We start from the raw sequence: 288358 nt of genomic DNA, 5'->3' as shown, positions 1-288358 counted from the left end.
CTTGTAGGTCAAGGGTGAGGCCTAAGATTCTGCATTTCTTAAAACCTGCATTTCTTGCATTTCTTGCACATCATACACTTTGAGTCCTAACACTACAAAGAACAGACTTTAGGAACAGGAAAAAAAAAAAAAAAAAAAAAGCCTGAAATGTACCTTACACCCACTTACCCACATACACCCATGTTTTTCTATGAACTAGCATTCTTTTATCAGACACTATGTGAGACATGTTATCAGATGAGTACCAAACATAAGCTTCAAAAATTAGATCTCTGAAAAGATAATAGCTTTGTTTCAGAAAAATGCCTTATGTTGTCTTTCTATGTGGGCTAATATATAATCTGAACATCCTGGTTTACTTTGTTACTGAATGGCAGATTAACACTGCTGGTAACCTAGGCTAGGTCCTCAGCAGGACTAAATTTAAATGGAAGCTCATTTGCATGGAGCACCTTCTTTAGTATTAGCATTTCTATTCCTTTGAGAAGGAATTACTGCCTAGCTAGGTTAACTTTTAGACCAAGATTGAACTCTTGCTAATTCCCTAGTCATGTAAATTATCTTTTAAAAATATCAAAGATTAAAACACATAAATCATTTTTTAAAAGAATAATGGGAATTACATCACTTAAATTTCATTTTCTCTAAAGCGATGGTCTCAACCAGGGGCAATTTGAAAACCCAGGAGACACCTGGCAATGTCCGGTGCCATTTTTGGTTATCACACTAGTGAGGAGGGTGCTACTGGAATCTAGTGGATAGAGGTCAGGGGTGCTGCTAAAAACATCCTACAATGCACAACACAGTCCATCACAAGAAAGCAATAATATCAATTATTATTGATATTGAGATACCCTGTTCTAAGAACCTGTGCTATTTCTTTTTTTTTTTTTTTAAGGTTTTATTTATTTTTGAGACATAGAGAGACAGAGCATGAACGGGGGAGGGGCAGAGAGAGAGGAAGACACAGAATCGGAAGCAGGCTCCAGGCTCTGAGCCATCAGCCCAGAGCCCGACGCGGGGCTCGAACTCACGGACCGCGAGATCGTGACCCCAGCTGAAGTCGGACGCTTAACCGACTGAGCCACCCAGGCACCCCGAACCTGTGCTATTTCTTAATATTGCCTTTGGTTTGATGATGCAGGATACAGATTGGAAAACTAAAGAGAGTATGACAAGTCCTAGCCCATTTTTTACCTATGGCATATGTAATACTGATTTGCAAATATTAGTGAAGAGGGAAACTATACAGGTTGCCAGCTCTCTGGAGAAGATGAAGGCATTTAAGCTGACTACTGAAAACTCCAATCAGTCATAGGGAAGGAGTTGGAGCACTAATGGGCCATTCTCTGGTTATAATTGGTCAGTGTACCACTTTTCCTGTGGACATGTTCATTTGTTACAAACCACTGAAGAGGCTAAGATTTCCCAGGGCTCCTTTAGAAAAACCACACTTTCTGAGTGATACATACTTGGTTGTGAAAAGTGGCAGTCCTCACAGTTTGAAGTTCTGTGACAGTGGGATCCTTAACCTCCTTATTCATAAAGAATTGATTTGAAGCTTAAAAAGTGAGATAATACATGGTGGCGACAATGAATTGCTTCCTTCCCAAATATCCTTGTTATTCAACATGCTAATGTCCACCACTTTCAAGTCTCCAGCCCCAACATTAAGACTGCTTTAAGAATGTCAGCTACCCACTCATTGTAAAGAGAGTGAGAAAGGGAGATGGGCTGGGGGAGTTAGGAATACATGGAAAGAGGAAGAGTGGTCAGAGAAAGCTCCAGGCTGGCACAGATTGGGCACCACTAGGCAAAGCCCAGGGGAACTGAGAATAGCTTATGTGGATTTCACCATGAATACAGTTGATAGCCACGTGGAATGTTACAAGGATCAGGCAATTCCATATGAACTTTCCATTACTATGTTTTCAGAAACTAAGGGTTAGTAATATGTAATTGGAGAATGTACAGATGGCATGTAATTTTTATAAATACACTGAGCAACCAAAATTACAATGTGGTATCTCAATTTTATCAACATGCAACCACTAGAGTGACAAGAGGAGGCATGTTATTTTGAAAAATATTTTTTTAATTAGTGGATTTCAAAAAATAAACTAGGAAAAAGTATTGTAACAATGGGTTGTCTGAAATGTAGATTAAATAGATCTGAAAGTGAAGAATAATTAGACATGTTAGCATCTGCAGTACTATCCCAGTAGATTCCTTAAGATTTAGAATATACAGGTTTGAAGTGAAGAGCAATTGAATACAGTGGTACCTGGAGGGCTAAATGATAGGACTCAGAAGGTTAATGGGGTTTCTGAAGCTTTAACCCAGCTGAAATAGCAAAGGTGGTAATGCTATGTGCCGGGGCAGCTGGGAATTGCTGGAGAGGCTGCTAAAATCAGGGAAAAGCAGGTGCAATGGGCACAATAGAGAGGAACTGAAGAAATTCCAAGAAAGAATGGAGGCAGAAAAACGAGGCCATACTGAAAAAGGGTAGAAGTTGGTATGTGCACTGCCATCAGATAGGGTCCAGTACAATGGGAGTCGTGATTATACCAGGGATTGGAACATGAAATTGGACACTTAAAAGGAAAAATCTTGGGGCTTCTGGGTGGCTCAGTCATTATCTCACGGTTCATGAGTTTGAGTCCCGCATGGGGCTCTCTGCTGTCAGCACAGATCCTTCTTTCGATCCTCTGTCTCCTTCTCTCTGCCCCTCCTCTACTCATGGTTGCATGAGCGCGCTCTCTCTCTCTCTCTCTCTCTCTCTCAAAAATAAATGAACATTAAAAAAATAAAAATAAAAGGAAAAACCTTGGGGCACCTGGATAGCTCAACTGGTAGAGCATCCAACTCTTGATTTCAGCTCAGGTCACGATCCCAGGGTGGTGGGATAGAGCCCCGTGAAGGGCTCTGTGCTGAGTGTGGAGCCTGCTTAAGATTCTCTCTCCCTCTGCCTCTCACCCTCACTCACACTCTCTCAAAAAGAAATCTCAAAAAGAAAAGAAAAGAGAAAAGAAAAGAAAAAGAAAAGAAAAGGAAAAATCTTATAATGTCTACAAGGCTCAGTAAAAAGTGGTTTAGGGCTGGTAACTGAATTTGTTACTATAGAAGAGCAATATGGTTCACGGATCACCTGCATCAGAAGAATTTAAGATACAGATATATAAGATCCACAACAGATCTCAGTCAGAAACTCCTTGCCATGTACAGGAAAAGGTTTTTACAAGTTTCTGATGTGATTGAGATGCACACCCAAGAAGATACACTGGACCTGAGATGAAGAAGACTGTAAGACTGTCTATGCATCGTAGCCCTACACTCAAGCTGGTCAAGGACAGAGCTAGAAAGGGATCTGTAGCCTCTATCTACAGGGCACTACCCAGAGCATTGATTGTTACCACCAAGATCCTCCCAGGAGTCTTGTGGGACCATACATTAATGGTCCTGCATTTATTTTTTTTTCTGTTACCATTACAGTAAAATGTAATGTAAAATAGGAACTACCACATAAAAATTAGTACACCATTTTAGAGGCTGTATTAATTTAGTGAGATAAGAACATGACTTGATTTCATAAGGTTTATTTTCCTCACAAAGTAAAAGGCTGGAATACAGGCTATTGTCTAGGTTTAAAAAAATAAAAATCTATGTTTTTTTTCATTTCCCAGATAGACTATAAGATTCTTGATCTTGAGATCAAGAATATACTAATGTTTCTCTGTACTCGAGTAAAGTGCTCACTAAAAACTTATTTGAAAGAATTAACACAGTATTAGAGAAAACAATGGGAGAAAAAGAAGATACCTGGTTAAAAATAATATAATTGAAGACTTTTTTTATGTGATTACCTTTTTTTTATTGAAATATAATTAACATATAGTGTTATATTAATTTCAGTTGTACAACATAATGATTCAACAATTCTCTACATCCCTCACTGTTCACCACAGAAGTATAATCACCATCTGTCACTATACAATATTATTACAATATTATTGACTATATTCCCTGTACTGTACCTTTCATCTTTGTGACACTTATTTGTAACCCCCCACCCACCTGAACATTATATTCAAACAAGAACCAGTTAAACACTGGAAAAGAGTTCCAATTCAAAAGTATAACAAGAAGGGGTGCCTGGGTGACTCAGTAAGCTAAGCGTCCAGCTTTTAATTTCTGCTCAGATCATGATCTCACGGTTTGTGAGTTGGAGTCCTGTTATGGACTCTGCACTAACACCAAGGAGCCTGCTTGGGATTCTCTCTCTCCCTCTCTCTCTGCCCCTCTCCCCCTCACTCACATGTGCATAAATGTGCTCTGTCTAAATAAATAAATAAACAAACAAACAAAGAAACAAACCAAAAGCATAACACAACAAGCTGGGGCACCTGGGTGGCTCAGTCAGTTAAGCATCCGAATCTTGATCTCACTACAGGTTGAAGAAAAAAGTACAACAAGAAAAGCAAGCAAACAAACAGAAAACTATGACAAGAAGTGTTCAGAACCTATATGAAGAAAAATTCAACATGTTACTGAGAAGCATAAAAAAATAAATAATAGAAAGATACATCTTATTCTTAGCAAGACATAGTATTAAAAAGTTGTACATTTTTAATACAATAAAAACTACAAATAGGTTCCCCCTTCTTTATTATCTTTCTAAGAAATGTTTTTATTGTGATCAAGTATCTAGAACATAAAATTCACTATATTAAGCATTTTTATATGTACAGTTCAACAGCATTAAGTACATTAGCATTCCTGTGCAATCATCACCCCCATCCATCTCCAGAACTTTTAATTTTCTCAAACTGAAACTCGGTACCGATTAAATACTAATTCTCCATTCTTTCTACCCTCCAACGCTGACAACCACCATTCTACTTTCTGTACGAATTTGACTATTCTAGGTACCTCATTTAAGTAGAATCATTCGGTATTTGTCTATTTGTCACTGGTGTATTTCACATTGTGTGATATCCTCAACGTTCATCTATATTGTAGCATATGTCAGAATATCCTTCCTTCTTAAGGCTGAGTAATATTCCATTGTATGTGAATACAAAATTTTGTTTATCCATCTGTCAGTGGACATTTGGGCTGTTTCCACCTCATGGCTATTATGAATAATGTTGCTAATAAACAATGGTGTACAAATATATTAGAGCTTCTGCTTTCAATTCTTTTGGGTATATTCCCAAAAATGGAATTGCTAGATCATATGCTATTTCCATTAATTTCAAATTACTGTTTAATTTTCTGAGGAATCATCAGACCATTTCCCAATAGCTGCACCACTTTATATTCCCAAAAGAAGTGCACAAGGCTTCCAATTTCTCCACAACCTTGCCAACACTTGCCATTTTCTCATTTTTAATAATAGCCATCCTAATGGATATGAAGTGATATCTTACTGTGATTTTCATTTGCCTTTCCCTTCAATTGGTGATGTTGAGCATCTTTTCATGTGCATATTGACTGTTTGTATATTTTCTTTAGAGAAAAGTCTGTTCAAGTCTTTTGCCCATTTTTAAATCAAATAATTTGTTTTTATTGTTATTACTGAGTTGTAGGGTTTCTTTATATTCTAGATATAAATATTATCAAATATATTATTTGCAAATAGTTTCTCCTACTTCACGGGTTGCATTTTCACTCTATTGATAGTGTCCTTTGACATACAAAAGTTTTAATTTTGTGAAAGCCCAACTTCCCTATTTTTTTCTTTCATTGCCTGTGCTTTTGATATCCTACCTTTTTTTGGTCCTAATTGACCAACCAATTCTAAAGTTCATCTGGAAAAGTACACATGAAAGAAAACCTAGGACATTTCTGAAAAAGAAGGTTAATAGGAGAATGGTCTTCCCTCATAATAAAATATATTCTAAAATACGATTATTTTGGTCCTTAAATAGACAAGCACATCAGTGACACATGGTACAGAATCTCAAAATATATCCCTGTACAATTAGGAATTTAATATATTACAAGTATAGCATTTCAAATCAATAATCAGTGTTGAGAAAACTGGCTAGTCATTTGAGAAAAGACTGAAATCCTATTTCATATCTTTTGTAAAAATGAATTTCAAAATGAATTTTAGATTAATCAATGACTTAAATGTAAAAATTGATTTAAATGTAAAACTTGAAATCAAATATTAATCAAAAAAGCATGGGAGGATATATTTATAATATAATAATGAGAATGATCTTCCCAGGCTTATCATGAAACCTAAAAGCTATATTGAAAATTTTTGCTACATAGCAATTTAAAAAGCCTATACAGACTTCTGCTCAACAAGATGATCCCTCTTGTTGAAAACAAGAATAAAAAAGCTCACCACATTATATACAGCAACTTTTTAAAGACAATGGGGATTATTAAATTGCAGGCAGTATTTGAGGAATTACAATCTTTGAATAAGGAACAAAATAATGTTCATATTCAAACTTACTTGATAAACTTCATATTCAAACTGGCATTTTCTCTAGAGGATATTTTCTAATTTTCTGTGTATGAGAGAGTGGGGAATAGTATCTAATCAGAAAGAAGCAGTCAATCTGAGCTAAAGAGGTCATGTTCGAGCATGGAGCTTAAACATATAAGACCTGAAAAATAAAATCCAAAAGAAGAGAGAATCTCAGAGAAATGAGCCCAAAATCTGACTACACATATCCCTCCAAACACTGGCTGAATATTAAGTGCCATATGTGCAGGATAAAATCCCAAGAATTCCATCAGGAAACAGCAGATAGGAAGCTGAAAACTGAGCAAAGATTACTGGAGCCATGGAGACAGAAGATGGAATTCAAGCCCTGGAGATGGAGACCTTAATGAACCCCCAGGTTTCCAGTTATGAACCAAAAAGTGTCACACTTAGGAGTAAAGGGCATTTGCTACTACAGGGTAACAGCAAACTACAACCTGCAGGTCAACATGACCTGCCACCTATTTTTGTATGTTCTTAGACCTAAGAATGGTTTTTCAAATTTTTACATGATTGAAAATAAGCAAAGAAAAAGTACTATTACATAACATCAAAAGTTATATGAAATTCACTTTTTAATGTCAATGAATTTTATTGAAACATAGCCAGGTTCAATCACCTACATATTATCTACAATTATTTTTCTGCTACAATAGTAATGTGGAATAGTTGTAGCAAATATTGTATGATCTGCAGCCACTCTGGGAAACAGTATGGAGGTTCCTCAAAAAATTGAAAATAGAACTACCCTACAACCCAGCAATTGCACTACTAGGTATTTATCCAAGGGATACAGGTATGCTGTTTCAAAGGGACACATACACACCAATGTTTATAGCAGTACTGTCAATAATAACCAAAGTATGGAAAGAACCCAAATGTCCATCGATGGATGAACAGATAAAGACGATGTAGTATATATATACAATGGAGTATTACTCAGCAATCAAGAAGAATGAAATCTTGCCATTTGGATGGAACTAGAGAGTATTATGCTAAGCAAAATTAGTCAGAGAAAGACAAATATCATATGACATCACTCATATGAGGACTTTAAGATACAAAACAGATGAACATAAGGGAAGGGAAGCAAAAAGAATAGAAAAACAGGGAAGGGACAAAACAGAAGAGAGTCATGGAGAACAAACAGAGGGTTACTGGAGGGGTTGTGCAAGAGGGGATGGGCTAAATGGGTAAGAGGCATTAAGGAATCTACTCCTGAAATCTTTGTTGCACTATATGATAACTAACTTGAATGTAAATTTAAAAAAATAAATTAAATTTAAAAAAAGAACTAAAAACACATTTACTTTGTAACATATTATGGTTTTTATGTAATACCTAAAAATTTAGAAGGATAATGAATTTTATCATAAATATATATATATATATATATATATATATAGTATGATCCACAAATTCTAAAATATTTACTATCTTGTCCTTTACAGGAATCTGTTGATCCTTGTACTAAAAGAGCGAAATCAGAATAAGCTTGAGATCAACCTTTACCAGGACCAATGTGATCTTCCAAAATACAATGCAACCCTCATTGAAAGGAGATAACATTATCCAGAACCTCTATAAAGATATATATATATATATTTCTCATATACATATATATTTCTCATATATATTTCTCATATATATATATATATATATGTATATATATATATATATATATGTATATATATATATGAGAAATGGCCAAAAGCCAAGAAAAATAAATAAAAGCACAAATACATGAGGTCATTTAAATATTGAAATTAGGAACACCTAGGTGGCTCAGTCAGTTAAGTATCTGACTCCAGCTCAGGTCATGATCTCACAGTTCATGGTTTCAAGTCCCACATTGGGCTCTGTGCTGACAGCTCAGAACCTGGAGCCTGCTTTGGATTCTGTGTGTGTCTCTCTCTCCTTGACCCTCCCTCACTCATGCTTGCATGCTCTCTCTCTCTCTGTCTCTCTCTCGCAAAAATAAAAAAAAAAATTAAGAAAAAATTTTTAAATAATAATAAATATTGGAGTTATTAGACAACTTTATAAAAAACTATGACTAATAGAGTTAAGAAAATAGAAGCGAAGATAAAGAATAAAGAATTTTAGCACTGATACAGATTCTAAAAGATAAAAAAATCAAATGAAAATCCTAGAACTCAAAAGCACTACAACTAAAATTGAGAACTGAAAATATAGGATTAATAGCAGCAGAACAGACATAGAAGAATAGAGGAGTACAAACTAAAAAGCATAATTAGTGAAAAAGTACAAAAGGGAAAAGTTAAAAAAATAAAACACAGAAAGTGTAGCCCCAGCAGTAAAGGAGAGAAATAATGAGAAAGAAGAAATATTAAAAAGAATTCTTTACCAGTGACAAAGGAATCTAACTACATTTTTCAAGCGTCTCTACAAACCCCAAATACATTACAGTCAGCCTGCTGAAAACCTAATGGAAAGGGAAAAGCTTCAGTGAAAGAAAACACTCTGCTTTCAAAGGAGAAAAATAAGATGACTGATGAATTTTCAATAAAAACTGAGTGACATCTTTAAAGTGCTGAAAGGATACACCATCTAAGAATTTTATACCCAGCTATATATCTTTCAAGAATTAAGACAAAACAAAGATGTTTTCCAGACAAAATCTAAGAAAACTCATTGGAAAAAGACTGGCACTGGGGCACCTGGGTGGCTACATTGGTTAAGCATCCAACGTTGGCTCAAGTCATGATCTTGTAGTTCATGAGTTTGAGCCCTGTGTCCTGTCCAGCCCTGGACCTGCTTTGGATTCTGTATCTCTGTCTCTCTCTGCCCCTCTCCAAGTCCTGCTCTGTCTCTCTCTCTCTCAAAAATAAATACACACTAATAAAAAAATGTTTTAAAGAAAAGACTGGCAGTAAAAGAAATATTAAAAGAAGTTCTTCAGGCAGAAAGATCATGATCTCAGATGGAAATACAAAATAGCAAGGAAGAATGAAAACCACAGGAAAGTGTAAATATGTAAACTGATGTAGAATTTTGATGCTTTAAAATAGTACTAATGATTATATCTTGTATAAATCAAAGTGGAATATATTATACAAAAACCTTAGCACAAAGGACAAAGGAGGTAAGAAACAGATTTAAACTATTGTTAAGATTTTTGCTTTCTTCAGAAAATATTAAAAGCATAACCTAAGGCAGACTACAGTAAATCAAAGATACAAACTTTAATTTCTAGGGTAACAACTAAAAGAATAATAGAAGAATGCATAATTAAATGACAAATACAGGAGAAAGCTGGAAAAATAAAAAATATGCTGGTAATAAAAACATACAGTCAAGAAAAGACAAAGAAAGTAAGAAAAGTACATAAGACAAATAATCAAATAACAAAATGACAGATTTTAAAACCAAGTATGCCTTATAATTACATTAAATGTCAGTGGAATAAATTCAATATAAAGAAAAAGATTGTCAAACTGAATTTTAAAACAATACTATAAAAGACACATATTAAGTACAAATTTACAGAAAGGCTGACTTTAAAGGAAGACCACCAATGTTTGGAAGTTAAGCAGCAAATTTACAAATCCCCATTACTCAAAGAGGAGGCACCATACTTCCCAATTTCAAAATATATTACAAAACTGCAGTAATCAAAAGAGCATAGTACTGTCATAAACACAAATATACAGACTAATGGAACAGAATAGAGATTCCAAAAATAAATTGATATACTTGCAGTCTACTGATCTTTGACAGTAGAACACACAATGGGGAAATGATAGTCTCCTCAATAAATGGTGCTGGAAAGCTGGGTATCCACATGACATTGGACCTTTATCTTGTTCCATACACAAATCCCAACCCAAAATGGATTAAGACTTAAAAATATCAAAAAAAAAAAAAAAAAAAAAAGTAAAACTCCTAGAAGAAAACAAGAGAAAACCTCTTTACAAAGGTCTGAGAAATGATTTCTTGGGTATGACACCAAAGCACAGACAACAAAAGCAAAAAAAAGATAAGTGAGGGTTCATTAAACTAAAAATATTCTATACAACAAAGGAAATAGTCAACAGAGTGAGGAAACAACCTGCAGAGTAGGCAAAAATAATTGCAAGTCATCTATCTGATAAGGGGTTAATATCTAAAATGTGTAAGAAACTCAGACAACTCAAGAGCAAAAACACAACCCAACTAAAAACTGGGTAAAGGACCTGAACAGACATTTCTCCAAAGACATACAAAAGTTACACAACATTACAGATCATCAGGGAAATGCAATTAAAACCACAAAGTGGTATCATTTCACACCTGTTTTAATGGTTATTATCAAAAAGGCAAAAGATAACAAGTATTGGACAGTAGAGAAAAGGGAAAGAAAGTCACCTTGCACAATGTTGGCGGCACCCATTATAAAAAACATTATAGAGATTCCTCAAAAAATTAAAAATAGGACTACATTATGATCCAGCAATCCCATATCTGAGTATGTTTCCAAAGGAAATGAAATCATTATCTCAAAGAAATATCTATCTGCATTCTCATGTTCATTGCAGTATTATTCACATTAGCCAAGATATGGAAACAACCCTAAAGGTCTACCAACAGATGAATGGATATATAAAATGGGCATCAATATATACAGTGAAATGTTATCCAACCTTAAAAAAGAAGGAAATCCTTCCATATACAATAACATGAATGAACCTTATACTAAGTGACATTATGCTAAGTGAAATAAACCAGACACAGAGGGACAAATACTGAATGATCATATTATATATGAAATCTAAAATCATCAAGCTCATAGAAGCAGAGAGTGAAATGGTGATTTACAGAGGCTAGAGGGAAGGAAAAATGGAGAAATGTTGGTCAAGGGGTATGAATCTTCAGTTATGCAAGATGAATACCTTCTGGAGATCAAATGTACAGTAATGTGAACATAGTCAACAATATTGTTTGATACATTTGCAATTTTCTAACAAGGTAGATCACAAGCATTCTTACCATGAAAAGAAAAAAGAAAAGGGTAATTATGTGAGTTAATAGATATGTTAATTAGCTTAATTGTGGCACTTATTTCACAAGATTTGTGTATATCAAAACATCAAGTTGTACACCTTAAATAAATGCAACTTTCAGGGCTCCTGGGTGGCTCATTCGGTTGAATGTCTGATTTCGACTCAGGTCATGATCTCGCGGTTTGGGAGTTCAAGCCCCACATCAGACTCACTGCTGTCAGTAAGAGCCCATTTCAGATCCTCTGTCCCCCTCTTTCTCTGCCTCTTCCCCACTCACTCTCTCTCACAATGAATATACATTTTTTTTTAATATTACAACTTTTATTTGTCAGTTATATCTCAATAAAGATGGAGAGAAAGACATACAGATTAAAACAAAAATGCAAGTAAGTTTCACTTGTCAGTAAATACTCATTAAAGATTTGGTGAGCACTGGAGATAAGTATATAGGGAAACTAAATCTCTCATATTCTGTGAATATAAAGATAAGCTACTATAACCGTTTTGGATGGACATCATGGCAATATTTTTCAAAATTTTAAATATGGATATTTTTTGACCAACACTCTACTTCTAGGGAAAAAATGCACAAATCTTAATATATCATAATATATGCACAATTATGAAAAGCTATATACAAGGATGTTTGTTAAGAGGAAAACAAACGATTTAAACTTCTCCAATACTATATACTTAGAAACAAGTCACTAAATCCTGCTCATATTCAAGATGAGGGGAATGAGATTTCACCTTTTGATGTGAGCAATGTCCAAGACTTTGTAGACATGTCTAAAACCACCATAGAATGGAATGTGATATGACCACTGTATAAAGGAAAATAATGCACTAGATCTTGTATGTACTGGTAAGAAGTGATGTCCAAGTTTTGGGACACTTGGGTGGGTCTGTCAGTTAAGCATCTGACTCTTGATCTCAGCTCAGGTCATGATCTCACAGTTCATGGGACCAGGCCCCACGTGGGGCTCTGTGCTGACAGTGTGGAGCCTGCTTGGGATTTTCTCTCCCTCTCTCTCTACCCTTCCCCTACTCGCTCTCATTCTCTCTCAATAAATAAATAAATAAATAAATAAATAAATAAATAAATAAAGGCATGATGTCCAAGTTTTAAAGTTTAAAAAGCAAGTTGTTAAGTATTATTATAATAGGATTCCATTTGTGGAAAAAATGCAGATATGTCTGTGTATATATACACATATATACATATCTATATTGACATTTTTTTTTGAGAGAGAGAGTGTGCACTAGTAGGGCAGGGGCAGAGGGAGACGGAATCTTTTTTTTTTTTTTTTTTCCCAAATGTTTATTTATTTATTTTGAGAGAGAGAGAGAGAGAGAACACATGGGAGCTACATATGGGCAGAAAGAGAGAGAATCCCACCACAGAGTGCAGAGCCTTATGTGGGGCTCAGTCCCACCAATCATGAGATCAAGACCTGAGCTGAAATCAAGAGTTAGATGCCTAACCAACTGAGCCACTGAGGCACCCCAAGATAGGGAGAGAGAATTGTAAGCAGTCTCCATGTCCAGCCCTGAGCCCGATGCAGGGCTCCATCTCATGACTGTGAGATCATGGCCTGAGCCGCAGTCAAGAGTCAGACACTTAATCAACTGAGCCACCCAGGCACTCCTGTATCCATATATATTTGTACATACATATAAAATCTGGAAGGTAAACTGCAGGAAGGACTTTTATTTTTACTTTACACTCTTCTGAATGGAATTAATTATTTACCATAAGAATATATTATTTTTAAATTCAAAATATAAACTATGCTAGATATAATAGAGTTTCCATCCTTGAACTAGATCTCAGTAAATGAGATTATTATTGAACAGTGACGAATGGAAAAAAAAAAAATAATTTTCAGGTACATGGTCAGCTCTAGGTTTGAAAGTACAAAAAATTTTACATGGTGTATATTTGGGCAAATCACTTTTCTTCAATTAATCCTCCTTATGAATCAAAATGGGCAGTTGGGCTAATGTCCCTTACAGGGTGACTTAAGTTACCTTTAAATCTTGAGTTAGAGCAACTAGAAAGATCAAAATGCATGACAAAGAATAAAGAAGCTATACTGGGGGCGCCTGGGTGGCTCAGTCGGTTAAGCGTCCGACTTCAGCGCAGGTCACGATCTCGCGGTCTGCGAGTTCGAGCCCCGAGTCAGGCTCTGGGCTGATGGCTCAGAGCCTGGAGCCTGCTTCCGATTCTGTGTTTCCCTCTCTCTCTGCCCCTCCCCCGTTCATGCTGTGTCTCTCTCTGTCTCAAAAATAAATAAACATTAAAAAAAAAAATTAAAAAAAAAAAAAAAAGAAGCTATACTGGAGATATATCTTAAATATATCAGCATGATGTGTTTCTCAGTGAAATGTCAGCCCCTAGAGTTTGTAATCATGCCTTGGATACTGTAGCAATAATATGAAAAGCATACCTCTCAAGACAGCTGCCCTCGATTCCACTTAATAGCAAGTAATGATTTTCTTTGCTTCAATGCAATATGTAAAGAATTTGAATTTCTTTAATTCTCAAGTTCTTCAAATAAATGTCCTTACCATTTTCCCATTTCAAACATCTTTTCTCATTCCCCACTCTTTGAAACACAACCCATTTTTTTAAAATTTGAATTCATCAGCATAAAATAGTCCAAAAAAGCAAATCACAAGAATGCATATTCACCTCATATTTCAGCTTTCCCCAAACTGCTGATGCTGCTAATATTGTTGACTCGATAAATAAACATTTTGCATGTGGTATAGAATATATTTCACAGCCTTAAAAATTTAGAGGCAAGACTATTATCACAGTTCAAGCAATTTTTTTCTCTTATGTCACAGTAGGCAGTTTTCAAGTTTCAAATGGTCTGTGTCCCAGAATTTAGTTTTTAAATCAGCTATTTAGAAGTAGGAATATACTTCTCTCCCCACAGAAACAGGATTATAAATGCTTCATGTATTCTCAGCCTATACCACAATAACCTACTCAATCCGTAGTTCCCCAAATCAGAGTATTTTGAGGGATGGTGTAACATAACAAGAAAATGATCTCTTTAGAGCCAGCAACAAACAGATTAGAATCCTGGCTCCATCACTTCCCAACTGAGCAGGTCATTTAAAGTCAATGAATGAGTTTCTGTTTCCTCCTCTGTAAAATAGGTCATAATATTTACTTCCCAGAGCTGTCTCAAGGATTATCTGAGGTTATGTAGGTGGTCCTTTCTTCCTACCTCCCCTTCCAGCCTACCCTTTATGCTAGGTTTTGCTACTCCTTTGAAACCACAGGGGTTTTTTTGTGTGTTTGTTTGTTCCACATCATAGTCACAGTATTAACTAAGCTGTGAAAATGGTTTTCCCTAATTTTAATCATAGCCCCAAGCAGCATTTGAAGGATGGGTACTGCTTCAACTCTGAGAGGCAGGGAGACAAAGCCTCAGAGCTCTTGCCATGCTCTTGGGGGATTATAGCTCCTAGCACAGTGGCATCCATATTCAGTTTTGATTAAGACCACAGGTCCTGCTCGCAGAGGGATCAAGTTCAAAATCTTAGATCTACCATTTACCAGATATGCAAACCGAAGCAATGTGTTTAACCTCTCTGTGCCTCAATTTCCTCATCTTTAAAGTGAGAATAATAACGGCACCTCTCACCTAAAGTTTGTTTGAAGATTAAGTGAAGCGATGTAGGTAAAATCCTTACAAGAGTAACTTTCTGACAATATTTTTTTATAGTTTGAACTTACTAATTATGGTTTTGATGCTTTTTAACTAAAGAAGTTTAAACAAAAAAGAAAACATGTATGTACTGCTAAATTCAGTTGGGGAAAATATTGCAAGTGAATTTCAAAAAGCACATTTTCCTTTTTTTTTTTTTTTAATGTTTACTTATTTTTGAGAGAGAGAGACAGAGCATGAGCGGTAAGGAAATACAGAATCCGAAGCAGGCTCCAGGCTCCGGAGCTGTCAACACAGAGCCGAATTGGGGCTCGAACCCACAAACCATGAGATCATGACCCTAGCAGAAGTTAGACGCCCAACCAACTGAGCCACCCAGGCACCCTTCTGGTTGTTTTTTTTTTTTTTTTTAAGACACTTTTCTTATTTATGAGTTCAAGATTTGAAGCTTTGTGTGTTCTTAGTGTGCACTGATAAATTGTGTAAAAGGATGAATCTTGGCTCGCAAATCAGGAATGAAAATTGTAATTGTATTGAGTTTTCTATGATTCAAGTTTTTGTATAATTCCCTTCAGCCAGGATGATGCAACTTGATCTTTGTATTTTGAGTTTCCTAGGAATAGCACCCAAATTGTGTAGGCTTCCCACATTCCTAAGATATCAGGCTGAGTCTTCCAGGGCTTGATGCCATCTGTTTACATAGATGTCCGCTGAAGTATCCTACCAGGTTCTCCGCATCACCTCACAGGAGTTGCCCGTGAGATTCTTTACCTCTGTTGGCTGGCCTCTTTCAACAGGAGGCTTTGCCATTTCTGTGCCTCACCTGAATCTCTGCTCCTACTATGCTGGGGTGGGGCTCTCTTAGAAACCATGCAGCCTCTCTTTCAGAGTTCCTGAGAGTCCGGCCAGTGAGCAGAGAGCACAGTTTATCTCAGAGACCTACTATTATCTATAGTAAGTTCACTTCTCTCCCCTATCTGCCCTCCTATGATGTTATAAATAGTGTCGGTATGAATAGTCTCACTAAGAAAGCTCTGGAATAAATTGATACGTAAGTAAATAAAACTGAAGCCAGGCAGGCTCAGAAAGGCCTCCAAAGATGCTAACAAAAAAGTATAAAAAATCCCTAAGGACTCTCGAGAGCGAGGACAATGGGCTTATTTCCGTTAGGAAGAAAGGAAGAGGGTGCCTGTATGTAGTGTGCGGTGAGGGGTAGGAAAGACAGCGGTAGAGAAAGGCAGCAGACGTTTACATGTTCAGGTCATTTATAAGCTGTGTCCCAAAATAAGCTGCTTTTCCTATCTTTTTCCATCTCTTCCTTTTCCCTTTCCTAATTCTATTTTTCATTTAGTGTTGTGCTAAATAATTTTTTGTTAGCATCATTTGGAGGCCTTTCTGAGCCTGCTTGGCTGAGATTTTATTTATGTATATCTGTCCTTGTTCCAGAGCTTTCTTTGTGAGACTACTCATACTAACACCCCTTATAACATCATCAATCTCTGTCGTCTTCCTCTTAATCATCCTAGGTGCTTTTTCCCTTTATTTTCTCTTATCTTCCCTGATTAGGATCCTCTCAAATCCATTTATATTATGCCTCTATTTTTACTGGCATTTTAAAGCTAGTTTTTAGTTCATGCAGCTCTGTTATTTTCCAGGTCAATTTGATTTATATTTACAACATTTTGAGAAACTGTATCAAATGCTTTCTCCCATTTTGTCATTCAGAGGAATCTCATTGCATTTCCCCTAAAAGACCAAGGACAACTTGAAGATATTTCTCAATTTTTGCATTCTTTTTCTGAGGCAGTGTTACACTGTGCACTACTGAATTTCAATGTAAATGCTTGGAGCCTCATCTTTTGAAACTCTTTGGAAATACAGACATTCAGTTGTCTAGCCACAGGAGACATTTTAGAAAGTAAAGCTCCAAATTCTAAATAACAGAGCTATTTCCATTTCTAACGAAATGACAATATTTTCGCTTATTTCAATAATATACCAGGGGCGCCTAGGTGGCTCAGTTGGTTAAGCCTCCTACTCTTACCTCAGCTCAGGTCTTGATCTCAGGGTCATGAGTTTAAGCCCCACATTGGGCTCCACTCTGAGCATAAAGCCTATTTAAAAAAACAAAAATTAAAAAAATTGTATACTGCTATTTGTATATGTATAGAGATGCAGAACTTAGCGCTTGTGTTTTGTTTTTATTTTATTTTATTATATTTTTGTTTTGTTTTGTTTTTATTTTAAAGCAACTATGCAAGCTATAATACATTCCTAGGACAGGGCCTGAAAGAAATAAGTCCCAATTTTTTTTAAAGGCTCTGACCGAGATTATTTATAACAAACAAGACACAAATATATTTCCTCAAGCCATCAATACCCAGCACCTCGAGACTGCAATGGTCCTCCATTTTGATTCTCTATTAGATTATGTATTCTGTCCCTTGAAGGACAGATTGTGGTGTTTTGTTTTGTTTTGTTTGTTTGTTTGTTTGTTTTCCTACAGACAATGTCAAAGATAAACCAAGCTCCAGTTAGGGTTTGGGTTTACAAACTATCAGAAGCATTTTTAAAGACACTGCTTAAGAGAGACAAAAAGAGCATGTTGTTTCAAATATCAGAATTTATACCGACTTTTCCTAGACTTTGATACAAACGACTCACCAGATAGAGTGGGAGACATAAAAAGAAAGAAAAGGCATCACTGAGTTTAATACATTGTCATTTACAACAAAGTTTAACAGATAAAACTTATCAACTGATAGCCATCTTCCCAATTTTTCCTGGTTTGTAACTTGGTGTAATTTTCTAAAACTCTTTCATGAAATGTAACCTCCACAGAAACATAAAGGTTGGACTTTTATAAAAAGAAAAAGACAGACTAGAAATACATTTGAGAAAGCTCCTCTCTCCTTAGACCTTTGGTGTGAAAACAAAAGGGCAGAGTGTGAAGCTTCATGAGAAAGACAGAGAATATCATCTGCACTTTGGCTTAGGACTTTTGCTGTTAACTCAATTAATCCTATTTAGGCTACGGTAAACATTCAAAAGCAATTCCCTGCACTGACCTGGATAAACAGTAAGTCTAACTGATTACTCCATAATTTTCCCATAATTAATGCTATATCTGTTCTTAAAGGTAGATTCAGAGTTGTGATTTCATATTCAATTCTCGAAGAGGGAGTTCACAGTATGCTGTTGCCACACTGGAAACACCCAGACCCTCTGTGAATCAGTCCCTTGGGAACCCTAGCACAGCTTGTCCCACGACACAGCAGGAACTTCTGTCTGCTGGATGGCCAGAGAGGAAAGCAGCTGTGGATCACTGTGAGGCTACCAGGCCCTGACACAGCTAGAACTCCCATTCAGCCTACATGCACCCAGGAACATGACTCTGTAACCAATTGGCCTAGATGGCCTCAGGCAACAGATACCACTAAGCTAGGCCTGGTTAAACATAACTGAGAACTAGAAATGTCTTTGTTTTTTAGTAACAGCAAGGCTGTGCTTTTTCAAGCCCTCTTCCTTCATGCAACCATAGAAAAATGTTCTTGATAAAATCTTAAATTTTTAAAAATAAGGAAATCACACCTATGCTACAATTACTTATATATTAATTTTATAGATATGTGAACAAAAATGAAGACAATGTGGAAAAAATAAAAGATTAAAAGATTATTGAATTCTAAGTAATTCCACTCTTTACATGTTTTGAATCTCCATTATTCATAATATTGTTTATATAAAACACACACATAGGCCATGTGAAAACCTGTGACTTCACAAATTGTGACTTCACATTTTTTCTTACTTGAGACTCTCCATATTTTAGTTAATCAGGTTTTTTTTTTAAATATTCCTAATCCCTTGACTGTAACCCACATAAAAAGGACCTTCAGTTGATAACTCACCAACACCTAACTGAAGGTGAGCTTTAGATTTCTAAGGAGCTTTAGAAAACAAAAGTAAAAGAAGTATGTTGAAAATACCTTCTTGAGCTCATCTTTTGTTTTTTAAAAAAAAAAATTTTTTTTAACATTTATTTATTTTTGACACAGTGAGAGATAGAGCATGAACGGGGGAGGGGCAGAGAGAGAGGGAGACACAGAGCCGGAAGCAGGCTCCAGGCTCTGAGCCATCAGCCCAGAGCCCGACGCGGGGTTCTAACTCACAGAACGTGAGATCCTGACCTGAGCTGAAGTCGGACGCTTAACTGACTGAGCCACCCAGGCGCCCCCTTGAGCTCATCTTTTGAAAGAGGTTAAAATAATTTGTATTATCTTATGTATTTAAAAATTAAAATAAGAGGGGCGCCTGGGTGGCTTGGTCGGTTAAGCTTCCGACTTCAGCTCAGGTCATGATCTCACAGTCTGTGAGTTCGAGCCCCGCGTCGGGCTCTGTGCTGACAGCTCAGAGCCTGGAGCCTGTCTCAGATTCTGTGTTTCCCTCTCTCTCTGCTCCTCCCCCGTTCATGCTCTGTCTCTCTCTGTCTCAAAAATAAAATAAAACGTTACAAAAAAATTAAAAAAAAAAAAAAAATTAAAGTAAGATAAAATTTTATAAAGCTGTAGCAACTGAGACACAGGGAAGTTAAGTAGCTTGCTTAAGGCTGTATCAGAAGCAGGAGTTGGAGACCACTGTCTATGCCAGTAATCTGGCTAGAGTCCATTAACACTACCACTGCAAAGTAGTCATCATCACCACATAAATATTGTCCAACGCAGAATCAAGGTAAGCTGTTGAAATAGACCCTAAATCCAAGGGTCTTCTTGGATTATTTTTTTTTAACTTATATTCTTCGAATTAACAATTGTGCCTCTTTTAATCTGCTTAATTTTTCTAATATCCTTATTCTTTCTAAAGGCTCAATCATTACCATTTATTAAGTTTAATTCCTTTCTCCTGAAGAGCTTCACTAGTTTACTCTAAAGTAGAAACAAACAGGGGCACCTGGATGGCTCAGTTGGTTGAGCATCCAATTTCAGTTCAGGTCATGAGCTCACAGTTTGTGGGTTCAAACCCTGCATCGGGCTCTGTGCTGACAGCTCAGAGTCTGGAGCCTGCTTCAGATTCTGTGCCACCCTCTCTCTCTGTGCCACCCCCTTGTTCATTCTCTGCCTCTCTCAAAGATGAATAAACATTAAAAAAATTTTTAATTAAAAAATAAAAATAAAAAAATATAGTAAGAGCAAACAATGATAAATTAAGGGAGATGATGCAGAGGTAACTGAGACAAGTGATGAGACCTATATCTCACAAGATATCTCACTATATCTTAAGCTTGTATACCATGAGATCCTTATTTGGGAGTAAAGGAATATTTATATCCAAGCTAATCAGTAACTAGAGATTCCAATGAAGTCAATGAATAGAAATGCAGTGAGAGTTGCAGCAGAAACAGCTAATGGTACCCCCCCAAAACCATTCCATCTTTCTTCCCTTCAGAAACAGAATATCCCAATTTTTGGCTGCATACAAGATTGCTCAGCTAGGGACTACATTTCCCTTTTAGCTAAGTGCTATAGACTATGATTATGTCCCCTCAAAAATTGTATGTTGAAACCTCATCCTAATGTGATGGGATTTAGAGTTAGAGCCTTTGGAATGTGCTTAGGTTATGAGAGTGGGAGAGTGGAGCCTTTGTCAATGGCGTTATTGCCCTTATAAAAGAGATTCCAGAGAGCTCCCTGGCCCCTTCCACCATCTGAGAACACAGAAAGAAAACAGTTGTCTGTGAAGCAGGAGGTGGGCTCTCACCAAACACCAAATCTACCAGCAACTTGATTTTGAAACTTCAAGTCTCCATAACTTTAAGAAATAAATTTCTGTTGTTTATAAGTCCCTCAATCGATGGTATTTTGTTAAAGCAGCCAAAATGGGCTAAGACATGAGGTATGACTGTGTGACCAAGCTGTAGGCCAATGGAATATGGGCAGAAGGAATGTGTGCAACTTTTGGGTCACGTGCTTTAATAAGATAGCTGCTAGTCCTTCATTTTCTCCCTTCTTTCTGAGTGCTGGAAAGCATATATAAGTAAATCAGCTTCAAATATGTGAACAAAGACAGCCCCCGTAAAGGATGGAAGAACTACAAGCTGGAAGGAACTTGGATCCCTTGAAGACCTATAGAATACAACCATCTGCCACCCTGGACCACCCACTTCTGAACTGTTGCATGAAGAAGACCCTTGGATTTAGGGTCTATTTCAACAGCTTATCTTGTAACTAACATAGATGGATTAATCATGTGCAATCTGGGTGAATAGGAATTATAACCAGAGATTAGGATATTAGATTTTGTGGCTTCAAATATGATGTAGTTCTGGGGAACAAATGGTTCAGGATAGGATAGGAGAGTTGGTTGCTGAAGGAAAGTGAATATAAGTAGAATAAAAAATGGAAAGAAAATCTGAATTTAGCAAATTGGATTAACCAGCTATATGGTTATTGAAATCACTTGGATGAGAAGGGATGAGGATGGCAAAACAAAATGACAAGCCATAGGACAAGGGTCTCAGTGGATATAGGAACACTTTAAATGTAATAAATAATGGGGGCTTGGAGGGAAGGAGATTACCACAGTTGATTGGCATGAGCCTCCATGCCCCAGGGATATTTTTCCCAAGAGTAGAGACATAACATTATAGAGGTAGTAAAACAGGATACTTACTGGTGATTCTAGTCCAGAGGCTAGCATCAACTAACTTGGCAAATTGTGTAGCATCTCTAGGTCAAAGGACTCTCACCTATAAAGGAGAAAATTGGATTAGATTATATCTAATTTCCTTGTAGCACTAACATTTCATGATTTTAACTTAGAATTGAATCCAAATTCCCTAATTCTAATAAAAGGCCAATCTTCTACTTGCTTTAAAACCATGTCACTACACCTTTAATGGAACATAAACCCAGGGCTAGTGCCTCTTGGGGAGGGTGATGAAATGGTACATAAACAAGTCACTTCCCTTCCCTCTCCAGCAGAGATGGTCAACTTCAAATTTGTTCCCTCTGTATCTGTGAGCTGTGGTTCACAGCTGTGTGAACTGATTCCCAATTACCATGATTTGCAGGAAAACCTAAGTCCAGAATGAGATGAGACCTATGGGAGGATCAAGGCTCAGGCCTGTCAGGCAGTGTCTTGGGTGACCTCCTCCTGACCTGTGTAGTTTTATTACCCAGCTGCTGTTGGAGTGCTGCTTGTACAATACCATTTCCCTTTCCGCCAGCTATTTGGATGTTTCCTCGGATTTGTTTTTTCTTCCAATTTCCAGAATTTCCACTTTTGAATAGATTATTCCAAATCATATATGTGTGCGTGTTACACATGCACATACATGCACATATCTGCCACATAGCATCCTGATTTTCCAGGCTTTCAACTAATCTAATCACAATATTGATAATTGAGTGCTATGAGCAAGATGATGTTCTAGTACTCTGCTAATGAGTCCCAAGCTTTTTATTTTGGCCTCTTTTACCTTTGGCAATGATACTATGCATCTTTCTAACCTCCAGAGTCTCTTACACTTCCCTTCTTGGGCTTGACCCAGCTGACTTGAATGTAAGGTTCTTTTCACACACCCAGCCCACCATCTGTCTATTTTTCTTCCTTTTCCAACAAGAAAACAGCAGCACAGGACAGAGATGGAATCAATCATTAAGGCAAAGACATAGATTCTATTCAATTGAGTTTTTCTTTAATAGGACCACTTCAGACCCATTTTCCTTTCCACCTTTGACTCTTGATAAAGAGACTATGTGGGGGGTGAAGGGGTCACTATTTCTTAGGGGTTCCCCTCACACCAGAAACTTTCCCAATTTTTCCTTGGTTCCTGTCACCACACAAAGGTCTTTTGAGGCAAACTTTAATTCTTTAATTTGAAAAAAAAAAGAAGGTTAATGGGGAAAGAAATGTTGATTAGTGGCTATTAACATGTTCTATACGTAGTGCTATCTTCCTTAAGTGTTGATTTTCTATTAAACAGAGAGATGTTAGTTGTGAACCTAATGCTGATAGAGCTTAACATTCTTTAATCCACCAGATTAGGCCACATGTGTCATGGCTGTGTTTTCTTGACATCTGTACAGATCATTATAGAACTTGTTACAATGATAATCATTTATGCTTACTCTTTAAAAGTGAGAACTGTTAGCTTGCAATCTCCATCAGTGCTGAGAACACTTTTGTATTTTTCAACACTTTACCATGACTTGCAGTTTCCGTGTACTCAAAAATTTGAATGCATGAATAGCAGCACCATTATATCGAGTAATATTTTTCAGAGTTGTTTTTTTGTTGTTTTTTTTTTAAGTGTTCATGCCTCTGAGGCACTTGGTTTCTGAAAGGCTCTACTGAAGTGTTCAGTTCTTACGGCCCTGAAAATAATAATAGCCAATCGTGTTTACTAGGTAAGATTTGAACAAGAATGGCACTTTACTCCTTACTCTGTTATAGTACTCTCAACTGCCATGGTAATTTTCAGAGTACCAGAAAAGAACCCAGAACACAGAATACGCACATTCAGAATGCAACATCCTGTTTATTTATTTATTTACTTTTTTAAGCTCAGCAGACACTCCAGGGTCATCTCTGTTAACATCAATTATCTCTACCTTCTAAATGTGTGGAAGTGCAGTTAGGAAATTTATGCTTAACATCTTGCCATGTAAACCAGGCTTTACTATAAATGTAATATTAAAGTGTCAGTGAGCATAATCAGTCATATATCTCCCATGTCCCACTCTGTGTTAGCAATCACTATGTATTTATGGCTACTTTTACCCCTATGAAATACTGTATCGATAGCAGGTCAGACATGCTAAATGAACGGGTTTGATTCAAGCAGGATTCATTTTAAGCTCTATCATATTTTTTTTTCTATACTATGGCATAAGTGCCAATGTTTCTTATTACATATGTTTATCTTCTTGAAATCTCCCATGTAGACACTAAAGACCACAATCTCTATGTGTTGCAAATCATATCAGGATGAAGTAGTGCATCAGTCTCATAGGACTTTCCTGCTAAGTATTTAAACCATCAATGGATGTTTGAACAGTGTACCCACGCTGACCCTCTAGCTGACATCATTCAAAGAACAGATCTCCAGAAGAAGGTGGAGGACTCTCTTGGCATGATTGTTTCTGTGATAACATTGTTTTCATTCCTAGGCTCGTATGTCACTATAATTGCTCTAGATAAAAAATGCTTCTCACTGTAGGCTTGCATGTTAGCAGTTTTGGGAAACTGTAGAAAGTATGAGTCTGTAAACATGGATACCTCATTCCAATAAATTCAAATTTTACTCATCTGACCAGAGGATAGTATTTATTTTACCTGAAAGGTTATTCGAAATTAAATTTTTATTGACATTACTGAATTTATTTCTGATATCTAAACAGCCATAAATTGTCCCCTCCTCTCTCACTCCTATTCTCTGGTCACACCTCTGTTCAAGAACTGCCAAGCACTGCCTCTCAGAGGAAGTCTACACCACCTCTGCCTCCCTCAGGACCCTCTATAACATGGTCTCTCCATGCTCTTATCCACCCTAGTTCAGCCTCTCCGCATTACATAACTTCTGTTTGGGCAGATTTTTAGTCATTTTTCTACTCCCACATACATTTGCCTGTTCTTATCTTTTGCACTTAACATACCATCTAGATCTCAATAGCTCTGCTTACTACTCATCCTTCAAGTTAAATTCTCATCTACTGAAGACATCCTGTGCCCTTCCAGACCCGCTCTCCACCTTGACCTCTGCCCAGATGGCTGATGGGCTACATTAATAGGCTCCCTAGACCGCTGTTAGTTAGATAGCTGTTAGTTAAGTTTGGCACAAGAGGAGCACAGGCAGAGACGGGAGGGGAAGAAAGAGGAAAGTGAGGCTGTGGTATTTATTCCACCGATGTACAAGGTAATCTCAATCTGGCTGCATTCCTCAACCTTAGGCAGCCCTCTCCCCAGAACTCCCTCTTTCCAGGAATTAATTCTAGGAATTAACTCCATTCCTGAGCCCCTTCAGATATTGATGGCCTGGTTATTAGCCCCATGGGAATGTACTATCCCTTGTGGCTTGCACATACCCTGAATGAATTTTGTACATGGTCCCTTTATTAAACCTGAAATTTAATTCTGAAATTATCTACTTCCTGCGAGGATCGTAATTGATACACATATCTTCCTAGAAGCTTTAGTCAATAATTCCCATTCACTTTCAGAGGATAGAATATATCTTTACTACTTTGTGGTGACTTTGAAAAATGTCCACCAATTCTTTGACACTCTTCTCTTCAGAGGGAACCTAATTCCCATTTCCTGTGGGCTGTAGAAAGTGCCAGAAGTGTTGTCAAGTAACTTCTCTCCATACATGCCACAAAAGGCATGTGACTTCTTCTTGCCCTCTCAATTGGGTCACTTTCTCTAAGGAAGCCAGTTGCCAGTTGCCACTCAAGCAGCCCTTAGTAGAGGCCCATGTGAAAAGGAACAGAGATATCCTGCCAACAGCCCAACCGAAGCAGATCTTCCAGCCATAGTCAAGCCTCCAGAAGACTGCAGCTATGGTGGGCATCTTGCCTCAGCCTGATGAGAGGCTCCTGTACCAGAACTACCTGTCTAAGCTGCTTTCCAATTTCTGATCCACAGAAACTATGAGGTGATAAATATTTGTTCTTTTAAGCTGCTAAGTTTTGAGAGGTGATTTGTCATGCAGCAACAGATAACAAATACGAACAGATAACTATTATAGCAAGACACACACAGACAGAAACATACCCTATTTAAAGAGTTTTAGGACACAGCGGTGTAATGCAAATATAGTATCGGATCACCCTGGAACTCTTTCTCTTCAGTTACCCCATTTTTTTTTCTTTAGTGATTAATCTGAGGATCATCTCAACAACAATGCCTCCGAATTCTTCCACAACTCTGTCTTGGCATACCTTCATGAATTTCCTGCTTGTGACACAGGCTGAGCCCCACCATTTGCCTTTCTGGCCATGAACTTAATTTAAGCCCCACTTACTACTTCTGCAGCCCTGATCATGACAGATTTTTACCATCAATCTTATGTCACATACAGATAGCACTTTCCCAATATTCTCTTCATCTTCCTATGACATTTACATTATTACATTATGTAAGACCTAAAACACAGTATGTGTTTTGTTTTCTTCAAGTGTTATTGCAAAGGGAGAAACCATGATCTCATTCTTCTATAGTCTGTATTCTGTTCTTTTCAATTCTGTCGAATATATAATTCAATATATTCTGTTGAATATATAATTCAATAATTCACACTGTAAGTGTGAATACTTCCTGCCATTTATTTGTGTTTAATAAATACTCTTCTTTTGTCCTTGCTTCATTCTTCCTTCTGCTGCTACCACCCAGAATCCCCATATATCTCATTGAGACTTTTATTTTTCCCTGGGCTTCTCTGCCATCCACATCATACAAATTATTATATATTCTGTAGAGATGTTAAAACTTTGTGTTTTTTTTCACTTGTTTGTTTTAGTTTATAGCAATTTGCTGATCAAATGCATCACCTTCATCCATAAGCCCTAAAGTAATTATATAGAAAACATTGCTGCTGTTTGCTAGTTTCAGCTTGGACATAAATGAAGATGACTCTATCCGAGTGTTACTGGGTTGGCTCTTAGATAAATAGGAACATATGTGGCATGTCCAAAGTAAATGGATGACTTACTCTCCCAGATAACTTGATTTGGCAAAAAGAAAACGAGGTTTCCTGGCTCTTTTTCCTTTTGTCCAATAAAAACAAGCCTTTGAGACAGCTTTTCTCCCATCGACACTCCATTAACTGCCAATATTGCTGGAGCTACACAGTTATAAATATGTAAAGCATGATATATGCAGGCCTACTTTGCATAGTGTGCCTGTGTTCCCAGCTGCCTGCTATTTTTGTTCAAGTCAAACATGTTTTGATGTGCTTATTTTGTTGTTTTTGTTTGAATTCTGTGATACTGAATGATTAAAAACAGTTTATAAAAATCATCAGATATCCAAATGTTGCTGAAATACATCCAAAATCTAACCTTCTGTGTTTGGATATAAATATAGATGTTAATATGGCAGCAACATAGAAATTTGTGCTTCATGAAATCCTTCACATGCAGGACTTAAACCACACCTAAATCATAGAGACAATGTGCAGATGAACTCAACATTAGAGTATGTAGGATTGAGTTATATAATGCCACAGCATTATATGGAAATTCAGAGACACTTTAGTTCAACTCTTCTGCTTCACTTATGAAGAGGTTGAAGCCAAGGTATATTAGAGTATTTATTCATAGCCACACAGCTAATTTAATAAGGGAACTACATGTAACCAGATTTCTATTGATTCTTGGTTCAGTGTTCTTTTTCTGTACAAAAATCAGAAACAGTGGTAGTTGTGTCATCTATAAGAAGTCAGGGTGGTCTTCACCCAAGAGTGCCTTATTTTCTATGTTCTGGGATTTCATGTTCTACCTAGACAGGTCCACCTTGCTCTTTGTATGCCCAGAGGGATAAGTAAGTCCTTAGAGGCAGAGTCTCACTAAATCAAAGGTATCTAACATTGAAGCAGCCACGAGGATGATAATTAACATAATTTAACAATGACAAAAAATACCGTGGACCATAAAAATTCGGGTTAGCATTATTATCACAGCCAAGCTACATAGAAAGCTAGATATACATCACTTTATTCATTAGCCATGAGGCATTATCACAGATATCAAGAATTTATTCTTATATAATCAGAGAATTGCCCTCTAGGCTCAGAAGATAAAAACTCAAAATCTAGAGGGGATGGCAGTTAAGTTGGTGAAACAGCAGGGTATAGCAACACAAGGAATGGTGAGAATTCTGGCAAAATAGAACATAAATGCCTTCTTTAAAGGGAGCGGCTGCGGGGCGCCTGGGTGGCTTGGTCGGTTAAGAGGCCCACTTCAGCTTAGGTCATGATCTCGCGGTCCGTGAGTTCGAGCCCCGCGTCGGGCTCTGTGCTGACAGCTCAGAGCCTGAAGCCTGTTTCAGATTCTGTGTCTGCCTCTCTCTGACCCTCCCCCGTTCATGCTCTGTCTCTCTCTGTCTCAAAAATAAATAAACGTTAAAAAAAAAAATTAAAAAAAGGGAGCAGCTGCTATTCATCTCTAGTTGCTCCCGTCTAGAAATTTGAAATATAATCTTACAAAAACTTTCTATTTTTGGAGACAAAGCAAGATCAATTACAAACTACTTTCTAATTGTTATATGTTTGCAACTATTTAAGAATATTTCTTTTGGGGCACCTGGGTGGCTCAGTTGGTTGAGCGTCTGACTTCGGCTCAGGTCATGATCTCATAGCTTGTGGGTTCGAGCTCTGCGTTGGGCTCTGTGCTGACAGCTCAGAGCCTGGAGCCTGCTTTGGATTCTGTGTCTCATTCTCTAGCTGTTCCTCCCCCACTTGCACTCTGTCTCTCTCTCTCTCAAATATAAAGATTTTTAAAAATATTTTTTAAAGGTTATTTATTTAAATTACATAAGAAAATGATTTCTTAGCCTGAATTTGGCCTGTGGGTCCTCTATAACCTTTCTTATGCAGACTTACATCAAAAATCAAATCATAACCAGATGCCCATTTACCTAGAGTCAGAACAAGGGAAGTTATGATTACTTAATGTTTCCAGCCTAATAAAGTCCCATGTAGACCTTCCATTAAGGATAATGTTGCCAATGAAGATCAGAAACACTATGAATTTACTCATTCCCTTCCTTGCATCTATGTCAAAACCGAGGATGGGCCTGTCATCGGCCCATGTTGGAAATTTCTATTCCAATAGTTGAAAATCCTTTTCTCTTGAATTGTCCATATGACTATGTCTGACTTTACCTCAACAGCTCTCCATTTTTTTCTGTGCCTCCAAAATGACCAATTCCCTTTTGATTAAAAAAAGAAGAAGAAGAAGAACCTCTTCTATAGACATTTAAATACATTTTTCCTTGTTAATTCATGGTTGGTTGATGTATAAACAGTCCTGTTTCCTCCGGGTGAATTTGGGTTTGCGTATTCAGATCCTTCCTGTGCTGATCTTGTTCTTTCACTTTGAATGTGTAATGTTATCTTCCTTGTGTCCAAATTCTTGGAAGACTACCTCAATTCAACCTCTAATCTGCCTATATTAAGACTGGCTAATGGCATAGTGTCCTCAAGGTCATGGAGGGATGTGCATTTCCAAATACTCAAAAAAGTTAATAGGTTAAAAGTTAATTTCTGCCTAAAGTATCAAAGCATTTGCTGAACTAGGTGGCATTCTGTATCCTGTGTCCTCCCTTTTAGGTCCTGATGCAAACTAACAAACCACTGTTGTTTGCACAGTAGTGCAAGTAGTGAAGAAGATCTTTGTACCGTTCTTCACAATCAAGGTACACTGAGACTTGTTACCAAGCACTTAAATTACTGCCTCACTTTTTCCTCATCTTTGACACATGAAGTGCATACAACACAGGAAACCAAGCATTGGATTTTCACAAAGAACAAATCATGTTCCCCATGGGATCTTGAGCCAATGGAGGAGTCATGAGTGTGGCCTTACTATTAGCCAATTCTTGAGGAGCAGTGGCAATGCTAACTCAACATTCTCCTTGTTTAGCATCCCTACGTAACCAGGGAGACTATTATTGCGGCTGCTTGTTGAACAGCAGCTCTAAGTTTGCTATAGGTGCCTCCAGAGGAGACAGTAGTCAGGTAGTCGGTAACTTCATGGCTCTTTAATAAAGCTCCAAAAATATTTTACATATGTTTGGCTTGTACCAGCAGTAATCACTCCTTCCCATTAAAAACTATAGTCTTCCCCATTTTGTACCTCCCCTCATACACTATACTTAAAGGCAGTATAAAACCATGGTAGAGTATGGATTCTAGAATAAGACTGACTTTATAGCAGGCTCTGCCATCTAGAAGGTTGGTGCCTCAGTTTCCTTATTTGTAAAAATAGGGTTAACATGGCATCATGTCAGCTCAGAGCCCAATGCAGGGCTTGAACCTAGGAACTATGAGATCATGACCTGAGCGAAAACCAAGAGTCAGCCACTTAACTGACTGAGCCACCCAGGTGCCCTAATTATTTTTTATTATCACTTATACTATCATCTCGTTGGCTGTGCCTTATGATTTTGTGCCCTGTTGATTCTGTCCTGTCTCCATATTTTCATGTTTGTCAACCCAATGTGCTAATTTCTGGTTTGGAAAATATATTCATAATTTTAATTAAAACATTATTTCTGAAATAGTACTATTGTTCAAATTCCCTAACCTTAAATGCTATCTGCAGAGACTCCCAGACAAAATCGCCTGACCTCTCTTCGTCCCTAGTACTCTGCTCCTCTTTTGTGTCCTGGCCCATAAAGAGCTAATTTCTTTACACAATTTAGCTCAAAATCAAGTCTCAAATGTCAAACAGTGAGTATGTTTTCTAAAAAGTCACAAAAGGATATTCAGCAAACTAATCCAAATTCCTTCGCTTCTAGTTCATGCATGTGTCTCAAATTAATGAGGCTTTTTAAACTCCACTGTCATTTTCATTTTGGCTCTGCTCAGGATAACTAGACTTCTGGTCATTAAAAGTAATTTTCAGAAATACTCTATTGCAGCGGAGATCATTGTTACTTTAATATAATAAGCTAGTCTTTCCAATAAGTCACATGGGATTCATTACTTTTCACATGTTGCTTTCTTTGTTCAAAATATTGAAAGAAGATATAAGCCTTACCACAGAGGTAACATTTTCAGCTATCCATTGCTGTGTAATAAACTACTTCAAAATTTAATGGCTTATAATAGCAGCCATGTTAGTATCTCTCATGTTTCTGTAGGTTGACTGGAATTAGCTGCATGGTTCTTCTGTTCTATAGGATATTGGTTGAGTCGCAGTTATCTGGGGAGTCAACTGCACTGGAACATCCAAGGTGGCTCACTCTCAGGTTGGCACTTAGTACTGGCTGTCCACTGGGGAGCTTATCTTGGGCTGTAGACCAAAGGTCCTTAGGTCTCATGCTGCTTATAGCATTACTATTGTATTTACAGAAGGCAAAAGAGTGAGTTTCCAAGAGGAAAGGAATGAAAGCTGTTAGTCCTTTTAAGTCCGCACTCAGAACCCCAAAACATTTTATTGGTCAAAACAGTTACGAGAGCAGCCCAGATTCAAAGAGAGAGGATATAATTGTATCTCTTCCTGTGAAGAGTGGGACATAGTGCAGGAAATGCAGAAATTTCAAGGGCTATCTTTGGAGACTGGCTACCACAGTAACCAAAACCCTGTTCTTCTTCACAGATTTCTTCTGTTAATGGACAATAAATGTCATAAGTAGGAGAGTAGTTAAAAAGACAAAACAAGTTATGAATAATGTCTAAATTTTATTGAAACGGTAGAAAGAAATATGATCTTGGAATCAGAACACTAGGATTCTAATCCAGGCTCTATAATTTATAATCTAATGTGACCTAGAACAATTCTCAGATTATTCTCTTACAAGATCAGAATGAGAAAAATCAGGCAAGGAACCAACCTTGAGAAGGAAGTAAAATAACTTAGAGATGCCAGCATGTAACTTTCAAAGAGAAAAATCAATAATCAGACTTAAACTCATGAAACACTGAGTTTATCTCAATGTAGTCCCAGAATACCAGTGGGCTCATCTGATAGCTGACATAAATACAAAACATAAAAGCCACATGGTTGGGTCATTCCCCATGTAAGGCCAAAGATAAAAGGCAAAGTTACCAGGATGGACTGAGAAACTGGGATGCAGGCAAGGGTCAGACAACAGGAGAGCTAAAGAGATACGCATACTTCCTCTGGTCTCTCTGCTTCCTTATTCAGATCTTCTGAATTAACAAGCAATTCTAATCAGAATTTTTCAACTGTAGCTCTACACTAGAACTGCCTATGGAATGTTTAAAAAACAATAAATTCACATTGGGCATGCTATTCCTCCTATCTGGAACACCCTTTCTCCTGATTAATTTCTGTTCATCCTTTAAGTCTTAGACTCCTCCAGGCCAGGTTAGATTCCATATCTCCTCTGAGTTACCATAGATTATCACTTTTAATATTTTCTATTTTCTTATTTCTCTCCTTCAGTATACTGTGAACCTAATTAATTCTTAAGGCCTACCACCATGCCACCAAGATAGATAGATACATACATACATACATACATACATACATAATGGAAAGCAGGAAGGAAAGAGGGCGGAAGGACGATCATTTGCTTAATTTCTTTCTAGCATCTCCAATACACACATGCACACACATTTACACCCTGGCCCCCTACCAAGAGATTCTAAGTCGGTAGATGTATAATTTTATAGATTACTATCCTGAAATATAGTCAGGGTTGGTATTTATTGCTTTATGTTTGATAAGCAAAAATTTAGCTGGTACTAGTACAATAATGTTGTGCTGATCCAAATTGCTGGGCATGAAATCGAAGAGTAAGAATACTCTTTCCCCTGATCTAGATATAGAACCAAGGGAAAGAATGATATTTTTTGAGCATTTATTATGTATCAAGCACTATTCCAAATGTCCTAAATATATTTTATTCTCACTGTAACAATAAAAACCCTATCTTACTATCTCTTGTCAATTTTACTGACAAGGAAATTGAGGAATGGTACAGAGAGAATAAGTAATTCAGGTCAGACAGCAGATAGAGCCTGGCACATACAAGTAACCATAGCCCCATAGGGGAGTGTTGCCTCTATAGCTTTCTTTGTATACTGCTAAGCACAAAACTATGCACAAGTTGATGTTCAATAAATATTTATCAGCATCAGGTCAAGGTTTACCTTGTCTCTTTCTGTAATTAGCAAACATAAGTATGTATAAAATGGTTACACTACAGAAATCATTATGGCTCATGGGTATCTTAACTACCACTGAAGTTGGGAAGGTGACAGAAGATTGACACAAAATAATACAGCAGAAAAAGTAATGATTGAGTTGAGTAAAGTGTTTTCTAAGCAACAGGTGAGAGACTTCCAAGTCTCTCGTGTGGGTATTCTTTCCTTCCCACCAAAATCCAGCAGCAGGTTTGACTTCATGGTATATAACTAGTGCAGCTGCACAGGGCCATGTTTTAATAACTTTCAAACAAAGAACTTTTATTCACTTTGTATTTAGCCCCTCAAATTACATAGCTGGTTCTGCCTAGGAGGTTCTGTAAAGCCCCTCACAGCACAGCAATATGAAAGGAGACATTTCATAGTAGGTGGCTACAAGCAATATGTTTGCAAAAATGGGGGGAAATTGCCTAACTATATGTAATAACGAGTGAAAGAGAATTGTTAGACTCCTAGACATACAGACAGGGTCTTAGAAGTCCTTGTAATCAGTATATCAGTCTTAAATCAAGGGAGTGACAAGACTGATGTGAAGCAGATTAGATCAGCAGGTATTGGCTCAGCATGGAATACAGAAGTGGATCAATGCACAACAGCGAACAAGGACAGTGAGAGAACAAAGATGGATGAAAATTAGAACCACAATATCTTTAGCAGTGGTGGCAGAACATTTTTTCAAAACCTCTGAAAAAATAAATCAGTAATAAATGTTGGGGAGGGGGTACATACATTTTTCTGGTTATTATTTTTAATTGTGTTTATGTTTAAGTGAACTGCTTAGTAATCTGTATATAATTAACTTTTGGATGTGAGTTCAGTCATTCTCAATTAATCATTTCTGATGTCTTTGTAAACTGTTGAGTTAAAAGAACCCTTTCCAGAACTGTTAATCATAGGAAAGTAACTAGATATTTGTACTATCATTCTTTTTGCTCAGGCAGAACAGATGAGCCAAGAACACAACAGTGAATGATCCCATGAAGACTCATTCCTGTTTAAGTGAGTTAGCTGCTTAGGATGGTCACTGGGAAGGAAAAGGTGCTCATAATAACATCTAATACTTGAGTGCTTTTGTGCACTACATGTTTAGTAACTCTACCAGGCATAGGGCACCTGGGTGGCTCAGTTGGTTAAGTGTCTGACACTTGATTTTGGCTCAGATCATAATCTTGTAGTTCACGAGATCAAGCTCCACGTCAGGCTGAGCACGGAGCCTCCTTAAGGCTCTCTCCATCTTCCCCTCTCCCCTGCATGCTCTTGTTCTGTGTCAAAATAAATAAATAAACTTAAAAAAAAAGAACTCTAGGAGGCAGATATTATTTTGATCCCCATTACTGATGGGGAAATTAATGTATAGGCAGTTAAGTTATATCCTCAAATCATATTCTAATCAAGGAGCAAACAGATGGACACGTTAAAGAAAATATAACATATCATCAGAGAGATATACGTCCAGACTTACATCCATGAGTATGACTCCAGATCAGTGCTCTGATACATTGCTTCATGCTTCATTTGTTCTTCCATGGGTGGATGTGCCTTGCTGCTAGAATTCACCATTCTGATCCTCTCGAACACCTATGAACTATTTATTCACTTAAAACATTATCCTTTCCCCCACTAAATTGGGATATTCAGATGCCAAAAATAAAATGTGGACCTCATACTACACGCAAAAATTATCTCAAAATGAATCATGACCTAAATGTAAAATCTAAGAATATAAAAATTCTAGGAAAGGGGTGCCTGGCTGGCTCAGTTGAAAGAGCATGTGACTCTTGATCTTGGGGTCATGAGTTTGAGCCCCACATTGGGTATAGAGATGACTTAAATAACTGTAAAAAAAATTGTAGGCAAAAAACATAGTAGTGATCTTGGGTTAGACAAAGCTTTCTTAAATAGGACACAAATAGCACAAACTCTATAAGAAAACACTTGACAAATTAAGCTTTATCAAGATTTAAATATTATATTATTAAGAAAATACTGATAAGAAAATGAAAAGACAAGCCACAAACCAGGAGATAACATAAACATGCATCTGATAAAATACTTGTATCTAGAACATATAAAGAGTTCTGAGACCCAACAATAAGATTTAAAAATTGTCAAAAATAATAGGCAAGACATTTGAACTGACACTACACTAAAGAAAAGATTTAGATGGCTAGTAGGAAGAAGGAAGCCCCCACATTACTAGTAACTGGAAGATTAACATTAAAACTGAAATGAAATACCACCAGACCCTCACTGGAATAGTTACATTAAAAAACTAACAAATCTCAAGTTTTGGTGAGGATGAGAAGCAACTGCAATTATTCTATAGTGCCAGTGGGAAAGCAAAATAGACACTATCGCTTTTAGCCATTTTGGAAAATAGTTTGTTTTAGGGTTTTTTTGTTATATCAAATATTCACTTACTATATGACCCAGCAATTCCGCTTCTAGAAATTTACTCAAGAGAAATGAAAACATATGTTCACCCAAAGACTACTTAATAACAGGTTGATTCATAAGCACCAAAAACTGGCAACAACTCAACTATCAACTTGGGAATGGATAAATGAATAGTGGTATATCCACACAAAGGAGTATTACTCAGCAATAAAAAGAAACTCCTGATAACATGCAAGAACATAAATGAATCTTGAAAGCAATATGCTACATGAAAGAAGCCAGAAACAAAAGACTTCATACAATGTAGTCCTATTCTTTTTTTTTAACAATTTTTTTAATGTTTATTTTTGAGAGAGAGAGAGAGACAGAGCGTGAGAGGGGGAGGGGCAGAGAGAGAGGGAGACACAGAATCCGAAGCAGGGTCCAGGCTCTGAGCTGTCAGCACAGAGCTTGACACAGGGTTCAAACCCACAAACCGCATGATCATAACCTGAGCCAAAGTCAGACACTCAACTGACTGAGCCACCCAGGTGCCCCTGTAGTCCCATTCTTATGAAATTCTTAAAAAGGCAGACTGTAGATATACAAAGCATCCAGGTGACGGTCAGAGGTTAAAGGAGAAGATTGAAAAGAGTCGTGAAGGAACTCCTTGGGACTATGGAAATATTCTACATAATGATTGTGGTGGCTACACAACTGTAGACATATGTTAAAAATCACTGAACTGTACACTTCAATGAAATATAATTTATGCAAATTTTACCTCAATAAACTAATCCCCCCCAAAAAAACCTCTTTAGTCAATCACAACACAGCAAATTTGTTGAAAAGTTATATCATACGGAGTTGTAAGTTTACACAAAATTATTTTTACATCTTCTTCATTCATCTGTAACTTCTGCCAGCGTATTTTCTTGTCCATTTATTGTTTCCAGTACCCTTTTATCATCACATGAATTATAAACAAGTATTTTTTGATGAAGCACTTGTGCTTTGAAACACATGTTTCATGGAATCACAGATACTAGATTCCATGAAGGTGAAATATTGTTTGTGCACTGCCAACATTTAATCAGCATATGGGCTGGGGGTGCTTTTTTGATTTATAGGATGTTGAAATCATTTCATCCCTTCAGGACACCCACTGGTAGTGATTGTTTATCCAAGTGGTTGCTGCCCAGATGAATTTCACAAAATCTTAAATGCTTACAATTCATCTTGATTCATTGTTTTATGCTTGTGTATAAAAATTTGCCTGCTAAACTTATTTCATCCAAAAATTCACATTTCAGATAAGGGGGAGGTCTGAAAGCCCAGATGCTTGTTTCCTGCTGCTTCTAACTTATCCATGTCCACATTTATGTAGATGCCAACAGGAGTCTGGGCCACCACAGTATCTTGAAAATGGACTATTAGAGAACTGATTGAACTTTAAAACTAAATAACATAGTTTCTCATTCCGTTTTCAAATAAAGTTTTTCGAAGTGATGTGGATAAGAGAGAACATGTTTCAAACTTTAGCACAGAAAATAACAAATGTAAGAAAATAATAAGGATTATGTGGTGCTTTCTGCTTTAAAATGTCTTTTTTATACATTATCTCAGATCAAACCAAACTACCAGAGGATCAGCATGACTTAAGATTAACTCCCCAGAAATATTTTTCCCTTGAATATAGAACATTTCTAAGTTTTCTAATACCTGATCAACTCTGAGATGGTTCAGCACAATATACACCTCACGGCATAGATGATATGTGTCATTCATTCAAAACCTTCACATATCACTTCCATACACGGAATGCAAAGAGAATGACCAGACCTCTCTGGTTGTTAGTGAAAGAAAACACACTTTAAAGGGGCTTTTTAAAAATCAATTAGACTCTTGTCATTTTCTAATCTAACCAAGTTCCTACTGTTTCAGAGCAGCTAATATCTCAAAGTGAAACATTTTTGGCACAGCCAAATCTAAAGTACACTTTGAGGCTCTACTCCCTGGATTTCTTCCAGGAGGAAAGTCAATTTGTCTGACTAAAAATGATGAGAAGCCACTAGCACATAGACACATACTTTAAGAGAGTCAGCTCTAGAATGAATAATGAAGTAGGAAAAGTTGCCACTGAAGATGCATGAAAAGAGATATTGGGGTGCACTTCAAGAACTTGGAAGTAAGATGAGTTTCAAAGAATTAAATTAGTAACACTTCACATTTTCATAACATAGCAGTAAACCAAAGATTGTTTGTTATATAATGAAGAGTTTAGATGCATGAAGAACTCTAATCAAGGTAGTCAACTGTTTTATTCTTTTTTCCTACTTTTAAAAAATTCAGGAATCATACAGAAATATGCACAACAAGAAAACAACAGATAAATAAATACTGATACTCCTAGGTATTAGGATGGAGAACTAGCACACAAATCTACCTTTGCTTTCTCCCGACACTCCACTTAAATAATAGAATAGAGACTTTAAGGCATAAGAACAGAAGATGGAAGTAATAGCAGCAGAATTTTGGAAGAAATGGGCTAGTGATAATGACACAAACTACCTAAGAAACAGAATCCTAAAGCAGTAGGAGAGAATGCCAACAACAACAACAACAATAAAACAAAACAAAACAAAACAAAAACCCCACAAATAATTGGATTAAAAATGGGCAGAGGACCTACATAGACATTTTTCCAAAGAAGACATACAGAGAGCCAACAGACACATAGGAAGATGTTCAACATCACTAATCACCAGGGAAATGCAAATCCAAACCACAATGAGATATCACTTTATATCTGTCAGAATGGCTAGAATCAAAAGACAAAGGGCACCTGGGTGGCTCAGTTGGTTGAGTGTCTGATTTCAGCTCAGGCCATGATCTTGCGGTTCATGAGTTCAAACTGCACATCGAGCTCACTGCTGTCAGCCTGTCAGTGCAGAGCCTACTGCAGATCCTCTGTCCCCCTTCTCTGCCCCTTCCCCACTTGCTTGCTCCCAAAAATAAATATTTTTTTAATTAAAAAAAAAAGACAGGGGCGCCTGGGTGGCGCAGTCGGTTAAGCGTCCGACTTCAACCAGGTCACGATCTCGCAGTCTGTGAGTTCGAGCCCCGCGTCAGGCTCTGGGCTGATGGCTCGGAGCCTGGAGCCTGTTTCCGATTCTGTGTCTCCCTCTCTCTCTGCCCCTCCCCCGTTCAAGCTCTGTCTCTCTCTGTCCCAAAAATAAATAAAAAACGTTGAAAAAAAAAATTAAAAAAAAAAAAAGACAAATAACAAGTGTTGGTAAGGATGTGAAGAAGAAAAAATCCTCGCACACTGTTGGTAGGAATGCAAACTGGAGCAGTCACTTGAAAACTGTATGGAGGTTCCTCTAAAAATTAATAATTGAATTACCATATGATCTAGTAATTCTGCTACTGGGTATTTACCTATCCACCAAAACATGAAAGCACTAATTTGAAAACATATATATACTGCTATATTTATTGTGGCATTATTTACAATAGGCAAGATATGGAAACAAGCCAAGTATTTATCCATAAATGAGTGAATAAAGAAGATGTAGTATTCATATACAACAGAATATTACTCAGTCATAAAAAGAATGAGACACTGCCAGCTGCAACAACATGGATGGACCTAGAGGGTATAATGCTAAGTAAAATAAGTCAGAGAAAGACAAATACTATACAATTCCACTTATATGTGGAATTTAAGAAACAAAACAAATGAACAAATGGAGGAAAAAAAAGACAAAAAAAAACGGACATTTATGTATGAAGAATAAACTACTGGTTGACAGAGGTGGGTGGGGAGGAGGGGTGCAATAGATAAAAGAGGATTATTAGGAGTACACTTACCAGGGTGAGTATTGAGTAATGTATAAAAATGTTGAATCATTATATTGCACACTTGAAACTAATATTACACTGTATGTTAATTAACTTCAATTAAAAAATAAAACAATATCTGAGTAAACCCTCTAATGCAAAATATAACTTGGGGGAAACAAGGACAACACAAAGAGAAGAAAATGTAAAAATCATTAATATACTCAGAGATATAAATAATCTATTGCATCCATAAAGACAGAAACAGTGCTATCAGGAGCATTCCAAAAAACGATAAAGGAAAAAAAAAGGAAAGGAAAGGAAAGGAAAGGAAAGGAAAGGAAAGGAGAGGAGAGGAGAGGAGAGGAGAGGAGAGGAGAGGAGAGGAGAGGAGAGGAGAGGAGAAGGAAGGGGAGAGGAGGGGAGGAGAGGGGAGGGGAGGGAAGGAAGGAAGGAAGGAAGGAAGGAAGGAAGGAAGGAAAGAAAGAAAGAAAGAAAGAAAGAAAGAAAGAAAGAAGAAAAGAAAGAATTAGGAGGGAGGGAAGAAGGAAGGAAGGGAGGGAGAAGACAGAAAGACATGAAGTAAGGAAAAGAAAAGAAAAAAAGAGCTCTTTGAAACTAAACACAGGATTATAAACACAGGATTAGCAGAGTGTAGACTCTGTAGAAGTGTTGAAAGATAAAATTGAGTAAATCTCTCAAAAAAAGATAAAAAAAGAACACACAGATGAAGAGAAGAAAAGTTTGGAAAAAAAGTGGTAAGAATCACTAGTTCAGGAGGTTTAAAATTTGAATAATAGAAATTACAGAGAAAATGACATAGAAAATGAACACAGAAAATCATTAAGAGATTTTTCCAGAAAATGTACCCAGAATTGAAGGACATGCTTTTTCACGTTGAAAATCTCAGAACAATGGATTAAACTATACTGCACTAAGTCGTATTATGAAACTTCAGGAACTTGGCGATTAACAGTAAAAAGTAGGTCATATTCAAAAAATATTATCATAAGGAACCTTAAAATACCAAAGGAAGGAAGTATATATACATATATGGTCCCTGATTTATGGTGGTTTGACTTAATGATTCTTCAACTACAAGGTACTATGAAAGCAATACACATTAAGTAGAAACTGTACTTCAAAGTTTGAACTTTTATCTTCCCCTAGGCTAGCAATAAGTGGTACAATACTCTCTCATGATGTTGAGCAGCAGCAGTGAGCCAAAGCTCAGAGTCAGCCACGCCATCAGGAAGCTAAACAATCATAGGCTTACAAGCATTCTGCACCCATGCAACCATTCTGCTTTTCACTTCCAGTACAGTATTCAATAAATTACATGAGACATTCAACATTTTATTGTAAAATAGGCACTGTGTTAGGTGATTTTGTACAACCGGGGACTGATATGCTATGAGCATGTTTAAGGTAGGCTAGGCTAAGCTATGATGTTCAATAGGTTAGATGTATTAACTGCTTTTTCAACTTACAATATTTTCAACTTCCAATGGACTTATCAAATCATCATCATCATTAAATTGAGGAAGATCTGTACAGTATATCCAGCCAGACTTAAAATTAAGTGTGAAGGTAAAGACCGTTTTGGACATCCAGGATGTTTAAAGTTTACCTTCCCCTCCTCCTCTTTCTCAGGAATCTGTAAGACGATGACCTTCACTAAAATGAAGATGTAAACCAAGAAAGAGGAAGATGAATTCAGGGAAAAATGCACACTCATTAGAGAGACCAAAAGAATTCCCAGGTGATGGTGAAGGAAGTTTCTATAACAGTTATGCCTCAGCAAAGAAGAAAAACAATCCAGAATGCAGTAGGGCAGAAAGTTGTTCAGGAAGAGAATTCTTCACAAGATAAAACTGATAGAACACCTAATGTGTTTCAACATCTTGAAAGGATAATTGTATGACCTTTAGGGAAAATAGAAAACTGTACAAGGAAAGCAAAATTGTCAAGATTCACTACATGACTCACTGTCAGTTGTTTTGAGTTCTATCAAGAGGATGTGGTCTGGGAAGTGGCACTCATGCTGTAGACAGCGGGAAAGGTGAAATTTGGCTAAATCTAAAAGTTCTGGGGGCACCTGGTAGCTCAGTTGGTTAAGCATTAGACTCCTGATTTCAGCTCAGGTCATGATCTCATGGTTCATGAGATTGAGCCCCGCATCAGGCTCTGTGCTAGTAGTGCAGAGTCTGTTTGGGATTCTCTTCCTCCCTCTCTCTCTCTGCCACTCCCCGTTCATGTGCACGCACTTTCTCTCTGTCTTTCTCTCTCAAAATAAATAAATAAACTCAAAAAAAAATAAAAATTCTGTAGTTGAAAATCAATAGGTCATGCCTAAAATCAACAAACCAAGAAGTAGCAAGAAAGCATGTTATTTAGAAACACAGAGACACATCCCAAAATAATCCACTAAAAGTGAGAGTAAAGGATAGCAGACTGATGGTTTTTACAACAAATTTTATAAGAACTATCTTCTCTTTGAAATCAGTATATGTTTAACTTTGTTAAAAGTATTTTAAAAGAACAATTGGTTACTTATGGAGATTACAAATATATAGTAGAACATATAAGAGCACCGACTTCCTAATGTGATGTGAATATTGATAGCACAGGACAAATTTTTCAAAGACATCATACATGGAATTAGTGAATCCATATTTCAAAAAATGTAGACAGAAGTGAAGATGACATTGTCAAATCTCCAGCAGCCTAAGACCTAAAGTAAACACCGTTACACTCCACTATTGACATAATAGTGTGGAAACTAATGAGAGGTAGCTTTCTTCAAATCACTTATATTTATTATAGAATTATCTAAGAAAACAAAAAAGATTCAATTAAAATTACCCAATCCATTTAAGCTTTCCTAATAATATACTCACCACACCCACATGTGTGGTAAAAGGACATATAGTAGAGTGTCTGCAATGATCCATTCAATTGTGGGAATAGGTGATTTTGTTTTTCCAAGTGGTTGCTAGACCTTGACTGTGGATTGAATCTGGTACAAGTGTTTTCCAAAGAGTATATCATAGTCTGTAACCTTCAAGCATTAGGAAAGTGGAGGGACAGCATATACACCTGCCGTGAGAGCAACTAATGAGCTATATAAGTTCAGGGTGTTATACTTAGCTAACATTCATATGCTCATCTTACATATAATTACTGCATAATTCATCTCTGCTACCCCCACCAATTGGTCCATATGTTTCATGTGGATAAAAATTCATGTTATGTTGATCCTGAGAATATGTGGCATCCTTCACTGAATGTTGACAGATCTATGGGTTGAGAAAGATTGGGTGCTATGGTAAGAACTGGATTTAGAGTCATAATTCATACTCACACTCTGAATGTTCTTTGGAACACTGCCTGTTGATCATATAGATACCGATGGCAAAGATGCATGTGAATGATTTCAACTAATCTTCTTAAAACATGAGTCAAATACATACTTCTAAATTAATAAACTATATATTATTTTAAATATGTATAGACAAATAAATGACTTATAAGTTTAAGAGGAGAGAATGCTTGGGTAAAGAAGGGAAGCCAGAGTAAAGACTAAGGACCCCAAAGTGCAATCCATGAGATTGTTCAAGATCACTTGATGGTCCTACTCAAGGAGACATTATGGGATACTGAGAATGACTATCTTACAACATATAAAACAGTGAGTTTCAATGAATTGTTTGATGTAGTCCAATGGCAAATATCAAAGAACAGGTTAGTACAAGTACTATCATGAAAACCCAAACAATCTAGTTTATAGTCATAGTTCTCTGATGATTTGTCATAAAAGGAAGAGTGTGGGGTAAAAACTGCTAAGTACTAAGATTCAAAAAATTCAGGGCACCTGGGTGACTCAGTTGGTGAAGCGTCCAACTTTAGCTCAGGTCATGATCTCATTTGTGAGTTCAAGCCCTACATCGGGCTCTGTGCGGACAGCTCAGAGCCTAGAGCCTGCTTCGGATTCTGTGTCTCCCTCTCTCTCTGCCCTTCCCAATATTAATGGACAATGTGGCCATGATAAAACCATGATCTAATTATCTTACTATGAATTAACATAAAGAGATAACTCTTTATATACAGCAGAAATAAGTCTGGTGACTAGGTGGGAGAATCATGGTGGCTGACATGAGGTAGTCAGAGGGGGACCTTGAGATTTACAAGAACATTGGTATATTACTTTGGTTGGGCTGCCATAACAAAATAGTACACACTGGGTTGCTTAAACAAGAGAAATTTATTTTCTCACAGTTCGGGAGTCTGGAAGTATGAAACCAAGGTGTCAACCAGACTGGTTTCCTTAGAGGCCTCTCTTCTCGGCTTGCAGATGGTCACCTGTTTCTGCCTCTTCACAACTGTCCTCCTGTGTACATAAGCCCCTGGTGTTTCTTTTCATGTGTCCAAATTTTCTCTTCTTATATATGGACACCAGTCAAATTCTATTAAGCCCCCCTGTAATGGCCTCATTTTAACTTAATCACATCTTAAAAGGTCCTATCTCTAAATACAGTCACATTTTAGGACTTCAACATATGAATCTGGGGGGTTCACAATTAAATATGTAAAATTTGGAAAGAAGACAAACCAGGGGATGACAGAAAGGCAATGAATGGGGTGCCTGGGTGGCTCAGTTGGTTAAGTGTCTGACTTTGGCTCAGGTCATGATCTCGTGGTTTGTGAGTTCCAACCCCATGTCAGGCTCTGTGCTGACAGCTCAGAGCCTGGAGCCTGCTTCAGATTCTGTGTCTCCCTCTCTCTCTGCCCCTCCCCTGCTCACAGTCTGTCTGTCTCACTCTCAATAATAAACATTAACCAAAAAGAAAAGAAAAGAAAAGAGAAAAAAGAAAAGAGTAAGAAAAGAAAACAGAAGAAAAGAAAAGAAAAGAAAAGAAAAGAAAAGAAAAGAAAAGAAAAGAAAAGAAAAGAAAAGAAAAGGCAATGAAGAGATGAGAAGACCCCAAAGCTAGGTTAGGTGTCCTTCCCAACCCAGATTTAAGATGGCTTGATTCCCTCCTCTCCACTCTCTGACCACAGAGCTGAGAGAGCGCCTGAAAGTTTAAAAAAAAAAAAAAAATCCTTGGCCTCATCCTCCAACCTTGAAGAGTGTGGGGATGATGAAACAAGGAGGTAAATGGAGAAGAGGGTGTGAGCCAGCTATATTATAACTCTCAACAGAGTTGGAACAGAGAGGGAAGTTCATGTTGAGACACAAACACTAGCCGTTAATCTCTTCACCTTTCAGCTCTTCTGTAGGATATATGGGGAAGGTTCTCCTTTCTCTTTTTATTCCTCACCAGCCCCCTGAGTCAGCTATGATGACCCTCCAGAGCTATGAAGGGAAACCGCGCATGGCAATTATATAATGACAAGCACATTCACAGGTCCATAGACAGTGCACATCACTACCCTCTTTCCTATTAGTTTATCCCATAGGACAAATGTCATCCCTTAATTTTCAGCATAAACTACCCAGAAATTAAATTGCTTTGGGTTCTAATGTAGTCAAAGAGATGAAATATGTGCTGCTTCTGACAGCAGTTAAGGCATTAATTAAATATTATAGTAGAAAACATGTAGCACACACTTTGACACCTATGCATTTATAGCATTTGCTGAATATCAGGCTAGCAAGATATTTCCCTTGGAAAAGTTTGCCACCTTCTGCTATCCTATGATATTCGTATCATATAAAATGGAATGGTTATTAACACGCCCCAAATTTTTTCCAGTGAAATTTATGGGAGTATAGTATTCTAATTACAGTAATTTGCCACTAATCGTTAAAACGATTTCATGTATAAAATCCATAAAGTTGAAGAGAAATATATCTCTGACACATGAAAAATGCTTTGGTCGGTTTTTCAAAGTGAGTTCATCTCTAGCAGCATAATTAGACATGCATATCGTAGATGATCCATGCAGGTGAATTGTCTGACTTCCAATTAAGTTCTTTGTGCCAAATTCTCTTACTATTAAATTGCTCATATTTATTTTTTGAGAGTACCAAGTCTCCTCTGTCTCACTTTTACATATTTTATGTCGAACATCCAAGTTTCCTGTTGTAAGGTATTTGTTCAGTAATTTAGAGCTGCAACAAGCTGAACAATCTGCGGCCAGCAGCCACTGCATTTTACTCCCATATCACAAAGTTGTTTTTGCGCTTCAGAAAATATTCAGCAAACATTCACCATGAGCATTCTAACCTGCAGCCGAATGTAAGTGACTGAATTCAGCCACAAAATGTTCTCCTGATCCTCTCTCCCCCCTCATTTTTATTCCCATTGTCATGACTCTAATTTGGATGCTCATTAACCCATTCCTGAATTATTGCAATACCTCCTGAGGAAACAGATTTTCTTAGTTCAAGGTCTACTCAGTCCCTGTACTAATTTGTCTTGTATCCAACAGCATATTAATCCTGCTATAGCACTGCTGCCATCAGACCGCTTCCATCTCCTACTTTGTTTTCTCAACAACATGCACAATGAGTTTCAAAGTACAACATACACTCTGTTCCCTGTATTCAAGGCTCTCCGTTATGGACTTATGTTTGTGTCCCCCCAAAATTTATGTTGAAACCTAAGTCTCCAGTGTAACAGTACTTGAAGATGGGACCTTTGGGGAAGTAATGGGTCACAAGGGTAGAGCTCTAATGGGACTAGTGCCCTTATAAGAAAAGATACAAGATGCCTTGCTTCTCTCTCTGCTGCCTGCCATGCGAGAAGATGGCCATCTGTAAGCCAGGAAGCAGGCTCTCTCCAGATACCATATGCACCAGCACATTATTGGACTTTCCATCTTCCACAACTATGAGAAATAAATGTTTGTTGTTTAAGCCACCCAGTCTTTGATATTTGGTTAACAGCAGCCTGAGCTAAGATACCCTCCAAAACCTGTATCATCATTCCAATCCAACTTTTCAATTATCCAACCCAAATCCTAATTTCACATCTATCTCTATACGGGTACTTGCATATACAGTATCCATGTCTTTCCTCGTTTTTTTTTTATCAACCTAGAAAATTGTCTTATCCTTATTACCCATCCTACACCTTTTGATTTTAGTCCATATTCTAAACAAAGACTTTAATAATCATTCCAGGCTACAGTGATCTCAACAAGTAATCTCTGATCTCTTACTGCCCTTAATTGCTCTATTAAACAAACCACTTAAACAAATGTAGAATCAAGTAGTATTATGTGCAAGTGCATCTTTCAAATAAAACTGTATGTGTTTCAAAGGGCGAACTATGTTTTATTTTTCTTGGATTTATACTGTATGTTTCACATTATGAGGCACATGGTAGAGATACAGATGTAGATATAGATATCTAGATATAAAGATAAGTAATTAATTCATCACATTAATCAATTATCTATTCATTATATTAACAGTAATCAATAAGATTTACTCACGATTATAATCACTTATTAGTTCTGTGATCTTGGGCAAGTTGCTTAACCACTCTGTGATTCAGTTTCTTCATTTGTAAAATGGAAATGATAATAGTGTCTCCTTTATTGGTTCAATGGGAGGATTAAATAAATAAAAGCACGTGGAAAAATACCTCGCACATAGAGAGCATTCAAGAAGTGTTTTATCACAATCATCATCATCATCATCTTTGCTGCTGCTGCTTCTTCTTCTTCTTCTTCTTCTTCTTCTTCTTCTTCTTCAACATCTCATCAGATAGATGAGTCTACTCATGGACTTATAACTTCAATCTGTCAGTCAGCAAATATTTGTGTTCCTTGTAGCCCACTTATTGTTAATGCAGTCCTTTTCAAACATTGCCTTTCAGAGTCCCTCCGTGCCTGTCACAGAGGAAGCTAGGGGGCTAAGAAAGCCTATCTCCAAGCCACCTTAGACCTAAGTCAACCAGAACAGCAAAGCTTTCATCTGTATTACAGATGAACAATGGCTAAACAAGCCCAGAAACCTGATGCATAAATTCAGCCACAAATGTTATTGCTTTCATGAGCTCTGTAGCTCCCAAGCTTATAGTTTTTCTGTTGCCCACTCTTTTATAAATGGTCTTACCCAAACTTCCATGCATAGTCTTAAATAGGATTATGTAGTACAGCTTTGCTTCCCCAAAGTCCCATTACTTTTCCCATATCTCCTTTTTCCAGGTTTCATAGTCTGCTCTGCAATAAGTAAAATAAATATGGTAGTAGAACACTAAAGCTAAGCACTGGAAAGCAGGATTCAGCAAGATTAAGTCATTTCACAGCCAATTATTGAAAAAATATTGATTGATTGCTCTTTATATGCCAGGTATTGTTTTCAAAACCAGTTTGATGCATAAATACCAGAAAAGATAATATTCCAGAAATGTCTCTCATCCTATGTATCCCATATGTTCTCTGGACAAATATGAAAATATATCTCTTTACTATTATCTGGAAATTAAAAGTACTTTGATTTAGAAAAAAAATCACAAAATGGTAATTTTAACATGTATTACCACATATTATCAATCTATACAGTTGGTTTATCTAACCACAAATTCTCTTCTAGCTCTTGTGGAAGTTAGACTGCAGGTCAGTGTTTATACCAAGTCTGTTGCTTTGCTTTGCTATCACCGACAGTAGTGCAGAAAAACCCACTTCAAATATGCACACAATTGCAAGAGTAAATATGCATTTTCAAACTGCACATTCCGAATCTGGGCATCTACCTGCTATGTGCACAATTAAAGACAATGACTAATAAATAAAGTAGGTATTTGTCAATATGTTATGCAGTGCTCTAGTAATGATATAAATTTTGCTTTAATTTCCCCATTGTCTCACTTTTTGAAGGGTCTCCTTTCTATAATAAATCATATCATATATGTTTAGAAGAAGCCATTTAATTAATTTCCTACCATAAGACAATAAGTCTGATGCAAAAAACCACCTAGGAATGCACTTGTCTCATCTTTTAATTAAATTTTGCACAATTTTCAGCTCATACCTATTTGATTAATGACAACTACATCCACTTTGATTTATATTGGATCTAAAAACAAAAATAAAGATGGCTTTTCCATCAATTTAAGTAATAAGATTATATAAGCAATCAGCCAATCATCTTCCATCTTTTAAGTGAGGCCTCAGCATGAAAAGCACCTTCCTTGCTACTGAAACAAGAAACTATTTTCATTAGAACAGTGAAGTTTTCAGCAAAGACTCCCTGGTGAGATTACCCTCAGATTTCCCAAATTTTGTTGATTGATTTTTCTCTCTACTCTCTCACCTGTGTGCCTTAATTGGAGTTTGTGATTTTAGAGTACTAAATGACAGAGTTGGAGATGTAACAGGCAGTAACCAAGAGACCATCATCTCAACGTTATACAAATAACAAGGTAGTTAGTTTTGTTTTTTGTTTTTTGTTTTCCCCAAGTCTGCCTGTTTGGTTTTTCATTGGCTCTGGTTCCCAGGATGTAAGAGATAGGAACATGGAAAAAAAGAATTATGAAAGGGTTCTTGGCAAGAGAGTCAACAGGTGATGTTAATGAAGACTTTGATGAGAGTATTCCTGTTTTGTTGTTATACAGCAATGATTTAAATAATTTTTCCCTGTTAAAAAGGAAAATCAGAATCTGTCAGAAACAGAATAGTCATGATCTAGGAGTTAAGTTTGTAGGTAAAAGAAATATAGCTTTATTTCAAAACTCAGCAGCCAGATTAGTAACCTATATAAATGACAGTGCTGGATGCCGGGGCACCTGAATTATATACAGGGTTCTTTGCTGAAAGTTTCCTCTTTAATATTCAAGCTCTATTATCTCTAAGTTTCTATAACTCTAAATATACTGATTCTCCTTCTTCAGTTCAAGCTCTCCGTCTCTGTCATTTCTGCTACTTTCCTTCCTTCCCCCAACCCTTAAATGTTTGCACCTCAAAACTCAGTTCAAAGTCTGATAGATTCTTGGCCCCTCCCTTTTTGCCCCTTAGAATCAGGCTTCAAGTCTTTGAATTTAAAACTGTTGCCTTCTTGGTGCGCCTGGGTGGCTCAGCCAGTTAAGTGTCCAACTTCAGCTCAGGTCATGATCTCATGGTCTGTGAGTTTGAGCCCTGCATGGGGCTCTGTGCTGACAGCTCAGAGCCTAGAGTCTACTTGGATTCTGTCTCTCTCTCTCTCTCTCTCTCTCTCTCTCTGCCCCTCCCCTGTTCATGTTGTGTCTCTGTCTCTCAAAAATAAACATTAAATTTTTTTTTAAATTGTTCCTTTCTTTCTATTCTCATTAGGGCTACCCTTTTCCATGAGTTTACAACCTCCTTGTACTCTGACAGTAGTTTCTGAAGTCAAATGAAGAACCAAATGCTAAGCACATACCACAATAGCCACAACATCGATGCTTAATAACTGTAGTTGTCTTCCTGTCTCACTGCAATTGGTTTCCTTGATATTAATTTGCCGCCAGTAACAAATCTCATACATGTAACATTTTTTATATATGCATTGCTCTACTTTCAAACCCTCAGTCTGCGCTCTATGTTTCCCAATTTAACATAAACATCTAAAGAAACACTACACTTGGGGCACCTGGGTGGCTCAGTCTGTTAAGCATCTGACTCTTGATTTCAGCTCAGGTCATGATCTCACAGTTCATGAGTTGGAGCCCTGATTTGGGCTCTGCACCGAGGGTGTGGAGCCTGCTTAGGATTCTCCCTCTCTCCCTCTCTCTCCCTCTCTCTCTCCCTCTCTCTCTCTCTCCCTCTCCCTCCCTCTCCCCCCTCCCTCCCTCTCCCCCACCCCCCCCCCAGCGCGCTCTCTCTCTCTCTCTCTCTCTCTCTCTCTCTCAAAATAAATAAACTTAAAAAAAAAGAAACATTACCCTTAATCCTGCCAAGTCTACTTAATATTCCGGAAATGGTCATTCACATTTCTTTCTGTTTCCTTTCTTGCTTAATTTCCTTTTCCTTCTGTCTACTGAAATGTCTACCTCTTCCATTAAAGTGTATCTTGAATCCCGTATTTTCCAACTACTTCAGTCATTAGTGTTCTTTGCTGAATTATTTTGGCATTTACAGATACTTACAATATTAGGATTTAAAAGGATGTTTGAAACCCCATCTATTTGTGAGGCCAAACCTACTTGTGTAAGAGGCAATCAGCACCATTAGTTGTTGGCATGCTGGGTTGCCATGGTTTGCTCTGGTCAATAGCTTAGTTCATATCAATGATTTACTGACTTTGAATGTTTATAAGTGAAGGTGCTTCTGCAATGTGTGCTCCATTCAATATACTTAGCATCTGTTTTACATTGTTCTTTATCTTTTAGTGAGTAAGTCTCCTCCATCTAGCATACAAGTGGCTTTGAGGCTTATACACTCTGTTTCTTTTAATGTTTATTTTGAGAGGAGAGAAAGAGACAAAGAGACAGAGACAGAGAGACAGAGACAGAGAGACAGAGATAGTGAGCAGGGGAGGGGCAGGAAGTGAGGGTGGGGGGGAACAGAGGATCCCAAGCGGGCTCAACTCTGACAGCAGACAGCCCGATGTAGGGCTCAAACTCATGAACCATGAGATCATGGCCTGAGTTGAAGTCTGATGGCTAATGACTGAGCGACCCAGGCACCCCAAAGCTTATACAATCTTAGACATCTCTGTTTCCTACTTCCCCAGTATAATAAAATCACAGTCAATATTTGTTGATGATAATAAAAAGATATTAAATTATTTTCCCCACTTGTATCACAGGAATATTGTGAAAATACAAGATCTTTGAAGCACCATAAGCTCCTCTGAAACATGCAGTTTATACTAGGGGGAAAAAAGTTCGGGTTTTGTGATTTTCACTCTTTTAGCAGTATTCATTTCTGGGAAAAGGATACAAACCTGCCTGTCTCAGAGGCAAATTTTTTGTGTCTCTACAACCTGTTAAATCTGTATCATTTACATAATTATTTGGGAAATACAAAATCATATTCATTAGCTGAAAAAACTGAGAGATACCAAGACCAGGTCAGTTTTACAAATGGAGCTTGAAATACACACTAATGACCCTCCATTGGGCAAAAAGGATAGTATGTGCTTCTCGTTTAAATAAAATAGTAAATTGTCAAGTAAGCCGGCATGGGACACTCTAGGCACAATATTAGGGGATAGATTTACAATATTTTTACAGATATGCTGAAAATGAGATACTCAAACTCTAAGATAGAGCTGTTACACTAAATTCCATAGTATATGAATCCACATTCTTATAAAGCCCAAAATGCCTTCATGCTGAAAAAATACTAAGTTCCAGATTCACATGAATAAGAAGTTTAGAAAGGAAAAGCAGTTTTCAAAGGATTAAATAATGAGAAACACAAGATGGAAAGTGCATATATAAAGTGCCATCAAAATGGAAATGTACAGGTGCATCTGGGTGGCTCAGTCTGACTCGATTTCAGTTGAGGTCTGTATCTCAGGGTCGTGGGTTCAAGCCCCATGTTGGGCTTTGCACTGAGTGTGAAGCCTACTTTAAAAAAAAAAGGTGCAAACCTATAAAGGATAGGAATGTATAGAACCAGAGATCCCCATTTTAAATCATTATCATAGAGACTACACAGAGTTCTAGACCAGAGACTGACAGTCTAGAAGTACCCTAGTCACCTTTTACTTTGTCACCCTCTCTCAGCAACTCAGCATTTCCTCTACTATGAAATGCTGGTGTGTTTCTTTCCCATAATACGTTGTTATGAAGAAAAATTAAGAAGTGTTTTAAGTGTAATACAAATACAAGGTGTTCAAATACATGGTTGTGAAAATGCTACTCCATTTCCTCCCAACCTGCCATAATTGCTCAAAAATAGCTAAGCAAAGCTACTCACAGCAGACTTTTCTGCTTTATTGATCTGTTTCTGATCTGAACTGAGCCAGGCTGTTACATTCCTGTTGTTAATGGCACATTTTAATAGATTTTATATAACTAACTAAATCAAGAGCCCATTACTTCCCAATTTGGATTTGAAAATAATTGCCGGAACAGGCATCTTAGGTAATTTGGACACCTAAGCTTCCACATTACCTAGAAATAAAAGACAACTAAGTAATTATATGAATCAAACACACCCAATTTGCACAGCTAATCACTGTAAATTTTATTTTCCATTATTTATCAGTGTGGGAGTATCAGAGTGTCTAAACTGAATCTAAGTTGGATTGCTTTTTGTACAGCGTCACCTGTAGATGAATTTATGTGTCTGTGGATGTGAGGAAGGGTTTTTTGTTTTTTGTTTTTGTTTTGTTTTTGTTTTACTGAAGGAGAAAAGGGACATTTTATTGTTGTTTATGGTGATAGCACTAGTAAGACAAAGACCTGTGGTGGAAGAGTGTTGGTAAAAACCATGAAAGTTAGGGATGCCTGGGTGGCTCAGTTGGTTAAGCAGCTGACTCTTGTTTTCAGCTCAGGTCATAATCTCACAGTTCATGGGTCCAAGCCCTGCATCAGGCCCTACATGCAGAGCCTGCTTGGGATTCTACCTCCCTCTCTCTCTGCTCTTCCCTGGCTCTCGCTCTTTCTCTCTCTCTCTCTTAAAATAAAAAATAAACACAAATTTTTTTTTTAAACCATGAAAGTTATAGACACATATTCTTCTCTTACTTGAACTGATTAATTAGCTTTATACTTCTGTAAAAGAAAGGTCAGGGGTAGAAGCTTATAGTTATGTTTATAAAAGATATTATGAGATTATGAGTTTATTCAGTGCTGCTTTGAGGTCCAGTTAAGAATCAAAGGAGGGAAACAGAAGAAAGTATTTGTACCTACAAGACTCCAATATCAGAGGCAGTGGTGGGACAACCGGACATGTCAGCAGTGGGCAAGAGCACATGTGATGCCACCATGCTGGAGACATCTGGCATTACTGAGGCTGACTTCATATTTAGGAGCAGACTGTGGCCCTACACAATAGTTTGGGCACTGGAGCAATTGAGGTTTAGATGTTAATGTTAATGGTATTGTTTATGTTCCCACAGGGTAGTGAGACCAGTTGTGTGTACCCAACCTATTTACATATGCAAACTGCATCTCTTCCAATGTACCTTCTCAGACTTGTCCAGCAACAATGCAATAATCCATTTCCAGGGTAAATTATACATATCCATGGTTATATATAATCTAGGATTTCAGCTGAAGTGAAATCCTGTTTCTGTCTCATTAAGACTCTGCTTAGATTGGGGTGCCTGGGTGGCTCAGTCGGTTAAGCGACCAACTTCGGCTCCGGTCATGATCTCGCGGTTTGTGAGTTCGAGCCCCGCGTCGGGCTCTGTGCTGACAGCTCAGAGTCTGAAGCCTGTTTCAGACTTCTGTGTCTCCCTCTCTCTGACCCTCCCCTGTTCATGCTCTGTCTCTCCCTGTCTCAAAAATAAATGAAACGTTAAAAAAAATTAAAAAAAAAAAGACTCTGCTTAAATCACACAAGTAGCAAAATTTACGCAAATATAATGGCTGCTGTGAATGCTTAATATCCTAAACAAGGCACAATATGAGAAAACATGATTACTGTTAAAGAATGTTTGAATTGTATGAGACGCCTGCTATAGTAGAATTTGTAATTCCTTAAGACCACCCAGCAATAAAGCCCCTCCTGGCACAGAAGGTGAAAATGCCAACCATTCACCATCCTGTGTTATTTGCAATGAGGGCCTGAGGATACAACCTAGGCTTCACTGATTAGACTCAGTGGTACTGGATTTCCACTAGTGAGAAAATGGTACAAGTGGAAACCAGAAATGTTCTCTGGTGGCTAAAAGAGTTGCTGCAAAGCTGAAGTCCCCTGCTCAACACCGACAGGGGGCCAGCTGCTGGGGTTCTCATTGGGGTTCTCATTCTTGGTGACAGCGGCTGTGTGTTTTTCATCTGACTGCTTTTTCTTAGCTGTGTAAGTCTGCACCAAGTGTTCCAACCCTCTTTGAACTATCTAATATACTTTTACTAACTCCCTTTTCTGTCACTTGCAATAAAAAACTCTATAAACGTGGGAGTCTGGAAGCTTCTTCTTAATAGTTTAAAAATGTGAAATAGTATTTATTATCTATTAAACTGGACATAGTCTTGGACCAGACAGCACCATAGCTGTCTTGGTCCCTTTATTAATATCTCTGCCAAATGTTACCTTATCAGAGAGTTCTTTTCTGAACAACCTATCTGAAAAGCAACCCCTATCCACCTATCCATTCCACCCCTTTAAGCCCTGATGGATTTTGTTTGTTATCATTTATCTCTGACCTTAAATGATTTTCTTTATTTTCATATTCCCACACTGGTACATAAGATCCAAAAGGGCATGGTGTTGATAATAGACCCAGTTTTCTATCAGTCCCTTCCTTGAAGCCTTTTTTATTAAAATACTTGATAATTAGGGCTTGTAGGAAAGGCAATTACATTCTAATGTCCTGTATGACCATCTACTTGTATCAGCCACTGAAGTAGCTGTGGTAATTTGTAATTTCTTTAAAAACCAACATCAGATGTTATATGGGAAATTAAGCATTATGGAAGCAATTTGACATAAGCATAAAATCACAAAATGTAACAATGATGCGCTGCTGAAATACTGAATGTATATAAACTTAATTCATGTTTTTAAAACAGGACAACATAAATGCTTGCTTTTCCCCTCAATTATTCTGGTGTCATTTTTAATATATGTACATAATTCAAAGAACCATTAGGCTGAATTACTAAAGCAAAAACACCACCGCTGGCATCTTGTGTTTAAGGTTTTTTAGGTTATTTTACATATTAAAGGATATTAGTAGTGGCCCAATAACTGTAGTGAAAAGAAGTTTCTGTCCAATGTATCTCCTGAGCAAGGATAGCTTCCACACGTTGGTCATTAGATCCACTTCTTGCGTAACTGTACCATCCCCCATATTTTTCTGAAGAGAGCAGATATGTTACAGAGAATCTTTTCACTGTAAAACTTTAATGTAAACAAGGGAAACCCCAAAAAGCACAGGAACAGTGATATGGCCTCATCCCAAACCCTGAGCAAGGCTCCTCATGGGTCATCATTCCTAAGCCACCGTTAGTTAAGTAGTAGAAAGAGCACTTGGTAGGGGTAGGGAGATCTGTTTGAATTCTGGCTCTTTGACCAACTCTCTGAATGATTATGGGCTTCAGTTTTCTCATCCCAATAGTAGGGAAGTTAAATTCCTTCTTATTTTGAAAGTTTATGAGTTTTTCAGTCTAAAGAGAAGATATTGCTTAAGAATAATAATACCAGGGCACCTGGGTGGCTCAGTCAGTTGAGCATCTGACTCTTGATTTGGGCTCAGGTCATGATCTCACAATTCGTCAGTTCAAGCCCCACTGTCAGAACAGAGCCTGCTTGGGATTCTCTCTCCCTCTCTCTCTCTACTCCTCCCCTGCTCGTGCTTTTTCTCTCTCTCAAAAATAAATAAACTTAAAAAAAAAAGAGTAATAATACCAAAATTGATTCCTGGCCAGTGAATTAAAGTTAGTTGTACAGAATATCCCTCACTAGGTGTGGCAATTCAGTGGCCCTTGCACTTCTGTCATTGGGCGTAGTCATGGTGATCAAACACAGCTCCTCTAGGAGGTAGGCACTCTTAAAAGAGTGCCATTATGTCTGGCTGATCCTTGCCAATGGCCTGTCTGACTGTCTCCTGAATAAAAGATAACAGCATTGTGGAAAAAAATGGAGAGAGAAGACACCGTTGACCTGATGAAACTTTCTGGGCGCTCTAGAGCACATGTGATACTAAACAATCTCCATGGGTTTAGCTAGCTTCCTTTTGAAGCACTCCCATATCTATGATTGCTTGTAGCTTCACACTTCTTTGTCACCCACCAATCAGAAGGGGGAGGGGACTAAGACTTGTCTTGCCCAGTGACCTGAATTTAAGATGGCAGGTGAAAAATCAAGCATTTGTATTTCTTATATAAGGTTAATAAGCACAGAAGCTTGCCTGTCCCCAGGCAAAGATTTAAATTGTGCATCAACAGGGTGATAAATAGATATGAGCACAGAACCTCAGAAACCTCTTATAAGCCTCAAATGTCCATGTCTTCAGGCAGGTTATACCATCAAATATCCAAGTGGTGGCTGAGGCTGGGATTACAAATCATTTTTTAAAGCAACAAAATAGTCCCCAGAGCTATCAACTAGGTAACCAAATAAACTAAAGCCTATTAGCCTATTTTTTTCTTTTAACCTACAGGTCTTACATTATATGGGCATTATTGAAACAAACACTTCATCATAGGTGGTGGTTCATTACAAAGCTATCGTAAAGAAACATGGGTGGGGAGACATGAACATTGCTTTTTGTCTTTTCCTTCCTATGGAGCAATGCTGTTTAAATGTAGCTGCACAATGGAATCGCTTGGAGAACGATTAAAAAACAAAAAAACAAAACAACAACAACAAAAAACCCTAGTGCCTGGGTTCTATTCCTAGAGATGTTGATTTAATTGGCCCAGGTGCCTCCTGGGCATCTGCATTTCCAGAGCTTTTCAGGTGAGCTTAATGTGAAGCCAGCACTGAGAACCTCTGTTTATCGAGATTGCCAGCCATCAAAGGGGCCAGTTGGTCCTTTTTGTGATTGTTAGCTCAGATGTGGGACACCTGTTTACTCAGACATTGGGCTGAGGCAGCAATTCATTCTGTTCAGTGCATAAAATCACATTCAGCTGTTAATGGCTTTTTCTCTGCACTGACCTACGCTGGATTTAAACAGCAATGACCTTCGCTTTCCATTGCCTATAATTAAGGATGTCTGCCACCACCATCATCCAGTTTGGGGCTTGATTAATTCTTATAATTACCAAATGCATTTTTGCAGCTGTAGAAAAAGAAGGTCCAGGCTACTGAAATGAGATAAAGCCATAATAGCAAAAAATAAATAACAATAATTTTTAGTATTTATTTTATGTTTAATCATTATTTTTATACTCTTGACATTCTTGACATTCATTAATTACTTATTCCATACAATGTCCCGGAGAAGTAATACAGAATTATTATTTGCATTTTATGTCAGTCAGTGGGGCAGAAAAGTATTTTGTCAAGTCTTAGGAGTTGTAATTTTTAAATCCTTTGTTGCATGATTAAGCTTGCGGCTTCCCCCTTAAAGAAGAGAGAAATATCAGGGCTGTGGTGACTCAGAGACAGTGAAACTCACACTGATCTCAATAAATAACCTCTATCAAAGTGGACAAATTAATGATGCATTTTACGACTAGCACATCATTATGGTCTAATACTTTCCCTTGCAGGGTCCACTGGCAATCTCCAAGGGATTTTAAAAATCTCAATGTCCAGGGTGAAAAACTAGAACCTTTTCAGCTAAACAATAATTCAAATGTTATACTCAAAAAGTAGATAATATTATTTTTGAAGTTCCAGACCTTATAGAAGAGGACAGGAAATGTTCCTGGCTCTCGACTCCCAATTTCAACATTCCCCAATACTCACTTTTTTTGTTTTGTTTTGTTTTCTTTTGTTTTGTTTTGTTTTGTGTTGTGTTGTTTTTTTAGAGAGAGACTGTGAGCAGGGGAGGGGGCAGGGAGAAAGAATCTCAAGCAGGCTCCTCGCTCAGTGCAGAGCCCAATGTGGGGCTTGATCCTGAAATCAAGAGTTGGACGCTCAACCAAATGAGCCACCCTGGCACCTCCCAGTACTCACTTCCAACTTCAAGGGACTGAACATGTAACATTTTTATCAGGTTCTATTTGGTGGCTTACCATGCCTAATTCCTGTACCACATACCTCTACATACTGTAACACATTTACTTACAAACTGTCTCCTAGATTGTGACTACTATCCCCTCCTCAGTTTATGGATAAGAAAAATAAAGCTCAAGGAAATATAGGAACTAGTATAAATTTTAACAGGAATGGAACTAAAGCCCAGTTCTGCCCAACTCCAGAAACCTAAAAACAAAACAACACAACCTTTTAGAAATTGTTGAAGTTTATCTTTGGGTTTCCTTATCTCTTTTCTAAATATTCCCTTAGTGATTTCCCTCCCATGCAGTGACCCACCCTATGTCTGAAACTCAGTCTCCTCTCCTCCCAAAGAAGCTCACAGGCTGGCTAAATCCAACCTGTTACAGCCTAGAAAGGAACCATGTTGTGGTCCCTCCATCATCCTGGGATTCGAGTCGATCATAATGCCATTTCCTTTTCACATTTATTCTATTTCTGCCATTGCTACTTTCAGTCCAGACTCTAGAACAACAGGCTCCCATCACTCTTACCATCTCATGCTAACCAATTATTGATGTTGGATCAATAATCCCAAATGCTACCTTCACGGTGCAATTTTATGACTTAAAAACCTTCCATAGATCGTGATATCCTGTCACAAGACCCTAAGCCTTTGTACCTGGCTTTCAGTGTATCTTGCATTGTTTCCCCACATTATTCACATGCTCTCTATCTCCTATTCAACTTAATTGATTTATTAAGATCTCATAAATTGTCATTAGATCTAATAGTCATTGTTAGATCTGATAATTAATGACCTACTAATGATTAGGTCTAATAATTCATTTTACATATCATAATTAAGTACTTGTGGGTGGCACACAGGATTGTCCAGTGAATGGCTGTGGGTGATTCTGTCTGAGTTACCTGGCGATGAGCAAGCAGGGACCCACGGCTTCTGCCCACCCCCCAGCCTCAACCGTGAAGGAGGTGCTCATAATCTCCTCCCTCAAGGTTTCCAGGAGTTGAGCAGCAGACATTCCCAGGATCTCTCAAATAAATCTTTCTCAAGCTCAGATGATGTGGCACCCAAACTCAGACTGGTCTCCTTGCAGGATATTCTCACAATGGCCCTAAAAAAAGAGAGCAGTCTTGGGGCACCTGGGTGGCTCAGTTGGTTAAGTGTCTGACTTTGGCTCAGGCCACGATCTTGCAATTCGTGAGTTCAAGACCCGCCCCGGGCTCTGTGCTGGGCTCTGTGCTGACAACTTGGAGCCTGGAGCCTGCTTCGGATTCTGTGTCTCCCTCTCTCTCTCTCTGCCCCTCCCCTGTTTGCACTCTGTCTCTCTCTCTCTCTCTCTCAAAAATAAATAAACATTAAAAAAAATTTTAAAAAAAGAACAGTCTTGATGGATACAGATGTCTCTGACTCAACTTGACTCTGAGCAAGATGCTGTGTGAACAGGACAGTGTTAGCATCAGAAGATTTTTTTAATGGAGAAATGGGCCTGGTCTCTTTCAACAATTCAGAACATCAGAAGGCTAATAGTTGAAGACCTCAGAAACTGTCCCATCCAAGAACTATCTAAAATAAACTTAAATTAGAACAGAAAAGTGAATTCTATTGATTTATAAAGTTGTATAGTTTCTGCATTTACTGCTAGAGCTTCACACAAATGGCAGCTTCTAGATTATAGCAGATTTACTTTTCACCAAGTTCAAGGGTACAGTCTCCAATACAGAAAGTCACAAGGAAAGTACACTATGAGTAGTGAACACAAAGCAAAGCAATAAGGAAATGGTGACCCGGGTTACCTTAAACCTAAAATTTGTAGAACCTACAAACGCTAGAGTAACAAGAAATAAGGTGGGGGGGGGGGGAGCGGGGCAGAGAGAAAGAGAGGGAGGGAGAGGGAGAAAGAGAAAGGGAAGGAGATTTATTTCAGATCTTATGGCAGTGAATGAGACAGCAAAGCTGATATTGAGCTATAAAATGGTCTATATACTGATGTCATATAAAGACTGTACAATGGATTATAATGCAAAGTTGATACAGAAAGAAGAGGAACAGCAATAACAGGAAACACCTATTCAATGAGAGCACTTTGTGCACCAAACAGGGTATAAACACTTTACACGGATTATTTCATTTAAAACAAATCTATATGACAGACGCTGCTCTTTTCAATTTGTGGTTATAAGAACACAGCTAGACTAAGAGCTTCAGCATTTTGTGTAAGATTTTTAATCAAGAAAAAAGATTAGAGGGAGGATGGGCAGAAAATAATTTAGCAAAAATAGCAAATAGCAGAGGAGAATTCGAACCCAGCTCTTCCGACCCCAGCACACATTCTTCCAACAATCCACAAACACATGCTAATGTCATGGGCCCACGCAGTTACTACAACCTCCCAGACACATTTTTCCCTTATGCTCCAGGCACCCGCTGGGAGTTGCCCAGGATCCTCTAGTTTGCAAGTTGTGCGGGTAAGAATAGATAAATGGATTCGACACGAGAGGCAGTGTTGCCACAGTCCTTCCCCATTGGTTAATTAGGAGCAGGCACACAAGACAGAAGGACAGTTAGGGTATTGGAAAGATATCAGATTCAACTGCTGCAAGTCACAGAACACCCTGCTGTGAGGATGGGCTAAGACGGGCTGTGTGGAGAGGACAGAGCTAAGATGCTCCCAGGATTCTTACCAACGCAGCAGCACAAGCAGCTTTTAAATCAAGATGCTTCCTTCCTGAGACATGTATAAGGAAAGCTAGAAAACAAAAAATAAGAGCCGTAAGATGTCTGAAAATTACGTTTTGTTTAATGTCTTCAGTCAGGCGGGAAGACGGTTGGTTAGCAAGTATTTATGGAGAGTTGGTTCTTGGTGAGGATCTCTGAAAGCTGTGAAGAATGAAACAATATAATAAATACACTGTCCTCAAAGAGGTTACAGCTAGAGACACGTAATTTGATACAAGGTACCAAACTTCGCAGTACAACACAGCAAGTTTCATGAATGCATCTGACCCATTTGATTCCCTAGTGCCTAATACCACCGTCAGTGCATACACCCCGCCGCCTGCCTCCCCTCATTTAGTCATGTTTGTTGCACACAGTGAGCTGAGAAGGCAACTTTGCTTCCCAGGAATAAACAACTGTGGTACCAGAACCTAGGGTATAATTTTCCTTCCTTTCATTGTTTTCTTTAAAGTGCCTTTAAAATCATTTAGGGCACTAATGTACCCTCTTAATTCATCTTTATCAGCTCCATACTTTACAATTTCTGTGACAGCTCACCTTCTTTTTCTACTCTTTAAATTATAAATGCAACATTTGATTAAGAAAAAGGATATTCCGGGACATTTGGATGGCTCAGTCGGTTAAGCGGCCGGCTTCGGCTCAGATCACAATCTCATGGTTCGTGAGTTCGAGTTCTGTGTTGGGCTCTGAGTGGACAGCTCCGAACCTGCTTTGGATTCTGTGTGTGTGTGTGTGTGTGTGTGTGTGTGTGTGTGTGTGTGTGTGTGTGTGTCTGCCCCTCCCCTGTTCACTCACTCTCAAAACTAAATAAGTAAACATTTTTTTAAAAAGGATATTCATACACTGGAAACACTCCTACAGCCTCTCTTATAAACAAAAATATGAACTACCAAAATTTAAGTTACCCTGAAGGGCAAGAGCTAGTTTTGGCTGTTCAGCTTTCATTAGAGGCACTGTGATTTATCTTAGGCTTATGGGTATTTATTTGAATGAGGATATGATTTCATGACTCTCTCTAGAATATAGTAAAGTTAGCCAAGAACTGAAACTACCATGTAAATATTCACAAGGCTACAAGGTCAAACCCTTAAAGAAACAAGATTACCAGGCCTTTACAGGACCCCCAGTGCACTGCTGAAAACAAACAAACCAAAAGTCATAAACAATTTAATCATAAGGGAAACATTTATTAAGTTATTGATAAAGGTTCCCATTCAGTATGTGGCTATTCTATGCCAGACACTGTGTTCATTGCCTTGCACTGTGTTTAGCATTATTACAAGCTCTTAATAAGTATTGGTTAATTTAACATCTTATTTTTAATCTTCACAAAAAAGCTTAATGTAGATTTTATTAGATCCATTCTCCATGTGAGAAAATCAGGTCAAATAGCTAATAAATGGTGTCTAAGCACTTTTCTCTACACTGAACTGCCCCTCACCTGGCAAAAGGAATCTGATGATTCTGCATTGAATATAATTTATAAAACATTGACTTTGTATTTTGCAATTTGAATGTCCTTAAACTGAGCATCGACTCTTCTAAATTGCAAGCATATAGAAAATACAAATACATCATTCTGCATGCATAACCGAGCGGTTAAAAATGCAACTACTTGACCTTCCATTGTTGTGGATTTGCATACACACAATTTTGAGCTCCTTTGAATGAGACAGAGCAAGACATCAAAAATATTATTTCAAGTTGCTAATATCATAGCAAACGCAACAGTAAATAATGTATCCTTGGACTTCTATTTGAATTATTCTTTAACTACAGAAGATACATACATAGAGATACAGAGAAAGAGAAAGAAGAAACACTTGCTAAAAGGAGACTCTAAGAGAAAGGGAAAAAGTGGATTTGAACACTTGGCATTTGACCTCTGTAGTCTTTTCTTTAAAAAAAAAAAAAGTTTTTTTAATGTTTATTTATTTTTGACAGAGAGAGACAGAGCATGAGCAGGGGAAGGGCAGAGAGAGAGAGGGAGACACAGAATCTGAAGCAGGCTCCAGGCTCTGAGCTGTCAGCCCAGAGCCTGATGTGGGGCTCAAACCCACGGACAATGAGATCATGACCTGAGCCAAAGTTGGAAACTTAACTGACTAAGCCACCCAGGAGACCCCTCCCCTTTTTTTTTTTTAATGTTTATTTATGTTTGAGAGGGCCTCTGTAGTCTTTTCTATCTCTAATATTTTATAATATAAATTGCCAATAAAACAATTACACTCAGTGTTTTAAACAAACTTGACATACTTTCTCCTTTCTTTTTGCTACTGCTGTTATATATATAGTACCAAAAATCAAATCCTCATCAATTCTAAGAATCATTCTAATAGGTAGAAAATTATTATCACTATTTTCATATTGAAGACAGAGAAATTACAATAAGGAAAATTTGTGATTGACCAAGCTCCTAAATCAAATGAGGAAAACATAAACATAAGAAAACAGAAACAGGGGTGTCTTGGGTGGCTCAGTCAGTTAGGTGTCTGGCTCTTGATTTCGGCTTAGGTCAGATTCTCATGGTTTGTGGGACCGAGCCCCAAGTTGGGCTCTGCACTGATGGTGTGGAGCCTGCTTTGGATTCTCTCCCTCCCTCTCTCTCTCTGCCCCACCCCTGCTCGCAGATGCGTGCGTGCACTCTCTCTCTCTCAAAACAAATAAATAAACACTAAATAAAAAAATTAAAAACAAAACAAAACAACTTGCTTTAATACCCAGGTGTAATTCTAAAAACTAGAAAAAGAAATGTTAATAATTTTTTTTTTATTTTTAATGCACTATCATAACTGTGAACAGACAATTACATATAATGACACATAAGAATAGATAGTTCAAATGTAAAGCAAATCATGTACATTTTATTTCTATAGGAGTTTTAGTTTTCAATATCCATATTAAATCTAAACAGAAACAAATCAAATCACAAATCATAATATCACATTAGAATATCTGTATTTGAATTTTATTTACTAATAATTGAGGTAGAAAGAATATGAGTCAATGGAATCTATTTATATTCTCTCTACATTATTTGTGGAGTTTGGATTGACCTTAATAAATTAAATATTATGAATACATTAGCCCTCAGAAATGAGAATGAAGAAGATATAGACATTCTCTTAGAAATCTATGACCTTACTTGCTTGCAAGATTCAGTAACTGTCATGGCCACGTTTATCTGAATGATGGATATTTTAAAACGTTCCAGGGAACACACAGCCGAGTTCTTCATGGAAAGCAACAATGGCTTTACATAGCATCTGCCCTGTGCAGAGTTTCTGAAATTTAGCAGACAGCCAGGTATAAAGGGAGCAAGACAGGGTGTTCAGGGATGTCAATCAGGGGTCTGAAGTTCTCTCCACACCTTAGTGAACAGGCAGGCTATTTCACTGACCTACACCTTGATTTCCTTATTGGCAAAATGAGACTAACACCACCAAACTTGAAGAATTATGGTGGGAAAAAGTCACCTTAACACACCGGCTGATCGCATTTATTGCACAGCTAAGCCTTCGGGATGGGAATCTGTACAGTGCAGCTCAATTCTTCACATGACACAGGCTTAATGTAGGTCCTTTGTCAAGTCATTGCTCGGTTTCTCCATCTGACACGTCACCTCTGTAAATCTGAGGGGAGAACCTTTTTGAGATAATTGATTGATAGGAGGAGATTTCTACTGCACAGCATGATATTTACCTTTATTATTATTTATACTTTTCAAAGAGAATTTCAGTTTGTTCCTGAGGAGTCTGGTTAGAGTTCCACGGGATTTGCAGTTTTGAAGTGAAACTGGGGGACAGGAAGGAGGAACTGTCCCTGTGAAGTCACTTTCAGTACATACCCACAGCTATATAAGCCCCGGCTGCCAGTAGGATGTGGCAGCCATCTGCCAATGTTACCCAACACTTATAAAACAGTCCCTTGAAAGGTTTAATTCCCTGTGGTAAATAAAACAGATTTTATTCCAAAATTTGAGAAGCATAAGCATGTCTAATTCTGATCCACAAACACATCGATCAACTAGCATCTCTAATTGAAGTGTGCAGCAGTTTACTGTTTTACTTCTGTTTACTATTTATCTCTTCGTTTACATATTTATGGCATTCTTTTCTTCTTCCCTAAGAGTGAAAACTGGCAGCTCCTAGAAGCTGGGAAATCAGAGGCACTAAGTGATATAAAAACAAAAAAGGAACAATTACCCACAGTAAACAAAAAAGAGTTTTCTCTGAGAGCTACATGAAGCAGCATATTTTTGATAGCTTTTATGCTCTGTCAACTTCCAGGCAAGCCATTAAAGGAAGACGGAGGAGAAAGAAGGCAAAAGAGGCCTCAAAGCACTTGGCGGTTTTCCATAATGAGCTTCCTGTCTAAGTCTCCAATAAAGGCCAGCTCCAGTAATGGGCCCCCGGTGAACTCAACATTCCTAACCCACATGTGTTGCTCCACACAACTGCATAAGGTAGAGAGAGACGAGGAGGCACCCCAGCTTTTACACGGCTCCTTAAAGGCAAGGTCCAAGACATATTATTCATCGCTGTATCCCCAGCGCCCAGCTGGGATTAGGTGTTTGCAGAATCAATTTGAATATGATTATGTGTTTCTGAGGCTGTTAAATAAAAAGATCCTTTAAATGCCTTATTCAGAAAACATATTTTTCCCTGACCAAACTATATCAGTTCCAGTGACTGTATTAATCCATGCTGATCCATGTATCTCCTTCACCAGATACATATGCATTTGCTGTAATCTATTCTTGTTTCTCACCTCCTTATCCCCATATGTAAGTAACTGATCATCCACTCTCAGATTTCCTTGCTGATTCAGATGCTCTGACTACTTTCTAACTTATTCTAAAACATTCCAGGGATGCCTGGGTGGCTCAGGTGGTTCAGTGCTCAACTCTTGGTTTCGGCTCAGGTCACGGTCTCACGGTTTCATGAGTTCGAGGCCCACACTGACAGTGCAGAGCTTGCTTGGTATTCTGTCTCCCTCTCTCTCTGCCCCTCCCCCGCTGGTACGCGCGCGCGCGCGCTGCGCGCGCGCGCGCGCTCTCTCTCTCTCCCTCTCTCTCTCTCTCTCTCTCAAAATAAACAAACTTTAAAAAATAAAACATTCCAGCAGCCAGCTTTAAGAGTATCCTTGATCCCCTCTTCCTAAATGGTATGGGAAAATGACTCTAAGAATATTCTGCCAGTTGAAGGCTGAGTCTGCTCCCCCTTGCTAGCCCCTGCCACCTCCAGCTGGCTTTTTAAAGGACTGAACCACCAGTAGGAACTCTAACATTCTTGCCAGCAGCCTTCTTTCAGACTTACCTGCTGGACTTCCACCCATCGATTACCAAAGCTCTGGAAAAACTTTGTGTCCTCCACACTCTGCCTAGGAATCCACTTGGGGTTTAGTTTCTCTATTTGAAGCAGTTGGCTTTGGGACAGTGGCAGTGGTAATTAAGGGAAAACGGTCCCAACAGGGGACGGTCTGAGCAGCAGCACTGCAAGTCCAGCTGTTGAAGACTTAGTGGAATATTCTTTGTCAAAAGTGCTGAAGATGGCAGCAATCAGTGCCTGTGAACCCCCCACTACACTTCCATGAGACAGGACGTGGTTCAGAAGCCTGAGGTTTCAGACATTATGCGAGGAGGATCTGAGTCAATGACTACGGAATACACTGTATGTGGCAACAAATTCTCTCAACAAGCCTTCTGTAGGCTGGTGGCCAGAGAGGCACCTGCTACCATTGCAAATGCCACTGTGATGAAGCAATTCTGCTCAAGGATGCCATGGCCAAGATTCAAATAAAGCTCCTCTGCAAAAGTGATTTTTTTTTTTACTTTATTTTTGGGGGAAGTTTTAGGTTCACAGCAGAAGTGAGGGGAAGGTACAGAGATTTCCCATATACCCTGTGTTCCCACACATGCATAGCCTCTCCCATTAACAACATACCCCACCAGAATGTAACATTTGTTTTAAATGCAAATCTACTTTGACATATCACAATTACCCAAAGTCCATAGTTGACCTCACAATTCACTCCATGTGTTGCACATTCTATGGTTTTGGACAAATGTATAATGGCATAGATCTGTTACTATAGTATCATACGGAGTATTTTTACTACCCTAAAAAAAATCCTCTGTGCTCTGCCTATTCATCCTTCTTCCCCATTCCCTAACCTCTGCCAACCACTAGTGTTTTTACTGTCTCCATACTTTTTGCCTTTTCCAGAATGTTATATAGTTGGGAGTCATACAGTACCGTAGCCTTTTCAGATTGGCTTCTTTCATTTAGTAATATACACTTAAGGTGCTTTCATATCTTTCCATGGCTTGACAGCTGTTTTTCTTTTAGCACTGAATAATATTCCACTGTTTGGATGTACCACAGTTTATTTATCCATTCACCTACTAAAAGACAACCTGGTTGATTGCAAGTTTGGACAATCATGAACAAAGCCACTATTAACATCCATGTGCAAGTTTTTGTGTGAACGTTAGTTTATAACTTCTTTGTATAAATAACCAAGGAACACAACTGCTGCATCTTGTGACAAGATTATATTTAGGTTGCATAATATTTTATTAGAGCTGATGTTATATATGCTAAGCCATACCAAGTTAATCATAAATATAGATATATTTATCATATATATTTATAGGGGCGCCTGGGTGGCTCAGTCGCTAAGCATATATATTTATAAATGTAAAAAAAGAAGGTTTAGTTTTATAAAAACAAAAACCACCGAACTGCCTTCCAAAGTGGCTGTACTATTGTTCACTCCTGACAGCAACAAATGTGCACCCCTGTTGCTCCACATCGCAGTGTTCTGGCTTTGGGCCATTCTAACTGCTATGTAGTAGTATCTCATTTTCGTTTGCATTTCCCTAATGACATTTGATATAGAGCATCTTTTAGTATGCTTATCTGCCATCCATATACCTTTTCTGGTTAGGTGTCTGTTATAAAAGTGACATTTTAATTAAAATAATTCTCTTCAAGAAACAATGAAGAAGAAAAATTCTTCCCTTGCACCTATCCTTACAGTCACCTCAGGCAATGGTGGCTCAGTTAAGCTTTCGACTTCAGCTCAGGTCATGATCTCACAGCTTGTGTGTTCAAGGGCCACATCACACTCTATGCCCACAGCTCAGAGCCTGGAGACTGCTTCTGATTCTGTGTCTCCCTCTCTCTCTGCCCCTCCCCTGCTCATTCTCTCTCTCTCCCTCTCTCTCTCTCTCTCTCAAAAATAAACAAACATAAAAATTAAAAATAAAAAAAGTCATCTCAGGCAAGACAACTTTGTAAAGGAAAAAACAAAATTAGAAAGTGAACACATTCTGATTTCAAGACTGAGTACAAGCAACAGTAATCAAGAGGTAATACTGGCGTAAAGATAAACACAAGGACAAAGGCAACTTAGTAGAGAAAAAGTATCTATTCAACAAGTAGTGGTGGACTGATAGATAGCCATAGGCAAAAATAAGAACTTTGGTCCATACACTGTATCATACATAGGCAAAATAGAGTACATACTTTATGATTCAATTTGTATAAAATCTAGGAAATGCAAATAAACTATAATGACTGAAAGCAGATCAGTCATTGCCTGGAAGGGGGGGATGGGGAAGAGTGGGAGCAAAGGATTACCAAGGGGCATGAGGAAACCTTGGAAAGATTAAACAAAGCAAGGCTGGGCATGGAGAGCCTCAGACTAGCTAACAGATGGGCCTCTGACTTAGCCAACCCAGTGGAGAGCTCTGAGCAAAACCTGTTCGTTAGAAGAGTCTCATCTCCTACTGTGTAGAAATGGCCAGACTGTGGTAGTCCTGCCATGCTCAGTCAGTGGCTGTGGACCTCTTGGAAAAGGGATGCCCTCCCTGAGAACAGAAGCCCAGGACGATCCCAAAGGCACTGAAGAGGAAAGCCGTCAATTCCCAGCACTCTGTACCAAACAACTTCCCTCTAAGCAACCTGACCAGCTCTCCTCCTTGGCTGCCACACCACCAAAGGAAAAAATACATTTTCTTAAAAACTCTAGAGTGTACAGTAAGTTTTCCAAAACTGGTCCTGAGACAGCTGGAAGATCCTCAATGATGGTAAAGCATTGGAAATCTTAGTGAGTTAGAAACGAGAAACTTATCTGTCAGACAAATTAGCCTAACTATTATTGATCAGGAGGTTGGGAGAAACATTCTTTTTTAGTATGTTCCTTCTCCACAGTGGAGAAGAAAAAACAAAAGCAAATGTCCAAGTGGTATTAAGCCTTCTGCAAAAGAAATTGCTTCTTTATATCTGTCCAGTGTGGAGGAAAATTCAACCACTCCCTAAATAAATTCTCTTCTCAAGAAGACCTTACACTTCATTTGATAATACTATGTCAGGTAAGACCCCAATATTACTACTACTACGACAGAATAATAGCAGTTCCCATGCAAGGTGGAACAAGCCCAAATGGAATCTAAAGTCATCAATGCAAAAGATTCCACTTTTATTTTCAAATTCAAGTGAATCAGATGCATAAGTAAACATGCTCAAAAAGGAAATAAATTTGCTATTCTCAATACTTTCCCAATGAAGGGAAAGAGATTACATTTCCAGAATACGGAGTGAAAGGGACATGGTGAAATATCCCTCTTATTTGAAACAGTGGTTGCATTACTGAACCACCTGAATAATTAAGCAAGCACTTGCCACCTGCAGGAAACAGAAAATGAAGGATAACATCAAGTACCTCTCAGCTCTAACTCTGAAAAAAGAAAATGATTTTTCCTGGGAATCAGTGGTTCCAACTTTATAAACTGGCACAAAATTATTAATGTCCTATAGTTTACAAATTGAGACATAGCACTTTTTAAAAGATTACCTGTTCATCTTTGATGGTTATACATTCTTCCCTGTGTTCTCATTTTTCTTTTTTTTTCTTTTTTTCTTTTTTTTTTAAATTTGTGTATCTATTAACAAATTTCTTTTTTTTCTAACTTTTTTTTTTATTTATTTTTGAGACAGAGAGAGACAGAGCATGAATGGGAGAGGGTCAGAGAGAGGGAGACACAGAACCTGAAACAGGCTCCAGGCTCTGAGCTGTCAGCACAGAGCCCGATGTGGGGCTCGAACTCACGGACCGTGAGATCATGACCTGAGCCGAAGTCGGATGCTTAACCGACTGAGCCACCCAGGCGCCCCTCATTTTTCTTTTTCTTTTTTTTTTTTTTTTTTTTTTTTTTCAACGTTTTTTATTTATTTTTGGGACAGAGAGAGACAGAGCATGAACGGGGGAGGGTCAGAGAGAGAGGGAGACACAGAATCGGAAACAGGCTCCAGGCTCCGAGCCATCAACCCAGAGCCTGACGCGGGGCTCGAACTCACGGACCGCGAGATCGTGACCTGGCTGAAGTCGGACGCTTAACCGACTGCGCCACCCAGGCGCCCCTCATTTTTCTTTTTCAATCAACGTGCACGCGCGCGCAAACACACACACACACACACACACACACACACACACACACACACACACACGTTACACATGTTCACATATACACACTACAGTTAAGCTTATAACATGATTATGGAAATAGATTGTGAATTAGGAGACCAAGGCTTGATATTCATACCTGCTACTGGATATTCTGCCTTAGGTTAATGTTAATTTTTCATTTAAATTAATTTTTAATTCCGTTTTTACACATGTCCAAGAAATGACTGTTAAAATATAAATATACAAAGACACTCTTTCTGCAAAATGGAAACATATTCTGCTTCCAAAGTACCAGATACAGTCTCTCTCTTCAAGTAATGTTTTGTTTAAGAAACAGCAAGAAAAAAACATATAGAGTACATGGAAAAACACCAAGGAAAATGAAAATGCCCAAATAGGAATTTGGAGTCCCTTGCCTAAATAAATGCAATGGCAGTAGCTACACAGCACTTTGAAAAGCTTGCTTAAGATGAATTTTATTGTGCATACATCAAAAAACAAAGGAAAAATTCAAGAATATGAATCAGGTAATAATTAAATCTAAGTAACCATCACTGAGCTTTTGCTATGTATCAGACTCTATGCTAACCACTTTACTGATATTTTCTAGTTAAACGTTACAAGAGTGTTAGGAAGTAGATATTAAAATCCCCATTTTAGAGGTGAGAAAAATCAGAACTTAAAAGATTAAATGCCTCACACACTGAAAGATCTGTAGTTCAAAAATACCTTTGTTTTACTAGAGCCACACTATAGCGATTCCAAATAAAGCAAAGACATCGTGATACTGGTTCTCAAACATTAGTGTGTCAGAATCACCTGGCAGACTTACTCAGATTGCTAACCACCACCCCCAAAGTTTGTGATCCACAGGTGCAGCTGGAGAATTTGCATTGCTATCCAATTCCCAGGGGATGCTGATGCTAGTCTAGAAACTACATTTTGAGGGGCACCTGGGTGGCTCAGTCAGTTGAGCATCCAACTCTCCATTCTGGCTCAGGTCATGATCTCACAGTCATGAAACTGAGCCCCGCTGGGCTCTGTGCTGAGCATGGAGACTGCTTGGGTGTCTCTCTCTCTCTCTCTCTCTCTCTCTCTCTCTCTCTCTCTCTCTCTCTCTCTCTCTCTCTGCTTCTCCCCTGCTCATGGGCACACTCATGCTCATGTTCTCTCTCAAAATAAATAAACACACAAAAAAGAAAGAAACTACATTTTCAGATGCACTGTGCTAAACCACTGGCTTCCAGACTTAGGTTTCAAAAATAAATAAATAAATAAATAAATAAATAAATAAATAAATAAATAACAATTAAAACTTTAATGAAGTTTGACAGATCATCAAATCTTACTATGCTAAGTTGGTACAAAAATTACACACACACACACACACACACACACACACACACGCATGCACACACACACACACAAAACCTGTGTTAGTATTTCTATAATTTTTGTTTTCTTTCTTTTTTTTAAATTAAGGCATGATTTACATATGGGAAAATCGATTCTGCAAGTTTGACAGACATATACTGTTAAAGAGCATTTGGATTGTTTCCAGTTTGGAGCAATTATGAAAATAACAGTTATAAACATTCACAAATATGATTTGTATGTGTGCTCAGGAATGGGATTACTGAATCATATAGTAAGAGTAGCTTAAACTATATAAGATACTCCTCAACTGGTTTTTCAAATTTAGCTGTATCATTTTATATTCTTACCAGCAATGTTTGAGAGTTGTTTCACATCTTCACCAAGACTCACTATTGTCAGTTGCTTTGTTTTTAATCTTCGCTATTCTAACAAATGTATAGTGAGATCTCGTTGTAGCTATAATTTGTATTTCCCCAATTAATAACGATGCTGAGCATTTTTTGTGTCTTCAAACTTTGCTCTTCTTTCTCAAAATTTTTGTCTATGCTAGTGGCTCTGTATTTCCATATAAATTCTAGAATCAGCTTGTTAATTTTATATAAAACGTACTGCAGAGATTTTGAATATCATTGTATTGACTCTGTACATCAAATTAGGAAGAATTAAGATCTGAACCAAATTGGGTCTTCCAGTTCACGAATATGGCATATGTCTCTTTGATTTCTTACATCAATATTTTCTTGTTCTCAAAATGCAGATCTTAAACATATGTTGTAAGACTTATACCTAAATATCTCATTTCAAGGTGCTATAATAAGGATACTTTTTAAATTTTAATGTTCAAATCTTTATTACTAATATATCACTTTAGTTTTCAAAGATGCTTTACTGCTAAAAATGAGAAGGGTGCACAGTGAAATTTCAATAAATATTTTTGGTTTAGTGAATAAATTAATGAATAAGTAAAATGATGAAAATACAGAATACAAAAGCAGCTTCAACTTACAGAGAAGGTGATAAACCTAAGGATGTAGAGGGCCAGGATGTCTAATTTCCATCCTGATGTTACTCAGTTGTCCTTTGGGGTTTAACTCATGTTTCTTAGATATTCAGGTATGTGTCTCCTTGACATTCAGTCTCAAAGTATATATAACTTACTGCAACAGCCCATTCTTAGCCCCACCCAGAGTCATTTTATATCAATGACTTTCTATCCACCCTACTATAATTTTTTCATAACCTTCTATACTGCTTGACCTTTCCTTTTTATTGACTTATTTGATTATTTTTGGTCTTCCCTCACTAGTTTTATTTACTGCTATATAAAGAACTTACAACAAAGTCTGACACACAGAAGTCATCAGTATGCATTTATTGGAAAAACGAAGGAAAAAATGTATAGATACAGGAATGAGCTGTAAAAATAACCATTTTTAAATAAAAAAAAAAATAGGGGCACCTGGGTGGCTCAGTTGGTTAAGTGTTCAACTCTAGATTTTGGCTTAGGTCATGATCTCATGGTTCATGAGATCAAGCTCCAGGTAGGGCTCTATACTGACAGCACAGAGCCTGCTTGAGATTCTCTCTCTCCCTCTCTATTTGCTCCTCCTCCACTTGCTATCTCTCTTTCTCTCAAAATAAATATTTAAATAAGAATAATAAAATAAATATAACAAAAAGTAAAACCACTTGAAAGAGTAAGTAATATCATAAAGTACTAGGAATAATTTTTTAAATTATGCAAGACCTTCATGGAAGAACTACAAAATACTTCATGTGGGACATACAAGAAGCCCTGAATAAACACCATATTCATGACTAAGAAACTCAAAACCACAGAAGTTATTAATTTTCCTTAAAAAATATATATATAAATGTATTGTACCTCCCAGGGACAGAACTACAGTGAGGGCAGTGGGACTAGAGAGAACCCTGATGAGGGTACAAACTTTAAAAGGATTAAAAAAAAAAAAAAAACTTCAGTAATCAAGATAAATAATATCTTAATGCAATATTTTTGCAAATTAATGCAAAAAAGTCAATGATCATTATAACAAAGTATACAAATTTTCAATAAAGAATAAAAGATAAGATCAGTCCTGATTTTCCATTTCACCTCCACTTCCAATATGACTTGACATGGGCACTATTACTGATTTGATGTTCATTAAAAATGTTGGTATTTTGTTATTCAGGTACTTTTTGTATTAACTTTTTATTTCTGAAATATTATTCATCTTGATTACTGAGTTTGGGGGGACACCCCCTTAGACTTTGCTCTTGAGATAAATGTTTCATTTTCATCATTTGACTCCTCCTAGTTTTAGCCAAGCAATTTCTACAGAAACTACATAAGATTTTTAAGTCATTTATCAAACTGATTCTTTTTTAAAATTTTATTTTAGAAAGAGAGGGAGAGCATGAGTGGGAAAGGGACAGAGGGGGAAAAAGAATCTCCATTCTCAGCATGGAGTCTGACACAGGGCTTGATTCCACCACCCTGGGATCATGACCTGAACAAGAACACGAGTCGGACACTCAACCAACTAAGCCACCCAGGCACCCCAAACTGATACTTACATGTGAACTTTAGAAGGTAGGTCTAAGAATAGTTAAAAGGTACTGAAATATAAGAGCCAAACAATCCTTGAAAAACCTACTAATTAGTCATCTTCACAGATCAAGGTATATGTCTCCTCAACCACAGCAAGAACAGAGACGAGCTCAGTAGCTGCAGACTGTAGTTAAGGGAACTGGACAGAAGCAGCAGGTATTGAGAGAATGAATACGAAGCAGCTTTTGCTAAAAGAAACCACCAAGTGGCCATTCGGATCACATCTGCGATGTAGAAAAACACAAAAGGTACCTGACCACTCCCCCATCCCCCCAACAAGGAACAGAGTGGATGGAGGACTTGCAGGGTGGGGCTAGAGTCCCAGTTACTTAGCTAGCTGATGTCAAGAAGATATGGGATATCTTTAAGGATCTCCAGATCTATCCATGGAGAAGCTAAGAACTACCAAGTACATTTATAGTACACATCACTCCTCAATCTCCTTGTACATATCCTTGCTATGTGGTGGCTCTGAATGGGCCCCTGGATTTGATACTTTGATTTCTTGACTCCTATTCTGGATTCACCCCTATTTCCATGATAGCCTGAATCATGGGTTTATCCCTTTTCAGATTCTCTCTGCCCCTCCCCACCTTACCTGCGTAATTAACTACACCCCCCATCCTTAACCTCCAACACCATCTCCCAGCTGGTTTCTCTGTCCAGTTGTAATCTTCATCTACTCCTGTTTCTAGTTCCTCATGAATAGTTATAAGCAGGACTGTGACCTAGAGAGGAAGAACCCTTTGTATTGCCATATGCAGAAAGTAAAATATAAAAATCAATTAGAAAAATAGAGACTCTCACTTTTGTTTTATATTGTGGGACTTAAGCTACTAGTACTTAGAAAAATTAAATTAAGCTGAACTAAAAATTTGAAGAAAAGGATAGACCAACTGTATCTGCTATTAAATCGAATATGAAGTTTTAAAAGATGCTAGGATACAGAACTTCTACTGATTATCAGCACCTAATGCTAACACGTTTCTGAGAAGCAACCATGTGTAACAGGTGTACCATTCATCACAAACTGAACAAAGAAAAGGTGTCTGCAGTCAAAGGATTTTTTCCCTCTCATTTGGCCCTGCCAAACCCTTTTCTAAAGGCTCTTACAAACATGAGAAAGACAAGCAAGATTGTGCCTTTTCTACTAGCAGATAAAACCCCTGCTTTTCCTAGGTGCTGCAGCATCTCTCTCTTAGCGAGGTAAAGCTCTCACATTATGATATTTAAGCCAGGTCAGTGAAAACTGCAATGGTTAGCACACTCATTACAATGCACATCTGCCAACAACACTGTAAAAAAGAACATTCCCTGAGGCTGGTGAACCCTCTCAGCAGTAATTTTACTCATTTCCTACCTTCCCCCAAACATGAATAATCTCATTTTTCAGTTACTATGCATTTCTTTCTGGTGGATTTCTCTCTTATTAAATTAGCCTTATCAAACGAGTAACAGTTTAAGAAATACAAGTTACACGATGAGTGTAGTTACAAAGATAGTGTCAGAGGAAGTTATTTTCCAGTGTTAATTTTTTGCTTGATACGAATTGCTAGCATTAAGTCCTGTAATAGTGCCACACCTAAGCATGCTAGATGCTTCATGATGTCTTATTTGTGATATCCTGAACACATTTGTCCAGCTTATTCTATCTATTTTCCCTATTTCTGAACCCAAAATACGGGTTTTTATATATTTTCTACTTGGGGCTGTTTTATATGCTTGATTCTATCAACAGGAAAATGATAATGCATTCTGTAGTTCATTGTTTCCTTTATTTTTTGTAACCCATTCAAGACAGAGGGCCCACACATTTTCAATTAAATAATTCTAGAATCACAAGACAAGAAGTAATATTGTTTATGTAGAGATGGGGCTGGGAATGCTAACAAGCTTGGTACATCAATTCAGGGTAACATCCTGTAATTCTAAAGTTCACCTTGAAGTTTGCACTGCATTTTGTCATTCTATTTAAATGTGCCTTTGTAAAAGAAGAGCAATGAAACTTTTTACTTCATTCTGTTAGTAATCCTTAAAGACCAAAAATTAAAGTCAATGCCAAACCACAGCTTTGTCAATATGTTCAATTTCCTAGCGGTATATATGTTTTTGGCCCCAAATATTTTTCTTTCTTAATTTCTTTTCTTTACTAATGCATTACAAAGTTGCATGTAGGTACACTTTTTTTAAGATACAAAAACTAGTCTCGTAGAAAGCATTTCAATAGGGCAATACTTTAGCTTTCTTTATTTTTATTTTTTTTAATTTATATCCAAGTTAGTGGCATATAGTGCAATAATGATTGCAAGAGTAGATTTCAGTATTCATCCTCTATGTATAACACCCAGTGCTCATCTCCACATGTGTCTTCCTTAATGCCCATTACCCATTTAGCTCATCTCCCCACCCACAACCCCTCCAGTAACCCTCTATTTGTTCTCTGTATTTAAGAGTCTCTTACAGTTGTCCCCTTCCTTGTTTTTATATTATTTTTGTTTCCCTTTCCTTATGTCCATCTATTTTATAACCTAAATTCCTCATATGAGTGAAGTCCTATGGTATTTGTCTTTCTCTAATTTCACTTAGCATAATACTCTCTAGTTCCATACATGTACCTGCAAAGGCAAGACTTCATTCTTTTTGGTTGCTGAGTAATACACACACACACACACACACACACACACACACACACACACACACACTATATCTTCTTTATCCATTCATCCATCGATGGACATTTGGACTCTTTCCATATTTTGGCTATTGTCAATAGTGCTGCTACAAACAATGAGGTGCATTTGAATGTGCCCCTTTGAAACAGCACAACTGTACCCTTGCATAGATACCTAGGTAGTAGTGCAATTGCTGGGTTATAGGGTAGTTCCATTTTTAATTTTTTGAAGAACCTCCATACTGTTTTCCAGAGTGGCTGCACCCCCAGTTTGCATTCCCACCAGCATTGCAAAAGAGATCCTCTTTCTCCTCAGTCTCACCAACATGTGTTTTTTGCCTGAGTTGTCAATGTTAGGCATTCTGACAGATGTGAGGTGGTATCTCATTGTGGTTTTCATTTGTATTTCCCTGATGATGAGTGATGTTGAGCATTCTTTCATGTGTCTGTTAGCCATTTGGATGTGTTCTTTGGAAAAGTGTCCAATCAGGTCTTTTGACCATTTCTTCAATGGATTATTTGTTTTTTGGGTGTTGAGTTTGATAAGTTCTTTACAGATTTTGGATACTAACCCTTTATCTGATATGTCATTTGCAAATATCTTCCCCCACTCTGTCAGATGCCTTTTAGTTTTGCTGATTGTTTCCTTCACTGTACAGAAGCCTTTTATTTTGATGAGGTTCCAATAGTTCAATGTGCTTTAGCTTCCTTACTGAAATAGTTTTAATAGATTCACATTGACTAAATAACCACGATAGCTCTAAGTTGTGATGGATAGTAGATATAGCAATCTTCCATAAGAGTTTCAAATATTACTCAAATTTTGCATTATGATACAGATTTACTATCACACACATATATCATTTTCAATTCAGTTTAACCCCCGTCTTGTAAATTCTGTGCCCCACCACATTGAATCAACTTAGTGCAGATTCTCATTCTTTTTTCAAAATTTAAAGTGATAAATTCTTTTTCATTGATATTAAGGAGGTCAAATCTTCACAGATTATGGTGGTCATATGAGATTACTATATCATATGTCAAATATTCAAATATGTATCAAGTATCTACTATGTGTAATGCTCAGCCATAGGTCCTGGAGCATACCAATTAGAAACTAATCAAAAATCCTTTGAAACATTACAGTTGGTGAGGGGATCAGAGAATAAATAAAGTAAGTAACATCTAATATATAGTATATTGTATAGGGTTAAGTGCTATAAGAAAAATAAAGCAGGTAAAAGAGATAGGGCCTACAAGAATAAGCTGCACTTTTAAATAGGCCAGAGTAAGAATTACTGAGGTGATACTTTTAAGTAAAAACCTGTCGAATACACGGGGGGAAGCCTGTCTCTGAGGGGGGAACACAGAGAACAACAGGGCAATGGCCCTGAGATATATTTGGCATGTTTGAATAATAGCAAATAGGCCAAGGGGGTTAGAATAGGATAAATGAAAAGAAAAATAGTAGGAAGAAAAGTCAAAGAGATAAAAGTAGGAGGTGGTGAGCTTATGATGTGACACCTTGTATTCTATATGGGTGACACCCTCTGGAGTTGTTCAGGACACCTCCAAATGGGCTTCATGAGATAGGGCTTGGTGGGGTCCCTTACTGACTTTGGCTTTTACTCTGAGTAAAATGTAAAAACACTGGAATATTTTGAGCAGTACAGTAAAATTTTCTGACTTAAAATGCAGTGGGATTATACTGGCTGCCTAATTTTTTACTTCCTTAGGAACAGACAGAAGAGGGACTAGAGAGGAAACTAGGGATCCTAATAATAAGTAATTGAAATAATCCCTCCAAGAGGAGGTGATCACCTAGATGAGAGAAATAGAAGTAGAGGTAGTGAGAAGACATTGGAACCTAATTATACTTTTCAAGATTTGTTAATTAACTTGAAGATGAGAGAGAAATACAAGAGTCAAGAACTGCTCCAAGGTCTTTGCCTTAGAATAAGAATAAGGTTGCCATTAACTAAAGTGGGAAAGATTGTAAGAAGAATGAGTTTCAAGGGGGAAACTTCTGAGTTCTTTTTGGATATGTTAAGATGAGATGCCTATTAGCATCTAAATGAAGATGTGACATAGACAAATGGATAATGGTCTGGAATTAGGGAAAGATTTATGAAAGTATTGAAATAGGGAAACTGAGGACGCTGGACTGGCTCAGTTGGTGGAGCACACGACTATTTGATCTCAAGGTTGTGGGCTCGGGCCCCATATCAGGTATAGAGACTATTTAATAATAAAATCTTAAAAAAGAAAGAAAGAAATAAGAAAACCGAAGGAGTCCATAAAAACCTAGCTTTTGCTCCTTTTCCTGTTTCTACTCTTGCTAGGAGCTGCACCCCCACTTTACACATGACTGAGAATACAAATAGTGTGTGTCCTCCTTATAAGGGACAAGGAGTTAATGATTTCTCTAGTATAGATAACATCTAGGGAAGGACCAGGTGAGAAAGACCAGATGAAGCTATCATATGCATATTCCAGATGGCCAGCACTAGACATCTCGACACCAAGACCCCCTGGCTCCAAGGAATAATACCTGGGCCCTTGCCTTTGTTCTAACTTGTTCCTGGATTCCTGAGAGGACACGTATTCCAGACCACAATCCTCAGTAAAAACCCCAGACCCTGAACAAAGATGAGACTTTCTCCTTTCCTTTATGAATCTCCCAAACCTCCATTCTATATCTACTCTCCATGTATCTTCAAATAACTCTGCTCTTACTTACTTCTAGTCACGTTTTATTTCCATCCTATTTGACTGGTCCTGTGAGACCCCTCTGGGTCCTCAGACCCAACCTGCTAACACCACTATTTAGGCCATAAGATTAGATAAATTCACCCAAAAAAGTACTGAATATATTGGGGTAGGATCCAGAGGACAAGATTTTTGCCTCAGCTATGTGGGATTGAATAAGTCATTTAATTTCAATAGGCTCCAGTTTCACATTGGTAAAATAAGAAAAATGCTGCATCTTCTGTATCATAAATGAATTGTGAAAAGCAAATTAGATAGCATCATATGGTAAAGCAAACTTGAAAATGCAAGTAAATATCTGAATAATTGAGGAATGCAAATATTTTAAGATCAAACTAAAAACAATTATATCACTTTTAAGTTATTGTCTCTTGGGTTCAAATCCAACTTCTATATCTGCTTCCTTAATGTGGGGTCAGATCTTTGCAAATCACACTTCTAGCGAGTTCTACAAGTAAGTGATGTTAGAGGAGGACCCCAATGACGATGGTGAAAGAAGGGCCCTCCCCTTTCACATTTACTAATTTTTGGCTTCCTGTGTGCATCTTGTTTCTGTCGGCATCACCCCAGCCTTGCTTATTCAGCCAAGCAATAGTGGTTTGTTCTTCTAACCTTAACTGAATCCATTTTTCAGGGTTTCCAACACTTGCAGAATCTACCTTATTATGTGCCCTCAGAGATGCCAAGAAGAGCCAGCTATCACTTCCCTCCTCAGTGGGCTAAGTACCAACCTCACAGACCTCTCCTCTGAGGTTAGAGACATCAGTACCATTTGACAAGCACCTCCAATCTAAGGCCAGGATTTCAGCTTTATAGAGTTCTTTCTGAATTCATTTAAGTTCTAATTCCATCTTCTTTCTTCTCCTAAACCTAGAAATGATATAGTTGCAATTGCTATTTCCGTGATACCATGCTGAAAATATCCTTTTTTGCAGTTTTAAACATCTGGTCAAGAAATCTTTATAATGAATTCCCTCCATTAAAGTAACTTCCTAATGATCCTTGACTGATACAATGTCATGGAGCCACTGGCATAGAGAGAGTGGATCTAAAATATTTTAAATAAAAACCTCAAACAAAGGAAATACTTTTGAAGAATTACACTTTAAAACAGATCCTTAAAACTAAAATGCATATCCTTCAAAAAACTGATAAAATAAAATAATTTCTAGAAATAAATCTGTAAGAATGAAGGAATTAGGAGAAGAGGTGGTAACCAGAAAATCCTAAAAAATTGAAAAGCAAATGGAAAAATGGCAAGTGACCTAGAAAACCTGAGAATGCTAAAACCTAAGCCCCTAGGGAAGGAAAAGCACAAAAGCAAGCCAATCTGCACATTAGAACCAAAGAAACATTTCAGCAACGGAAAGCAGGGTACTTTTGAGCAATGATTTCCCTGGGTTTTCTTTATATATAGATACATTTTTTAATTGGTTTATTTATTTTGAGAAAGAGAGAAACAGGGAGAACATGAGTGGGGAAGGGCAGGGAGAGAAGGAGAGAGAGAGAATCCCAAGGCTTCATGCTATCAGCACAGAGCCCAATGTGGCTCGAACTCACAAACTATGAGATCATGACCTAAGCCGAAACCAAGAGTTGGACATTTAACTGACTGAGCCACCCAGGCACCCCTCTCTGGTTTTTCTTTTTTGCCTGATATATTCTAAATTGAGTGCTGAAGCAGCAGCAACCCGGAAATACCAAAAAGCACAGACAAATATCTTCCCAAGAAAAGCTTTCCCAATCCAGCCAAAGATGCAGAAAAGGAGCAACCTACTAAAAAAATTTTTTTTTCTGAAATCAGACAGTAACAATTCTTCTCCACCCAAACACTACAGAAAAACTGTGACCCCATCCACACCTCTGCCATCAAAAGTAAAATGAGAAAACTAGAATTTTACTCTCACCTGGCTGTAACAAGTCACCCCAATTTCTCTGCCAGGGAGGGGTCAGTGAAGACTAAGAAAGAATATGAGACTTTTATCCCTACTGAATGATAACAAGATTTCCTCCCGTGGGATTGGTGGAGACCACATGGGAACCCTGGACTTCTACCGAGACCCAAACGTACTGAGATGCCCCTAACCTTTCCTGCTGAGTTGTATCAGATAAGGCCTAGTGAAGAGTCAAGCCATTTGCCAACACTTAGTAGTAACAAGGCACCAATCCCCTGACAGTATATGGGGAGTCATAATAAGGCACCTCTCCCACTTTCAACCAGAGTGGTATTAGTGGATACACACTAAAGAACCAGGTCTCCCAAGGCACCTTGGTGGCTCACTCAGTAAATCATCTGACTCTTGATCTCAGCTCAGATCTTGATCTCAGGGTAGTGAGTTCAAGCCCCATGTTGGGCTCCATGCTGAGTGTGAACCTATGAAAGAAAGGAAGAAAGAAAGAAAGAAAGAAAGAAAGAAAGAAAGAAAGAAAGAAAGAAAGAAAGAAAGAAAGAAAGAAAAAAGCCTGCTCTCCCATCCTCACCTGTCACTAACAAAGACCACATTCCCTCCCTCCATTGTCAATGGACATCAAGTAGGTAACCTGGACATTTACTTCCATGAGTAAAGACATGACACCCCTCTTTCCCCACTGGAATGGTATGAGAGTGTGCCTGCTATGCCACAAATTTACATACGAACAGAAGGCTTATAACATAATAAACAAAATGTTCAGAATTCAATAAAAAAATCATTCACTGTACAATGCTATGAAATTCTTACCTAAAATGAGATAAAACAATGGACAAATGCTGACAATGAGACATAGATGTTAGAATTATCTGGTAAGAATTTTTAAGGATCAATAACAAAAATACCTCAACAATTATGAACATGCTTGAAACAAATAAAAAACTACAAATTCTCAGTTAAGAAAAAGGAGATATAAAGAAGGTTCAAATGCATTTTTAAAAAATAACTAAAATTCTAAACCTTGGGGCACCTGGGTGGCTTAGTCAGCTGAGCATCCAACTCTTGATTTCAGCTCACGTTATGATCTCACAGTCATGGGATTGAGTCCCACACTGGGCTCCAGGCTAAGCATGAGATTCTCTCTTGGGATTCTGCTTGGGATACTCTCTCTCTCCTTCTACTGCTTGGACACACACACTCTCTCTCTCTAAAATAAAATAAAATAAAATAAAATAAAATAAAATAAAATAAAATAAAATAAATAAAAAAAAATAATAAAATAAAATAAAATAAAATAAATAAAATACATAAAATAAAATAAAATAAAATAAAATAAAATAAAATATAAAACAAAACAAAACAAAATAAAATTCTAAAACTCAATGAATAGGCTTAACAGCAAAATGGAGAGGACAAAGTAAAGAATCAGTGAACTGGAAGACAGCATAGCAGAAATTACCAATCTGAACAACAGAGAGAAAATAGACCAGAAGAAATTAAGGACTTGAATTTTAACAGAAGATCTAATACTCTTGTCATAGGAATCTTCGAAAGAAAGGAGAAAGATGGTATGCCTAAAAAAATATTCAAAGATATAACGTCTGAAAAATTCTCAAATTTGTCAAGAAAATAGATTACAAATTCAAGAAGTTGAGCAGACACTCAACTTAAACTCAAATATATCCATACCTAAGCATATTATACTCAAACTCTGAAAACTGAAAACAAAGAAGTAATCTTAGAAGCAATGGAAAAGAAATGACACCTCAACTCTAGGGGGAAAATAATTCACATAACACCAGATTTCTCATCAGAAGCTATGAAGGCCAGAAGGAAGTGGTACAACATTTACCAAGTGCTGAAATTCAAGGACTTCAAATCAGAGTTCTTTATCCAGCAAAAATATCCTTCAGAAATGAACAGGGAAAACATTCTCAGATAATGAAAAACTGAGAGAATTTGCCACCAGCAGAACTACCCTAAAAGACTGGCTAAATAAAGTTCTCTGAACAGAAAGGAATTGATAAATAAGAAATCTGGAAATTTAGAAAGAAAAACAGAAAAGAACAAACAAATGAACAATAGAAAAAGAAAGATTCTGGGTAAATATGATAGACTTTTCCATTCCTCTTGAATTTTCTAAATTATGTTTGAAGTTGGAAGAAAAATTATGACACTGTCTAATGTATTACAAAGTTGCCTAATTGTTTTAGGAAATATGTAAGGCAATTATACCATGCAAGGATGAGGGTAAAGGGACAAAAAGAGAGGTAAGATTTCTATAGTTCACTTAACACCAATAGACACAAGCAGATCATAGGAAGTTACGTGTATACAATGCAGTATCTAGAGCAACCACTGAAAAAGCTATACAAAAAGCTACATTAGTGAAAAATACTATAGATACACCAAAGTGGATTTTTAAAATATGTCCAAGTAATTTAAAGAAAAGGGGAAAAATGGAGAAAGGAGAAACAGAGAACAAACATAAAACAAAAACAAAATGGCAGACATAAGCCTTAACTTAAAAATCATTACATTATATAAATGGTCTAAATCCACAAATCAAAAAATAGGGATTGGCAGACCCAACTATACACTGACTACAAAAACACTTCAAGCATAACAATGTAAGCAGGTGGAAATTAAAACAATACAAAGATATGCCATGCAAAGATGAATTAAAAGAAATCAGGAATGACTATATAAACATCAGATAAACTGGACCTCAGAAAAAAGAAAATTACCAAGGATAGAGAAAAATATTACATAATCATAAAAGAGCAAATCCATCAAGAAGACTCAATTCTAATTGTGTATGCATCAGACAACAAAGCTCAAAATACATAAAGTACAAACTGATGGATCTGAGAGGAGAAATAGACAAATCGACACTTACACTTGGGGATTGTCAACACTCACGTCTCAGCAAATGATAGAATTACTAGACAGAAACTTGGCAAAGGATATAGAAGAACATCAACAAACAGGATCTCATCAACATGAATAGAACAGTCCACCCAAAACAGCAGAATGCATATTTGTTTCAACTGTCTACAGAACATATACAAAAATAAACCATATGTAGGGTCACAAACAGATCTCAACAAGTTTTAAAGAATTAAAATCATTCAGGATGTGTTCACTTACAACAGTGGAATAAAAATAGAAACTGACAGAAAACACTAAAAAAAAGCATGTTTTTAAGTAACACAATGAGGAAATCTCAAACGAAAATTTTAAAATACATTGAATTAAATGAAAATGAAAATACAACATATTAAAATTTGTAAGACACAACTAAAATAATGCTGAGAGAGAAATCTGTCACACTAAATGTTTACATTAGAAAAGAGGAAAGTTCTCAGGGATGCCTGACTGGCTCAGTCAGGTGAGTATCTGACTTGATTTTGGCTCAGGTCATGATCCCAGGGTCATGGGATTGAGCCCCACATCAGGCTACATGCTGAATATGGAGCCTGCTTAGGATTCTCTCTCTCCCTCTGCCCTTCTCCTGTACTTGTGCGTTCTCTGTCTCTCTAAAATAATATTTAAAAAGAAAGAAAAGAGAGTTCCCAAGCCAATAATATAACTTGCTACCTCAAGAAACTAAAAAAGAAGAGCAAAAAAAAAAACTCAAAGGAAGCAGAAGGAAGGAAATAATAAAAATAACAACAGAAATAAATGAAACAGAAAAATGACTGAGAAAATCAGTAAAACTAAAAGCTGGTTCTTGAAAAAATTTTTAAATGATAATAACCAGTAAGAATATCCAAAAAAATAAAGAAAGAAGGCAAATTAGTAATAACAGGAAGGAACCAAAAGATACTACTACAGACAAGGCAGAGATCAAAAGAATAATTGGAAATACTATGAACAACTATCCAATGTAAATTGGACAATTTAGATGAAATGGACCAAATCCTTGAAAAACACAATCTAACAAAATTTAAAGAAAGTTAAATCAATAATTTGAATGACCCCCTAAGAGTTAAAGAAACTGATTTGGTAATTTTATGGGAATGCCAGCTGGTGCAGCCACTCTGGAAAACAGCATGAAGGTTCCTCAAAAACTAAAAATAGAACTGTCCTATGACCCAGCAATTGCACTACTAGGCATTTATCCATGGGATACAGGTGTGCTGTTTCAAAGGGACACATGCACCCCAATGTTTATATGGAGAACAAACTGAGGGTTACTATAGGGGTTGTGGGAGGGAGGATGGGCTAAATGGGTAAGGGGCACTAAGGAATCTACTCCTGAAATCATTGTTGCACTATATGCTAACTAATTTGGATGTAAATTTTTAAAAATAAAATTTTAAAAATTAATTAATTAATTAATTAAAAAAATAAAAACAAGGCCAGTCTGAGAAACTGTCAGTCAAGAGGAACCTAAGATGATATGACAAAATATAATGCGGTATCTTGGAAAAGAAAAATGACATTAGGTAAAAACAAAAGAAATCAGAAAAAAAAATATGCCCTTTAATAATAATGTATCAAGTTAGTTTGCTACTTTTAACAAACATTATAAACTGATGTAATATTCTTACTTACAGGGATGTTGGGTGTGGGGAATATGGAACTCTGTATTGTCTTATCAATTTTATTATACATCTAAAACTTATAAAATAAAGAGTTTATGTAAAAATTAAAAACAAACAAACAAAAAGAAACTGAATTACTAATTTTAAAACTCCAAAAAAAAATACATCCAGGCCCTCATAGTTTCATTGGAGAACTCTACTAAATGCTGAAGGAAGAGTTAACACCAACTGTATACAATTTCTTCTAGAAAATAAGTGGCTGCAATCATTTAGGAAACCAGTATTATCCTGATTGCAAAGACAGTACAGAAAGTGAAAACTACAAACCAGTATTCATTACATAGTATCACTGCAAAAACACTTTAACAAAATATTAGCAAATAAACTTTCAGTAATACATAAAAAGAAACATATACCATGACAATATGTTTATTCTAAAAGGCTGGCTTAATATTAGAAAATCAATCAGTGTAATCTACCATATTAACAGGCTAAAAAGGAAAATTTCATGATCACATTAATTGATACAGAAAAAACAGTTGACAATATTTCTTAGTCATCAAACTAAAAACTCAGAAAACTAGGTAGAGAGAACTTTACCCATTTGATACAGAACATCTACGAAAGGCCTCCCACCAATATCATTACTTGATGGTGAAAGACTGAAAGCTTTCCCCTAAGATCACAAAAGGCAAGGATATCTGTTCCCATCCCTTCTATTCAGTATAGTTCTGAAGTTTTAGCTAGTACATTAAGGCAAGTAAAGGGAATAAAAGGCATACAAATCAGAAATAAAGAAGTAAAATTGGCCCTATATTTGGAACGATCATCTATTCAGAAAAAAATCAAAGAAATTTATTAAACTACTAAGTAAGTTCAATACGGTCACAGGCTATAAGGTCAACATACAAAAATCAGTTGTATTTTTACGTACTAGCAATGGACAACACATGGACACCAAGACTAAAAATATAACACTTATACAATTTATTTTTAAAAAATAAAAGAAATGCTTAGATGTGCATTTAACAAAACACACGCATAATCAGTACGCTGCAAATCATATAATGGTGATAAAAGATCAAAATAAATGACCTACTATGTCATGGATGGAAGACAACATACTGAAGATGCACAAACTGACAAAGTTTACCAGAATTACTATCAAAATCCCGGGAAGATTTTTTTAATATATAGATAAGCCTATTCTAAAATATGTGGAATGACAATGGAACCTGGATATCTGATTCTAAAAACAATAAAATGGGAAGAATTATTCTGTTCTCAAAGCTGATTGTATCACAAGAGTAAGCAAGACTATGTAGTAATGACAGACGAATAGACACATAGATCAATGTAACGCCATAGAGAACCCAGAAATAGACCCCAAAAGTACAGCCAATTGGTTTGCTAGAAAGGTGCAAAAGCAATTCAATGCAGACTGTACAGTATTGTTAATAAATGGTGCTGGATCAATCGGAGATCCATCGTCAAAAGAATGAACCTTGATCTCAACCTCATACCTTATACAAAAACCTAAACAGTCAGAAATTATAGTATAAAGTATAAAGCTATAAAAATGTAGAAGGTAACATAGGAGAAAATTTTCAGGATGTAAGGCTTGGTAAAGAGGCCTCAGGACACAAAAAATTTGACCCACAAAAGGTAAACTTTGATGAATTGGATTTCATCAAAGTTTAAAAAAAAAAAAAAAAAAAAAACTTTTTCTCTCTGAAAGTCCCTGATAAGAGGATGAAAAGACAAGCTACAGAATAGGAGAAGATATTTGCAAACCATATATCTGACAATGGATTTAAATCTAGAATATAAAGAACTCTGAAAATTAATCAGTTAAAAAAATCCAATTAAAAAATGGGCAAAAGACACAAAGAGACATTACACCAAAGAGATTCTATAAATGGAAAATATAATAACACTTTAATTAAACTCCTCTTAATGGGACATAAGGAGAAAAGTGAAATACAGGTTGCTTACCACCACTATCCAACTCAAAAACAATGGCAATACAATTAAAATAGAAGCGATATAATTTATGTTTACCTATATCCCTCAGTACCATCCAACCCCAGCACCTTGCCTAAAAAATTGCAATCAGTTTTTAATTCGTCAATATATCAAACCTGGGAAAGTGAATTAAACATCTTTATGCATACTATAAGAAATACACAATGCTAGGTGCTATCTCACTTATTATTCATTTAAACTTCCCAACAAGCCTATGAGAAAGATATTTTATTATCCTCTTTCTACAAATGAAGAAATTGAGACTCTGGAAGTCTATAATAACTTTATAATTCCATAAAATTAAAGTACGAATTCTGAACACTGATTCTGTACAAATATTTTATTTCATTTCTATTTATGGTACAACTTAAGTTAAAACATAATATTAGAGATTTCCATTTTATGACAACATGAAATAACAAAGACTGGATTTATACTCTCACCTGAAATAACTTCACTAATTGTATACAAAATAGGACCCAAAAAGCATCTAAGACACTGAATGTCATCAGTCAATGAAGGAGTCATGACACAAGGAGAGCAAATCCAGAGCTGAGTACTCTCTCTGAGTTGAAGAGATGAGGCTGACATAAAGGAGAACCATGTAACTAGAGCTTACAAGAGGGTCCTGGAGAAAAGAGAATTACAAAAAACGCTACAAATCTGCATAGTCTCAGTTAAGTACTGAACAGCGTATGGATGTGAAGAAACTACCCAAGGCTAGGGAAAGCAACACCCAAGAATTAGAGAAGGAATCCACAAACCATAGCCAGTGGGCTGTTTTAGAAAATAAAATTGTATTGGAACACACTCAGACATCATTCACATGTTATTTATGACTACGTTCATGCTGTACTAGCAGCATTGATTAAATTTAATGGGAACTTGGTGTCACAAGCTTAAAATTTTTACTATCTAGCCCGTAAAGTAAAAGTTTACTAACCCCTGAATTAGAAATCACCAATCCTACAAACCAGGACTAGGACTATTATAACGCAAGCATGATGCCTAAGACACAAAATTTTAGGAGGGATGCATTCTCAGATGCAGACCCTGAGCTTGCATGAACCTTAGTAACACATTAAATTTTGCACCCTTGACATCTTCCTCACCACACCCTAGAGCTCCAGCACTGCTGGGAGCTGGTATAGAAACAGGAATAGCTGGGGGCCCTGGGTGGCTCAGTCGGTTAGGCATCCAACTTTGGCTCAGGTCATGATCTCACGGCTCTTGAGTTTGAGCCCCACGTCGGGCTCTGTGCTGACAGCTCAGAGCATGGAGCCTGCTTCAGATTCTGTGTCTCCCTCTCTCTCTGCTTCTCCCCTGCTTGTGCTCTCTCTCTCTCTCTCTCTCTCTAAAATAAATAAAAATTAAAGAAAATTTGAAAGAAAGAAAGAAAGAAAGAAAGAAAGAAAGAAAGAAAGAAAGAATGAATGAATAGCCAGTTCACACCAGCTACAGGGCAAAAGCTCATAATTCCACAGAGCACTGGCTAACAGAGCAATTTGGCCTTAGTCCCATTAGTCATACACTTGAAAACTTCTCTGGTTCCACCTAACAGAACTTAATGGCAAGACCCAAAAAGATCAAATTATTTCTAAGTGACTTAACCAAATTTCAAAACAAAGTTCAAGAGGGTCACTGGGTGGCTCAGTTGGTTAAGCTTCTGACTTCAGCTCAGGTCATGATCTCTCAGTTCGTGAGTTTTAGCCCTGCATCGGGCTCTGTGCTGACAGCTTGGAACCTGCTTCAGATTCTGTGTCTCCCTCTTTCTCTGTCCCTCCCCCACTCACACTCTGTCTCTCTCCGTCTCTCAAAAATAGATTAACATTGCCAAAAAAAAAAAAAAAAAAAAAAAAAAGCTCAAGAGTATTCAAAAGAATATAAACCTATCAAGCACACAGCAAGGTAAATATATGAATGTCCAGAATTCCAATAAAAAATTGCCAGGCAAATAAAGAAGTAAAACAGGACCCATGGTGAAGACAAGAATCAATCAATTGAAAATGCCCCAGAAATGACACAGATGAGAGAATGAGTGGACAAAGAATTTACAGTCATTTTAGTTGTACTTCATATATTCAAGCACCTAAAGGAAAGACTGAATATGCTAAGTAGATGAATACAAAGACAAAAAAAAAAGGCAAAACTCAAACTTCTAGAGATGAAAAAAACAATGTCAAAGAGGAAAACTGCACTGGATGTGATTATGGCATATGAAACATTGCAGAAGAAAATAAACTAAAATACATGGCAAATAAAAATATCTCATAAAACTGTAAGACAAAACTTATTGAAGAAAATAATAAAGTGGAACTGATGACCTGTGGGACATTTTCAAGCAACCTAAAATATATGTAATTAGAGTCTCAAAAGAAGAGGAGGATGGAGAAAGGAGAGGAGAAACTATAAACCCACAGATCCAAACAACTCAACCAACCCAAAACACAAGAAAAATGAAAATGCATCATAATCAATTTTTGCCAAAATACTGATAAAAGTATTTAGAACAGCCAGAGCAAAAAGACATGTTATGTACATGAGCACATAACCTCTGTTGACAACATTTTTAAGTGACAGATATATCACAATGGGAACAGTATTAACAAGAGGGTGGATCAACATCTTAACAGCACTAAAAGAAAAAACAAAACCTGGCAATCTATGATTCTTTATCCAGTGAAAATATTTTTAGAAAACAAAAGCGAAATAAAATCATTCACAAAACCAAAAAAATTCAGACATGCATTACCAGAAATATTAAAAGAAGTTCTTTAAGCAGACACATAAAACCAAAAAGAATTCAGACATACATTACAAGAAATGTTAAAGAAAGTTGTTTAAGCAGAAAGAACAAGAAAGATATCTGATAGAAATCTGTGTCTACACAAATGAATAAAGCACACAGGAAATAACTACATGGGTAAACATAAGGTTCTTTTATTATTCAAATCTCTTTAATAGATAATTAACTATTTCAAGCAAAACAAAAGCAATATATTATAAGGCTTATAACCTATTAAAAGTACAATGTATGACAATATCTCAAAAGTCAAAAAAGGAGATATGGAAATAGACTGTTTCCAGTTCCTTATATTATATGTGAAGTGGTGTAACTATGAAAAGTTGCAAATAACACAGTAAACCCAAAGTCAATCTTTAAAGTAAAACAGTGAAGTCTTATAGCTAATAAGCCATAAAAGGAGACAAAATGGTATCACAAAAGAATTTAATCCAGGGTGCCTGAGTGGCTCAGTCAGTTAAGCATCTGACTTGATTTCGGCTCAGGTCATGATCTCAGGATTTATGGGATGGAGCCTATGCTAACAATGCAGAGCTTGCTTGGGATTCTCTCTCCCCCTCTCTGTCACTTCCTCTCTCTCTCTCTCCCTCTCTCTCTCTCTCTCTCTCTCTCTCTCAAAATAAATAAATAAATGAACATTTTTTTTAAATCTAATATAAATGAAAGAAGAAAAAAATGAGAACAAAGAACAGATGGGACAAATAGAAAAACAGAAAGGTGGATTATCTAAACCCAATTATTTCAATATTCTCACTGAATGTAAACTGCCTAAAAACCTTGAAAGAGATTATATTACTGGAATTAAGTGTAAGACAAAGTAAAAACCAAGAAACCAAGTTGAAATAAAAACACTAAGTAAGTTAAAAGTAAAAGGATAGGAAAGAATATACTGTGCGAACAATGATAAAAAGAAAGCTGAAGTAGCTATATTTTTATAAAACTCAACTTCAGAAAAAAAATTAATAGGGACAAAAAAGGGGTATTTCATAGTGATATTGGGGACTATTCATCAAGCAGACATAAAAATAGTAAACCTTTATATAGCTAATAAGAGAGCTTCAAAATATACAAAATAAACATGACAGGTAAGCAAAAAGTAAAAAAGACAAATCCAGGATTGTAACTAGTAATTTCAAAATCCTTCACTCCATAAAGAAAGACATAAAAATAGAGAAGACTCCAACAACATTATCAATCTACTAGACTAAATTGACATCTATAGAATATTTCACTCAACAATTGCAGAATACACATTCTTTTCATGTTTACTCAGAAGAGTAAACAACAGAGACCATATTCTGGGCCATGAAATAACTCTCAATCCATGTAAATGCAAACATTAATACCACAATGGGATTAAATTTGAAGCCAACTACATTAAGATATCCAAAAAATCCCCAAATATACAGAAACTAAGTAGCAAATTTATAAATAGCGCATGAATCAAAAAAGAAATCAAAAGGGAAAATGAGAAGCATTTTGAACTGAATAAAAAGGAAAACACAACATATAAAAGTTTGGGGGATACAGTTGAATTAGTACTCACAAGAAAGCTAATAGCACTACTTTACGTCAACAGAAAAGAAGAAATGTCTCAAATCAACAACCACAAATTCCACCTTAGAAAACTAGAAAAAGAAGAGCAAATGAAACACAAATAGGCAAAAGAAAGTACAAGTAAATATCAGTAAAATATAAATCATAAAAACTATGTAGTAAATCAATGAAACCAAACACTGGTTTTTTAATGAGATGAATAACACTGATAAAGTTCTAACCAGAATGATCTGGGGGGAAAAAAGTAAACACAAATTAACAATATCTGCAAGAAACAAGGTGACATCATTGCAGATTCTACAGATATTAAAATAATAACAAAGAAATATTATGCAAAGTGTATGCTAATAAATTGACAACATAGATGAAATGGTCAAATTATTTTTAAAATACAATAATTAACAAAATGCACTCAAGCAGAATGATAGTTTTCATATCATCTATCATTTTAAATATTGAATTTGTAGTTAAAAATCTCCCTGCAAAAAAACCTCCACTCCCAGATAGTTTTATTAGCGAATTCTACCAAATATTTAAGCAAGGAATACTTTTAACTTTACTCACTAAGGTCAGCATTACCCTGATACCAAGACCAGAGACATTTCAAAAACAAAACAAAACAAAAAATAAATTATAGACCTATAGATGTATATTCCTTGTGAACATGGAGATAAATATTGAAAACAAGAATTTATGGGACTACACCAAAATAATATGCTTTCACATAGCAAAAAAACCATCAACAAACTGACGAAGCAACCCAATCAATGGGAGAAGATATTTGCAAATGACAGATCTGATAAGGGGCTAATATCCAAATAGATAAATAAGTTATACAACTCAACACCAAAAACCCAAATAATTCAATTTAAAAATGGGTAGCACCAGACTCCAAGCTGTATTACAAAGCTATAATCATCAAGACAGTATGGTACTGGCACAAAAAACAGACACTCAGATCATTGGAACACAACAGAGAACCCAGAAATGGACCCACACAAACATATGGCCAACTAATCTTTGACAAAGCAGGAAAGAATATCCGATGGAATGAAGACAGTCTCTTCAGCAAATGGTCCTGGGAAAACTGGACAGCGACATGCAGAAAAATGACCCCGGACCACTTTCTTACACCATACACAAAAGTAAACTCGAAATGCATAAAAGACCTAAATGTAAGACAGAAAGCCATCAAAATCCTTGAGAAGAAAGCAGGCAAAAACGTCTTTGACCTTGGCCACAACAACTTATTACTCAACACGTCTCCAGAGGCAAGGGAAACAAAAGCAAAAATGAACTACTGGGACCTCGTCAAAATAAAAAGCTTCTGCATGGCAAAGGAAACAATCAGCAAAACTAAAAGGCAACCAATGGAATCGGAGAAGATATCTGCAAATGACATATTAGATAAAGGGTTAGTATCCAAAATCTAAAAAGAACTTACCAAACTCAACACCCAAAAAGCAAATAATCCAGTGAAGAAATAGCCCAGGGGCACCTGGGTAGCTCAGTCAGTTAAGCGGCCAAACTTGGCTCAGGTCATGATCTCACAGTCCATGAGTTCAAGCCCTGCGTTGGGCTCTGTGCTGACAGCTCAGACCCTGGAGCTTGCTTTGGATTCTGTGTACCCCACACCCTCTGCCCCTCCCCCACTCTATCTCTTTCTGTCTCTCAAAAATAAATGTTAAAAAAAAAAAAAACAAGAAATGGGAAAAAGACATGAATAGACACTTCTCCAAAGAAAACATCCAGATAGCCAACAGACACATGAAAAAATGCTCAACATCACTCATCATCAGGGAAATACAAATAAAAACCACAATGTGATACCATCTCACACCTGTCAGAATGCCTAACATTAACAACTCAGGCAACAACAGATGTTGGTGAGGAAGCAGAGAAAGAGGATCTTTTTGCACTGCTGGTGGGAAGCCTGGTACAGCCACTCTGGAAAACAGTATGGAGGTTCCTCAAAAACATAAAAATAGAACTACCCTACAACCCAGCAATTGCACTACTAGGTATTTACCCATGGGATGCAGGTATGCTGTTTCGAAAGGGCACATGCACCCCAGTGTTTATAGCAGCTCTATCAATAATAGCCAAAGTGTGGAAAGAGCCCAAATGTCCATCGATGGATGAATGGATAAAGAAGATGTGGTATACATATACAATGGAGTATTACTCAGCAATCAAAAAGAATGAAATCTTATCATTTGCAACTACGTGGATGGAACTAGAGGGTATTATGCTAAGTGCAAAAAGTCAGTCAGAGAAAGACAAATATCATATGACTTCACTCATATGAGGACTTTAAGATACAAAAGAGATGAACATAGGGAAGGGAAGCAAGTAATATAAAAACAGGGAAGGGGACAAAACAGAAGAGACTCAAATATGGAGAACAAACAGAGGGTTACTGGAGGGGTTGTGGAAGGGGAAGGGGGATGGGTTAAATGGGTAAGGGGCATTATGGAATCTACTCCTGAAATCATTGTTGCACTACATGCTCATTAACTTGGATGTAAATTTTTTAAATTGAATAAATAAATAAATAAGAAAATACATAAATAAATAAATAAATAAATAAATAAATAAAAATAGGTAGCAGACGTGAATAGACATTTTTCCAAAGACTTTTTTCCATTGACATACAAATGAACAACACACACGAAAAGATGCTCAACATCATTAATCATCAATAAAATGCAAGTCAAAACCACAATGAGATATCCCCTCACACCTGTCAGAACAGCTTATCAAAAACACAAGAAACAAGTGTTTGGAAGATATGGAGCACTGTTGGTGGGAATGCAAGTTGGTGCAGCCATTGTGGAGAACAGTATGGAGGTTCCTCAAAAATTTTAAAACAGAATTACTACATGACCCAGTAATTTCACTACTGAGAAAAAAAGAAAGTGAAGACATTAATTAGAAAACATATATGCAGCCCTATGTTTACTGCAGCATTATTTACAATAATCAAGATATGGAAGCAACTCAAGTGTCCATTCATAGATAAATGGATAAAGGTGTAATAGATATACACAATGGAATATTACTCAGCCATAAAAATATAATGAGATCTTGCCATATGCAAAAACATGGATTGACTTAGAGACTAAAATAAGTCAAAGACAAATATCATATGATTTCACTTATATATGGAATTTAAGAAACAAAACAAATAAACAGAGAAAAAAGAGACAAAAAAATAGATTCTTAAGTACAGAGAACAAATTGGTGGTTGCCAGAGGGGAAGTCAGTGGGGTATTAGGTGAAAGACAAAGGGGATTAAGAGTACACATATCGTGATGAGCACTGGTAATGTACAGAATTGTTGTATCACTATACTGTATATCTGAAATTGATAAAATAATGTATTTAAATTATACTTAAAAATTAAGAATTAGCAAATTGATTCCAACAATATAAAAAAGATAATATATCATGACAAATAAGAGTTTATTTTAGGAATGCAAAATTCTTTTAAAATTCAAAAATCAATTAGTGTAACTTAACATATTTAACAGACTAAAACAAACAAAAAACCATATGGTCATCTCAAAACAGAAACCCCTGATGAAATCTAACATCCATGCCTCATGAAAATTTTCAACAAATTAGAAATAGAAAAGAGCACTGTCAACCTGACAAAGGGAATCTACCAAAAGCCTACTGATAAGTGGAAGAGTTAATACTATTCTTAGAAGTTCAAGAAAAATATAAAGATACCTGTTGTCACCACTTCTACTCAACACTGTAATGGAGAGTGATGTAAGCAAAGTGGCAGAATAGAAGGCCCCGAGACCTCACTCCTCCCACAGAAACACTAACTTTGGCAACCATTCATGGCAAAAAGTGCCTTCAACAGGGGCTTGGGATTCATACATGAGATTGAAACACCCTTGTGGAGCTCAAGACCGAGAGAAATCGCTTTGAGAAATGGGCCCATACCCCAATAATAGGCCCATCAACCACAAACCTGGGTACAGAAACAAAAGCTTCTACCCTTATAGACTCAGGTCTACCCTGCCTCATCCCAAAGTATTTTTTTACAGAAAAATTTCTATTTTATAAATATATTTTATAAATATATAATATATAATATATTTTATAAATATAAAAAAATTCTATTTTTTACAGAAATAGAAACAAATATATATTAAAATTTATTAAGAATCACAAAAGACCCCAAATAGCTGAAACATTTCTGAAATGATAAACAAAGTTGGAGGTATCACACCCTGATTTCAAAATATATTACAAAGCCACAGTAATAAAAGTGGTATGGTACTGGCATAAAAACAAACATAAAGACCAATGCAACAGACTAGAGATCCCAGAAATAAACACACACAGATAGTGTCAACTGATCCTTCAAAATAATGCCAAGGATATACAATGATAGTCTCCTCAATACATGTTATATGGAAAAATGGATACCTATACTCAGAAGAATGAAATGGGATGGTTATTTCACACCATTTGCCACAATCAACTAAAAATGGATTAAAGAACATAAATTCTGAAATAATAAAACTCAGAATAAAACATAGAGAAAAAGCTTCAAGGCATTGGACAAGGAAGGGGCCAAGATGACAGAGCAACATGGAAGTTTTCAGCTTCTCTCATCCCTAGAATGCAGTTAGATCAGCACCAAACCATTTTGCACACCTAGGAAACTGATCTGAGGATTAGCACAGAAATCTGCATGACTTGAGGTACAGAACTCAGCAGATATGAGGTGTGGAGAGGTGAATTGGGGGAGAGACAAGCTGTAGAGAGTAGGGAGCTGTTTTTGCAGAGAGAGGACATAGAAAGCGGGTAGAGTGCAGTATTTTGGTAAAGCACAGGAAAAGCACTCCTCCCAAAAGTAGCTAGACAGAAAGAGAAAGAGTGGAAACATTTGCAAGGAACTGGACAAGAAATCTGTTCCCAACATCACTGATAGGAAGAAAGGAAAGGATTCAATACCATTAGGACTATAATGGACTACAAACAGGGGAGAGCAGAGTTGGAAATTATGTAGCTCAATACCTTGCACTGCTCTGGTGAGGAAAAAGGGTGAATCCCCAAGAGCAGGCAGTGAGGTCCAAGTGGTCTGTGGGCCACACAGGGAGAAGTGGTTCCCCTCCTTGGAGGGCATTTGGTAGAGGCCATACAGCCTCTCCACAGAGAAAGGTCCCAGCAGACTCCAGAGAACAGCCATGGTTGCTGGTATTGGAACAAAGATACCAGAGTGCGATGAAACCTGGCACCAGCTGTGTGTTGTGATTTGCCATAATCTCTGAACCTCTCTGCAGCAGTGTGAACACATGAGTGTTCTCTGGAGCAAGCCAGCACCCAGCCATTGCTCAGGAAGACCCTCCCCAAGAGGGTCAGAGCGGGTCCAAGCCACAGGGTTCTTAAAAGTGAGGGGATTGGAAAAACAGACCCATCTGATATAAAATTCGGGAGGGAGGTGTCACCTGGCAGGCTGATGGCTTGGACATGGAAAGTATAGAAGGGGGAGTGGAGGGAAGCCTGAGACAATGGAGGGGTGCATGACCATGGGTCAGTGAAAGTGCAGAGTTCCTGTGCCAGAAATAGGGAGCTGGATGACGTCATTTTCACCTCTCAGCACATACACGTGCACATGCTCCTGCACCATACCAGTCCACCCCAGTAAGCTAAGGTGCACCACATAGTGGAGAATGGAGCCATTACAGCAAGTGCCTCCCAACTGCACCCTCCAAACACATGCCCTAGAGGACCACAAGTCTCTCTGCCTGTTTAGTGTATGGACTATAGAGTACTTCATATTTTGAGTTCCAGGGAAACTGGATGTAACTACATTTGGGTTTCATTCTGCTTGATGGTTCCTCTATTCATTTCTTTTCTTCTCCTTTCTCTTCTTTTTCTTGGATAGAAAAGAGAAAATTTTATTACTACCCAAAGCACTCTACACATTCAATGCAATCCCAATCAAAATTGCACCAGCATTCTTCTCAAAGCTAGAACAAGCAATCCTAAAATTTGTATGGAACCACAAAAGACCCCGAATAGCCAAAGTAATATTGAAGAAGACCAAAGCAGGAGGAATCATCAAGACAGCATGGTACTGTCACAAAACCAGACACACAGACCATTGCAATACGATAGAGAATCCAGAATTGGACCCACAAAAGTATGGTCAACTAATCTTTGGCAGAGCAGCAAAGAATATCCAATGGAAAAGACAGTCTCTTTAACAAATGGTGCTGGGAGACCTGGACAGCAACATGCAGAAGAATGAAACTAGAAAATAAACCATTCACAAAAATGAACTCAAAATGGAGGAAGGACCTGAATGTGAGACAGGAAACCATCAAAACCCTAGAAGGGAAAGCAGGAAAAAAACCTCTCTGACATCAGCCACAGTGATTTCTTACTTGACACATCCCCAAAGGCAAGAGAATTAAAACCAAAAATGAACTATTGGGATCTCATGAAGATAAAAAGCTTCTGCACTGCAAAGGAAACAACCAACAAAACTAAAAGGCAACCAACGGAATGGGAAAAGATATTTGCAAATGACATTATCAGACAAAGGGCTAGTATCCAAAATCTATAAAGAACTCACCAAACTCCACACCCGGAAAACAATCCAGTGAAGAAATGAGCAGAAGATGTGAATAGACACTTCTCTAAAGAAGACATCCAGATGGCCAACAGGCACATGAAAAGATGCTCAACATCACTCCTCATCAGGGAAATACAAATTAAAACCACACTCAGATATCACCTCACACCAGTCAGAGTGGCTAACATGAACAAATCAGGAGACCATAGATGCTGGCGAGGATGTGGAGAAACGGGAACCCTCTTGCACTGTTGGTGGGAATGCAAACTGGTGCAGCCACTCTGGAAAACAGTGTGGAGGTTCCTCAAAAAATTAAAAACAGATCTACCCTATGACCTAGCAGTAGCACTGCTAAGAATTTACCCAAGGGATACAGGAGTACTGATGCATAGGGGCACTTGTACCCCAATGTTTATAGCAGCACTTTCAACAATAGCCAAACTATGGAAAGAGCCTAAATGTCCATCAACTGATGAATGGATAAAGAAATTGTGGTTTATATACACAATGGAATACTACGTGGCAATGAGAAAGAATGAAATATGGCCTTTTGTAGCAACGTGGATGGAACCGGAGAGTGTTATGCTAAGTGAAATAAGTCATACAGAGAAAGACAGATTCCATATGTTTTCACTCTTATGTGGATCCTGAGAAACTTAACAGAAGACCGTGGAGGAGGGGAAGGGTGAAAAAAAAGTTAGAGAGGGAGGGAGCCAAACCATAAGAGACTCTTAAAAACTCATAATAAACTGAGGGTTGATGGGGGGTGGGAGGGAGGGGAAAGTGAGTGATGGGCATTGAAGAGGGCACCTGTTGGGATGAGCACTGGGTGTTGTATGGAAACCAATTTGACAATAAATTTCATATTAAAAAAAATAAATAAAATAAATAAAAAGTAAAAAAAATTAAAAAATAAAATTTATTCTTGTTACTTTTTTTTACTTTTCTGTAATTTTTTAAATTCTATTTCACGTTCTTCATTTCATTTTATTCTATTTTATTGTATATGTATTTTCAAGTTAAATTTTTTCTTACTTTTTCTTTTTTTCTTTTCTTTCCCTTTTTTCTCTATTCCACCAAGCTTCTTTCAATAACCAGACCAAAACACACCTAGGATCTAGCTTCCTTTATTTGATTTTTTGTGTTGTTTTTAATTTTAATTTTTAATTTAATTTCATTAATTCTTTTTCTTCCTCCAAATGACAAAACAAAGGAATTCACCCCAAAAGAAAGAACAGGAAGAAATGACAGCCAGGGGCTTAATCAACACAGATATAAGCAAGATGTCTGAACAAGAATTTAGAGTCACAATAATTAGAATACTACCTGGGGTTGAAAAAAGCATAGACTCCCTTTCTGCAAAGATAAAAGAAGGAACATCTAGTCAGGATGAATTTAAAATGCAATAACTAAGATGCAATCAAATGGATGCCTTGGCAGCAAAGATGGACAAAGCAGAGCAGAAAATAAGTGACACAGAAGATGAAATTATGGAGAATAATGAAGCAGAAAAAAGGAGGGAAACTAAGGCAAAAGAGGATGATACAAGAATTAGAAAAGTCAGCGACGTATTAAAAAGGAATAACATCTGAATCATAGGAGTCCCAAAAGATGAAGAGAGAGAAAAAGGGGTAGAAGGGTTATGTAAGAAAATTATAGCAGAAAACGTTCCTAATCTAGGGAAACACACAGACATCAAATTCCAAGAAGCACTGAGAACTCCCATTAGATACAACAACCGACCATCAACAAAGCATATCATAGACCAATTCACAAAATACACAGACAAGAAAAGAATTATCAAAGCAGCAAGCGGAAAAAAAGTCCTTAAACTATAAGGGAAGACAGATCAGGTTCGCAGCAGACCTTTCCATAGAAAACTGGCAGGCCAGAAAGCAGTGCCAGGATTTTTAAATGTGCTGTATTGGAAATAATATGCAGCCAGGAATTCCATATCCAGCAAGGCTATCATTCAAAATAGGAGAGATAAAGAGTTTCCCAGACAAACAAAAACTATCGGAGTTCATGACCACTAAACCAGCCCTGCAAGAAATTTTAAGGGGGACTCTCTGGGGGGAGAAAAGATGAAACAAAACAAAAAGACCAAAAGCAGCATAGACTAGTAAGGACCACAGAACACCACCAGAAATTGTAACTCTACAGGCAACACAATGGCAATAAATTCATATTTTCACTACTCACTGTAAATGTAAATAGACTAAATGCTCAATCAAAAGACATAGGGTATCAGAATGGATAAGAAAACAAGATCCATCTATATGCTGTTAACAAGAGACCCATTTTAGACCTAAAGACACCTTCAGATTGACCATAAGGAGGTGGAGAACATTCTAACATGCTAATGGTCACCAAAAGAAAGCTGGAGTAGCTTGATTTGTCTGATACAGGTATCAGACAAATTAGATTTTACAATAAAGACCATAACAAGAGTTGAAGAAGGGCATTATACCATAATTAAGGGGTCTTTCCACCGAGAATATCTAACAACTGTAGATATTTATGCCCCCAATGTGGAATAGATGAATATATAAATCAATTAATCAAAAACATAAAGAAACGCATTGATAATAATACCATAATAGTAGGGGACTTCAACACCCCACTTACAACAATGGACAGATCATCTAAGCAGAAAATCAACAAGGAAAAAATGGCTTTGAATGATACACTGGACTGGATAGACTTACCTGATATATTTAGAACATTTCACCCTAAAGCAGCAGAATACACATTCTTCTCGAGTGCACATGGAACATTCTCCAGAATAGATCACATATAGGGACACAAATCAGCCCTCAACAAGTACAAAAAACTGAGATCATACTGTGTATATTTTCAGACCACACACTATGAAACTCAAAATCAACCACAAGAAAAAATTTGGAAAGACCACTTGGTCTTTGGAAAGATACTTGGAGATTACAGAACATCCTACCAAATAATGTATGCATTAAACAAGAAATTAAAAAGGAAATTAAAAAATACATGGAAGCCAATAAAAATAACACAACTGCCCAAAATCTCTGGGATGCAGCAAAGGCAGTCAAAAGAGGGAAGTATATAGCAATCCAGGCCTTCCTAAAGAAGGAAGAACAGTCTCAGATATACAAACTAACCTTACACCTTAAAGAGTTGAAAAAAGAACAGCAAATAAAGTTCAACACTAGCAGAAGATGGGAAATAATAAAGATTAAAGCAGAAATCAATGATATTGAAATTAAAAAAAAAAAACACAAAAAACAGTGGAATAGATCAATGAAACTAGGAGCTGGATCTTTGAAAGAATTAACAAAGTTGATAAATCCCTAGCCAGATTGATTAAAAAGAAAAAGGAAAGGACCCAAATAAATAAAATCAAGACTGAAACCAGAGAGGGGCACCTGGGTGGCTTAGTTAGTCAAGCGTCTGACTTTGCCCCAGGTCATAATCTGGCAATCTGCGGGTTCAAGCCCCATGTTGGGCTCTGTGCTGACAGCTCAGAGCCTGGAGCCTCCTTCGAATTCTGTGTCTCCTCCCCCTCCCCCACTCACACTCAGTCTCTCTCTATCTCTCTCACTTTCGCTCTCCCTCCCTCAAAAATAAATACATATTTTTTAAAAATGAACGAAAGAGGAGAGATCACAACCAACAATGCAGAAATAGAACCAATAATAAGAGAATATTATGAGCAATGATATGTCAATAAATTTGGCAATCTGGAAGAAACGGATAAATTCCTAGAAACACAGAAACTGAAAGAGGAAGAAATAGAAAATGTGAAAAGACTCATAACCAGTAAAGAAAATTGAATTAGTAGTCAAAAATCTCCCCCCCAAAAAACAGTCCAGGGCCAGATGGCTTTCCAGGGGAATTCTACCAAACATTTAAAGAAGAATTAATACCTATTCTTTTGAAACTGTTTCAAAAGATAGAAACAGAAGGACAATTTCCAAAATTCATTCTATGAAGCCAGCATTACCTTGGTTCCAAACCAGGCAAAGACCCCACTAAAAAGGATAACTACAGACCAATTTCCCTGATGAACATGGATGCAAAAATTCTCAACAAGATACTAGCCAACCAGATCCAATGATACATTAAAACAATTATTCACCGGGGCACCTGGGTGGCTCAGTCGGTTAAGCGTCCGACTTCAGCTCAGGTCACGATCTCGTGGTCTGTGAGTTCGAGCCCTGCGTCGGGCTCTGGGCTGATGGCCCAGAGCCTGGAGCCTGCTTCCGATTCTGTGTCTCCCTCTCTCTCTGCCCTTCCCCCGTTCATGCTCTGTCTCTCTCTGTCTCAAAAATAAATAAATAAATAAATAAATAAATAAATAAATAAATAAATAAATTTTTTTAAAAATAAAAAAAAAAAACAATTATTCACCATGACCAAGTGGGATTTATACCTGGGATACAGGGCTGGTCCAATATCCACAAATCAATGTGATACATCATGTTAATAAAAGAAAGAATAAGAACCACATGATCCTTTCAATAGATGCACAGAAAGCCTTGACAAAATACAGCATCCTTCTTGATAAAAACCCTCCAGAAAGTAGGTATAGAAGGATCATACCGCAAGATCATAAAAGCCATATACAAAAGACCCATTGCTAATATCATCCTCAATGGGGAAAAACTGAGAGCTTTCCCGTAAAGGTCAGGAACACAACAAGGATGTCCACTCTCACCACTGTTACTAAATATATTGTTGGAAGTCATAGCCTTAGCAATCAGACAACACAAAGAAATAAATGGCATCCAAATCGGCAAGGAGGAAGTAAAACTTTCACTCTTCACAGATGACATTATACTTTATGTGAAAAACCCAAAAGATTCCACCAAAAACTGCTAGAACTGATCCATGAATTCAGCAAAATCGCAGGATATGAAATCAATGCACAGAAATTGGTTCATTTCTATACACCAATAATGAAACAGCAGAAAGAGAAATCAAAAAAACCTATCCCATTTACAATTGCACCACAAACAATAAGATATGACCTAACCAAAGAGGTTAAAATGCATACACTGAAAACTAGAGAAATCTTATGAAAGAAATTGAAGAAGACACAAAAAAAATGGAAAAATATTCCTTGCTCAATAGGAAGAACAAATATTGTTAACTATCAATGCTACCCAAAGCAATCTACATATTCAATACAATCCCTATCAAAATAACACCACGATTCTTCACAGAGCTAGAACAAACAATCCTAAAATTTGCATGGAACCAGAAAAGACCCCAAATAGCCAAAGCAACCTTGAAAAAGAAAACCATAGCTGGAGGCATCATAATTCCAGACTTCAAGCTGTATTACAAAGCTGTAATCCTCAAGACACTATGGTACTGGAACAAAAACAACACACAGATCAATGGAACATAACAGAGAACCCAGAAATGGACCCACAAACATATGGCCAACTAATCTTTGACAAAGCAGGAAAGAATATCCAATGGAATAAAGACAGTCTCTTCAGCAAATGATGTTAGGAAAACTGGACAGCAATATGCAGAAGAACGAACATACATCACTTTCTTACACCATACACAAAAATAAACTCAAAATGGTTGAAAGACCTAAATGTAAGACAGGAAGCCTTCAAAATCCTAGAGGAGAAAGCAGGCAAAAACTTCTTTGACCTTGGCCACAGCAACTTCTTACTCAACACATCTCCAGAGGCAAGGAAAGCAAAAACAACAATGAACCATTGGGACCTCATCAAGATAAATAGCTTCTGCATGGCAAAGGAAACAATCAGCAAAACTGAAAGGCAATCAATGGAATGGAAGAAGATATTTGCAAATGGCATATCAGATAAAGGGTTAGTATCCAAAATCTAAAAAGAACTTACCAACTCCACACCCAAAAACCAAATAATCCAGTGAAGAAATGGGCAAAAGACATGAATAAACATTTTTCCAAAGAACACATCCAGATGGCCAACCGACACATGAAAAAAAATGCTCAACATCACTCATCATCAGGGAAATACAAATCAAAACCACAACGTGATACCATCTCACACCGGTCAGAATGGCTAACATTAACAACTCAGGCAACAACAGATGTTGGCCAGGATGCGGAGGGAGAGGATCTCTTTTGCACTGCTGGTGGGAATGCGAACTGGTACAGCCACTCTGGAAAACAGTATGGAGGTTCCTCAAATAATTAAAAATAGAACTACCCTATGATCCAGCAATTGCACCACTAGGTATTTATCCAAAGGATACAGAAGTGCTGTTTCAAAGGGGCACATGCACCCCCATGTTTATAGCAGCACTATCAACAATAGCCAAAGTGTGGAAAGAGCCCAAATGTCCATCGATGGATGAATGGATAAAGAAGATGTGGTATATATATACCATGGAGTATTACTTGGCAATCAAAAAGAATGAAATCTTGCCATTTGCAACAATGTGGATAGAACTAGAGGGTATTATGCAAAGCGAAATTAGCCAGAGAAAGACAAGTATCATATATGACTCCACTCATATGTGGGATTTAAGACACAAAACAGATGAACATAAGAGAAGGGAAGCAAAATAATACAAAAACAGTGAGGGGGACCAAACATTAGAGACTCTTAAATACAGAGAACCAATTAAGGATTGCTGGAGGGGTTTGAATGGGGGATGGGCTAAATGGGCAAGGGACATTAAGAAGGACACTTGTTGGCATGAGCAGTGGGTGTTATATGTAGGGGATGAATCACTGGATTCTACTGCTGAAATCATTATTGCACTATATGCTAACTAACCTGGATGTAAATTAAAAAATAATAATAAGGAAGGAAGGAAATAAATAAATAAATAGATAAATAAAAGACATCGGACTGGGCAATGATTTGTTGGATATGACACCAAAAGCACAGGCAACAAAAGCATAAATAGACAAAAGGGACTACATCAAACTAAAAAGCTTCTGCACAGCAAAAACACAAACAAAAACAAAAAACAAGAAAAAAAAACAGAATTGACAAAATGAAAAGGTAATCTACAGGATGGGAGAAAATGTTTGTGAATCATATATCTGATAAGGAGTTAATAACCCAATACATAATGATCTCATATAACTCCACAGGGGAAAAAAAATGATAACCCAATTAAAAAATGCCAAAGGACTTGAATATATATTTCTTCAAAGAATATATACAATACCCGATAGGTATATGATGCTCAACATCACTAATTATCAGGGTGATGCAAATCAAAACCACAATGAGATTATCACCTTACACCTGTTATGATGGCTATTATCAGAAAGAAAAAAAAAAAAAAAGAAGAGAACACTTGTATTGGAGACAATGTAAATTTGTATAATCACTATAGAACGCAGTATGGGGGCACCCAGGTGCCTCACTCAGTTAAGTGTCCACATCTTGATTTCAGCTCAGATCACGATCTCTCAGTGGTTAGATAGAGGCCTACGTCAGACTTCACACTGGGCATGGAACCTGCTTAAGATTCTCTCTTCTTCTCCCTCTGCCCCTCTCCCACTCATGCATGCCTGTGCATGCCTGCAAGCTCTCTGTATCTCTCTCAAAATAAATCAAAAGCAAAAAAACAAAAATGGTTTTAAAAGAAAACAGTATGTAGTTTCTTCAAAAAATTAAAAATAGAACTTCCATATGATCCAGTAATCCCACTTCGGGGTATTTATCCAAAGGAAATTGGATCTCAAAGAGATATCTCCTTCCCATGTTTATTGAAGCATTATTCACAATAGCTAAGATAAGAAAACAACCTAAATATCCATTGATGGATAAATAAAGAAAATTTGTTATGTGTATATATATATGTGTGTGTGTGTGTGTGTGTGTGTGTGTGTGTGTGTGTATATATATATATATATATACACAATGGAACATTCTGCCTTTACAAAGAAGGAAATCTTGCTATTTTTGACAACATATATGGGCCCGGAGACATTACACTAAATGGAATAAAAAAAGGAGTCTTTACAAAAACCAATACTTGACCAATTACATGTATACATATGTATGTGTGTATGTACATAATATATGCAAAAATTATACCATATGCAACAGTTAACTCAAAATTAATGTAAAAACTAGAATTATAAAAATTCAGTGGCACCTCACTGGCTCAGTTGGTAGAGCATGCAACTCCTGATCTCAGGTTCATGAATTCAAGCCACATTCTGGGCATGGGGCCTACTTTAAAAAAATGAATAAATAAAAATTAAAAAAAGGAATTATACTGGGGCGACTGGGTGGCTCAGTCAGTTGAGCATCCGACTTTGGCTCAGGTCATCATCTCACAGTTCATGAATTTGAGCCCCACAACAGGCTCTGTGCTGACAGCTCAAAGCCTGAAGCCTGCTTCGGATTCTGTGTCTCCCTCTCTCTGCCCCTCCACCTCTTGCACTCTGTCTCTCTCTCAAGAATAAATAAACATTGAAAAATGAAATTATAAAACTTGTATTAGAAAACATGAGAATTTGGGAATGCAAGCTGGTGCAGCCACTCTGGAAAACAGTATGGAGGTTCCTCAAAAAACTAAAAAGAGAACTACCCTATGACCCAGCAATTGCACTACTAGGCATTTATCTAAGGGATACAGGTGTGCTGTTTCGAAGGGACACATGCACCCCCATGTTTATAGCAGCACTATCAACAATAGCCAAAGTGTGGAAAGAGCCCAAATGTCCATCAATGGATGAATGGATAAAGAAGATGTGGTATACACACACACACACACACACACACACACACACACACACACACACACACACACAATGGAGTATTACTTCGCAATGAAAAAGAATGAAATCTTGCCATTTGCAACTACGTGGATGCACTGGAGGGTATTATGCTAAGTGAAATTAGTCAGAGAAAGACAAAAATCATATGACTTCACTCATATGAGGACTTTAAGAGACAAAACAGATGAACATAAGGGAAGGGAAACAAAAATAATATAAAAACAGGGAGGGGTACAAAACAGAAGAGACTCATAAATATGGAAAACAAACTGAGGGTTACTGTAGGGGTTGTGGGAGGGGCAATGGGCTAAATGGGTAAGGGGCATTAAGGAATCTACTCCTGAAATCATTGTTTCACTATCTGCTAACTAATTTGGATGTAATTTTTTTTTTAAATCATAAATAAAGTTTAATAAAAAAGAAGCCCACCACAGAAGAAAAGAAAAAGAAAAAAGAAAACATGAGAATAGCCTCAGCAATCAGACAACAAAAATAAATAAAAGGCATCCAAATCAGCAGGGAAGAAATCAAACTTTCACTATTTGCAGATGACATGATACTCTGTGTAGAGAACCCAAAAAACTCCACCAAAAAATTGCTAGAACTGATACATGAATTCAGCAAAGTCACAGGATATAAAATCAACATCCCAAAATCTGTTACATTTCTATACACCAATAATGAAGCAGCAGAAAAAGAAATCAAGGAATCTATCCTATTTACAATTGCACCAAAAACAATAAGGTGCCTAGGAGTAAACCTAACCAAAGAAGAGAAATACCTGTACTCTGAAAACTATAGAACACCTATGAAAGAAACTGAAGAGGATACAAAGAAGTGGAAACACATTCCATCCTTGTGGATTGAAAGAACAAACATGGTTAAAATATCTATACTACCCAAAGCAATCTACACATCTAATGCAATCCCTATCAAAATACCAGCAGCATTTTTCACAGTTAGAACAAACAATCCTCAAATCTGTATGGAACCACAAAAGACCCTGAATAGCCAAAGCAATCCTGAAAGAGAAAAGCAAAACTGGAGGCATCGCAATTCCAGACTTGAAGCTACATTACAGGGCTGTAGTCATCAACACAGTATGAGACTGGAGCAAAAACAGACACATAGATCAAGGGAACAGAACAGAAAACCCAGAAATAGACCCATAACTATATGGTCAACTAATCTTTCACAAAGCAGGAAAGAATATCCAAAGGGATAAAGACAGTCTCTTCAACAAATGGTTTTGGGAAACCTGGAGAGCAACATGCAAAAGAATGTAACTGGATCACTTTCTTACACCATATAAAAAAATGAACTCAAAATGGATGAAAGACTTAAATGTGAGACAGAATACCATCAAAATCCTAGAGAAGAACACAGGCAACAACCTTTTGGCCTAAGCCAGAGCAACTTCTTACAAGACACATCATCAGAGGCAAGGGAATTAAAAGCAAAAATGAACTATTGGGACCTCATCAAGATACGAAACTTCTGCACAGTAAAGGAAACGATCAATCAACAAAACTAAAAGGCAGCCTATGGAATGGGAGAAGATATTTGCAAATGACATATATGATAAAGGGTTAGTATCCAAAATCTATAAAGAACTTATCAAACTCAGCACCCAAAAACCAAATAATCCAGTGAAGAAATGAGCAGAAAACATGAATAGACATTTTTCAAAAAAAAAACATCCAGATGGCTAACAGACACATGAAAAAATGCTCAACACCACTCATCATCAGGGAAATTCAAATCAAAACCATGATGAGATACCACCTCACACCTGTCAGAATGGCTAAAATTAACATCACAAAAAACAACAGGTGCTGGCAAGGATGCAGGAAAGGGGAACCCTCTTGCACTGCTGGTGGGAAGGCAAACTGGCGCAGCCACTCTGGAGAACAGTATGTAGGTTCCTCAAAATGTTAAAAAAGAACCACCCTACGATCCTACAACTGCACTATTAGGTATTTACACAAAAGATACAAAATACAGATTGGAAGGGATACATGCATCCTGATGTTTATGCAGCATTGTCAACAATAGCCAAACTATGGAAAGAGCCCAAATGTCCATTGGCTGATGAATGGATAAAGAAGATGTAGCATATAGATACAATGGAATATTACTCATTATTAACATTATTACTCAGCCATCAAAAGGAAAGAAATCTTACCATCTGCAATAATGTGAGCTAGAGTGTATTGTGCTAAGCAAAATAAATCAGTCAGAGAAAGAAAAAAACATGATTTCACTCGTATGTGGAATTTAAGAAACAGAACAGATGAACATATGGGAAGGGGAAAAAAGAGAGAGTGAGGGAAATAAACCATAAGAGAGGCTTAATGACAGAGAACAAAATGAGGGGTGATGGAGGAGGTAAGTGGGGGTGGGCTAAATGGGTGATGGGTGTTAAGGAGACCACTTGTCATGCTGAGAACTGAGTGTTATATGTAAATAATAAATCACTAAATTCTATTCCTAAAAACAATATTACACTATATGTTAACTAAATAGAATTTAAATAAAAATTTAAGGAGGAAAAGGAAAGAAAGAAAATACAAACAAAAAAAAAGAAAACATAAAAGAAGGGTACCTGGCTGGCTCAGTTAGTAAAGCATGTGACTTTGGATCTTGGGGTTGTGAGTTCAAGCCTCAGATTGAGCATGGAGCTCACTTTCAATTAAATAAATAAATAAACAAAATCCTTAAAAAAAAAAAAAGAAAACATAAAAGAAAATCTTTGTAGCCTTGGATTAGGCAAAAAATCTGTTAGGTACATAGCAGCACTATGATCCATAAAGAAAAATTTGATGAAGTGGACTTCATAAAAATTAAGAATTACTGCTACCTTAACACTGTTAAGAAATAAAAAGGCTAGCCTTAGACTTGTATCTGAGAATATGTAAAGAACTCTCAAAAAAAATCAATGTTTAAAATGTACAAAAGGTTCTAATAGAACAAAGAAATGTGTATATGGATGTCATATAAGCATATGAAAAGATGTTCAACAACTAGAGAAAAGTACTTTAAATCACAATGAAATTCCACTATGTTCTTATCAGAATGTCTAAAATTAAAAAGACACATATTACCAGGGAACCTGGGTGGCTAGTTGGTTAAGCGTCCAACTTTGGCTCAGGTCACGATCTCACTGTTTGTAAGTTCAAGTCCAGCATTGGGCTCTCTGCTGTCAGCGTGTAGCCTGCTTCAGATCTTCTGTCCCCCTCTCTGTCTGCCCCTCCCCCATGCTCACACACATGCTCTCTCTCTCTCTCTCTCAGAATAAATAAAACTTAGAAAATTAAAATCAAAAAGAAGACACATATTACCAAGTTTTTCTGAATGTGTAGGGCAACTGAAAGTCTCATACACTGCTGGTGGGAATGTAAAATGATACAGCCACTATGGAAACAGCATGGGAGGTTTTTTTTAAAGTGAAACATATTCCTTCATAGGAGTCAGCCATTCCATTCCATGGTATTTATTCAAGAGAAATAGAATATTTCCATGTAAATGTTCATATCAGCTATATTTGTAATAGCCAAAACTAGAAACAACCCAAATACCCATTAACAGGTAAATGGGTAAACCAGTTGTTTTATATCCATACGATGGAATACTGCTCAACAATAGAGAGGAATGATACTATGTATGTATGATTCCATCTATGGAGAATTCTAGAAAATGCAATCTATCTATAGTGACAGCAAGTCAGTGGCTGCCTGAGGATATGGGGACAGAGAATCAAAAGGTAGAGACTAAAAAGGGGTAGATGGAAACTACTGGGGTATGATAGGTTCATTACTTTTATTGTGACTGTGGTTTTCCTAGACTGGGTATGTGTGTGTGTGCATGTATATGTCAACACTTATCAAAATGCTAAATGTATGCAGTATATTATAACTCAACTATAACTCAACAAAGCTGTTTTAAAGTCTCTAAATTTAGTATAAAAATATGTATGGCATAAAAACTGTGAGGTATAATAATAAGACAACATCTCCGAGCCCGATCCAAGTTCCCCTCCTCAAACCTATAACCCCTCCCTCCCCCAAGAGGTAACCACTATTATTTTTCTGCATAAAATAAACAAATAAAAACAGTACTGTATGCCTTAGGAAACAATATGGGAACACTTCAGGTCTAAATTAATGAAAAATAGTTACATCTTAAAACACATTTTTCAGGGGCGCGTGGATGGCTCAGTCGATTAAGCATCCAACTCTTGATTTCAGCCCAGGTAATGATCTCATGGTTCATGGGTTCAAGCCCCACATCGGGCTCTGCACTGGCAGCACAGAAACTGCTAGAGATCCTCTGTCTCCCTCTCTCTATGCCCCTCCCTCTGTTCACTCTTTCTTGCAAAAATAAACATTTAAAAAAAAATTTTTCAAGGGCACCTGGGTGGCTCAATTGGTTAAACCACTGACTCTTGATTTTGGCTAAGGTCATGATCTCACAGCTTGTGAGGTTAAGCCCTACACTGGGCTCTGAACTGTCAGTGCACTGTCAGTGACTGGGATTCTCTCTCTCCCTCTCTGTCTGCCCCTCCCTTGCTTGTACTCTCTCTCTCAGAATAAATAAATAAACTTAAAACACACACACACACACTTAAAAAATTTTTTTTTCAATGTAACACTTTTCACAAATGGTATTTGAAAGAACTTAGATATTAACATCATTAAGTTACTTACTATTTTTATGAGAATTTTAACTATATTATTAGATACTATTTTATCATATTTACCAATAATTTCATTCAGAGTCATCTTATCTACCAACTGGATTTGAAGTCCTTCTCAGAATTCTTCAATGTCCATTTTCCCTGCCTCACCACCAAGCACTTACCATCCAATTTAGCACAAATTATGGGTTTTACTATGAAAGCTCCCCAAATCTTGGAAATAAGCAATGCACCCTATGAATTAAGTCTTATAAACTGCAGACAGCTTATGTGGAAGTAAACCAAAAGCTTATTTGTAAAATTTTTATTACAGAGCAGACAGGTTCAAAATTTCAAACAAGTTGCCTTGTTTTTAATCTTAGAAAGTAGGACGTTGGATGCTATTATCATTTAAATAAGTGAAAGCCTGCTCAATTTTACTGTATCTATGCAGAAAAAGGGAATGATTCTTGTGATGGTTAATTTCATGTGTCACCTTGATTGAGCCATGAGATCCCTAGACATTTGCTCAAACATAATTCTTGGTGTTTCTCTGAGGAGGTTTTTAGATGAGATTAACACTGAAATTGGTAGAATGAGTAGAGCAGATTGTCCTCCCTAACTAACGTGAGTGAGCTTCATCCATTCAGCTGAGGGCTTGAATAGGAGAAAAAGGTTGACCCTTCCCCAAGTAAGGGTGACATCCTCCCACCTAACTGCTTTCAAACTGAGACATCAGCTTTTTCCTGCCTGTGGACTTGAACCTTGGGTCCTGAGTCTGCCAACCTTCATACCAGAACTATACCATAGGTTCTCTGGTTCCCAGGCCTTCAGACTCAGAATGGACTCAGGCTCTCCTGGGTCCCAAGCTTGCCATCTCACCCTGAAGATCTTGGGACTTGTCAACCTCCATAATTGCATGAGCCAATTCCCTAAAATAAATCTCTTTATGTATAAACATCTTTATATTTATATTTATGCATTTCCTATTGGTTTTGTTTCACTGGAGAACCCTGACTAATACAGTTAGCATCGAGCATAGAAATTAGTAGAACAAAGCAGCATAGGTTGGCAAGTAGTCCAACACTAATGGGAGTGGGGGATAGTTCTTCCCCAACTTGCAGACACCATCTTCCTAAAATCTCTCCTAGGAATGACTTCATTATGGAGATTCTTCAGCTAACACAGTTCAGCACAATTTAACTTCAAACCATCTATGGATCTGCGTTCTGATTATATACTCAATAAACAACTTCTGGTTTTGATTTAGCTTTTCATGTACAACTTCTCCCCTGGGGAAATATCCCCTCTCAATCCTAAGTCCTTGAGACTGTGTGAAAGACTGTATGGGCACCTGTTCTTTTTGTCTAATTGGCATTCGTTCAGCCTTCTTTTAATGAAAACATTTTTATTTCCTTCGATCCATGTTTGTGGAAGGATTCAGCCTTCCCGGTATAGGACTAGGAACATGACTGAGGCTTAGATAAATCAAAGTTACTGTGACTGGTTTAGTAACCAGAAGTTAGCACTGTTCAATTTCTTCATTGGTTATGGGTCTGTTCAAATTTTCTATTTCTTCCTGTTTGAGTTTTAGAAGTATGTGGGTGTTTAGGAATTTGTCCATTTCTTCCAGAATGTCCAGTTTGTTGGCATATAATTTTTCATAGTATTCTCTGATAATTGCTTGTATTTCTGAGGAATTGGTTGTAATAATTCCATTTTCATTCATGATTTTATCTATTTGGGCCATCTCCCTTTTCTTTTTGAGAAGCCTGGCTAAAGGTTTATCAATTTTGTTTATTTTTTCAAAAAACCAACTCTTGGTTTCATTGATCTGCTCTAGTTTTTTTTTTTTTTTTTTTTTTTAGATTCTATATTGTTTATTTCTGCTCTGATATTTATGATCTCTCTTCTTCTGCTGGGTTTGGTGTGTCTTTGCTGTTCTGTTTCTAGTTCCTTTAGCTGTGCTGTTAGATTTTGTATTTGGGATTTTTCTTATTTCTTGAGATAGGCCTGGGTTGCATGTATTTTCCTCTCAGGACTGCCTTTGCTGCATCCCAAAGCATTTGGATTGTTGTATTTTCATTTTCCTTTGTTTCCATATATTTTTTAATTTCTTCTCTAATTGCCTGGTTGACCCATTCATTCTTTTGTAGGGTGGTCTTTAACCTCCATGCTTTTGGAGGTTTTCCAGACTTTTTCCTGTGGTTGATTTCAAGTTTCAAAGCATTGTGATCTGAAAGCATGCATGGTATGACCTCAATTCTTTTACACTTATGAAGGGCTGTTTTGTGGCCCAGTATGTGATCTATCTTGGAGAATGTTCCATGTGCACTCGAGAAGAAAGTATATTCTGTTGCTTTGGGATGCAAAGTTCTAAATATATCTTTCAAGTCCATCTGATCCAATGTATCATTCAGGGCCCTTGTTTCTTTATTGATTGTGTGTCTAGATGATCTATCCATTGCTGTTAGTGGGGTATTAAAGTCCCCTGCAATTACCACATTCAAATGGTGCTGGGAGAACTGGACACCAACATGTAGAAGAATGAAACTAGACCACTTTCTTACACCATTCACAAAAATGAACTCAAAATGGAGGAAGGACCTGAATGTGAGACAGGAAAACATCAAAACCCTAGAAGGGAAAGCAGGAAAAAAACCTCTCTGACCTCAGCCGCAGCAATTTCTTACTTGACACATCCCCAAAGGCAAGGGAATTAAAAGCAAAAATGAACTACTGGGATCTCATGAAGATAAAAAGCTTCTGCACTGCAAAGGAAACAACCAACAAAACTAAAAGGCAACCAACGGAATGGGAAAAGATATTTCCAAATGGCATTATCAGACAAAGGGCTAGTATCCAAAATCTATGAAGAACTCACCAAACTTCACAGCCAGAAAACAAATAATCCAGTGAAGAAATGGGCAGAAGACGTGAATAGACACTTCTCTAAAGAAGACATCCAGATGGCCAACAGGCACATGAAAAGATGCTCAACATCACTCCTCATCAGGGAAATACAAATTAAAACCACACTCAGATATCACCTCACACCAGTCAGAGTGGCCAACATGAACAAATCAGGAGACTATAGATGCTGGCGAGGATGTGGAGAAACGGGAACCCTCTTGCACTGTTGGTGGGAATGCAAACTGGTGCAGCCACTCTGGAAAACAGTGTGGAGGTTCGTCAAAAAATTAAAAACAGATCTACCCTATGACCTAGCAGTAGCATTGCTAGGAATTTACCCAAGGGATACAGGAGTACTGATGCATAGGGGCACTTGTACCCCAATGTTTATAGCAGCACCTTCAACAATAGCCAAACTATGGAAAGAGCCTAAATGTCCATCAACTGACGAATGGATAAAGAAACTATGGTTTATATACACAATGAATTACTACTTGGCAATGAGAAAGAATGAAATATGGCCTTTTGTAGCAATGTGGATGGAACTGGAGAGTGTTATGCTAAGTGAAATAAGTCATACAGAGAAAGACAGATACCATATGTTTTCACTTTTATGTGGATCCTGAAAAACTTAACAGAAGACCATGAGGGAGGGGAAGGAAAAAAAAAAGAGAGGGAGGGAGCCAAACCATAAGAGACTTAAAAACTGAGAATAAACTGAGGGTCGATGTGGGATGGGAGGGAGGGGAAAGTGGGTGATGGGCATTGAAGAGGGCACCCGTTGGGATGAGCACTGGGTGTTGTATGGAAACCAATTGGACAATAAATTTCTAAAAAAAAAGTTAGCACTGTTATTTTCAATTATGGAAGCCAGCAATTTTTGTCTTTATTTTATTTTGTATAAGCTAGCTTGCATTGGACTTTTCATGGAAAAAGATCTAATACAAATATCAAATTAAAACCTACTTACTCTGGGGGTGCCTGGGTGGCTCAGTCGGTGGAGCATCTGACTTTGGCTCAGGTCATGATCTCGCAGTTCGTGAGTTCAAGCCCCACGTCGGGATCCGTGCTGACAGCTCAGAGCCTGGAGCCTGCTTCAGATTCTGTGTCCCCTTCTCTCTCCGCCCCACCCCTGCTTGTGCTCTGTCTCTCTCTGTCTTTCAAAAATGAATAAACATTTAAAAAAATTTTTTTTAAAAACCTACTTACTCTGGCTTATGCATTGGTCTGTGAACCCGGTTAGTAAGCCCACTCTCAGTGTGCTGACAGACAGTATTTTTGAGTGTACTAAAATGAGTACCAGATCCTGGGGCAGGATAAATTCACAAATTCAAAGGCAGGTTTGTGAATCCGTACAGTGTCAGAGAGAAGAGCATGCAATTTGCCAGAATAAAGACTTGGCATTACATTTCAGGAGGCCCATCTACCCAGAGAACAGTTCTTGGGGAGGTAAGTTATGTAATATATCTCTAAGTCTCAGTACTCACAAGTGTTAAATGGAGTTAATAGTAACATACCTCATACTGCAAGGACTTAATAAAAGCAACAGCAACAGTTACTGACCACCCATTATGTACAAACTGCTGCTTTAAGTCATATGTAGAACAAGCAAGAGCTCATGGATGAGACCTACTAATATGCTTGAGAAATTGAGACATCTTGGCAATGCACTAAGGAGCCTGTCTTGTAAAGAGCCCATTGCCTTTTAATGTTGGAGAATCATAATTCAATAACTACTTGTGTTTATTGGTTATTTGGGTTTGTTTGTTTTGGGGTATTTTGGGGAGCTTTTTGGTCAGAACAAGATATAAGAGTATCTTTGTTTACGACTTTTCATTTTGGATCCCTCTATTTTCCTTGTATTAAAAAATTTTCACGTTTTTCCAATAGGATTAAAGAATTTCACCTAGAAATTGAAAAATTGGAAATGACAATAAAATATCAAAAAAGGATATATCTAATCCTCCCATCTGGCTAATTTAAAGTTACAGTTCATCTGATTTTACCCAGTCTGAGAACTACATAATATCCCAAGCCTCCGGAATTCAGCAGCTCATCACAAATAATAAAGAGAGCTGTGTAAAAATCCCTTTGTGGCCTCCCTGACCTCATGAGCTCTAAACACTTTTCTGGCTCTGATCTTTTTTGTGCAGTTCAACTTGTAACAAAAGCGACAGCTTTCAGAAAGCAATGCTTCAATCAGTAACCAGAATGTGGAGCTTATGAGAACAGGACCCTAGGTTCAACCAATTGGTTTCATGGGCAAATTGGCTTCATGGAATGAAAAATCCAGTTCTATAACTATGATCAGCACTCCTGTCTCAAGCCAGCACTCTTCCAAATACATGCCCTTAATTGCAGCAGCAAGCTAGTAAGAGAAATATGGGTGTCTCAGCATAACCTGTCACAACTAAGAGAAGGAGCAATTATAACACAGGATCTCCAGTTTACCTCATGCATGCTTTGCACAAACTGTCCCATCTGAGGGACAGAGACGTATCGAACATCTACTCGAACCTACAGGGATTTGCATTCTAGTATGGTGATTAAAACACTTGTGAAACCATGGTAAAACAATTTTGCAGAAGAAAACTAAAAATTAGTTTCAATAATCAGGCCATATAAGAGTTTACTGTGTAGCCATGTGTGTCAAATTGTTGGCCATTTAACTTGCAAGAGGACACTAAGTTAAGAACTGCATAGAAAAGGTGCTGAAGCTCGAAGAGCTTAGGGGGTTGGACAGATATCACCTAGTTTAAAGACAGCAAAGTCAGGATCTGACCCAGTTTTATGTAAGGTCAAAATCACCTCTGTTAACCACACTACTGTACTACCTCCCTAATAGAAGAGTACAAACAATGCAGAGAAAGCCAGGGACCTCAGTCTTTTCATGCAAATGGTATCTACTGAATGGGGCAGCTTAGATAGCAAGTAGCCTTTCATGCTAAGGGACTATCTGCGTCTTCTGTATGTGATTGCTTTGCACCAGAGAATTAAACAGTGGACTTCTATAAGATAGGAACAGAGTGATCATTGCTTTTCCAAAACTGCCCATTGCACCTTGGCAGGTACTTATGTTTTCTTCAAACAGGAGAATGCCCGGACGCAGTGCCATGAATCTAAATGCATAGGCCTTTTAGCAGGATTCTTAGGGGGGAATTTTACAAGTGCCTGAAATAATGACCAAAGCAATTTTTAAAATGTGTTCAAATAACAGTTGTGAGCACCATCAGGTTGTTCCACCCAAGATGCAAAAGAAAGGTAATTACCTGTAAAACACATAAAATGTATATTGTTTACTCATCATTAACTCTGAACACCTTTATGCTAATGGATACAATAAGACATGCTCCCAGCAATAGGGTGACATAAACAGCCTAAGTCAGAGGGACACAAAGACCTCCCCAGCTGAGTGAATGACATCCCAGTAACCTTGAAGAATTCCTGTGACCAGCCATGGACTTTAATCACCTGTGGAAGCAGTAAATTATGAGAGAAAACCCAATAGGCACCAGAGACTGCTTTAGAGACATTACCTTGTCTTTACACAGTCCTATGAAGGTGATGTGCCAGGCAAAGAAATAGAGAAGCAAGGAAGAATATAAATGACAAGACACAATGAAAAGACAAAATCTTAGTCCTCTGAATCCCAAGAATTTTTTTTTTCATAATTGCTACTCCTCCAAAGTTTCTATCCTGTGGGGGTTCTTACAGTTCTTTTTTAAAACATTAAAAAGGCATTTCTGGAAAAGTTTGAAATCATAGAACTAGAGTCTTGCTTTTACCATCTATTCATGTTTCCTCCTCCACATTCTCTGGGAAGCACAGAAGTTAAACTAATGTTTATTGAGTTCCTACACTACACCAGGCAACTTATATACAATATATATAGGAACAAGTGTTCTCAATAAACTTTTTAGTACTTGTCTTCTTCATAACCCATCCTTTCCTCCTAGAAGCAGAAATTATCCAAAGAGCCATTGGGAAAAAAAAAAAAAAAAAAAGGCAGAATAAGAGGGCAATACATGTTACTCCTGTTCTTGACATTTTTCTTTTTAATGTGGTAGCTTTCACTGATTTTGAAAAAACTTCTGACAATAAGAGTTTGTGATTTTTTATCAAGCACTTTTACTTCATTTACGGTAACTTTAGTAACAGAGAAAAAACTAGGTTGCCAATAGCTAAAACAATTTCATTGAAATAATTCATAATGATAGCAGGATAGATACATATAAATACAGGTAGATATAGATACATAATCTCCACTTCAGTCCTTCAGTGAGATAAAGGAGAATGTAGGCTGGAAAAAATGAGAGGGTAAGCATCCCCTAGACCTTGAGCTAGATGGGGTTGAATTTTTGGCAAATGGAGGAGCCCTGCGTCCCAGCCACACATAGCGTCCCAAATGGGATTCAGAGGGGAATATCTGAGGTTGCTCTCTAAGGGCCTTGGCCTTGAGAGCACTATTAAGGGCCTCTGTGCACCAATGGGGAGGACCTCTCAAATTGAGAGCTCTGAGCTGGTCCAGTACAGTTCTATAAGAATAATGACAAAAGACCAGTCTGTGTAAAAGCACCATACAGCAGAATAAACAATGTAATAATAAAGACACTATGGGCTATAGACTAGGCCACTTATCACCTCTACTTGCCCCAACTCAAGTTTTCTAGAACCATAAGAAGGAGAAGCTCCAAATCAAGACTAATATTAGGTTCCTTACTGCCCTGGGAATTAAAGACTAGACTCATAATAATTGTTTTCTAAAAGGTGAAGTTCTGGGGCACCTGGGTGTCAAGTTGGTTAAGCTTCCAACTCTTGACGTCAGCTCAGGTCAGGATGTCATGGTTCATAAGTTCAAGCACCGTGTCAGGCTCCCATTTGGGATTTTTTCTGTCCCTTTCTCTCTGCCCCTTCCCAATTCATGTGCACATGTTCTCTCTCTCTCTCTAAAAATAAACTTTTTAAAAAATTAAAAATTAAAAAAATAAAAAGGTGAAGTTCTTTAACTCAAATAAGGCATGAGTTTTGAAGATTATCTGACTGCAATTTAAATACTAGCTATACATATGACCATGATTAAATGACAAATTCACTAAGCTTTAGTTGCCATATTTATAAAATCATAACATACCTTGAGGCAAAGGTATAAAACTTAATAATTCATAAATCTATGTGACATATAGTATGTGTTCGATAAGTGACAGCTATTACTATCATCATCATCATTATTATTTTATAAATGTGTTCCACTGTACAGAAAAGAAAAGGTGACCTTTCCATAAAAAGGTATCTGGAGAAGGTGCTATGGTATACAACTCAGATCTTCAGGACCCAGGCATTCATGAACTGGGCTACCTGGTGTGTGGATCACATACCACATGCACTAGCAGAAGCTGTGAGATCACATGTAGAACTGGATCTAAGGGCTCTGAAACAAGGGGCATGGAACATTAAGTTGGATGAGGAAGAATCTATCACTATGGGAGCATTCTCCTGTGAGACCGGATTTAACATTCTTTTCTTTTTTTAATGTTTTTTTAATGTTTATTTATTTTTGAGAGAGAAAGAGAGACAGAGTGTGAGCAGGGGAGGGGAAGAGAGAAAGGGAGGTGCAGAATCCGAAGCAGGCTCCAGGCTCTGAGCTGTCAGCACAGAGCCCGACATGGGGCTCGAACGCACGAACTGTGAGATTATGACCTGAGCCGAAGTCAGACACTTAACCAACTGAGCCACTCAGGTGCCCCAAGACAGGATTTAACATTCTGCAAGGGCTTCAGGAAAGTGCTAACAGGATGCTCAGGTGATGTTAGAAGCACAATGAAAGTTAAGGCCTGTGTTAGGTGAATGATAAATATTAGGCATGCCTGGCTGGCTCAGTCAGAAGAGCATACAACTCTTGATCTCAGGGTCAGAGTTTGAGTCCCACGTTGGATGTAGTAGAGATTACTTAAATAGATAGATAGATAGATAGATAGATAGATAGATAGATAGATAGACAAACTTTTAAAAAAGACAAGAAATATCAGAAATTCTTCACTCCTAGATAGACTAGCTTGATGTAGAGGTGCAAGCTGAAAACTGACAGCTGGTCGTGTACCCAGCCACCTGCTTTGCATGAAAAGTGGTGACGATATATACGGTGCCATGAGAAATAGCAAAGGGCTTGGCTGGTTGGACCAAGCCTGGGAGGAAAAAGACTAGGAGACTTGGGACAGAGAAGTCTGAGAAAGAGGCATGTAACTAAACATAGAGAAACGGACCCAGTGTGTGATACCTGCATATTGTATATTATGCACTTGGGAACCACTGTGTCATCTGGCACCCGGAAGATCCGCTGGAGCATCCATTGGCACTGCCCTATCCAGTCTGAAGGAGAGCCTCACTCTCACATTCATTCACAGATAGTGTTGAAGAGCACTTCCCTGGAAATCTTCTGCCTTGTGTACATATCCCTGAGTCTCCCAAGGAACCCAATCCAAGAAAAGGCCAAATTAAACATTCATAATTTAAAAGGAAAGACCAGAGCACCTAGGTGACTCAGTCGTAAAACGTCTGATTCTTGATTTCGGGCCAGGTCATGATACCAGGGTTGTGGGATCAGGCCCTGTGTCAGGTTCTGCACTGAGTGTGCAGCTTGCTTAAAATCATTTTCCTTTCTTTCTTTCTTTCTTTCTTTCTTTCTTTCTTTCTTTCTTTCTTTCTCTCTCTCTCTCCCCCCCCACCCCCTCACCCATCTCCCCCATTTGTGCTTGCCTGCTCTCTCTCTAAAATAAAAAATAATACAAAATAATTTAAAAAATAAGGAAAGACAATGGAAATTTTTTATGAAAGATAATACTTTCATCATAAAACGTGTATTTTAAATCCCTGAATATTTTAAAGACGACTCAAACAAGTGGCTAAAATTGTTATCACCACCACCCACCCTACACCTGCCAACCATACAAACAAAGACTTACAACTCACAGACATACCCACACACATATACCACCCATTCCTTGGAACAAAAACGAACAGAACAGTGGGCTTTCTTACAAAATCAGATTTGAGATTGGGGAAAAATCAGAATACAATCTAGAATGTGTACAACATACACACCTGGCAATAAATGATTAATTAAATATGTGATGTTTAACTATATGATGGAATATTATACCAGAAATGAAAATGGTCTCGTTTAAGGATATTTAATGACATGTTATTACAAAGTTTGATATATTACAAAGAGAATAAAATATATTATAAAATAAATATGATACCACTTCACACCCATTAGAATGGCTATTATCAAAAAACAAACAAATAAAACAGAAAACAACAAAAGTTTACACAGATGTAGAAAAACTGGAACCCTTGTGCATGGTTGATGGGAAGGTAAAATGATGCAGCTGCTAGAGAAAACAGCATGATGTTTAAAAAAAAAAACTAAACACGGAATTACAATATGATCCAGCAATTCCACTTCTGGATACATACACAAAAGAATTGAAAACAGGGGGCACCTGGGTGGCTCAGTTGGTTAAGCATACAACTTGGCTCAGGTCATGATCTCACTGTTTGTGGGTTCAAGCCCAGCATCAGGCTCTGTGCTGCCAGCTCCAAACCTAGAGCCTGCTTCAGATTCTGTGTCTCCCTCTCTCTCTGCCCCTCCCCTGCTCACAGTCTCTCTGTCTGTCTCTCAAAAATAAATAAACATTAAAAATTTAAAAAAAAAAGGAATTGAAAACAGGATTATTCACAATAGCCAAAAGGTGGAAACATCACAAACGTCCATCAACAGGTGACTAAATATAATGTGGTATATATGTACATACACTGGAATATTACTCAGCCATAAAAAGGATTAAAATTTGGATATACTGTACAACACAGAGAAACCTTAAAGACATTACAGTTAAGTGAAGTAAGCCATACACAAAAGGATAAATATTGCATGATTCTCATATTTACATGAGGTACCTTGAATAATCAACTTAGGAGAGACAGAAAGTAGAACAATGGTGACAAGGAGTTACAGGGAGGGAGGAATGGGGATTTATTGTTTAATGGGTACAAAATTTCATCGTGGAATGATGAAGAAATTCTGGAGATGGATAGTGGTGGTGGTTACACAACACTGGGAATGTACTTAATACCACTGAAATGTATACTTAAAAATGGCTAACTGAGTCAATTTTATGTTATGCATAGTACACAACAAAAAGTCATTTGAAAACAACCAAATATGGTGAACTATCATACAATTTTGTGAAAACATAGCTAGGCTCTATAATGAGCATCTAAGAATCCACCCCTCCCCCCCTTCTTTCCTTCCTTCAAAAACCATATATTGAACACTTTGAGTCACATCCTAAATATTTAGAACACAAAGATTTCTGAGGCAGAAAAATGTCCTATAAAGAGCACACAGAGCCATAATTTAGAATGAGAAAAGAGATACTGAAGAGAAAATGTCACCACAATTTGATTAAACACTCTAATGATTATAAAGACAGAATGTTGGGAGAGCAGTCAACTCTGCTCTTCCTCTGCCCCTAGTAAAGTTCTGGGATATTAGCAGTAGAGCTGGCATGGAGCATTTATATCAAAATATATTTTTCAACAAAACAAATATTTTCAACACCTACCTCATAGGAAATATATCACACCTAATTCAAGGCTTGCTTCTAAAAAACTTCTATCATGCCCGTCGACCGTCCCATGGAAATTTGTACTATGCATAACAGCTGTTTACAATCTTTCTCCAACATTAGACTACCAGTTGAACACATTGCTATATCTCATTCACCACTGTACCCCTATTGGCCATCCTGGTGTCTAGCACTGAATAAAAGTTCAAGACCTGATGGATGAATAAACATGATGGAGAAGGAAGAAAGAGGCTGAGGGTCCTTGGAGCCTATACGGGGACTGAGGACTAATGTCATCGCAAAAGATGGTATCCTATTTAGGGTCCAAAATAGAGCAGAATACATCTTTGTCCCAAAAGTGATTGGTAAATTGAATGACAGCTGAGGGTTGAGATCCCTGTTGTTCATAATTTCTTCGTGGGAACTCTAGCAGTTTGTTGAACTGTTATGTGTTTAAACTATATGTTTATTAGACTATGATAAATCTCTATTTAAAACTAAAAGACCTAGAATGAAGGGATGAATAAATAAATAAGCAAAAAAATAAAATTTCTATCATCTCTGGAAAAATAAAACCTACTTAAAAATTAAATTGAGAAAAAAATGTATATTAGAATGGAAAATGTTTAAAAGGCAATGTGTTAAGAAAAATATAGTTGAGATCAGATACACTGAATGCTAGTCCCAATTCAACCACTTAAAACTGAGTAATCATGGGATCAATTATGTAATTTTCTGGGCCCCAGTTTCTTTGTCTATAAAATGAGAACACTGAAGGGATAACTCTCAAGGTTCTTTCAGGTCTATTTTTCCTGAATTCCACATACATCACTATGGCTCATGGTCCTATAGAATCAGGTGAAGTATCACAGAGTTTATAACATCTAGGATTATCATTGCATCTGTAGCTATCAGGTTTTCTTGGGAAACATGACCAAATTGTATTTAGAAAAGACAAAAAAAAAGTTTCCCATGAATAACAGTAGGAATAAGATTACTAACCTAAATATCCTCAGCAAATATGACATTGACAATCTAAGATTAATGAGAAAATTAAAATCTTTCAGTTATGTAACCATTTTTCTTTTGTTTAAAGTACAGGGGCATGCAAATGTCCATCACTGATGAATAGATATATACATATAATGGAATATTACTTGGCAATCAAAAATAGTGAAATTTTGCCATTTGCAACAATGTGGATGGAACTAGAATATATTATGCTAAGCAAAGTCAGTCGGTCAGAGAAAGATAAATATCATATGATTTCACTCATATGTGGAATTTAAGAAACAAAATAGATGAACAAAAAAAATAGATAAATATAGGAGAAGGGAAAGAAAAATAAGATAAAAACAGAGAGGGAGGCAAACCATAAGAGACTCTTAATTAAATACAGATACCAAACTGAAGGTTGCTGGAGGAGTGTTGGATGGCGGGGGGGTGGGCTAAATGGGTTATGGGCTTAATTAAGGAGGGCACTTGTTGGGATGAGCACTGGGTATTATATGTAAGTCATGAATCACTGGGTTCTACTCCTGAAACCATTATTACACTACATGTTAACTAACTTGGATTTAAATAAAATTTTAAAAATAAATAAATTTAAAAAAAAGGATGGGGGGAACCTGGGTGGCTCAGCTGATTAAGTGTATGACTCTTGACCTCAACTCAGGTCTTGATCTCAGGGTTATGAGTTCAGATCCTGTAATGGGCTACACACTGGGCGTGGAGCTTACTTTAAAAAAAAAAAAAAAGTATGGATGAGCAAAGAGAAAATCATAACAGTCTCTCATTTATTCTTTTGATGGTTAATTTTATGTGCCAATTAAGCTATAGTGCATAACTGTTTGGTCAAACACTTATCTAGATGTTTCTGTAAATGTATTTTTTAGATGTGATTATTTCATTCAATAGACTTTAAGTAAAAGAGATTACTCTCCACAATACAGGTAAGCCTCACTCAGTCTGAAGAGCAAAGATTCTCAAGGTAGAAACAATTTTCACAACTGCAACATGGAAACCCTGCCTGAATTTCCACCTTGCTGGCCTGCCCTACAATACAAATTTCAGATTTGCCAGCCTCAATAGCTTAAACCAGTAACTTAAAATAAATCTCCTTCTCTCTCATTCACATATACATGAATTCTGCTTCTCTAAAGAACCCTGACTAATGCAATTATCTTAACACTAACATAAATGCTTTATTTATTGTTGTTTAGAAAGTATGATTCTTCATTTAGAATAGTTGGGGAGAAAGTTCTAGAAGATGCATCAAAGAAACTCTCTGCTCAGTCATTCTCAATTGAAATTCATGATGTTGCTTGAAGCATACAGTTTCTTGATCTCTAAACACATTGCAGTCTTAGACTTGCTTTCTGCTACCAAGAAAATTTGAGGGATATGAAATCATAGAATCTTTGAGTTGCAATCGAAGAAACAGACTTAATTCAGATAATAGCAGTGACAATAATGATAGCGGTAGTAGCAGTAGTAATTACAATAATGGTTCACATAACTAAAAAATACAAAGTAGACCTGACTTTAGACCTAAAAATCTTCCAACAATGTCATCAAGACTCCTGAGCCGTCCTCGACTTCAACTTTTTCAGTGAAGAACTTACTCTTAGACATTCTCCCATATGGTAGCTCCTAGGTAATTCCAGCATTGTCTCATCCTACATCTAACAATTCCCAGTGGAAATAGACTCTAATTCTCAATAATTGCAACAAATTTCCAGACTACTCTAATGATTTCCTCTTATAATGTGACTATATCTAAATAAATCACTATTGAGAGGATAGAATATGCTGATTGGTCAGCAATACGTCACTTCTTACAACTTGGAATGTAGAAAGGAAGGGAATAACATTGCAGGGTTGATGTAGGGGCAAGAAGTAGGAAAGAAAAAATTCCCAAAGAAAACTGCTATTGTCAGAGAACAGCACCATTTTTCAAGAATAAAAATTAAAAATAGAGGATAATAATCTTTCTAGTGGGTATACTTGACCTAGAGGTCTATAATAAATAGGTTTCTAAAATGGCCCATGAGGTGCTCCCCAGAATACCCACCTTGTAAAACCCCTCCTCTTGAAAAAAACATCATCATAGCCTGTGAATATGATAGAATATATGACTCCCATGATTACGTTACTCATAGGGCAGAAAGGATTTTTCAGATATAATTAAAAGTCCCTAATCAGTTGACTTTAAGTGAATCAACAGGGGCTTATCCTTGGTGGGGCTGACGTAATCAAATGAGGATTTTAAAAGAGACTGGAAGCATCAGAGAACTCTTGTGCTGTATAGACATGTCATGAATTGTTTTTTCAATGGGGCCTTATGTCTTGCCTAAAGCCTGAGGGTGGCCTCTAGGGGTTGAGAGCAACCCTAGCCAATTGTTAATATGAAAACTAAGGTCTAGATCATTTTATAACCCAAAGAACTGAATCCTGCCTGTCAATTGCCTAAATGAGCTGGGAAGAACTCTCTCCAGCTACAAATGAGAGACCACAGCACTGGCCAACACCAGTTATATCATGTAGGGAATTCTAATCTACAGGAAGTGTAAGGCAACTTGGTGGTTTTTAAGAATATCCTAATTTGTTACATAGCAATAGGAAATGAACAGAAGGTCACTGCTTAAATTCCTTTGTGTTTCCATTTCCATGACAAACAGCACAATATACAAAAGTGCACACCACGTATGTTAATAATGACAATTGCAGTGGTAGTTTTCTTTGAGTATTTTTAGTTCCCAACAGTGGCAAATAAGATAATTTTGAGATGTGAAATGTGCTCTTGCTTGCAATACGCCCTGCAGCTGAGTTTCAGGCATATTTTTTGGCAAAATAATCTGAGTCTTAATTTCACTTGCTGAGCTAAAGAGAGAAAAATGTTGATTGTTTACATGGTTAATACTCTTCTCTGTCACAAAGAGCAATGTGCATTTCTTGAAATCTGTTAAATTCTTTTAAAGTTATGCCTTATCTCTAAAACAGTAGATGCCCCCTGAAGCTTTAACATTCCAAAGAGATGGAGGAAATGCAGAAAATGTTTCCAAAAGATGTCCTTTCCTATTGAACTAATGGAAAGGAATTGTAGAATCTTTACCAAAAATAAGACATTTTGGAAGAACCAGGAGCCAGAAAACGTGTTGTGTCCTCCCTAAATCTATTTTCCAAGCCTGTGACCTTGGGAAAACCTCTTCTGCATAAAAGATTGAATAAACCCCAACAAAAAGAATCAGTGAAAGGATTCCATGAAAATGTAGGGCTTTATGAATTCCAAAGTGCTAACTAAAATTAAAACACAGGATAACATATTTATTAAATTGAGGGTTTTTTTTTTCCTCCCCAAAACTGTATATTCTAGACACTAGCATATTTAGAATGTAAACCTTTTAGGAATGATGAAGCATAGGGCATAAATGATCCTTGGACTGCATTGTAGAATATATTCTATTGGAATGTTGATACTAGAAAACAAATTACACTAAACAGCCTGTTAAATAAAACTTACCTCATAAATTATAGTATTGTATACTTTGTAAAATTTATGTATAGGGACACATTTAAATGTATGGTAAATTAAAGAAATTATTAATTAATTGTTACTGGCCTAAGAGTCTTGAGTTATTAGTGTAATTAAGGCTATTTGTATAAGAATGAATCTGGATACAGGAGGGTATCTTTTTTTTTTCCTTTTTATTTTTTGACTTTCTTTAACCAGAGTTTAATAAGAATCCAAAATCATTTATATCCCAACAGGTAGGGTGCCAGTGAGTTAGAGATAATTTCAGTCAGGCAAAGTGATGGCTCAAACGTCTCACTGCTCTTTGGTTGTTATGACAGTGCAGTGAGAAGGTTTCTCCATTCTCTGGGTAATATTCATGAGGGTGACTTACTGCTATTGTCAGGGAGGAAGACCTTCTTCCACTCCATGGTCCTTCTAGCCGGACTTAGAATCAAATTGACATGAGACAGATTTGATAGGAGAAAAATCCAATTTAATACGTATATGTAGGAGGAATCCACACAGACATGGATTCCAAAGACAATGAGGCAACAGGAAGCTCATATAAGCTAAGGAGAGAGGTAGGGATCTGGGGATCCAAAGGGGAGAAAACTCATCACCAAGAAGGTGAAAAGGAGTACTGGGGGGGAAAACAGAGTTGCTCTATTATGCAGAGAAGTTCCTTCAGTAAAGGGAGTCTGTGAGTAACTCTCTTCCTTTTGCAGGCTCTCCTTTCCAATGTAAATTTAGGCACTTATGGAGGAGGCAACAGAGCTTTTCCTGTATCTGCTAGGTTTTAATTGCTTTTAACTTGAAATAATCTTTATGCCAAAGTGGCACATTTTGGGGAATTTCATCCTACACCCCTTCATTATCTTTGCTTCTTTCTAGAAAGTCTTTTTTGTAACATTTATTTAAAATGATCCCTGTATCCCATCATACACAATATCCTGCTATTCACAGAAAGTAAGGAAGCTTCTCTATAAATACATCTCACACAGAAACTTCAGGGGTACCTCTGGAAATTGCATTGCCTGACAACTTCATGCTGCAGTTCAGAAATCCAGATTCAGGTTTCCCCTGGACTCTCCCTGGACCCTACATTTGTTTTCCCATTGTTCTGGATGAAAGTCATTCCTCCACTACCAAGCACTCCACTTAGCCTAGGAGAGTTGTGACACTTGCTCAATGATACAGCATTCTCTATTTCTAAGAGATAACTACTTAGGGCAAAAAGAAAGATGTTATTGTAATATCTGCCTTGGTCTGTTTTTAACAAAAGTCCTTACAGCTAGAAAACCCTTTAACCTAGAAGTATTTGATTAGATCAGAACAAATCACCGCCTCCAGCTCAACAAACATATATACTAAATTAAGAAGTAAATCTGGCCAGTTTTGCCTTTTCCCACAAAACAGACTTGGGAACTAGAGGGAAATGTACAACAAAGAACTATAAACTTCTAGAACCGCCTAGGTTTAATCTATTGAGCGAGTCTCTGTACTATTTTGAAAGTTGTGATGATGCCTGATGGGCTGTCCTGATTAATAAGATGATGCAGAATCAATGTGTCAAATTCAGGGTTATTTAACACTATTTAAATTAGCTATTTAAAGCATGTTACACCTTTCCAAGGGGGATTTGCACTGGAGAAACTGTGGGGGTCAGGACTCAAATGCAGATCTTCTGCATTTCATCAAAATTGAGTTACTGGTTCATTTGTGCATTCTTGGGCAAATCATTGTAGCAGTTAAAAGAAAACAACGAAAATAATACTTAACACCAAAAGATTAAATCCCCATGGGAATGCAAGCTGGTGCAGCCACTCTGGAAAACAGTAGGGAGGTTCCTCAAAAAACTAAAAATAGAACTACCCTATGACCCAGCAATTGCACTACTAGGCATTTATCCATGGATACAGGTGTGCTGTTTCAAAGGGACACATGCACCCCAATGTTTATAGCAGCACTATCAACAATAGCCAAAGTATGGAAAGAGCCCAAAAGTCCATCAATGGATAAATGGATAAAGAAGATGTGGTATAGGGGGGTTACAGGAGAAGATGGCGGCGTAGGAGGACACTGGGCTCACCGCCTCCTGCAGATCGCTTAGATTCCACCCGCATCTGCCTAATTTACCCAGAAAACCACCAGAAGACTAACAGAACGGACTCTCTGGAGCCAAGCATAGATGAGAGGCCCACGGAAGAGGAAGAGGGTGGGAAGGGCGGAGAGGCGGTGCACGATACATGGACTGGCGGGAGGGAGCTAGGGCAGTGGAGAGGCAGCCAGCCCACCCGGCAAGGCAGAGCCCCCAAGTCTGGCTTGCAAAAGTGGAGGGACCAGACTGAGTGTGTTCTGACAGCCAGCGGGAATTAACATCTGGAATGTTGTAAGTCAACAGCTCTGCTAGGAGAGCTGGAGGGAGAGTTGTTGAGCCCTGTAAGACAGAGCTCAGCTTGGTGGGGAACAAAGGCTCTGGGAAGCGCCATCTCCCTCACCCATCCCCCAGCCAAAATCCCAAAGGGAACCAGTTCCTGTCACAGAACTTGCTTCCACCACGCAAACACCCAACGTTGTGCTTCTGCAGATATATCCCTCCAACGGGTGTCTGCCTCCCTCCTGGTGCCGCATGGCCCCTCCCGAAGCAGACCAATGGAGGCAAAGCAAGCAGAGCCTGCCCAGCCGGCCCCTGTGCACCCTGTGGATCCACCCCGGCTAAGATGCCAGATCCCATGGAAGCAGTACCACAAGACTGGCAGTGTGCAAGTAGCCCAGACAGAGGCCACACCACTCCACAGTGAGTCCTGCCCCTGGGAGAGGGGAAGATAAGGTACACACCAGTCTGACTGTAGCCCCAGCTGTGGGCTGGGGCAGACATCAGGTCTGACTGCAGCCCCGCCCACCAATGCAAGTTATTCTAGACAGCACAGAGGAAGACCCCTGCAGTTCCCCACCACTCCAGGGACTATCCAAAATGATAAAACAGAAGAATTCTCCTCAAAAGAAACTCCAGGAAATAGCGACAGCTAACGAACTGATCAAAAACGATTTAACCAATATAGCAGAAAATGAATTTAAAATAATAGTCATAAAATTAAACACTGGGCTTGAAAAAAGTATAGAGGACAGCAGAAAATCTATTGCTACAGAGATCAAGGGACTAAGGAACAGCCAGGAGGAGCTAAAAAATGCTATAAATGAGCTGGAAAATAAAATGGAGATGACCACAGCTCGGATTGAAGAGGCAGAGGAGAGAATAGGTGAATTAGAAGATAAAATTACGGAAAAAGAAAAAGCTGAGAAAGAGATAAAAAAAATCCAGGAGTATGAGGGGAGACTTAGAGAACTGAGTGACATAATTACATGAAATAATATAGGCATAATTGGTATTCCAGAGGAGGAAGAGAGAGGGAAAGGTGCTGAAGGTGTACTTGAAGAAATCATAGCTGAGAACTTCCCTGAACTGGGGAAGGAAAAAGGCATTGAAATCCAAGAGGCACAGAGAACTCCCTTCAGACGTAACTTGAATCGATCTTCTGCACGACATATCATAGTGAAACTGGCAAAATACAAGGATAAAGAGAGAATTCTAAAAGCAGCTAGGGATAAACGTGCTCTAACGTATAAAGGGAGACCGATAAGACTCATGATGGATCTGTCTACTGAAACTTGGCAGGCCAGAAAGGATTGGCACGAGATCTTCAATGTGATGAACAGGAAAAAAATGCAGCCAAGAATCCTTTATCCAGCAAGTCTGTCATTTAGAATAGAAGGAGAGATAAAGGTCTTCCCAAACAAACAAAAACTGAAGGAATTCATCACCACTAAACCAGCCCTACAAGAGATCCTAAGGGGGATCCTGTGAGACAAAGTACCAGAGACATCACTGCAAGCATGAAACCTACAGACATCTCAATGACTCTAAACTCATATCTTTCTATAATAACATTGAATGTAAATGGACTAAATGCGCCAACTAAAAACATACGGTATCAGAATGGATAAAAAAAAAAACAAGACCCATCTATTTGCTGTCCACAAGAGACTCATTTTAAACCTGAGGACACCTTCAGATTCAGAGTGAGGGGATGGAGAACTATCTATCATGCTACTGGAAGTCAAAAGAAAGCTGAAGTAGCCATACTTACATCAGACAAATTAGACTTTAAAGTCTGTAACAAGAGATGAAGAAGGGCATTATATAATAATTACAGGGTCTACCCATCAGGAAGAGCTAACAATTATACATGTCTATGCGCCGAATACGGGAGCCCCCAAATATATAAAACAATTAATCACAAATATAAGCAACCTTATTGATACGAATGTGGTAATTTCAGGGGACTTTAATACTCCACTTACAACATTGGATAGATCATCTAGACACACAATCAATAAAGAAACAAGGGCCCTGAATGATACACTGGATCAGACGGACTTGACAGATATATTTAGAACTCTGCATCCCAAAGCAACAGAATATACTTTCTTCTCGAGTGCACATGGAACATTCTCCAAGATAGATCACATAATGGGTCACAAAACAGCCCTTCATAAGTGTAAAAGAATTGAGGTCATACCATGCATGCTTTCAGATCACAATGCTCTGAAGCTTGATATCAACCACAAGAAAAAGTCTGGAAAACCTCCAAAAGCATGGAGGTTAAAGACCACCCTACTAAAGAATGAATGGGTCAACCAGGCAATTAGAGAAGAAATTAAAAAATATATGGAAACAAATGAAAATGAAAATACAACAATCCAAATGCTTTGGGATGCAGCAAAGGCAGTCCTGAGAGGAAAATACATTGCAATCCAGGCCTATCTCAAGAAATAAGAAAAATCCCAAATACAAAATCTAACAGCACACCTAAAGGAAATAGAAGCAGAACAGCAAAGACACCCTAAACCCAGCAGGAGAAATAGTAAAGATCAGAGCAGAAATAAACAATATAGAATCTAAAAAAAACTGTATAGCAGATCAATGAAACCAAGAGTTGGTTTTTTTGAAAAAATAAACAAAATTGATAAACCTCTAGCCAGGCTTCTCAAAAAGAAGAGGGAGATGACCCAAATGGATAAACTCATGAATGAAAATAGAATTATTACAACCAAGCCCTCAGAAATACAAGCAATTATCAGGGAATACTATGAAAAACTATATGCCAACAAACTGGACAACCTGGAAGAAATGGACAAATTCCTAAACACCCACACCCTTCCAAAACTCAAAAGGAGGAAATAAAAAGCTTGAACAGACCCATAACCAGCGAAGAAACTGAATCAGTTATCAAAAATCTCCCAACAAATAAGAGTCCAGGACCAGATGGCTTTCCAGGGGAATTCTACCAGACATTTAAAGCAGAGATAATACCTATCCTTCTCAAGCTATTCCAAAAAATAGAAAGGGAAGGAAGGGAAGGAAAACTTCCAGACTCATTTTACGAAGCCAGCATTACTTTGATGTCTAAACCAGACAGAGACCCAGTAAAAAAAGAGAACTACAGGCCAATATCCCTGATGAATATGGATGCAAAAATTCTCAGTAAGATACTAGCAAATCGAATTTAACAGCATATAAAAATAATTATTCACCATGATCAAGTGGGATTCATTCCTGGGCTGCAGGGCTGGTTCAACATTCGCAAATCAATCAATGTGATAAATCACATTAATAAAAGAAAAGAAAAGAACCATATGATCCTGTCAATCGATGCTGAAAAAGGCATTTGACAAAATTCAGCATCCTTTCTTAATAAAAACCCTCGAGAAAGTCGGGATAGAAGGAACATACTTAAACATCATAAAAGCCATTTATGAAAAGCCCACAGCTAATATCATTCTCAATCGGGAAAAACTGAGAGCTTTTTCCCTGAGATCAGGAACACGACAGGGATGTCCACTCTCACTGCTGTTGTTTAACATAGTGTTGGAAGTTCTAGCATCAGCAATCAGACAACAAAAGGAAATCAAAGGCATCCAAATTGGCAAAGATGAAGTCAAGCTTTCGCTTTTTGCAGATGACATGATATTATACATGGAAAATCCGATAGACTCCACCAAAAGTCTGCTAGAACTGATACATGAATTCAGCAAAGTTGTAGGATACAAAATCAATGTACACAAATCAGTTGCATTCTTATACACTAATAATGAAGCAACAGAAAGACAAAGAAACTGATCCCATTCACAATTGCACCAAGAATCATAAAATACCTAGGAATAAACCTGACCAAAGATGTAAAAGATCTGTACACTGAAAACTACAGAATGCTTATGAAGGAAATTGAAGAAGATATAAAGAAATGGAAAAACATTCTGTGCTCATGGATTGGAAGAATAAATATTGTCAAAATGTCAATACTACCTAAAGCTATCTACACATTCGATGCAATCCCAATCAAAATTGCACCAGCATTCTTCTCAAAGCTAGAACGAGCAACCCTAAAATTTGTATGGAACCACAAAAGGCCCCGAATAGCCAAAGTAATTTTGAAGAAGACCAAAGCAGGAGGCATCACAATCCCAGACTTTAGCCTCTACTACAAAGCTGTAATCATCAAGACAGCATAGTATTGGCACAAAAACAGACACATAGACCAATGGAATAGCATAGAAACCCCAGAACTAGACCCACAAAAGTATGGCTTTGACAAAGCGGGAAAGAATATCCAATGGAAAAAATACAGTCTCTTTAACAAATGGTGCTGGGAGAACTGAACAGCAACATGCAGAAGAATGAAACTAGACCACTTTCTTACATCATTCACAAAAATAAACTCAAGATGGATAAAGGACCTGAAGGTGAGACAGGAAACCATCAAACCCTAGAGGAGAAAGCAGGGAAAAACCTCTCTGACCTCAGCCATAGCAATTTCTTACTTGACACATCCCCAAAGGCAAGGGAATTAAAAGCAAAAATGAACTATTGGGATCTCATGAAGATAAAAAGCTTCTGCACTGCAAAGGAAACAATCAACAAAACTAAAGGCAACCAACGGAATGGGAAAAGATATTTCCAAATGACGTATCAGACAAAGGGCTAGTATCCAAAATCTATAAAGAGCTCACCAAACTCCACACCCGAAAAACAAATAACCCAGTGAAGAAATGGGCAGAAAACATGAATAGACACTTCTCTAAAGAAGACATCCAGATGGCCAACAGGCACATGAAAAGATGATCAACATCACTCCTCATCAGGGAAATACAAATTAAAACCACACTCAGATATCAACTCATGCCAGAGTGGCTAAAATGAACAAATCAGGAGACTATAGATGCTGGAGAGGATGTGGAGAAACGGGAACCCTCTTGCACTGTTGGTGGGAATGCAAACTGGTACAGCCACTCTGGAAAACAGGGTGAAGGTTCCTCAAAAAATTAAAAATAGACCTACCCTATGACCCAGCAGTAGCATTGCTACAGGAGTACTGATGCACAGGGGCACTTGTACTCCAATGTTTATAGCAGCACTCTCAACAACAGCCAAACTATGGAAAGAGCCTAAATGTCCATCAACTGACAAATGGATAAAGAAATTGTGGTTTATATACACAGTGGAATACTACATGGCAATGAGAAAGAATGAAATATGGCCTTTTGTAGCAACATGGATAGAACTAGAGAGTGTTATGCTAAGTGAAATAAGTCATACAGAGAAGGACATATTCCATATGTTTTCACTCCTATGTGGATCCTGAGAAACTTACCAAAGACCATGGGGGAGGGGAACGAAAAAATAAAAGTTAGAGAGGGAGGGAGCCAAAACATAAGAGACTCCCAAAAACTGAGAACAAACTGAGGGTTTATGGGGGGTGGGCGGGAAGGGTGGGTTGGTGATGGGTATTGAGGAGGGCACCTGTTGGGATGAGCACTGGGTGTTGTATGGAAACCAATCTGACAATAAATTTCATAATAAAAAAAAAAGAAAGAAAGAAAGTATAGGGGATTTATTGTCATATAAACTTTTCTGTAGGTTTGTAATTTTTTTCAAAATAATAAATTCAATTAATGAATGTAAAAAGAAAAAATATGTGGTATATATATATAATGGAGTATTACTCAGTAATCAAAAAGAATGAAATCTTGCCATTTGCAACTATGTAGATGGAACTGGAGGGTATCATGCTAAGTGAAATTAGTCGAAAAAGACAAAAATCATATGACTTCACTCATAAGAGGACTTTAAGAGACAAAACAGATGAATATATTGGAAGAGAAATAAAAATAATATAAAAACAGGCAGGGGGACAAAACAGAAGAGACTCATAAATATGGAGAACAAACTGAGGGTTACTGGAGGGGTTGTGGGAGGGGGGATGGGCCAAATGGGTAAGGGGCACTAAGGAATCTACTTCCTGAAATCATTGTTGCACTATATGCTAACTAATTAGGATGTAAATTTAAAAAAAATAAAAAATTAAGTTAAAAATAAATTTAAAAATAAAGGATTAAATCCACTAGCAAAAACAATTAAAGGAAATATAAAATGATAATGCTATTATAATTATTGTCATTTATTCCTATTGTTTTTGTGTCCAGCTTTCTCTAAGCTCCCATTACTACTATTATTATTCATCATTTTCCTTGCACCTTGTCTAATGTGCAGGGAGCACATACCCAGTGCTATGCACCATCCTAGAAATTATTCCTCCCTGTCCTAATCCATCCATAATACTATCTCAACTCTGGGGCAAAGAAGACCCAGTGGAATGCTCTTCCAGAAACTAAAGGAAGAACTCAGGGAAGAACTTTCATAGCACTCTTTCTAGGAACGTTGATACAGCTAGGAGAGGACCCATAAAGCAGGTGCCAGGTGCGGGTGCAATAAGAAAGAGTGAACTAATGCATAGGGCAAGGCCACTGTCTAATGAAACCTTTCACTCACCCACTGACTGAGGAAGACATCTTATACCGCACTGATTGACTCATTCCATTTACCTGTTATATGTATTACCATTTAGTAAGTGCTAATAAAGATGAAACAGAAATTAACCCATATATAGGATGCAAATGGTGCCTAATAAACATTCCTTAACCTCCAGAACTTATAAGATTTTACAAAGATAAGATACTGGAAAGAGCTAAGTAAAAGTAAAAAGTAGGATGTTGAGGCAGCATTACATGATAGAACGTAAGCTTCTACCAATATCAAAATTTATTATAAAGTTATAGGAATTAAAGTTGTATTGGTTGTGTAAGAATAGATCAATGAGACAAAACAGAGAACAATGTCACAAATAATCCTGTAAATGTAAATGAAAACAACAAGGAGATACTACTTTCACCAAACAGATTAAATACCTGACATTACCAACTGCTGGCAAGAGTGGTAGGTAAAGGGAACTCATTCATTAAATAGGACATCAGAATAGCTCTAAGACATGGGGTGCCTGTGTGGCTCAGTCGGTTGAGTGTCCGACTTTGGCTCAGGCCACGATCTCACAGTTAGGTTTGTGAGTTTTAGTCCTGCGTCGGGTTGTGTGCTGACAGCTAAGAACTTGGGCCTGCTTTGGATTCTGTCTCCTTCACTCTCTGCCCCTCCCCTGCTCATGCTCTCTCTCTCTCTCTCCCTCTCAAAAATAAATAAACATTTAAAAAAAATTTTTTTTAAAGAATAGCTCTAGGACAGCGATTTGGCAGCATCCAGAAAAATCCAAAATACTTAAACCCTACATGACCCAACAATTTGATGTCTAAGTATTTTTCTTACAGAAACTCTGCCCAAAGAAACACATATAAGTGATGCCTCATCTTTGTAAAATCTTGGTGTTTTACACTGAAAATGTAATGGCAATTGACCAGTAACAGTTTTATGACCAAAAGGACTACAGATTTAGAATAAAAAAACAAAAAACAAAAAAACTTGCTGATTCACTTAGAATTTCACTGAAGGGAAAGAGTAAATATTTACCATCCAAAATTCAGCAAACACCACACCTTAATACTTCATTAATATCAAAATCATAGGCTTTGTTTAGCATATATGGACTTACTAAAAAAACCCTCCAAAAGAATTTTCTTGGCTTTTCAGGGGAGGACGAGATTTCTGACATTCAGATAGACCTCATGGTAGCAGCAGACCAAGAGCAGAACTCAACATCAAACATCAGCAATCTTTAAAAGGTTATGAAAAGGATCCTTACAAAATATGTTTGAAACAGGATTAGAGTTTATTTCCAATAAAACATAAGTATCTATTATTTTCTTAAGACTTCTCTAACTACTATTAGATAATACTGATTTAATGAGGATTATTTTTCATCAGTAGGCAAATAAAATGTACATTTATTCAATGTATTTATATGAATGAAATCAATCTATATGTACCAGAATGGTGACAGATTTAAGTGAAATAAATGGCTGCAAAAAGATATGTGTAGTATGACATTTACATGCATTATTAAAAAACAAGGAATCTAAGGTTTTAGGTTATATATACATGTAGGAAAACCATGAGCTGAAAAGATATAGACTAAATTTTTCATAGATGTCTCTGAGGGAAAAAGGCAATGGAATTGAAGAGGGGGAATTTAAATTTATCAATAATAGTATAGTTCTTTTATATTTATAAATCCAAATAAAATTAAAAAATTACATTTCATAATTATCAAGACAGGTATACATATAACTATTGAATAGTATATTTTTTCAACTCTCAATTTTAGCTTCATATATTAGGGGTTCTGTAGTAAGATGCAAATACATTTATAATGTTCTATCTTGCTGATATAGTCTTTTAGCATAATGAAATGTCCTTCTTTGTCTCTAGTAATTATTTCTTACATTAAATTCTATTTATAATACTAATGCAACCATTCCAGTTCTCTCATGGTTACTGTTTATGTCATTTAAATTTTTTTATCATTTTATTTTCTACCTTTGTGTATCTTTTAACCTGTCTCATACAGAAAGCATATAATTAGGTTTTTCTTTTTTATCCAGATTGATAATCCTCGCTTTATTTTTAAGAAAGAGAGAGAGAGAGAGCATGAGTTGGGCAGACAGGCAGAGAGGGAGAGAGACAGAGAGATGGGGGAGGGAGAGAATCTCAAGAAGGCTCCACACTTCAGCGAGGAGCCCAACTCAGGGCTTCCAGCCAAAATCAAGAGTCAGACCCTCAACCAACTGAGCCACCCAGATGCCCCTGTACACTTTACTTTTTGACAGAGAGTTTGGTTCAATTACTAATAAGGTTAATTTTAGGTCTACCATTTTGCTATTTGTTTTCTGTACGACTCATGTTTGCTTTTTTCTTTGGCTTCTGCTTAACTGACATTGTTGTTAACCCCACAAATTAGACAACAGTATTATGTTAGTCTAAGTCCTCCAGATGCAGGCACCAGGATAGATTAAATGAGCATGGATTTTATTAGGGGAAATCTCTTTGAGAGAAAGTGAGAGTTTAGGAAAGCTACCAGACCATGAAGCAAATTTCATCGTGAGTGAAGATGTAAAGGAAAGACAGTTGAGTTATAGCATTCTAAAGTGCCATGGGAGCCTGTAAGCCAAATACCTCCTACAAAGTTATTCTGTATTTCTCACGAGTAGACCTGCCTTGGTATTTCTATGCACTCACTCATTGGTTGGGAAGAGCACATGGAAACAGTGACCTCAGAGTAAATATAAAGTTGGATTTCACAGTGCAGAAACTAGAGCTATTGGTTAGTCATGTTCTCTGTTATAGGAGATCTGCAAGGTGAATTTTCATGGCTGGTACATCATCATTACTACTAGGGGCAATGTTACTTTACATTCATCTACATATTTGTCAATGTCTTTGCCCATCATTTCTTCTTCCATATCAGACTTTTTTCTGGGTTCACTTTTCTTCTTGAAGTTCATTTTATAAATGTTCCCATAGTAAATCTCTGTGTTGCTAAATTCTGTGGGGTTTTTTTTTAGATTTTATTTATTTTTTAATGCTTATTTATTTTAAGAGAGAGAGAGAGCACAAGGAAAGAAGAGGCAGAGAGAGATGAAGACAGAGAGAATCTTAAGCAGGCTCCAAACTGTCAGGGCAGAGCCTTATATGGGGCTCGATCCTACGAACTGTGAGATCATAACCTGAGCTGAAATCAAGAGTCAGATGTTTAACCACCTGAGCCACCCAGGCACCCCTTTAATATTTTATTTTTAAGTAATCTCTTCAACCAAAATGGGGCTTAAATTTACAATCCTGAGATCAAGAGTCACATGCTCTGCAGACTGAGCCAGTCAGGCACCTCTCTCAGTTTTTGTTTCTTAAAAAATGCTTTTCAGCCTCATTCTTTTTTTTTTTTTTTTTAATTTTTTTTTTTAACGTTTATTTATTTTTGAGACAGAGAGAGACACAGCATGAACGGGGGAGGGGCAGAGAGAGAGGGAAACACAGAATCGGAAGCAGGCTCCAGGCTCTGAGCCATCAGCCCAGAGCCCGACGCGGGGCTCAAACTCGCAGACCGCGAGATCGTGACCTGAGCTGAAGTCAGACGCTTAACTGACTGAGCCACCCAGGCGCCCCCCCAGCCTCATTTTTAAAGGTTAAACCTTGTAAGGCCAAACAAGTAAGTTGACAAACATTTTCTCTAAGGTTTTTTTGGGTGTGTGTGTGTGTGTGTGTGTGTGTGTGTGTGTGTAGTATCTTTGTCTGGTTTTGGTATCAGGGTAATGCTGACCTCATAGAATGTATTTGAAAGCTTTCCTTCCTCTTCTGTTTTTTTGGAATAGTTTCAGAGAATAGATACTAACTTTCCTTTAAATGTCTGGTAGAATTCACCTGTGAATTCATCTGGTCCTGGACTTTTATTTTTTGGCAGTTTATTGATAACTGATTCAATTTCACTACTTGTAATTTCCGTTCAGATTTTCTATTTCTTCCTGGATCAGTTTTGTATATCTCTAGGAATTTATCTATTTCTCCCAGGTTATCCAGTTTGTTAGCATGTAACTTTCATAATATTCTCTTACAATCCTTTGTATTTCCATAGTTTCAGCTGTTACTTCTTCTCTCTCCTTTTTGATTTCATTTACTTGGGTTTTTTTCTCTTTTATTCTTGATGAGTCTGGATAAGGGTCAATTTTTTCACCTTTTTTTTTCAAAGAAGCAGCTTTTGGTTTTACTGATTTTTTTCTATGAATTTTTTTTTGGTCTCCATCTCATTTATTTATGTTCTGATCTTTATTATTTCCCTTCTTCTCATTGTAATTCTTCAGTTTTATTTGCAAAATATGTCATACTTTTGACATAAATTCACAATGTACTACCTGTATTATCTAAGTGCTGTGTGTTTTTAAACTAAGCTGAATCGGGCATCTGGGTGGCTCAGTTGGATAAGTGTCTGACTTCATCTCAGGTCATGATCTCAAGGTGTGTGAGTTCAAGCCCCACATCGGGCTTTGTGCTGACAGCTCAGAGCCTGAGGCCAGTTTCAGATTTGTGTCTCCCTCTCTCTCTACCCCTCCCCTTCTCACACTCTGTTTCTCAAAATAATAAATAAACATTAAATTTTTTTTTAATAAGCTGTATCTATCTAATATATTCAGCTGAAACTGCTTCAAGTGTATTTCTAAGAAGGACAAGATTTTCAACGTACTTCTGGGGTAGTTTCCTAAGAGACAGGTTGAATTTGTGATTCAAAATAACATCTATTCTGGTATGTCATTTGCAAATATCTTTCCCCATTCTGTTGGTTGCCTTTTAGTTTTGTTGATTGTTTCCTTTGCAGTGCAGAAGCTTTTTATCTTCATGAGATCCCAATAGTTCATTTCTGCTTTTAATTCCCTTGCCTTTGGAGATGTGTCAAGTAAGAAATTGCTGCGGCTGAGGTCAGAGAGGTTTTTTCCTGCTTTCTCTTCTAGGGTTTTGATGGTTTCCTGTCTCACATTCAGGTCCTTTATCCAATTTGAGTTTATTTTTGTGAATGGTGTAAGAGGAATTTACCCAAGGGATACGGGAGTGCTGATATATAGGGGCACTTGTACCCCAGTGTTTATGGCAGCATTTTCAACAATAGCCAAATTATGGAAAGAGCCTAAATGTCCATCAACTGATGAATGGATAAAGAAACTGCGGTTTATATACACAATGGAATACTACTTGGCAATGAGAAAGAATGAAATATTGCCTTTTGTAGCAATGTGGATGGAACTGGTGCCATGCTAAGTGAAATAGGTCATACAGAGAAAGACAGATACCATATATTTTCATTCTTATGTGGATCCTGAGAAACTTAACAGAAGACCATGGGGGAGGGAAAGGGGAAAAAAAAGTTAGAGAGGGAGGGAACCAAACCATAAGAGACTCTTAAAAACTGAGAATAGGGGCGCCTGGGTGGCTCGGTTGGTTAATCATCCGACTTCGGCTCAGGTCATGATCTCACAGTCCGTGAGTTCGAGCCCCGCATCGGGCTCTGTGCTGACCGCTCAGAGCCTGGAGCCTGTTTCAGATTCTGTGTCTCCCTCTCTCTCTGCCCCTCCCCTGTTCATGCTCTGTCTCTCTCTGTCTCAAAAATAAATAAACGTTAAAATTAAAAAAAAAAAAAACTGAGGGTTGATGGGGGATGGGAGGGAGGGAAGGGTGGGTGATGGGCACTGAGGAGGGCACCTGTTGCAATGAACACTGCGTGTTGTATGGAAACCAATTTGACAATAAATTTAATATTTAAAAAAATAACATCTATTCAATGTGTGGGGAAAAAACGATTTTCACTTTCAAGTACAATATTTATAAATGTTTATCAATTATAAATTAAATGTTCTCAATGAAACCAGAAGATGGTTATTTGAAAGAATTAACAAAATTGATAAACCACTAGCCAGTTTGATCAAAACAGATGAACATAAGGGAAGGGAAACAAAAATAATATAAAAACAGGCAGGGGGACAAAACATAAGAGACTCATAAATATGGAGAACAAACAGAAGGTTACTGGAGGGGTTGTGGGAGGGGGGATGGGCTAAATGGGTAAAGGGCATTAAGGAATCTACTCCTGAAATTATTGTTGCACTATATGCTAACTAATTTGGATGTAAATTTAAAAAAATTAAACTAAAAAATTACTTAATTAGTTACAAGTTCAAAATGCAGCATTAGCATTGTGATGTGTGTATCCAAACCCATTATAACAAGTGGTTTAAAAATTTAACTTATAAATTCATATACATCAAGTTTCAATATATATAATTTCAAATTATGAATAATAAACTACATGTTAATGCATGCTTAAAAGATGCAGAAAAATAAATTTATCTAGAAATTCAAAATAATCATGCAATGTATCATACCATCCTTAAAATGTCTAGATTACAGGATTATAATGCTATATATATCTTTATAAAAAAAATTTATACAATAATGCTCCAAAGATATATACAGATTCTCTGGTAGTGTTAAAAATAACAGGGTCTGGGGTGCCTGGGTGGCTCAGTCAGTTAAGTATCCAACTCTTGATTTCAGCTCAGGTCATGATCTCAGGTTTGTGGGATCAAGCCCCGCATTAGGCTCTGCGCTAACCATTTGGAGCCTGCTTGGGATTCTCTCTCTCCCGTTCTCTCCCTGTTGCTTGCCTTCTCTCTCTCAAAATAAATAAATAAACTTAAAAAAAATGTAACTGGGTTTTATTGTATATAAACCTAATCTTCAATAATATGGACATTTTAACATACCACCACCAATTATTATTAGATTGATACCTTTTTTTAGATATACAGGCTTTTCTATAGTATTTAGTTAATATATGGGCATGTAAATTAATATTACATATTGAAGGGAAATAAATTTCAAATTTGATGTTTTTGAATATATGCTTCCACTTAAAAGTTGCACATATGATGACTTTGACTTCGGTAGGAGAATGCTAAACATTCTAAGCATTGTTAGAGTTACCTAGAAATCATGAAGGAAAGTGTGTCTGATTCCTAACATTGTTGAGCCTGAGCCATTTTGGAACAACTTAACTCCAGACTTTTTGTAACGTGAAGTAATGTCTGTCTTCATTATTTAATTCACGTTTAATTGGGTATTCTGTTATATGCAGTCAAATCCTTCCTAAAGGATAAATAGATGTATATACAGTTTTTTGGAATGTAACAATTGTTCTACTCACCAATAGGTTAAAAGAGAAAATACTGAAAAGTAGTGGTTGCTAAAATTCAATACACATTCTTAAAGAAAATTCTTAGCCAACTCTGAATCAAAAGAAATTTATTTAAGGTTATCCTCTAGAAGACCATTCCTAATGAAAGATCAGAACTATTTATTTTTAGTCAAAATGAAAGAGCATATCTTCTTTCTCACTAATACTTGCATCATTATACTGGAGATCATAGCCTCTGCATTTACACACACACACACACACACACACACACGCACACACACACACACGCACACAGAGGTATAAATGTTAGAAATAGACCAAACTCTCATTAATTGCGAGTGATTTCACAAAATCAAACACTTAAAAAACTCTGGAATAACTGCTAAAAGACTATGTAACCACAGGCCTTACTAACTTAAATATTACATGCCTGGGGCACCTGGGGTGGCTCAGTCGGTTGAGTGTCAGACTCTTGTCTGTTCATGTCATGATCTCCTGGTTCATGGGTTCAAGTCCTGTGTGGGCTCTGCACTGCCAGTGCAGAACCTTCTTGGGATTCTCTCTCTTCCTCTCTTTGTCCCTCCCCTGCATGTGCTCTCTCTCTGTCTTTCAAAAAATAAACTAAAAAAAAAATTAAAAACTTTTAAAAATAAATACTACATGCCTGACACATACTTTTTTTCTCACTCCACAAATATTTATTGAGTGTTCTCCCACGTGTCAGTTACTGTGCTAGATCTTGGAGATTCAAGTCAAGCAACAAGGACAGTCCCTGACATTTACAGAATGACATCTACTATTAGAGATGGACACTAATAAAATATTTACACTAACATAAATCACAGAGTACGATAAGTCTCCTTAATGAAACGTACAGTGATCTATAGGAGAACTGAGTTTCGTCTGGGAGACTGAAGAAAAATCATGAATGCAAGAGACTTAAAGAAGGATGAGACATTAATTAGATGAGTCAGAGGAAGGAGGGGAAAATGTTTCCAAAAGAAAAATGACACCTGTAATGGCACTTGGAAGGAGCACAGTCCATTAGAGAAACCGAAAGATGCCCAGTATGGTTGCAAGACAATTCCCCATGGTACTTATGGACATCCTGTATCAACTGTTGTGCTGGACTATCTTTCCAAGAATGTTTGTATAGCAACAACCATGGAAGACAGAGATAGTGTCTCTCCCTGGGGGAAAAAGCATATTTGTTTTCTGACTGGACTAATACAAATACCTTCCTCTAGGTCAAAGATGGACAAGTTTCTAGTAGCCTATTTATAAGATCCAGGGTTTCCTAAGCTCATTGTTCATCAGTGACATAGACCCATTATGTACAAGGCATCTACCTGGGCCTCCATCCACATCACCCTCATGGGACTTGGAATCATGAGAAACCAAAGCGAACAAGACTCTTCCTGCTGTGCTGTGCACAATAATATCCTTTGTCTCTGATCCAAGAATCTTGTGTCTTCTGCTAGCATCCATGAAACTGTAGCAGATTGCATCATTAGCTTTCAAGTAGCATAAAACTTAAGCCCCTTCACATTTCATGGCAAGTCTGAATGAAGCAAAGACAACTTGAGAGTGAATGGCAAAATATGAATCTGGAAAGAAAAGTACGGTCTTATGATACACAGTCAGGAGTAATACTGCAAACATTTAACAACCTTCTGGCACAGACAGCAGCCAATCTGAATAAACTCAAGAGAATCATAAGAGCCATTAACAAATCGATATGATCTTAGGGTTGCATAACCGCTGAATATGAGCCTTAGCCATGAATGTTTTATTTTTATCTTAAGAAGGGTATAAAATAATCATAGGATGTTTAGCTAGGTAGTGATACTAACATTTAACTTTTTAAGAAGATTACTCAGATGACAGTTAAATGTCATTTGTAATCATGGATTGGATCCTGAACCGGGGGGGGGGAGGAAGACATATTTTACTACAAAGATATTAATGGAAAACTGAAAATTTTGATCAGAATCTATAGATAATAGTATTATATTTTTGTTTCTGATTTTAATCATCATACCATGGTTATGTAAAATTTCTCATTTTTAAGAAATACACACTGAGGTGTTTAGAGGATAAAGATGTACAACGTTTGCAATTTACTCTCAAAAAGTTCCCTCTAAATGTATAAAAATAAAAAGAAAGAGAGAAAAAGAGGGAGGGAGGAAGGAAGGAGGGAGGGAGGAAGAGAGAAAAGGAAGGGGGGCAGAGAGGGAAGAAAGGAAGGAAAGAGGAAAAGGCAGGGAAGGAAGGAAGAAAGGAAGGAAGGAAGGAAGGAAGGAAAAGAGAAAATAATAAATAAATACAGTAAAATGTTAAGATTTGGGAAATCTAGGTAAAGTTTATATGGAAAATTTTTATTTTTGAATATTTTTTGTAAATCTAAATTTAATTAAAAATAAAAACCTTAAAAAAACAAAAGATCACTTTGTTTACAATATGAGAAATGTCTTAAAGGGGGCCATATAGTAGGCAAGCAAAGTATACGTCTAAATAATAATCTAATTTTTCACACAAATCAAGTACATTATTTCCTGATTTAGGTGACTTCTACCTTCCCATTATAAGATGTGATCCAGTCATCTGTTTTCAGTTGATCTTTTATTATTCAGACACTCTTAATATTTTTGAGCAATTTTACTCGAGCCTTATTATCTTAGAAGGATAAAGGTTTTCTTTGTTCCTCTTCTCAATTTTCGCTAAAGAGTATTTTCCTAAAATCTCTATTTCTGAAAACTGATTCCACTTCATCATTTAAAATTTCCTAGCTCTCTCCCTGCAAAGCTTTTATTCCACATTCATGATCCAACCTGATTTCCACACTTAGTGACAGTCTCATCTACTTCTCCATTGCTTTGTGCAGCTCTGAAATTAACTAATGTTGTATGGTGTTAGCTTTCCCAGCATAGTCCCATCTGCAGACCTAATGAGCAATCTCTCTATTCCATCACTGGGGAAGATACTAACTATTAAATTATAAGGTAGTGTATGAAGAATCTCTCTCTCTCTCTCTCTCTCTCTCTCTCACACACACACACACACACACACACACACACACACAAATATGGGTACATAACAGGCTAATTCTAAGCTTCTGGAAAGATTAGATGAGAGAGGCTCTTTCATCTTAATAACAGCCTGTCTGCTTCTTGAATGCAGTTCTGTTATGCTATTTGTGGTTATACCACTGATTAAAAAACAACAACAATTTTATAAAAATATATATTTCTTAGGGCTCCTGGATGGCTCAACCAATAGCATCTGACTTTGGCTCAGGTCATGATCTCACGGTTCGTGAGCTCAAGTACCAATTTGGGTGAACACGAGCCCCGATTCAATGAGCACGAGCTCCCTCCACTTCTCTCTCTCTTTCTCTGCTCCCCATAGGACTCTCTCTCTCTCCCTCTCTCTCTCTCTCTCTCTGCCCCTCGCTCATCTGTGCCCTCTCTCAAAAAAAAAAAAAAATATATATATATATATATTTCTAAAATGTTACTAAAATGTGTAAGTTTATATATAAGGATTTTATATATACTTCTATTTTATATCTATTTTATATATTTGCAAAACATATTAAATTTAATTTGCATAATTAAATTTATTATATATCATTTATATTTTTACACATATTACGATTAGAAGCTCCTGGAGCTATGGGACAGTCTCGCACCTGACCAACAAAAGCACTGCCATCTGCACCTTATTTGCAGCTAGACTGTAGCATGTTGAAAACTGGGTGAGTTGTCTAAACGTTAGAGGCAAAAAGAGCTCAGCTGGCCTTTTTTTTTTTCTTGTTTTTTTCTTTTAGTTTTATTTTACCTATTTTTTGAGAGAGAGCATGAGAGGGGCAGAGAGAGGGAAAGAGAGAATTCCAGTCAGGCTCTGTACTGTCAGCACAGAACATGATGTGGGGCTCGAACCCACCCATGTACTGTGAGATATTACCTAAGATGAAATCAAGAGTTGGTCGCTTAACCACCTGAGCCACCCAGGCGCCCCTCAGCTGGCCTTTTCCGACCTCCATGGAGGTTGCAGAGATGCCGGAGGGGCCTGGGTCATCAGCTTAACTTCACTATAATGTAGGAAACTTAGGTCTGGGTGAGCTTCTCCTTAGAAAAGAAATGCTACAGTTGGCTCTTAGCTCCACCTTTGCTTTTCTCCAATGGAAAAAGTATTATCAAAAGCACATTTAATGGAAAGGAACCAAAAAGGAAGTAAAGAAGTCCAGAAGTCCTGGGTCCCCACTCGTCCCCAGTCCCTGAACATTCTTTATATACTGACAGGATACACTCACTCATGAGTAGCAAGTTGACCTCAGGATGTTAGCAAAATCAAAGCAGAGAGGATTAGAAAGAAGCCAAATTTATCTTTAGAAAGAAATCAGATAACAGTAGCATCTGCCATTTCAATCACAAAATCAGATCATGTTTTATTAGATAACATTACGGCAGTAGTTAGCATTATCAATGAAACAAATGTCGCCCTATAGAATTTGCAGCTGAGGGACAGAGGCAGGAAATGGCATACAACCAAACTCAGCAGAATACGTGTAATTAACATGAGTATCGCATTTGGGTCACTCCATGGACTGCACAAAGGTAGAGGAATAAAATAGGTGACCTTTTGCTTTGCCCTTCAGCCCTACCATTTTCTGATTCTGTACAACAGGTGACTTACATGAAATGAATTTGAAGATATAAATGCTGTCACTATCTGACAAGCTGTTGGGCAATTCATTAAATAAATAAATAAATAAATAAATAAATAAATAAATAAATAAATAAATAAATGGAAATTTTTAAGAAGGCGGCTTATCATAACCAAGGGGAGAGCACCTGGGTAATCAGATCTACCTTGTTAATTGGATACTTTAGCCAGAGTCTAACCAGACAGCAGGGCAAACTTTTGAAGCGAACTCCTCACATAATCCTGGTTTTCATAGAAATCCAGAAATATAAAAGTCATTCCATAAATTATTTTGCTTTTGGACCTCCCTATTAGTTTTTTATTACCAGTGAGGAGGAATGGGTACCATCTGCAAGCTGCTGAGTTTTCTCTATCCTGAGCTGTCCCAAAGACACCGTCCAGCCAGAGGTAGACGCAACACATTCCAAGCAAGGTCTTTCTCCTGTCCCCTCTAAAACTGCCTTAGTCATTGGCAGTGGTTTCTAGTCTTCTCTGACTGAATCAAGGGAAATATTAAGTTCCAAGCATTGGCAGCCTGGATTTCAAAAAATTATCATCTCTTCCTTAAAGTCAGAACAGACACTGACGAGCACAGTGGCATGGGAAAGTCACACGCAATCGCTGTTCATAACCCATCTTGTCAGCATGTCATTGTCTGGACACATCTGTGCAGAAAACCCCACTGCCAGTACCCAGGAAATGGGGATTTCTCATTCTACCTTCATTAAATAATTACAAACCAATTTTTAAATTGCAGAACACTGATCTCTGTTCTCAAGAAAATTACCATTCATCAAAAGAGTTCTCTGCCACTTTCTCTGTTTAGGTCCTTTCTCATGTTAACCTTTGTTGGCTTTTTTTTTTCCTTTCCCCCCATTTGTTGCTAAAGGTTTTCACATTTCCAATCTTATAGATTTACTTCCCCCTAAGCTGAACAACTCCAACCCACAGGCTGCTCATTATTAGTGTCTATCGTGTTCTCAAAGCCTCTCCAGTGTCTGCCTTCCCACTGTAGGCTGATTTTCCACTAACCTGGACCAGGTGCTCCTACTCAGAGGAAGATGTGGATCTAGATTTGCACCTCACCTTTACGGGTACAAATTGAGAATATAGCCAAATTCTCAGAGAAACTGTAAAGCAGATTGTGCTATGCCCTTTCTAACTATATCTCATTTGGTTTCCCCAGCAGTGCTAAGAAGTAGATGAAGGTCATCAGTCATGTTTTAGGATGAGAAAAAAAAGCTCACAGACACTAAGTATCTTCCCCCAGGCCATATGCCTATTTAAGAGACAAATCAAATTTCCAGAGGCCAAACTGCACACTTTCCCTACCCCACTAGGTTATCGGTTTGATCCACAGATTGGGTATGTTTCCCTTCAATAGGCCACAAATCAACAGCTGTCTTCTCAAAAGATTTTTCTGATTAACTATACTACCGAAACTCATTTCCAGGCCAGTATACTCCCCATTATGTGAAGGAGTCAGCATTCGTGAATTTGATCCTTCTCACTGGATTACATAAATCCCTGGAGAACAAAGATCTTACTTAAACTATAACAACTTCTGTGGCTTTTGAACAGAGCCCAGCCCAGGATAGCCGGTGAGTCAATGGATATCAAGAACATCATGTTTCAACCTGACTTCTCTCCTATTTGGCATGGCAATCATGTTTTCAGGTTGATTTGCACTATAATTTTTTCTTTGATTTGCACTATAATTTCAGATAAACATGTTTTCACTTTGAATTGTTCTATACTTGGCAGTAGATTCCCAATTCTTTTAATTTTCTCTGCCCTGTTTTCTTTGACAAATAGTGAACGACGTGCAAAAGAAGCAGATGTACTTTTAAAGCAGGCTGTTGGAAACAACCCCTTAGCAAATCCTAAACCAAAGATCACTTCTGAAAAAAAATCCTTTGACTTCTCTTTTGCATGTAGATTTTTCTTATATCAGTTTTCATAAACCAGGGCACTCCTGTGGTCTAGATAAACTTCCGTTCCCAGAAAGGATCACTTATCTTGTGAGCACAGAACTCAGTGGAAAATGAAAGAAAATGCAAATCTGAATTTCCACAAAGCCTAAGAAAAAACACTTCAGAAAATTAAATTCTGTTTACCTGCCATTTCCACTCAAATGGCAGGTGGTGGTGCTAGAAAAGTATCATCACAAAATTATATCTACTTGATACAGTTGGTTTAGAACAAAGCAAGTAAAATATGGAGGGAAAATGCTGAGACACATTAACAGCAAAGGATATGTCATCTATGCCAAAAAAAATAGGAGACAAGTAGTATCGTGATGGAAGGTAATAATCAGAAAACTACTTGGCTTCATTTAAAGCTGTCAGAGGGGATGAAATGGGAAGAGATTTGGAATTTGATTTTCTTTTTCTCTTCCTAAATGGAAAACCAAACATGTTACGGTAAAGGCCTAATTTACGGGAGTAGGTTTTACTCTTTCTTATGCAACTTCCAGAAAATGGAAAAGGCATTGTCACTCGTTTCCTGCAGTGTACATCATTGAACTGTTTCTCTCTCTTCTGCTGTGCTGTAGCAAAAAGTATTTAAATATTGACATTTGCATTTTGATTATAAGTCTAACAGGCAGCTTCAAACTGATAGCTCAATTGGTTGCTTACCCATCCCCTCACCTTCCAATATCATTAAACTTTGTGGCTGTCATAATGCTCCAAAAGAGAACACCCTTCAAATTCGATTAGATTTAGTAGATCTTTAGATTTACTGCGACAGTAGGAGGGTGGCAGGAGGCACTGAAGGAGAGAGAATATTTGAAAATACTTAATAAAGTTTCCAGCACTAATAACTGCTCAGTAAATGGTAGCTACTATAACCATCGACTTCATTACTTTAGGGAAATAAACATTTTATTCGGGGAGGCCAGCAATGTGCCTGATTAAGTCTGCATGTTGGGGCTGGAGAGAAAGGGACAATTTTGCCAGCAATAGTTCACTCAAGTTCTTTTTTTTTTTTTTTGAAGTTTATTTATTCATCTTGAGAGGCAGAGAAAGGGGGAGAGAGAATCCCAAGCAGGCTCCACACTGTCAGCACAGAGCCCAACGCCGGGCTCAAACTCACAAACTGTGAGATCATGACCTAGCCTGAAAGCAAGAATCAGACACTTAACACTTAACCGACTAAGCCACCCAGGCACTCCTCAAGTTCTTTAGAAAGGGTAATCTGATTCAGTCTCTGTCTTTGGACTTAACTTCTAACTGAATAGCAAAAACTGAGAGTAACATTTTCTGGGTAATAAAAAGGATCTTGTTTTGTAAGTATAAATGTGGTCTTCATGATAACAGTAGTGACTAAAATCTAAAAAATCTAGAGGCATCTGGGTGGCTCAGTCAGTGAAGCACCTGACTTTACCTGAGGTCATAATCTCACAGTCCTTGAGTTCCAGCCCCATGTTGGGCTCTGTGCTGACAGCTCAGAACCTGGAGCCTGCTTCAGATTCTGTGTCTCCCTCTCTCTCTCTGCCCCTCCCCAGCACATTCTCTATCTCTCTCTCTCAAATATAAATAAACATTAAAAAAATTTAGAAATCTAAAATATCTAAATAGTAATTATATATTTACTACTTACTACAACCTTGGGAAGCACTGAGCACTATTGAGTCATTTCTTAATTGACTTTAAAGGGAAACATAATAGCTACTCAACCTCATATGCAATATGTGATTGACTTTTTACTAATGCCTAGAAAAAATAGTTTCTGATTTGAGACTTTGGATAAGTCTACTTAAGTGTTAAAATAAAAGGTGTGCTTGCTGTTCCACTCTTGAACTAAACCTGCTATTTACAAATAGTATTATCTAAAATTTTGGAGGTAGGTTTGTTACAATTTTTAAACATTTTGAAGTCAGAGAAAACCCAAAGTCTTCAAATGAAAATATTAGGGCATATGTTGAAACCTGATAACAAATTGATGTATGTTTTACTCTAAAAAAAAATTTAAGGGGCGCCTGGGTGGCGCAGTCGGTTAAGCCTCCGACTTCAGCCAGGTCACGATCTCGCGGTCCGTGAGTTCGAGCCCCGCGTCAGGCTCTGGGCCGATGGCTCGGAGCCTGGAGCCTGTTTCCGATTCTGTGTCTCCCTCTCTCTCTGCCCGTCCCCCGTTCATGCTCTGTCTCTCTCTGTCCCAAAAATAAATAAAAAACGTTGAAAAAAAAAAAAATTTAAAAAAAAAAAAAAAATTTAAAATTATTTCCCTTAAAAATTTTACTAAATGCATGCTATGTGAAAGTTCGGCCAATGCAAATATGAGAAAGACATAGTCCCAACTCTCAAAATGTTTATGATCTTATAGCATACTTACCAAGAACTTTACATTTTCACATAATTACATGATGTTTTACAAATTTGTTTTTTAAATTTGGATAGTCAGTTTGTAAATATTTCTGTTGTTTCTGAATATTAAAGTGCTGGGTTATAAAATATAAGTCCATCTTATTGTCTGACACTTAGCTACAATGTTCTAAGTATGACCTTTTGATTTTAATTTTTTTCCCCAATGTTTATCTATTTATTTTGAGAGAGAGAAAGAGAGATAGAGCATGAGTGGGGGAGGGACAGAGAGAGAGGGAGACACAGAATCCAAAGTAGGATCCAGGTTCTGAGGTGTCAGCACAGAGCTAAACGTGGGGCTTGCACTAACGAACCCTGAAATCATGACCTGAGCTGAAGTCAGACGCTTAACCGACTGAGCCATCTCATACCTAAGCATATTCAAGTGGTTAGAATGCTCCTTGTAAAAGAATAGCATAAAAAGTTTCATTAGTAATACTACAGGTAAAAATACATACTACAGCCTAGAAACATGGCCATGGAAACATGAGTTTAAAAACTCCTCTTAAGCACTAATGATGGAGTCCATTAAAAAATCACAAAGTTCCCACTCACAGCAATGGACAGATCATCTAATCAAAAATCAACAAGGAAACAATGGCTTTGAATGACACACTGGACCAGATGGACTTAACAGATATATTCAGAACATTTCATCCCATAGCAGCAGAATATACATTCTTCTCCAGTGCACATGGAATGTTCTCCAGAATACACCACATACTGGGACACAAACCATCCCTCAGCAAGTACAAAAAGATCGAGATCATACCGTGCATATTTTCAGACCACAACGCTATGAAACTCGAAATCAACCACAAGAAAAAATTTGGAAAGGTAACAAATACTTGGAGACTGAGGAACATCCTACTAAAGAATGAATGGGCCAACCAAGAAGTTAAAGAGGAAATTAAAAAGCATATGGAAGCCAATGAAAATGATAACACCACAACCCAAAACCTCTGGGACGCAGCAAAGGTGGTCATAAGAGGAAAGTATATAGCAACCCAGGCCTTCCTAAAGAAGGAAGAAAGATCTCAGATACACAACCTAACCTTACACCTTAAAGAGCTGGAAAAAGAACTGCAAATAAAACTCAATACCAGCAGAAGACAGGAAATAATAAAGATTAGAGCTGAAATTAATGCTATCAAAACCAAAAAAACACTCAAACAGATCAATGAAACCAGAAGCTGGTTCTTTGAAAGAATTAACAAAATTGACAAAGCCAGTTTGATCAAGAGAAAAAAGGAAAGGACCCAAATAAATAAAATCAAGAATGAAAGAGGAGAGATTACAACCAACACAGCAGCAATAAAAACAATAATAAGAGAATATTATGAGCAATTATATGCCAATAAAATGGGCCATCTGGAAGAAATGGACAAATTCCTAGAAACATATACACTACCAAAACTGCAACAGGAAGAAATAGAAAATTTAAACAGACCCATAACCAGTAAGGAAATCGAATTAGTAATAAAAATCTGCCAAAAAACAAGAATCCAGGGCCAGATGGCTTTCCAGGGGAATTCTACCAAACATTTAAGGAAGAGTTAACACCTATTCTCTTGAAGCTGTTCCAAAAAATAAAAATGGAAGGAAAATTTCCAAACTCATTCTATGAAGCTAGCATTACCTTGATTCCAAAACCAGACAGAGACTCCACTAAAAAGGAGAACTATAGACCAATTTCCCTGATAAACATGGATGCAAAATCCTCAACAAGACATTAGCCAACCAGATCCAACAATACATTAAAAAAATTACTCACCACAACTAAGTGGGATTTATACCTGGGATGCAAGGCTGGTTCAATATCCGCAAAACAATTAACATGATTCGCCACATCAATAAAAGAAAGGACAAGAACCATATGATCCTCTCAATAGATGCAGAAAAAACATTTGACAAAATACAGCATCCTTTCTTGATAAAAACCCTCAAGAAAGTAGGGATAGAAGGAGCACACCTCGAGCTCCTAAAAGCCATATATGAATGACCCAACGCTAACATCATCCTCAATGGGGAAAAACTGAGAGTTTTCCCCCTAAGGTCAGGAACAAGACAGGGATGTCCACTCTCACCACTGTTATTCAACATAGTATTGGAAGTCTTAGCCTCTGCAATCAGACAATACAAAGAAATAACAGGCATCCAAATAGGCCAGGAGGAGGTCACACTTTCACTCTTCACAGATGACATGATACTCTATATGGAAACCCAAAAGATTCCACCAAAAAACTGCTAGGACTGATTCATGAATTCAGCAAAGTTGCAAGGTATAAGATCAACACAAGGAAATTGGTTGCATTCCTACACACCAACAATGAAGCAACAGAAAGAGAAATCAAGAAATCGATCCCATTTACAACTGCACCAAAAACCATAAGATATCTAGGAATAAATCTAACCAAAGAGGTGAAAAATCTATACGCTGAAAACTATAGACAGCTTATGAAAGAAATTGAAGAAGACACAAAAACACAGGAAAAGATCCCATGCTCCTGGCTAGGAAGAACAAATATTGTTAAAATGTCAATGCTACCCAAAGCAATCTACATATTCAATGCAATCCCTATCAAAATAACACCAGGATTCTTCACAGAGATAGAACAAATAATCCTAAAATTTGTATGGAACCAGAAAAGACCCCGAATAGCCAAAGCAATCTTGAAAAAGAAAACCAAAGCAGGAGGCATCACAATCCCAGACTTCAAGCTATACTACAAAGCTGTAATCATCACGACAGTATGGTACTGGCACAAGAACAGACACTCAGATCAATGGAACAGAATAGAGAACCCAGAAATGGACCCACAAACGTATGGCCAACTAATCTTTGACAAAGCAGGAAAAGAATATCCAATGGAATAAAGACAGTCTCTTCGGCAAGTGGTGCTGGGAAAACTGGATAGCGACATGCAAAAGAATGACCCTGGACCACTTCCTTACACCATACACAAAAATAAACTCAAAATGGATGAAAGACCTAAATGTAAGACAGGAAGCCATCAAAATCCTCAAGGAGAAAGCAGGCAAAAACCTCTTTGACCCTGGACGCAGCAACTTCGTACTCAACACGTCCCTGGAGGCAAGGGAAACAAAAGCAAAAATGAACTACTAGGACCTCATCAAGATAAAAAGCTTCTGCACAGCAAAGGAAACAATCAGAAAACTAAAAGGCAACCGACAGAATGGGAGAAGATATTTGCAAAGGACATATCAGATAAAGGGTTAGTATCCAAAATCTATAAAGAACTTACCAAACTCAACAACCAAAAAACAAATAATCCAGGGAAGAAATGGGCAAAAGATATGAATAGACATTTCTCCAAAGAAGACATCCAGATGGCCAACCAGCACATGAAAAAATGCTCAACATCACTCATCATCAGGAAAATACAAATCACAACCACAATTAGATACCACCTTACACCTGTCAGAATGGCTAACATTAACAACTCAGGCAACAACAGATGTTGGCGAGGATGCAGAGAAAGAGGATTTCTTTTGCATTGTTGGTGGGAGTGCAAGCTGGTGTAGCCACTCTGGAAAACAGTATGGAGGTTCCTCAAATAATTAAAAACAGAACTACCCTATGACTCAGCAATTGCACTGCTATTTATCCAAGGGATACAGGAATATCCCTGTTTCAAAGGGACACATGCACCCCAAAGTTATAGCAGCACTATCGACAATAGCCAAAGTATGGAAAGAGCACAAATGTCCATCGATGGATGAATGGATAAAGAAGATCTGCTACATATATACAATGGAGTATTACTCGGCAATCAAAAAGAATGAAATCTTGCCATTTGCAACTACGTGGATGGAACTGGAGGGTATTATGCTAAGTGAAATTAGTCAGAGAAAGGCAAATATCATGTGACTTCACTTATATGAGGACTTTAAGAGACAAAACAGATGAAAATAGGAGAAGGGACATAAAAATAATATAAAAACAGGGAGGGGGACAAAACAGAAGAGACTCATAAATATGGAGAACAAACAGAGGGTTACTGGAGGGGTTGTGGGAGGGGGGATGGGCTAAATGGGTAAAGGGCATTAAGGAATCTACTCCTGAAATCATTGTTGCACTCTATGCTAACTAATTTGGATGTAAATTTTAAAAAATAATAAAATTAATTTAAAAAAAGAAATCACAAAGTAATTGTTTATACCAAAAGCATAAAAGACATTAGTTTTAGCAAGTTTTATAAGATAAGCACAGAAAAATGTGGGGCTCTAGTTTCATTGCAACTCAATTCTCACAACCTGACTCTCCAGAACTCAACCCTAGACCCTGCAGTAAATTATAAATGAAGAAGAGGCCAAACACTGAGATTCAAACATCAAATAGAAGAGGCAAGGAGGAGGTGAGGGAAGATGGACTCACAAAGAGCAGAGAGTTCTGGTAACAATGACCATGAGGATTTGTGTTAATTTCAGTCATCATTTCCCTACTAACAGAAGTCCAGCGTGACTTGTAAGGTTACCAATCTACAAAGTACAAAATGGAAATGTAGGTCCAGCTTGGATGCTGGGTAATTTGTTCTTGTATATGGCTTCTAAGACAGATGCATTAAGTATCAACATAAATATTGATCAATTTTCAAACTGCTGCTATTTCATTTAGTATAAATTCCAATGTACCTCTGTATATCCCAGAGTAAGAGTATATTAATTAGTAAACTGCAGTGGGATTCACATGATAATATTTATTTTCTCTCAATAAATATTACATTAGAATTAACCCATCATATCAGGAAATTTTCTCCCAATTCTAATTAAAGTTTATTAGATATGCATGAATTAACATTGGCATGATAAATGCCAAATAAATTAATAACTATCGACCGCTAATTATATGAAGAGACAGCAGAAAAATTGAAAAAGATTAAAATACAGTTTGGGAAGAGGCAGTTCTGATCTTGTTTATTCAACCATGGAGAGCTGGGTGTTTTTCTCATCCTTTTAAGATTCACATAAATTTACATCATCCAAATGTTCAACAGCTCACCATTATTTAGCTGCCTTTTCTTTCTTCTCTACTTGATTTTCCTTTATCCTTTCTGAAATTGAAGCTTGAGACATACTAAAATCAGGATATAACCCTTTAAACATATTTTTTAAATTATTATATTTCTAACACCATCAAGAACTCTCCCCAGCAATGACTATTTACCATTGTTAAAGTGTATTAGTCACGAGTGGCATTAAAAACAAAAACATAAACCACATAGAAAGGCTTGTCTTGATATTAGAAATAGTCCTGGGGGTGAATGGAGGATATAAAGTGAACATCTGAATATCAAATAAGGTTTTGTGACAGATAGTATATCTACATATGCATTTTAGGCTTTGGAAAAGCAATAAACATGGCACTCAAAGGCAATTTTGCTTTGGCTGGGTGCAGTCTCCACACATACAAAGCCCCACTCAACATCCTAAGAAAGAGTGATTCAAGAAACAATTTATGTTTGTTTTTTCACACTCAATTAAAGGCTCACACATTTTTAAATATACTACTTTATTGGGAAATTTTTATCAACTGCAAGAATATGAATGTTCAAGCATCTCCACTCAGTATAACTTTATACTAGATATTAGCTGAAATCTAAAGATCCAGGCAAGAGACGTCTTTAAGCCTCAATCTCCTCAATTCTCTAATCATATTTGTAACAAAACTGCTACCATCCCTTTAAGTTGCAATTATTGCTATAAGGCATATATTTATTGATTGGTCTTGAAAATTAAGGAGCAATAAACCATGTATAAGACATTACAGAGGACTTCATCCAGAGTTTTAAAAAAATTTGTTTTTTTTATTGCATTGTTTATGCAATGCACTACACAAAAGAAGACACCAAGTGTACAGATATGTGCACTAAAAATAGGACCACTGTCAGGGATTTATAAAAATTAATTAGCCCTACCCAGAGAAGTATGAACAATCTGGTTCTCTTAGCACTGTTAACAAAATATTAGCTTGTATTAAACACCTACTTATATATTTCATTGGAGACACAAATGATTATTTTTTTCTTCTCAGATGCAATGCTTATGAATCTCGTGACAGAACGTTCAAAGAGTACACACAGTTACCCGTGGCTAACCACAAATTTGTGAATATAAAAGGAGATTTTATCCAAAAATTGTCTTTGGGACAAACTCACTAAGATGTTCAATTTGTAAACTTCTGCAAGTTTAGTATAAATTACTAAACAGGTAACATGTAGTTAATGTTATATGCTGGCAGAAATTCTCAATTTTTTTTTCAAACTATAAACACCAAACTTCCCAGAAGTGCCTATAATTCTTATAAAAAGTCATTAGCTTCCTGGCACTTTCCATGTTGCATTAATAAACTAACAGTTTCCATGTGATCACAGATGCTTGCATATTCATATGCTGGAGCAGATTCATGCCACCAAAAGGAAGCTTGAAATGTACTTTCCTTTTAGAGCAAACAAATGATGGCCTTCTGGGGATTCTAAGTGATCACAGCAAATTCCCCAAAGTGGGCACACACACAGACACCTTTCTGAATCACTTGCACAGCAAAATGCCCCCGCCCTCCACCATGAGATCTCCACCATGAGACCTACTAATGGCTTAGAAGCTGCAAATCCTATTGGCCCCATTTCTACATGGAACTTCATGCATTAGGGTCTGTGTGAAGCAGCACCATCATTTGGTTTAAGCTTGCCAGATCTCTAGGTGCCACTGCATGAGTTCAGACACTCCTATGATGTTTAATGGCTGGGCAGTCTTGAATCTGTCACTTCATCTCCCCAAGCTTTGTTTTCCACTTTCTACAAAAGGATGTAATTTTACCTATATCATAAGTGTGTTATGAGAATTACATAAGCTTATATACAGGCAAAATTGTTGGCACTGAGTGAATGACAAATAAATGGTGACTGTTCCTTTTTCTTTCTGCGCGTGTGTGTGTGTGAGTGCGCACGTATACATATATATATACTGTTGTTAAAATACGTATCTATATACCTTTGTACATCTATAGATATGATATACAAAGATATATACATACATGTAAATTATAGTATATCAGTGATCAGTAAACTCTTCTGTAAAAAGCCAAGTAGTAAATAGTTTAGGATTTGAGGACGACCCAGTCTCTACTGCATCTACTCAACTCTGCTACTGTAGTGCAAAAGCAACCATCAACAGAATATACACAAAAAAAGCCTGGTTGTGTTCCAGCAAAACTTTATTTACAAAAGCAGGTGGAGATCTGATTTGAATGGTACTTTGCAAACCCAAGCACAGACAATATGTACTGTAGATGCCAAATATACTGTGTATGTATGTGTGTGCATAAATAGAGCTTAGATATGATTTTTCTAAAGTATGATTTAGTATATTTTTATGGGCTTGTTAAGTATATATATGTTTGTATGAAAAAGCCTTGTGAATATTCACCCAAATGAATCTTGGAGACACATGTCTGAGTATTTTATACATAATGAAGATGTTTTTCTCAAAGGACAAGTACTTCCATTGCTGCTACATAATTTGCCAAATGCAAATATTTTTATAGTCCTCTGAAGACATAAAATTCCCCACATTGGTAATGATAATAAAATGTGAATAATAATCATAGCTGTAATTTTTAGCACATACTATATGCTAGGTGCTGAATTAAGACTTTGATGTACATTACATAGATGCTGACATCTACAGTGCAAATAGAGATCGTCCCAATTTGACAAATGGGAAATGTTGGTTTGCCCAATAGCCACTCAAACTAAGTAAGAATGGATGCAGGAGCAAATCTGTTTTCTGTTCATACAGTAACAATGTTTTTTTTAGAGGTCTAATACGATTAGCTTATTTGCTCTCTCTTCTCCAGTACTCCATCCTGAATGTAAGGAAACAGCAGACAAGACAGGTGAAGTGATTTCTCGAAGATTCCTTACCTAGTGAAAAGAACTGGAACTTAAGATCATTACAAGTTTTACATGAAGAGTAAAACAGATGGAACTCAGTCAAATGCAATGAGAATTCTTCATTCCATGTCAAAAATACAAGGTTCAGGGGTGCCTGGATGGCTCAGTCAGTTGAGGGTCTGATTTTGGCTCAGGTCATGATCTCCCAGTTGATGACTTCAGGCCCCACATTAGAATTTGCACTGACAGCACAGAGCCTGCCTTGGATTCTCTACCTTCCTTTCTTTTTTTTTTTTTTTTTTTTTTTTAAATTTTTTTTTCAACGTTTTTTATTTATTTTTGGGACAGAGAGAGACAGAGCATGAACGGGGGAGGGGCAGAGAGAGAGGGAGACACAGAATCGGAAACAGGCTCCAGGCTCCGAGCCATCAGCCCAGAGCCTGACGCGGGGCTCGAACTCACGGACCGCGAGATCGTGACCTGGCTGAAGTCGGACGCTTAACCGACTGCGCCACCCAGGCACCCCTCTACCTTCCTTTCTGTCCCTCCTCTACTCACTCTTGACTGCCCGCATGCTCCCTCACTCTGTCTCAAAAATAATTAAAAAAATAAAATAAAATAAACCCTACAAGGTTCAGTGCCTAGTTAATTTCACTTATCCAAGATTATAGAAAGTTTATGCTGGCACAAATATATATGGAAAATAAAATCAGTCTCTGTCAGGTTTTAAAACATCTTTGCCAATCAGAGCACCCATTTAAAGAATATTCCCTTAAGCCCTTGTTTAAATTCCTCCTGTATATATTTCCTCTTCTTTATTCAAATATCTGATCTCCCCATGATTAGGACCTTGTATAAAATTAATTCAGCCTCTTGGCCTGACCTTAGACATGGGCCTCTGTGAGGGTCTGAACATTTCCTTGAAGTCATTAGTGTCCTCTGTTAGTGCCTAATCATAACCCTAGTCCCCTGGCAGCATAATGACCCCCATGCCTACTTAAACTCAGGTCTCTGCTCTTTGTGGCTGAGCAGCCTTTGGCTGAATAGTATTTCCCAACAATTAGCATGCAGCCCTTAACACTCCTATCTTTAGAAAATATGGGAAAAAATCATCTTGTTGAAGGATTAGAATATTGCATTTGTTGCCTCTTTCTCTATCTAGTGATTGAGAGTTATTCATTTCCTTGACACTCACTGTGCTATTGTTAATTCAAATATATCAAAAAGTTTAATTAAAATTGTGAGAAGCCATATGATAAAATGAATGGACTAATGCATTATTAATTAGTAAGAAATACTCCTATAAGAATTTCAGTATGTTTAGTTATTAATTGTACCACTACATGAAGAAACACACAAAAATATAGTCTTTGAACTTTAAAATTTAGCATTACATTTAACAGTTTTAATATGCTTTATATTTCATTTCTTTACATTTCACATTAAAGGATAATTTCAACTTTCCCTATATTGCACTTCTGAAATAGCTTTCTTTTTAACAGAAATTCAATTGTTATTGTACCCCACCACCATCTTCTTTTGTTAATAGAGAGCTTTTCGTTTTGCTTTTGTTTATTTATGTTACCTATTTGCTTTGTTTTGATTTTATTATAAGCATCTCAAATATCATCAGTTTTGGTTTATATTAAATCCTAACTTCCTCAAATTTCAATCAAAATGTTACTTGTGATATTTTCATTGTAAACAAATTCTTACTCCTTATTTTGATTTTTACCAAAGTGAAACAAGTTGTGGCATCTATTTAATTAAAAAGCACCTTGAACTACATTGTATGCCCTTAAATTGGTTTCTCACTCTTCCAGATAGCAACACATCCTTCTTAAACACTGTAATTCTCAACTCACACAAAAATCAAGTCTTAAAAAGATGTTTTACCAGGTATCCAAATATTTATTCTATATTTCATTTATTTTTTCAACAAATGTCTCTTTTTTTTAAGTTTATTTATTTTGAAAGAGAGAGACAGAATGCACTTGTGAGCATGAGCAGGGGAGAGACAGAGTGAAAGAGAGAATCCCAAGCAAGCTCCATGCTGTCAGTACAGAGCCTGTTGCCGGGCTCAATCCCATGAACTGTGAGATTATGACCTGAGCCAAAATCAAGAGTAGGACACTCAACTGACTGAGCCACCCAGGCACCACTCAATAAATATTTCTTGAATAATTATTGTATGCAAAGCACTGTGCCAAATATTGGTTATTCTGTGAATAAAATAAACATGGTACCCTCTTCTGAAAGTTTACTGGTGAGAAAAACAAAGAATAGTCATGGAAACTAATATACAAATGTAAAATTTCAAGTTGTAAAAATATCTATGGGAAAAGTCCCAGGCTGCAGTGACAGCAAAATGAGAATTCCATAGATGAGAGTACTGGAAGACCGTGCTGATGAGGTATCACCTCATCTGACACTGGAAGGATGAGAAGGAGTTAGCCATTAAAAATGGAGGTAAAAAAGCTTCAGGAAAAGAGAACAGCCTGTACAAATGGACGTCCCTAATGTGGAATATAGCTGGGCATCTCTGAAACATTAAAAGTGTCCAAACTGGTGGGGACATAGTAGTCAAGGAAAGAGGTGATAAACTTGGAGAGCTAAGGAGGGAGTTTGTAGTTTATTATAAAAGATTTAGAATTTTTTTCCAAATACAAAGTAAACCTTTGGAAAAAGCTATATGTTGGGAAATGACATAACCAGAGCCATATGTATAGATATATAAATACCTAAACACAAACATACATGTATTAAAATTTTGATCACTATGATTATTCTTTGAAAATGGATTGGAGATGGACCATAATGGAACAGAGAGTCCTGTTGGGAGATTATTCTAGAAACTCTGCTGAGAGATCATGGTCACTTGGATGAAGATGGTGGCAGAGGAGATGGGAGAAACAGACAAATTCAACAGATATTTTGGAGGCAAAAATTACAGGAACTTCTGAGGGATTAGATGTGGAGGATGAGGGAGAAGAAACAGATACTGCATCTTCCATCCTTTCACATAATAAGAGATTAAGAGACTTTGAGGTTGAGACTTAAAAATTAAAAGGAAGTATTTGAGTTTGGAGTTGCAGAAGGAAAAGCAACTGTCCTTGGGCAAAAGAAATTTTCTCCCAATGTCTGCATTTAATACAAGGTGAAAATCAGTTAACAAGAACCCTTGTTTCAATCTGCACAAGTTCCCAATTCCTTCAACCACCATTAATGATTTAAAGAACATTTACCCAACTCTGATATCAAGAGTCATGGCTACCCAAAAGGTAAGAGGTACTTTAAAAAAGATGGGGACATGTCAAAAAAACAGATGAGCCAGTTTAAAAGGGGCTCCCTGTGGCTGAATCTTAGATAATATAAGCCATGAAATAAATGAAAGGCTCAGATTATAACCCACAGAATGAAATAAAAATCTATGAATCCACACTGGTGTAAATACATAAGAAAGGAAAAGCTCCTCCTTACAGTAGAATTCCAACTAATAAATGTAAAGGAATGAGAACAATAGGAAAAAAACTCCATTTGGCAACCACTGCAGAAATAATTTTCATGCAAGAATCATTGAGGGATGCTAAAACTCATGAGTGAAAGTATAGTAAGAAATAGGATATTAACTTAATCTCAAAATATCCCTCAACAAGGTATCTATTAATCTCAAAGCAATAATAGTAACTTAAAGAAAACTGTCAGACTCCACCTTACTAACCCTAACCCTACTAACCCTATCCTTAACTCTAACTTAACCCTAACTCTAACCCTAACAGCACCAATAATGGAACAAGTCAACAACATGTGTCTCCTGATATTACGCACTGAGAAAATGGCACTACTTCTGCCATATTCCTATCAAAAGTGCACGGCCTGAATCTAATATAAGAAAACATCAAAGCAAACCCAAATTGAGAGACATTTTACAAAATAGCTAGCTTGTGTTCCTTTAAAATGTAAGATCATAGAAGATAAAAAATGACTATAGAACTATTCCAAGTTAAAGGACACAGAAGGATACCATTTTAACAGCATTAATATCCCTATTTTGGTTATTATACTGTAGTCCCCTTTTATCCATGACTTCCCTTTCTGCAGTTTCAGTTATCCCCCATAATCCAAGATCTGGAAGCAGATGATCTTACTTCTGATGTACTGTCAGAAGGTCAATAGTAGCTAAAAACTACAGCATGATGCCTATGTCAGTCGCCTCACTTCATCTCATCACATGAGCATTTTATCATCACACATCATCATAAGAAGAAGGGTGAAATAAACTTGTCAAATCATTATATGGTACACCTGAAGCTAATGTAACACCGTGTATCAATTATACTTCAATAAAAAATAAATGTAGTTTAAAAAAATAAGGGTGAGTACAGTACAATAAGATATTTTGAGAGAGAAACTATGTGCACATAACTTTCGGTATAGTATGTTATTATAATTGTTCCATTTTATTAATGTTGTTAATCTCTTAATGTGTTTAATTTATAAATTAAACTTTATTACAGGTATGTAGAAGAAAAAAACATATATAAAGCATTTAGTACTATCCACAATTTTAGGCATCCACTGGAGGTCTTGGATTGTATCCTCTGTGGATAAGGGGCAGAAGTACCGTAATGTAGTTTTATAAGAGAATGTCCTTGTTTTTAGGTAATACCCACTGAATTATTTAACAGTATAGAGATATAAGAGATACAATTTACTGTCAAGCATTTGAGAAAAAAAATCATGTATACACATACAAAGAGAATATGCTAAAGCAAGTGTGTTTAGATATTGACATTTGGGGAATTTGAGTGAAAGGTATATAGGTATTCTTTGTCAGATTATTAAGTCTGGAATTATTTCAAAATTTTAAAAAGATTTTTTCCTAGTTTCTTTGTCCCCACCACACAGAAAATTTTGAAAGTTTTTGAAAAAGAATCATGAAAACAATAGGCTAATCCCTCCTATAAATACAGACACAAAAAGCTTCATCAAAATACCTGCAAACCATATTCAACAAAAGATAAAAGGGTCATACATCATGATCAAGGTGGATTTATCCCACAGTATAAGCTTCGTTTAACACACACACAAAAAAAATCAATGTAATACACCATACTATAGACAAAAAAGGCCTCCCCCCCAAAAAAAATCCATGAACTTATCAATACAGAAAGTGCATTTGACAAAATTTACTTAAAACACTTAAAAGATGAGGAAATAGAAAATAGCTTCCTCAATTTGATAAGGATATTTATGGTAAACCACAGCTAACACCATGCTTCTTCCCCTAAGATCAGAAATAAGACAAGGATGGCAGTACTCACGTTTATCAACATTGTTATGGAAGTTCTGGTCAAGGCAATTAGATCAAAAACTACTGGAAAGCAAGATGTAAAACTATCTCTATTTGCAGATTATGATTTTGTATATGAAATCTCTTCAGGATCCACTAAAAAAACTACTAGAACTAACAAATGAATTCAACAAGTATGTAGGCTACAAAAGCAATATACAAAAATCAACTGTATTTCTATCTACAAGCAATGAACAATCTGAAAATAAAACTAAGCAATCTCATTTATAATCATAACAAATAAAATAAAATAAAATGTCTAGGGAAAACTTAACAAAAGAACCTCAAGTCCTGACAATGAACCCTCAACATAGTGTTAAATAAAATTAAAGATCTGAATAAATGAAAATACATTTCATGTTCATGAATCAGAAAAAAAAAAAAAAAAAAACACATTGTTACGATGACAATACTACCCAAACTAATCCACAAATTCAACAAAATCACTATCAAAAGTCCAGCTAATTTTTTCCCAGAAATTGGCAAGCTGGTACTAAAATTCATATGGGAATTCAAGAGACTTTGAAGAGCCAAAACAATCTTGAAAAAAAAACAAAAAAAAACCAAAGTTGATGGGAATGCAAGCCGGTGCAGCCACTCTGGAAAACAGTATGGAGGTTCCTCAAAAAAACTAAAAATAGAACTACCCTACGACCCAGCAAATGCACTACTAGGCATTTATCCAAGGGATACAGGTGTGCTATTTCAAAGGGACACATGCACTCCAACGTTATAACAGCACTATCAACAACAGCCAAAGTGTGGAAAGAGCCCACATGTCCATCAATGGATGAATGGATAAAGAAGATCTGCTACATATATCCAATGGAGTATTACTCGGCAATCAAAAAGAATGAAATCTTGCCATTTGCAACTACATGGATGGAACTGGAGGGTATTATGCTAAGTGAAATTAGTCAGAGAAAGACAAAAATCATATGACTTCACTCATATGAGGACTTTAAGAGACAAAACAGATGAACATAAGGGAAAGGAAACAAAAATAATATAAAAACAGGGAGGGGGACAAAACAGAAGAGACTCATAAATATGGAGAACAAACTGAGGGTTACAAGAAAGGTTGTGGGAGGGGGGACGATATAAATGGGTAAGGGACACTAAGGAATCTACTCCTGAAATCATTGTTGCACTATATGCTAACTAATTTGGATGTAAATTTAAGAAAATTAAAATTAAAATTAAAAAAAATACCTGCAAAAAAAAAATTTGAAGAACTCATACTGACCTACTGCAAAGCTACAAGTAATTAAGACAGTGAGATACTGATAGATAGACATATAGATAATGGAATAAAATTGCAAGTCCAGATATCAACCCTCATGTGAAAACAATTCATTGAGAAGAGAATAGCATTTTCAACAAATGGCTCTGGGACAACTAGATATATACATCCAAAAGGATGAATTCAGACAGTCCTACCTCACAATATACACAAATATTCACTAAAAAGGATAATAGAATTGAATGTAAGAGCTAAAACTATAAAACACTTAGAGGAAAAAATACAAGTCTTCTAAACACTGGGTTACTCAGTGAATGATTTCTTGGATATAACACCACAAGCACATGACACAAAAGGAAAACAGATGAACTGAGCTTCGTCAGAACTAAACCTTCTGTGCAACAAAAAGAGTGAAAAGGCAGTTCACAGAACGGACGAAAATATTTTTAAATCCTGTATCTGAGAAGGGACTTATATTCAGAACATATTAAAAACCGTGACTTGACAATAACAAGACTAATAATCCAATTTAAAAATAGGCAAGGGATTTGAATAGACATTTCTCCAAAGAAGATACATAATGGCTAGTAAACAAATAAAAAGATGCTCAAAATCATTAGTCATTAGGTAAATGTAAATCAGAACCACAGTGACATACTATTTCATCTTTACTAGGAAGACTATAATGAAAAACACAGATAATAATAAGTGTGGTAGAGAATGTACAGAAATCAGAATCCTCATAAATTTCTGGTGGGACTGAAAAATGGTGTAGACATTTTGGAAATAGTTTGGCCACTCCTCAACATGTTAAACATGGAGTTATTGGGGCACCTGGGTGGCTCAGTCGGTTAAGCGTCCAACTTCAGCTCAGGTCATGATGTCACAGTTCGTGAGTCTGAGCCCCACGTTAGGCTCTGTGCTGACAGCTCAGAGCCTGGAGCCTACTTCAGTGTCTGTGTCTCCCTCTCTCTCTGCCCCTTCCCTGCTTGTTTTCTCTCTCTCTCTCTCTCTCTCTCTCTCTCTCTCTCTCAAAAATAAACATTAAAAAATAAAATAAATAAAATAAAATAAAATAAAATAAAATAAAATAAAATAAAATAAAATAAAACACAGAGTTATCATATGACCAGCAATTCCAACCTAGGTATTTACCTAAGAGAAATGAAAATACTTGTGTACACAGAAACATACATGAACAATCATAGAACCATTATTCATAAGAGCCAAATATGGAAACAACCTAAATATCCATCAGCTGATGAAGAGACAAACAAAATGTGGTATATCCATACAATGAAATATAACTTGGTCATAAAAAATCATGAAGTACCAATACAGGCTACATGGCTGAACCTTGAAAACATTATGCTAAGGGGCATGTGGGTGACTCGGTTGAGCATCTGACTCTTGATTTCAGCCCAGGACATGATCTCATGGTTCATGAGTTTGAGCCCCACGTGGCACTCTGTGCTGACAATGTGAAGCCTGCTTGGGATTCTCTCCCACCCTCTCTGCCCCTTTTGCTCACTCTCCATATATATCAAAATAAATAAACTTAAAAAAAAGACATTATGCTGAGTAAAAGAAGTCAATCACAAAAGATTGCATATTGTAGGATTCCATTCATGTGAAATGTCAAGAATAGGCAAATCCAGAAAGACAGAAAGTAGACTACTGATTGCTAGGCTCTGAGGATAGGCCAACAGCAGAAGTCAGTGGGGAAGAGGGGAAGTAGGAAAGGGGAAATGACTACTAATGGGTATGAGGCTTTTCTTTGGGGTGTTGAAAACGTTATGAAATTAGATTAGGGACAGTTCCACAACTCTCAATATATCAAAAAACCCTGAACTGTATACTCTAAATGGATAAATTTATAAATTTATATTTTTTAAGTGTTTGTTTATTTTTGAGAGAGAGACAGAGTACAAGCGGGAGAGGGGCAGAGAGAGAGGGAACCACAGAATCTGAAGCAGCTCCAGGCTCCGAGCTGTCAGCACAGAGCCCGACGTATGACGTGAACCGAAGTTGGACACTTAACCGACTAAGCTACCCAGGTGCCCCTTACATGGATAAATTTAATGGTAGGTGAAACATATATCAATAAATCTGTTAAAATAAAAAGAATCACCTCTTTCATAAATTAATCTTTTTATATGTAAGTTAGAAACTTATCTGTAATCAGGAGTTTCTCCAATAACTTTTTTGAGCCATTTTAGTATTGCGTGTGACTTACACACCCTATGTTAAATACGTAACATCACTTTCTTTCAGGAATTGCAATAAACTATGAATAACAGAACTGCCCTGCACAATAAAAAGAAGCAGCATACAAATTAAAACAGTAGCTTTAAAAAATATATGGGTTTATTTCTTTAAATATAAAAGAGGTTCAGAAGTGGACAATTCAGAATATGGATGGCAGTTTTGTGATGTCATCATTAGACTGTAATTCTTCCTTTTTTGTATTTTGCCACCCTCAGAAAAGGCTCCATCCTCAAGTTACTTCATATCTCAGTAGGGTTACTAGAACTCCTGGAATCATTTCAGACAGCAGGGGGGTGGGGAGGAAAGGAGAAAAACAAAGAGACAGAATGCTCCCAACTAAGCTGGGTTCGTATAAACAGCTTTTCCAATGATTTTCCACTTATGTCTTATTGGCCATACCTGGTTGTAAGAAAGGCTGTGGAAAATGTTCTCTTAGCTGGAAACTGCCTCACTGAACAGAACTGGGATTCTGTTACTAAGGAAGAAGTGAGTGGATTTAATTAACGAACCAGCAGTCTGCCCCAGTACAGGGCAGTGGGTAGGCAGTCTAGCTCATTGCTCTCTAAACCCATAAACTTTGAAGAATTAACTCTTTAAAAGTCAGAAAATGTGACTGATAGCATAGGCCTTGAAAGAAATAAAAGAGGCTATTTTAGGATCAAGTCTCCTCTTTCCATAATATTCAAATCATTTATCCAAATTCCCAATATAAATTAGCTGCAGCCTCACTACTGAATTTATTCTTTCATTTCTACATCATATAACTATCTAGGCTGACCATTTGTTCATTCAGCCAACCAGCCAGCCAGCCAGCCAATATTTATTAAATGTCACCCACTAATCAGTAGCACAGTTTAATTTCAACTGGAAAATATAGCAAGTAAATAAATTATTCATTGAACCATATACTACTATCATATCAGTAGATTAAAAGTGGTTAAATAGTGTTAATTTCATGCTTCAAGTTCACATAGAAGAGATTAAGTGTAATATAAAGAAAGCAAGCAGATGAGGGAGATAATTAGAGATAGAAAATGGTGAGGATTTCAAACAGAGCAGTCAGGTATAGTTTTATTGAAAAGGTGTAACGGACAACAAACAAAGTAAGGGAGACATCCAACCAGATACTTGAAGGAAAAGAATCAGAGAGAGGGCAGAATATGTGCAAAGGTTCTAAGGAAGCAGCAGCAAGTGGTCTGACACAAGGAGGTAATTGTGGCTGAAGGGTAGTGATCAGGTGGGGAGAGCGGTAGGTGAGGTTAGGACAGTGACAAGACTCAGGTAAAACAAGTCCTTGCAGGTCATTATAATTAAGACTTCATCTTTTGTTCAGTGTGATGTAAGAAGCCATTAGAGGCTTGAGTAAAGCTGTAACATGATCTAACTTTTGTAAAGGTCACTCTGGCTACATGCTGGAAATAGACTGTAGGGGGCAAAGGATATGTAAGAGATGATAGTGACTTGGACTAGGATGGAGATAGCAAAGGTGGCCAGTTTCCAAGATACTGGAAAGTTAGGTAGCTCAGGATTTTCCAATGGAAAGAGTATGAGGAATGAGAAAAGAAGAAAAGTCAAGGATGACTCCATGTATTTGGCCTGATTAATTGGAAGAACGAAGTTGTCACTAAGGTGTGAAGAGCTGGAGGTAGAGTACGGAAAGAAGGTCAAGAGTTCTGTTACAGTCATGTTAAGTTTTAGATGTCTATTAGATGTCCAAGCAGTGAAATCAAATGGAATGTTTGATTCAGGAGTATGGAATTCAGAACACAGGAACTCTTTACAGGAGTTGATTTATAAACTTGAATCGGGGACTGGGGTCAAAACAAGTTTGTGTGTGTGTGTGTGTGTGTGTGTGTGTGTGTGTGTGTATTAAGACAAGAGAAATTACAGCATTTTTAATGCTGATTTTAATGATGTAACAGAGAGGAAAGTTTTCCATAAAAATCAAGACTTTCACTGTGTGAGGTTTTTTTTATTTTTATTTTTTTTACATTTATTCATTTCTGAGAGACAGAGAGAGACAGAGCACAAGTGAAGGAGGGGCAGAGAGAGAGGGAGACACAGAATCTGAAGCAGGCTCCAGGCTCCAAGCTGCCAGCACAGAGCCCAACACGGGGCTCAAACTCACAAACCACGAGATCATGACCTGAGCCAAAGTTGGAAGCTTAACTAACTGAGCCACCCAGGCACCCCCCATGTGAGTTTTTAATAACAATATCTTATAGCCTCAGGTTCCACATTGGTGAAATCAGACATCAGGAGATAATGTCTAAGATAAAGTGCTTTATATTCTATAATTCAAGAAATACTCTCCATTGTCCAAGTGGCCTATATTTGGATCATTTAATCTGGAAATGGAGTTTCTCTTGGACCAAGGGGGATGGGACAGTATGAGAAGAGAATTTTTTCCCCATTGTTTGGTATGTATCACTTCATCTTTCTCTTTACTATTTTTATTTTATTCCCTATTTGTTTCTTGGGATCAACCCCAAAGAACAGTCAATGTTATGTTTCTGCTGTTTCATCTATATTGCATTACATCACCTGTGAAAGCAAGATGCATTAGTTGAAGTTTAGACATCCTTGATTATACCAAGGTTCTCATTGCAGTTCCATTTGTGATGAAGGGAGATGACCGATTTCCTCAATGCCACCTTAGCATTTATGTATGCAGTTCTAACTTGTAGGTAATCATCCCTGAATCCATACCACTCAACGATGAATCACTAAAGCTGGACAACCAGAAAATGTATGCTTCCTAACATGAAACATACACAGCATCCAGTACCACTTGTGAACTTTTCCTTTGAAAAACCTAAATCTCATCAAGCATTTAGTGCTAACTTCCAGTTCACAATAAACGCCAGGGTTAGAGTAATAATTTGAATGTCAAATAAGATAAACTCAGAATGTAGGACATTCACAGGACAGCAGATCCAGTTTCTTCAAGTTCAATGACAAGATAAATTTTAAAAAGATTAAAGACACAACAGCCAAATGTAATGGGTAGGGCTCATTTGCATATTCATTTGAATAAATAAATTAGTTAAAAATTTTAGACAATCTGTGAAATTTAAATATGGTTTGGCTATTGGATGGTGCCAAGAAAATGTTAAGTTTGTTGAATGTGATAATGACATTGTAGTTTTGTATTTTTAAAAGTTTATATATTTGAAAACATATTCTGAATTATGTTGAAGAAATGATATGACATCTGGGATAGGCTTTAAAATACTTTAGCATAAAAGGAGAAGGAGAAGAAAGAGGAATAGAAAAAGGACAATTCTAGACAATTATAAAACCTAGGTGATGAAACTATAGGGGTTCATTATAGTATTCCCTCTACTTTTGTTGTATGTTTGAAAGTTATTATAATAAAAATCATTCTGTACTCAATCTACTTTTCCAACCCCATCATTTCTCCCATAAAACTCTTCTTGCTGGGGGCGCCTGGGTGGCTTGGTTGGTCAAGCGTCCGACTTCAGCTCAGGTCATGATCTCACGGTCTGTGAGTTCGAGCCCCACGTCAGGCTCTGTGCTGACAGCTCAGAGCCTGGAGCCTGTTTAGGATTCTGTGTCTCCCTCTCTCTCTGCCCCTCCCCTGTTCATGCTCTGTCTCAAAAATAAACATTAAAAAAATTTTTTTTTAATTAAAAAAAAAAATAAAAAAATAAAAATAAAAAAAAAAAAAACTCTTCTTGCTGTTTGCCCTTTTCTATATACCTGAGAGGCCAGACATAAGACAATTCAATTTTTTGCTCTTTAATACCATGTGCTTCCACATGATATTCATGCTGCCAATGTTCCCAACAACCTCAAAAATTCCTTCAGACCCTTTCAAAGCCCAACTGGTCCATTACCCTTGCTGTTCCCCAAACATGCAAGTGGCTCCCACCTCAGGCTTTTGCACACCCTGTTTTTATGCCTAGTATACTTTTCCTCTAGACATCCATATTACCCTCACTTCATTCATGGATCTGTTCAAATATCATCTCATCAAAAAATCTTTCCCCTGCCCCTACTAGCTGTCCCTCCATGAACCTCTATATCCTCCTGTCCTGCTTTATTATAACCAACCAACATAGTCTATATTTATTTGTTTGTGTCTGTCACCCTCCATTAGAATGTCAGCTGTATCAGAGTGTGATTCCTTTGTTGAATGGTGGTATATTTTCAGTCCCCAAACAGTGCCAGGAGCATATTAAGAATATAGTAGGTGTTTAATTAATGAATTTTTTAAAAGTGGCATTCTTCATATCAGATAGAATGTTAGTATCCAATATCTATAAAGAACTTATCAAACTCACCCCAAAGAACAAATAATCTAGTGAAGAAATGGGCAGAAAACATGAACAGACACTTTTCCAAAGAAGACATCCAGATGTCTAACAAACACATGAAAAGATGCTCAACATCACTCATCATCAGGGAAATACAAATCAAAACCATGATGAGATACCACCTCACACATGTCAGAATGGCTAAAATAACCAACTCAGGAAACAACAGGTGTTGGTGAGGATGTGGAGAAAGGGGAACTCTCTTGCACTGTTTGTGGGAATGCAAACTGGTGTAGCCACTATGGAAAACTGTATGGAGGTTCCTCAAAAAGAGCTACCCTATGACCCAGCAATTATAGAACCTGGTACTTACCTAAAGGATACAAAAATGCTGATTCAGAGGGGCACATGCACCCTGATGTTTATAGCAGCACTATCAACAATAGTCAAGTTATGGAATAAGCCCAAATGTTTAGCAGCTGATGAAAGGATAAAGAAGATGTCATATATATACAATGGAATATTATTAACCAATCAAAAAGAATGAAATCTTGCCATTTGCAACAATGTGGATGGAAAAAGAATGTATGACACTAAGCAGAATAAGTCACTTAGAGAAAGACAAATATCATATGATTTCACTCATATATGGAATTTAAAAAACAAAACAGATGAACATAGGGTAAGGGAAGGAAAAAAAGATTAAAAACAGAGAGGGAGGGGTGCCTGGGTGGCTCAGTCAATTAAGCATACAACTTTGGCTCGAGTCATGATCTCACAGTTTGTGAGTTCGAGCCCCACATTGGGCTCTGCCCTGACAGTGTGGAGCCTGCTTGGGATTCTCTCTCTCCCTCTCCCTCTCTGCTCTCCTACTTGTGCTCTCTCTCTCTCTCTCTCTGAAAATAAATAAATAAGCTTTAAAAAATCTTCAAGAAAAACAAAAGTAAATAAAAACACAGAGGGAGGCAAACCATAACAGACTCCTAAATACAGAGAACAAACTAAAGGTTGCTGGAGGGAGTTGAGGGGAGTGATGGGCTAAATGGGTAATGGTCATTAAGGAGGGCACTTGGGATGAGCACTGGGTGTTATATGTAAGTGATGAACCAGTAGGTTCTACCACTGAAACCATTATTACACTGTATGTTACTTGAGTTTAAATTAAAAAAAAAAAAAAAAAAGGCATTCTTGGAGCACCTGGCTTAGAAGAGCATGCGACTTTCGATTTTAGGGTAGTTAGCTGAAGTCCCACATTGGGTGTAGAGATTACTTGAATAAATAAAAAAACTTTTTAAAAATATCATTCTTGGGGCACGTTGGTGGCTAGGTCAGTTAAGCATCCAACTCTTGATTTTGGTTCAGGTCATGATCTCACCGTTCGGGAGTTCCAGCCCCGTGTCTGGCTGTATCCCAGAGCCTGCTTGGGATTCTCTCTCTCTCCCCCTTTCCTGTTCTTCCCCCAGCTCACACATGCACACACTCTCTCTTTCAAAATAAATAAACTTTTTTTTTAAAAATGCCATTCTTTTGTGAAGTTTTTCCTTACACCTTGAGTTAGATATTTCTTCTTTTTTGCTCCTCTCACACTTTTTATATTTATCTCTACCTTGTCATCTATCATATTACAACATTTTGAAGCTTATTGTTATATTTCTACCTGACTAACATCAGGTTCTTGTGAAAGGGATGGTATTTTATTCATCTTGATGACTAAATAAACAGGAATATAGGCTCAGAAAATAGGTATTAAATAAATGGGAAATTTTCAGAGGTTTACAATTATGTTTTTCTTCATCCTTAACATTCTTTCTCAAAGACACCAGGTTTGTGGGGAAAATGGAGGACCGACTTTCAGTTCTAAAAACACTACAAAAAACTACTTTCTTGCTCCTAAGAAACATTGACTTTAATCATTGTTTCTTTCCACTAGCTGCAACCATGCTACCTACTTGCATTATAATACTTAAGAAATAATAGATTATGGATGTCTGTGTATGTATGTCTGTAAAAAGAAAGGAGAAAGCTGGAAAATATTTTGACCTTGATTTTGAAGTTGAAGATGTGCAAACTTCATGAGCCAGCATTTCTACTCTTACATATCTACTCCTAGAAGAATTATAGCACATATATACCAGGGGCCATGCACAAATATATTCATAGTAGCATGGTTTGTAATACCAAAAACCTGGGAAAATGCAAATTTCATCAAGAGAAGAATGGATAAATCAATAGTAGCGTATTCAGGCAGTGAAATCATCTACATCAGTGAAATTGAATGCCCTTCTGCTATGCATAGTAACACAGACAAATGGTTCTCAATTAGGGGCAATTTTGTCCACCAGGGGACATTTGGCAATGTCTGGAGACATTTGTGAGTATAGTGACTGGGAGGCATGGGTAGAAACCAGGGATGCTGTTAACACCTTAGGATACACAGGGCAGCACCTTATAACAAATAATTACCAACCACAAATGTCAATAGCACTGAGTTTGAGAAACTCTGACACAGATGAGTGACAACAACGTTTTGAGCAAAAAAAACCCCAGCAAATCACAGAAGTATATGTAACTTTTACATCATATTTACCATACCATTTATATAAAACTTCACTAAATAGGCAGAATTTAAAAGATACTACTTAGGAACCCATATCAATATGGTAAAATTATGAAGAAAAACAAGGGAATAATGGCCACCTGAAGGAAAATAAAAGGGGTGAATTTAGGAAGGGATCCACAGGAATATCAAAGATCAGGTAACACTCTAGTTCTTCAGATGGAAGGTAAGCATATGGGTGCATGCTTTATTGTTCTTCTCTAGAATTTATTATATACTATATGTATTTTGTATGTTTGATTACTACATACTTTTTTTAGAAAAGGATATCAAGAGCAGAGCTCTAGAATAAAAATAATTAAAGGCAAAGAAAAATTACAAGTTCTTAAAAATTTTTTAATGTTTATTTATTTTTGAGAGAAACAGAGACAGAATGAGAGTGGGTTAGGGGCAGAGAGAGAGGGAGACACAGAATCCGAAGCAGGCTCCAGGCTCTGAGCTGTCAGCACAGAGCCTAACACGGGGCTTGAACTCACAAGCTGTGAGATCGTGACCTGAGCCAAAGTCGGACGCTCAACCGACTGAGCCACCCAGGCGCCCCCAAAAATTACAAGTTCTTCCTGAACAGGCTATGTCTAATTTTTTTTAAGATTTTATTTTCAAGTAATCTCTACACCTAAAATGGAGCTAGAACTCACAACCCCAAGATCAAGAGTCGCATGCTCTACCAACTAAGTCAGCCAGACATCCCCAGGCTATACCCATTTTGAGATAAATATATTTATCTTGCAAGCAGAATGATTTTTTTACATACTTCTGTACAATATATACTTTCCTTAAAAATATTTCCTGCTGGTGGCAAGATAAATTAACCAAAAATTTTTCGACCACATTTATAGGTCCTCAGATCTCTGATAAGTAACACTTCTTATAATCTTATCTTGCATAAAATAATAATAATAAATTGAATATAGTTCTAATAATCAATCGAGAGAAAATACATAGTATGAAAGAACATGTCAAATGCATGATACAACCAGCAAAATCCTATCTGTAGGAATCCCTATAGGACAACCATCTGCTCCCACAAATAATTTGCAAGGAAATGGAGAAAAGAATGAAGAAAAAAGAAAAGAAAGATAAAGAGGAGAAATCTATTGATTAAAAGAAGATTAAATCTATTGATTAAAAGAAGCAGATCAACTAAGACATATCAACTTTATTTGTTCAAAAAATTATTTTTAGGGGTGCTTGGCTGGCTCAGTCAGTTAAGTGTCCAACTTCAGCTCAGGTCGTGATCTCGCAGCCCGTGAGTTTGAGCTCCACGTCGGGCCCTGTGCTGACAGCTCGCAGCCTGAAGCCTACTTCAGATTCTGTGTCTCCCTCTCTCTCTGACTCTCCCCTGCTCATGCTCTGTCTCTCTCACTCTCAAAAATGAATATATGTTAAAAAAAATTATTTTTAAAAATGAGAAGTAACAGGGAAATTTTAAATATTTACTAAATAAATGATTAAGGTATTATTGACAATTCTTTATTGATAATGTTTTTTAATGAATGCTTATGTTTATGAAAGAAATTTGTATCTAGGATTTGTTTTAAAATTACCTGGAATGAAACAGGATGATTTGGTAAAAGTTGAAGTTGGAGGATGGTTATATAGGAGTCATCCTCTGTGTGTGCATTTGTATAAGTGTGAAATTTTATAGACTAAAATGTTTTTTAAATTATCTACTTGTCTAAAAGTATTTTTGCACACACATCCCCAACTAAAGTGAAAGAAAGGAGGGGCACCTGGGTGGTAGGGTCGGTTAAGTGTCCGACTTCGGCTCAGGTGATGATCTCACCATTGTTGAGTTCAAGCCCCACGTAGGGCTCCGTGCCGATGGCTCAGAGCCTGGAGCCTGCTTCGGATTCTGTGTCTCCCCCTCTCCTCTCTCTCTGCCCCTCCCCAACTCATGCTCTGTCTCTCTCTGTCTCTCTCTCTCTCTCAAAAATAAAAAAACATAAAAAAATTTTTTTTAAATAAAATAAAATAAAGTGAAAGAAAGGATTAGCTAGTTTGACCTAGAGGAAGACACTAAAGGAATTAGTATCCGCTTTGCCCAGGTAAAAGTGAAAGTCATTTGGTCAAGTATCTGGAATGTTTGTATAATAAATGAATTTTGTCTTTTTTCTTTTTAAAAAAAAAGGTTATACATTTATTTGAGAGAGACAGAGACAGTGCAAGCAGAAGAGAGGCAGAGAGAGGGAGAGGGTGGGAGGGAGAGAGAGAGAGAGAGGGAATCCCAAGCAAGCTCCATATTGCCAGCACAGAGCCCAACGTAGGGCTCAAAACCATGAAATCGTGAGATCAGGACCTTAGCTGAAACCGAGAGTCAGAAGCTTAACTAACTGAGCAATCCAGACGCTCTTATCTTCTTTCTTATTATTCCCTACATGATGGAAGAAAAGGAAACTTCTCTTCTTTGTTGAAATTGCTACAAGAAAACAATAGAAACTTAAGTCTCATGACTTTCAAAGCAACCTACATATGACCTAATGCAAATGTTCAGGCCATATTTGACATAAAACCCAGTTGATACCTGGGGAAAAGGAGACAGGATAAAGTGGAAAAGGGTTATATTGAAATTTAACCTTATGTCTTATTTTTATAATTTATTTGTTCACATATTTATGTAGAACATTGTTTGGGGAATGTATTTTTGTTACTTGAATTGAAAAAAACAAAAATTTGGGGGGCACTTGGGTGGTTCAGTTGGTTGAGCATTTGACTTCAGCTCAGGTCATGATTTCACAGCTCATAAGTTCGAGTCCTGCTTCGGGCTCTGTGCTGACAGCTCAGAGCCTGGAGCCTGCTTCAGATTCTGTGTCTCCCTCTCTCTCTGTCCCTCCCCTGCTTGTGCTTTGTCTCTCTCTCTCTCAAAAATAAATATTTTAAAAAAATTTAAAAAGAAACACAAAAATTTTTAAGTAACCCTTCTCTTTTTGAACAATGTTTTACAGACAAGGCCCAGAATCCCACTTTAGAGATAGCCTCATGGTTAGCCCCTCTCACCACTACCTATCAGGGAAATGCCAGAGTGGCTGAATCACGTGTGTATTCTGACAATGTGGACTGAAAATAAATTAGTGCCTTTCACCCCAGAGGCATCATTAACTTCATGATAAGCTATGGTAGCCCAAGCCAGGCTGAGACCTCCCATGGTGATTAGACAACTTGGTGAACTTGATAATAAACAGATAGTTTCCCTGGGCTTTGGAAGTGTCCCGTGGATTATAGTAAGCTTTTTAAAGAAACACACAGACTCCTATATCCTAAGGGCCCTATGATAAATGAATTCATTTTTTCAACCCAGTAACCACCACCCTTCTTCTAGTAAAAGTAGCTCACTCTTCACTTGGCAAATGACCCCTTGTTCATAATTCAATCTGTGAGATTGAGTGAGAATAAACTTGAACCCTCCCCAGCTCAGGTGGCCCAAGTCTGACAATTAGAGTCAGAGAATGAGTATAGATTAAGTGTGGAAAGAACATGAAATCTAACCCCTATCAAAGAGACTCTTGGAAATGGGGCACTGATGGAATTTTATGGAATTCATGTTTCCTGGTGACAATGTTTTTCTCTTTGGAGGAAGATCTCGCCTGTCAAGAGACTAATACAAAGGGACATAAAGCTAGAGAAAGAGTCCTGAGAGCATCATGTAAGACTCTAAACCAGATGTGCCCTTTCTTGTCTTATTTAACTGAACAGTTGCTGTGGTTAGCAGAATATCAGCCCCCAAATATGCCCACATCCTAGCACCAAAATTGGTGAATATGTTACCTTACATGGTAAAGGTGACTTTTCAGATATGATTAAGTTAAACTTCTTGACAGTGAGAATTTATCCTGATTATGCAGCTGGGCCAACTGTAACCATAAGGTTCCTTATAAGAGAGAGGCAGGAGGGTCAGGGGCAGAGAGAGGAGAAGCAGAGGCAGCAGTCACTCAGAGCCATGAGACAAGGAGGGCAGGCAGCCTCTAAAAACTAGAAAAGGCAATGAAATCAATTTTTCCCTGGAGCAGCCAAAAGAAACACAACCCTCCTGATGCCTTGATTTTAGCTCAAGATTAAGGTTCAGACTTCTGACCTCCAGAACTATAGGAGAATAAATGTGTGTTGCTTTAAAATGTGTGCACAAAATTAAGCTGTTAATTTTGTGATAATTTGTTAGAGAAGCAGTAAGAAAGAAAGCAGTTCGCTTTCTGACACATGACTAAATGCTTCCTAATCTGATGGACAATTCAATACCAGTTACACGGTTAAGATCAACTTCCTGGATGGATCCCCACACTTACTAAACAATACAGATCTTGCAGAGTGAAGTTATTAAAAACATGAATCAAGTTTCTAATTTGATTTAAAAATGGAATGGATATTGGGTGCTGGGTGGTTCAGTCTGTTGAGTGTCTGACCCTTGATCTCAGGGTCATGAGTTTAAATCCTACATTGGGCATGGAGTCTACTTTAAATAAATAAATAAATAAATAAATAGATTATATATATCTATATATATATAGAGATATATATTTTATATATATATTATATACATATTTTATATATTATATATATATATATATATATAATATATATATTAAAGTAGCAGTGTAATGGGGTGCCTGGGTGGCTCAGTCAGTTAAGCATCAAACTCTTGATTTCAACTCAGGTCATGATCTCATGGTGGTGGGATCAAGCCCCATGTTGGGCTCTGAGCTAAGTGTGATGTCTGCTGGGGATTCTCTCTCTCCCTTTCTCTCTGTCCCTCCCCCTGCTCATGCTCGCTCTCTCCAAATAAAGAAATAAATAAATAAACATTTTTTTTAAAAAAGTAGCAGGGTAAAAATCAATTAAATTTCTCATACAGGCTAAAAACAAAGCATCTGAAAGGAAAAATCTAGAAATATTATTTTATTTATTTGTGTAGTAATGCTCACTTGATGCTAGCCTGGATTCTGCAAACACAGATGGTGGAAGGTTGGGATCAGGAAGTGAACAGGCTAACCCTTCTCTGAAAGGAGCTTACATTCAAGTGGAACATGGATAACTAAAAAAAGATAATGCCATTCATTTCTTTTTCTCTCCCCTTACCCTATCCTCTCCTCTTTTCCTCACTCACACACACCTAATTTAAACTGAAAATAGCACTATTAAAGTAGTCATGGTCAATGCCTGATAGAAACAGTTTGTGGACAGTGGCAGTTCTCAATGAATCAACAAATTACTTTTTTAGTTCTTCCTAGGTAAACCTACCAAGAACTTGTGAATTTAAATAAATTATTGTGGGGGCACCTGGGTGGCTCAGCTGACTAAGGGTCTGACTCTTAATTTCAGCTCAGGTCATGATCTCACAGTTCATGAGTTCAAACCCAACGTCAGGCTCTGTGCTGACAGTTTGGAGCATGCTTAGAATTCTCTCTTTCCCTCTCTCTCTGCCCCTTCCCACTTACACACAAGCACTCTCTCTCTCCCAAAATAAATTAACAAACTTTATATAAATAAATAAATAAATAAACAAATAAATAAATAGTGTTATTGCATGTTAATGTGACCTCAGTGGGAGCCAGGACCTGATCAGTCTTATTTACTATTGCGTATCTAGCACTGAGACAGTACCTGAAACATAACAGATGCTCAATAAACATGCTAAATGAAGAAGAGACACACAGGAGTCAAGAACAATCAACTCTTATCACAGAGAAAAAACAAAAAAAAAAAAAAAGAAAAAAGAAAAAAGTTGACAAAAGACCTGATACTAATCAAATAAATGTTATAGATAATGCTTACCTCGGGGTAAGAGAAGAGAGAATTCTGTTCTACATCTGAAACGGAAATGTTTAGTAGCCACTCCTCTACAATGCATGTTAATGTAGCAGTTGTTCCCACTCATACCTAGAAAGGGAGGATTGCCAATATGTCAGTGTCTAGAACTGCACTGTCCAGTATGGTAGCCATTTGCCACATATGGCTATTCAAGTTTAACTTTATTAAGATTAAATTAAATTTAAAATTCTGTTACTCGTTTTCATTAGCCACATTTCAAGTGCTCAGTACCTGCATGAGTCTAATGGCCTCAATATTAGGCAGTGAAAATTCAGGATTTTTCCATCATCGTAGAGAATCCTATTGCACAGCTCAGCTCCACACCATCCTGCATTAAAACATAAAAGTAGCCAGAATTTTATGAGAGAAATAAGACACAGCTAACACACACACAGAGTTAAATAAATTGCTCCACATCATAACATCTAGAGAAGCCAAATCGGTGCAGATTCTTATAAATCTCCCTTCCTCCAAAATAGTTTCATTTATTCAGTTAGCACAGACAAATTAATAGGCATAGGTCCAGCAGCCATTGGGAACCCCCAGCACCAGTCGATACTATCAGCCACTTATTTTTATCAGTCTTCCAAAGCCCAGTGCAATCTTATCACACAGTATCTGCAAATCCTGACATTTGTGGACTTGCATATTCCCCTTATGGGTACTGGTTGAAAACCTTGCCACCAGATGACAATTTACCTTTAGAATTGGCTGTGTGCTGGAATTCAGTAACACATCTATCAAACCAGTTACTAACCCAAATTTGCATTTTATTTCGCAATGCCCAAAGAAGCATTTTTACTGAAACTGGCAACTATCTGTTATAAAATTATTCCCTGGACTCTGTACTTCATGAGGTTGTCTAATAGAGATTGATTCACCAATTCGATGAAATCTGCATTTTCCCAAATCAAAAAACAAGCTGACTGAGGTTTATTTAACTGAAAATCCCTTGTTAAATTATAAAAAGTGAGATGTAAACAGAGCAAACACCATTGCGTGATGACTAACTGCAAAAATGAATGACTTTATGACAAAATTAGAGGTTGATTAAAAAACTCACCTGAAGATGAGAAACCAAATAAAGCTCAAAATAAAAGGAATATAATACACCAACTTGTAAAAATGTCCTTAGGTGCTATAACATCTAAGATTTGATAGCTGTATCTGTTAACTACAAAAGGAAAAGAGGGTTAGACTAAGAAAATTTGGAAATGCTTGCATATCCTCTTTGCCTTAGTTAACGCATTCCTACTGTGGCTATGGGTGCTTTCCCCCTTCTTGATAAGGATTATCTGGGATGAAGGAGATAAACTTGGGAAAGGCTAGGATCTCTAGAGAAAGTAGCATGAAATTATTTACAAACTGCCCAAGTTAAAAAGAGTAGAAGAGGGGTGCCTGGGTGGCTCAGTCAGTTAAGTGTCAGACTTCAGCTCAGGTCATGATCTCACAGTCCGTGAGTTCGAGCCCTTCAGCCTCTGTGTCAACACAGAGCCCACAGCTTAAAGCCTGGAGGCTGCTTCGAATTCTGTGTCTCCCTCTCTCTCTGTCCCTCCCCCACTCATACTCTGCCTCTTTCTCGCTCTCAAAAGCTAAATAAATATTTAAAAAAAAAAAAAACCTCCACAGGGATTAGCAAATTGTGAACTGTTAAACAGTGTCCCCAAAACCTAACACCCTCACTTTGCAGAGAAGGCACCAAGTGGCCACTCTTAACTAGACACAAGAGATATTTTCAAATGGGTAATGTAATGAATGACTCACTGAAGGTCTTTCATGCCTTACTAACTTTGATGACAGAAGTCACATTTGATTAGCCTGGTCAAGTGTCCATTGTCAAGAGCAGCTTAAGGAGAGAGAAAATGTCCTCTCCTGCTGCCAAATTGTTACTTAGATTTATTTAGAATCTCACCCATGTTTAAGGTTTTCTCCTCAGAGTACAAATTAACTATTTTACCAAGGCCTCCCCAAAATGCTTTAAATGCTTAAAGAGAGCTCCAACATATCATTATTGTAGTCAAAAAGCAATCTTAGTAATTTATTTTCTAAAAATTTGACTTTGAGGGGCGCCTGAGTGGCTCAGTCGGTTGAGCGTCCGACTTCAGCTGAGGTCATGATCTCACACTTCGTGGGTTCGAGCCCCGCATCGGGCTCTGTGCTGACAGCTCGGAGCCTAGAGCCTGCTTTGGATTCTGTGTCTTCCTCTCTCTCTGCCCCTAAGCCACTCGCATTCTGTCTCTGTCTCTCTCAAAAATAAATAAACATTAAAAAAAAATTAAAAATAAATAAATAAAAATTTGACTTTGAGTTTCCATCAAGAGGCCGAAGCAGGAACTTTTCCCCAAAGATTTATTATTAAAATAAAGAACATGATATTTCCACAGCAATGGACCTACCTAGATGGCAGGGGGAAAGATATAACCAGAGTTCCCTCCATCCAGTGTTTGAGGTTAACTTAAATAAATATTACTTGCATGTAATTAAAATATTAAACCACTAAAACACCCCAAAAATAACAATAACTACCATTCATTGAGCAGTTATGCCAGGTACCAGATTAAGTATATCGTAAGTATAATTAAGAGCCATATTAGAGAGGGATTATTATTCCAATGTTCAGATGAAATACTGAGAGTCTGAGAGTTTAAAACATATGGTAAGATCAAATCATTAGGAACCAGCAGAGATGGGATTTATAACATAGTCAAACCCTAACTCCAAAGTTTGGATTTGTATGGAAATTGACAAGCTAATTTTTATAAGGAAATGCAAAGGAGTTGGAATATTGAAAACAATTTTGTCAAAAGAACAATAAAGTTGCAGAATTAATTGCCCAATTTTAAGACTCAATATAAAGCTACAGCTATTAAGACAAAATGATATCGACACAGAGACACAGAGATCATTGAGATAGAATAAAAAGGCTAAAAAGACATATACACAGGGGTGCCTCAGTGGCTCACTTGGTTAAGCCTCAGACTTCAGCTCAGGTCATGATTTCACAGTATGAGTTCTGAGTCCCGCATCGGGCTCCATGCTGATTGTGCAGACACAGCTTGGGCTTCTCTCTCTCTGCCCCTCCCCTGTGCCTTCTCTCTCCCTCTCTCTCTCTCTCAAAATAAACTTAAAAAAAATAAAAATAAATTAAAAGACATACATACATAGCCAATTGCTTTTCTATGAGGACACCAAAGCAATCCAATGAGAAAAGGATAATCTTCAACAAATGGAGCCAGAACAACTGGAAAGTCATATGGAAAGAAAAGAGAGGAGGAGGTGGAGGAAGAGGAACAGGAGAAGGAGAAAGAAAACAGAAGGGAGGAAGGAAGGATGGAGGAAGGGAAGGGAAGGAAGAAGGAAGATCCTATTATTTCCTTATTTTTGAAACTATATACAAAAATTCCCAATCATTTCCCCAAACCATATACAAAAAGAGCTAAAGCCATTAAAGACACACAAGAAAACACAGAACACTTTCTCAATGACCTTAGATTATACAAAATTTTCTCAAGTAAGACACAGTAAGCACAAACTACAAAAGAAAAAATGTATACATTGGACTTCACTAAAATTAAAAGCCTTTGTACTATCAATAACACTAATAAAATAAAAAGGCAAGCTGCAGATTGTAGAAAAGATTTGCAAAGCATACAGTCTGATAAGCAACTTGTTTTTAGAATGCATAAGAATTTTTAGAACTTGGGCACCTGGGCGGCTCAGTCAGTTAAGCATCTGACTTTGGCTCAGGTCATGATCTCATGGTTCATGAGTTCAAGTCCCATATCCTTTGAGCATGAACCCTGCTTCACATGAGCCCCACCTCCCTCCCTTCCTCCCTCCCTCCCTCTCTCTCCCTCTCCCTCTCTCTCTCTCTCTCTCTCGCTCTCTCTCTCTCTTGCTCTCTCTCTCTCTCGCTCTCTCTCTCTCTCTCTCTCTCTCTGCCCCTCCTGGGATTCTCTCTTCGCCCCTCACTCACCAGTGCCCTCTCTCAAAAAAAAAAAAACAAAACAAAAAAAAAAGAATTCTTAGAACTCAACAGTAAGAAGACAGATGACCCAATAAAAAAGAGCAGATTTGAATAAACACTTCATCAAAATATATGGGGGCGCTTGGGTGTTAAGCATCTGACTTCAATTCAGGTCAAGATCTCACGGCTTGTGAGTTCGAGCCCCATGTTGGGCTCTGTGCTCACAGCTCAGAGCCTGAAGCCTACTTCGGATTCTGTGTCTCCCTCTCTCCCTCTCTGCCCTTCCCCTGCTCATTCTCTCTCTCTCTCTCTCTCTCTCTCTCTCTCTCTCTCTCTCTCTCAAAAATGAATAAACATTAAAAATTTTTTTAAATAAATAAATAAAAATAAAATCAGTGATTAGGAAAATGCAAAATAAAATCATAAAATAGTACTTTATGTATACTCTAAAGTGGCTACCATAAAAAAGACTGACCATAACAAGTGTTGGTGATGACATCAAACAGTGGAAGTGTACATATATTGGTAAGAATAATCTCAAATAATATAGACACTTTGATAATTTATCAGTTTCTTAAAAGTTCAATATATACCTACTGTGTGATCCAACCATTCCAATCTTAGACATTTAACCAAGAGAATTAAAGAATATGCCCCTACAAGGACAAATTCAGAGATCTGTACAAGACTTGTACTTCTTCATAGCAACATTATTTGCAAGAGTCCCAAACTAGAAAAAAACAAACACTTTTTAAAAAGCATATATCAGTATGTGAAGGAATAAACAAACTATGATAAATCAATACAATAGAATACTACATACACCAGAACTCTTCAAACTGTATACTTTAAATACATACAACCTATTATACGGTCAAGTATACTTCAATAAGGCTATTAATAAAATAACAATGTTAGTAACAGATCATAACCAATTCAATAAAACAGAAATCCATGAGTCCATAATGATAGGAAGAAAGAAAGAAAGAAAGAAAGAAAGAAAGAAAGAAAGAAAGAAAGAAAGCAAGCTCTGACAGTAGAATGCCAGATAATAAATGTAGAAAGAATGATGTAATTATAAAATAATATTCAGCAACCATCACTGGAATAAATGATCAGGCAAAGAGACAGCAATGGATGTTAAACTCACTGAGTAAAATTTTGATGAGAAAAAGAATATGAAGTATTCAGGCTCAAAGTAAATCCTGACAAAATATCTATTGATTACTTATTAGTGAACTTTACAGTGGAGACATATCACAGACACCATCTTGACCAAGTGACAAAAGTTAACATCATGGGTGATGAGCAAATGAAATACTGTCCACCTTCTGATATGAGGCACTGAGAGGAAAACAGTATTATTTCTGTGGTGTTCATACCAAAAGACATATCCTGAATCTAGTCATAAAAGAAACACCAGACAAGCCCAATTGAAGAAAATGCTATAAAATAACTGACCTATATATTCTTCAAAAATGTCAAGATGATAAAGAACAAAGAAAAACTAAGGAAATGCAGATTGAAAGAAACAAAACAGACTTCACAGGGAAATACAATGTATGACTATGGATTGAATCTTGACCTAGAAAGGAAAGGAGGGTAAGGCAGTGTTTGTTAATGATGTCATCACTATTCATTTCTATAAATGACATGATTGGACAGTTGGAGAGAATTGAGCAGATCAGATAAAAGTATTGTAGCAATGTTAATATCCTGACCTTGATGAAGGCATCAGGGCTATATAGGAATGTCCTTGACTTTAGGAAATACACACTGAAGTATTTAGGGGTAATTTGGCAACACGTCTGCAACTTAATCGCAAATGTTTCAGAAAGAACATAATGATATATGAGGAAAAGACAAATGTAAACTGTTAATAATTTGGAAACCTGGATGAAGGGAATAGGGTAGTTCTTTGAATTATTATTTCTATTTTTCTTGAAAATCTCATAAATTTGAAATTATTTTTCAATAAAATGTAAAAATTTTAAAAACATATGTGGCTTTGGGTAAAGGATATAGGAGTTCCTTTTTATTGCTCTTGCAGCTTTTTCTGTAGGGTTGACATTATATCCGCCTCCCCACCCCCTGACAAATGTAGGGAATGGAAACATTGGGGAGATGGGGACCTGCTTCTCTGGCCTCATTCATTTGTTCATATATTCAACACACTTGTGTCAAATGCCTGCCCTGTGCCAAACGTTGTACTGGTTTCTGGGGATCTAGGCTGGAATGTGATGGATGTAATCTAGAGCCTGTTACAGCGAAGGAGTACAAGCGGCCAGCCACGAGCTTGACAAGTTCCTTGGTGAAACCGAAGAAAAGTTAAGATTCCGAAGCAGCCATCATCCCACTTCAACCAATGGATCACAGCACTGTCATTGTTCAAAGCCCTTAAATACATGCAGTCCTCTTCTGAAAATTACTTGCTTGTGCAGCATTTCATTAGAAAGAGATTCGTCACCATCTAAATCCACATCACTTAAATTCCAGCCTCTAATAGTGTCACTTAGAGAGACAGCAACATCAACAAAACCGATCCCGTGTGGACTAAATGCTTGTGTCCTCCTTCCTCTCCCCACAACCAAATTCGTATGTTGAAACTCTAACCCACATGTGGTGGTATCTGAGGGTGGGGCCCTCGTGATGAGATTAGGGGCCTTAGAAGATGAGGAAGAGAGCAAGAAATCGGCCATGTGAGCATACAGCAAGATGACAGCAAGCCAGGAAGAGCATCCTCACCAGAAGCCACCATGCTGGCACTCTGATCTTGAACTGCCAGCACCCAGAACTGTGAGAAAATAAATGTTTATCGTTTAAGCCACCCAGCCTAGGGTATTCTGTTATGACAACCTGAGCTGACTACAACGTTCCTTTTCGCTCCTTCCCTTTCTGGTTCAGGATCCAATCCAGGATCAAGGGTTGTATTTATCTGTCTTGTCTCTTGGAATAATGTCTCTATCAGCATTACAAGCAAATAAATGAACTAGAAGCCAAGTTGCTACAAGGAATGTTTTACCAGAGTTTTTTCTTTTGACTACAAAATAATACTGGTAATAACAACAACAATAATGACAAACTTTTTTTAAAAAGCACTGACTAGGTACCAGCAAGTGTGTTAAAAGATTTAGAAAGCTTATCTAACTAAATCCTCCCAATAACACAGGAAGTGGGTTGTACTATTATTTCTCTCTCCTTCATTTGCTGATGACTTAGAAAAGTTACTTTCTCAAAGTCGATACAACATATAATGGCAGAGCAATGGAGAACTCTCTAGAACAGTGCCTCTTAAATGTACATACAAGTCACCGAGGTCTCTTGTTAAAATGCAGATACTGATTCTGCATGTCTGGAGAAGGACTAAGATTCTGAATTTCTAATAAGCTCCCAGGTGATGCTGATGCTGTGTTCCACCAAACACGATTTGAATAACAAGCCTCTAGAAGTACATAACAGCTAAATGTGCCCAGCACACAAGTGCTCTCTAGATATTTCTTGAATTATTTAACAGAGAGAAGAGATAAAGAGAAGAGGAACAAGATTTTTAAAAATCTGTTGCTGACCTCATTCTTACTCAGCAAGTCTTGATTATCGTAACTTTTGCTACAAGGATGTTATAAAATCAAATACTTCAGGGAGCCTGGGTGGTTCAGTTGGTTAAGCTCAGGTCATGATCTCTCGGTTTCTGGGTGTGAGCCCCATGTCGGGCTCTGTGCTGACAGCTGAGAGCCTGAAGCCTGTATCGTTTTGTGTCTCCCTCTCTCTGTCCCTCCACCACTTGCATTCTGTCTCTCTCTCTCTCTCTCAAAAATAAGTAACCATTAAAAAAAATTTTTTTAATCAAATATTTCACAGGAGATCTGGAAGGTTCTCAGGCACGAGGCACTGCACAATTACAGAGAACCCAAGGCTAGAAAGGTGAGAGCAGAATATTACCTTGTAGGGAATACTTTTCCTGTACGTGTGTCTACTTAGTTATAGCCTAATTTCAGCAAGACTATTCCCTTCTCCATCCTTCTTTGCACTGACCTGAGAATGCCATGAGTTAATGAAATGTCTCACCCTGTAAACATCATATAAGGCTACAAGGGCTGCAAAAATCCTGTCAGGAAGAGAAGATTCACACGAAACAAAGTTGAAGGCCAATGCCAGCTAGCATTCCTGTTTCAGGTATGTGCGTAGAAAACCTTCACAACGAAACAAGTCACTGACATGCCAACTGCACATTAGTGTTTTAGAGAGTAAATGAAGTATAAGTCAGGTTGGTGTGTAACAATTTGCAGATAGAGATCAGTTTTGAGACTCTTAAGTACTCCTATTAATAGTAATAGCCTTGAGGCACCTGGGTGGCTCAGTCAGTTAAGCATCCGACTTTGGCTCAGGTCATGATCTCACAGTCCGTGAGTTCCAGCCCCATGTTGGGCTCTGTGCTGACAGCTTGGAATCTGGAGCCTGCTTCAGATTCTGTGTCTCCCCATCTCTCTGCCCTTCCCCTGCTCATGCTCTGTCTCTTTCTCTCTCTCAAAACTAAATAAACATTTAAAAAAAATTTTTTTAATAGTTATAGCCTTTTTACCTGTTTATCTGAAGGATAATGGGGATGCTGTAAACTATACATCACTTATTTAAAGCCCATAATTTTATAAGTTTTTTTTCAATATTTATTTATTTATTATTTATTTTGAGAGACAAAGAGCACCCACATGAGCAAGAGAGGGAGAGAGAATCCCAAGGAGGCTCTGTGCTATCAGTGCAAAGCCCGACACAGGGCTCAATCTCACAAACTGTGAGATCATGACCTGAGCCAAAATGAAGAGTCAGACACTTGACCAAATGAGCCACCCCAGCATGGCAATTTTGTAAGTTTTGACAAACGTATACGTCTGTGAAACCATCATCACAATTAAGATAGTAAACAAATTCATCACTCTCCCACCAAAAATTTCCTCAAAACCAGTCCTTACTCTATTTTAGCAGAAGTAGAACTCTACATTTACATTTTAATTTGTGTGGTGATTTAGATTTGTGACCTCAGAGACACAGGCCCCAGACCAACTCCCCCATTTCCTGAAAGGTCTGAGTTTAGCTCTACAGGGACCTTTCTCTAAGCCTTTAATGGTTAATAATTTCAAACTCTTCTTTCAATTTCCTCATCCTCAGGATATGTTATGAGATGAATTGTGTCCCTCTTAATTTGTATGTTGAAGTCCTACCCGCCTCCCCTGCCATCCAATATCCCTGGTGGCTTTATAAAAAGGAAGAATTTGGATATACACAGCTATACAGGGAAAACCATATGAAGACAGAGAAAAGATGATCACCTACAAGTCAGTGACAGAGGCCTGAAGACACCTTTCATTTCAGAATTCTAGACTCCAGAATTGTGAAGAAATAAATTTCTGTTGTTTAAGCTTCCTAGTCAGTGAGATTTTGTCATGGTACCCCGACCAAATTGATACAGAGTAGTATAGCTGATTCTCCAGTTGCTAGATTTCTGTTATCTTAGAGGGTTTTATTTTTTTTTTTAACCTTTTTACTTACCTAGTTACCAACTTGATTACCAGCTAACAACTCTTTGTGTTAAATTCTCTCTATTACAGGAACTGGTGTTGTTTCTGTACCCTGACTGGACCCTGACTAATACATGTGCAGAACAGCCATCACCTCCCTGTCCAGCAAATAGAAAACAAATAAACTGAGTTCATTCTAGATACTTCTTTTCACTAATGAAGATGGCTAGGGTTCTCCAGCAAAGACAGGTCTGTGTAAATTAAGTGGTTAGTTCAAAAGTTTGTGAGAAAGGGTATATCATGCCAGTAAAAGAGGAGATTTAGAAAAATAAATGAGTTCTCTATTCAATTATATGCCAAATTTTTTATAATAAAAGCTAAGAAAATATGTTAAAGCATGTTACTAAAATTGACCCAAAATAAAATTAAACACTCAAAGAGACTAATTATCATAAAGAAATCAGAAAGGTATCTGAAAACTACCCTCATCTCCATCCCCACCCCCCGCAACAGCTCAGGGTGTTTTTACTACTGAATTCTATCAAACTTTCAAAGAATTCTTATACTATTAAAATGTTCTGGGGCACAGAAAAAGAAGGAAAACTTGAAAAATTCTTTTATGAAGGAAGTAAAACTTTCACTCCGTTCTGACAAACATGCTTTACTCTAACCCCAGTAAAAAATAAAGATGACGTGTAAAGATCATTAATTTTCACGCACACATCAGAGAAGAGTGAGGTCAGGTAATCTGGGGAGAGAATGTATGAGCCTGGGAATGGCTTTCAGATTCTCTTTTGGAGAAAAGAACCACTTCTTTTAATCTGACCCATCCCTCTGCCTTTTTTGACAGATCTTACCTAATTCATTTCTGAAAACTGGGCATATGTCCCAGTCTTAAAGATCCTTAGGAGGGAGAGCCAACATGCTCCTTCTCTCAACAGTCTGTGCCAGGGCTTTACCTGTCATCAGTCCCAACCTGTTTTCCCAATGCCGCACAGCAGTCTATTTCCTTGTGGCTGGTGCACACACGCACACACAGACACAAGCTACTGTTTTCCTCCTCTATCCTTTAAATAGAGGATACATTCAGATTAATTATGGATGTTGATCATGATCTGAGTAGGAAAATTAGGCATTTGGTATCATATCTCTAAGTTATGTATTTATTGTCTGTTTTGCTGGGCATATGGCCATGTGGAGCTGTTCTACTGAATTAAGAAAGTGAAGTGACACTAGTGTAGCAAAAGTAAGAGAACTGATCAGGATCAGAAAATGACTAGGGTGCCTGGGTGGCTCAGTTGGTTGGGTATCTGACTCTTGATTTTGGCTCACTTCATACTCCCAGGGTACTGGGATTGAGCCTCACATGGGCATGGAGCCTGGTTAAGACTCTCTCTCTCTCCTCCTCTGCCCCTCTCCTCAACTCACATTCTCTATCAATCTATCAATCAATCTATCACATTCTCTCCAATCAATCAATAAAAATAAAATTATTATAAAACTACTATACCTAGACCCCAAGTCATGGCTGACTCACTATCTATTCCCTGATATACAAGATACATAAAAACTTATTCATACAGGAGCTCCAATGTCATCATTTTCTTGGTTGCTTATAACCTAGAAATTAGAACCTAGAATCTAACATGTAGAATACAGTAGTAATGAACACATTGCTGTTAAAACTCTAAATATGACAAACAACAGAAATACTATGCTTTTTGAATCCCAGAAATGCCTAACCTCTGAGAGCACCCAAAACTCTCTAGAAATGACCCAGAGTGAGTTAAGTGCCAGGAACTTAAAACCATATACTTTTTTTTTTAATGTATTTATTTTTGAGAGAGAGAGAGAGAGGCCCAGAGCACGAGTGGGGGAGGGGCAGAGAGAGAGAGAGAGGGAGACAGAATCTGAAGCAGGCTCCAGCCTCCAAGTTGTCAGCACAGACAGAATGTGATGCAGGGCTTTGAACCCACGAGCTGTGAAATCATAACCTGAGCTGAAGTCAGATGCTTAACCAACTGAGCCACCCAGGCACCCCATCTATATTATAATTTTTTTAAAAATATATGGTTTGGGGGCGCCTGGGTGGCTCAGTCAATTAAGCATCTGACTTTGAGTCAGGTTGTGATCTCACAGCTCGTGGGTTCAAGCCCCACGTCGGGCTCTGTGCTAACAGCTCAGAGCCTGGAGCCTGCTTCGGATCTGTGTCTTCCTCTCTCTCTGCCCCTCCCCCACTCATGCTTGCACTCTTGTGCTCTCTCTCTCTCAAAAACAAATAAACATTAAAAAATTTAAAAAATATAAATAAAATTTATAATATAGTTTAGGATTCTGAGAGCTGTTGTCTTGTTTAAATGAAACCATGTATTTATGAAAAGCCACAGATATAAAAAGAGAAAATGATCTGTCAATTCGAAAAGTTTATCACCAATAAATAGCTGTACCTCCTTTAAAGATAAGTCCAGAAGGAAAATGTCTGAAAGACTTGGGTTCCTGGGTAGCTAATGTACTCTCCCTGTCTCTTTCTCTCAAAATAAACTTTAAAAAAAAAAAAGGAGAGAGATTGAGAGAGAGAGATCATCTTGGTAGCAGCCCAGCACAGAAAGCAATAACTACTTCCAGCACTGACTCAGGTACAAATTCTTACCCAGAAAAAAAGGCTTAAGGATGCTATAGAGTCACTGTTTATATTATGTTGTTCAATAGAGTAATCTCAGCCACTTCTTGACTTTCTCTACTCCAGGCCTTATAATGCCCCTCTTGGGGAGCATTCAACCCCAAAGTGGGGTGTGCAGGCAAGAAAAAAGGAAGATGCACCCTTTGCATGCTTCTTTTTTTATGATCCCCACATTCCATCTCTTGAGGTTCAAACCCCCTTATGAGAGAAACAAGATGGTCTACACATGGCACAATATCCCCAGTCTGTTCCTGTTTCTCCCAGGCTTTTCTAGTTTTTAAAGGACATAACTTTTTTTCTCTGCTCCACAGCTTGCTCACCTTCTTTTTGTTCTTTCTAGAATTCCCCCTTTAGGACTGTCATGAGGAAAGGGAAAGGAATATGAAAATAATATAAAATGGATATTAGACTGTAGAATAAATGAATAGCTCCAGAAGATGACCAAAATATTGTGCAAGTAACAACTTTAAAGGAGTAAACTGTGACCCATTAATTTGAAGTTTATGGCTCTGCTCTTCTCAGAGAACATAATAAAAAAATGCAATCATTTGCAAGAGAAAAGATAGCAGTAAATCCCTAGAAATGGGGGTTACAAACAAACCCAATCATACTGCTTTGTTTACTAATGTAATGTCCAACTGAGTCATAACTTTACAAGGAGAGACTAGAAATAATTTTGACATCATAATCTTAACTTGGTCTTGGAGACATTCAAAAACAGAGCACGTAAGAACAAGTTCAAGAACGAGGAGCAAGCTGTGCTCTAAGTGTAGGGTACTTACTACCCTCTTCTTTCTCAGTGATCACCCCCTCACCCCCAGTCACTTCTCCATTCCTTCCCTCCTTCTCACATCTGTTCCCTCCAACCATTTCCTCAACATCCACGCTGCTTTATTTCCACTGCCTCTCGGTTCCGAGGGCACCACCCACCTTTTTTTATGTTAAAAGGAGGCCTAAGCACAAAACTTCCCTCATTATCTGGGATTTGCCTGCCACCACAGTAGACAGACTGTGCAGGGAAGATGAATGCCAGTTGTTGACCAGCTGGTTAGCTATGGGAAAGCTCTTTAACTTCTGTAAGCCTCAGTTAACTCATCTAAGATGATGAGGTTAAGATTAAGATTTGCATTAAAACTTAGATTTAGTTCCTTAAAGATTTTATATTAATTCATTTAATCCTCACAACAACCTTGTGAAGCAGGTATTACTAGTCCCATTTTACAGATGAGGGAACAGAGGCACCAAGAGAATAAATGACCTGCCCAAAGACACACGGCTACAAATGGCAGAGCTGAGATTTGAACAGTTATATGGCAGTTTATACTTTTTTTCTCTCTACTGCCTCATCTACTTACTCAGTTAATACTAGCTCTGATTATTACTGATTGGCAATTCAGGGTCGTGGTCACATGATAACTGAAATGATAAGCTGAAGATGGGCATGATGTAGAAAGAAAACTAGTAAAAGCTACTGATCATCATGGGAGCAGTTAACTCATTGATATATTCACTTAATAAACGTTAGGGCTAGGCACTGTTCTAAGGGATGAATATGTAGCTGCAGATGAGACAAAGTTTTATGGTTTTATCTCTGTACCTTTCCACATGCTGTTCCTTTTGCTTAGAATGTGTACATACACATGTACACACACACACATACACACCACAATCCTCACTTCTTCCCTCACTCTGGTAAAAGGCAGCTACTGCTCAGTCAGTTCTGGATTCTCACCTTCTGCACCATCTCAGATTCTGCAATTAGAGAGGAGCAAAAGAATAAAAGAACAACAGTGAAAAAAAAAAGGAGGAAGAAAAACAAACAAAAGAAAAAATACGTTTGGGGGAAAAATATATTAGAGTGGAAAAGAGGGGCGCCTGGGTGACTCAGTTAAGCGTCCGACTCTTGGTTTTGGCTCAGGTTATGGTCTCAGGGTTCAGGAGTTCGAGCCCTCCATCAGCCTCTCCGCTGTATGGAGCCTACCTTAGATTTTCTCCCTCCCTCCCTTCCTCTCTCTCTCTCTCAAAATAAATTAAAAAAAAAAAAAAAAAGAGTGGAAAAGATGGGGCACCTGACTGGCTCAGTCAGAAGAGTGTGTAACTCTTGATCTCGGGGTTGTGAGTTCCAGCCCCGTGTTGAGCATACAGATTACCTTAAATAAATAACTTTTTTAAAAAATAAGTAAATAAAAAGTGGAAAAGATGAAACTAAGAAGCAATTTAATCATACTTGTTTGTACATGAAGGACTTTTACATGGAGAATAACACTAGGTTCTTCCCCTTAGGGAGTTATAAGGGAGGACATCATTTCCAGTGAAAGTGGTAGAGGCCAAGTCAAGCAGCTTTTACTGGGCGGTTACCATAGGCAGGATATGATCACTATGTCCAGGGGCTTACACTTTAATGAGAAGGACAGCTGTGCATAAAAGAATGACTAATAATCAACTTAACGGAACAGATTAGAAGAGTAATGAATTCAAAGAAGGGAGAGATCTCTATGAATTCATGAGCTGAGATAGAGAAGAAACACTTCACTGAAGAGACAAATTAGTGAAATCCTATAAATGAAAGATAGACTCCAGGAAAGACAAGAGCAGTAGAGAATGGCATAAAATATGATTGGAATGCCTGGAAAATGCATTTTTAGCAACTCCTTGCTAAAATCAATTTCTTTACTTCCTCACTAGAATCTGTGTCAGGTTCAGCAAATCTCCATTCTCCAATTTTTTCTCCCCTCTTTCCACTGGATAATTCCATCAACACTGTTTTTCTATTATCTAAAACACGAAAGTGAAATGACTTCTGCTCTATGGCTCCATTTCTCTCCTTTTTCCTTTTTCTTTTTTTATGGGAAAATTGCTAGAAATCATCATCTATACCCATATCTCCTATTCCTCTCCTCACATTCTCTCTAGATCCCACTCTGTTCAGGAGAACCCCACACCAAACTGTTCCAACCAGGCCAGTGGTGACCTTTGCATGGCTAAATCCAGTGGTCAATTCTCAGTCCTCTGAGTTTATCTGACTTCACTTGATGCCTCTCTCCATGAAATGCTTTCTGACCTGGCTCTCAGGACACCAAGTTCTACTCCTTCTTGATATCACTCAGTTTCATGGCTTTAAATATCATCTATATGCTAATGACTTCCACATTAATATCTCAGCCTTAATTCCACACTTCTGTACAAACTGCCTGCCTATCTGAAGATACCTCTCTGTAGATGTTCAAAGGCATCTCAAATTTAACAAATCTAAAATTTTCATTCCTAATATTCCACACCCACTTCCCCCAATTCTACTCCTTTTACAATGTTCCCATTGTTATCCTTGAAAAATGGTGGGCTCTAATTCAGTTGCTCAGGCCAGAAATCTTGAGGGTAAGCATCAAACTCATCTTCTTCTCACCTTACATCCAGTTCAGTAAGTCATGATAGCACACTCTTCAAAATATCTCTAGAATCTGGATTTATTTTTAACACCTCTTTGTACTGTGGAGTTTAAATCACTGTCGTCTCACATGGATTTTTACAAACTTGCCCATTGGCCTGTTTCTCTTCTATTCTGTTTCTCTTCTATTCTCAACAAAACAGGTAGAACATCTACATAAAATACCAGTCAGACCAGGGTAAATCTCACTCACAGGAAAGGGCCAAAGTCCGTTCTCTGGCCTACAACACCCATACGATCTGCTCTGCCTAGTTTACTCCTCTAACCTCGTCTAACACACTTGAACTTGTTCACCCATGCCAACTCTTCTACCTCTTCCCATTCGCAGAACACACCAGGCACTGCTCTGTTCTTGTCTGTTCTCTCTGCTTAGAACATGCTTCTCTCAGATAGCCACATGGGGAGATTCCTCACTTTCTGCAGGGCTCTGCTCCTATGTCTTAGAGAAGACCACGTTGGCCACCCAATCTAAAATTCGGAACTCTTCCCAAAACTTCCAATCCTCCACCCCTCTTTAGTTTTCCCACTGGCATTTATTAGTTATCGTACAATAAAATTTACTTCTCTTGGGGCGCCTGGGTGGCTCGGTCGGTTAAGCGGCTGACTTCAGCTCAGGTCATGATCTCACGGTCCATGAGTTTGAGCCCCGCGTCGGGCTCTGTGCTGACAGCTCAGAGCCTGGAGCCTGTTTCAGATTCTGTGTCTCCCTCTCTCTCTGCCCCTCCCCTGTTCATGCTCTGTCTCTTTCTGTCTCAAAAATAAATAAACATTAAAAAAAAATTTTTTTTTAAATTTACTTCTCTTATTTACTATCTACCCCATTAGAATCTAAGCTCTGCAATGGCAAGACTTTACTACTTTGTCCCCAAGGAACTTGAACAGTAACCAACAAATATTTTGTGAATGTTATCCATTCTATCCATGCTATCAAATATTAATTATAGGCTTCATAACATTCAAGAGAATCTGTACTCAGGAAGAAATTGTTTTGTGTAGAGTATAAGCCACTTGAAACCGAGGAGTTTTGGTATGGGGGGGGGGGGGGGGGAGAGGAGACATACTTTGCATTTTATCTTGTAGTCTGTTTTTTTCTACTTAGTATGTTAAAAATATTTTCCTATTTCAGTGCAGCTCTTCCTGCCCACAGGTCCTGTTCCCATGCGTTAATAAAATCACCTTTTTGCACACACACACAAAAAAAATCCTATTTCTGATGATTTGTAGAACACATCTTGATTAAGAATCATTGTAATTGCACATGCTTTCCAGCAAATTCCATTTTGAAAATACAATTACATATTTTTCGGCTTTTTAACATCTTCACCATTATTATTTATAACAACATTTTTTTCAAAAAACAGCTCTTGTTATTTTCCAAATTTGAATGATAAACATTCCCTAATCTAACACTAAAGAGTTTATTCATCTTTTTTCCACACCACATTTTCAACTATAAAGACAAATTGTAATGTATTTACCACAAAAGGAATAACCTAGAGATAACTTTTCATTAATACATTCTCATTATTGCCTATCGAAGTGATGGAATTTTATGTCATGCATTAAAAAACTCAATGATAATATTATAATCTTTATATTCTAATGACTTTTGGTGATGTAATACATATGCATATTAAACTAACTGGATGTGAAATTTGGGGAATTTTTTAAATCTCCTCAAGAAGATAATCCATAGAAGAATCCACATACTCCCAAGAACAATGTTACTGTACTACATTAAATCTAAGGTAACATCAATATTATAGCTCACTATTTATATTATCCACCATTAGGAAAAAAATGAAAGAAAAAATATCACCCATTAAAATATGGCAAAATGCTTTTCTATCACTCAGAATTTTCATTTTATGACTACTGAAAGAGCCTTTTCAGATTTATTTAGACATAAATTTCTATCATATATCATTCTTGTGCTTATATAAAAAGGAAGATAGAAGTGAAATAAATTGGTCAAGGTATTCCCAATACTTCACATTCAGAGGCTGGCTTGTCTGAATCACTTCTCAACTCAGTCTCATCGATGTCTATGTTTTTCCACCAATTTTGTGTGTTATGACATCAGAACAAAAGAATACTCTGCCGTGATGTATGTGGCTTTTCTGGCCTTACTATAGCATAACAGTGTACAGTTTCAAACCACAAGTAGACTTACAGTCTTTCTCAAATGTTCCTGAAACGGTGCGCTGACAGAAACTTTGAGGAGCTACGTTTTGCAGTCATGCCACCAAGGAGTGACAACCTAGGACTCATGTCCCAGCAATGGGAATGAGGTCATGTCTGCTATGCTGGTTGACAGTTACTGTAAAATGCTCTAGATTGTAAGACAACCACACCTCAACATCAGAAATGTAGCATGTTCAAAAATGTGACTTAAAATGTATAACATATAGCAGCAAACTTCATTTTTGCCTTTGTTAGGTGTCAGTAGGGAAATCTCACTGTTTGGTTGTGGTCTGGGTGTGCTCCAACTTTCCCAGCTAAGTGTTATGACACACGGAATCTATGTATTGCCTGTCAATAGCAGGGAAAGATTTAGGCAACAGACTTGGAAACCAGTGTGGAGGCTGCTATCAAAAGGTAATAAAAGAAAGCTGAGGTCAATAGAAACAAGAGCCCTGTTTAGGCTGGACGGCATGAAGAGATAATGTCACAGGTTCGGTTAACAGGGATATCATGGTTCATTTGGGTTCTGTTTGACGACTTGCAAATGTAAGATTTTATGAATTCTTCATATTTTTTCTACCGGACTAAGCTATAAGAATAAATGGCTAAGACAGAAAAACTTAGGAATTCCCAGTTTAATATCCTGTTTTGAAAAAAATTCACATTAGATATCATTATTTAACATTTATTGAGTTCCTTAGGTCTTATAACTGGTGTTGAAATACAGTATTAAAGGTAATCCTATAATCCTCAGGAAAAAAAATGCTGGCTTTTTCAACCCTAGCATGAAAAGAAGGGGCTGCCTGTATTATGTCAATTCACACTCTTAGAAAACCCATTAAAATAGCTGGATATTATGTTCAAATCCTCTGGTACAAAATGAGGATTAGAAAACTGGCTATAGAGAATATTTCCAACCCATCCATGGTTAAACTTACCCTTAAATATGAAATTGCATGAATCTTCCCCTGAGGAAGAGAGCACTGTAATTTTTTTCCTTCTTGCATAATAGATACACTAAAATAATAATGCAAGAAACTATAGTTAAATCAATTTACCTGACAAACAAATAAGTACCTCTTTGTATTCCCGAGGAAGGGAAGAAACTAATGGTGATGAAGTGTCCACATTTTGCTAAGCTTCTGACAGGGGTCATCTCATTTAGTCCTCCCGGTGTTATTTGTGAGGGGGGTGATTTTGGAAACCAAGTCTTAGGAAATCCAAGTAACATGCCTGAGATGGTGCAGCTAGTGGAAGCAGGGGTGAAGTTGGAACCCTGGCTGCTTAACCTTCTCAGTCTATGCTCTTTACACCCTCACACCTGCTAAAAGACTATGAGTCTGCCAAAAGTGATGCTTTCCGCCTCCATATAATCCTGGATTTCTCAAAGAGGAATACCTAAGAGAGAAGCCAATCCACATTAAGACACAGGGAGAGATTCAATTTCTATTCACCTGGTAATAAGCTTAACAGTCTATTTACCGGAGTTTCTAGAATGTTCTCTGGCTGGAGGTTACACTGCTGACACTACTAATTAGATCCTTTCCCAGGACCTAATCAAAACCATTCGGGAATCCTCTCCCTCCCCTTTTTGCTCTACCACTGCCTCTTTTTCTGCTCCCTCTGCCATCTCTCGTAGTGGATAAATGGGAATGGAAAAACTTCGTAGAGGAGACAATTGTCCTGCCCTCTAGTTTTATAGTCTAGAGTTCTGGGGCTTTACAATTGGGTTTTAATCCTGGAAAGATTAAGCAGCTTCCTGCGACTTCACCCATAATCATGAGGAGTCTTAACCCAACCAGAATGCAGGATGTTTTAACTACAATTTACACTACTAGACCCTGGGGCTGCCCACATCTCAATTGAATGAACTTTTCTATTCTCAACAGAATTTGAATTCTCAATAGAATTCTTTTCCACATGTGATTCTTTCCTTCTTTCTTTAAAGACCTTCTCCTTCCTACACATTGAGACAGAACAGAAAATCTCTTTGGCTTTCTTCCTTCTTCCCTGCTACTCTATTTATAGTTCCAAATGTTGCCAGGTGTCAGCAACAAAATTAAAGAGGGACCATTAGAGTCTCTGCAAGCTGTTGTTGTTACTTAGGGTACATGTAATATTTTGAGCAAGTTCAGTGCAGTTGCACTCATTCAAGTATTCTGGACATTTTAAAGATGCTGAATGATTTACTCATTTGCAAGCCCCAAACAAAGCCTCTTTCTGTACATGCACATCTAAGCTGCTAATACCTAAAGAAATGAACCTGAGGGAGTCATGATTCAAGCTGAAACCCTTCACTGAGAGTGCCTGTGCTAGCTGGAGTGTACTCAACTTCATGTTGTGATAAAGCAGATAAGTTGTTGTGCTTTAACACCAAAGAAATGGAGCGAGTGCTTACAATGATAATTCCTGTACCTTTAAAAGCAGGCACACATGTTCATCAACAGGTTCAACTCATCTATCTAGAAAATGGGAATGGTTTTAATTAAGAGATAACTTCTGAAAAAAATTAAACAGACTGCTTTCGCTATTGCTTTTGCTTAATTAGCTTTATCTCGTAAGAAAGCTGGAAACTCATAGCCTACTTAGTTTTATAAGTATGACAGAAGCATCCTGTGGTCAGGTGGGTGTGTGTAGGGGCGGGGGTCATAGAACACAAAGCAATTTTGCTGTGTTTCTTGGAATAACTAGCATGAGCAAGCTCATATTTTGACCAGTGGATTAGACAGATGAGGCATATAGGCAGGTGTTCCCAGCTCTCCCAATCCTGCCAGTCAGGAGAAACGACCAGAAAGTAGCAGTAAAAAAAGAACCAAACCACAAAAAGTAACTTTTAGTTTCCCAAAGCATAAGTGATCATGAGAGCATAATTCTAGTGGAGACAGCTGGTATCAGGAGCTTCAATGCACCAGATCTGGTTTGAAAGTTAGCCTCTAGCATTGGTGCGCCTGGGTGGCTCAGTCGGTTGAGCCTCCGACTTTGGCTCAGGTCATGATCTCCCGGTTCATGGTCTTGGGCCCCGCACTGGGCTCTGTGCTGACAGCTCAGAGCCTGGAGGCTGCTTCAGATTCGGTGTCTCCCTCTCTCTGTCTGCCCCTCCCCTGCTCACGTTCTTTCTCTCAAAAATACATTAACCATTAAAAAAAAAAGTTAGCCTGGCATTTTTTTTTAAGTTCATATACGTATTTTTGAGAGAGATAGCACATGTGGGAGGGGCAGAGAAAAAGAGGGAGAGAGAGAAACCAAGCAGGTTCTGCACTGTCAGCACAGCGCCCAACACGGGGCTTGATCTCACGAACTGAGAGATCATGACCTGAGCCAAAACCAAGAGTCGGACACTTAACCAACTGAGCCACCCAGGCACCCCAGCCTGGCATTTTTAAGACCAAAAGGTGGAGGTAGAGGGAAAGATAAACTAGGTTTCTCTTTTACAGTCTGCTTGAGCAATTCAATGTGCTTTACGATTAGTTTTTACCAAAACTTTTAGCAGATATTTTTATATCAATTTAAAAGACTATAGGGGTGTCTGGGTGGCTCAGCTGGTTAAGCATCCAACTCATGATCTCAGTTCAAGTCTTGATCTCTGGGTCATGAGTTCAAGCCCCACGTTGGGCTCCCGCACTGGGTATGAAGCCTACTTAAAAGTAAAAATAAAAATAAAATAAAATTATAAAAATGGGTATACAGAGGCTCTGAACTTGGTCACACAGAAATGCAAGTCTAAGCAACCCCAAAACCATATACTAATCATTATATGCAGGTAATGTGGAAGTCAACCCTAAGTCTCCATGGCTTCAAAGCCCATGCTTTTCCCACTATATGTGTTGAGTTTTGCCTTTTTTTAAAAACACTATTCTGGAAGGAAAAAAAAAAATGAAGCCTGTATTAATAATGTTTTTGAATATATTTAGTTATATTTAAATGTGTTATAGTTCCAAAACTCACAGAAGTACTAATAGCAAAGGAGATATGACTAGATATCCAGGAATAAAAGTAAATCAGAGTCCTACAGGATTATAACTAGTGATTAGACTCAAGTGATCATTATGGGGCCCCCCCACAAAAGTTAGCAGTTTACCATATTTATCAATTTCCTTTACAGCATTCCCAGAGACGAATGTCACCGGTTACTTCTAAATTTGCCTCGGGTTCCCACCACTGAACACTATTAATTATAAGATCAAGTATAATAACTCTGATGTATTCCAGCTCCTCTCCCCCCTCCCACTCCATAGTCCACGTCCACCTGCACCAGCCCACTTTTGAGTAGTAGAGGGCAAGGCTCAGTGTTCCCAAATGTCATCGTGTAGAGCATTAGAATAAACCTTAATCTGTGTACACTCTAATGACATTTCCACTGCTCCAGCCTTAGCTAGCCTGCAGCATTCACTCCCGGTTCCTTTTTGGTGATGGTGGTGGGTGTGGAGCACTATTGACAAAGGATGCTTCAAATTTAAAACTTCAAAAAATTTCTGCAGACCTTTTTTCTTGAACAAAAACACTTTGTTTTCATAGTCCCGGGCTTTTTATACTTGAATTTTCTTGTCTCTTTTACAACTAACATCAGTGTGTAATTTTTTTTTTTATTAAAATGCAAAGATCTGTGCTGTTTGAGGCTTTTCAAGAGCTTAGAGAACAGTGGGTGTATATGCAGCTACCTCATATTGATTTCTCCCTCATCTTCAGGATTAGTTGATTTGCTTCAAATAAGATTTCTGTACCACCTGCATCAGAGAGAATTTTAAAACCTCAGTAGAGAACTTAAAGAAACAGAAAATATATAGAAAATATCATAGTCAATATTTATCTTTATTTCACTTTGCAAGTTATTCCAAAGAGATTTCTAAATACCATGAAGGAAATGCATGGCTGTGGATATAAACCAAGATGAACCAAATGAGAAAAGCAAATGCTTTACTTTCAGAGCTTGCTAGAGCGAAGGTATGTAGGTTTGCAAACTCCGGGGCTTCCCTGCGGAGGAATCTGAAACTGGCCCCGCACACGGGGGGCAAGGACATACCCAAGAAAGAGGCGGTATGTGGCACGTTTAACAAGCAAGGGAACTTACATGCTAGGCTTCTCTGGAGAAGCTGCAAGGCGCGTAGATCTCCACACCCGCCTGCCAGAAACTTCAAAGTTTATACAGAGGCCTTATCTGGGTTAAGTGTACCGTCCAGATGGTCTTGGCAACGCATTGCTTGCACCCGTTCGCGTCCCTGAATATATGGCGCTGGCCCGGGAACAATCCGCGGAACGTGCAGAACGTGCCTTCCCAGGACGGCCTAGGGGAGGAGCCCCCGATCCTCTCGCTGGCCTCAAGGGTCAACCGGGGGTCACATCCATTTGATGACCTCCTGCAAAACTCTATTCCTCACGACTGGCTCTTACCGATCTTACAGGCCCGCCCCTTCCGCCCCTTTCGCAGTGTGCCCGGAGGGATAAGCAATGGGTTTTATTGGCGTGGAGGTGCTCATTCAGCAGACAGTAATGACTGCTTCAGGCTCTTGCAGGTAAACCCAAATTTCTTTGCACATATCGTGACCTCACAAGGGCTTCTTCATGATCATTCATCCCTCACCATCCCTCACCCCATTGTCCAAGCCACAGGGCCAATCCGTGTTCGATTCTCAGTAGTCCACAATCTGTCATGAGCCATCTGGCTTTCTTACCAGCCATTCCAGGCTGCCGAAAACACTACGAGCAGGGCGTAAAATACCCACTCAGTGCGGTTCTTGGGTAGTTTCTCCAATTTCCTTATGCCCCGCCCCAAGCAAATTTGTATTTGTTTGACCCTTGACATTTTTTGTGGGGGCAGTAGACTTATTGGTTCCCAGTTGGCATCTCCCCTCAGCACTGGTTTGATTACTCTAACACAAAAGTAGAATTCAACGACAAAGGTTTGCAGAGCTTGGGCTTGTAGGATATCAATGCCCAATATGCTCTTTGGTTTTAGAAAGATAAAACCATATTCTCACAGGGGAGAACACCCAACTTGCAGGGTCAAAGGGCCCTTCCTGACTATAACCAATTGCCCTCCGCAGCCCACAGATGGCGCTGAGGGGGCCAGAATATTTCTGAGGGTTAGTTACCATGTATTAGAGTACATGTGGCTCCAGTATCCACCAGAGCTGTCACCTTTTGTTTGTTTGTGGGAGACGAGTGAACAGTGAGCTCAACACGAGGCCTCTGAGCCCCTCCATTGGCCCTCACCTGGAGGCAACCCTGCATCCCACACCCAGGATGTGGGAGGAACCCATCCCAAATAGGATTGTATCCCTGAGGCCTCTGCAGGAGCAGGAGAGGCATCTGGGATGATCAGGCAGATGGACAGGTCTGAACTGTTGTTCAGGTTTTAAGGCTTTCCATAGGCTGATGAACACAGGGATTGCGGGTCTATCTTTCCAGGTGGGGCTGAGGTGCGGGCAGCAATGAAGTCAAACCACATTTGCTTCTGGGCTACTTGTACTAGAAGCTTTACAGCTGATTAGGATAGCTGGATTTCCCAGCATCACAAATGTCTTGTCCCATGATTGGCTCAGCATAGATATCAGCATATCATACCAGGTACTGTGGGCAGACTATAGTATCTTGGCTTTCATCCCTGCAATGAATGTATCTAGATCAGGACCTTCAAGATAGGAGTGTAGATGGCCTATCTTATTCCCAACTCTCTACAAATTTGTTATACCTTCTCTACAGATTCCCAGGGTCTTACATGCCCAGGAAGTTCCCCCTCGTTGAGCCAATCCTCCTTGAAGGCTAGAATAATCCCTTCTGTAAGGAAATGAGTACCTTGCACACACACATGCAGGTGCTACTGGAGGGAAGGGTATATGATGAATCCTGCCTGGACAGAGAAATGCCATCATGCCCATACCCCATAGCCACACTAACCATGCCTGGATGCTTTCCCTGGCCTTTTGCTGAAACTTGGCAGCTATATCAATAAGCACAGGGGGAGTATATCCTCTCAACATGAATGTTTCCTGAATTGGAGGCTACTGGCTGGGGTTGTGGTTACTGTGCTTTCACTTTTTCTTTGTATCAGGGGTCAGAAGGCACAGAATGTTTTGTCCATTTCTTTTTTTTTTTTTTTTTAAGTTATTTTAAGTGTATTTAAGTTATTCAACACACATGAAGGAGGAGCAGAGAAAGGGAGAGAGAATCCCAAGCAGGTTCTATGCTGTCAGTGCTGAGCCCAATACAGGACTCAAACTCACAAACTGTGAGATCATGACCTGAGCTGAAGTCAAGAGTCAGATGCTCAACCAAGCACCCCCGTTTCACTTTCAATCACCACAACACCTTCGTCTTTATTCTCCTCATTTACCCAGATATCTTACCTCTTAGGGTCCCAATCAGTAGCCTCACTTCCCAGAAGTTGCTTTTTTTTTAGTCAGATAAAGGAAGCTCCAAAAAGACTTCTTTCTAAATCTGTTGAATCTCAAATGCCTTCAGCTTAAAATAATCTTCGTATCAACTCTGGAGTTCCAAGGGGGCCCCCACAACTTCTAGCAAGCTGGCTTCCTGGGCTATTTATTATGGATAAGGGAGTTGATTTCCTGGGAAAGTTGCTATAGGTTGTGAGAGCTCTATTTATATATATGGTTCAGCCATTGTCCATTTGTATAGTCAGTCTCTCATGGTCATATGTGATACCATTTAGCAAGGAAGGAAGAAGAGACCTTTTTTCTCCTTTTCTTATAAATCCATATTGTCATGAGTGTCAGCACATGTGCCTGAGGTTTAAAGGAATTCAGAATGAATATGGAATACTTTCATCATGGTCAGCCTCTTCTTTTTGTTTTCAGCTCAATTGTCTTGCACTGAGACTGTGCTGAGGAAGAACTGCATCCCCTAGCCAACAGATACAAAGAGAGTGCAACTGAGATGGAAGATATACAGGAAACAAATCTAAAGGCAAGTGAACACAGGCTCAAGAGAAGGAATGTGGGCTTTCATTGAGAAGGATTCTTAGAGTGACTGGTTGTCTGGCTTTAACTCAAGGAAAGTCATAGGGGATGATCACCCAAGGTGGTGGGGAGAGACAGAAGCAGAGAGAAATGGAACAAAAGGGAAAAGACAGTGAGGCTCAATCATTCTAATTAGTGCTTAACTTTCTTACTACAAAGAGTGGTTGGGGACACCTGGGTGGCTCAGTCGGTTAAGCCTCCGACTTCACCTCAGGTCATGATCTCACAGTTTGTGAGTTCAAGCCCCGCGTTGGACTTTGTGCTGACAGCTCACAGCCTGGGGGCTGCTTTGGATTCTATGTCTCCCTCTCTCTCTGCCTTCCCCTCCCTCTCTCTCTCAAAAATAAATAAACATTGGGGCGCCTGGGTGGCTTAGTCGGTTGAGCCGCCGACTCTGGCTCAGGTCATGATCTCGCGGTCTGTCCGTGAGTTCGAGCCCCGCGTCGGGCTCTGTGCTGACAGCTCAGAGCCTGGAGCCTGTTTCAGATTCTGTGTCTCCCTCTCTCTGACCCTCCCCTGTTCATGGTCTGTCTCTCTCTGTCTCAAAAATAAATAAACGTTAAAAAAAATTTTTTTTTAAATAATAATAATAAATAAATAAATAAATAAATAAACATTAAAATTAAAACGAAGAATGGTTGGAATGATCACTCACACAAGTCAGTGTTCTTCTCTGTCTTTTCCTTTACCAACTCTAAATTGGATTTTTTTCTATAATCCTGAGACTAACCACAGGTCTTATCTCTCATACTTAGAGAAGTATGAGGCGCCTGGGTGGCTCAGTTGGTTAAGCATCTGACTTCAACTCAGGTCATGATCTCGCAGTTTGTGAGTTCAAGCCCTGAGTTGGGCTCTGTGCTCACAGCTCAGTGCCTGGAGCCTGCTTTTGATTCTGTGTGCCCTTCTCTCTCTGCCCCTCTCCCACTCATGCTCTGTCTCTCTCACTCTCAAAAATGAATAAATGTTTAAAAAAATTAAATATTTAAGAGAAGTATGGCGGGGTGTCTGGGTGGCTCAGTTGGTAGTGTGTCTGACTCTTATTTTTAGCTCAGGTCATGAAATCAAGCCCCAAGTCAAGCCGAGTGTTGGGCTTCATGTTGGATGTGGACCTGCTTAAGATTCTCTCTTTTCCTCTCCCACTGCCCCTCACCCACTCATTCTCTCTCTCTCTCTCCCCCCCCTTTCATAAAAAAAAAAAAAGGAAAAAAAGAGAAAGTATGGAGACTTACAGGGCAAAATCAGCTGACCTAAAGAAAATAAGAAGTTGCAAGGACAATGTAAGGTAAAAAGAAAATGTTATTAATGATATCATTAATAGAAGGGTAGTGAAAATGTCCTTTTTTGGCATATTCCATAACTGATATCTCTAAGTAGACTAGAATTTTTTAAAACTTAAGCTTAAAAAAAATAACTGCAGTTTAATACACATAATAGGTACCATCTGTACCAAGAGTGGCAGACAAGTAAAAACTGACTTGTCTTGGGGAGAAAATGTTGAAATGTACTTTAGATGGAAAGGGCCAATTGGCATCCAACTCAAAATACTCAAAAAATTAGCCCACGCTGCCAAGCCATTAGCTCTTACTAAGAAACACTGGAAGATGGGACATATGTGCTATGATTAAAAAGGGTAAAAGCTATGTTCCTTTTTAATGAAAAAATTGAGAGAACCCTGTGAATTATAGACTATTTAACTTTGCTTCTGAGTCCCAAAAAGATACCAGATTTAATCTTCACATAATCACTGCAAAAATATCAACAATGCCAAGAATGGGGGAATGCGCGGCCTGACTCTGTGAAGATGAAATCTCATCAAACCCACACACACATCTATGACAGCCTACAGGCCATGTAGATAAGATGAATACAACTGATGGAATGTTGTGGACCTGAATAAGATTCTAATTCTAGGGGCACCTGGATGGCTCTGTCTGTTGAGCATCCACCTCTTGATTTCGGCTCAGGTCATGATTCCAGAGTCGTGGGATCGAGCTCCACATGGAGCATGGAGCTCTGTGCTGAGTGTGGAGCCTGCTTAAGATTCTCTCTCTCCCTCTCCCCCCTCTCCCATGCTCTCTCTCTGTCTCTAAAATAAAAAAAATAAAAAGATTTTATTTCTATAATACCTGATTTTTTCATGAACAAGAAAGGCTTAGTTATAGTATGGGGTTTGTAAAACTTACATAAAGACTTATATCCAAAGGATTCAAAAGCTCAAGAACTCAAAATGTCCCAGAAACACCTTTCAAAGGTTGCCCCATTTAAAGGCAAATAGTTTAGTCACCACCTTCAGCCTCCTGAAACTGCACCACAATTAGTCAGGAAAAGGCACTTTTGTCCCCAGCAAACTGGCTGGATTTCAGTCTCTATTTATGCCTCACCAAACATCCTTGTGTCAGAACTATATAGAGGTAGGTAACCTGACTGCAATTCCCTCCACCCTCTCTAATCCTTTTTTCCTACGTTATTTTTCTTCACATCATATACCAGCTGTAATATACTATAAACATTACCTTATTTGGCTTATTTTTGGTCTCATCACACTAGAATACATGCTCTGTAATGACAAGGATTTTTTTTTTTTTTTAATTTTTTTTAACGTTTATTTATTTTTGAGACAGAGAGAGACAGAGCATGAACAGGGGAGGGGCAGAGAGAGAGGGAGACACAGAATCGGAAACAGGCTCCAGGCTCTGAGCTGTCAGCACAGAGCCCGACGCGGGGCTCGAACTCACGGACAGTGAGATCGTGACCTGAGCCGAAGTCGGATGCTTAACCAACTGAGCCACCCAGGCGCCCCGACAAGGATTTTTATCTGTATTGTTCACTGTTACGTCTTCAGCATCTGATGTGCCTAAACAATCATGATAGTACTCAATAAATATTTGTTGACGCAACTATAGAGGGATGGGTCAGGTCAAATGAAATAAAGGCAAATGAAATAATTTTTGAAGGCAAAAAGAAAGAGGGTATACCCTTGTTATCACATTCTCAATTGTCTTCTGTCCTTAAAATCAGAAACATCAAAAAAATTATTTTCTTTGATCTTGTATCTCTACCAGCTGTCCCAATCTCTTGTCTTTCTTTCATAGCCACACTCAGGATGAAATGGCCTTGAGTCACTGGTTTCCCCTTTCTTATCTCTAAATACCACACATGTCAACTCTATTCTGTCATACTTTCACTCATATTCGTTCTCTCCTGGTTCTCTCTAATTCTCCCAGTTTGCTCTTTCATCATCCTTTCCCTGAATCTTTTTACTGAACTCTTAGATAACGGTTGTCTCTTCTTAGCCCTCTCTTTATATACTATTCTTGGACAACGGCATTCACTCCTTGGAATCAGTGCATGACCCCAACCCAAATCTCTGCAGAAATCCAGATTAATATCTTACAAGTGGTCATCTCCTCCTGGATGGCCCTAGGTCACATTAAAGTTAAAAGTACAAAACTGAGGGGCACTTAAGTGGCTCAGTCAGTTAAGCATTGGACTCTTGATTTCAGTTCAGATTATTATCTCATAATCATGAGATCAAGCCCAGCATTAGGCTCTGTGCTGGGTGTGAAGCCAGCTTCAAGATTCTCTCCCTCTCAGCTGGATCATTGGAATCAAATCATAATGTGGATAGGATAGGGAGGATGAATTACAAGGATTCATGGAGTAAGATCAGATTACCAGGAATTTAGGAGTGGATTCCTGCCCCAACCAAGCCGCATTTGTGCAGATTTTTTTTTAATTCAACTTAATTTGACTATTCCAAAGATTTTTTTTTTCCTATTTTTGATGACTGAAGCCCTTAAGATGCACAATGGAATTTGTTTTGCATTTTTTGGTAAAAGGAGCAAAGCGAGGACCTGGAGATAATATGCTGGAGCAATCTCCTTGGAAGGATTCTGCACCAGTAGATGGTAAACATTTAAAGGGGAAAGGAGAAGAGTTGTTTAAAATTGTAAATCAGTAAATCACTTCTAAATGTAAAGAACAAAATTGGAGTTGAAGAATAAGTAGGTTTCCAATTGGCTATTGTTGTTTTTCTTTGGAAAAAAAAATTTTTTTTTAAAGTAAAAAGAAAATTCTCTCCCTCTCCTCTGCCCCTCCCCCACTCATGCACTTGCATGTATGTGTGTGTGTGTGCGTGCATGCACACACATGCTCTCCCTCTCTCAAAAAAAAAAAAAGTACAAAACTAAAATTTTAAACTCAATGACTTCTCATTATATTTTCCCTCCCCAAGGAGAAAGTCTCATCTTTGTTCAGGGTCTGGGGTTTTTACTGCAGATTGTGGTCTGGTGTACGTGTCCTCTCAGGCATCCAGGAACAAGTTAGAACAAAGACAAGGGCTCAGGTATTATTCCTTGGAGCCAGGGAGTCTTGGTGTTGAGATGTCTAGTGCTGGCCATCTGGAATATGCATATGATAGCTTCATCTGGTCCTTTCCTAGATATTATCTATACTAGAGAAATCATTAACTCCTTGTCCCTTACAAGGAGGACATACAGTATTTGTATTCTCACTCATGTGTAAAGTGGGGTGCAGCTCCTAGCAAGAACAGAAGCAGGGAAAGGAGCAAAAAGCAGATTTTTATGGGGTCCTTCAATTTCCCTATGTTCAATAGGGAGCTCTGAAACTAGAAATGACTTCAGAGTTACCTTGAGATGGGCTTGGATGGCAGGGCCTTTATATCCCACATTCACACCAGCTACACGATTTGTTCGATGCAGTGCAAAATTAAAAATGCAAGATTCACTGTTTAAAAATTAGGATTTCCAGGGGCGCCTGGATGGCTCAGTTGGTTAAGCATTGATTGGACTTCAGCTTAGGTCATGATCTCACATTTCATGAGTTCAAGCCCCATGTCAGGTTCTGTGCTGACAGCTCAGAGCCTGGAGCCTGCTTTGGATTCTGTGTCTCCCTCTCTCTGCCCCTCCCCCCTGCTCATGCTCGCTCTCTCGCTTTCTCTCTCTCTCAAAATAAATAAACATTAAAAAAAATTTTTTTTTAAATTTTTTTTTTAAATTAGGATCTCCAAGTGGCTGACAGTAGAGCATTAAACCAAGCACTAGGCCCCGTCTGGGCATGTGGTGCTGAGGGAATACACAGGTCACAAGTACATGCACCTGGACCTATTCCTCATCAGTCACTGGATATGGACAAGGTCTCTGCAGCTGAGACAAGCTGTGCAGCTGGGCACAGACTGCATTATCCACCACACCAAGATTTTATCACCTTGAAATTTCTTCTGTCAATTCTCTCTCCTCAAGTGAAGCTGCCAGTCAACAGAATTAAGGTTCCCATCATCTCTTGCCTCAACTGTTGAAGCAATCCCATTGTCTATTTTTTGTCTATTTCCATTCCAGCCTTCATACCCTCCACTGCTGGAGAGGACATTGACATTTTCATTCTTAAAATACTAAGTGGCTTCCCATTGCCCAAAAGATTAAAATTTATTTGTTTATTTTTTAATGTTTATTTATTTATTTTGAGAGAGAGGATGTACAAGAGAGTGTACAAGCAGGAAAGGGGTAGAGAGAGAAGGAGAGAGGGAATCCCAAGCAGGCTCCTCACGGTCAGTGCAGAGCCAGCCATGGGGCTCATTCCCATTAACTGTGAGATCATGACCTGAGCTGAAATCAAGAGCTGCACACTTAAACAACTGAGACATCCAGTTGCTTAAATAAACATTTATCAAACTTTATTTCACAAAACACTAGTCTTCAGAGTGGGAAAAAAAAAAGCGATGCTTACAAGTTTTCTTCTGATTTGTTTTAAATATATGTAATAAAAATACTAAACCATTTCCACAGCTGTATTTAGTTTTTCATTACAAATACTCTCTCCCAGGTCTGAGAATTCCAGAATTACCAGGAAAAATCTTCTAATCAAGGAATATTTGATTCGATCTGCATATTGACCTCTAAACAGCACTTCCTAATGCCTAGATATATATCATCTTATTGATGACCACTAAACCTTTTATCTTTTATATCTAATTTTAATAGTATATGTGATATTAAATATTTTTTATTTTATACATGAGTTTTATGAAATATTTTGTACATTGAATCTGAGGATTATAGGAAGTTAATTGCCACTACTTTTTAGGATGTATTCTAATTTTTATTTTTTGACTAATAAACTTTTATTCAATGGTTATTTATTTATATGACAGAGAAAGGGCACGCACGTGCATGCCTGCACAAGTGCAGGGGAGGGGCAGAGACAGGGGGAGAGAGAGAATCCCAAGCAGGCTTCTCACTTTTAGCACAGAGCCCAATGCAGGGCTCAATCCCATCGGGAGATCACAACCTGAGCCAAAATCAGGAGCTGGAGGCTTATTTGACTAAGCCAACCAGGTACCCCTTTACTATTAAACATTTAAATATTACCTACAGAAGGAGTACATACAGAAAGATGCAATCATCATAATTGTATACCCTGATCAATAATCATAAAGGGAACACAATCATGCAATAACCATAAAAATCAAGAAATAAAATATCAGCATCTAACAGCTTCCCTGTGCCTACAGTGGCTACTGCTTTCTCCTTCCCCATGTGAACTACTAACCAGCCTCTAACAATTTGCAATCTATTTGAATCCAAATTTGATCTGCATTCACTGCTCCTGACATTTCATTATTGTGCCAGCTAATGGTGGAGCTGGGATTCAAATTTACTCTGTTTATTTGTAAAGTCTATGCTTTTGGAAAGTTCTTAATAGTTGTTTCCATTCCCTGCTGACATCATAGAACTGCTAAGAAAAAGAAAACACAATTATTTCTTCAAATTACAGAGGTTATCACACTGCACCTTGATGGAAAATAGTGCCCTTCACACAGCCAAGGAAAATATCAAAATGAAGGTGGACATTAAATCTAATTATTTAATAATGAACCTACTAACTCTAACATCTTTGGATGGCTATAAGAACTGCATATAGGCATGTGTGTATATGTATACATGTAAATATATACATTATATTCACATATATTATATGTATATAATCCCGTATCTGCAATGAAATATATTTTGTAAGTTTGACAGAAACTCTTGGCAGTAGCACCTGCCCTGAATCTATATTATGTAAATAAAATTCTGTATGTAAACATAATACATAAGTAGATTTTGCTCATGAAATGTTAATGTGTTTGGATAAGTTGTACTATCCAAGATCTCAGACTCTCATATACTATGGCATATGTATTATATTATCTGAAGTCAGATGATATAATAAAATTATAATATAAAAAATTTCTTTTTTTTGGGGCGCCTGGGTGGCGCAGTCGGTTAAGCGTCCGACTTTAGCCAGGTCACGATCTCGCGGTCCGTGAGTTCGAGCCCCGCGTCAGGCTCTGGGCTGATGGCTCGGAGCCTGGAGCCTGTTTCCGATTCTGTGTCTCCCTCTCTCTCTGCCCCTCCCCCGTTCATGCTCTGTCTCTCTCTGTCCCAAAAATAAATAAAAAACGTTGAAAAAAAAAAAAAATTTAAAAAAAAAATTTCTTTTTTTTAAGTTTATTTTTAAGAGAGAGAGTGAGAGAGCACACGTCTGAGGAGGAGATGGGGAGAGAGAGGTGGAGAGAGAAGCGGAGAAAGAGGGAGAGAGGGAGGATCCCAAGAAGGCTCCCCACTGTCAGTGCTGAGTCAGACATAGGGTTGAAATTCACAAACCATGAGATCATGACTTGAGCCGAAATCAAGAGTCAAACACTTGGGACACCTGGGTGGCTCCTTTGGTTAAGCATCTCACTTCGGCTCATGTCATGATCTGACAGTTTGTGGGTTTGAGCCCTACATCAGGCTTTGTGCAGACAGCTCAGAGCCTGGAACCTGCTTCAGATTCTGTCTCCTTCTCTCTGTCCCTCCCCCCACTTAACTCTCTCTCTCTCTCTCTCTCTCTCAAAAATAAAAATAAACATTTAAAAAAATAAAGAATTGGACACTTAACCAACTGAGCCACCTAAGCACCCCCTGGAATCAGATGATTTCCAATTTCTGAAACATCTGGCCCCAAAAGTTTGGGCAAGAGAAGAGGGACCTATACTGTAGGGAAGATAGACCTATACTGTAGGGAAGATACTGTATTATTGGTTTAATAAATGAGTTCTTCTCTTCACCTATGGAGAAAAAAAAAAGAAGAAGGAGAAGAAGAAGAAGAAGAAGAAGAAGAAGAAGAAGAAGAAGAAGAAGAAGAAGAAGAAGAAGAAAAAAAAGAGAAAGGAAAGAAAATAAATCTGGTAGTGAACATAGTGAGTTTTCATGTTCTTAAAAAAAATCTGAAGGAAATTGAGGTCTTTTAAACTGTTACAGACAAAAGAAAAGTAATGTAACCAATGTCCTCTTCCACTAAGAGATGACTAAAAAAATTAAAATGTGACATTAGAAAACAACAACCATACTAAATGGAAAATCTCTGCAATTTCATCATATAATAAGCTGCCCTCTTTCATCATCTCTCCCTAACAAAGTAAACAGAAATGTCATTTAAATATAATGTATACTTGATTTTAAGACTGTCTCTCATTTGACCATTCTGAAATCCAAATGTATCTTTTTTTAACTTGTAATTGGCACTTCAATTATTAATGAGGTTTAAAAAGTATATTACTGACATCTGTATCCTTTCTCTTGCAAATTGCTTGTTGAAGTCTTTTGTTTATTTTCCTGGGGAAGGACTTCACCTTTTCCAATGGATTTGCATGATGTTTTAAAATATTAAAGCAGGGGGCACCTGGGTGGCTCAGTCTGTTAAGCGTCGACTTTGGCTCAGGTCATGATCTCATGCTTCATAAGTGCAAGCCCCATGTTGGGCTCTGTGCTGACAGCTCAGCGTGTGGAGTCTGCTTCAGATTCTGTCTCCCTCTTTCTCTCTCCCTCCCTGGATCATGCTCTGTCCCTCTAAATAAATAAATAAATAAACAAACAAACAAACAAACATTTTTTTAAATTTCTTTTTAAATAATATAAAATATTAAAGCGGGGTGCCCAGGTAGCTCGGTGACTTGGTTGGTTAGTGGGTTTGTGACTGACTCTTGGTTTCAGCTCAGGTCATGATCTCAGGGTTCCTGAGACTGAGCCTAAGAGACTGAGACTGAGACTGAGATATCTAAGGAAACAGTTATGTCTCATCATACTTAAAACATTCCCATGTTTCTACTAGTAGACAATAATTCAATAAAATTACAGACTGTCCCTTTCTTACACCAAAAACAAAAACAAAACAAAACAAACCTCAAAATGGATTAAAGACCTAAACATAAGACCTAAAACCATAAAACTCCTAAAAGAAAACAGTCAGTAAACTCTTGGGCATTGTCTTAGCAATATTGTTTTGGGTCTGTCTCCTCAGATGAGGGCAAAAAAAGCAAAAATTAACAATTGGGACTATATCAAACTAAAACTCTTTTGCAAGGCAAGGAAAACCATCCACAAGAAAATGAAAAGGCAATGTACTTTAAAAAAAATTTTTTTTAATGTTTATTTTTGAGAGAGACAGAGACAGAGTGTGAGCAGGTGAGGGGCAGAGAGAGAGGGAGACACAGAATCTGAAGCAAGCTCCAGGCTCTGAGCTGTCAGTACAGAGCCTGATGTGAAGCTTGAACTCATGAACTGTGAGATCATGACCTGAGCCGAAGTCAATACTTAACTGACTGAGCCACCTAGGCTCCCCAAAAGGCAACCTACTTAATGGAAGAAGTTATTTGCAAATGATATATGCCATAAGTTAATAACCAAAATATGTAAAGAACTTATACAATGCAACATCAGAAAACCAAACAATTCAATTAAAAAATGGCAGAAAACATGAACAGACATTTCTCCAAAGACATACAGATGGTCAACAGGCACATGAAGAGATCAACATCATTGATCATCAGAGAAATGCAAATCAAAAACACAATGAGGTGTCACCTCACCCCAGTCAGAATGGTTAATATCAAAAAGACAATAAGTGTTGGTAAGGATGTGGAGAAAAGGGAACACTCATGCACTTTTGGTAGGGATATAAGTTGATGCCACCACTGTGGAAAACTATATGGAGTTTTCTCAAAAAAATTAAAAATGGAAATATCATATGATATTTCCAGCAATTCCACTTCTGGGTATTTATCCAAAGAAAACAAAACACTAATCCAAAAGATATATGTGCCCCTTTGTTCTTTGCAGCATTATTTGCAATAACTAAGATATGTAAGTGTCCATCAATAGATGAATGGATAAAGAAGACACACACGCACACACACACTAGAATATTACTCACCATAAAAAGAATGAAATCTTGCCATTGGTGACAGCATGGATAGACCTAGAGGTCTAAGCTAAGTGAAAAACCCAAACATAGAAAGACAAATGCCATATGATTTCACTTATATGTGAAATCTAAAATACAAAACAAACAAACAAAATAGAAACAGACTCATAAATATACAGAACAAACTGGTGGTTGCCAGAGTGGGAAGGGGTAAAAAGATGGGCAAAATAGGTGAAGAGGGGGGTGCCTGGGTGACTCAGTTTGTTAAGCATCCAACTTCAGCTCAGGTCATGATCTCATGGTTTGTGGGTTTGAGCCCCACGTCAGGCTCTGTGCTGATAGCTCAGAGCCTGGAGCCTGCTTTGGATTCTGTGTCTCCCTCTCTCTCTTCCCCTTCCCCACTCATGCTCTGTCTCTGTCTGTCTCAAAAATAAATAAAGCATTAAAAAAATAAAATAAAATAAAAAAATAAAATAAAATAGGTGAAGGGGATTTAGAGATACAAATGGCCCGTTTTTAAATAAATAAGTCATGGGGATTTAAAGTACAGCATAGGGAACACATAATATTGTAAAACTTTGTATAATGACAGACAATAACTGCATTTATCCCAGTAAGCATTTTGTAATGCATATAAATGTGAAATCACTAATGTTATAAACCTGAACCTCATATAATATTGTATGTCAACTGTAGTTCAGAAGAAAGAAAGAAAGAAAGAAAGAAAGAAAGAAAGAAAGAAAGAAAGAAAAAGAAAAGGAAGGAAAGAAGGATGGAATAAAGGAGGATGGAAGGAAGGAAGGAAAGAAGGAAGGAAGGAAAGAAAGAAGGGAGAGAGGGAAGGAAGGAAGGAAGGAAGGAAGGAAGGAAAGAAGGAAAGAGGGAAAGAAATTACAAAGTGTCTATAGGCACTCTGTCCAAGGCAGTCATAGAATTCCACATGATGTGTTAGTGTCTAAGGTTATGAGATTTGACCCATACGGATTTATTCAGTGATCCTTGTACAATGTGTAAATTACTGTTAGGAGCAACTCCCTCAAGTTAGCAGACAAGCAAATACATTTATTCATTAAGCACACTGTTGTATCATTGAGATATAAATATTTAAAAGGTTAAGTGAGATTTTGAAAATGCCACAAAAAAGAGCACTTAGTTCTTAATCATTAGATATTGATTATAAACATGAACTTTTATATATGTATACCCACACATATATTTATATATATATGTTTCTTTATAACATTATTATATGTGTATTTTAATTTTTTAAAAATTATTTTTAATATTTATTTTTGAGAGAGAGACAGAGTATAAGTAGGGGAAGAACAGAGAGAGAGGAAGACACAGAATCTGAAACAGGCTCCAGGCTCTGAGCTGTCAGCACAGAGCCCATCGTGGAGTTCAAACTCATGAACTGCGAGTTCATGACCTGAGCTGAAGTTGGACGCTTAACAGACTGAGCCGCCCAGGCACCCCTATTACATGTGTGTTTAAAAGGAAGATATCACAATGAACACTTCATTTTGCAACTTGCTGTTTTTAACTGCTGAATAGTATGAAAAGGGTGTCTATTCCAGAGATATTTCCCATACTGATGGACATTTTGATTGCTTCTAATTTTTTTGCTATTTCAAATGTGCTTTACAGTATCCCTAAAGTGCACATCAAAAATTTGGATATCTTATGTGGAGAAACGGGAACCCTCTTGCACTGTTGGTGGGAATGCAAATTGGTACAGCCGCTCTGGAAAGCAGTGTGGAGGTTCCTCAGAAAATTAAAAATAGACCTACCCTATGACCCAGCAATAGCACTGCTAGGAATTTATCCAAGGGATACAGAAGTACTGATGCATAGGGGCACTTGTACCCCAATATTTATAGCAGCACTCTCAACAATAGCCAAAGTATGGAAAGAGCCTAAATGTCCATCAACTGATGAATGGATAAAGAAATTGTGGTTTATATACACAATGGAATACTACGTGGCAATGAGAAAGAATGAAATATGGCCTTTTGTAGCAATGTGGATGGAACTGGAGAGTGTGATGCTAAGTGAAATAAGCCATACAGAGAAAGACAGATACCATATGGTTTCACTCTTATGTGGATCCTGAGAAACTTAACAAAAACCCATGGGGCAGGGGAAGGAAAAAAAAAAAAAAAAAAAGAGGTTAGAGTGGGAGAGAGCCAAAGCATAAGAGACTGTTAAAAACTGAGAACAAACTGAGGGTTGATGGGGGGTGGGAGGGAGGGGAGGGTGGGTGATGGGTATTGAGGAGGGCACCTTTTGGGATGAGTACTGGGTGTTGTATGGAAACCAATTTGACAACAAATTTCATATATTAAAAAAAAAAAAAAAATTGTGATATCTTGGTTGCCTCTAGGAAGAACAAATCATAGAACAGACACCTGGGTTTGAGAAAGACACTTACTCTTCCCCGAACATTCTTTTATACTGTTTGAATTTTTCCACATGAAAATAACAATTATGATTTTTATTTAAAAATTTAAAAAAAAAGACTTTAGGAGCAGGGCACCAGGGTGGCTCAGTCAGTTAAGCATCTGACTTTTTATTTGGGCTCAGGTCATAATCTCATGGTTCATGAATTCAAGCCCTACATCAGGCTCTGTGCTGACAATGAGGAGCCTGCTTGGGAGTCTCTCTCTCTCCCTGTCTCTGTCTCTGTCCTTCTCCTGCTGGCATGTGTATGCACTCCCTCTCTCTCTCAAAATAAATAAACAATTAAAAAAAATAAATTAAAAAAAAAAAAACTCTAACTACAATATCAGTACTGTGTAGCCATTAAAATTGAAAAACAAAAACAAAGCTGCAATAAACTTGCTTTCCTGGGCAAGTTTTTGGTTATAATCTACCAGGCACTGTGTTAAGAACCATACATATGTATTCCTCATTTTGCCTCATTTAATGTTTATAGTAATCTTACAAGACAGGTATTACTGCTCCCACTTTACAGATAAGGAAATTGAGTGTGAACTAGTTAGTTAATTTTCTTGAGTTGTACAGAGAGAGGGAGAGTGACAAAATGAGGAGTAAAACCAAACCTATCTGGCTCAAAAACCTTTGCTCACAGCCAATGAGTTGTAACAACAGCTTCTTCTCCAAAGACTTCTAAACTCTACTGCCTCTGGCTGTGTTCCAACTTTGGGAATCACTTATAGGATTCTAGTGAACTAGGTTTTCTCATGCCCCTGGACTTTTGCACATTCTGTCTTTTCTGTTCACATACCTTTGCCCTTTGGTTGATTTATACTGAACCTTCAATGATGGACTCAAGTTTCATCCCTCTTGCAGTTTTTCCCTAAACCTCAGACTGAAATGAAAGCATTTTGTGAGCATTTTGCAGCATCCTGTGGTAACATTGTGTTAAAAAAGCTATTAGATCACTAATGTGTCTCTAAGCCAGCAACACCTTGGGAAATCTAAATACTCATATGACTAGTCTAAGTGTGGTCATATTTAGCATATATTGGGTCCTCAATCACTATATGCTAAATTTAAGTCAAGGACTAATATGTACAAAGAACCAGAGGAAATTAGAACTGATTCAATTTCCAACCCTGGGTGCACACTGTAAGCCGAAGAGCTTTTAAAATAGATTTCCTAGGGGTGCCTGGATGGCTCAGTCAGTTAAGCATCCAACTCTTGATTTCAGCTCAGGTCATGATCTCATGGCTCATGGGATCAAACCCCATGTTGGGATCTGTGCTGACAACATGGAACCTGCTTAGGATTCTCTCTCTCCCTCTCTCTCTGCCCCTCCTCCACTTGTTTTCTCTCTCTCTCTCTCTCTCTAAAAAGTAAATAAATAAACTTTATAAAAAATGAATAAAATAGATTTCCTAGAACTAGTAAATCAGTGTCTACAGGTGGAACTCTACAGTGTATATTATTTAAAGGCTTTCCAGGTGATGCCAAGTTTAGGAGCCTCAGATCTATTCTACTTGCCTCATTTTATGAAATACAAAAATTGAGAACTTAAGAGGCTAAATAACTGGTGGTCCGGGTTACACAGGCAGAATAGTGTCTGATAACTGCTTTACTTAATCATTCAAATACTTTTTTTTAAATGCCTTTTGTGTGAAAAGCATTGTGCCAGGCACTGGAGATATAGTGGTGGATACACGAGATGTGGCACCTGTGCCAGTGTTTACACTGTTACGAGTAAGACAGCATTAAACACATGACCATATATTTAATGGCCTAACTCTGATTGTATTAAAGGAGAACCTAATGCTTTATAGACATAGAACTGGGGTGCCTGACTTAGTTTTAGGGGTTGAGTATTGTCACATAAATCTTACTTGAGCTGAGCCCTGAGGAGTATATATACAGAATAATTGGGCTTGTGTTTCCCAATCTAAGATATGCTTCAGCGCGTAGGTCATCTATGAGACAGATTTTAATTTTGTCTTTTCATTTCGATGAGAACCTTAAAACTTAATAGATATATATTCCGAATGTTTTTTTTTTTTTTATGACTGAGTTCTGCCCAAAGATTGCTTGCTTGCTTGCTTGCTTGATTTATTTATTTATTTAGAGCATGAGGGGGAAGGAGGAAAGGTAGAGAGAAAGGGGGAGAATCTTAAATAGGATCCACACCCAGCATGGAGCCAGATACAGGGTTCTATCCCACAATCCTGGGATCATGACCTGAGTCAAAATCAAGAATTGGATGCTTGCCATCCCAGTTGGATGCTCAGCCACCCAGGCACCCATGTCGAACACGTGTGTGTGCTGATTGAATTGGCTGTAACACAACTCTAATTACCTTAGGCTAATGTGAAAAGAATAGACGGACCTAATATATATATGCTGCATTTCTGCCAAGTGAATATAAAATGCTCACTGTAAACCCTGCAAGAATGAAGGTTTCATGGTAGTTCACATAGACTTGGGTGGGTGAAGTGTGTCACCACACAGCACCTGTGCCGTGGACACGCGGAACTCAAGAGAACCTGGACTGTGAAGTCAGGTCCAGGTGCTGTGCAATCGTGATTTCAACAAAGTATCATCTATCCAACTAGTCAATAATTGGAGTTGATATTTGAAAGAGAACCCATCAGGGGCACCTGGGTGGCTCAGTCAGTTGAGCGTCCGACTTCGGCTCAGGTCACGATCTCGCGGTCCGTGAGTTCGAGCCCCACGTCGGGCTCTGTGCTGACAGCTCAGAGCCTGGAGCCTGTTTCAGATTCTGTGTCTCCCTCTCTCTCTGACCCTCCCCCGTTCATGCTCTGTCTCTCTCTGTCTCAAAAATAAATAAACATTAAAAAAAGAAAGAGAACCCATCAAATCTGTATAAAAGTAAACAAAGAATAAATAACATACATATGTGTATGTGTGTTATATATAGTTTCCCTTTTGAAAGGGGAGCTCTGAGGCTGAGATTCTGAGGAGGGAGAATTAATTATTTTTGCTGTATGCCCCTTTAGACATTTATAGTAACATTTTTAGCCCCTTTCCTTTGAGTTAATGTATTCCTTTTGTATGTGATGCTGTCTCTAAACAGTCAACATAAAAAGCTACAATTTTAGGGGCACCTGGGCAGCTCATTTGGTTGAGCTTCTGACTTCAGCCCAGGTCATGATCTCACAGCTTGTGAGTTCGAGCCCCGCATCAGGCTCTGTACTAACAGCTCAGAGCCTGGAGTCTGCTTCCGATTCTGTGTCTCCGTCTCTCTCCCTTTCTGCCCCTCCCCTGCTCATGCTTTGTCTCTCCTGTCTCAAAAATAAATAAACATTGAAATACATATATATTTTAAAAAGCTACAATTTTATGTTGGTACTATTTTATATTGTAATAAAATAATTTACATCAATATTTAGACACAAGAAGATACGTTTTTCTCTCCTTAAAGAGATTCGCACTGGGGAGCCTGGGTGGATCAGCCAGTTAAGCATCTGAGTCTTGATTTCTGCTCAGGTCATGATCTCACAGTTGTGAGTTCAAGCCCTGTGACTGGATTTGTGTTGAGGGTGCCAAGCCTGCTTGGGGATTGTCTCTCGCCCTCTCTCTCTGCCCCTCCCCCACTTGCACTCTCTCTAAATAAATAAATAAATAAATAAATAAATAAATAAATAAAAATCAATTAACTTTAAAAAGAGAGAGAGAGAGAGGTGGGGGGCACCTGGGTGCACTCAACTGACTGAGCCTCTGACTTTGGCTCAGGTCGAGATCTCATGGTCTGTGAGTTGGAGCCCTGCACTGGGTTCTGTGCTGATAGCTCAGAACTTGAAGTCAGCTTCAGATTCTGTGTCTCCCTCTCTCTCTGTCCCTCCCCCACTCGTGCTCTGTCTCTCTCAAAAATAAACATTAAAAAAGAGGGAGAGAGAGGTTCATACAGTAGTCACTGGGCAAGGGGGAAGTGTGCGTGCATGTTGGGGAGGAAGCAATCATAGCAGAGCTGAGATGGCTCACGGACAGAAGGTCCCCCTAGGAAGAACTTGCAGCCCTGCACACAGGCTGGTGCAGAACCAGCAGGTGGCAGGCAAGACAGCCGCAAGGTAGACCAGTACCTGCCATGGGCCACAGCAAGGAATATAGTCCTAAGAACAATGAGAAGCCCTTGTTCTAACATTACATTATATTAAGCATTTTAGAAATTAATTTTTGCTGTGGGCATTTGAAAGGCTAAAACCATGTTATTTTAAATATGATATTTAAATACAATATTTGTTTCTCTCCAAATTCATCCAAAATATTAATATTTTATGATATTCAGGTAAACAAAGAATGGTATTATTTGAATAAAGAATGTGACAAGTTTATAGATTGATATATAGACCTGCTCTGCCCACAGTAGCTGCGAGCACATGTAGCTAGAAGCTACTTTAATTGAAGCTCATCTCAGATGGGGTGTTCTAGAAGCAGGAAATACACACCTAATTCCAAATAGCAAAAAAGACTATAAAATATCATATTAAAATATGGTTAGGGGCACATGGGTGGCTCATACAGTTGAATGGCTGACTCTTATTTCAGCTCAGGTCATGATCTCAGGGTTCTGAGATCTATTCCTGCTTCTAGGCTCTGTGCTGACAGAGCCTGCTTGGGATTCTGTCTCCCAATCTCTCTCTCATCCCTTCCCACTCTTGGGATTCTGCTTGGGTTTCTGTCTCCCAATCTATTTCTGCCCCTTTCCCGAGCACACCCTTTCTCTCACCCTCCCTCTCTCAAAATAAATAAGTAAACATTAAAAATATATGTTTACATTTAAAAAAGATAGAGCACCTGGGTGACTCAGTTGGTTAAGCATCCAGCTCTTGATCTCAGCTCAGGTTTTGATCTCAGGGTCATGAGTTGGGCTCTGGGCTGGGCATGAGGCCTACGTTAAAAAATATGTATTTACAATGATTACAATGATTGCAATGATTTTTTTTAGGGGATATATTGACGTAAACAAAAATATTACTAAAACTTTTTCATCTGTTTCTTTTTACTCTTTTAATGTGGCTTCTACAAAATTTAATATTATGTATGTGGCCACATATTATTTTATTTATTTTTTAAATGTTTTTATTTTATTTTTTGAGAGAGAGAGATAGAGCATGAGCAAGGGAGGGGCAGAGAGAAAGACACAGAATCTGAAGCAGGCTCCAGGCTCTGAGCTCTCAGCACAGAACCCAACACGGGGCTCAAGCTCACGAATCGTGAGATCATGACCTGAGTCGAAGTTGGACATTTAACCAACTGAGCCATCTAGGGGCCCCCACATATTTCTATTTTAAAGAGCATTTATATACAATCTTTATACTAATAAATGCATAATCGCTTTTAATGTTTTGTTTTGTTTTGTTTTTTTAATTTTTGACAGAGAGACAAGGAGTGAGCAGGGGAGGGGCAGAGAGAGACCTTAACCAACCGAGCCACCCAGGCGCCCCTAATAGCTTTTAAACATTAAAAAATTCATGGTATGTATCCAGCACTGTTTTTTGTTGTTGTTATTGTTTTGTTTTGTTTTTTTTTTAGAGAGAGAAGGTGCAAGTGAGCGATGGGCAGAGAGAGGCAGAAGGAATCCACAAGGGGGAGAGAGAGAGAGAGGAGGGAGAGAGAGAGAGAAGTGGGGCTCACCAGAAGCGGGACTTGTGCTCACCCAATGTGGGGTTCAAGCTCAGGAACCCATGAGATCTTGACCTGAGCCAAAGTAAGATGCTTAACTGACTGAGCCACCCACATGCCCCAGCACTGTTCTAAGTGCCTTTACATATGTTAATTAATTTAATCTTTATGAAAGCCTGATGATACAGATACTATTATTACTCCATTTTGCAGATTGATACAGAAGTACAGATGATGCATTGAACATTTTTGGAAGGATACACAGCAAAGTGACAACAGTGGTGGTCTCTTGAGGAGGAACTGGGGATTAAGGTGTTGAAATAAATTTCTAGACCCAAAATGGAGCCGCTCCTGCCTGAGGTGCCATTTCAACGAAATGAAATTTAAATAATATTCATATCCCAGTAAATGCTCCTCTAGACCAGAAACAAAGTATATCCAATCAGCCCATCCCAAACACCAAGTCAATGCTGGACTCTCTACTTACTTCCTTGTTCCTGATTCTTTATCCTATAAAAGCTCCTGCCTTCACCATTTTACAGTTCTTTAGACTTTTGGGAACAGAGGGTGCCCAGTGTATGAAGTGTTAAATAGTGTTTGTTTGTATTACCTAAATTGTCTCCTTTTAATAATTTTAACAAAGGTCAGAAATAAAAGGGAAAAAAAGAGAAAAAGGAGATTGGATTTCACTGTCTACCTGTTGAATCTTAACAAAGACTGAATCCTGTTACAATATATCATCTGTTGCTACTTGCAATTTAAATACAAAAATACATACTGACAATCCACGAAAGCACAGTATTGAGAACACAAACTCAAGTACAATTAAGTATAATTGAGTACTCACTCAATTCAGTATAATTGAGAGAAGACTGGCTAGAAATCAAAACATAAAAACCATTGAAGAGGGGCACCTGGGTGGCTCAGTCGGTTAGGCATCCGACTTCTGCTCAGGTCATGATCTCACAGCTCGTGAGTTCAAGCCCTGCGTCGGGCTCTGTGCTGACAGCTTAGAGCCTGGAGCCTGTTTCGGATTCTGTGTCTCCCTTTCCCTCTGCCCCTCCTCTGCTCACACTCTGTCTCTCTCTCTCTCAAAAATAAAATAAACATTAAAAAAAAAAAAAGATTTAAAAATGCCATTGAAGAATTTGCACCTTCCAATTTAATCACAGATACATCTTGGTACCTATTACCCATAATCTGCCAAAATGACTTTCCAAGCATTCAGTTGGTCTAAATGCCAAAGTTTTTACACCCAGAATCCAGGCTCAGCAATCACTCCCAAAGATTACAGTTTTCACCAAGACAAATGGCCTGAAAAGTGCCAAAGCATCTTGTTTCAGTTTATGAACACAGTCTCTCTTTTAATAAACTGGGCAATGTTCTTATTAATGTAAATATGGAATTCAGCTTCTCCAGTGTATATGAATTCAGTAAGATTTCCCTAAGGGCACCTGGCTGGCTCAGTTAATAGAGCATGCAACTCCTGATTTCGAGGTTGTAAGCTCAAGCCCCACTTTGGGCATGGGGCATACTTAAAAATAAGTAAATAATTAAATAAATAAACAAAAAGAAGGAGGAGGAGGAAGAGGAGGAGGAGGAGGAGGAGAAAGCATGGAAGAGGAAATCTTTAAAAACAAAAAAGAAAAGTTTTGGGGGTATCTGGGTGGCTCAGTTGGTTAGGAGACCGACTTCAGCTCAGGTCATGATCTCACAGTTTGTGACTTGGAGCCCCCCATTGGGTTCTGCACCATGCAGAGCCTGCTTGGGGTTATCTCTCTTCATCTCTCTCTGCTCCGCCCCCATTGGCGCACACACGCTTGTGCGTGTGCTTTCTCAAATCCATATTTCCTAAAAACATGGATTAGAAGTCTGAACATCAGCCTCCTTATGCTGAGTAGATGACCCCACTGGTTCAACCACACCTGTGTACTCATCACCACTACCATAGAAAACCAGATCCTTACGATCTCGTAAGTAACGACTTGTATTTACTGAAAATTAAGTCTCTTTTTCCATATATATACCTGACTGAGACTCCTGCCACTCATTTTCATTTTGCACGTGTGTCTATTCCATTCTGCATTGGGTTCTTTTCTAGGAGCGGGGGTGTTGCAGCAGGCTAGACAAACAGCAGCTTTTCCTCCATGGCTGATATCCTTGTGGAGGTAGACAGAAAAGCAATATGCAAACAAATAGGCAGGACCAATTTCAAATAGCAGTTAGTGCTATGTGGAGGAGAGAGTTAGGAGACAGAATGGCGGAGGGAAGGTGGCTTCTTTAGAACGAGAGGTCCAGAAGAGCTAGGGAAGTGATATGTGAGCTGAAAAGGGAAAAAGCCATGAGGCCATGGAGGGGGAAGTATTCCGGCAGAAGGCAAGGCAGACATGAAGGCCTTGAAGGGACGATAGGTCTGACATACTGTGCCCCGGAGCAGGGTGAGCCGTTCAGAGAGGTAGGCTAAGGTCCCTGTCACATTGGAATGAGTTTAGGTTTTCATCTAAAAAATTTCATCTAAAAAAAATTCATCTAAATATAATAGGATTTTCAAGATTTATATTTTAAAATGTCTGACACTCAAGTGTTGAGCACTGGCTTAATGGTAGGCATTGAAATCACTGTAGAGAATCAACTGGTGTTTGGAATTACTACCCAAAGGCTGGTACTGCTCAGGGTCTCCTGACTCCCACCTTGCAACCCCCAGCATTGGTAACTCCTGGAAACTGGGTTGAAAATGCAGGACCTTGGGCCCCTCCCCAGATACACTGAATCAGAATCTGCATTTTATTATTTTTTTAATGTTTATTTTTGAGAGAGGGAGAGAGCACACGAGAGGGGGAGGGACAGAGAGAATCCCAAGGAGGTTCCATACTGTCAGCTCAGAGCCCAACATGGGGCTCGAACTCACAAACTGTGAGATCATGACCTGAGCAGAAACCGAGAGTTGGATGCTCAAAGGACTGAGCCACCCAGGGGCCCCAGAATCTGCATTTTAATAAACTCCCCAGGTGATGCATGAGAACTTTAAAGTTTGAGAAGTGCTTCCTAAGGCAGGGGGTCTCAACCTTCACTGTATTCTGCAATCACCTGGGGAGCTATTAAAAAAAAATACCAATGCCCCTATCAGAGGCTGGTGTAATTGCCCTGGGGTGTAACCAGGGCATCAGGAATTTTAGAAGCTACACATCTTCCAAAGTTTGAAAACCACAGCCCTCAGACAGCAGTGGGTGACCGGTAGCTGTTTTCAGGCTCAGTGTATTTCCCCTGGGCTGTTTTTCTCTATTTTCCCTGGCAGCAGTTCCCAGGGATGCTCTTTGTTTTCCTTTCTCTGATCACTAGTAAAAGTGCTTCTCTCGCTGAGGATTTTCAGAACTGACCGCATTGACAGAAACAGTCTGGCTGTCCCTAAAGACAGACACAGTCGCTTTTAACGTGAAGGATTAACTGCTCTCTCTACCAGGCCACAGGCTGTCAAACAGAACAACCTTGAACAAGTTACAAAACCCACAATGTTCTTACAAAAGTGATTCTGAGTCTGAAGTTCCCAATTCCCTTCAAAGGTTAGGCCTAGAATCAAGAATTCATCTCTGTCAGGCTCCAGCTTTTCAAGTGGTCATGCGTTCAGGGAAGACCTTTTCTTCCAATTTGGTGATTGTGGTAGAGAAAAAGGTGGTACTTGGCAGTTAATTTACATCTCTGAGGACTTGGTCCCTTCTAAGTCCCACCCCGTATGGGAATGAGCTTCCGGACATTTCCTGCCTCCCCTTTAGGTCACTTCTTGGGTGGACTTCTGATGAAGACATGGAGGGTCCCACAATCCCTAAACTGCAGTGAAAGTCTACACCAGCTCTCCCTCCCTTGATAAACTGATTTTTCTTTTCACATTTAACTCCTCATATTGAGTCAAGAGGGCTGTAAGGAAAAAGAAAGGGTCACTCCAAATTTTTACAGAATGATTTAGCCTCAGTGTAGTACTGCAAAATGTTTGTATAAATCACCTTTTTTTTTTCTTTCAGTTTTTATTGGGTGTACTTTAATCTCAGCCAGAAGGAAATACAGCCTTGCCTAATGTGGCTTCAGATGCCTTCAATAACCCAGGTAGGTGGGGTGGCAAGACTTTCCAAGCATAGACATTAAAAAACCCATTGATGAATCAAATGTTCATAACCACACAACAAATCCTAGAAATGTTTACAGTAAACAAGTTCAAAATGAACAACTCCATTTTGTATTACTTCTCAACCAGTTTTTAGACAAAAAGGAATTAATAGCAAGAAACCAAGGGTAACTGCAACAAATAAAAATAAGTAAAAAGTAGGGGCAGGGCACCTGGGTGGCTCAGTTGGTTTAGCATCTGACTTCGGCTCAGGTCATGATCTCATGGTTCAAGAGTTGGAGCCCCGCCTCAAACTCTGTGCTGACAACTCAGGGCCTGGAGCCTGCTTCAAATTGTGTGTCTCCCTCTCTCACTGCCCCTCCCTCATTCACGTTCTGTCTCTCTCTCTCTCTCAAAAATAAATAAACATTAAAAAAAAAAAAAAAACATTTAAAAAGTAGAGGCACCATTCTAATGGGAAGTTTGCACTTTTTTTTTAAAATGTTTATTTATTTATTTTAAGAGAGAGAGAGAGAGAGCAGAGAGAATCTGAAGCAAGCTCTGTGCTGTCAGCTCAGAACCCGAGTTGGGGCTCAATCCCACGAACCATGAGATCATTACCAGAGTCGAAATCAAGAGCTGGACACTTAACCAACAGAGCCACCCAGGCACCGTGGGAAATGTGTGTTATTTTTTTTTTTATGTTTATGTATGTTTATTTATTATTTTTAAAAATATTTTTATCATTATTTTTTTAACTTACATCCAAGCTAGTTAACATATAGTGTAATACTGATTTCAGGAATAGAATTTAGTGATTTATCACTTACATATAATACCCAGTGCTCATCCCAGCAATGCCCTCTTTAATGCCCATCACCCATTTAGCCCATCCCCCCCCACCCATCACCCCACAGCAACCCTCAGTTTGTTCCCTGTGTTTTAAGAGTCTCATTTTTCATTTGTTTGTTTTGCTTTTTAGATTCCACAATTAAGTGAAATTATATGGTATTTGTCTGGGAAATGCAAATCCAAACCACAATGAGATTATTACCTCACACTCATCAAAATGGCTAGTATCAAAAAGAAAAGAAATAATAACAAGTGTTGATGATGTAGAGAAAAGGGAAGCCTTGTACACTCTTGGTGGGAATGTAAATTGGCACAACCACTGTGGAAATGAATATGGAGGTTCATAGTTAAAAAATTAAAAATAGGAGGGGTATCTGGCTGGCTCAGTTAGCAAAGCATGCAAATATTGCTCTTGGGGTCATGAGTTCAAGACCCACATTGAGCATAGAGCCTACTTACAGAAGATAAATTTTTAAATGTTTTAAAAATTAAAAATAGGAAAAATTTAAAATACCATGTAATCCAGTACTGGGTATTTACTCCCCAAAAATGAAAACACTAATTTGAAAAGATATATGCCCCCCTTTCTTTGTTGCAGCATTATTTACAACCACCAAGATGTCAGCAAGCCCTCTTGTTCAACTATAGACCCCAACAGTTAAAAGCAGAAATAGACAGGAGTGCTTAACTCATGCTCCAGCTAAAACTCATTGTGCTTATTTCTTTTTTTTTATTCTAATTTTTATTTTTTAAAATTTACATGCAAATTAGTTAGCATATAATTGTGCTTATTTCTTATCACACTTTTTTGAGGTATCAAGAAAGACATTGTGCAATGACCAGAACATTCCAACAGCCAGACCAGAAAAGCCCTGATACCAATGGAGGAATGCCTAGAAGATCACACCCCACACTTCCCCTTCCTGACCTACAATCATGGACTGAACACGTATACTGACGCCCATCCATGATCACTCTGCCTGCTCTTTATCATGTATTCCCTTGAACCTTTCCTATAAAACTCTAGGTGCCCATCTTGCTGTGGGAGAGGTCAGTTGTTAAGTCTTGAGCCTGCCACCACTCCCCACTCTCCCTTCCTCTTTTCCAAACTGTTGGCCCTTGAGTTATTGGGTTTCTCTTTCAATAGTTTATCCAAGTTTCTTGGGCAACAGTGTTGCCCAAGAAATTAACTTCTGAAATTAACTTCTCCCTTCCTCTTTTCCAAACTGTTGGCCCTTGAGTATTGGGTTTCTCTTTCAGTAGTTTATCCAAGTTTCTTGGGCAATAGTGTTGGCAAACCCAGCCATGGACTATACTATTAGTCCAGCCCTCTCAGGATTCTGTGGGAGCAATGGGCTGGGGAAGTGACGGGGCTTGCCTATTGGTTTCCTGAGTTAGTGGATGCGATAGATCAACCAGTAACAAAGATATGGAAGCAACCCAAATGTTCACTGATAGATGATGGATAAAGAAGATATGATACACACACACAGAGAATGGAATATTATCTAGTTTGAATTGCCTTTCTAAAGTATCTTAAGCAAAAAACTATGAAGACAGCAGCTCATTCTCTTTAAGGTTTTTTTTCATTTTTTTTTTTAAGCTTATTTATTTATGTTGAGAAAGAGAGCGAGAGTGAGCAGGGGAAGATAAGAGAGGGAGGGATAGAGAGAATCCCAAGCAGGTTCCCCCTGCCAGCACAGAGCCTGATGTGGGGCTCAAACTCATAAACCATGAGATTGTGACCTGAGCTGAAATCAAGAGTCGGACGCTTTATGCTTAACCGACTGAGCCACACAGATGCCCCTCTCTTTATGTTTTCTAAACTTCGAATCTCAACCAGTAAGCATTTTAAATCTACCACATGACAACTAGGTAGCCAAAGTATTGAAACCGTCATCTATTAAGGATCAGAATAGGGGCGCCTGGGTGGCTCAGTCGGTTAAGCGTCCGACTTCAGCTCAGGTCATGATCTCGCGGTCTGTGAGTTCGAGCCCCGCGTCGGGCTCTGTGCTGACTGCTCAGAGCCTGGAGCCTGTTTCGGATTCTGTGTCTCCCTCTCTCTGTGACCCTCTCCCATTCATGCTCTGTCTCTCTCTGTCTCAAAAATAAATAAACGTTAAAAAAAAATTTAAAAAAAAAAAAGGATCAGAATAGAATGATAAATAACTTCATGAAAATGCAAACTTCATTCAAAACTAATTTAAAAAATTAGATTTAAGACTTGTGTCCCTTACTTATAATAAATATTAGTATTTACTAGCCAATACTTCAAGAGAACTAAAAAAAATATTTGTGAAAAAAGAGAGAAGGGAGCAGTTATAAGTTGTTTCACAGTGGTGATGTTATAGTCTGCCCTTACTTATAATAAATATTAGTATTTACTAGCCAATACTTCAAGAGAACTAAAAAAAATATTTGTGAAAAAAGAGAGAAGGGAGCAGTTATAAGTTGTTTCACAGTGGTGATGTTATAGTCTGCCTTCTCCCTAATGTTCAAACTGTGGAAAAATATTGTACTCTTTGAGTCCATTTGGATAGTATTCTTATGATGGCTTTGAGTCTAGGCCAAGAGTAATTGGAATTAATTCAGGAATTAGGCTCATTTATTATGTAACATCTGGTCCTTGCTTGTTCTTTCACTCATATTGCAATCAGGGGTACCCCTCTTGGACACTTTGAATTTCATTCCCCTCCTAAGCACTAGTTTTTCTACTCTTAGTACTGTCATCTTAAGCATATTTACTATAATCAGTGACTTCATTACAAATGCATTATATTTTCCATGCTTTGTCCCTGATCAAATTTATTCCTACCCTAGGGCCTTAGCACTAGCTCTAGCCTCTGCTTAGAATGTTCTTGCCTCTGCTGTTGATGTAACTGGCTCCTTATTTGATTCTCAGCTGATAAGCTCCCTCCTCAGAGACTTTTTGCCTGACCACCCAAACTAAAGTAGCCCCTGCAACATTCTCTATCACATGACCCTACGTTCTTTTCCCCCAGCACTGGACACTACCTGAAATGATCTGGTTTATTTATCTCTCCTTCCACTAAAATGAAGCTTTCTGTGCTTGGGTGGTCCTTGTCTGTCTATCTATAGCTATATCCCTAGCACCTAGAATTGTATATGGGATATAGTGGGTGCTCACTAACTATTGCTGACCGTCTTTCAGAAATGTGTTGTAAATTTGCTACCACCATCTCATCTAGCTCTGGTAACTGGAATAAAACATTGTGTTTACTTTTAATGCATCAGAAAGACAACAGAAATTTTTAAATACATTATTGTTTTTTCAAAAGACCTGGAAATTACTATTCTTTAAGAATAAAACAGCAAATCTGGGAGGTAGAATTGCAAACCTGAGATTTTCTTCCCCTCCCCAAAAGTCAGAGAAGAACAAAAAAACAGAAATTGGACTTTCACGCTATTTTAATTTCTGTCACTGTGACTAAAACTCAGATTGGATTCACGGTCTCAGAAAGATATCCTGGGCTATGGTGATATAGAACACAGAGAGAGAATCATGAAGATAAATCTCGGCATGAAAGCATCTTAATAATATTGATAACTTATAGAACACTTTACAAGTAAGTTTATCTCAAAGAAAAGTTTTACTGCAGTCATGGATCTATAATCAATTACCGAGATAATTCTGTTTCGTTTCTGAAAAAATATGCTTTGCTTTGTAAGCATTGCTGATAATCTGATAAACCATAGCAATCTTGGGAGAAAGAAAATTCTTTTATGCTATTTTGCTATCTTTTATGCTATAATCCACCACCAGAGTTAATATCACGTTTAGGTTTTCTATAAATTTCTTCTTCCCACATTCCTGACTGCTTTAATTCCAGCAGCGGATTCCACATCTGTTTAAAGAAGGATTTTATTTTTTAAACTCTGCGTGTGTCTCTGGTTTTCACATATAACATGCCTTATTTTGGGATGTCATATTCCTGCAGAAAGATGAAGAGATTATCTGCTACTTGGACTTCTCTTTAGCTTATTAGGTATTTAACTTCACTGTAGCATGCCAGATGTTATCTAGTTGGCAAATCCGTGCTTTCTTACACATCTGTGTGCTCATCCTCCCTTTTAATTCTCCAGCTGTATTATACTCTTCCTCCTTGTATAACCAACAATTTTGAAGTATTCCATCCCACCCCCACCCCCAAATGCATCACTTCTTAACTTTTACTTCCTTGTCCATAAGGAGCTTGGAGTCATCTGCAATGGCCTCCCCAGAGCTTCTGGATCTCCTCCCTTCCTATTAAAAGCGTCACAGTTGCGATACTGACAATCCGTCCGTAGGGGTGAGACAGTTCTGAAGCTGACTAAGTCAACTTGGGATTATAGCTTACTGCTAAATTCAGCTAGGCTTTAAGAGCTTTAGCAAAGATGTTTACCTTTTCTGAAGAATGCACACAGATTCTTTATGCAAACTAAGAATAAGTCATGCTGTACTAGCATCAATGAATGATGAAAGGACGTTTCTTTTAAAATCATTTTCCCAAGCCCCTAAACCCATTGAATATTTTAATGCCATTTACATATGTTTATATTTAAATAATCTTTTAAGCCTATGAATTAACCTTACCAGTAGAGCTCATCACTTTAAAATTAGACAACATCCTTAGTATTTGTTTTTATCTCCTTTACAAATGATCAATCTGAGAAGAAAATAAAGTAGCTCCTGATTTATTAGAAAGATAGGGGGAAAAACCAATTTATATAATAATAATAACAACTGATATTTATGGAGTGGTTATTATGTATCTGACGCTGTGTGAAGAGATTTTATATTCATTATCTCTTTTAATTCTTATACAGATTCTAAAGCAGATACCATTTTTTAGTGCCATTTAACAGAAAGCTAACCTAATAATTCCTTTGCCCAAGGTCACAAGGTAGATAACTAACGCAGGCAAGATTCTAAACAGAATATCACACTATGAAAATTTACTTCAGATTTTTCAAGTTATCATAAATTAAGAGAGGAAAAGCTTTTAGGTTATTCTTTCCACTATTTTTTAATAATAATAATAATAATAATTTTTTTTTTTTTAGAGAGAGAGATAGCATGAGTGAGGCAGAGGAGCAGAGAGAAAGAGAGACAGAGAAAGAGAGAGAGAGAGAGACAATCTTAAGCAGGCTCCACACTCAGTGCAGAGCCCAAATGCAGCTGAATCCCACAATCCTAGGATCATGACCTGAGCCAAAATCAAGAGTTGGATGTTCAACTAACTGAGCCACCCAGGCGCCCCTCCATTATTTTTCATTATGATAATTTTTAGCACACATCAAGTAGAGAGTGCACTAGAATGCATTTTCATACACCCATTATCCAGAGAGAGAGATGCTTATCACACTTTTGTCACTTTCCTTCTACTCTTTTTCCCTGTGCAAAACTATTTTATTTAAAGTAATTTCTATACCTAACATGGGGCTGGAACTCATGACCCCAAGACCAAGAGTCACATGCTCTACCAACTGAGCCAGCCAGGCACGCCTGCAAAACTACTTTATTTTATTATTGTATTGTTTTAGAGAGAGAGATAGAAAGAGCATGCAAGTAAGGGAGAGGGGCAGAGGGAGAGAGAGACTCTCAAGTGGGCTCTGTGGGCAGCACAGAGCCCGATGCAGGGCTTGATCTCAAGGTCATGAGCTGAGCCAAAATCATGAGTCAGGTGCTCAAACCAACTGAGCCAGCCAGGCACCCCTTTTAAGCAGATCCTAGATGTCATAGTATTTCATATCAGCATGCAACTCTTAAAAATGTGGCCATTTTCTTGTTGACTAAATGTCAATCAATACTAATCTAACAAAATTAGGAATAAATCTCTGGTGTTGGCTAATACTCAGGCCATCCATTCCCTGATCTTAATATTTTTTTCTTGCACTTAGCTTATTCAAACCAGGTTCTAAATAAAAGTCCACATAACACGTTTTTTTATTTATTTGGGAAAGAAAGAGCGCACACGTATGCATGCACTAGAGCCAAAGTTGGGGAGGGGCAGAGAGAGGGAGAAAGAGAATCCCAACCAGGCTCCACGCTGTTAGCACAGAGCCTGACACAGGGCTCAATCTCATGAACTATGAGATCATGACGTGAGCCAAAATCAAGAGTTAGATGCTCACCTGACTGAGCCACCAGGTGCACCAGTCCACATAACACATTTGCTTATTATGTCTCTCTGAATCTGGGTAAGGCTATTCTAACTTTTCCCTCCATGTCGCTGATTTGTCCTATAGAGTATTCTGTATTCTAGATGTGTATGTTTTCTTCCCCATGCCATCACTCCATTTGTTTCTTTCTCCCATAGTTTTTGTAAATGGGAGGAAGCCCATTTTGTAAGTGGGCCAGGAAGCCCCAGAGTCTTGGTTGGGCTCAGGTTCACCGTATTTGGCAGGAATACTTAGTATGTGGTGTTTTCCTGTTGCATCATATCAAGCACCATGGTGTCTGATTATTTCTCTATACTGATGTTAAGATTGATCAGACTTATGTGGTAACTGTTAAATCCCTCTACTGTAAAGATCACCATCAGCCTTTCACTGATGATTGTTGCCTGAATTATGACATTAGGAGTTGCAAAATAGTGACTTTCTATCATTCCTTCCATATTCACTGTCTCTAACTCTTCCATAGACAACTTTCTGACACTTACTAGGGCTATGTGTTAACATGACACACTGTACAAGGAAAGCTTACTTCTTTCCATTTAATTATAAGATTTAGAATAAAAACTTGATGTCTTAGCAACTACCAATGCTATACAAAGAGTTGGAAGAGATAAGGTTGGTGGGGACCAAAAAGGGGGCCTCTCAAGCTTTCCCTCTCATTAGTTCCATTATGAATTTACCATTCTCTATTAGGAAATATACATCTATGTAATCAATTTCAATGGTGTCTAATGTTGTATTATTTGGCTAAATTAATTCTCAAACTGTGGTCCCTAGACCAGCAGCATCAGCATCATCTGGGAACGGATTAGATATATAAATACTCCAGCTCTACTCCAGACCTACTGAATCAGAAAACCTTCTGTAGGTGAAGCCCAGAAAGATGTGCTTTAATAGGCCCTCCTGGTGGTTTTGATACACATCAAAGTTTGAACTGACCATTCATTTATTGTTTTTATTATAACCTTGCCTCACACCTCGCAACCTCACCTGCTTTATTTAGAATGACAAACTTGTTTTACATTTTTTTTTTCCCTATGAGCCCAAAGTTGCATACTGGCTTTTATTTTATTTTGGCTTTGTTTGTTTTATTACTGCCTCCAATTCCAGTGAGCTCATCTCAGAGTTTGGCAAACTCTGTTCTTTTATTTTTCTTGCATAATTTCTAAGTTAGTTAGAAACAGCAAAATATTCATAAGAATCATAAAAATAAGGATCCAATTTTCATGTAAGTAAATGCAATGCATTTATTTCTTAAACAAGAAGACAATAATAAGGGAGAAGGAAGGTAGAGAGAGTTCATTTGTAATTGCTGCTTTGTTTAGCAGGGGCTAAAAAAAATATTGCTTCCCATAAAAAGGTCAGTGCTTTAAAAATATATGTACATTCAAGTCTGGTTTTTAACCAATGTATTACTTGAGATTATCATCAAATCCAAAGCAGATACTGGGTCTATATTTGAATCACAGAGAGTTGCTTATTTTAAAATACTAAATATCAGTGTTAGAACTTTTCTGAGTCTCATAGACAATTATCAAAAGGCCATTATATTGAAAAGGATATATATATATATATATATATATATATATATATATATATATATATATAAAGCACATAAAGCCCCGATGTTAATTTTTATGAAAATTGAAATATTCTCCCCATAAAACAAGAGATTGTTTAAAAACAGAAGACTTTTTAGGTAAGACAGATTATATTATGCATTTCTGTGAAGTATGAGGAAATCTCTCAAAGATAATTGATGCAATAGAAGATGAACACAGGACATCATATTGCACTGAAAAACAAAAAGGCTATCAAAGACTCACTAGGCATATCAACATGAGCTATAAGAGAACAGTGCAAGCCCTATGGATGGGATACTTTGCCCTCCAGGACTTGATGTTTATATTTTGTATCTCAACATTTAGCCCAGTGCCTAGTATGTATTGCCTCTTAGGTATAGGTATCTGAGAATTAAGAAAAGGAAAAGGAAAATTTGATCAGAATAATGGAATGGAAAGTAGAAAGGCACTAAAAATAAACGTACTTGCTTAGATGTCTTCTATTTTCCTAGACCCATCGCCATGATACCCTCCCTCAACCTGACATCACATACCATTGCCACCATCATCCCCACCACCTGCCAACCAAAGCCCTGACTTGTCCCCTATACCAAACATCAGTATAGCCCATCTGGAGGAGCAATTTGAGCCAATGTTAGGACTTATGTGGCCAGTCTTAGCCTTGGCAACAATGAGAAGGACTAAACAAAGTCCCTAGAGCAGGGACTTTGTTTGCTCACTCAGGTGTTACTCATTACTTAGCCAATATTTGTGTGTTAGGTCCTTACACTAGGGCTGACAACATAAAATTAAATAAGAAATAGTTTCTTCATTTTTTTTTTTAACTTTTTATTAAGTAATCTCTACCCCCCAACGTAGGGCTCAAACTCATAACCCTGAGATCAGGAGTCTCATGTTGTACCGACTGAGGCAGCCAGGCACCCCAGAAATAGTCCCTTTAATCAAAGAACTCCCAATCTAGCATATCATTATACTATAGGAAGAATTGTGTAAGATCTGCAAAAATCTAGGAGGGAGGAATTAACTAGGGTAAAGCAATTTGTCAAATAATGAACTAGGACATTTTATCAGGCTAGTGATACTTTGGATCTCTAAATGAACTCCAGGATTTGCAATTCCAGGCCCCTTAAAGAAAGATGCATTATGATTCTGTCCTCTATGCTGCCTCCAGAATCTTGGCCAATGCCTGATACACACTTTATTATATACCGTTGGAGTCATTTGCTGCCTGATTGGGTCATGGCAGGAAATAACATCTATCAAGTTAGTAGGTGCTGAAATCCATTAAGTCCCTGACACATCACCTCTCTTTCATATGTTCTCTTTGCTTCAAGTGTAGTGTTAATGCCGCCATCTTCCAGGACCCAAATTTAAACCTCAGTTTTATAATGAAGTTCAGCACCCCCATATCTAATTAGTTTCCATGGGATTCTACCTCTACAATGCTTCACGTAATCTTCTTTGCCTTCCCAGTCCCACCAACAACCACCTCATTCTAGTCTTCATGCTCCCTAGGAAGCAGTCCCACAACAGCCCCTTCCCAGGGTAATTTTCCTAATGCACATCTCCATCATGCCTTTCTCAGGAACACAGCTGTTCTCATCATTAAATTCTCATCAGGGCTGACCCGAAAGTCAATAAATGCTTGCTGGAACTGCCCCTTGGCTCCTGCTAATGAACTTCTCAAGGTTAGAAGGAGGATTTAATATTCTTAGGATCTGCTTCACTGTAATATCAAGAATTTTTATGTCTGCTAGCTGGAGTTTCTCTCTTCTTTGGACATTTGTAAATAAATTCTAGCACTGACATATTCTTTCTCCACCTTACTCTTTGGTTTATAATAGGACATGACCACACTACCTCCCTTCATTTACACCACCTACAAACCAAGTTACAATTTTGAAGTTAACAGACTTTTTTACATTTACTGCATTTCAGGTTGGCTACTTCCTAATGGTATAAAGGGCCAACATCTTGTCAGAAAATTGCCCTTGAATCACATCAAATGACTTATCATACCTGTATATTCTTACATGCTTAAAAAAAAAAAAAAAAGCTTGTATTCCATAAGGATTTCTTAGGACTTTTATCAAAGTCGTATCTAAGTCAATATTTGCAGAATTCATCTTACTTTTGCATCAGAACTGTTTTTCACCATCTATATAGGATGATCAATCTGTGTAAACAACCTAATCACTACATTTAGCATTGCGTAGACATACATAAGGATCATGTGTGTTGAATCCTCTCATCTATTCTTTTTAAAATTTTACACATTGATAACACAGGAATCCTCCTGGATAGTGTCTCCTACACAAGACTACACTCACTCCAATGTATTTCTAATACCATGCTGCTATAACTGTTACTAATGGACTTCATTAGTAGTGCTCCTTAGGATTGATGAATGAGCTCAAAAAGAACCACAGTCAAGGACACAAGGAGGGAATAGCTATACCATCAAACATAGTAGCCACTAACCATATGTGGTTAAATTTTAGTTAAAATTAAATAAAATTTAAAGGTAGTTTTTCAGTCACACTAGCTGCTTTTCAAATGTTCAATAGGTACATGTGGCTAATAGATACCTTATTAGCCAAGAATGTATAAAACATATCCCAGAAAGTTCAATTGGACAATTCTGGTCTATAAGATATCAGTGTGCTTTAAAATCACTTGCAGGACATTTTTAAAAATAGCTTATCCAATAGGTCTGAGGTAGAGATGGAGAATATGCATTTCTAATAAGTTCCCAGTGATGTTGCTGCTGCTGGTCCGGGTCCACATTTTGATAACCACCAGCTTAGCGGTTAATATCTCAGGTTATTGAGACAGAAACGTCTGAGTTTGAATCTTACACTCACCTCTCTACTATAGTTACCTCTCACCTCAGTAACTATATGATGTTGGGTAACCTTCTGATGATCAGTTTTCTCATCTGTAAAACAGGAAAAATAGTGATAACTAATGAGATAATGTGAATATAATGCTTAGCACATATGTGTTCAATAAATGTTAACTGTGACATCTGCCTAGAGTTTTTCTACTACCTAATGGATTCCCACACAAAGAGCACAACTAGAGGAAATCAGTCAAATAACAGTTAGGATTTGATGCATCCAATGGAATCAAGTAGTAGAGATCACTATTTGCATTCTCAGATTGGTCCCTAAGAAGTGTGTAACGTCCTGGGCTCTTGGGGGTATGTACTGCCTGTGTCACTGGGTAAAGGTCAGAGGATCCCAAGAATCTCAGGGGAAGATGGCAACACTGAACACAAACTTTACTAGTCTCACCACTTTCTTTTTGTTTTTTAATTTTTTTTTAACGTTTATTCATTTTTGAGAGACAGAGACAGAGTATGAGCAGGGAAGGGGCAGAGAGAGGGAGACACAGAATCTGAAGCAGACTCCAGGCTCCAAGCTGTCAGCACAGAGCCTGACGCAGGGCTTGAACTCATGAACCTTGAGATCATGACCTGAGCTGAAGTCAGATGCTCAACCGACTGAGCCACCCAGGCGCCCCTAGTCTCACCACTTTCTAAGGATAGCCAGTCCAATCAGACTTGTCCTGATGAATTGTAAAGTTGTTTTCCTTTCTTCTGGTTGGCCTGATCCGTGTTCCAGAAAGGAAGGGGAGATAGCTCACCCTCTTGCACAATCATTAATGTGCATAACAAATTAAGCAAAGTCTGAATGTCAGGTGGTAAAGAAATACTCTATTTTAAAATACAATCTCTTAACACAAGAGATAGTGGCTAATTCTTTTCAGTGTTTCTTTTTTCTAACTATAAAAATAGTGTATGCTAACTGCAAGAATTTCAAATGCTACAAGGAATGTCTGACATAGAAAATGATAATGCCCAATAACCCTTCCCCCATTCCCCACATCATTACTGCACAAAAATGGTGTCATAGAATACACATGGCTATGAAATTTGTTTTTACTTAAAAATACACCTAAATTTTCTTTACTATGTAAAAATACACAGTATTTTTAATGGTTGGAAAGCATTGCATTAATAGAAGGCATCAGGAATTTACCAAATCCAGTTAGTTATCTATGTTTGGATATGTGGGCTATTTCAAGTTTTCAACTATTTCATATTTTCTACAGAAATTTCATACTTTGGGATATTTTATGTATTGTAACTAATATTTTCTTTCAGTAAAACTTTGTTTTATTTTCCAAATTTATTATATTTTAGGTCTTTGTGATGCATTATATTGAAAAATACACCAATTTTCTTTGAAATATTCTGTACTTAAGACTCTTTTGGATTGAACTACTCTTACTCAATATTTGTGAATGGATGCATGTAAAGTGTGAAGAACATAGATAAGAGGGAGGTCAAAGGACAACAGGCCACGGCCACAGGTGGACTCTACTGTCACAGAATCCTAGGGCCTTATACTCCACCTTATAAGCTTGTAAATCAAAGTTCTTTGGCTCTACGTGATTATAATCTCAGTAAGTAAACTCACAGGAGACAGAGGCATAAACCAGAATGATACCAACTTATAATGGCAAATGTAATTCTCAAGAGAATCAGATAACCCCTCCAGGATGGTCATGCTCTTTCTAGCCAAACATTCACAGCAAGACAATTCATAGGTGGTATGTAATTCAGTGAGTGAGAAAACAGCCTGATGAGTTAGCTGGAGGTTCTCCAGAGTTCCTGTCATCAGCCCTAACAGTGGATAAGCACCTATTTCTGTTGCTGCAGACTAGACGATGTTGGATAGCTATCAAACCACTTGGGAATCAGGAAGTTGCACAGCTGTAATATTCAAATGTAATTTCAATGTGTTCATTCTAAGGAGTCAAACAATACGGAAATATATGGTTAATATTGAACACTTAGCCCTTACCCTTCTCTTTTTTCCCATGTGTTTTCTCTCTTCTTTGCTTCTGTGTTCTTCCCTGATACTCTCTCACTTTGGCCTTTTCTTTTCCTGTGTTATGCCTTTGTGTTTCTCTTGCTCTCCCCATACTCTTTCCCTTCCTATCTTCTCCATTTCACTGATAATAATTTATTATTTTAGAATATTTTGTAATCGTAATAAAGGTTCTGCACCCATCTCCACCGTAGGGAACAGGGCGGTTCCCCACACCAACATGCAATTCTCCAACACAATTGGAGACACATACAGGGAATGTAGGACCGCTGCATGTCCTACAATTTAACACAATTCTGACACCATTTTCTCAGAGATAGAGTCAGATCTCATGGGTTAAGGGCTCAGTCCTACAAAACTACCCCTTCCACCACTTCAACAAATTGTCAACTCCAGGTTGTCACCTGTGCTTCCAACCCACCAGCTATAGATTAGAGGTTCCAACTGATGTGAGGGCCAAATATGAGCTGACAGCCCTGCCCGCAACCCTCCCAAGGTGGGAAATATATACATATATATGTATAATTCCTCAGGCACTAGTAACTACCTAAGAACAAAGGCAAGGGAAAAACAAATGGTCAACTGATAAAGATTGTCATCATGTAGGACATGACACTCCACTATAGTTTGTAGCTACCTTAATGATTTATAAGAAAAGCACATTTGTAATAATAGACCTCCAGGAAACTATAGACTCAATTTCCTGGAGCCCTAATGCCACCTTCACCTGCATAGGATAGAAAACCCTATATAATCAGTCACTCTTCACAATCACAATGCAGCTCTTTCTGCCTATGGGTCCTGTCCCAGTGCTATAATTAAAACACCATTTTGCACCTTGGTTTTAACGACCACACATCGCAATGACCTCGTCCCTGGGTTCAAGCAACGTGCTAGAGTGGCCCACAGAACTCAAAGAAACATTTTACTTACTAGATCACTGGTTTATTATGAAAAAGATGCACAGAGCAAGGTATGTGGAAGGGGTGTGGGCCTCTAGGCTTCCAGGTATGCCACTGTAAGCACCTCCACACACTCACCAATCCAGCTCTCCTCACCCTATCCTTTGGGTTTTTATGGAGGCTCCCTTACACAGCCACAACTGATTAAATCATTAGCCGCTGGTGATAGATTTGACCTCTCCAGCCCCTCTCCTCTCCACCAAGGTCAGGGGGTGGAACTGAAAACTCCTAACACTCTAATCAAAAGATTGGCTTTATTGGCAGCCAGCCCCCTCCTTAGGAGCTCTCCAAGAGCCTCCATTAACATAACAATACACCTTTACTTCTCTCATCACTTAGGAAATTCTAAGGGTTTTAAGCGCTAACAGAAACCAGGATGAGGATCAAATATTTATTTCAAGTCTCAGTATCATAAAAAGGAAGGCCCAAAACATTTCTATATTTGTGATTGCATGTATACTAAAAACAGTGAAGAAAAGAACATAAGTTTACAGAAAATGTATAATTGCAGAAAATGTTTACTTGTAACAAAGATTACATGACTGACATATTTTTCTTTTGTTATGATGTATAGCTGGCTATGGATAACCTCATTTGGAGATCATTTGAAGTGTCTAAATATGAGGCTGTTTGAGAATGTGAAGCCTGGACCTCTTGGTTCCCTTTATGGTAAGACCTGGTCTTTTTTTTTTTTTTTCTTTAAATTTCAAGTTTTCATTTAAATTCCAGTTAGTTAACATATAGTGTAATATTAGTTTCAGGAGTAGAATTTAGTGATTTGTCACTTACATATAACACCCAGTGCTCAGCGTAAGTGCCCTCCTTAATGCCCATCACCCATTTAACCCATCCCAACCCCATCCCACCACTCCCCACCAAGACCTGGTCTGTTTTTTATTGTGAAATTTGTAATTACCTTGGAAAAATTTTGTTGTTTACCTTTTGCATATATATATATAGAGAGAGAGAGAGAGAGAGAAAGAGAGAGAGAGAGATGTTTTGTTTTTTCCTGTGAATGGCTAACTTTCAAAAACTGTTCTCTATTGGGGTGCCTGGGTGGCTCAGTCGGTTAAGCGTCCAATTTTGGCTCAGGTCTGATCTCACCGTTTCTGATTTGGAACCCCGTGTGGGACTCTGTGCTGACAGCTCAGGGCCTGGAGTCTGCTTCAGATTCTGTGGCTCCCACTCTCTCTGACCCTCCCCCACTTGCACTCTGTGTCTGTCTCTGAAAAATAAATAAACATTAAAAAGAATTTTTAAAAAAGCCTTTTTTTTTCTTTAGAGATGTAGTCTCACTGTTTAGCTTCCTTTATGTCAGTAGTCAAAAATGCATATGCCTATAAATAGGTATTATAAGAGCATTTTGTTTATTTTTATTTTTTTTAAGTTTATTTTTGATAGAGTTCCAGAGCATGAGTGGGGGAGGGGCACAGAGAGAGGGAGACACATAATCAGAAGCAGGTTCCAGGCTCTGAGCTGTCAGCACAGAGCACAACACAGGGCTGGAATGCACGAACTGTGAGATCATGATGAGCCACCCAGGCACCCCTTATAAAAGCATTTTAAAGCCACCCAAAAAATACAAGATCACAACCTTACAGTAGAAAGTAGGTAGAGTGTCAATAGCAATGTATTTCTGGGGATTTCTATGCCTTTCATCAACATATAGAGCACTTATAGTAGTATAATTCAAAGCTCTAATTTTGAATAATTTCCATTTATACCACTGAGCACATCCTATACAACTTTTGCTTTAGTTGAGTGGAGGTCTCTGATGCACTATTATTTTTTTGTTTATTTATTTTGAGAGAGAGAAAGAAAGAGTGTGTGAGCAGGGGAGGGGCAGAGAGAGAATCCCAAGCAGTCTCCACATCGGAAGCACCGTGCTGAACTGGGGCTTGAACTCATGAACTGTGAGATCATGACCTGAGCCAAAACCAAGAGTCTGATACTTAACGGACTGAGCCACCCAGGTGCCCCTCTCTGATGCATTCTTGAAGTCCTTGTTAGCACTGTGATTGAATTGATTTGGGAGAAGCAGAAAATGTTTTATTAACATCTTCATCTCTTTTTCCACCAAAATTTAACTGGGGCCTAAGGATGCAAGAGCACCTGGTTGTGGGGGTCCCTAACAGGCCAGATTTGGCTACTCATAGCTGACAAAATCCAAAGGCCGAAATGAGCGGAGGTGAAAAATAAAAGGAATCTATTTCAGTGAGGCCAACACTGGGAAGACAGGGAACTAACGTCTCAAAGACTGTTCCCAAAGTGCTGAAAATACTTCTAGGTTTATATAAGGAAAATGTGGGACAAAGGTGGGTGGGTACATGCAGCTAGGCAGTAAGGGTCAGGTCAATCACCGCCTTGGGGTCAATTGTGTAAGGTCTTGCTGGCATCAGGGCAGTTGTTATTGCTTGAGAGGGTGGTTTCGGTTCCCATCAAGGGATGCTTCGCCTGCTGGGTCTCTGCCTGAGTTAAAAGATAAGCTGGAAAGAACTTAATCAATTAAAAAGGACAAACTGAAGTCAAAATGGAGGGAGTTGAATCTTCAGTTGGACAGCTCAGAAAGATGTCCATCCATCCCTTATTATGTTTTTCTCCAATGAGAACAAATGCTACAAAACCACCAAAGGCAGGTGGTCCATTGATGCCTTTGCAACTCAGGGTTGATGTTCCATGGGTAGAAAAAAAAAAGAGAGAGAGAGAAGCCTGTGTTCAAAATCAATACACATTGAATTCTAGAGATGTTTTAACTCAGTATCATGTTTGAGAAGGGAAACACTCAGGAATAGGAAAATTGCATAGTCGTAATTTTCAACCATAACACAGCATCAGCTACATTTTGCCTTCCTTTGAGATACTCAGATGAAAGGCAAGCTTGCATGAATGCAAAGTGGTATTATCTATCTTCTCTTTGAGGCTGCATTTGGTAATCATTCTCATTTAAGTTACTCTTACTGTTCTATGCATGGTTATGCTTCTAGCTCAGAAGGAAAGCAATTCTTATCATAAAAGCCACCCTATTTCAGAGTCGGGTAAAATTTAAAGCCGCAAGAAAGTGAATTATATCTGACAAGAGTTAAGGCTTCTGAACAAAAATGCATACATACTGCAGAATTAAATTAAGCCTGCTTTTATAAACTCTCACTCCTAAATTCCACGGGATGGTTATCTATGTAAAAAAGCCTCATGTACTCAAGGCTGCTGTTCTGAGTCATTGGGATATAAGAGCTGAGAGAACTCCGGAAGGTGGAACTTGCATCATCCCCATGTCCCCTGGAGGCCGTCTGCACAGCCTTCCATGCAGCCCTCCATGTGCAGGCGGGCTTGGGGGGTGGGGAGTGGGGGTGGAGACTTAAGAGAACATCAGTAAGGAGGTTATGGCAGGGGTGTGGGTGAGAAGGAATAAAATCCTGAATGAAGATGGTAGCTGTGAGGATGAAGATGAGGAATCAGTGCTGCTAAACCACTAGGAGGTAAAAATCAGTAATACTATGTGGGTGATAAGGAGAAGTTAGGATTCCATCCTCACACTGTGAACTGAAGGAACAGTCTCAGTCACCACAACTTGTCAAAATCTTTGTGTTCTCCTTCCCTCATTTGGAAGTAAGTCGTCATATCCGGGTGAGTTCTTAGGATCACAAACATTAGCACAGAGCCAGCTATTTCCCCATTTTCTTTTTCTTTTTCTTTTTTTTTTTAATATAATTTATTATCAAACTGGCTAACCTACAGTGTGTAAAGTGTGCTCTTGGTTTTTTTATTTCCCTATTTTCAAATGCAGTGGGTTTATTAAGGCCTGCAGGCTCATGCCTGCCTCTTTCCCAGGCACTTACCAGCGAATGACTTGGGTAATCAACACTAGTCAGTCTTTGGGCACCATCAGTTGGCTTGCTGAAGAGCCAACTTTAAGAAACTTACCAATATCCTCTATGGTGGTGGTGCATCTCCTGGAATACTAATAGATATAATTTATCTTGGCTTCAAAAAGCATTTGAATATGTCCTCGGTAACACATTTGAGATAAACAAGGGACACAGAGCTGCCATGGTAATTGTACACATTGTGGTCTCTATGCATAGGCTCCAGAGAAAGAACATGAACTGAGGCTGATATAAAGGTCAGGGGTCTCTTACCAAGCCTTGTGGCCTCACTCAAAGCTATTATCAGCCTGGAGATAGTAGCAACCTTTTCCTAATCAGGCCACTCAAGTGGATGCTTTTTTGAAAATTGTCAGCTCCAAGGTATGTTCTTTTTCAAATGTATACTTAATTTTAGATGTGCTAGTGATGGCCTTTGGACACTCAATTCTTTGGCACTTAGCACATACAGGAGGCACAGAAGCTGGAAACCTAAGAGTAGTGGTTCTCCTGGACCATAGTTAACTGGGAAGAAGGTGTGGGAGCAGGTAGGGGGAAGCAAAAGGAGAGCAGATTAAGTGAGATTTTCAAGGAATGTTACTGTTTTATACAAACATTTTGGTATTCATGTAGCATCATTAGGGCCCAAAGCTTATGTAACTCTGAGGTCCCTCTTTAACATAAAAAGAAGGCTCCATAACCATCATGGGGCTTGAACTCACCACCCCAAGATCAAGAGTCCCAAGCTCCACTGACTGAGTCAGCCAGGCACCCCTATATAAGATTTTAGTTTTCAGATGAACATTTCTGAAATGTCTGATATTTTCTACAACTTTTTTTTTTTTTTTTTTTTTAAAGTAAGCTCTAGGCCCAACATGGGGCTTGAATTCATCACCCTGAAATCAAGAGTCAAATGCTCTACTGACTGAGCCAGCTAGGAGCCCCATGTCCTGTTCTTTAAAGAACCAGAACCAGTTTTCATCATCAGTGCCTGACACAGGGTGGAAGGAAGAAATGGAGGGAGGGAGACAGTTTGTAAACAAAAATAATGGATTTTTCCCCCATGATATCAGCTCTACCATCTATCTCCAACTTTTCCTTTTTTGAACCCAAATTATTAACTAACTTGATAGCCTACCTTACTCTCCAGATTTACTTCTAAATGACTTATCAGTTTCTTAAAAAAAATAACTCCATAAAGGGTGCTGATTTCCCACTATGGGAGATACTTAAAAAGGAGAATATAATAAATTAGGGGTGTCAAGTTCAAGTGTACTTATTACAATACCAGACTCTTGCATATGGAGAAAGGTATTCTTATACACTGTTATAAATTGGTAGAAATCATTCTGGATATGAACTCAAATATATATATATATTTTTTTTTAATTTTTTTTAACATTTATTTATTTTTGGGACAGAGAGAGACACAGCATGAACGGGGGAGGGGCAGAGAGAGAGGGAAACACAGAATCGGAAGCAGGCTCCAGGCTCCAAGCCATCAGCCCAGAGCCCGACGTGGGGCTCGAACCCACAGACCGCGAGATCGTGACCTGAGCCGAAGTCGGACGCTTAACTGACTGAGCCACCCAGGCGCCCCTATATATATTTTTAATAAACCTAACTTTTGACCCAGCACTTCTCAGAATACATAGCACAGACAGATTTAGACAAGTCCTCCAACCAGCCTCCACAGTTACCTCCTCTCAAATCTCTCCATTCCATCAAATATAAAATGGTGGTTGTATGTGATACAATCCTGTTTTGTCTTCTGTAAATGCAGATTAATGACTCTGGAAGATTCATTGCCTCCAGATACACAAGTAAAGGCCTCATTAATTCAGATCATTTTATTCAATTAAAACTTTTTTTTTGGAAGAGAAATACACAGAGAAACAAAAAAGAAAACCTGGCAGGAATACTCCATATCTCTCAAATAGTTATTCATCTCCCACACTCTATTAATAGAAACCTCTGTGAAATAAAGGTACCCTCCTTTACAATAGAGTGGGAAAGCTTTGAAAAAGGAGCACCCATGCTTGTATCCCTCATTGCAGCCCACATAACCAGCAGTTAGAAGGAAGAATCCTTTCAACAAGGGAGGGCAACATGGTGCCTTTGAGAAACCACAACCTCAAACTGTTGTTCTTCTCCAATAAACTTCAGTTCAAACCAGCCCTCCCTAGGGGCTCCTGGGTGGCTTAGTCGGTTAAGCGTCCAACTTTGGCCTGGGTCGTGATTTTATGGCTTGTGGGTTCAAGCCCCGCATCGGGCTTTGAGGGCCTGCCTTAGATTCTGTGTCTCCTTCTCTCTCTGCCCCTCCCCAACTTGTGCCCCATCTCTCTCTGTCTCTCAAAAATAAGTAAATTTAAGAAAAAGTTTAAAACAACCCTCCCCAAATTTCCTCCTAAAACCTAATAAAAGCTGTCTTTCCTTTTGTCGCTTTGAATTTGCCTATGGGTCATAGCCAGTCTATCTTAAATTGCAATTCCTCTGCTATTCCCAAATAAAAAAAAATTTTTTTTTAACTTAGATAAAATTATCATGTGTTCTACTCAACACATCTAGCATTGATCCAACCTGTGCTGCATTAGACATTGTTTATTCGGGACATGTGAGAGCCAATTTAACCATCCCCACAACCCTCTGAGTAAGGGCTATTATATTCGACATTCCCATTTTACAGGTGAGGAAAGGGAAAGACTTTAAGGTGTTAGATAACTCGCCCAAGGTCACACAGCTAGGTAAAGGGTGTCAGGGTTTAAATGCAGTCTGGCTCTGAAGTCTGTACTCTTACCCACAATTCTCCATTACCACCTAAGCTGCTACACTAGCCTCCCAACTCACCTTCCGGTGTCTACATGGATCCCTCTCCAACTCTTCTAATTTTAGTTGAAAGATTTTTACAAAATGGTCATTACTGTCCACCCACCCCCACCCCACCTTGAATTGTTCAATAGCTTTCCGCTGCTCTTTGCCTAAAAAAGATTCAAAGGTCAACCTATCTGGACTCAGCTAACATTTTTCTCCTCCCCCACTCTGAGCTCCACCCTCACAGCCTGGGTTCAGTTCTGGAAACAGGTTGAGCTGGTCCCTGCCCTCCCTCTATTCAATTAATTCGGTTCTTCTGGTTCTTCAGATCTGACTTTCGACTTCCTTGATGAGATCAAAACCCTGATTGCAGCTCACCAAATGTAGGGAGCTTTTCTGCCTTTTAGGGGTCATAACTGAGTAGTTTTCATTGTTTTGGTAATATGTATAAACAAATTTAATGCATTTTAAAATCCTGTAAAGATTATTTTATTAGGGGTGCCTGTCTGGCTTGGTCAGTAGTTGTGAGTTCGAGCCCCATATTGGGTGTAGATGTTGCAGGATTTTTTACCTCAATACCTAGGATTTGTTGTCTCGCCACTTCGAAGAATGAAGAGGTGGATGTAAAACGAGCAGCAGGCAAAATTTATTAAATAAGATTAGAAAGTAAGGATAGTAGGAAAGCTGTCTTTATAGAGAGGGGACATTTCGAAAGTCCCCAACAATAGGCAAATGTTCTTGTTTTATAAGGTTCGGGTCAGTGCCTTTTTCCCTCCACACCTCAGACCTTCTTAGGTCCCACCCTTATTGGCTGGATAACTCTGGGTGCTGGGTTGACCATTCCTGATGAGGGGTGGTTTAGGGCCATACCAGTTCCTTGTGGGTCTTAGGTTTTACGGTCTACTTATTTTTAGTCAGGTCTTTTGTCAGATTCCGGAAGGAAACCTGAGAGGGAGTCGCCTGAGGGGGTTTGCTGTGGTCAGACACTCCCAGCATTGTTCGAAAATCTGTGTTTTTTCCCCACCCAGGGACCTCAGGTCCTATCCTTTCCCTCTCTTTTCCTACCATATAGAGATTATTTAAAAATATAATTTAAGAAAAGAAATAAGATTATATTATTAATTAATAATTGTGTTACTTAATGTCTATCCTTCCTTGTCTGCTTTTGTTCACCACTGTATCTCCTGTATTAAGCACATAGTACCTATCCATTTATTGAATATTGTTGTTCAATAAATGAATGTGAGATTCAGTTATGTATATTTCTTCGACTAAGGATGAATAGAACTTTAGGCATTGACATAAAAACATTTTAAAAAGCAGTAAACAGTTTTTCTTTTGACTACTAAATGTTCTTAAGAAATTTTACACATAAATGTATGCGTAAAAAAACTAAAAAATACAATGAACTTACATATATTACTATTTTACTTTTGAGAAACCAAAACACAAACACATTGTATTTGCTCAAGATTGCTTATAAATTACCATCACTCCAAGCCCAACAAAAGTATTTGGCTTTTGGCTTCATTTAAGAACTCAATATTATTTCCATTTATGCTCAAATATTTTAAATTGTGCCAATCCTCTTTAAATATAGAACATCAGCTAACCTTTATTTATTTGTTTATTTTGAGAGAGAGAGAGGCAGAAAGAGAGGGAGAAGGAGAAAATCCCAGTTAGCTCGAGCCTGATGTGGGGCTCAAACTCATGAACCCTAAGATTATGAGCCTAAGTTGGACACTTAACTGATTGAGCCACGCAGGTGGCCCCTAACTTGTTTGTTGTTGTTGTTGTTGTTTTTGTTTTTTAATGGTCGGTGCTATTCTTTCAGAAATTGTATTCCCCCAAATCACGATAGGTCTAAGAATTTCTAAATCATAATCTCAATACATACTCCATCTACAAATACAGAGATTATAGATTGTACCTTGCCCAGGATGAGATATTTCAGTATCTGGGTTTGTACTTAATTTAGAATTTAGCAATGTTACCTCCACTTACACTGGAAAAGAAAGATGATTCATTCAAATACTTTATATATATTATATATTAAGTAAACCTCAACTAGTAAGTATTTACTGGTTGTTGTCTATGAGTCAGAATAAAATATTTATCAATCAAAACCTCCATATGACCTCCCAGATGATCTAGATTCTAAATACTTGCTTTCTTCTTTGGCACTTTGGTGATTGCTCAGTCCTCAGCTACACTTCTTCTGTACTCCTGGTTCCATTTATTTACATCCTACATCCAGGTATTTCTATCCTGTGAGCAAAGTGTCACCTTCATTCTGGGTAAGGATCATTTCTTCTTCATCATTTTGGGGAACACAATGAGATATAGGAAAACAAAACAAAGGCACAAAGCTGACTTTGTAACCTGACAGAGGGAGGTCTGAATCTCACAATCACTCGTTTTTTGTTTTTTTTTTTTTTTTTTATGCTTATTTCTTTTTGAGAGAGAGAGAGACAGAGAGAGAGAGAGAGAGAGAGAGCCCCCGCGTGCGCACGCAAGTGGAGCAGGGGCAGAGAGACAAGGAGTCACAGAAACTGAAGCAGGCTTCAGGCTCTAAGCTGAAACTCATGACCTGAACAGCCTTCGGACGCTTAACCAAGTGAGCCACCCAGGCACCACCCACAATCACTTGGGGGTTTTTATTTTTTTTAAATTTTTTAAATGTTTATTTACTTTTGAGAGAGAGACTGCGAGTGGGGGAGGGGCAGAGAGCTAGGGAGACACAGAATCTGAAGCCAACTCCAGGCTCTGAGCTGTCAGCACAGAGCCCGACTCCGGGCTCGAACTCACAAACCACGAGATCATGACCTGAGCGGAAGTCGGACACTCAACCGACTGAGCCACCCAGGCGCTCCCACAATCACTCGTTCTTAACTTAGGAAATTCCCCTTCGCTTCACATTTCTGATCCTCCACAGTTTGACAGGGAGAAGCAATCTGAGCAGGAGGCATTTTCACACTGTTTTTAAAGAGAGAATCTTGACCTTGCTTAGGAGTTAGTAAGTTAGGGTCTTGAGGGGTAGAATAAAGCTCACCTAGACTTGATTTCTGGGTCTCTCACTTACTGCATCATTCAGCAAGTTACCGGTATAATTTTATACATACTTGTGTCATCCATAAATTAGAGGACAATAAAATAATGGCTGTGAACTTTTAAACCTAAAATTTGGTACATAACAAACACTCAATAGGCTTTAAAAACTACTTTTCTTAATTGTTGGTAGACAGGAAGGTGCTGGTTATTGTAAGTACAGATGGAAAGCTGGAACTGTGATTGGTTGAGTAGCTTGCTTAAGAAATAAAATGTGTGTGGAACACGAGGATGGTTTTGCTTTCTTCAAACCACCAGTCTGGCCCTGGAATTCTATTGTTTCCACAAGTTGCATCATTAAATGCCTTCACACAACCCATTCAGAAGTCTGTAGCAACTTTTGTTTCTGCCTTGGAATTTTTCTGAAGGAGTTGTCAGTTTCCTAAAGTCTCTTGAACTACTCTGTAATTGATTATGTTAAAAAGCTCACAGAAAGTGGATAGGAATGGTATTATTAATTCATACAAGAGTCAACTCATGAATATCGGCATTCACAAATTATGGGGGAGGGGGGAGGGGAGGAGAAAAAGAAGACCGCCCTTGGGTGACAGTGAGTGGGAGGAGACTTTTAAAAGAGTCTTGGGCCCAGGGCCGGTTCAGAATTAAGGGTTTATTTTTGTCAACCTTGACTTCTCTTTGGATATGGAGAAAGCAAAAGGCAAAAAGGTAAGTACAATTTTACTGGGTTTGTTTCTATCTGTCTTTGAGAGTCTTCTCATATATTTCTCTCTCCTGCTGAGCATATTTGATCCTAATTATGAGGAGAAAAGAATGTGCCTTAGAATGTTCTCCTCTTGTTAAAAAACGAAAAAACGCGGTAAAGTTCTAAATGATGATCGCAGCCTGGTATATTGGGGAGAGGAGACAGTAAGAAATGGGGTTTCCTGTTTGGGTTTGAAAAGGTGCTTTATCCTGTCCAAAAGAAGAATTAAGTAGCAGGGCTGGAGGGAAGTGGTAGCAGGAGGAAAGGGGAGGTGAGGGGAAAACTTTAGGAAGAGGTCATTGAGCTGAGGTTGGGAGAGAACTAGATCGTTTAATTTGCCTTCAACAGACATCAGTGTCCAACCAAAAGTGCTGGGTCTGAAGTTGTCTTTTCCCAGGGTCACTGGGGCTAGCAGATAATCAGAAGCCAGATATATTGACAAGCCCCGCAGACGGAAATTAGAGGTAGAGAGGTTTAAGACTTCCAGAAGCATCGAACTTGCGTGCCAGGGGAACCTGAGCACTCTCTAGAGTCTCTTTCTTTGGAACCATCATTTTTGCCCTTGCCATTTTGAGAGGTTTGCGAGGCCCCAAAGTGAGTCACTTGTGTAAGGCTGTGCCAAAGTGAAATTTGAATAAGAATGTGTAGTTGCTATACAGATGTAAAATAGCATACAAATGTTAATTTGTCCTGTACTCCCTCCTTGGAGATGCTGGAAAAGATTGAGATTTAGGAGCTAATCCAGGCTTTCTTGTCTATGTGAAGTGCCTTCCTGCATGTCCTAAACTACGCGGCCTCTGAGCCTCAACTTCTGTGTCCGAAAAACAAAGTAATAAATTGTCACCAGCTTGTTGTGAGGAGTAAATGAAGATAAGAAACATGTCAACACCCTAGTAAGGTAGAGGCTCAAAAAATGTTAGTTTCTCTCTCAAATCACTGTATTCCTACTGTTGTTTCTTTTGGTTCAGTTAACCAATATTTACTGAGTGCCTATGATGAAAGGGAAAGAAATTCTACCCTTATAGAGCTTATAATCAGATGGAGTAACAAGCATTGACCAGATCACACAAGCAAGTGTAAAACTGCAACTGGTAAGTGGGAGGAATGAGGCAATATGTAGGAGATTTGACTTGGTCTGAAAAGGTTAGAAAGGGTTTCCAGAGGAATACTCGAAGTGAGATTCTGAAAGAGAGAAAGATTTAGGAATGTGATTAGAAGATGGGTGGAGGGGCTCCTGGGTGCCTCAGTCATTGAGCCTCAGACTTCGGTGCAGGTGATGATCTTGTGGTTCAGGAGTTCAAGCCCCTGTCGGTCTCCGTGCTGACAGCTCAGAGCCTGGAGTCTGCTTTGTATTCTGTGTCTCCCTGTCTCTCTGCACCTCCCCTGCTCACACTTTGTCTCTCTTTCTCTCTCTCTCTCTCAAAAATAAATAAAACTTAAAAAAAAAAAAAAAGGCTGAGGTGGAGTGAGTGATAACCCATCAGGCCAACAGAAACAGACTGGAAAGGAATTCTCTGGCCCTTGGGGCAATGGAGAGGCTGATATGCTGAATTAAAGACATTTGTATATCTTCAGGCTAAACACAGAAACCACTGAATGAGTATATAGAATCCTTCTGGCAATAGTAGGGGAAACTTTCTTCGGAAGAGGCCGAGAATAGAGGAATGGGGGAAGAATATCTTCAGGTGAGAGATAATGGATAGGGTGGGTAATACAAGGGCTGCCCCCACCCCCAGTAAAGAGCCTAGCTTCTTCTACTTTTGTTTGTATCCGTATTTTCTGTCTTTTCTTATATTTTAAAAGTAACTCCCCATCATTGCTTCCCCGTCTTATAAGTAAACCTGGATATTAAGAAGATTTGCCACAGGAGAATCCATACTGCCAGTGGTGTGCAATGAATGCCTTGGTGCCATGGATGTGAGCAATCTCAAGGCAGGTAGTGTATGTGGTGGGTCGGGCACCCGAGGGAAAACTGACTGGCTCCTCTCTCAGCAGAACTCCACAAAGAAGTCAGGGGAAGACTATTTCGCTTGCAAATCCCAACCTGTATCAAGAGAAGCCACAGAAAAACAGCAAGCTTCTGGTGAACCAAAGTTACCAAGAACCTCAGTGAACGGGACCAAACAAAAAAGATCTATGAAAGAAGACAAAGGTAAGAATGCTACAAGTCCTCAAATCTCATTATCTTGGGTTTAAGAAGACTGAGGAACTTTTCTGAAAAAGTAGAAAAGTAAGAAAGAAAATTGGTCCTGTGTTCTGAAAACCCTCCTCTTCCTTTGAGACCTAGCTTAAGTGTCATCTCCCTGAAGCCTTCTTTCAGGCACCTGTATTAAAACTGGTGTCTTCAGGTCTCCAAACTCCAACAACATTATTGGTTCTGATCATCATTTTGCCCTCACTGGCTACTTGGTTAAGGATCTCAATGTGCAGTGATTTAGGGACAGACTGCTATAAATTTAAATCCACTTGAAACTCTACTTTCTTTTCTTCCTTCCTTCTTTCCTTCCTTCCTTCCTTCCTTCCTTCCTTCCTTCCTTCCTTTTTTAGATTTATTTATTTATTTAAGTTATCTCTACACCCAACGTGGGCTCAAACTCACGATCCTGACATCAAGAGTCTACCAACTGAGACAGCCAGGCACCCCTCTGCTCCCTTTTCTAAGAATTGAGGACAAGATTTTGCTGGCTCAGGTTGGGTGGGGTGAAGGCTTGTTTATAGTTTCCATGGAATAATTAGAACTCACTTTTGTGTAGCCCTCTAGTTGACTGTTCTGGGAGTGTCTTGTGGAAGTCTTTCCTGAACAGTGGGAGTCTGTGAGGAACCTGTGTGCAGTGAGACCAGAGCCCTGCCCTGATGGGTGGGCTGACATAATTATGGGAATGGGTGGCTTATTTTGTTCTTTGGTGAGAGGACAAGGTACCACTGATGATTGACGATGTGAGGTTTAAGATTTCAATCATTAACCTGGACCGGAAATGTGATTTCTAGTACAATCTCCTTGGAGTCTGTGGGTTAAGGCTCACAGAAAGGAGCAAGTGGGGGGTTTCAGGAAGTAAAAACTGGATATTTATGAGTCAAATCAGTCCTAAGTTTGAGGTTCTGTCCCTGGAAGGTTAGGGGGTCTTCTTTTGTAAGTCATTGAACTATACAATGGGGATTGGACTGTGAGAACTAAGTTGTACTCTGACATTTTATTTGTTTTGCGAGAGACAGAATGTGAGTGGGGGGGGAGCAGAGAAAGATGGAGACAGAGAATCCCAAGCAGGCTCCACACTGTCAGCACAGAGCCCCACTCTGGGCTCAAACCCACGAACTGTGAGATTATGACCAGGGTTGGACACTTAACCAACTGAGCCACCCACGCGTCCCTGTACTTTGACACTTTAGAAGGCTACACAAAAGTGAGTTCTTACTGATTTTATTCTCCTCCATTCTCCTCCAACTTCCTGTTCAGAAAAGACAGCACAAGACAATGCAAGAGTAAGAATTCGGAAGAAAATCCCTATTCCTCCATTACCTTCCACACTGCCACCAGTCAACTTGCTTCATAGAGACGTGGTGCGGGCCTGGTGCCAACAACTGAAGCTGAGTACCAAAGGCCAGGTGAGGGCCTGGGGTGGGAGGCATTGCTCCCGGGAGGAAGGGTAGGAACCTTACTAGACGGTTAACTCATTTTTCTCTTGTCTTAGAAATTAGATGCATATAGGCGGCTGTGTGAATTTGCTTACCCGAATCAAATGGTAAGTGATTTGTGTGGAAGGTTTAGTTCTCATTCTAATTACCTGTTTTAGCATCAAAAAGTGGAGGGATTGTCTTAGCTCCTCCTTCCGGCCCCACTCCTCCCCTGTGGGGAGGATCAGCACCCCCTCCCCACCTTCTCACCAACTCTGCACAGAGTAATAAAAATGAGGCTGAACTTTTATTTTTTAAAGAAAAAATGTTATCTTATTTTTAAAATTAATTTATTGTCAACTTAGCCAACTTTGACAGCGCCTTAACCTTACCAACCCTCTTTGTAGAAGAACATTCCCCTCACTGCAAAGGAGGCCAAGATTCTCACACCATCACAAAAAAGGTCAAAGATGGACAAGGGAGAAATGTTTCTGGAAAATTCTAAGAAAAAGAGCTCTTATGAAACCCACCCTCCTGAAGTGGCTGCTCCCCCTGAGGGTGGGATGCAGGCCCTCGTTGGGTCTGATCCTCTTCCGGAAGGAGTCGAAACGGTGGTTGTGACAACTTCAGCCCCGGATGCTGTGTTTGCCTCCTGGTCCAGAATTGCATCCACGGCTGGGAAGATGGAGACAGTGGAATCATCACAAGATGCCTATGGTAAGCCCAATATTGAGATCTGCCTCTGGTCCAGTTGAGGAAAAAATGCTATTGATAACTAACCTCCAATCAATTTCAGGGTATTGGGGTATGTCAAAATCACCTGAAGGACTGGTGGACTCCTGACCCCTACCCACAAAGTGTCTGATTCAGGTCTGTGATAGGGCCTGAGAATTTTACATTTTTTTTTTTCTTTTTAAGTAAATTTTTTTTTTTTAATTTTTAAAAAATGTTTATTCTTTAAAAAAAATTTTTTTTAATGTTTATTGTTGAGAGACAACATGAGCAGGGGAAGGGAAGTGAGAGGGAGAGACAAAGAATCTGAAGCAGGCTCCAGGCTCTGAGCTGTCAGCACAGAGCCCTACGCAGGGCTCAAAGTCACAAACCGGAAGATCATGACCTCAGCTGAAGTCGGACACTTAACCGACTGAGCCATGCAGGTGCCCCAAATGTTTATTTATTAAGAGAGAGACAGAGAACGAGCGGGGCAGGGGCAGAAAGAGAGAAGGAGACACAGAATCCAAAACAAGCTCCAGGCTCTGAGCTGTCAGCACAGAGCCCATCACAGGGCTTGAACTCAGGAGCCGCGAGATCAGGACCTGAGCTGAAGTCAGATGCTTAACTGACTGGGCCACCCAGGTACCCCTAAAAAAGTTTTTTTTAATGTTTATTCATTTTTGAGAGACACACAGACAGAGTGCAAGCGGGGGAGGGACAGAGAGGGACAGAGGGAGATATAAAATCAAAAGCAGGCTCCAGGCTCTGAGCTGTCAGCACCATGAACCTCAAGATCATGACCTGGGCCAAAGTCATATGTTTAACTGAGCCACTCAGGCACCCTGGGAATTTTCATTTCTAATAATCTTTTAGCCAGTGTTGATGATGGTAGTCTGGGGCCCGCACTTTGAGAACCACTACTGTAAATTATTGACGTCATCAGAAGGAAGTGGCAATCTGTTGGGCTATATTTCTTTCCCCTTTTTTATGGAATTAAAAATAAAGGTAGGCTCTAAAATCAGTTGCCTGAGCTTAAGCCCTGGATCTTCTAGCATCTGTTAAGTGAATGACATTAACTAGTTGTCTAATATAGTTCCCAGTTTCCTCATTGTAAAATAGGTTAATAATTATACCTGCCTCATAATGTTGTAAGAATTACAGGACATAAAATTAAGGGAGACTATAAACTGGTTAGCACAATACAATGCCTGTTGAGACCACTAAGTCTATTTCATGAAGGCCAGACTGTTCTGGTTTAGTCTTTCTGTTAAAGGAAACCAGAATATATCACACCAAATTATACCTATTCTAAATTGTTTTAAAATTTATAATAAAAACTGTTTTGAGCTGATGGCAATTAAGGAGCAGCAGAAAAACATCCTTTTTTACTACCTAAAGGCAGATTTTAATTTCTCTTTTGGCTGCAATCAACTGAGAGACAGCACTAAAGACACTTGCAAACAAAACTTACTGCTTAGTTCTTTCCTGTAGATTTATCTTCCCACCACCTGCCCTCCTTCCTCCCCCAGCCTTAAACTGCTTTCTTTTGTCCTATCATTTTTTTTTTAATGTTTATTTATTTTTGAGAGAGAGAGACAGAGCATGAGCAGGGGAGGGGCAGAGAGGGAGACACAGAATCTGAAGCAGTTTCCAGGCTCTGAGCTGTCAGCACAGAGCCCGATGTGGGGCTCAAACCCATGAACCGTGAGATCATGACCTGAGCTGAAGTCGGAAGCTTAACCTACTGAGCCACCCAGGTGCCCCTGTCCTGTCATTTCTTTAGAAATTCATTGTTCTTTGTAAAAGATGTTGCATAAACTGGAATTAAAAGCCGCCATTTTGAGTTCATTTTTGTTGGTTTCTTCCAAGTGATAAGTGCCATACATGTTAATAAACTGATCTTCTTTGGTGGATCTTTTTGTTAAGGAGGTCTCCCCCTCCCCCAAAAAAGGAGTCCCTATTGTAAACCTAGGATGGAGAGAGGGAAAGTACCCCTTCCAACTATACTTTTAGGTTTTTTTGCTTTTTGGGTTTTTTTGGGGTTTTTTTTTTTAAGTTTTCATAGGAACTGTTTTGAGTTATTTTCTAAAAGGAAGCAGGACAGAGTATGTTAAGCTAGGATTCATATCCTGGGGCTGGCACTTGAGAAAAGCAGAAGAAATAAAAGACCTTGATACATTCTCGACCAAAAGAACATTAGACTTTGGTCATGCTGTGTTCATACTTCCCTCTCTTTCCTTCCCCAGGTGTCCGGTGGTGTGTGGTCCATGGGAAAAGTCTGCCTGCAGACACAGAGGGTTGGGTTCGCCTACAGTTTCATGCAGGGCAAGCCTGGGTGCCTGAAAAACAGGGGAGAGTGTGTGCCCTCTTTCTGCTACCTGCCTGTAATTTTCCACCCCCACACCTGGAAGACAATATGCTGTGCCCCAAATGTGTTCGGAGGTAATTACCCGGTGCTTTTCTACAAACTAAAACTGGACACCTGATTTTTAGGGGGGGGTAGGGGGAGGAGGAGACCCATGTTAATCTTAAATAGCCCTGTATTTCATGTACAAGTTGTCAGTAAAGAGTTCTAAGGAAATTATTACTTAGGTTAAGTGTTTTCCTAGGAAAAAGAGCATTTATAGGTCAGGGTTTAATGCTTCCACCTAGAGACCCACCCATAATAACGGAGAAACAAATATTGATTCATTACTATATGAATGGTATATGCACTTTACAGAAATAACTAGCAAAACGACAACACAACCCTTTAAGTAGACTGTAGTCTCATGTGGATGGACTGGTATATAAACACCTGTAAAAGCCATGGATGACTTGTATCAGAGGTTTCTTTACTTAAAGGAAGAATTGCCTAGATGGAAAGAAGGAGAAAACTTATTTTTTAGTATAGGGACCAAAGCCAAGGCTGAAAGAAGTTAGGCCAAAGTAGAAACTGTAAGTATTTTAGTATGACAGAATATGGTAAAAAATGAGTCTGCTTCCTCACCTTACAAAATAGGCATAATAATGCCTGTCTGAAGTATTGTGGAGATTAGATGAGTTGATAAATATAAAGTGCTTAGCACCATGTCTGACATAGGTAAGTATTCAACCAATTGTGGGTATTAATTAGGTCAGCAAACTGAATTCCTTTCAGCAAAGTCATAAAGATGGAAACATACAATGTATGAAAAAAAAAAACAGTTTGGGCTCAAATTGAGCATTGTAGATTTTAAGAAATATCATTAGGTTGGAGTCTAATTATATAGTACGTTTTGAATGTTAGAATTTATCCAGTAGCCAATGGTGTTCTTTTAAAAGATATCATTTAGTTATGTGATGTGATCAATGAAATATCTTTGTAATCGCCAAACAACCAACTTTAGAAGCACAATTATGAAGAGAACAGAAGGAAGGCTACAAAAGGACTTTCTCTGTAATTTAAATTCTAAGCCAATTGATATCAACATATTGAATGGCTGATGAGGAATAGCTCTAGGGGGGGAAGGGGCCTGGTATTTTGTTTTTTTCTGTGTAAACTAGACTAGCTAATTCATTAAGATTGCTGTTTGTAAATAAGGGTGGGAAATATTTTTATTAAAATAAGCCGCTGCAATTGACAAATGGGGGTGGGATGAAGTGCATTAAGTACTGTTTTACTGTCTCCAAGCACAAGCTGAAGCATTGACTCAGGGAGGGGGCAGTCCTCCACTGAAGTCCTCCATTTCCATACCTTTACACATGAGGCTTTCGCTTTCTGGCCTCAGGTTCCACATCTCTTGTATGAGGAGCCAATGGGACGGGAAGGTGTGCAAAAATCACCTAAGGTATTAAAATTGAAAAGCCATAAAGAAGTTTACATGCCAGTAAAGAAACTTTTATTCCAGAAGACCATTGTATTTAGTTTTATAGAGAACCCTGCACTTTTAAGTGCAGTTTTAAGGAAAAGGGTACATATGCAAACTTTTGCAAACAATATCAAGGGTTAGAGTGAGGGATGAGGAATCTGGCGGGGCACAGCTCTTTCTTGCGAAATGGGCCACTGAAGGGTTTGAAGCAAGTGCTGAGGCTTACATTGCCAAGGAGAGAAGGGAGTGAGATCCGTTAGAAAAATCTTGTGGGAAAGTTATTTTTGATATGTTTTAAGGGCCTAGCATCTTTGAGAGGTGTCAAAACAGAATCTGGCTTTTAAGTAATATCAAATGAAGCTGAGGAAGGTACAAATGATATACTTGCTTGGATAATATAAGAGATTCAAAGCAGTCAAGGAGACAGGTGGTTTGGTGATGCTTGACTATGAGGAGCAGAGACGGAGAGAGGACAATTGGAGGGACTTTCTGAAAGCACGAATGGAGAGGTGCAGCAATGAGATGCTTAAAGGGATTTTCCATTTGTGCTGTGTTGCAAGGGCGAGCCTAGGTGTGCTTCTGGGCTTAGTCTGGGGGAGGGTTGAACAGAGAGGGAGGGTGGAAAGAAGATGATCCCTCTGAACAGAGGGACTTGGTATAGCCCAGACTTGCCTCACAGAGATCCCTCTCCCCAGCCCTCTATCGCCCTGGAACAATCCTGCCATCCTCTGTTGGTCTGCACGGGGGCCATCCTTGGTGTCAAGACTAGTGAACACCAGGGGTCTTGGACAGCTAGCTAGGCACAGAAGCCTAAAGGGGGTGGGAGCCCTGGGGCCCTGGCATAGTTACTGTCTCCCACAGGAGGAAGTATGTGAGCATGAACTTGTCTTTTCTCTCTTCTGCCTGTCCTGCTTCCTGCCACAGTTGCCGCTGCCAAGCAAGTTGAATAAAATTGAGGTCACTTTGCAGAGACCTTTCATGATCTACTGAGGCTGCTGGGCAAATAATAAAAGATCCACTCTGGGGCCTCTCCTGCCCATGGGCTGCACAGGGCAGGAACATATTACAGACACATAACTTGGCTAATTATCACACCTTGATGATATGGTCACATGCTCTCCACCCACTATCCTACACTTTAAGAGCAATTTTACTGGCAGACCACCAGTGGGTTTCCTGGCTGTTTTCAAGGGTATAACTTAATATGTCTTGGATCTCATCTTTATAAAAAACAAGCATTTTGTTTGCTTTCTAGGAATAAGGTGTTAATGAAAAGCCTCCAATGAGATCACGATACCAGAAAAAGGGGTACGACTGTGATTATAATTGATGGTAGGAAGGAAACTACCATCAACTCAGTGGTGCCACTGACAGCTGGACTGGAAACCACTCCACCCTCCACGCTTCCTGCTGACAGGACACACAGCCTGGTGGGTTGCAGATGTTACCCTCGGACCCCAAACAGGGCCTGCCTTCCCATTGGTTTAAAGTACTTAACAGTTTAAAGTCAAGAGACTGAGAAGGTTAGCAGCCTCTAGAGGAGTCAGAGTCCGGAGAATGGAAATCCAGCACTGGAAACACACCTGTTCTCTACTCCACCCCTCCACCCCTCCACGAGGCTCAGCTCAGTCTCCCACCTTAAAAGAACTGTTAAGGTCACTTCTATTTCAGAAGGGTAAGTAAACATTTGGTAGTGTGATTGACTTTTTCATCTTATTAATAAGAAGGAACTTGGGGTATGATCTTGATGTTTGGAGGAGCCAGGGGGAAAGAAAATTTCCAAAATTGCCAATTCCAAACAGAAGTAGCAGATCTGCCTGCCCATAAGTGCACAAGCATTGTGTGTGCAAGGTATGAGGTCCAGTGGAAATGACGATAGGAGAAATCCGGAGCCAGCCCTCCAAATTTCTCTTAGCTCCAAAGGGATATGGACACATAAAACTCCCAAGAGCTGGTGTTGGAGTAACTGAGCTTCGAAGTTAGAGGTTCTGCCAAGATGTTGCTGGCTGAGGCAAATGGATCTGCATGAAGGAAGTCTATGAACTCCCTGCCAGGAAGCAAAATTGGAAGTGGCTACATCTCCGAGGATCCCAGCCCTAAGGAGAAGATGGGGAAAACTTTAAAATACTAATTCACTGAATTTGAATTAATGTACCTGATCAAGTGCCTCAAAATGTAGATTTTGCAAGGAAGGGCTTTTGCAAGGAAGTGCCTCAAAATGTAGATTTTGCAAGGAAGGTCGGCTATGTCGTGTTCAGTTTATCACCAAGAATGACACAAACAAAAATGTGTTCTCTGATGGAATATAATCAATGATGCTATTCTTACCAAAAAGATTTAATATGCATCTACTCATCCAGAGGCAGGCAGTCCTGATTATACCTGTTGTCTCAGCCTTAAGTGAGCTTACCTTGCTTTGGATGGCAGTTATTTAGGCTTATCCTATGTAAAAACTCACCAAGCTATGTACTTAGCATGTATATATTTTACCATGTATAAGCCATATGTCACTCTTTTTAAAAATTTTTTAATGTTCATTTTTGAGAGAGACAGAGTGTGAGCAGAGGAGAGGCAGAGAGAGGGGAGACAAGGAATCTGAAGCAGGCTCCAGGCTCTGAGCTGTCAGTGCAGAGCCCAACATGGGGCTTGAACTCTTGAACTGTGAGATCATGACCTGAACTGAAGTCAGGACACTTAACCGACTGAGCCACCCACGTGCCCCATCACTTTTTTTTTTTTTTTAAACTGCCCTGGTTTGAATGGTAAATTATAGTTCCTCTAGTTAAAAGGGTATTGGTGGGAACAATAGGAAATTTGAATATAGAGTAGGGATTAGATGATATTACAGCAATGTTAATGTCTTGGTTGTCATAGCCACAGGATTTGCATTTAACGCTTGGTTAATGAGAGAGTACACAGGTGTTATAACAACTTTTATATCTGAAAACTTTTTAAATAACTTAAAATACTTGGTTGCATATATGAAAAGATCCTTTTGAAATACAAGTCAGCTCATGATCCCCTGCTCAAAACTCTATGGGTCCTGTTTCATTCAGAAGAAAAACCTAAGTCCTCGTTAATTCCTCCAAAGCCTTACTTCAGTATCTCCTACTCCATGCCACTCACCTCTGACCCCATCTCCGGTACACTCTGCCTTTGCTGTTCCTTGACCTTGTCACTGACCGGAATGATCTTTCCTCAGAAGTCAATATGGTTAACTTTGTTTACTTTTAAGTCTTTCTTCAAATGTAACTTGGTCAAAAAAAAGCATGCTCTGAACCCCCTCATAAGCTGTTTTTCAACCCCTACCAGCACCATTTAGCCTCCTCACCCTGCTCGAGTTCGTTACTTTTCTATAACATTTATCTCCTCTAACATAAATATATATTTGTTATTGATGGTCTACCACTAATAGTATGAAGGAATTTCTGTCAGTTTTTTGCACTTAGTTATCACAGCTTCCTAAAACAGCCTGACACAGTTGGTGCTCAATAAATGTTTGTTCAGTGAATGATATGTGGAGAGGTTTCAAGTGAACTGTAAAAGGAATGAATTACAAGTTACCTAGGAATCAGTATAAAAAAAAGTCTCTGTCTTCTATCTAAAAGTATTACTATATACTCACTCTCTGATTGTACCCAATATTCTCTGGGAAAATAATTTCTTGCTTTGACTCACTTCTTGGGAAGAAAAATGTTCTGCTGTGTTTAGCACCCAGAATTCTGTTTTGTATTCTGTTTAGAAGGTTTCTTAGAGGCACCTGAGTGGCTCAGTTGGTTAAGCATCCGACTTCGGCTCAGGTCATGATCTCACTGTTCCATGAGTTCGAGCACCACATCGGGCTCTCTGCTGTCAGTACAAAGCCTGCTTTAGATCCTGTCCCCCTCTCTCTGCCCCTCTCCCACTCACTCTATCAAAAGTAAGTGTTTAAGAAAAGAATATATCTCAGTACTATTTTAGAAGGTCTCTAGCAAGTTCTTTTAAAACTACTTAGCGGGAAGATTTGTCTTTTTTCCAGCACGCCATCTTCCTGTTTTAGAATGTGAAGTCCAAAGGTGTTAAAAACATCAGTAATCACCCAATATTTCAGTCATCATTTCCTGCAGGATAAGAACATTGTTGAAATTACCATGTTTGGAAGGATAAGAAAGGAGAACTTCAGTACTGGAATGAAACAGAGTAGGGGGAGATACTGGCTTACAAAAAATGACATCACTGGGTCCAGAAGACACTTCTCAGAAGGATTTGCTTGGATTATCTTTTCTCTGGCTATGGCACCACCTACATTGGAAGCCCTGGAGGATGTAAATTATTCCAAATGTTATTAATCTCTTCTAAATCCATTACCTAAGGGAATATTTCCCTGAAAGTTTTGAGCTGACATCAGATTGAAGGGCAAATAAGCATTGAACTGGAAATGAGAAGAAAGGAATTCTGACCCTTGGGAAGGGCCTGTGAGGATCCTGAGATGAGTAGGAAAGAAACTGGAGGGTCAGTATGTTGGGAGTTCAGAACCTGAGAATACAGATCTAGATTGAGACTAGAAAGGAATGTAGGCCAAGACAACAGAAGACCTTTGTTTTGTCCTAAAGAACACAAGCCTTGGGGGCACCTGGTTGGCGAGTTGGTGGAGCATGTGATTCTTGATCCAGGGTTGTGAGTTCAAGCACCACTGTTGGGTGTAGAGAATAACATTTTTAAAAACAAAAAGCCAAGAGCCTTTTGTTAGAAGTTACTCAAAACCCTGCTTAAATCTTACTTCTTTGATAACCTCCTTTGATATGTTCCATCTCTTAAAACTTTTTATATACCAGGCGCCTGGGTGGCTCTGTCGGTTAAGCATCTGACTTCAGCTCAGGTTATGATGTCACAGTTAGTGAATTCCGAGCCCCTCCTCAGGCTCTCTGCTGTCAGCATAGAGCCCACTTCAGATTCTTTGACTCCTATCTCTGCTCCTTCCCTTCTCACTCCTCTCTCTCAGAAATGAATAAACATTAAAAATAACCGTTTTTTGCACATACTGATTGGAAGTCACCACATTTCTTGTTAAGAACACAAGAGCCCTAAACTTATGGGGTAGTTAGATATAAGTTCAACTTCACATCCTTGAAGCTCAGTTTACTAGGTTTTTTAAATGAAGATAGCAAACCACCCTTGCAGGGTGGCTAGATTAAAAAAAAAAACTTGCATGTAAAACAATTACGGTGTCAGGCAAGTGATGAATAGATACTCAGCCAAGAATAATTGCTGTAATTTGTATTATGTCCTATTATGTTTTGTTTCTATCTCTGTTTCCTGAACTGAGGTTGTCTGTAATTACCAGACACTTATTAGCCATTTCAGTAACTGTGGCTTTGGGAATTTATTTAATCTCTTTAGCCTTCTCACGTTTATGGAAGCATAATTTATATGCTGTGAAATTTACTCATTTTAATGTATAGTCTTGTAAGTTTTGCCAAATGCATGTAGTCATGTAACTACATACACAAGGTGTAGAACTCTAATCACTCCAGAAAATTTCTTCTAGTCAACTCCTACCCGCTCCCAGCTCTGGAAATCAGTGATCTATTTTCTGTTCTTACAATTTTGTCTTTTCCTGGATGTCTTATAAATAGAATAAATCTGGGTTCTTTAATTTAGCACAGTACATTGCAGACTAACTCATGTTTTTGCATGTATCATTAGTTCCTTTTTATGATGAATAGTAGTAGTATTCCTTTGTGTGGATGTATCATAATAGGTTTACCTGTTCACCAGTTGAAGGATATTTGGTTATTTCTAGGTTTTGGCGATTACCAATTAAGGCCACTATTAACTTTCTCATGTGGTTTTTATGTGAACACTCAAGTTTCACTCTTGGGGTAAATATCCAAGCAGGGAGGTTGCTTAGTCATATACTAAGTGTACGTTCAGCTCTATTAGAAACTGCCACAGTTTTCCAAAATAGTTGTCACATAATTGTATTCTCACCAGAAATGTATCATAGCCAGTTGCTTTCTTCATTGACACTTGATGTGATCAGTTTTTTAAATTTTAGCCATTGAAATAGGTGAATAATGGTATCTTATTGTGGTGTTAATTTACCTTCCATATAGCTTCTTGGTGGAGTGGCTGTTAAAGTCTTTGCCTATTTTTTATTGAATCATTTGTTTTCTTATTGAGTTTGAAGAACCTTCTCTACGTAAATTTAGAATCGGTATGTCACCTTGCCCAACAAAAATCCCATAAGGAAATCTTTTTCCCTATAGGAATTTTGTTTTTAATTTTTTGTTAATGTTTGTTTTATTAAAAAAAATTTTTTTTAATGCTTATTCATTTTTGAGAGAGAGAGAGAGAGACAGTGTGAGTGGGTGAGGGGTAGAAAGAGAGGGAGACACAGTCTGGCTGCAGCAGGCTCCTTCCAGGCTCAAGGCTGTAAGCAGAGAGCCTGATGTGGGGCATGAACTCATGAACCGCGAGATCATGACCTGAGCTGAGGTCAGATGTTTAACTGACTGAGCCACCCAGGAGCCCCTGTTAATGTTTGCTTTAGAGAGGGAGAGCAAGCATGAGTTGGGGCGGGGCAGAGAGGGAGACAAATGAATCTGAAGCAGCTCCAGGCTCAGAGCTGCCAGCACAGAGCCTGACATGGGCTTGAATTCACAAACCATGAGATCACGACCTGAGCCAAAGTCAGACCCTTAACTGACTGAGCCACCCAGGTGCCCCTCCCTACAGGAATTTGATGGTTTTTCTAAGCCAATAAATAATGGCCAGAGTGGCAGGCATATTATAGGCCCAAAAGAATGGAATAACTCTAGGAAAATGATATTTGGTATTGTGTTTTAATGTGTCAGTGACAGCTGTTTTTCTTGCATTTAAGCATGCTCCTCTGTCAGAAAATACATAGACTTGGGTGCCTGGGTGGCTCAGTTGGTAGAGCATGTGACTCTTAGTCTCAGGGTTGTGAGTTCAAGCCCCATGTTAGGTGCGGAGCCTACTTTAAAAAGAAAAGAAAGGGAACCTGCCTGGGTGGCTCAGTTGCTAAGCACCTGACTTCCGCTCAGGTCATGATCTCATGGTTCCTGAGCTTGAGACCTGCTTCAAGTGAGTTCGAGCCCTGCTTCTCTCTCTCTCCAAAAAAAAAATAAAATAAAATTAATTAATTAATTAAAATAAAACAAAGGTACCTAGACTTAAGTAGAATGCAGCTGTGTGTTGGGAGTTCTGCAAAGTGGAACAAGGCAGTAATGCAATGCAGTTGGGTGCATATAGTATGGTAAGTGTTGTGAAATGAAGGCAATTGTTAACTGAGTATTTATGTGCCTTCATTGCCTGAGATAGTTGGTAATAACATGGCTACAACCTGATGTGCAATGACCTGACCTGAGGGTAGAGTCTCCAAAAACAAAACAAAACAAAACAACAATATGGCAGGTGTGTGTGTTGGGTAAACTGTTAATGACCTGCAAAGATTAAGGAGTGTATGACCTAGGTTTGATTACCAACCGTGCTATTTTAGTTGCTGGTTGATTTTGAGTACCTGTTACCTAAGTGACCATAATCGTTTTTATCTCAAAGGATTGTAAAGATTTAATGAGAAATTATATGTAATACACTTCACAAATTACAGGTCTATGCAAACATGATCTATGCCTGTTTTATTAAAATCTTTCTTAGCTTCTGTTCTTTAATATTAACTTGCCCCAAATAGAATACTTCCCTGGCTGACCAGTGTGCCCCCCAATGGATGGGCTATCTGGGGACACTTTATGTAGCTGGTGCCAAAAAAGAACTTGAGCACTGATAGCAGGGTTAGTAAATTGGGAATTTGTTCTGCTCAGGACAAAGATGGGAATGTGAGTCCTTTTATTAACTGAGACTCTGTAAAATGCATATTAAAAAAAGTCACTTGTTGGGAAGGCAGTAACCATGTAAAGTCATAATTCTGTTAATGAATTATTTTGCCTAATTTTATATAAAGTGAGGCCAGAGAAAGCAGAAGGATGGGGAAGGAGGAGAGGACATTATTCTCAGTCTCAACTCCCATACATGGCTCTCTCCATGGCCCATCCTGCCTCCACCTGTGTTTTGAATTCTTGAGATAAATAACATTTAAAAAAAAAAAAGTGTTATTTATTTAAGTAATCTCTACACCAACCATGAGGCTTGAACTCACAACCCTGAGATCAAAAGTAGCATGCTGTTCCATCGGAGGCAGCCAGGCACCCCAACATACATTTTTTTAAGTGTAGTACCTCATTTTTGGACACTGATCACAAGACCTACTTGCAGACAATGCTCACTTTAACAGAAGTTGTCATATTCAAGACGAGGCTTGCTATTAGGCAGTTGCAGTGCCTCCGCCCAGACCTGAAAGGGAATGAAGACTCAACTCTTTGTGGCCACAACTCTTAACATGGCTAAAAGGATTGTGATAAATAACCCGGATCAAGAGGCTGCACAACGATTATATTTAAGAAAGAGATTAAGATCAGAGAACCTTATAGCAGTAGTCTTCACTATTGTTAGTACCACTTCACAGTCCTGGACGGAAAAACTCTGGTGAAACTGATTGATAATAATAGTGCTTAGAGTGCCTGGCTGGCTCAGTCAGTAGATCACACAACTCTTGATCTCAGGGTTGTAAGTTCGAACCCCACATTGGGTGTAGAGACTGCTTAAAAATAAAATCTTTTTTTATTTTTTATATTTTTTAATGTTTGTTTATTTTTGAGACAGACAGAGCATGACCACGGGAGGGGCAGAGAGAGGGAGACACAGAATATGAAACGGGCTCCAGGCTCTGAGCTGTCAGCACAGAGCCCCACGCGGGGCTCGAACTCACGAACCGTGAAATCATGACCTGAGCCAAGTCGGAGGCTTGACCGACTGAGTCACCCAGGCACCCCATAAAACTAAAATCTTAAAGAGGCACCCGTGTGGCTCAGTCAGCTAAGCCTCTGACTTCAGCTCAGGTCATGATCTTGCTGTTCGTGAGTTTGAGCCCCACATTGGGCTCTCTGCTGTCAGCAGAGCCTGCTTCAGATCCTCTGTCCCTCCTCAGCTCACACTCCCTCTGTATCTCAAAAAAGAAGTAAACTTTAAAATAAATTATAAAATAAAATCTCAAAAAAAGTGCTGATCAGGAAGAGGGAAGGAGTTTAAGCCTCAAATAGAAAGAAAGTGATGGATTAAGCCACTTATTTAACAGTCCATAGTTCGGAAAATAGTTTCCCATCAGGCATCTGTCCGTTTGCCATAGCTCTGTTTCTACTGGCAAATGTCAACACTTTTCCCAAATTGATTTCTGAGCCAAGTGATTTGGCCCTGTTCTTTACCCATCATTGAGTGTAATTATAATTTCAGAGGGAAGTATAAAGTGTTGATGTGCTCAGCAGAGGAATGTCTGGGTAAACCCTATTTTTCTTCCCTGTCTTCAGGACATTCAGGCAAAGAAGAGTATCTCAACATGATGGGATCATGCAAATGTGCCTTCCAGCTCTGTACTGCAGGGAGAGTAATTGGTTAGTGGCCCCAACTTTAGTTTCTTCACCATGCAGTTCGTGCCTATGCTAAAACTCTGCTATTCCCAGCCACTAACTGCAGCAGGGACTCTTAAGGGAAGGTAGTCTTGTAGCTTAGACTCGAGGACTCCTTGTCAACCTTGCAAAAACTTTCTTACAACTGCACTATAGTTCAAGAATCTAACTCCCCAAACTCCCTTCCCTCTCCTTCACAGGGGTTAAAGCTTCATCATGCTCTGGTAGCTCTCCCAGCCTTCTGACTCACTTCTCCTTTCCTTCGTAGTTGTTTCCTATAGCATGTCTCTTGTGCACCTTATCTTGCCTTGGCATCTGCTTCTTGGAGGACATGAATAAATACATGTAGTGCCAGGAGCAGTCAGAAAATAGATAAGGTGGGATCCTGGAACTGGCTCATTCACCTGCTGGTGAACATAAAAGGACACAGTTTTGAATGTTGTGTAAGGGATGGTTAGTCCCTCGCACACAGGTGGTTTAATTGCTGGAGATTTTAGTGGAGGTGATGGGAAAAAATGTCCTGGTAGGGAATATCTTTACAAATGAAGTAATAGAACCATTTGGGAAATATAGATGTTAAGGGATCTATAAATACAGTGGAATTGGCTGGTTATTGGTCAGCTGTAGTAATGTTCATTGATGGGATAATGAAGAACTGAGGACCATTAGCAAACATTGAAAGACTAAGGATGAGATATGAAAGCCAAGGAGCTTGTAGTTTACAGAGGCCCATGGATCTCATGTTAGAAGAATGGACATAGCCGAGCCACAAACAGAAGCTCTGATAGCTAAAATTGCAGAGCTACTGAGACTTAGTATTTTAGCAAAGGCAGGTCTGTTGTGCTAAAGTCAGCAACCTGGTTGGGCAAATCTTGGACCCTGAAACATTGGATGGGGACATTGAAATGAATGCCACTGAGAGTGTCAACTCTGTAGATTGCTAATAATTCTCAGAACTAACAGAGGTGGTCTGTGGTTCCCTAGTAAGATGTAGCACCACCTCTGGGCTGGAGGATGATGCACAGATTTCCTTCCCCTCAAAGGTAACAGGGTAACAGGTGACCCCCTCAAAAATTCCTCCAAACCCCTCTCCCAGCTACTAGGCCAATAACTGAGAGTTAAATTCCAGCATAACCCAGCTAGGGAAGGGCCTCGCAAGGGAAGGAAGAGAACATACACTAAAGGATCTGCAGAAATTAGCATGTACTGGCAGAAGTAAGGGGATAATTCTCAGATTAGATTTTGAGAGCAACTGATCGAAAGGACCAGAGCTCAGCACTAGATAAGCAAGAATTTATTGTCTTGGGGGGCACTTTTTTTTAATTAAAAAAAATTTTTTTAATGATTATTTTTGAGAGAGGAAGAGACACACAGTGCAAAAGGTGGAGGGGTAGAGAGAGAGGAAGACACAGAATCTGAAGCAGGCTCCAGGCTCTGAGCTATTAGCTGTCAGCACTGGATGCAGGACTTGAACTTATGAACTGTAAGATCATGATTCAAGTCAGATGCTCAACCAACTGAGCCACCCAGCCGCCCCTGGGGGGTACTTTCTTCTTGCACAGAATTTAACATCCTAGTGAGGATCTTAGTAGGTGGGACAAATTTACTACTAGGATGATTCTTAGAGGCCCAGAGACAGTGACAGCTAGCACTGAGCAAAGTATGAATGCCCACACTGCCCTGGCAAAAGGTAGAGGAGGGAATATGAAGACAGGAATGTAGACATGCAGGGATGGATATGTTATGTGAGGCCAGGAACCCAGCAGAGGATGTTCCTCAGGAGGGCACAGAGGACCTAGCATTCACTAAGGCCATGAGAAACATGCTGGAGAGAGGGCACAAGCATTGCTGAGAAGGACAATGGTCCTCTGCAAAGAGGGCTGATGGTAGGTAAGGCAGTCACAGAACTGGGCTTGCTAATGTCATTCTGGGCATAGTGGGCTCTGAAGTAAATGAGTTAGATCGTGTCACTTAACCAGCAGAAACCAGGAGGCCACAATTACCAGGAAGGTTGGAGGGCAGCTAAGGGGACTTGACTCTGGGGGATCAGTGGAGATGGTTAACAGAGCCTGGCATCCCTAGGGCAAAGGAGATGGGCAGCCAACAAGAATGCTTCTGCTGCTGCTGCTTTTCTTTAACAACCTTCTCCCCTCCCCCTCCTCTTCCACCTCTCCCTTCCCAGCTTGGTAGTAGTCATTCATGTAGTCAACATAGTCGTCATTGTCGTTTTCTTCTTCTTCTTCTTCTTCTTCTTCTTCTTCTTCTTCTTCTTCTTCTATGTGGAAGTCAACTACTTGTATTTTTAAATTTTTCCCCAGTTTTATTGAGATATAATTGACATATTACATTCTACAAGTTTAAAGTATACAGTATAGTAATTTGATATATGTATATATTGTAAAAAGGATGATTCTTAACATTTACAATCAAAAGTCAAGAATAGAGGAGCAGAAAGCTGAGTGCAGCCACCCTAGTAAAAAGTAACCATGTCTGCTTAGCTCCCAGACCTGAACTGATTTTCAGATCCAGAACCTACTAGGTGATGAGATGGCTGGTTTCCTGGGAGGAAGGACCCTGTACTACCAAGACAATTTCTCATAATGATTCCCTAGTCTTTTCTCCAAAGGGATGTATAGCCATTTAACCATGTTACACTGAAAAGAGAAATGAGAAATTTTAAAAATTATTGGGCACAAGGTCTAAATTGATATTTATACTCAAATTATCATCATGACCCCCTACCTTTGTTATATTGGGGAGGTTTAAAGGATGCAGGTAACAGCTGAAATCCTGGCTAAAGACTGACTGACTCAAGGAGGATCACCTGGGTGGCTCAGTCAGTTAAGCATCTGACTTCGTCTCAGGTCATTATCTCACAGTTCTTGGGTTTGAGCCCCACATCAGGCTCTGTGATGGCAGCTCAAAGCCTGGAACCTGCTTGATTCTGTGTCTCTCTGTGTGTGTGTGTGTGTGTGTGTGTGTGTGTGTGTGTGTGTGTCTCTCTCTCTCTCTCTCTCTTTGCCCCTCCCCTGCTCATGCTCTGTCTCTCTCAAAATTAAATAAGCATTAAAAAAAGTTAAAAAAAAAAAAAAAGACTAACTCAAGGAGACTCACTGACTCACTCACTGGTTTTATGAACTCAGCCAGGGATCATTTCACCAAGGCTCTGAGTGTATGATTAGAATTGATACACTTAACATTTGAAGTAACCCATCACAAAGGGTCCTTGGCTTATGGGTTAAGAGCTATTATAGTGGGAAGGCCAATTCAGCACTTCTGAAACTGCTTTCTATTATGCCCTGATGTGCACAAATCCCAAATTCTCTAGTTATAAATTCCTCTTGAGGTAGCCTATGTAGGGGCCCCGGGTATACTGAATATTTTGGGGTTTTGTTTTTTTTTTTTTTTTTTTTAACGTTTATTTATTTTTGAGACAGAGACAGAGCATGAATGGGGGAGGGTCAGAGAGAGGGAGACACAGAATCTGAAACCGGCTCCAGGCTCTGAGCTGTCAGCACAGAGCCCGACACAGGGCTCGAACTCACGGACCGCGAGATCATGACCTGAGCCCAAGTTGGCCGCTTAACCAACTGAGCCACCCAGGCGCCCCTATACTGAATATTTTGGATTGAAGGTACTTGAGAAACAGCCACTGCAAGGACACTCAGATGCTCCTCTGCCCCTTGAAAGCAGGGAACAAGTCTCCCATATGGGAGATACTCTTCCTGTACTAAAAAGACATCCTTATCACCAAAGATGGAAACTTTACAGTTGAGAAAGCTGTAGACATAAACCTTATTACTTTTCTACTAATCTACCTCAGTCCAAATTCCAATTAGAATTCATTACTAATAAAAGTCTTGTTTTCTTTAACCTGTCAATTCTTCATGAGTTTATTGTCCTTTTTCTAAAATGTATAAAAATCACCTACCTTGATCATTTCTTTGGATCTCAATTTCAAGATTGGGCCTCTGTGTGCACATAATTTTTTTTTTTTCCTCCTGTTAACCTGTCTCATGTAAATTTGATTCTTAGTCCAGCTGGAAGACCTTGAAGGGTAGAGGATGAATTTCTGCCTACCCTACACATATACTCAGTATTTTGTAGCATCCAGAATGGTTTGGTTGGGTGGTAATATGACCAAGTAGAGATTTCAATAACTAGTTAGAGATGCTTTAGACAAGAAAAATGCCAGTAGAGTTAAAGAGAGATAAAAATCAAGCAAAAAGTGTACGTATTTGACTCCATAGGACTTTGATAATTTGGAGTTTAAGGAGAAGGGGTGTTTTAAGGCATTTGTTATGTTTCTGCCTTTAAATCACTGAGTGGATGGTAATACATCTCAAAAGAGAAGAAATACAGTTGACCCTTCAACAACACAAGAGTTGGGAGTGCAGACCCCTGTGCAATAAAAAAGCCACTTATAAATTTTGACTCCCCCCAAAACATAACTAATAGCCTACTGTTGACTGGAAGCCATACGGATAACATAAACAGCCAATTAGCATATTTTGAATGTTATATGATTTATATACTATATTCTTACAATAAAGTAAGCTAGTGAAAAGAAAATGATATTAAGAAAATCACAAGGAAGTGACACCTGCCTGGCTTAGTCAGTAGCGCATGCAACACTTGATCTCAGGGTCGTGAGTTCAAGCTCCTGGGGATAAAGATTACTTAGTATTTTAAAAAGCTAAAAAAAAAAAAACTCATAAGAGAGAAAATAATCCACAGTAAGTACTGTACTGCATAAAAAAAGATCCATGTATAAGTGGATCCATGCAGTTCATGATGTTCAAGGGCCTTGGAAGGAGGTTGAAAGTTGGGGGGGGAAACAATGAGGTTATTTTTTTTAAGTGTGTTTGAAGTGCATAATATGATACGCCAAGACTCGGGTTGGTAACACAGGCAAGAACATTGGGCTACAAATAGTATATGGAGGAGTCATTAGCATGTAAATGGTAGTTGAAATTAGAGAAATGAATGAGGCTGCTCCAGGAAAGTGTAAGGCATGGTCAAGAGCAGAGAAATAGGGGTGCCTGGGTGGCTCAGTTGGTTAAAGCACCCAACTTTGGGCTCAGGTTATGATCGCATGGTCCATGAATTCGAGACCCACGTCAGGCTCTGCGCTGACAGCTCAGAGCCTGAAGCCAACTTCCAATTCTGTGTCTCCCTCTCTCTCTCTACCCCTCCCTTGCTTGTGCTCTGACTCTGTCTCTCTCTCTCTCTCAAAAATAAATAAATAAACATTAAAAAAAAGAGAGAGAAATGAACTGTATGGGACACCCATGTTTTAGGGGTTAGGTAGTGAGAAAAGAGGGAAAAAACCATTAAATGGATCGAGAGGAACTAGAGTAAGAAGATAAGTTCAAAAAAGTTGAATTGTGAAAGGGAGAGATAATAGTAGTTAAATGTGTCAGAGGATACAGGTGTGCACACAAGAGTCTTTCATTTAAGTGGGACAGGCTCAAAATGTTTATGTGCTGGTACCAAAGAATCTGTAAAGAAGGAGAGGTAGAAAACTCTGGAAGGAACAAGTAACTGATGACACAACAGAAGGGGGAGCCTAGGCTTACTTTACTTAGCTTTAAGTTCCCAGAGAGTAGGGCAACTGCTCAGTTCCTACACTTGCTGGTAGGGCTATACCTACATTTACAACTCTTACTGGAGCACCTACACCCAAATCAATTCCCTGTCCAGTCATGGACAGTTGCCCTCCCCACCTCATTTCCCCATGATGGTCATGCTCTGTTCTAACCACATCCTCTGAATGACCCAGTACGGTGGAGGACAGACCTAACGAGTCTGAATTCTGAATTTAGATTCTCCTAATAGTGAGTGTCATCCATGATACCAAAGAGATATTTAGAAAACAAACAAAACAAAAAACAAATTTATTCTCAATCAGAAGATCAGGATTGTAACTATTCTAAAGTAGAAATATATTCAATAATCCTTTCAAGTGAGAATTTCTTGAATGATGTGGCAAAGTTGGAAACATCTTTCAGTGTAATTTTCATTTTCTTCCTCAGAGCACAGAACTCAGTAGCTGTCCCTCCCACCTGGTAGTGATACTGAACCATACTTTCCAAACCGTTTCTCAGAACCTCAGTGTTCTGTGGGATGGCTGATGAGTTTTTATTTCCCTATCTGAGAAGCCTTATTTTTTTTTTAAATATGATCATCTAACTGGCTTTATTAAGAGAGTTGCTTCACTTTTATCTACTATGTATTGGTGCTCCATGAACATTTACACTTGCAGAGTTGTCATTCTGATTAAAAAAAAAAAAAGCAAACAAACAAACAAATGAACGAAAGAACAAACAAAAAAACAGAGGGGAGCCTGGGTGGCTCATTCAGTTAAGCTTCCAACTTCCGCTCAGGTCACGATTTCACTGTTCCTGAGTTCGAGCCCCGAGTCTGGCTCTCTGCTATCAGTGTGGAGCCCGCTTCAAATCCTCAGTCTCCCTCTCTTAGCCCTCCTCTGCGTGTACTCTCTCTCTTTCAAAAATAAATCAACTTAAAAAAAGGGATTTTGAAAAGTACTACCTAAATAAGAAATACATACATTTATAAATATTTAACATATGATACAGTAAATAAAATACATTTGAAAATTTGAAATGGGTGATACATTTTACTTCAGAACTATAGTCTTATATTAGAATAAATGTTAGAACATAAGTATCATAAACAATTTTTTTCTTTTTTAAAAAAAATCTATCCTACAGCCTAGGTCACAAAGGGATTTTGCTCAAAAGGGAATCAGGCAGGATGAAGGGGAAGGTGGAAGCTAAAGCAATCGGAATAACTAGCATTGATTAAGCCTCTATTCTGAGCCAGACACAGTACGTAGACCAAGGGTAACCCACACATATCTGGTCATTGAACTCTGGAGCCTGCTATCTAATTTGGGAGATGAAATTAAACAGTGAAATCCCAACTATACACAGAACAGCACAGTCAAATGAATTCTATGAAGGAAAAGAGTGAAAAAACAGGAGCAAATTTTTAAGGATGACTCCAAGAAATTGGCATTTAAGCTTAAAGAACTTAATAGAGTTGCTAATGATCCCTACAATGGCAATATGAAAATGTATCAAATTAAATATTGTACACCTTAAATTTACACAATGTTATATGTCAAATATACTTCAATGAAAAAAGAAGTTTAAGGAGACAGAGTGAAAGGGAGGAAAAGTGTTGTTAAAAATAAATAAATAAATAAATAAATAAATAAAGCCATCCCTAAATCTGACCAAACCAATTTACAATAAATACAGAAGATAGAAGAATAGGCTAAATGGAATAACAAATGAAATTAGCAAAATCCAGATAGGAGTCTACAGGAAATTCACATAATTCTTTAAACAATAGCAAGAACAACAACAAAAACTTGTAAGAAAAATTAAAGATAAGAATTTACAGATTGGTATGTCATTCAAAATAACCTAGGCGAGAGGGACTAGGTAGTGGTTTAGATAAAATCAAATCGGCTGGAAGTCAACAGTTGTTGAAACTGGATGATGGAAACATGAGGTTTCGTGGTAATGTCTGCTTTTGCACATGTTGGGACTTTCCCATGGTATAAAATTTTCAAAAAACAGGAGGGAAATCTAAGAAATAAATATATTGTAATAAATGCTAAATATGGTAATAAAATTGTCTTTCCCCTGGAAGTCCTGCCCTAGCCTAAGATACTGGTATCAGTTCAGGCTACTAAGTGCAATACCCTTCTAAACCAGCCAGAAAAAGCCTATCAGGTGGGGGTCACACCCGTGTGGGTAGATGAGTACTTTCTTGGCTAAATTTCCAAGGGCTGATTCACTCTCCATCCTGGAAGGGAGGAGCCAGGATTCCAACCATTATCTGCCTAATCCAAATGCATTTGGTCACACCCTCATCTAATGAAGGCTTCTAGACTTTAGGTGCAAATGAATTACCCTAAGGGCTTGTTGAATTCTGAGTCCTGCCCTCAAGGATCCAGTTCTGGAAGGCGTCAGTAAACTGAAGCTGAGACCTTGCAGACCACACTTTAAATGTATAAATTGATCTGGGCTTAGTGGGTCCTAAGATTGATGGACCGGACCATTTTACTAAGGAAGGAGAAAGCCCAAAGAGAGACCAATGGATGCCGGTACTGCCATACTGTTTGTGAATATTTTCCTTTAATAGCTCTGGCTTCTTAGAGTGACCTATGAAAACATCTGTGACTTTTCCAGCCTCATCTCTTATCCCATCCTGCCTTGTCACATCCTGCCTCCAGCATAATGCTCCAGCAATTTCCAAGTGCTTGCAGTTTTTTCTGCATTCATTTGTACATCATTTGCCTTAGTGTTTTCTGTTTGTTTGTTTTGTTTTTATTTTTTGAGAGAAAGCGTGAACAGGGGAGGGGCAGAGAAAGAAGGGGATAGAGGATCCAAAGTGGGCTCCCCGCTGACAGCAGTGAGCCCCCTGTGGGACTCAAACTAATGAACAGTGAGATCATGACCTGAGCTGAAGTTGGTCACTTAACCGATAGAGCCACCCAGACGCCCCTTGCTGCTTGTGTTGTAAACAGCCAATCCTTCCCTGTACCCAGCTCACCAGTAATGCAGATTTAATATTTGTGTTTAGAACTTGATCCGGGAGATTGTTATCCACCCCCCACAATTTAAATCTAATCTCCCAGTGAACGACACACCCATGGGCATAAATCAGTTATAAAATACCTCTGATTCTATTTTTTTACTCCCTCCATAATAACATCATTCAAACCAACATCAATATTGTCCTAGAAATGTTTTAAAAATATATTTTTTGATTCAGTTGCAACTTGTTAGCAAGAATTTGTCACGTCTAGTTTCTCCCACATCTCACCTTAAAATAATAACAAAATTTTATTCTATTTTTTTTTTTTTTTTTAATTTTAAGTAAACTCTACGTCCAACATCTGGCTTGAACTCATGATCTCGAGATAAAGAGTCACAGTCTCTACCTATGGAGCCAAGCGGCTGCCCCTAAAAATCTTATTTAAAAAAAAAAAAAGTCTTAGGAGTGATATTCATTACCCAACAGCTCAACTGTCACATAATGGACCAAAGGGAGTGCAAAACTGATGAAATTATTACACTGTCAGATAATGAGGGAGGGGAAGAAGAGGAGGAAGGAAAACCCCCCTCTTCTGGGAAACAGGAAGTAGACAGAGACATTTGCTTATAAAAGGAGAAATCAGGCTGGAAGCCCCCAGGTGAAAAGGAGTGAAGGGCCGGTGAACCAACCTTGCAGGCTTCACCTTCCCCTAAGTATTCCTGGAAATGGCGTACTCGAGTTATGAAAACAGCGCTCAGGTAAGTTTCGTTCCCATAGAATGGATTTTCCTACAGATTCATTTTTCAAAGTCTTTCTAGAGCTTGCTTATGTTTACTTCATGCCCCCGGACTTCGTTTCTGAGGGTAAGAAATCTCCATCTTGGAGTCCCTCCTCTTTGTAAGTGGATTATTACTTTTCTTACCCACGATTGTGGCTCTGTGTCTATTTGGGTCAGAGTGAAAAACACAAAATAAAGATTTCCGTTCCCAGGCCGACGTAAGGGATGTATTCTGTAGAAAGACATGTTGCAGCTGGGCAAATGGAAAACCTAAAGAAACAATAAAAAGAATAAAAAGAAAGTGAGAAAGGGTATTGTGGATGGGGTCAGAAAGTGAAGTGACCAATCTGGTTTCTTCCCTTGGGGAGTTTCTCCTACTCCCAAATATTAAGTATATGGATGACCGGCAAGTCATATCGCTGCTTTGAGCCTCTCAGACTCCACTCTCTGGAGTGGAGTAATATTCCCCTAATAACTTTTTTTTGAAGCTGACCAGTGAATGTGCATGGGAGTGCTTTGAAAAAGTGTTACACAGGGGTGTCTGTCTGGGTCAGCTGGTAGAGCGAGAGATCTTTGATCTTGGGGTTCTAAGTTTGAGCCCCACCTTACGTGTAGATATTACTTAAAAATAAAATCTTGGGGAGCCACTGAGGTGGCTTAGTGGGTTAAGCATCTGACTCTGGCTCAGGTCATGATCTCGCGATTCCTGGGCTCTGTGCTGACAGTTCAGAGTCTGGAGCCTGCTTTGGATTCTGTGTCTCCCTTTCTTTCTGCTCCTCCCCGGTGCGTGTGCTGTCTCTCTCAAAAATAAATAAACATTAAAACAAAAGCTTAACGGTGTTATACATATGCAGGATGAGAGTATGAGCAATGGGAAGCCATTGAGTCGGAAATAGGGGGAAGGGCATGGCCCCCTCAGATCTACTTGGCTGTTCTGAGAAGCAAGTATTGCAATGGGACTGGGATGGAGTTTATTCACCTTTGGATTTGAGAGGAAAAGCTCCGTTCAGAAACTTAAGCACATGTTACTCTGACATTGTTCATTTAATTTTTGAGACTCAGTTGCCTAATTTGTAAAGTGAGAATACTGATAAATTATTATACATGTGCTGTGAAGATTAAGTGAGAGAAATACAGAAAGCACGTAGTGCGGTGCACATGTACTGGACAAAACCGGTAAATGTCACTTCCTTCCTAACTGGGCGTTGGATGTGTTGCTGCGATTGCAGCAGAGAGTAAACTCTCTGGTCGGGTTGAAATAAGGCCAGTATGCCTGGAACTTAGAAAGCTCAGGGGTCTTGAGCTAGAGTGGCAGGCAGGGGTCAGACTACAGAAATTTGTAGGTCATGCGTGGCCGTTTTTGATAAGCCATTGAAGTGTTTGGCACTACTCTTGATTTCGGCTCAGGTCATCATCTCACAGTCTGTCCCCGCTTCTGGCTCCATGCTAAATGGATAACCCGCTTAAAAGTCTCTCTCTTCCTCTGCCCCTCCCCTGCTCTCTTTCTCTCTCTCCTAAAAAAAAGAAAAAAAAGGCAGGAGAGCAATCTGCAGAAAGAATGCAGCTTGGAGTAATAGGGAATTATTGCATCTATCAGTGAGAGTTGGTGATAGCTGGAACTGGGAATCATCAGGAATCATGATAGAAGATGGGAAGGCAGAAACACATTCCATATAGTTTTAGCAGATAAAATAAAAGTGTTTTAGTGGAGGGAGAGGAAGGCCTTGAGGGAGATGGTTTCCCTAAGCTCAAGACATATCCTTTCATCTATGCCCATCTGTACATCTACTTTTGTCCATTTTCTCATTGTTTGCCTGGCATTTATTTATTTATTTATTTATTTATTTATTTATTATTTTAAGTAATCTCTACACCCCATGTAGGACTTGAACTCACAACTCCAAGATCAAGAGCCACATGTACCATGGACCGAGCTAGCCAGGCACCCCTGTTTCTCTTATCTAATAAAGGGTCTGCTAATCAACATCAAATTCAGGGAATCACCATAAATTTGCTCTCCAGCCACCTACTGGCTTCTGAGTTTCTTATCAATTGTGCTCTGAAAATAAGCAGTTTAGGTATATGGCATCCAATGAGACTCTGTGGTTGACCTTTCCCTTTCCAGAATTTCTCTGAGGAGGCATTAGAGGAAGAAACTGTGGTTCTCACATTGGTTCCAGTTAATGAAGAAACTAATGAAGAACATCAGGTGGAACCAAGTGTTTCTTCAACTTCAGAAGTTGGCCTGGAGATGCCTGGGACAAACGATAAAGGTATGAGGACAGTGATTGCTCAGTTTGCTGCTCCCCCGGCTCTGGGAAGCCCAGGGAAAAGATTTCTCCTTTTTTTCCTTAAATCTCACCTTGAGTATCTGTGGTAAAAGAGCTCTCAAACTCCTAGACTTCATTTATTAGGCACCATGACTTGCTCTTAAGACACAAAAATGGGTGTGTGAAGTGCCTTGGACAGAGCATGGTCTTCTAGTCAGCAGACTATGAATTCAAACTCCCAACCTATAGAGCTCAATCTTCTTTCATTTTGGTTAATGCATACTTTACATACCTCTCGTAAAGACTAAATTATTTTTTTCCAGCATCGAGATATAATCAACATCTAACCTTGTATAATCTTTTTTTTTAATTTTTTTTTTAAATTTTTTTTTTAACGTTTATTTATTTTTGAGACAGAGAGAGACAGAGCATGAACAGGGGAGGGTCAGAGAGAGGGAGACACAGAATCTGAAACAGGCTCCAGGCTCTGAGCTGTCAGCACAGAGCCCGATGCGGGGCTCGAACTCACAGACCGCGAGATCATGACCTGAGCCGAAGTCGGCCGCCCAACCGACTGAGCCACCCAGGTGCCCCAAACCTTGTATAATCTTAAGGTGTACAATGTGGTGATTGATACACATTTATATTGCAAAATGATTACCAAAATAAGGTTAACGAGCACATCTATCACCTCACACAGTTACGTCCCCCACCCCCACCTTGTGGTGAAAACATTTAAAGATACTCTCAGCAATTTTATTTTACTTTATTTAAGTTTTATCTTGAGAGAGAGAGAGAGAGAGAATTCCACCAGGCTCCATGCTGTCAGTTTTGGGCTCTATCTCATGAACCATGAGATGACCCACACCAAAACGAAGGTTAGGTGCTGAACTGACTGTCACCCAAGCACCTCTACTCTCAGCAACTTTAAAATATACAGCATATGGGACAGTTGGGTGGCTCAGGTCATGATCTCAAGGTTCGTGGGTCGAGCCCTGCATTGGGCTCTGTGCTGACAGCTCAGAGCCTGGAGCCTGCTTCAGATTCTTTGTCTCCCTCGCTCTCTGCCCCCCCCCCTGCTCAGACTCTGTCTCTCTCTCAAAAATAAATATTAAAAACATTTTTTTTAAACATACAGAATAATATTGTTAACAGTAGTCACTATGCTGGGCCCCTGGGTGGCTCAGTTGGTTGAGCATCTGACTCTTGATTTTTGTCTCAGGTCATAATCCCAGGATTGTGGGATTGAGCCCCATGTAGGACTGTGCACTGAGGGTGGAGCCTGCTGGAGAGTCTCTCTTTCTTTCTGTTTGTCTCTCTCCCCCTTGCCTCTTCCCCTTCTTGGGCTCTCTCTCTCTAAAAACAAAATAAATCTTAAAAAAAAAAAAAATTGAAAAAACAATAGTCACTATGCTGTACATCAGATCCCCAGAACTTCTGAACATCTTATAACTGAACATTTGTATCCTTTGATCAACATTTCCTCCAATTATTAGTATTTTGCTTGGTAAGTACTGACCAAATATCTAGCAGCCTTAATGTCATGACCCTTTAAATCTGTTCTTAGTGTTTCACATAAAAGCATCAAATAAGTATTTTCAGAATGATTTTATTTTCTGGACCAAGAATAAGGGCTTCAATGCAAAGTAAACAGTGACAGGTTACACCTAAGCAGAGTGAGATGAGATGGGATGCTGACCAGGAAAATGAGGTGGGCAGACAGAATGCAGGACCTTTGTTGGTTGAGTGATTTCTTTGATTTCTCTCAGGACAACTGGTATTTTTGTTCAAAATCTAGACATTTTGGAGTAGCAATCCAATAAAATGTTCTGTCCAGGTGTTTGTTGATGGCAGTAAAAAGTTGTTGTATGTAATGTAAAAAAACCTAGGATTTGGAATTTCAAAATGTAGGTTTGAGTTCCAGGTCTGCCATTTAATGGAGATGTGACCTTGGGTAAGTCCTTTAATTACAGAATCTATTACTCTACTTGTAATAGAGGGAAAACACACACACACACACACACACACACACACACACACACACATATATATATATATATATATATATATTGGGTTATGAGAAATTAGCAACAACTTTGTTAAATTATCTTAGAAATATTAAATTGTTACTGCTTTCGTTTCCTTCTTTTTTTAGTTTGTCATCTTCAAATGAATGAACAATTCAAGTCTTGTCCAAAACATAGTTGTTATAATACACGAATCCTTCCCTTGCCAACCAGTTTGCCTCCGGTTAATAAAGTACGTTGGGACACTTTGCAAAACTGGTGCCAACAATTTAATTTGAGTACCGATGGCCGGGTGAGTACACTGTTGGGAGACTCTGCTGCACGGAGTAAATGTGGAAAGCTTTATCAATTTATAATTTTTATTTCCCCTCTTAATTTCCTTAGAAAATAGATGTTTATTTGAGGCTCCAGAAACATGCTTACTCTGAAATAAACGAGGTGAGTAAGAGGTGCGGTGACAATGTTAAGGTGAGTTCTGACTGTGAATTGTATCTACTCTCCCACCATCTCTACATGTTGTATATCTAAGGCAAGATTTCTCAGCCAGGGTTATTGACATTTTGGATAAAGGAAATGTTATATATATGATACAAAGGAATATTATTCAGCCATAAAAAGAGTGAAATCTTGACATTTGTGATAATATGGGTAGACCTAGAGGGTATTGAGTGAAATAAGTTAGACAGAAAGACAA

General features: G+C 38.3%; 2 protein-coding genes and 1 long non-coding RNA gene across 3 annotated transcripts in view; 2 read left to right on the top strand and 1 right to left on the bottom strand.

Moving 5' to 3' along the window:
- Positions 1–63801: 63801 nt before the first annotated feature.
- Positions 63802–206184, bottom strand: LOC109266363 (uncharacterized). Its single transcript, XR_002079689.2, has 3 exons — positions 206057–206184; positions 183431–183527; positions 63802–64383 (listed from the first exon to the last, which is right to left on the bottom strand). It is a non-coding gene; the product is annotated as an uncharacterized LOC109266363 (long non-coding RNA).
- A 52065-nt stretch (positions 206185–258249) lies between these two features.
- DPPA4 (developmental pluripotency associated 4) lies at positions 258250–263110 on the top strand. The gene is made up of 5 exons (XM_053904159.1): positions 258250–258490; positions 259793–259941; positions 260028–260078; positions 260358–260667; positions 262911–263110. Exons 1-5 carry the CDS (start codon positions 258250–258252, stop codon positions 263108–263110), a joined length of 951 nt encoding a protein of 316 aa, XP_053760134.1.
- A 20204-nt stretch (positions 263111–283314) lies between these two features.
- DPPA2 (developmental pluripotency associated 2) overlaps positions 283315–288358 on the top strand; it is a 10814-nt gene continuing 5770 nt past the window's right edge. Inside the window, exons 1-4 of the mRNA XM_019448082.2 lie at positions 283315–283347; positions 285493–285640; positions 287793–287956; positions 288049–288102. Of these exons, the coding sequence (XP_019303627.2) occupies positions 283315–283347; positions 285493–285640; positions 287793–287956; positions 288049–288102 (399 nt within the window). The remainder of the gene's footprint in view (positions 283348–285492; positions 285641–287792; positions 287957–288048; positions 288103–288358) is intronic.

Source organism: Panthera pardus, unplaced genomic scaffold, assembly GCF_024362965.1.
Source record: "Panthera pardus isolate Hobbes unplaced genomic scaffold, ASM2436296v1 HiC_scaffold_16, whole genome shotgun sequence".
NCBI lineage: Eukaryota > Metazoa > Chordata > Mammalia > Carnivora > Felidae > Panthera > Panthera pardus.
The sequence above is the reverse complement of the archived record's forward strand: the minus strand, read 5'-3'. Positions and strand labels throughout refer to the sequence as shown.

What these genes read in the sequence shown, in the direction of transcription:
- DPPA4 (XM_053904159.1), top strand. Translation starts at nt 258,250, where the DNA reads ATGGATGTGAGCAATCTCAAGGCAGGTAGTGTATGTGGTGGGTCGGGC. An exon ending in AGCTGAGTACCAAAGGCCAG is followed by an intron (nt 259,942 to 260,027) that starts GTGAGGGCCTGG and finishes CTCTTGTCTTAG; the next exon opens with AAATTAGATGCATATAGGCG. An exon ending in ATCATCACAAGATGCCTATG is followed by an intron (nt 260,668 to 262,910) that starts GTAAGCCCAATA and finishes TTCCTTCCCCAG; the next exon opens with GTGTCCGGTGGTGTGTGGTC.